This window comes from Mustela lutreola, chromosome 1 (genome assembly GCF_030435805.1).
Source record: "Mustela lutreola isolate mMusLut2 chromosome 1, mMusLut2.pri, whole genome shotgun sequence".
Taxonomy (NCBI): domain Eukaryota; kingdom Metazoa; phylum Chordata; class Mammalia; order Carnivora; family Mustelidae; genus Mustela; species Mustela lutreola.
The window spans coordinates 284,706,532-284,985,042 of NC_081290.1; the positions used below are offsets into that span (position 1 = coordinate 284,706,532).

The 278,511-nt window shown below is 50.6% G+C and overlaps 9 protein-coding genes across 37 annotated transcripts in view; 7 read left to right on the forward strand and 2 right to left on the reverse strand.

The window, feature by feature from the left end:
* The first annotated feature begins 13,084 nt into the window (after positions 1–13,084).
* SYT12 (synaptotagmin 12) lies at positions 13,085–34,863 on the forward strand. Its single transcript, XM_059148748.1, has 8 exons — positions 13,085–13,331; positions 19,714–19,773; positions 23,445–23,638; positions 26,174–26,566; positions 29,425–29,640; positions 30,285–30,405; positions 31,302–31,435; positions 32,836–34,863. Exons 2-8 carry the CDS (start codon positions 19,740–19,742, stop codon positions 33,007–33,009), a joined length of 1,266 nt encoding a protein of 421 aa, XP_059004731.1. The 5' UTR covers positions 13,085–13,331; positions 19,714–19,739; the 3' UTR covers positions 33,010–34,863.
* A 5,065-nt stretch (positions 34,864–39,928) lies between these two features.
* On the forward strand, positions 39,929–48,847 carry RHOD (ras homolog family member D). The gene is made up of 5 exons (XM_059148760.1): positions 39,929–40,106; positions 44,464–44,551; positions 45,350–45,459; positions 47,170–47,304; positions 47,875–48,847. The coding sequence occupies exons 1-5, from the start codon at positions 39,975–39,977 to the stop codon at positions 48,040–48,042; spliced, it is 633 nt and encodes a 210-aa protein (XP_059004743.1). The 5' UTR covers positions 39,929–39,974; the 3' UTR covers positions 48,043–48,847.
* Positions 48,848–75,232: 26,385 nt separating this feature from the next.
* On the forward strand, positions 75,233–190,292 carry KDM2A (lysine demethylase 2A). Of its 4 annotated transcripts, none has more exons than XM_059148781.1 (21): positions 75,233–75,335; positions 77,447–77,569; positions 138,525–138,663; positions 139,454–139,532; positions 139,941–139,987; positions 144,973–145,151; positions 152,844–152,950; positions 153,529–153,622; positions 154,790–154,943; positions 155,947–156,062; positions 162,366–162,492; positions 165,552–165,946; positions 175,653–175,736; positions 177,413–177,682; positions 178,193–178,324; positions 180,479–180,568; positions 182,499–183,211; positions 185,194–185,357; positions 185,970–186,128; positions 186,690–186,905; positions 187,316–190,292. In XM_059148781.1, the coding sequence occupies exons 2-21, from the start codon at positions 77,528–77,530 to the stop codon at positions 187,495–187,497; spliced, it is 3,489 nt and encodes a 1,162-aa protein (XP_059004764.1). In that variant the 5' UTR covers positions 75,233–75,335; positions 77,447–77,527; the 3' UTR covers positions 187,498–190,292. The 4 variants fall into 4 exon arrangements, with proteins under 4 accessions (XP_059004764.1, XP_059004758.1, XP_059004774.1 ...); XM_059148775.1 differs by lacking the exon at positions 75,233–75,335 and adding an exon at positions 75,826–76,242; XM_059148791.1 differs by lacking the exon at positions 75,233–75,335 and adding an exon at positions 76,554–76,932.
* Positions 190,293–199,954: 9,662 nt separating this feature from the next.
* Positions 199,955–219,049, forward strand: GRK2 (G protein-coupled receptor kinase 2). Of its 2 annotated transcripts, none has more exons than XM_059148820.1 (21): positions 199,955–200,299; positions 209,996–210,072; positions 211,846–211,919; positions 212,033–212,134; positions 212,257–212,331; positions 212,457–212,518; positions 213,262–213,313; positions 213,606–213,697; positions 214,066–214,165; positions 214,257–214,335; positions 214,440–214,570; positions 214,838–214,932; positions 215,007–215,114; positions 215,304–215,370; positions 215,636–215,736; positions 216,486–216,552; positions 216,632–216,727; positions 216,925–217,087; positions 217,281–217,417; positions 217,537–217,647; positions 217,768–219,049. In XM_059148820.1, the coding sequence occupies exons 1-21, from the start codon at positions 200,187–200,189 to the stop codon at positions 217,930–217,932; spliced, it is 2,067 nt and encodes a 688-aa protein (XP_059004803.1). In that variant the 5' UTR covers positions 199,955–200,186; the 3' UTR covers positions 217,933–219,049. The 2 variants fall into 2 exon arrangements, with proteins under 2 accessions (XP_059004803.1, XP_059004796.1); XM_059148813.1 differs by having other exon boundaries at positions 199,956–200,299; positions 217,534–217,647.
* A 2,616-nt stretch (positions 219,050–221,665) lies between these two features.
* On the forward strand, positions 221,666–232,122 carry ANKRD13D (ankyrin repeat domain 13D). Of its 5 annotated transcripts, none has more exons than XM_059148833.1 (15): positions 221,666–221,906; positions 222,446–222,581; positions 222,699–222,823; positions 223,572–223,617; positions 223,707–223,850; positions 224,118–224,307; positions 228,633–228,708; positions 229,101–229,182; positions 229,408–229,469; positions 229,573–229,703; positions 230,621–230,778; positions 230,863–230,979; positions 231,060–231,223; positions 231,304–231,389; positions 231,754–232,122. In XM_059148833.1, exons 1-15 carry the CDS (start codon positions 221,817–221,819, stop codon positions 231,965–231,967), a joined length of 1,821 nt encoding a protein of 606 aa, XP_059004816.1. In that variant the 5' UTR covers positions 221,666–221,816; the 3' UTR covers positions 231,968–232,122. The 5 variants fall into 5 exon arrangements, with proteins under 5 accessions (XP_059004816.1, XP_059004825.1, XP_059004831.1 ...); XM_059148842.1 differs by having other exon boundaries at positions 229,411–229,469; XM_059148848.1 differs by having other exon boundaries at positions 228,633–228,699.
* Positions 232,123–233,101: 979 nt separating this feature from the next.
* Positions 233,102–241,075, forward strand: SSH3 (slingshot protein phosphatase 3). Of its 4 annotated transcripts, none has more exons than XM_059148882.1 (14): positions 233,102–233,367; positions 233,886–233,923; positions 234,486–234,717; positions 235,608–235,726; positions 235,806–235,877; positions 236,226–236,291; positions 236,406–236,594; positions 236,677–236,770; positions 237,200–237,328; positions 237,440–237,486; positions 238,087–238,233; positions 238,370–238,570; positions 238,686–238,959; positions 240,074–241,075. In XM_059148882.1, exons 1-14 carry the CDS (start codon positions 233,302–233,304, stop codon positions 240,347–240,349), a joined length of 1,950 nt encoding a protein of 649 aa, XP_059004865.1. In that variant the 5' UTR covers positions 233,102–233,301; the 3' UTR covers positions 240,350–241,075. The 4 variants fall into 4 exon arrangements, with proteins under 4 accessions (XP_059004865.1, XP_059004856.1, XP_059004875.1 ...); XM_059148873.1 differs by having other exon boundaries at positions 233,106–233,367; positions 233,883–233,923; XM_059148892.1 differs by having other exon boundaries at positions 233,276–233,367; positions 233,883–233,923; positions 234,490–234,717.
* A 3,493-nt stretch (positions 241,076–244,568) lies between these two features.
* Positions 244,569–278,511, forward strand: part of LOC131816330 (uncharacterized) — a 50,042-nt gene continuing 16,099 nt past the window's right edge. For 2 of the 16 annotated variants that reach the window (XM_059149032.1, XM_059148991.1), the window contains exons 1-2: positions 244,569–244,675; positions 247,852–248,024. In XM_059149032.1, the coding sequence (XP_059005015.1) occupies positions 244,611–244,675; positions 247,852–248,024 (238 nt within the window). In that variant the 5' untranslated portion in view covers positions 244,569–244,610. The other 14 variants (XR_009348029.1, XR_009348025.1, XR_009348035.1 and 11 more) reach the window with 14 other exon arrangements.
* POLD4 (DNA polymerase delta 4, accessory subunit) lies at positions 262,767–265,905 on the reverse strand. Of its 2 annotated transcripts, none has more exons than XM_059149082.1 (4): positions 265,596–265,905; positions 265,280–265,369; positions 264,951–265,062; positions 262,767–263,083 (listed from the first exon to the last, which is right to left on the reverse strand). In XM_059149082.1, exons 1-4 carry the CDS (start codon positions 265,690–265,692, stop codon positions 263,005–263,007), a joined length of 378 nt encoding a protein of 125 aa, XP_059005065.1. In that variant the 5' UTR covers positions 265,693–265,905; the 3' UTR covers positions 262,767–263,004. The 2 variants fall into 2 exon arrangements, with proteins under 2 accessions (XP_059005065.1, XP_059005062.1); XM_059149079.1 differs by having other exon boundaries at positions 262,767–264,574; positions 265,596–265,832.
* CLCF1 (cardiotrophin like cytokine factor 1) overlaps positions 272,905–278,511 on the reverse strand; it is a 10,095-nt gene continuing 4,488 nt past the window's right edge. For both annotated transcript variants that reach the window (XM_059148967.1, XM_059148959.1), the window contains exons 2-3: positions 276,161–276,327; positions 272,905–274,350 (exon numbers count right to left, since the gene is read on the reverse strand). In XM_059148967.1, coding sequence (XP_059004950.1) covers positions 273,856–274,350; positions 276,161–276,327 — 662 coding nt within the window. In that variant the 3' untranslated portion in view covers positions 272,905–273,855. The remainder of the gene's footprint in view (positions 274,351–276,160; positions 276,328–278,511) is intronic.

Sequence of the window (278,511 nt, forward strand, 5' to 3'; positions counted from 1 at the left end):
AGGAGTGTTGGGAGTTAGGGTGAGGAATGTTGGGAGGCTTAAATGAGTCAAACTATATAAAACACTAAGAACAGGGGTACTTGGGTGGCTCCCTCGTTAAGCATCTGCCTTCAGCTTGGGTGATGAAGCAGGCTTCCCAATGAGCAGGGAGCCGCATGCAGGACTCTATCCCAGGACCCTGGGATCATGACCCGATCCAAAGGCAGACACTTAACCTACTGAGCCACCCAGGCATCCCATTGATTTTTTTTTTTTAAGATTATTTATTTATTTATTTATTTGACAGAGAGAGATCACAAGTAGGCAGAGAGGCAGGCAGAGAAAGGAGGAAGCAGGCTCCCCGCTGAGCAGAGAGCCCGATGCGGGACTAGATCCCAGGACCCTGAGATCATGACCTGAGCCGAAGGTAGCGGCCCAACCCACTGAGCCACTGACAAAGCGCTAAGGGACTGAGAGATGTCAGAGAAATGGAACCTGGTCCTCGGCCGACCAGCATCCCGTAGAAACAGGCACAGAAAGAAATACTTCCGGGGCACTTGCTTGGCTCAGACAGTTAAGCCTTGGACTCTTGATTTCAGCTCAGATCATGATCTCAGGGTCATGACATTGGGCTCCATGCTGGACATGGAGACTGCTTAAGATTCTCTCTCTCCCTCTGCTCCCCCCTCCCCCCCAAAAAAGGGAAGCAAGAAATACTTTCATGACAGACTTTATATGTTGTTACACTAAAAGGAAGGCCAAGTTTCTGTGGGAAAGGAGAATGACTGACCTGTTGAAACAGTTCTGGAACGCATTGCAGGAGAGGGTTTTGAAGAATGAGGAGGGGTTTTATACAGAGGGAAGCAGATAAAAAACATTCCAGGCCAAAGGAATTGCACTGAGCAAAAGCCTGGAGACTAGAAAGGCTTGGTGTGTTTGGGGAATAGTTAGTAAGGTATCTTGCTGAAGCTTAAAATGTATGGATGGCCCTAAGGGACAGGAAGGGCTAGATAAGAAGCTGAAGATACAGGTGAGAAAATACCACAAAAATATCTTCCCTGGTTTCTGGCTTCCCAAGACTTTAAGAGAAAATATTTTGCCACCTCCCAGGCTAGAAAAAGAAGCAGAGTCTTGAGAATTACCTGGACGAAGAATCTTCAGTCATTCATTTCTCCCCTGTGGGAGTGTCCAGGCCAACTATATCCCAGGGACCCTTGAGGGGGAGGGTGTGGCATGATTTCTGGAGCTAGCAGCCTTGCCCAGGTCCAGGTTCCATCCACCTCTGTTGTGCTGGGTCCCCAGGGGTGGGTAGGACAGATGAGAGCCAAGATGGGCGTCAGAGTCTAGACTGTAGGCATCATGCTTTAGCTGGACTTGTGCAGTGCTAACCCCCCTTCCAACCTGAGTTCCCCTAGATCCCTTCCTGGGTTCATGCCCTTCATCCTGCCAGGACTGTTCTGGCTCTGTGTTAGCTGCTTGCCTAGCACCGTGCCGCTGACACCACCTCCAAATGCTCTTCGTGGCTGCCCTGCCTCCTGCTGGTGCCTGTGAGGCCCTGACAGCTGTCCCTGGGCATTCTGGGGGAGGGCGGCCTCAGCTGTGACTCAGGCTCTGGGGAGATATCAGGAGGTGTTTTCCTGTGGTTCTTTTGCTTTATTTTAACAGGGGCTGTTGGCAGTGTTGCCACTTTTTTGGTCTTATCCCCGAATGTGCTGAGCCAAGGGAATTTCGGGTCTGGGGAAGTAGGGAAAGGGTTTGGGCCCCAGGTTCATTCAAGACTTTCCTAAGGCCCCAGGTTCTCCTTCTCCTGAAGGCCTTATCCCATAACACATCACACAAAATGTGTCCACATGTCACGATGAAGAGGACTGATTCTTAATCACACCATATTGAAGTGCAGTTTACTAGTTGGCAGAATATTCCTGCATGATCAAATATTAACTTTGATTTTCTTATCTTAGTTTGAAGGCAATAATTTCCCCAGTTTTTCGTGTTGTAGGCCCTTGCAAACTGGGTTGGAAGCACTGGGCTGTCTTTGAAGAGCCTCCCACAGAAGTCCCCCAACCCCTTGGCCCTCTGGTGGCCTCCCGCTCTAAACCCCACAGTGTCCCCTATCACAATTCCACCCTTTGTGACGAACCTCCCACAAAATCAACATTCTCGATGGGTATGCGGGACTTGTCTCCCAGTCCAGCCCAGGCACACAGCGGGTGCTTAATAAATGGGCCTTGACTCTCTTCCCAGGGCCTGGAGATGGAGAGAGCCTGCGCCTGCAGGACAGACCTGACCTCATGTCCTACCTTTCCCAGTGGCTAACCCCCATCTCCCTGCTCTTCACAGCAAGACTGTGAGATAGAAAGGATGAAGAGTGCCCACTGTACAGATGGGAAAACTGAGCTGCTTAGATGGGGTCCGTAGTGGTAAAAAACCAGCTGCAAAAGGCAGAGGGAGCCCCAGTGGCTGGTTGCGTTGGCAGCCAGACTAAGACTCAGTGTCGGGCTGTGGTCAGGACAAGGGTGCGGTGCCTGGGAGAGAGCACAGGCAGGGGTCAAGGGCAGGAGAAGTCAGGGGAAGGCCCAGGCCCAGGGAAGGAGGCCCCAGGGCTGGGTGGGTCAGGAGGCTGGAGCTTTGGAACTAAAGCCCAGGTAAGGGTGCTGGGTGGCAGAAACTCCAGATCTGCCCCTCCCCCATATAGCCCTCTCATCCCAGCAGAAAATACTGCTCTGGATGTGCATTTAAGGCCTGGAGATAAAGCCCAGATCACCGGGACCCACAAGGCCCTGCATGGCCCCTCTCCACCTGCACAGCCCCATCTTGCTCCATTCCCCTCTGCAAGTAAATTTCGTTCCCTCGGCAAATACTTACTGGGCACCTCCTAGTAAATATGGTACTGGACATGCAGGGTTGATCAGGTCAGCCTGCCTCCCTGCTTTCATGGAGCTTATGGCCAGTTTCCTCTGCTTGGAATGCCTTCTCCCACCACTTTTGTCTAGCCCAATGCCTGGTCATCTTTCAGGTCTAAGCTTAAAGGTCACCCTTTCCAGGAAGCCTTCTGGGAAACCCTTCCTGCTCAGATTGGGCTAGTCATACTCCTTTGTGCTCCCTGCATGCCTTATACTCCCTCACCACATTGCTTGGTTACTAGTTAGCCTCCTCCGTCAGGCTGTGAGCTTCGAGGGGGTAGGGCCTATCTCATTCATGGGCCCTAAGACCCGCCTTCATCTGAAAATGCACCTAAAATGCCCGCAGGCGAAGGGCCCAAAGGAGCCTTGAAGTCAGCACCAGATCAGGTTTCCCCATTGGCTGCAAAGTGGTAATAAGAGCCATCGCTCACAGAGCCCTGTTCCAGGTTCTCACCCGTCTAAGGAGGCGGTTCTGGTTGCTTTGCAGTTTGGGCAAACTGAGGCATCGAGAAAGTAGGGCACTTACCCAAGCTCACAAAGTGACTCTGGCGCCCTTAACCACGTGTGCTGCCTTTGAGGGTTGTGGAGAAGGTTCTCAGATGTCAGATACTTAGCGCAAAGTAGGCACGTGCTAGAAAGGGCCTGCAGAGGTTTTCCCCGAGGAGAGGGGACTCTTGGGGCAGGAGTTGGGGCTCTCAGGTCCAGGAGAGTCCGCCTTTCCTTTGGGAGGTAGAAGCAAGAATCTTACTTGTTGTTCCTGAGTTCTGAGCCTCGAGGGATCACACCCATGTCTTCACAGGTGATGGGCTGTAGAGTCTGGCCGGAAAGTGGGTGTGGGTGGCTTGAGGCAGAGTAATTCAAGGTAATCGAGTCACTGAGTGGGGATGGGAGAAGGGCCCAGCTAGGCAATGTGTGGGGTGTCGCGGTGGAAAGACACCCTTAGGGACCAGCTGGAACCAGCCATACCCAGTGCTGAGCTCTGTGCCCGGCACTCATGTGTCTGTTCTCCAAGGAGCTCGGTCCCTCTCTGGGATGCTTCCGACTTGGGGGACTCTGACCATGAGAAAGTTCTTGTTTATGCTGAGCCGACCTCTGCTTCCCAGCGTTCTTCTGACAGGTGGTGCTCACGGCCCACTTGGCTCTCACCTCCCTTTTCTCCCTGCCATGCTTCCGGGAGCCGAGCAAGCCATCCAGACCTTTCTGGTTTTCAGCCAAGACTCCTGCCTCTCTCCTCTTTGCCCCAACCCAGACATTCAAGGCCTCCAGGCCCTGCGTCCGTCCCCTTCACGCCCCGCCCCCTGCCAGCTCCTGGTCCACAGCTTCCCTCCCTGGGCCAAGGCCCCACCGGCCAGTTAGCAGGGCGCTGAGCGCACCAGATGCTCCCGCTTTGGACCCTCCCCTGTGAGGTCCTCCCTTCTCTTCCCTGCGAGGTTCCAGGCTCCTGCCAAGTGTGGCCTTCGCTGAGAAGCATCCTCTGACCTCCGGGTCAGGGCCTCTCTGCCTGCAGACTCCCGGGGCGCTCTGCTCCATGCTCTGGCCTGTCGGGGTTCATGCCATCTGTATGAGGTTCCTGGGGCCGCTGTGACAAATGACCACAAGCACGGCAGCTTAAAATAAACAGAAGTTTATTTTTTCACAGTTCTGGAGGCCAGAAGTCTGAAATCAAGGTGCTGGCAGGGCTGGTTCCCTCTGGAGGCTTGAGGGAGCATCTCTTCCAGGCCTCTCTCCCAGCTTCCGGTGGCGACCAACTACCCTTGGCATGCCTTGGCTTGGGCTCCCGTGTCTTCTTCCCAGGGCCGTCTTCTCTCTGTGTCTCTGTGTCTGTGATCTTCCTCTCTCTTCTCTTGGAAGGGCCCCAGCCACTGGATTTAGGGCTCCCTCTATATCCAAGGTGATCTCATCTTGAGATCATGAATTATCTCAGCCAAGACCTGATTTCTTTTTTTTTTTTTTTTAAGATTTATTTATTTATTTATTTGACAGGCAGAGATCACAAGTAGGCAGAGAGGCAGGCAGAGAGAGAGAGAGAGAGAGAGAGAGAGGAGGAAGCAGGCTCCCTGCTGAGCAGAGAGCCTGATGCGGGGCTGGATCCCAGGACCCTGGGATCATGACCTGAGCCGAAGGCAGAGGCACCCCCTACAACCGCCGTCAGGGGTCAGGAACAGCATCTCTTCTGCCTCTCCATCGCCACAGAAGATGCTTGTTGGGAGAAGACTATTGGCTGACGCAGTGACCGAGAATCCAAACAGTGTGCCCAGGGCAGATACCTGGGGAGGTGTGAGGGGGAGGCTAGGGGTTGAGCAGATGGAACAGGGGGCCACAGACACCATAGGCTAGCCTCCCTGCCTCCCCAGCACCAGCTTCTCTGGAGCGGGCTAGAGAAGGGGTCCCTGCCAGCCTGCCCTCTGCCTGGACACTGAGGCTGGACCATGAGGAAGGCATGTCCCCAGGGGCCTTGTGGGTAGAACCCAGGCTGGAGAATAAAGGCTGAGGGGTTGCCACAGGGGGAGGGGAGGGGTGGGTGCTGGGGTGATCGAACACCTGTTTTCACTTGAATGGAGGCAGTGACAAGGTTTGGCTTGAGGGTCTGAGGACACAGATGGGCCTAGGTGTCCATCCTGCCCTCTGCAGGCACCTGAGCCCTGTGTGGTCTCCCTCTTCCTACATAGGTGTTTTCTGGCAGCTGGGAATGCCAGAGACAGGGGCGGGGGTAATAAAAGGACATTCCCAGCCCGTGAACATGGGCCCTGGGAGCTGATGGGGGTGGGACGTGGGGAGGAGGGTCCCAGCCAACCTGGGCCTCTGGGCCACAGAGGCAGATGGACAGACACCCATCAGGAGGGAAGCGGCTGGCAGATAGGTCTCCCTGGGCACATCCTGGGCGGCTGGAAAGCACCCCCCCAACCTGGCCTTCCATCCAGAGCTGCAGCCTCCACTTGAATTTCCTCTGCCCTAATGCCAGTGGCAGCCCCTGCCCCCAGCCAAGGGCTCTGAGCTACCCATGAATGGGGCACACCGGGTGTCTTGTGGGTGCCTGTTTGGAGGGTTACAACAGGGGAGCTGGGAGAATGAGTCCTGCCCCCACAAAAGGCACTTACATCCCCAGGCCCTCTCCAGGCTGAATCCCAGCCCCTCATGCTGGAAATGGCAGCTGGAGGAGCCACTTCCCCCTGGGGTGTGGGGGAGGGAGGCACACAGGGCCAGGCATGGTGGGTGCCCTCGGCCAGGCATGGTGGGTGCCCTCGGGCTATGGTACATCGAGATCCCCAACTGGGAGCAAAGGGAAGTTAAGCGGCTCCTTGGAGAGAGGGCGTTCAGGACTGGGGGCTAGGCTCAGGGGCTCTATGTGGATGTGATTTCAGCTTCACTGGACTTGGGTTCTCTGTCAGCGATGAGTTAATTACAGCATCAACCTGCTGGGATTAATGAGATAATGAATATAAAGAGGGTTTGAAACATGTCTGAAGGATCCCAGCTGTTGTGGCCGTCACCACTGGAATCCCTGCGTGTTTGGAGCTTTAGAAAATTCCTCCCTGTATGTGACCAGAAAGAACTATGAACACAGGAGGGTCCAGTTGCTCCTTCCTTCCTTCCTGGCTCTGGATCTCAAGCGGGTGGGGACGGGAGGAGGGGGCTGGAGAAGCCGGTGGGGGGGTGGGGAGGCCGGGCTGGATTTCACTGGGAAGCTGGGGAGCTCAGGCTAGAGAGAGATGCTATCTCTCTCCATCACAGAAAGGAGGCATGAGGACGGGCTGTGGGGGAGCCCCAACAGAATGTTCAGGCAGCTGGAGCCAGGTAGAGAAATCTGGGAAGCAGCAGGCAAGGGTAGGAGACAGGAGGAAAGGGATTTTGCTGAGCATTTATGAATGCGCTGCTTTGGCATTTTCTGGAGAGGCTTTTGGAAAAATGTAAATAACTTTTCAGCCATTTCAGATGCCAGACTAGTGTTTCTTTAAATGTGTAAGACAGCGTCTCCAAGTAGCATATATTATCAAAAAAGAGCATCACGAAACCTCCCCAAGGCAAGCTTGTTCTGGAACTACGCTCTAGTTCACGAGCTTCATGGATGGCATCGCAGGAACGATAGCATCTCCTCTTCCTAATTGGTTGTTGTGCCCCCAAGAGAGACCCTAAATCTGTCTATTCCTCTTCCTGGTAAAACTCTGTTCCAAGCTCTCACCTGCTCTACCTGAATCCCGCGAGAGCTTTCAAACTCTCTTCCATCCCTTTCACAGAGTGGCCAGAAAAGAAGTCACGAAAATTGACCTCAGTGGTGGTCCCTGCTCCTGTCATCCCAGATCTGCCACGGCGCATCTTGCTGATCCGTCTCTCCTTACCACCGCCTAAAGCTACGGGGTCCTCCCCTGGACAGCTCCCCAAGCTCCCTGCTGCCTCACGGCCTTGACACCGGCTCTTCCCTCTGCTTGGACTGCCCCGAGTCCTCGCACGGGGGGTGTAGCTCAAATGTCACCTCCTCAGAAGCCTTCCTTGCCCACCTAGTCCCCCTCTATCATGTCACCCTGCTTTATTGTCTTCATTAGAGTTACCAAAGTTTGTAAGCATCTCATTTCCTTATTGGTTTACTCATTTATCTCCTGTCTTCACCACTAGAGCATAAGCCCAGGGCCCCATCTGCCTCTTTCATGGTTATGTCTGCCTTGCGGGACAAGAAGACCCTTGGCTGGCTCTGTCCTTCCTCGGTCCACGAAGGTGGCAAGTAGAGCCCCTAGCCAGGGCACAGGCCACACTCATCTGTCACTATGCTGAGTGATATATGATTATGACATATTATGACATATCAGTCATATGTCATATCATATTATCATATCATATCATATCATATCATATCATCATATGATGATGTCATAAGTCATGATGATATCATCATATCATATCATAATATGACATATCATATTATGACATATATGAGTGACAACATGATCCCAAGGTGGCCAGGTATGGGAGCCATTAGAAATGAGGTTTCCGGGGCACCTGGGTGGCTCAGTGGGTTAAAGCCTCTGCTTTCGGCTTGGGTCATGATCCCAGGGTCCTGGGATCGAACCCCGAGTCGGGCTCTCTGCTCAGCGGGGAGCCTGCTTCCCTCCTCTCTCTCTGCCTGCCTCTCTGTCCACTCGTGAGCTCCCTCTGTCAAATACATAAATAAAATCTTAAAAAAAAAAAAGAAAGAAATGAGGTTCCGTCTTCCTGCTCCAAGATCTCCAGCTACAAGCTGATGAGGAAGGAGATAGACAAGAAAGAGGCCAGGACTGGGCTCCCAGCCACCCTAGAAAAGTATGTGTTGCAGGGAGAGGCCCACAGCATCTTGGGGACTGATTCACACCCGAGCCAGCCCTCCTCCCAGACTCCTCCCCAGAGGGCATTGGGCCCCCATCCCCCCACCCTGTTTCTGGCCTTCCCGAAGCTGCTTACTCAAGACCCACCTGAGTGCTTTAGTTTCCTAATGCTGCTATGACAAATTCCCACAGAATCGGGCCTGAAATTTATTCTCTTCCGGTTCTCGAGGTCAGGAATCTGAAATGGGTCCTACAGGGCAAGAATCAAGACCTCAGCAGGGTCAGTTCCTTCTGGAAGCTTGAGGGGAGAATCCATTTCCTTGCTTTTCTCCTGTTGCTAGAGACTGTCCTCATTCCTTGGCTCATGGCCCCGCATACCATGGTCTTTTGTCACTCCACTCGTCTCCAGCTTTGGCCCTCCCGCCTCCCCCGTGAAGACCCTTGTGATTACCCTGGGCTCATGGTGATAATCACGGACGCTGTCATCACAAGCTCCTTGACTTAATCAACACAAGCAGCATGCGTTTCCCTTTTACGGTGTGAGGAACCACTCATGGCCTGGGGTTGAGGCTGTGGACATGTTTGGAGGGTCATTATTCAGCTGCGACCTGGGTACCCCAAAAAACGGACCTCAATGGGTGGAACCTCAAACTCTGTTTCCCAGAGTCCCAGGGCTGGGGGGAAGCTCTGGCTTCAAGGCATAAAGTTTGCAAATCACCAGAATGGCTGTGAGAGCCTTAGGACTAACCCTCCCACTTCAGGGGCACGGCCTCCCCCTGCTGTTCAGCACCGCTCCCCTCCACCAGCTCTGCAGTTGCTTACTCTGCACACCTCCCATCCCCCAACATCCTGGCCACTGTCTGTGTTGGCACCCGCCCCCAGACCCAGGGGCTACTGGCGCTGAGGGGTCAAGGGGTCCCAGTCCAAACACAGTGCTGACCGGGTCCCCCCACACCTCACCCAGCTCTGGGGGCTTGGGGGTCCCTGCTGGTCTCCCCAGGTTCCCTTCTTCCCTTAGACCAGCCCCGTAGTTGGTCACAGCAAAGGTGAGGTTGAGATTGAAGAGGCCAGAGAAGGAAGAGAGTGTGGCCAAGAGGGAACCAGGGGTGGGTAGCCTGGGAAACGGTATAAGGCATGCCAGGCACCCTATAGGGCCTGAGCTTTGCAAGGTGGGGTGGGGACAGAGGGTGCCACATACCCCACCCGCTGTTCACTCACAGCGTGACTCCCCTCTTGCTTTCTGAGGCTCAGTTTCCCCATCTGCCTTGGGGCATGACAGAGTGAATAAGAAAATAGGAGGCATGAATCTGCCCAACCAGTTTGGGGGCTCTGGCAGGGAACCCAGCACCTCTCTCCCAAGCCCTGGCTGGCTAATCTGTGCCCTTCGTTTGAGACCTGTTACCTCCGAGGGCCCAATGCCCCTGGGCATGAGCTCTGAGGATAGGCAGATGTGAACCTAAACTCCCATCATGGGTGAGCAGCTTTCCTTCTCCAAGCTCAGTGTCTTCATCTATAAATTGGGGACGAACCTCACAAGGCTGGGGGGCGCATTAAAGGAGCGTGTGCACAACATACAGCAAGGCTTCGCAAACGGGAGCAGCTGCCGCCACCTGCCCCTGCATTTTCTTTGAAATAATTACACAGAACTGGAATTCATATGCTACTTGACATTGTGCAAGGTGTTTTCTTGGCTGTTACACCATGAAATCCTCCCAACAGTTGGTGATATTGGGGCAAATGATCCCAGTTTATGGAAGGGAGTGGGATAACTGAGACCGAGCCCAGAGCACTTTCCAGAACTCACAGATAGAACTGGAAGGTTCTTCTGGGGTGGGAAGGAGTCTGAAGAGCTCTGATTTATTCGCATAAAGCCTCAACTTCTGCTTTTTGCTTCTCCCGTAGAAGCCCACATCAGCGTTGCCCATTTATGTGCTGATGGCACTTATTGAGTACCTACTATGTGCCAGGCACTGTCCCAGATAGGCTATAAGGATGAAGACAGGCAGAATTGTCAAAGTGGGGAATTGAGACTCTGGAGCCAGGCTGCCTGGGTTCAAACCCCAGCTTTGCTGCCTTCCAGCTGTGTGACCATGAGCAAGTTACATAAGCCCTCTGAGCTCCAGCTGCCTGAATTGTAAAATCAGCCTAAGAATTGTATCTCCCCGTGGGGTTAGGATGAGGACTCAATGCCTTAATATAATGTTAGAAGAGCACTTGGCAAATAGTGTGCCGTGTGTTTGCGATTATTAGTCTAGTGGGGGATGCAGAAAATGAACTGTAAACACATAAATAAAATAATTGCGGATTATGGCTGGTGTTTTCAGGGAAATAAAGGACATGCTGTGGGGTGGAGAACTCCCTGTGGGGTAGTCAGGAGGGACTCTCCGTGACTGCTTTAGGGCAATGTTTAGGGGATAGAGGAAGCAGCCTTGGCAAGAGCAGGAAAAGTGCTTTCCAGGCAGAGGGACCAGCAAGCGAGACTCCCTGAAGTGGAAAATGGTTTGGCAGGTGTCAGGAACACCAGAAGGCCTGAGAGGTGGGAGATCAGTGGGTGAGCAGGAGGACAGCACGACAGGTCAGAGAGGCCAGCAAGGCCGTATGGACCACAGAAAGAAGTTTGGCTTTTTTTTCCCAGAATGGTGGACAGTCAAACGAGGTACTTCGTTTCTGTGTGCAGAAGCGGATGGTGTGTGCAGAAATCACACAATCTAAGCGGCCAATGCTGGGAAGTTACAGAAAGTGAACACACCCAGGAGCCAACACTGAGCTCAAAGCCAGGACAGGAGCAGCACCCCAGACACCCCCTGGGTCTCTTCCAGCGACGACCCCTGTGGTAACCGTCATCCTGACTGCTCACAACAGAGTAGTTTTGCCGGGTTTGTTGTTTTTGTTGTTGTTTTACTTTCTATAAATGGAATCATTCAGCTCTGTTTTCTGTGTCTGGCTTCTTTCGCTCAACATTATAAGCACCATTCGGCATCACCTGCCGGTGAAATTCACCCACCTTGTTGCAGGGGGCCAAAGTTTTTCTTTCCCTTTGCTGTGCACCTGCCACGTGACTATGCCCCCCCCGGGGGGGCATTTACACGCCTGGCTGTTGACGGGCACTCGCAGCCCCTGACATCGGTGCACAGTGAGTGCTCCCGCGCTTCTGTGCAGGGAGGGGTTTTCCGCATGACATCTACAAGAGCTCCTTCCAAGCTCACTCCAGTTCCTGCATCAGCCCTCAGAACCCGACGAGCCTCAACTTCTGCTTTTTGCTTCTCTCATAGAAGCCCACATCAGCGTTGCCCTTTTATGCGCTGATGGCGTGTCTAACTCATCACTCCCTCCCAAACCAGGAACCCTGTCATTCCCTCAGGCTTTGATGTCCTAAGAAGATACTATTCTTAGGCTGATGATGTTCCATGGAAAATGGGTTCAATCATTCCAAAGCTGCAGGTGGCTGTGAAGACAGTTAAATGAGAAACAGCAGTGAAAGCCCACAGTCCGGGCCCCAGGTGCTACCCAGAAAGCGAGCGGAAAACAAGGGCGCCCCCTGTGGGTACGGTGAGGCTGCATCCCTGATTCCCCAGGGTCCTGCTTTCTAGGCGAAGTCCCCTCCCCACAAAGCCAGCACAGACCCAGCTTCTTCTTCTTTTTCTTCTTCTTCTTTTTTTTTTTTTTAAGCTTTATTTATTTATTTGACAGAGAGAGATCACAAGTAGGCAGAGAGGCAGGCAGGGCCGGGAAGCAGGCAACCGGTTGAGCAGAAAGCCTGATGCTGGAGTTGATCCCAGGACCCAAGATCACGACCTGAGCTGAAGGCAGAGGCTTAACCCACGGAGCCACCCCAGGACCCTAGCACAGACCTGCCTTCTACTGAGACGTCAGTGCCCACAGGTTACTCTCAGCCCCAAAGGCCCAGAGGAGAGATGATCTGGGAACCACTGCTGCCTTTACACACGTATTCCCCCACTGAGATGCTCTCCCCTCTTCTTCACCTCATACCAGGTCCTCTGGGTCTCCTGCAGGATTTCCCAGGTGCCCATCAGGCCTGCTCTCTTGATCACTGTGCCCATGGCAGGTGGCATCTTCCCACACACACCCAGGCCCCTCCTGATGGGTGCGCCTCCCTGCCAGACTGCGAGGGTAGGGTGGGGACCTGTCCCCCTGTTCTGGGAACAAGGAAGATCGCCCACACCTGGCACTCTGCCTAGAGTCCAGCGGGGGCGTCATAAATAGCTCCTGAATGATTCATTCATCCCTTTGGGAGGAACGCGCGACCTCTAAGAGGTTAAGATCATGGGCTTTGAAGTCACACAGATGTTAAGTTCAAGTCTTGGCTCTGACCTTTGGCTCTGTGACCTTGGGAAGATCGTTGCACCTCTTTGAAGCTTGTCGGCTCATCTAAAAAATGGTGGGACCACGACCCCATTAGGTCATTGTGAGCATGGAGATGATGTTGGCCTGCCCAAAAGTCCAGTTACGTTGGGAGGGGTGATTATCCATTCAGCGCCTTGGGAAACCTCCTGCTGTTCCACCTGTTTTCTCACCGGTGTCTAGGAGGCGCGCAGTATCAGGCCGGTTTTAGGGGAATAGAAACTGAGGCCCAGAAAGGGAATAGGATAACCTGGGGCTGGGGCTGGAACCGGGGCCTGCCCACTCTGCATCCAGTACTCCGCCTTCCTCAAAACCACTGGAGAGCACATCCCCCACCCGACCCTCGTCCCCCCACCTGGGAAGTGAGGGGCTGCGCTCGGCCTCGGGCAACCTCCCGGGACTGCAGGGTGCGTTTGGGGATCTTGGGCTCAGACCCCGGAAGCGGCGCGTGGCTCCCGGGAGCGGGGAGAGCGCTCGGGGTTGTCACTTTAAATTAAAGAGGGAGCGGGAGGGGGGCGGGCGAGCGCGAGGGAGCGCGCGGCGGGCTCCTGGGAGCGTGCCCGGACTGCGGCGCAGCTCCCGTCCGCCGCCCCGGCCGGGCTGAGCCCCCGGCCCGCGCCGCGCTCCTCCGAAGGGGCCGCCGGGCGACACTGCAGGGGTGGCGTTGCGGGCGACCGCCGGGCCTGGAGCCGGTGCGTGCGCGCTGCAGGAGGCCGGCCGGGAGCTGGGAGTCGGGAGCCGGGAGCCAGGAGCCCGAGCGGGAGCCGAGAGGCGGCCCCTCCGCGGAGCCGGGGTGAGTAGCACCCGGCCGCCCCGGTGCACCACCGGGATCCGGTCCCGCGCGGGGACGCACGCGGCGCCCCCTGCCAGCGCCGCGGACCCCGGCCTCCGCGCACTCTGCACACCCGCGCCACGCCGCGCTTGCACACGCGCGCCGGGCGCCCTTCCCCGGCCCGACCACTCCGCGCACTGCGCATCACATCGCGCCCGCACGCCCGTCCCGCGTGTGCACACACGCGACTCACCCGGGCATTTACACGCCTCCCCGGCGCCCGCGCTGCGCGAGCGCCCCTCACTTTCACACTCAGCGTCCTGACTGGCCCCACTGCCCCCTGCCCCACCTCACACCCTCTCCCGACTCTTCCGGCTCAGTCCCCGGCTCTCGAGGGGGGCCCCCATATACCCTTGGGGGGTTCCCGCGGCAGGGGTGCTGGGTCTTCAGGAAATGCTCCGATCCGGAGAGGCAGGTCGCACCGCGTCGCCGGGAGGCCCGGGGAGCTCGGGAGAGGATCCCCTTGTCAACGGCCTGGGTCTGGGGCTTTCCGGGGGCTCTTGGGAACCTCTGATACCGCTGCTCTCTGCAAGAGGAAGCTTGCCGCGTCTCAGGGCCTCGGACTGTAGAATTGGCTGCTGAGGGGTGGGAGTGGGGCCCAGCAAGGGGACCTGGAGCCAGGCCTGTGGGTGGAGGAGCCCTGAGCCAGCCCTCCTGGTGATTCCTCTTCCAGGGCTGCAGGACAGCGTGCCCCCCTCCCCCGTCAGTGGGGCCACCCCAGAGCGACTGGGAAATCTTCACCGAGGAATGTCAGCTCCTTCTCCAAGCTAAGGAGAGGGGGCAGGTTTGGAGGGCAGTTTCTGTTGTGCTTCTTACTAGAAATGGGGAAACTGAGGCTCAAAACAGACAGGAGTTCCAGCCAAGTTAACCCAGCCAGTCTGGAGAAGGGTCAAGACAAGTACCTAAGCCCTCTGTCTTCCCACTCTGAAATCCAGAGCCTTCCTCTAGCTTGAGAGAGAGCAGGTTCTCAGTCTAGGGTTCAAGCTTGGATTCTGTGTCTTGTCAGCTATGGTGACGCTGGGCAAGTCATTTCTGGCGGGTCAGCTTTCTTACCAGTACAATGGGCAGAGTAGCACCCCCTCAGAGGGCAGCAGGGAGGGACTTGCTGAAATAAAACACAGCGAGTCCTTGGTATGGTGCCCAGCACATAGTAGGTATCCAGTAGATGCCAGCAGGCGCTACCCTAGCCAGTCTGCCCTGTGGTTTCTGTAGGCTTTAGGGGGATGGTAGCAGGATGTGGTTATTTCGGGGGCGGGGGGAGGGAAGCACTTGAAAAAGATTTCAAACCTAAAGATCCTAAAGAGGTTTACAGCTTGGGAGGCGAGGACTGCCCTATGCCCACATCAGAATCCTTCCTAATATCTGATAACCGCAGGGGTGGGGGGGGGGCTGGCAGGCAACATCTTGTGAGCCACAAATGTGATGTGGGGACACAGTGAGCAAGGAAATGGGGTGGGGGGGAGCAGAGACACGGGGCTCCTTTCCCCTGGAGAGGCACAAAATTCCTGGAAAGCCATTCCTCCGACAAGCCCAGGAGGGGGCCTCAACTGTGGTCAGATTCCATTAAGGCCAGTGACAGTTCTTCCCACCCACCTCCACCCCCAGAAAGGCCTGGTCAGGAGGTGGCATCACGGCCAAGAGCCCAGGCCGGGATCCATCACACCTTGGCGCCGGTCCCAGTGTTGCTGCTCAAATGCTGAGTGACCTGGGACGCCCGCTTCCTCATCTTTAAAACAGGGACCCTTTCATCCAGCCAAGCATCATGGCTGTATCGCGAGCCTCGGCCAGGCCAGGCTCTATGCTGAGCATTTCTCGCAGGTATGAAGTCCGATGCTTGCAGCAGTCGGGAGCCACTGCTGTGTAGGTCTGATTAAGTCTGGATTTGAACCTAGAGCTGTTTCCAGTGAGCAAGCCGCATGCAGTTTTGGATTCTGCCGGGGGGCGGGGGAGGGTTGGGACCAGAGTGAGTAGAATGGATGGATGGGAAAGGGTGCCAGGAAGGGGACGTGGATCTGAGGAGGTCGGGTGTGAGTTTGGGGCAGCTCTGGCTCATCCCTGGTGTGCCCATTTCCTCTGTATCAGAAGCTCGGGGGAGTTCTATCATAGGCTGCCCTGGCGTCCTGACATGCCTTGTCAGCAGACGGCCAAAGCCGCAGCCCCTCTGCCCAGAGGACCTCCAGCCAGGTGGCGGTGGGAGCCTGCTTGCCAGAGGCTGTAGTCGGTGAGATGTGGGGGTGCGGGGCCAGCACTAGGGAGGAAGGCCATGCAGAAGGACACTCACTGCACCGTTAGCTCAGCCTCTGCTCCCTGCGTCCTGGTTGGGTGACTTTGGACAAATTTACTGCCCTTCTCTGAGCCTCTTGTTCGTCCTCTGCGGAATGAGGTTAATGATAGGATATCCCATAGGGGTCTTGTGGGAGGTGTTGGGGAAGACACCTGTGAAGTTCTTGGGGGCTGTGGCTGCTAGTGGAAGAGGCACCGGATGGGGCAGCAGGCGTGGCTGCCCAGGACCAGCTCTCCCACTGCTGGCTGTGTGGCTTTGGGCAAATCCCTGAACCTTTCTAACCCTCACACTGTTCATCCAAGAGCCTGCTTCCCAGGCCCAAGAATGCGCTCCAAGGGCCAGCAGGTTCTGGAACTGAATGGAGGGATGGGAGGGGCTGGGCTTGAAGAACAAACGCCCCGTCCCAAGGGGCAGAGCCTACTCTATTCCAGCTTTGGCATTTTTGCAGGGGTCAGGGGAGACCGGCCCACCGGCCCCCAGATATCCTCATTTTTTAAGGGAAGCTGTAAATCGAGCTTACTGCCCACACGATTCTACTGCTCAAACGAGGGCTTAGTTAGGGAGCCTTTGGGACGATTGTCAGGCTGGTAACCACAGCAGCTAATGTTTACCAAGCCAGACTACACTTCTTAGTCTGCCCTCCTAGCACCCCGATAAGGCAGTCATGAGCCCCATTTTAGAGATGGGGCGACTGAGGCTCAGAGCTAGTCAGGGGGCAGAGCTGAGATTCAGAACTGTGCTCAGGCTGCCCACCTCCTCCCCCAGCCCAGTTTTCTCCTCCTTCCCTCCCTCTGTCTAGGCAGATTCGGTCAGACTTCGGCCACCTCTCTGGGGCCCACTGCAGAAACTTGGCGCTTGGGTGTGCCTCGAATCATCCACATGTTCACGGAAACTACACCTCCCGGGCAAGGGGTGTGGGAAGAGTGGGCTGTGTGATAGTCGGGGTTTGGAGCTGGACCAGCCTCGGAGGGCTGGCGGCCCCTCCACAGCTCTAAGTCTGGCACAGCAGATACGGGGTTCTGTCCCATACCAGGTGGTACTTGCCACGGGAGTGTACCCTGTCCTCGCTAGCCTGCTGCTAGCACTGGCTATCCCCGTGAAGCCTCACTCTGGAAGTCAGCTTGTGCCAAGTAAGCAGGAAAGAAAGCTGATGGCATTATTGGATTCCTAGCAAGGCTGGGACAGGTGTGTACCCCTTAACATATGTGTGTTGGTGTGTCCAGACCCCATTCTGCCAGGAACTAGGGCCACCTTGGACTTGTCCACAGGGACCGGTTTGGCCTGCACTTTCTCAGGAAAGTTTTGAAACCATGTGCCCGTCTGCAGTAAGGCACAGAGGTTAGGCATATGGAGCCAGAGGGCCTGGGTGGACCAGTTTCTTAGCCGTGTGGTCTGGGGCAAATGATTTTCCCCTTGGGCCTCAGGACTCTTCTTCAGCAAACTGGAGATGATAATAGTATCTACCTCCTGGAGTGGTTAGAGGATTAAATGAGGTCATGTATAAGTAAAATGCTTAGAATCATGCTCTCGCGCCTACGGAGTGCTCAGCGAGGCTAACTGTCATCAGGTCTACAGCCCAGGGTCCCAGGAGTGAGCTCCCTTTTCGGGTCAGCATAGGTGAAGCCTTCCCGGAGAAGCCTCCCTTCTACCACCGTGAAAGACCCACATCTCACTGGATCACCATCAGCAGAGCTGGGAGCAAGGAGCTGTCCCGCACTTGACAGAGCTTTGCCCCAGGGCTCTCTTCTGCCCTGTTTCTCCAGGCCTCCTGCCCTGGGGCTTCTGGCACTCCCCCGTGTGCTGGATAACCCCGTCCGAACCAGACTTCTGGGCTGTAGAGCCACAGACTGGGGAGAACCCCAGGATTCAAGAAAATGCTTACCTTCTGATTGGACTCCAATCCCCAAGGGAACCCACAGAATCTATCCAGGGGTTGCAAAAAGGGTAGCCAAGCCACAGTCTGGGAGCTTTTTACCCTGTGGCTGAACAGTGTTCACATTTTTTTGTGAATTGGTTACAACATTTAAAAAATCAAGAAACTGCACATTAAAAAAATCCAGGTATTTGGCTTTTCTTCTTCTTCTTCTTCTTTTTTAAAGATTTCATTTATTTATTTAACAGACAGTAGGCAGAGAGGCAGGCAGAGAGAGGGGAAAGCAGGCTCCCTGCTGAGCAGAGAGCCCGATGTGGGGTTCGATGTGGGGCTCGATGTGGGGCTCGATCCCAGGATCCTGAGCCAAAGGCAGAGGCTTAACCCACTGAGCCACCCAGGCGCCCCTACCTGGCTTTTCTTGAAAAAGCCAGAAGATAGATAGATCGATAGATAGATAGAATAAAATCAAATGTGCAGAGATTGGGGCCCCTGGCTGTCTCAGCCAGTACAGTCTACAGCTCTAGATCTCAGGGTTGTAAGTTTGAGCCCCACATTGGGCGTAGAGATTACTTAAAAATAAAATATTTTATAAAATAAAATAAAGTCATGAAAAGCCAGAAGATCCAGCAGTGCTAGGTTGACATTCCTGCGGGAACAGAAACAACAGTGGCCTTTGGTGGGGTTGGGGGGGAGGCGAGCAACACCCTGACCTGTTTGCCCCCACCTCTGCGGGGGCAGGGCTGTCCTGTCTTCCCGTGACTCTTGGAGCTGAGGCCCATAGGGTTTTCCCAGCCTCCCTTGTCCATTCCCTTAGCTCATGTTTGTGAGACAGAAGTACTTCTCAGCAACGCAGTAATAAAATTATGAGCAGTCACTGGGGTTCAGGTAATGGCTTGTATGACTCCCAGACCTTTCTAGAACAACTGAGTCAGACCTTCAGCATTCATAAAACTTGGAATTGGAGGGTGGGGTGGGGAGGAAACCATCCTGAGCAGTGAAAGGACTGATAATAGAATATTGCAGAAATGCAGCCTTGCCTTTCCAGTGGAAACAAAAGCTTTTGAAGTAAGCCTTAGCAAACACCCTAAAAGCCCACGCTATAAGTAGCAAAGAATCAAAGAACAGTTGCGGGTAGGATGTTGGTTGGATGGGGTTAGTAGGATGGAAATGAGGTAGCGGTGCCAGATTTAGTGAATATAAATGCAGGATACCCAGGAAATTCTGAGTTTCAGATAAACAATGAATAATTTTTTTTTTTTAGTATAAGTATGTCCCATACAATATTTGGTACATACTTATACTAAAAATGAATCAAATTCAAATGTCACTGGGCATCTTGCATTTTTATCTTGCAATCCGGAAATTAAGGTGGTCTTAGAGTGGTTAGAAAGAGCTTTAAATGCCATTTTTTAAAAAAAGATTTTGTTTATTTATTTGACAGAAGGAGAAGTCACAAGTAGGCAGAGAGGCAGGCAGAGAGAGAGGGGGAAGCAGGCTCCCCGCTGAGCAGGGAGCCCAATGCGGGGTTTGATCTCAGAACCCTGAGATTGTGACCTGAGCGGAAGGCAGAGGCTTTAACCCACTAAGCCACCCAGGCACCCTAAACACCATTTTTTTTAAAAAAATGCCATTTAATAGGTGATTGGATTAAGCGTTTACCTTTGGCTCATTCCCAGGCCATTCTATCCCTGCTCCTGGCATTGAGCAGGGCGCTTGCTTCTCCCTCTGCTCCTTCTCCCCACTCCCCACCTCTAGCTCATGCATGCTCTCTCTTGCAAAAATAAATAAATAACATCTTTTTTTTTTTTAAGATTTTATTTATTTATTTGACAGAGATCACAAGCAGGCAGAGAGGCAGGCAGAGAGAGAGGAAGAAGCAGGCTCCCCGCTGATCAGAGAGCCTGATGTGGAGCTCAATCCCAGGACCCTGGGATCATGACCTGAGCTGAAGGCAGAGGCTTTAACCCACTGAGCCACCCAGGGGCCCCTAAATAACATCTTTTTTGAAAATAAAGTTTTAAAAATTAAAGTTAAAAAAAAAAGAAAATGCCATTTAAAAGCCTACCTTTGGCTGAGCTCTCCTCATAGGTGAATGTGAGGCCCACAGGCATCAGGGAGGTCAAGGCATAGGGTTGGGGTTGGTGGCCCTCCAAAGTCCCCTCTGCTGACTGTCTCTCCCCTTGCAGGCCCGGCTGCTGCAGCAGGCATCACCATGGCCATGGACGTGGCTGAATACCACCTGAGTGGTGAGTCCCAGCAGAAGCTGTCACCTCACCCGACCCTCCCACAAGGCCCGGGGTGGGGGTGTCAGTGGGATGCCAGTAATGGCCCTATTTTAGCAGTAAGGAGAGGGACTTGCCCAAGGTCACACAGCCTTGGGGACACTGAGCTAGGACCTGGCATGGCCTTGGACAAGTGACAAAAACCTCTCAGGGCCTCTACTTACTCATCTGCAAAATGGGGGCAATGAGGCCTCCCTCAAGGACCTCTGGGAAGATTCAGTGACCGAGCTTAGTGCCAACGCAGGCCTTTGCATGTGCCCTTCCCTTTGCCCAGAGTCCCTCCCTGCCTCCGCCTGGCTAAGCCCTCGAGACTAGTGTGGATGTCCCAGAGGCAGATATAGCTCCAGACTGGCAGGCCGCCAACACCTCCTCCGCCCCCCATCTCCTGGGGTCTCAGTGGCTAATCTACAAACAAGTGCTGGACAAGTGTCCAGGAAGCTTTTATTACCTGCCACTCCTGCTGCTGCCTCCTCCTCGTCTCTGGTCCCAGCAGAGCGCTCGCTTCCCTCGGGCATTCCCCCCATGCCCCCGAGGCTGGCGGGCAATAAAATGAATAAACAAATTCGCATTAATAGGCATCATTTTGCGTCACCGTCCTGGGGCTTCTCCTCTCCTGCCCCCCTTTTCTGCCAACCAGGACTCTGGCTTCAGGCCCTCAGCCCCCTGGGATCCTCCCTCTCAGGGGAGCCTGGCTGTGCTGTGCCACGTGGCCTTGCCCATCATCCACGGGGACCTCAGACTTCAGTGCCCACCTGCTTGCCCGCCCCCACGACCACTGACCCTGCTGGGAGCCATCCCTGGAGCATCCCGGGCCAGAGCTTCTTATGTGTGCTCTCCCTCTCCAGTTTACCAGGCCCATTCCTAGGCCATCCCTTATTCACCAGACTCCCAGAACTTTCCTGGCTCTGCAGGGCTCGCCTGGGGCCCTCTGTAGATCTCTGTTGTGGTTTTGGTCAGCCCACAAATGATATTCTGCCAACAGAGGTCAGAACTCCGGGTTTGCTCACAGCTCCTCCGTCCTGACCTCCTGCCTCTCTCCTCTGACCCTGGCCCCGGCCAGCCCTTGTCCATAGCCTGTGAGATGTTCACGTCAAAACTGTGTGGCTGGACCATGTCATGAATTCATCTTATTTTCTTCTGACAGTGCGTGACACATCCTTCTGCTTTGCCACAGTGACATCCTAATGACTTCCATTCTCAAAGGCCAGTGGTATTTCCCTTCCTAGTTAGCACCACCCGGCCCCAGTGACCCCGGCAGGCTGTTTCCAGATTTCTGCGGTTATAAATACAGCCTTGATGATTCACACCAGATATAAAACTTCCTGGGATTTTTTTTCCACAAGATAAATTCCCCAGGGCGGGACCGTCTGTCTGCTTGGGGGGAGGGGCGCTGGCGGGGTGGTCATCTCCATTCTCTGGGTGGGAAGGCTCCAGCTCATTCTGGTGAAGCTCTGTGTTCCCTACCCCAGGGCCTTGGGCTGGTGGCTCGGCAGGCGCTCAGCCTCTCCCAGCCTCAGCGCTCCTCCTCTAGCAGGTGGAGGTCGGAGCTCATAGGATGTGCGTGCTGGTTAAATGCCGGGGCTACAGGCCGGCCCTGCTCTTCTCCAGAGTGCGTTGGTGTTATGGCTTCTGGCTAGAGTTGGCGGGTGTCAGGAGAGCAGGGGTAGGCTGAGGCCTCCCACTGCCAGAGGGACTGCTGCTGCTGTGTGGCAGCACAGGACAGCCTGGCTTCAGGGAAGGGGTAGCAAGGAAATCCCCAGCCCCAAATGCCCCACTCTCTCTCCCCCACTGGGCACTCTGAATGCTCCGGGCTTTGGACACCCTCTCCTCTTCTCGTCCTAAATTCCCAGTCCCTGGCACCTTGGCCTGGCACGTTTCTTGCTCCTCCCTCTTTTTTTTTTTTTTTAAAGATTTATTTATTTATTTATTTGACAGAGATCACAAGTAGGCAGAGAGGCAGGCAGAGAGAGAGAGAGGAGGAAACAGGCTCCCCGCTGAGCAGAGAGCCCGATGTGGGGCTCGATCCCAGGACGCTGGGATCATGACCTGAGCCGAAGGCAGAGGCTTTAACCCACTGAGCCACCCAGGCGCCCCTTGCTCCTCCCTCTTATCTCAGCCTGGATGTCTCTCCTCCAGGAAGCCCTCCTGGATTGTGCTCATCACTCCGTTTTTGTCTATTTATTTGCCTACTTATCTCATCCCTAGACTGTGAGCTACTAAGGACAGGGACTGGGGCTGACTCCCTTCAGAGTGTTCGCACTCAGTAGGTGCTCAACAGATGTTGCAGTGATAAATCTCCACCCGTGAAATGCCCGCCCCAACTCTTTCCGCCCTGCTGCTGTGTGGAGGCTGGGTGGTGCAGTGATGACTCCTGCTTGCTCTCAAGTCTGGCTGGCAGAGTTGAAATCCCAGGACCACCCCCTCTTGGCTCTGTGACCTTGGGCAATTTCTTTATCCTTTGTGCACCTCAGTTTCCCCATTTGAACTGAGCATAGAAGCAGCCCTGACAATGGTGCAGAGAATGATGTTTGCCGGCAGAAGGTCACTTCTGATAGGTGAGAGCTCACCCAACACAGGTGAGGGGCGGTTTGTTACGATGTCTGGGGCCAGTGAGGCTCAGATAGGAAAAGTTCTTTACTTATCAGCGGAGAGAGAGCATTAAGCGTCTGGATTTGTCCCCAAGCCCTGCACAGCCGGAAATTTACATCTCACTCCTGGCTGAGCCTTTTTTTTTTTTTTTTTTAATAAGAGCTTTATTGAGATAAAATTCAAATACAATTTACCCGCTTAAGGCGTACAATACAGTGGATTTAACATATTTTATACCCATCAACACTTTCAACTTTGAGAATCTGCTTATCATTCTCCAAAGCAACCCTGTATTCTGCATTGCCCCCTTGTCCCCCTAGACAATCACTAACCAACTTTCTGTCTGTAGGCATTTACCTATTCTAGACATTTCATGTAAATAGAATCCTATAACATATGTTTTTTGGTGTCTGGTTTCTTTCGCTTAGCATGATGTTTTCATGGGTCATGTATGTTGCAAGATGTATGTTGCAACCAAGACCTTTGTGTTGCCACATTATATTCTGTTGTGTGGATGGAGATTTTATTTATCCGTCTATCAATTGATAGACATTGGGTTGTTCTACATGACGGTGAGGCAAAAACGGGGTCATTTCTTCTTTTCCCCGAACCCTCTCCCTCTTCCCTCAGACCTCAAAAGGTGGCTTTGATTACCTGGCAGCAAGAGGCCTTTTGAAGGCTCTAAGGTCAGAGAACTCAAAAGGGGGGGAAATAACCCTATTTGTTCAAAGCCTAGGGAATGTTTCACCATCGTTCACAGCTCTTCATCTGATCTAGCCAAGCTAGTCCCCACCGCCATCCTGTTCCGGTAGAAATGGGTGCTTTTGTAGAAAAGGAGATGGAAGTAGAAATCCCAGCGTCCATATGTCTTATTCAATCCTGGATCCCCTAGCACCCTGCATGGAGCCTGGCGCGTAGTAGCTGCTCAGTAAATATTTGTGCAGTGAATAAGGAGGTCAGTGCTGAACCCCCTGCTCCTTGGGTGGGAGTCTGTAAGCACCGGGGAGCCCAGAGCCTACTAATGAGAGGCTGCCCTTGTCTTGCAGTCATCAAGAGCCCCCCTGGCTGGGAGGTGGGTGTCTACACTGCTGGGGCCCTGGCACTGCTGGGAATTGCAGCTGTGAGCCTGTGGAAGCTCTGGACATCGGGGAGCTTCCCCAGCCCCTCCCCGTTCCCAAACTACGACTACAGGTACCTTCAGCAGAAGTACGGGGAGACCTACGCGGAGGCCAAGCAGAAGGTGAGGTTTCCGCTCTCTCAAGACGGCGCCCCCCGCCCCCAGTCCCTTGTTCTCTCCTGGCTAACTTCCTCCGGTGACCAGGGACCCTTGTCCCACTCCGTGTCTCCACCACAGCCCAGTGGTGCGAAACCAGAGGACATTTAGTGAGGGAATGAATGCTTTCAATTTAAAAAACCATCCTGTATGGGGCACCTGGGTGGCTCAGTTGGTTGGGCATCTGCGTTCTGCTCAGGTCATGATCCCTGGATCGAGCCCCATATCAGGTTCCCTGTGCAGTGGGGAGCCTGCTTCTCCCTCTCTCTCTGCCTGTTGACCCCCTGCTGTGCACACTCTCTCTCTCCGTCGAATAAATAAATAAATCTTTTTAAAATAATAAAATAAAATAAAAACCATCCTGTGAAAACTACAGGAAAATACAAATAAGAAAACCTCTCTCCACATGCCACCATCCAGGGGCAAATAACTATGAGTTGTATTTTAACCACTAACATTTTTACTTTTCCAGTACTTTTTAAAAATATTTTATTTATTTATTTGACAGACAGAAATCACAAGTAGGCAGAGAGGCAGGCAGAGAGAGAGGGGAGGAAGTAGGTTCCCTGCTTAGCAGAGAGCCCGATGTGGGGCTCAATCCCAGGACCCTGAGATCATGACCTGAGCCAAAGGCAGAGGCTTTAACCCACTGAGCCACCCAGATGCCCCTCATTCCAGTACTTGTAATATACCCTCTAGTCTTTTTTGCATGCACAGTTTTTATATAATGGGTGTCATCTCTACATAAAATTTTATACCCTGCTCTTTTTATCTCACAGCTAAAACATTTTCCTATATTGTTGAGCCCCCGTCATAAACCATCATTTTTTGTTTATTTATTTATTTATTTATTTGACAGAGAGAAATCACAAGTAGTTGGAGAGGCAAGGCAGAGAGAGAGAGGGAAGCAGGCTCCCTGCTGAGCAGAGAGCCCGATGCGGGACTCGATCCCAGGACCCTGAGATCACGACCCGAGCCGAAGGCAGCGGCTTAACCCACTGAACCACCCAGGCGCCCCTAAACCATCATTTTTTTAAAAGATTTATTAATTTATTTTAGAGAGAGAGAGAGCAGGGGTAAGGGGCAGGTGGAGAGAGAGAGTCTTAAGCAGACTCCGCACAACCCTGAGATCATGACCTGAGCTGAAACCAAGAGTCGGACGCTTAACCAACTAAGCCACCCAGAGGCCCCGTAAACATCCTTTTAATGGCCAGTTCAGGTTCCTTTTTATGTGTGTGCCATGATTTCCTAAGTGCCATTATAAATAATACAGTGAATATTGTATATATAAAACTTTGTCTTCATTGGGATTATGTACTTTGAGTGGATGCCCTGATGTGGAATTTCTGTGTCAGGGAGCACAAACATTTTTTAGGGCTCTCAGTGTATATTGCTGAATGTTTCATCATTAGACACTTGGCAGAGAATTTTTCTAACATCATGTCAAGTTCCAGTGAACACAGCCAGAATCTGTTACTGGATAGGGGCCCCACACACTCATTCATTTGGGGTGTGAGGGGACTATCTCCCATTCTGCTGGGGGGGACTGTACCTTGGCATAACTTTTCCAAAAAGCATTTTGGCAACATAGGTCAACCGCTTGCAAAAGGACCGTGTCCTCTGAGCTAGGATTTTAAGAAAGCTGTTTGATGCTGCATTCTCTCTCTTCGTGAAAAATAAGCAACAATGTAAATGTCCACAGTGGGGGACAGTAAAGTAAATCACAGCTCTCCACTCAATGACAGGTTGCGGGCCCTTTAAAAATTATGGTAATGAAGACTGTGCAGCCGCTTGGGAGATGCTGATGGCACAAAGGCTTTTGTGTTCTCAAATCCCAAGGTCAGTTTAGAGAAAAGACAATTTTGAATATTAGGGCGAACGTTACCCAACTTGGAAGACTTCCCCTTTTGTAGACATTTTGGTAAACGTCCTTTGAGGCTGCTCGATCATCTGTTGAACGGCTCTGCCCTAGTATTCTTACCCCTTGCCCTTGTGCTGGAAACTTAGATTGCGAACTACTTTCGTTTTTCATAAACATTACTGCAGTGAACATCTTTATGTACAGAACTCAGTCTGCATCATTAAAAATTTTGAGAAAAACCTTTCTTCCTCGTGGTTAGGGAAAGAAAACGGAGTGACACAAAAGAGCATTAAGCGAGGACCTTCCTTGGGCGCCTGGGGGGCTCCGTTGGTTGCGGGTCGGACTCTTGGTTTCGGTCCAGGTCCTGATCGCATGGGTTGTGAGATCGAGCCCCGCACGAGGCCCCATGTTCAGTGAGGGTCTGCGTGGATGTTCTCTCCCTCTGCTCCTCCCCCTGCTTGTGCTCTTCTCTCTCTCTCTTTCTCTTCACCCTCAAAGAAGTAAGTAAATCTTTAAAAACACCTGACTAAGGCATGCATCGTTCCTGCAAAAGGGGAACTAGAGGTGCCTCGAATAGACCAGGCTCACAGACCATGCCTTTGCATTCGTGAGGCTCCCGTGTCCCTTTTTCTCACCCCCAGAGAGTGCCTGCGTGGAATGCCCCACGGGCCAGCATGCGGGGACCGCCCAGCCGCAAAGGCAGCCTCAGCATTGAGGACACCTTTGAGACCATCAGCGAGCTGGGACCTCTGGAGCTGATGGGCCGGGAGCTGGACCTGGCCCCCTATGGGACCCTCCACAAGTCGCAGTCGGCTGACTCGCTGAACTCCATCTCCTCCGTGAGCAACACCTTCGGGCAGGACTTCACGCTGGGCCAGGTGGAGGTGAGGATGGACTACGATGCGGCCTCGCACACCCTCCACGTGGCCGTGCTGCAGGGCAAGGACCTCCTGGAGCGGGAAGAAGCCGGCTTCGAGTCCTGCTTTATGCGCGTCAGCCTGCTGCCCGACGAGCAGATCGTGGGCATCTCCCGGGTAAGTGGGGTGCGCTCTGGGTTCTCGGGGGTCCTCCCCGTGCAGGCGGGTCTGCAGGGCCAGGCTGGATGTGAGGAGGGTGCCACAGGGCAGCTTTAGATGCTAATCCCAGAGCTGAAGGACCTGAGGACCAGGCGCGGTTCTCGGCAGTCCTACCCCAGCAGCCCAGTGTGTGGTAATTGTCCGTTTCCGCTCCTGTCCCCTGGGTCAGCTTAGGGTCCTGGCAGAAGAAGGATGACATGTTCAAGTTGGCTTATTTGCAGGGAGCTCAATAATAGGACTGTTAACAATCATGTGGGGGAGGGGCGCCTGGGTGGCTGAGTCGGTTGAGCTTCCGACTTTTGATTTAGGCTCAGGTCATGATCTCAGGGTCGTGGAATCGAGCCCCGTGTCAGGCTCCATGCTCAGCGGGGAGTCTGCTTAGGATTCTGTCTCTCTCTCTTCCTCTGCTCCTCTGTGTTCCTCTCTGCTCCTGTTCCCTAAAATAAATAAATAAATCTTAAAAACACACACACACACACACACACACACACACACACAAAACAATGGTGTGGGTGGGGTATAGGGCGACCTCAAAGATGGAGTGGCTCCCTTTTCTGAAGGGATAAGGGGAAGGGGAGGCTACTGGCCCCAAAGGAAGAAAGGCATGTGGAGGGGGCCACATTGATAGGCTCTGTGGCCTTTGGTCAAGGGACACACGTGGTCAGACCACCGCAGTACTGCAGAGAAGGACCTAGGGAATAAGCACCCCACCTCTGACCTCTGATTTCCCTTGAGTGACTCCCCTGTCTGACTCCACCAGGAGCCAGAGGCTAAGGGAGCCTGTCGATCAGCCCATGGAGGTCAAGAACAGGGTGGGGAGAGTTGGGGGAGACACTCAGCACCCTCCCACACCAGGCTACCTTTCAAGGGTCCCTCTGTTTTGCCAGGAGGGAGCAAAGCCTTCATGAGACACACTCCCCTCCAGACTGGATTAGGGGTAAAAGGGCTCCAGACGCCATGGCTGGGAGTCCTCTGAGGTGGTCAAGGTAGACGCCCCGTGGCCTCTAACTGGAGTAGGAGGAACCTGCGGGCCTGCAGGACCAAGGCCCGTGTCCAGTCACTCTTACCACGCTGAAGTTGACTGTCCCTCTGTGGTAGACACTGTCATCCCGTTCCCATCCGCACGCCGCCCCCCCAACTCCTGGGCCCTGACCACAGCCCGTACGTGTGGGACCCAAGGGAGGCCGTCCAGAGGGTGGTGTCTGGTTCCAATAGTTTTCCACTTCCTAGCAGCATGACCTTGGATAAGTCATGTAAGCTCTCTGTGACACGGTTTTCCCATCTCTCAAATGGGGACCGTAATCCTTGAGGAGGGGATACAATAGATAGTATCTCAGGACCATGGAGTGTCCCTGCTGAGCCTGGATTCAGGCTGCCGATGGCCTGGACTGCCTAGAAGATCCTGGGTGGTTCCGGACACTTTCCTTGAGGGGGGACATTGGTGGATGGGAACCACCACAGCCTGGTGTGTGCTGAGAATCTGGTTCACCAAGTCCCTACATCTGTGACTCTCTCATTAGCCCCAGTGGGATGGACCGAGGGCATCTTACAGATGAAGAGGTTCAAGAGAGTGCTTTGCCCAACGCCAGCAAGTGAGCCGGAGATCCAGGACTTGGCCCTGGAGTTCCCATTTTCTTCCCCGCATGTGCTCATAAAGCACAACACACAGAGAATGCACATTGGTCAGGGAACCCGAGCCCCTGCAGGCAGGGGGCAGCAGAGTGGCTCATTTGGCAGGAGGAGGGAGATCATGAAGAGCCTGGAGGCCAAGGTCAAGATCAGGGGGTGGACTTTATCCCACAGGGGAAGGAGTCCGTGAAGATCCTCAAGCAGGGAACTGGCTGGGGAAGGTGGCTCCCAGGGAGCAGTGGCAGAGGAACCTTCCCACAACCCAGGGAGGGACCAAAGAGTATGCTTCAGTGCACCTGGAGCTGTTGGCGGATTTATTCCCGAGAAGGCAGGCTTCTCAGCATTACAGCCCAGCCAGTCCCAGCAAGTAGGTGGCTGCCCCCAGGCTGGGCAACCCCCCAGCTTCAGGCAAGTTTCCAGGGATGAGAGCTCCTCCCTGAATATTGCCAGGCAGTGACTAAGGCAGCCCCCAGAGGACAGGAGAGCTGTGCCCGCTAGGGCACCTTCCCAGGGGGCCTGCCCACAGCTTCCTGGGAGGAAGCCAAAGTCACCCACCAGGCAGGACTGGTCTTGGAAGCAGAGTCTGCCCAGCCTCGCCTCGTCACTCCATCCATGCACCCATCCCACAACGTTCAGGCCATCCGGGGCCAGGCTCTGAAGGGCTGGGACATCAGTGGTTCTAGGCTCCACGATGTTCTGTACTTACTGCACACCCCGGCCCAGAGCCGGACCTGAACTGGTATAAGAAAGAGGAGACCATTTCAGCAAATATCACAAGGGTTTTATGGAGCCATGGGCACTGAGTGTGTCCAATTATGGAAGCTTCGAATGCCAGGCTACCAGATTGGCCACCAGAGAGAGGAAGATGGGGGCCTTTAAATCCCCAAGGCTGGGGTGCCTGATTAGCTCAGTTGGTAGAGCACACAACTCTTAATCTCAGGGTCATGAGTTCAAGCCCCACGGTGGGCATGGAGCCCACCTTAAAAAAAAGTCCTCCGGGCTAAACCCCCAAAGGAAGAATTGGCATTGAGGCCGGGCAGGGGGGTGGTGCGCAGCAGAGCCAGGGCGCTTGCCCAGGCTTCTGGACTCTCTGTCCGGTGCTCTCTCCCCACCATGGCTTCACAGGCCCCTGACTGCCACCCCTTCCCCAGAGTCAGAGCTCCCTCCGTGTCCCTTTCTCTCTGCAGATTCAGAGGAATGCCTATTCCATCTTCTTTGATGAGAAGTTCTCCATTCCCCTGGACCCTGCCGCCCTGGAGGAGAAGAGCCTGCGGTTTTCTGTGTTTGGCATCGATGAGGACGAGCGGAAGGTCAGCACGGGCGTGGTCGAGCTGAAGCTCTCGGTGCTCGACCTCCCCCTGCAGCCCTTCAGCGGCTGGCTCTACCTCCAGGACCAGAACAAGGTCAGTCCGCCCGTGGAGAGAGGGTCACACATGCCTCTTGCCGCGGGGAGACCCCGCCGTCCACAACAGCCCCCACCCCGCCGTTCTTTAGGGGATGAGAAAAAGAGGCCCGTGCCGCATTCGGGAAAACTCTGTTTACTGCATGAAATGAAGATGCTCTCACCGCTGTTCCCTGCGCCAACCACCAAACCTTCAGACGCTCTCCTCCTAGAGGGTTTCTGCTGGGGAGGTGCTCCGGCACTAAAGGGGGTCATTGCAGACAGAGGCCGAGCTGCTGGTTTACCTTTATAAGCGTAGGACGGCTCGGGGACCATCACTGCTACTCAAGCAAATGGTCTACCCGTCCTGGTCCGCTGGGACCTCTGTGTGCTACTCCACAGAATGTTTTCCATGGGCTGGAAGGAGGGACCCTGCCTGCGTTGGGTGGCCACATTTGACAGGTGCCCTCTGGCCCTCCTTCCAAGGAAGGGCCCACCCCCTGTAGGAGGGGGGATCGTGCACCCTTCATGGGACGGGGGACTGGGGTCCCTTTCTCAATCCCACTGGCCCAGTGCCTGGTGGAAGGGCAGGAGCAGCAAGTTCTCAATGGAGAAGGAAGCTTCTGCCTTGCCCTGGGCCCCTCAAGTCACTCACGTGTCCTCCAGGCTGCTGACGCTGTGGGTGAGATCTTGCTGTCCCTGAGCTACCTCCCAACAGCTGAGCGCCTCACGGTCGTGGTGGTGAAAGCCAAAAATCTCATCTGGACCAATGACAAGACCACAGCAGGTAAGGCCTGGCCAGCGGCCCGGCTCCTTCGTGTGGGCTGGTGGGAGCGGTGGCCCAGCTGCTAAGCAGGGGGCCCCCGGGAGCATCAGCAGGTGTGGGGGTACAGCGCCTGGCCCCTCCACCCCCTGGTGTTGGCTGAGCTCAGGAGCCGTGCACAGCGGGGAAAGCAGTCTGACTGCGGAAGGCTGAGCGCAGCGAGGGTGGCTGGGAACCCCCGTGACGGGCAGACGGGAGTCTGAGCAGGAGGCTGGGGCAGGGGGAAGAAACCAAGGTGGATGCCTGCTTTCCAGAACTAGACTTCATGAGGAGCTGGGCTGCGTCCCAGATCCCAGACAGGACCCAGGGCCCCCAGGATGGTTTGGGTGCCGGGCAGGACCTGCTGCCCCCCACCGTCTGCAGGAACAGAACTGGAAACAGAGGGCCGGGGGTCCGGAGCCCGACCTGCTGGGAGCTGGCGGGGAGGGGGAATCCAGGGTCCAGGAGGGTACAGCAAGGACACCCAGTGGGTGGAGGGTGACAAGCAGTGAGTGACTTGTTATTTCAAAGTCAGGCTCCACAGAACGGGTGCAGGGTGACTCAGGGCTGACGTCTGTGCTCATTATAGAATGAGAAATGGTGGGTCTGCAGAGTGTGCCGAGCGCCATGGGCGGGGAGCGTGTGCGGGGGCCCGGAGGCAGGCTGCCTGAGCCCCAAGCCCGGCTCTTCTCCTGATTCATGCACGAGCCTCAGTTTTCTCATCTGTAAAATGGGAAAGAACTAAAGGCCCAATGGCAGGAATGGCAGGGGATGGTTGCAGCTGTGAAGGTTTGGCTGTGTGGAGCCAGTGGGCCACTAGGACTGGGCAGGCCTATGCCAAGGGAGTGTGGCCCCGACTCCCGCCTCTCGCTCGCCCATAGACCCCTTTGTCAAGGTGTACCTGCTTCAGGATGGGAGGAAGATGAGCAAAAAGAAGACGGCTGTGAAGAGGGATGACCCCAATCCGGTGTTCAACGAAGCCATGATCTTCTCAGTGCCAGCCATCGTGCTCCAGGTGAGGCGGGGACCGGCTCGGGCGTGGGAGCCCAGGCCTGGTCACCCCGGGACTCTGGGGCCATTCCGGCCACACCAACCTTGCATCTCAGGGCTCCTGCAGATGCCAGTGGTTTGCCTCAAGCCCTCACCTTTCTAGTGGCGAGGCATTTATGGAGCACCCGCCGGCTACCGGCCCTATGGTGTGTGCTGGGGACACAGGCGCTGCTTCCTTGGTGCTCACAAGGGACAGGCAGAAAGTCCCCAGACAGTCTTAATCCACCAAGAGCATGCCAGACTTCGGTGGTCAGGGGAGGCTTTTGCAGGAGGGGGGAGCTAAATTAAGACAGTTTCCAGTAGGAGCAACAAAGGCCTTGGAGATGAGCCAGGGCTAAGCCAAGGGCCCACAGTGCTGGCCCTAACTCTCTGGAGGCTACCCCCAGAGGCCCTGCGCAGCCCCGCCCACACTTTGGTGGCATTCAGAAGGTCATGTGATCCAGGGAGACCACGCCCCCCCCCCCCCCCCCCTACAGATACCACAGACCAAACCTGGGGGCTACAGAGGATATGGCTTGTGCCTCACCAGTGGCCCTGCTGGCAGAGGATGGGGAGCTTACCACCTCCCCTCACTATGTCCTTCTGTCCCTAGGCATCCCTGACAGTGAGAATGGCCTTTTGTGCCTTGAGCCGAAACCTGCCCCTTATCCATGGGGCTGTGGGAAGCCGCCTACTCTGACAGCCCTCCGGAATTTGAAAGCCCAGAAATCGGCCTCACTCCCAGAGTCCCCAAGGCAGGCAAACATCCCAGCATCGCTGGTTGACGCTGGTGTTGCCTTCCTGCCACCCTCATAGGACAGGCTGTCCACCTGCCCCCCCTTCCCCCACCCCCGGTGGCCGCAGTGTCCCTATTCCACAGCCTCCACGGGGTGGGGGAGACCTCTCGGGACCAGGAGGGAAGGTGGGAGAGGGGAGCGCGAGGAGGAGGAGGAGGAAGGAGGTCAGGCTGGGTGTTAGTTTCAAGCTCAACCACTTTGATCTCAAGCACATTCTTTTCCTTCCTCAGCTCTGAGTCCAACATGTGATTATATTAAGAATAATGAGACATCTAAAATGCTCCGTGTGCAGGCTGTTCTAAGCACTTGACACATTTTAACCTTTTTTCAGGTAGGAACTAATAGGATTACCATTTCACAGATGGGGAACTAAGGTAGGAAGAGCCCACGTCACCGCCCAAGGTCACAAAGCAAGGCCCGTGGGGAGGCCAGCATTTGAGCCTGGTAGTCCAGCACTGCCGCCGTGTAGGGAGACAGCAACAGAAGCCTGGGGGCTATGCAGATTGGGGCTAAGGATTCAGGGAGCCACACCTGACCCCCTGCTGGGGCCTGGCACCCTGTCCCCAGCCCCATGTCACTTCCTCCCCAGGACCTGTCTCTCCGTGTGACAGTGGCTGAGAGCAGCAGCGACGGCCGAGGGGACAACGTGGGCCATGTCATCATCGGGCCGTCCGCCAGCGGCATGGGCACCACACACTGGAACCAGATGCTGGCCACTCTGCGCAGGCCCGTGTCCATGTGGCACCCCGTTCGGCGAAACTAGCAGCAGGCACGACGGGCCGGGGTGGGCACCGAGCCTGGCCCATGCTCAGCTCTGATGCCCCTCTCTAGTCCAGCAGGAGCCATGGATGTTGGGGTCCCCTGCCGGAGCTCCCATGAGCCATCTTGGTCCTTCTGTCCAGACTGCAGTGGAGAAGCGGGCCTGGCCAGGTGTCTAGGGACCTAGGGTTTTCTCCCACAGAGGGCCTGCTGGGGCTGGGCCACGACCCACGGAAGGCAGCCTGGCACTGGCTCATCCTGCTTCCACTTTGAGATCCCCATCCAGCCTGTCCCTCGGCCTGGGGCATTGTGGCTTGGCCTCTCAGGGCTCTCCACATCCCACCCTGCTGGGAGACCAGTGCTAAGCGGGGTCCTGTACGGGGAAACACGTGAGTCTCGGGGGCCAGATGCCGTGCTAGACACCAACAGACATGACATGAAGAGGACTCGGTCCTTAGGATGTCCGGAAGACAAGACTCCCCAGTCCTGGGGATCTGCTCGGTGCTGAATGCCACCGTGGCAGAGCTCTGGGGGCTGCGAGGACAGGATGGGAGCCATGCCCTGAGGGACAGGAGAAGAACAGAGTGTGTCCCATGCAGGCAGCCAGCCCCAGCAAGGCAGGGACAGGAACTTCCCTGTCACTAACTGTCCTCAGCCTACTGGAGTGGACACAACAACCTTTCTCTGGGCAGGAGAAGTGACCAGGAGACCAGGCTGACTCCGGAATCACACTCCATGAAATCTGCTCCCTCCATCCATAACCCTGGCATGGCCCAGAGGTCCCAAGAGGCCCAGAGCCAGGTCCCTGCATTTGGTCCCCACTGGATTAGGCATTGGCTCTATACCTCCAGGCCAGACCCTATTGGGAAGAGAGATGCCTCAGCCTGTGGGTAGCCGGTGGGTAGTGGGGCCAGAAGACAGACTCCAGGGATGGCCGGAAAGGGGTGGCCTGGGCAGGGGCACGGAGGGGAAGTCAAGGGGCATCCAGATTGGGGGGGTGGCGAGAAGGAAGGGTTTGAATGCCAGACGGGGAAGGAGGGGGCACTGGGGGTCCTAGGTCAAGTTCCAGAAGCGAACCCTGAGATTCTTAGGCAAGGGGTTAGTTAGGAGAGCAGGGCGCCTTCCTCCATCTGGAGAAAACTGGAGGGGAGAGAGGAGAGCCCTGAGCAGGGGCAGACTCCAAGCACATCGTGGCTTCCGGAGTGTCCAGCCTGATGGCCTGAGGAGCCCTGTTGTGTGATTGGCCCCCTGGAAGGATCCTGACCAGAAAACAAGGGGCTGGACTGTTTGGCCCCCCACCAGGGCTTGGGCTACCACCCACCCCAGCTGGAGGAGGAGAGCGCACACTCTCCAGTTGTCACGGGCTGGGGCAGCCCCTTGAGTGAGAAGCAGGCAGCTGGGGTGGGGGGTGGCCTGCAGCAGCATCCGCTCCCCGGGGCCACCCACAGGTCAGCGCAGGGGCTCTGGGGCTGCCACAAGCCCTGATGAGCTACGGAGACCTAGGCCCAACCTGTTACCCCCAGTGCCTCTGGGAGAGCCCAGTCATGGGACTGGAGGCAGAACTGTGGCCCAGCCCTGTGGCCAGCACCGGAAGGTCTGCATGGCCCGCCACAGAGGCCAGGGGCACAGCGGAGACCCAGACCGTTTCTGCCCCAGGGGCTCGGCGGCACAGGCAAGCCTTTACACCCACCTTCTCTCCCCCCTCTTTCCCTCCCTCTAACTGCATGAAATGTGGACTGTGGACCCGGGACGGGCACGGTGGGGACCGAGTCTGCTGACTGGAATGATTCCAGAACCAAAATAAAGCTGGGGCAGGAAGGAGGGGGCTTCCGGGGAGCCTTGCTCGGCCCCAAATCACCTTTGTCTCGACTCCAGGAATGGGGACTTGGGTCTCTGTGTGGGTTACTCTGAGCGGACTGCCCTGCTGCTGAGTACCCAGAAGGGAAGGAGGTCTCTGTCTGGCTGGGACACTAGCACAAGGAGCAATGCCATCGGACTGCTTGGGAGGCTCTAATAAGGGGCCCTAAGCCAGGCCTGGCAGGGAGGATGGCAGTCGGGAATATCACGGAGGACTTCCTGGTGGTGTCACTGAGCCGTCTTCAGGGAAAGAAGAACCGTAGGGTCGAAAAAGGTAGGACAAGGCCCAAAAAGCATTTCTGGAACAGGGAACAAGACACAAAGGGGCAGGAGTGGGCAAAAATTGAGGCCAATTAGTCCACCTTGCTAGAGCAAATTTGGGGGAGGAGGAGGACAAGGGAGCCCAGAGAAAGGCTTAGAGGGAAGAAGGGTCGCACACGTTCAATGAATGCAGGTGCCAGCGGGCCACCCTGTAACCCTCGCGGCCCCGGGGGACGTTCAGTTATCATCCCATTTTGAAGAACCGGAAATGGAAGCTTAAAGAAGTTAGGTAACTAGTCCAAGATCACACAGCCCCAGAAAGTCTCAAAGCTGGGATTCAAGCTCTGGCTGTCTCCTTCCGAAGTTCATGCTCTTAACCCCCAGGCCACACTGCCCCCTTCCTCGACTCTCCCAGGCTGCTCTAGTCTCTCCCCTGCTCTAGAAGATCATACCAAGGATCAAAGGATGATCTAGGTGGGAATTACCAGTAGCTCTGAGGAGGCCTGCCTCCCACAGAGCCCGACTATGCAGGCTTCTGTGCACCTCCACCCACGTCTCCCACCAACACTGGACAGACAGAGGACACCGGTGAGATAGGAGTGGAAGGGTAGGGAAGGGCTTCCTGGAGGAGGTGGAAGCAGGAGCACTAGCCTGGCAGTGTAGGGAGGACCATGCGAATGGAGGAGGGAGAGGGGCCTCTGGGCATGGGAACTCCTTGGTGTCCTTTGTGACACCTGAGGCTGGAGAGGTCAGATGAGGCGGAGCTGGGGAGGTTTTATGGCTTCAGGGTAAAGTCAAAGGTCCTGGTCCGGCTGGCAGTGAGGAGCCACGGAGGGTCCTGGGCTGGGTCAGAGGCGCAGGTCAGGGTAGGGAGACAGGGGACCTTCTGAACAGCTTTGGAAGTGAGGAGGAGGGGACATGAGCCAGCACAGCTCCTGCTCAGTGAGAGTCAGCCTAAGCTGTCCTGAGGCGTCAGCCTCCTTGGGCATAGCCCGCACCGCACCACCCGCATCTCTTCCTGCCTCTTCCTCCTCCCAGCCCTAGGCCCATGGGCCGGCCTCCAGGGTCCCAGACCTCCTTTGTCGGGGCGACTTCAGGGATAGGCAGTGCTGTATCCAAGAGGACAGGTATGGAGGTCACTGACCTGACCACACTGGCTCCGCCTCTTTGCAGTGGGGACAGTGACAGCTGGGGGTGCCCCAGCTGCCTCTTTGGTCCACAGTGAGGCTCAACACGGGTTGAGGGGGCCGGTCCACCTGCCCATGTGTACAGGGGGCGGGGCTGCGTCCTTGTGCCGCCCACAACCCACCGCCGCTCAGACCTCCGCTTCCTCTCTCCTGCCCCGGCCGTCTATGCCTGCAGATGCCCAAAGTGACAACCGGAAAGGCTAAATAAACCCGAGACTGGGCCGCAGGGCCCCCTGGCTCTCTGCCCCTCCCACTCCATTACCAGCCTTCTCACTCCACCCACCAGGATCCATAATGACAGGTGGGAGAGAGGAGCCGAGGACAGGAGGCCTGCACTCCCAGCCCTGAGCTCCATCCAGTTAAACGGTGGCTGGAATGGAATGGATCTGACGGAGCCCAGACAGACAGAAATGGGAGAAGAGGCTCTTCCGGGCCCCCACTGCCGCAGACTGGGCCTGCAGCTTTCTCACTGTGCGACAGGTCCCTTCTTCTTGTGAGCTTCAGTTTCCCTGCCTGAAGAATAAATGTGTTGATCAGCAAGGCCTCTAAAGGCACCCCCCGCACCTCTGACTTTCAGGAATTCCGTGCAGAGCAGCCCCAAATGCCTGGGTTAGAATCCTAGCTCACCCACTCACCAGCTGTGGGATCTTGGGCAAATCATCTGTCCTCTCTGGGCCTCAGTTTCATTACTTGTCAAAAGAGGATAAAAATTATATGTAATAGGAGGGAATAAAGCAATACGTGCCAAGTGTCCAGGACTCAGGAGATGCTCCGTAAACAAGAGGTCCGGGCTTTGGGTGGAAGGGTTCTGGCCAAAGACAGACCTCCTGGGACCTGGGTTCTAGATAAAAGGGAGGGGTTGGGCACATAGGAAGCATGAGGAGCAAAGAGCCTGTGTACCCTGACAAGCCACTCCAAGGGACACGACTGGACCACTGAAGTTCCACTCCACACCCAGCACCCACTTCCCCCATCTGCCAGCCACTCGTGAGCACCCCACACCCCAAGCCAGGAGCTCCCAGCCACCAGGCAAGCCACCGTGGGAATGGTGCAGGGAGAAGAGCAGCCACACTGCGGCAGCAGAGACCCGGCTGGGGCAGCAGGGGACTCCTGGGCTCGGGGAGGGTGGGGTCAGGGGGTCTAAGAGGCGGCCAAGGGGCCAAGGCCAGGGGTCCTTGGAGCGGAAGGAAGCAGGAGGGCGGTCCCCTGCCTGCTGAGCCTGCCACTGGGTCGCGCTCTGTAATCTCACCTGGGCGGTCAATCCCTTTCTTGTTTCTTCGGTTTGTTTATTCTTTCGAGTCAACCAACCTTCCTTCCTCTTGTCCCTGCTCCATTTCCCTTCTTTTGCCCTCTGTGTCCAGCCAGGTGGTCAATCGGACCTACCATCCTGAGCCTCAGCTCCCAGTAGAACGAAGGAAGCAGATCACTTGCTGGGCTCACAACCGAGTCTCCCGGCCGAAGGAAGTATAGACGAGGTGTGATGTCAGGAGAGAGCCCTGCCGTGTGGCCAGACCTGGGTTCAAACTCAAGTTCTGCCTCTTCCTAGCTGCGGGTCTTAGGCAAGAATTTAACCTCTCTGCCCCCACCCCCAGCCCAGGGTTCCTCATCTGTAAAATGGGGCTAACAATTCCCACCTGCTAGGGGACAGAGCCGGCACACAGTGAGCTAGCCATTAATGGGCGCTGTTATTCTCGGAAATGTTCAGTGAAACTGCAAGGCATGACACACGTCAAGGATGTCATTATAATGATTATCCCTATAGCAACCAAGGCCAAACGCCTCTGCCTGATTCTCAGCTCCCTCCACCACCAGTCTGGCCCCACCTGCCTCCTAGCCTGTCACCCAAGGCCTGATGACAGCAGCAGTGGAGAGAATAGAGGATGACAAAGCTGACAGCTGATCGTTGGGGGACAGGGCCCCTCCCACCACTCCTTGGGGCGGGGAGCCCTGCTCAGTGCCAAGTCATTGCTCAGCCCTTTGGCAGTTTCGGGGAGGAAAGAGCATCTGAAGGGTGGGGATGTCACGAGATGCTCCCTCCATCCAGATGAGGCTCCATTCCTCCTGCGGACTGTGGCCCTGGCTGAGCTTGAGTCAGGGGTCTGGGCTCTGCCTCTTTGCAGTGGGGACAGCGACCCCTGCCCCAGCTGCCTCTTTGGTCCACAGTGAGGTTCAACGTGGGTTGAGGGTGCCTTTCCACCTGCCCAGCTTCGAACTCCACATGGGATGACATCATGACCTGTGTGGGGAACCCAAAGATTCTACTGTCTATTCCTTTGAGCTTCACTGAAAACACTCAGTCCAGGACCTGGGGAGAACCTTGTGCCCATTTTCAAAAGATTTCAATTCACTTCAGTTCTGTATTTATTCCCGGCACCGAAAATGCTCCGCTATCCAAGCCCTGTTGGAACGTCAGCCTCTCCTGGCACCAGCTCCTCAACCCGATCTCACCTTCCATCACAGAGAAGGACCACAGCGCCCCCTCAAAGTACCCCATCTCTCACCTCCATACTTTGCCTGGGCTTCTCTCAGTTTGGACCACCTTCCCCCACCCCCCGCCCATTTGACTGTCTCACTTTTTCTTCAAGACTCTGGCCCCTCTCCTCAGAAGGGTTTTCTGATGCCCCCCTCCCCCCAGGTAAAGAGCCAGCCTCTCTTCCCTACTTCTGCCCCGCTGCCTGTCCCCACTTCTGTTGTAGCTCCTACCACACCAATGCCCTACCTGTCTCCCATTCTAGACGTGAGCTTCTCAAAATAGGGACTTCATCTTGAAGGGTTCAAGGTCCTCCCAGGCCCTTAGGCATCAGTATTGGTTAAATAGTAAGGATCACTAACACATGGACTAACACATGGACCAACCATGCACCAGACCCTGCTCTCATCACTTTGTTGGTGGAAGGTTCCCTCACTTTCTTTAGATGATGCCCTCCCAGAGGTGAGCAGATGGTCGCTGACCTACCTGCATGGAAACTTCCTGGTGCTGGCTGGGGCAGGGCAGGCCAGGCTAGCAGTGCGGGGAACTGACCCATAAGGGTATGCCCGGCTCATCCTCTTCCCATCTGGCCTTACGTATCTGGAGGGAGGACCATGGTAGGCGCTGATTCCAGAGCCCTGGGGAAACGCACATTTGTCCCTTCAGGCATCCATTCATTCACCCAAAGTCACCGGCTCTTGTGGCTCTTGTTGCGGCCGACCGGCGCTGGGCACCAGGGACCCAGTTCTTGTCCCTACAAAGCTGGTAGGCTCCCCTGGCTGCCCCTCACCCCCACCCCGCCTCCTTCCTCCCAGAGGAAGTGGGCCAGGGGCCTCCTCCTTCCCTGTCCACCCTCCCCACACACACAATCACCGTCCGACTCCTTGTCTTCTCCCCATCGGACCCAGAGGACGCGGAGGACGCAGGCCGAGCGCGGGACCCTTTCCCGCACCCCCACACCCCGCGCCAGCCAGCAGTAGCGGCTCCCCAAGGGTTTCCCCAGGGGCGGGCCCCGCCGCTCGCCACGCCCCCGGGCTCTCACCTGGCCCCGCGCCCCCGCCCCGCGCCCCCGCCCCCGCCCCCGGCCGCCCCGCGCGCACTTCCTCCCGCCGCCCCGCCCCTTCCACATTCCTGCCCCGCCGGCCGCCCCGCGCCGCTGCCCGCCCGCCCCGCGCCGCCGCTCGCCCGCTCGCGATGAGGGCGGCCCAGGCCGCGGGCGCCGAGGCGCCGCCGGGGGCGCGGTCCGTCAAGGTGGTCCTGGTCGGCGACGGCGGCTGCGGGAAGACGTCGCTGCTCATGGTCTTCGCCGAGGGGGCCTTCCCCGAGGTGAGTCCCGGCCCCCTCCGGGCCCCGCGCCCCGGACCCTGCCTCGCGCGCTCGGCCGCCCGGTCGGGTTCCGCGCGCGCTCCCCGGGGCGCCCACCTGGTCCCGCAAGGGGTCTCCCGGCGGACTGTGTGCTCAGAGGCAGTTCTCGCTCCGCCATCGGGAGCGAGGGCCTCAGCGGTATCATCTGTAAAGTGGCCAGAAGGGCACTTCGCTGGGAGAGGTGCCACAGGGACTGACTTGGGCAACCTGAGTACCCCCTAGATCCTAAGAGAGCACTTGGCGACCCAGCATGGCTAGGAAGGACTGAGGACACTGGAGCCAGACTTGCCTGGCTGGGTTCGAATCATGGCTTTGCCACTTAAAGCTGTGTACCCCTGGGCAAGTCCCCTACCCTCTCTGTGCCTGTTTTCTTGACCACACAATAGGAATACGATTGGTGCTCACCTTCCAGGGTCTCTGTGAAGAGTGAATTAATACAGGTCAAGGGCTCAGCTCAGAATCTGCAGCAGGAAGGACCCACGGGATTTGGCTAACATCTCTTCTCCACCAGCTCTTGTTTGTGCGGGGGTGGGCTGTGTCCTGGAGGTCAGAGCACACCAGACTCACGTCAGATAGCTTGGTTGGCACCTCAGCTCTCCTCTAATAAACTGTAGGGCCCTCGGTACCTTGCTTAGCCTCTCTGAGCCTCCGTTTCCTCACACAACCTCAGAGGGCCGGAGACCCAGTGAGGTGGAATTAGGGCAAGGCTGAGAGACAGCCTGTGTGTACCAGGCACGTCTGGGACGCTCTGGGCGCCTTGGCTGTCGGTCCTTCGCTAGCGCGCTCAGACTGTCCAGGCGGGCTCCCAGGCACCAGGACAGAGGCTCGGCCCACTCACTTCTCAGCCCAGTTCTGGGAGTCTGTGGGTTTGCTTCCAGCATCTCGTCTCCCTCCTGCCTGTCCCATCATCCTCCAAACCCCTGGACTGTTGCAGGCCCTGGGGAGTCTGATGGGGGAGGCAGGAGAAGCCAGGGCTGGTAACAGGGTCAGACCTTGCTTTCCACTACGGCAGCATCGAGCCAGCTCTTGCTTTGTGGTTTGTGGAGCTGACGTCACCTCCTTTGGGCAGTCACTTTTTTTAAGTTGGGTGGGACAAGTTTCTGGGCCCCCAGATGCTGCCCAAGGGAACCCAACAATTATGGCATGGCAGGGAGAGGGACCAGGCCAGCCAGGGTCCAGGAGACTGGCTGGGAGGGGTGTCCTAGGCTCTGAGACGTCACTGATGGCAAGGCTCATCCTGATTCCAGAGAGGTTGCAGCTTGGAAGTGGGCTTCTGGAAGTTGATGGAATGTGTGTTTTGAAGGGCATGTTGGGGCTGGCCAGGGGAAGGGAGGACATGCTTGCCACCAGGGAGATAGAGCTGTCCTTGTCTAAACTCCTCATCTGTTTGAGGACCCCTCTACCTCCAGGCACAAGGAAGAGCTCTTCTTTTAAAAGAACGGCAAGCACTGGAAAGGCCTCGTTTTACAGGTGGGAAAACTGAAGCTAGAGAGAGAGTCTTGCCTTGGGGAGCAGGGTCCAGCAGTGACAGTGCACGTTGGGAGCCCAGATCTCCCCGCCCCTGACCAGGGCACTCTCCACAGTCCCCAGTGCTCTGCCTGCCAGACCAGCCTTCTGCTCTGGCCCTGAGACTCCTCCTCCTGGCAGGCCTCCAAACTCAGGGAACCAGCAGGTAGAAGACCTGGAGTCCCCCACAGGGCAGACAATAGGTTGGGATTCGAACCTCAGGGACCCTTGTCTGGCTGTGCCCAGCCTTAAGTTCAGAGCAAGGGAGCAGAGTAGAGAAAGCTCCTGAGGTAGAGGAAAGTCCAGGCACCAGCCTCTGCCCAGTCCTGGCTAACCTTTGGATCAGCAACCATTCCAAAGCCCAGGGGTCCCACAGAAGGATGGGAAGGGGAGCGGGGAGGGAGGACCAGCCCTGCCTTCCAGAACCAGCTCAGTCCCTCCTGGTCCACCGGGGGACTCTCCTTTCTTGAACTATGTTCCCCCATCCTGTAATGCTCCGTCTGTCTGTCTGTGGGCAGACCCAAGCCCGAGTCACCTCTACCCTGGTCTGGCTCAGACCTGGCCCTCCCTTTCTGACTAAGGACAGCTCAATAGATAAGATTAGGTATTTACTGGTCAGAGTGACCCTGCCTGGTGGTTCAAAGAACACAACAGAAGGTGTAGACAAAGTCTCTAGAGTTGGGGGGAGGGTTGTGCTGTTACAAGCCACAGGAGCAACCCAGCCAGGCAGCCTGGAATGGGGCTTGCCTGCCCACTCCGGATACCCGGGGCTCAAGAGTCAGTGACCTCAGGACAGGCCAGTGGCCTGGGACAGAGCCGGGAAGGATGGAGCCAGGTCTTTCTGCCTCAAGAGGCCAGGCTCAGGCTCTTGAGCCAGAAGGACCTGGCTCCATCCTTCCCAGCTCTGTCCTTATGAGAAAACGGGGATAGAGCTAACTTCCCGAGGCTGTGGGGGTCCCAGAAAGGACAGGGGAGGGCCATGCACAGTAGATCCCTAGAAAATGTGGATGACGGTGTCATCTCCACAGGTGTCCCCTGAGTAGTGACACAGATCTCCCCAGGGCTTTGTGGCCGGCTGCCCTCCACCTCAGATCAGGAGGGGCCCCGCCCCAGGTGAGTGGGTGCGTGGAAGCTCAGCAGGTGTCAGTCCCTTCCTCGGTGACAGGCTGGAGAAGGGCATACCACCTGGAGGGATGGACAGCAGCTGGCATGGACACTGCTGCTGGCGCCCCGCTTTCTAAGCGGGGGACGTCTATGCCGGGCCTCCCCTGCCAGCCAGTCTCCCCTATCCCACTGTAAAGGGACACTCTTCTCCTTTGACCAGTGAGGGGACGGGCCCAAGATCATGCAGCTGGTGAGGGCCAGAGCCAGTCCAAAGTCAGGAACATCTGAGACCACAGCCACTGCTCTAGCCACCATGTCACACTGTCTCCCGCCAGGCAAGGGACCTGAGGGGAGGGAGCCTGGGCCGGCTGGGTGCTAGGGGCTGGGGGTGGGGGGTAGGTAGAGCTCTTGTCTGTACCTACTGGTAGAGGGAGTGACAGGTGGCTAGAGTCCAGGGCAAATTAAACCCCATCCCAGGGCCGTCCTCACCTTCTCTGTTGGCTCACCCTCCCCCGGTGCCTTCCCAAGTGGCCTGGAGGACCGCACTGACCCACCGCTAAGGGGCTGCCCCTCCCAGCAGCCCAGGGCCTGACTCAGAGCCTGCGGGCAGGCGGGCAGGCTTGAAGTCGGCTGGAGTTGAGGCAGGTGCAGTGGCTGTCTGGCCTAGGAAGGGTGGAGGCCAGGAGGCCAGGGTCTCCCCATGCTGTGGCTCCACCCACCAGCCCTGAGCAAGTGAGCTCGCCTTGGGGACCCTAGCTGGTCCAGCACGCCACTCCAGCAAAGGGCATGCATTGTCGCGCTTTGGAAACCTCCTAACCTGTTGCTCAGACCGCATCTGTACACGTTCCCCCTTCTCATTCCTGTGCGTTGTCTGTGTACCAAACGCGTCCTGTTTCCACTCATCCAGCCTCCATGGAGAGGGAGTGCCCTCAGCCTCTAGGCCTGGGTGGAGGGGCCTGTGGCCCGAGTGACTTCCTCCTGATGCCAGACGGGGCTAATAAGAAAGGCAGACACAGACAGGATGTGGGAAGCAATCCAGAAGGGCCTCCTGGGGGAGGTGGCATGGGGCAGGGGGCTTGGTTGGATAATGAGAGGTTGAGAGGCAAAGCAGGGACCCCCCCCCCCAGAAAGCTACAGGCTCCCCAGAGCAGACAGTGAGTCTCGTTCATGACTTCTCTCCAGCATCCAGGACTAGAGAAGGTGCCAGTGTTTACTGAATGTATATATGAGGGAGTGAATGAATGGACAATCAATCAAACAAACAAATGTAGGCTAATGTCATTCCAGGAGGAGGGGACAACGCGAAGGAAGACTCAGAAATGGGACAGTCCCCCATCCAGGGGGACAAAGATAAAAATAACAGTAGCTGGCGTGTGGGGGACTGCTCGGAGCGTCAGGCTCTGCACAGAGCTAGCCTCTCACGGAATCCTTAGGGCAACACATGTGGGAGGCGCTTTCCATATTCCCGCTTTACAGGTGGGAAGGCCAGGGAGGTTCCGTGCCTCGCTGGGGCCCCCAGCCTGGAGGCGGCAGCGCTAGGCCTTACCCCCTTGGGCTGCCTACCTCGCAGAGACCCTCCCTCAGACTGTCAGCCTCCCAAAGAGGGGAGCAGTGCTGCAGGCAAATCCGGGCTCTGGCCAGGGCACCCGGGCACACCCTGCTACAGAAGCGGTCCTCACAGCCTCTGCCTTGCCCCCTTCTTCCTCAGAGCTACACCCCCACTGTGTTTGAGCGGCTCACCGTTAACCTGCAAATAAAGGGGAAACCCCTGAACCTCCAAATCTGGGACACGGCAGGTGGGTGTGCGGGCTGCAGGACGGACGAGGGAGGAGGGGCCCCCCACGCCCAGAAGCCCAGCCCTGCTCCCTTCGTTCCGAACCAGAGAAGCCCAGCCAGTCTCACCAATCTCCAAGGGAGGGTGTTAGCCACGATTAGGGTCCCCAGGAACTTGAAGCTTCTTTGCTCCTGCACCTACGTCCGCTGCCTCCCCCAACAGAGGGTTGCCAGCTATGTCCCAGAGACAAGGGGGAGCTCATAGCTCTTTTTTCTCAAGGGGTGAGCTATTACTGGCCTCCTAAGCATTCCATCCTGGCTCTAGCTTCTGTAAGATCTGCCTGACCTTGACCTCTGCCTCCCAGCTTCCTGACCTTACCCACATAGGGTTCAGTCAAATCCACACCAGAGCTGAAAGCTCACCCCAGGGTATCCCAGCAGCCCCCTGGCCATGCAGGGGTTAAAGGGCCTTTGTCCAGGGTCCTACCTGCTTCCTACTCCTCACCTCCCAAGCTCAGGGCAAAGCAGATTTCGGACCAATGGCCCCAATCCCTGCAGGCTGGTTCCCCACTCCTTCCAGAACAGGGCTTTCTTGGCAAGGGCTAACACCAGGGCTAACCAGGGCTAACACAGAGCCCAGGCAAGCTGGGGCAACACCACCGGGAGGGAAATGTCCACGTGCTGAGGCTAGCTGGGCACCACATGTGTATCAGACCACGAGGCATACAACCAGGCCCTGATCCCGGCTCCCCCGTCTGCTGGGATGACCTCCCTGATGTTGGGGGAGATCTGAAGGGAATGCTCACCCCCACTCTCCCCAGGACAAGTTGACTATGACCGCCTGCGGCCCCTCTTCTACCCCGACGCCAGTGTCCTGCTCCTCTGCTTCGATGTCACCAGCCCGCACAGCTTTGATAACATCTTTAACCGGGTAGGTACTGGGGGTTGGGGAGGTACAGCCCCCCATAGCCAGGCCACTCTGCTCTGGCCCCACCCTTGACTCCACAGCCTGTCAGAGCATGGCAGGCCCCAGATCACTCAAATCCAGCACCTTTGGTGTATACGTGGGGAAACTGAGGCCCAGAGCAGGGGCAGCGACTTGCCAGAGGTCCCATAGGGGTTTGGTAGCAGGGTCTGGACTGAGAAAGCTGAGTGGTCCAGAGGCCCCCGCAGCTCCCCAGCCTGGGCCTGTCTCCGGCAGCCTCAGCAGCTCTCGGCCCCCTCCTGTGTGACCGCTGGCTTTCAGCGGTGGGGGGCCTCCCACAGTGCTCCCCAGCTGCGTCAGGGCTTCCCACGGCTGCTCACTGCCCACAGGTATCAGGGATATGGTCCCTTGAGTTGTTCTGCTCTTGTACCCTCTGCTGCCAGGGCCTCCACGTGAACGGCGTGCAAACAGCGTGCTCTCGGGTTCCTCAGAGCACAGCTGGTGACCGCGTGAGTCACACTGACTGCAACAATGATGGTAATAGTTACTGAGAACTTACCCTGTGCCAAGCTCTGTTCTGGGTACTTCTGCCCATTCACTCATCTCCCCTTGACAGCCTGGTGGAACCAGTAGTGTTGTCCCCAGGTTGGGAGTGGGAGAGAGGTTTGGACCAGAGCAAATAGAAGGCGGCCTTGCCATTTCCCGAGATGAGAAGGAGCAAGTGGGGGGTAGGGAGGTGGGAGATCGGGGCCTGTTGGACATCGCCGTGGAGCGCCAGGCAGACGTGGGGTCTGAGTGCAGCTCCCAGGGCTGGGCAGATCCATTTCGGCACCGCCAGTGGGGAAGAGCCTTGCACATGGGAAGTGAGAGATCAGGGTCCCAGCGCGAAGTGCCAACCAAATGGTGGGGGAGGGAGAAATGGCAGCCTGGTGCCAGGGCTCAGGCAGGACGAAGGCCGAGGATTCAGTGTTGGATTTAGCAAGGCGAAGTCACAGGGGAGACCACGGTCAGACACAGGTCTGTGGAGGGGCTGGAGTATGGGAAGTCAGCCCAGGGGAGCCCCCTACCCCGGGCCTCGTCTGGCTCCAGCAGACAGACGGTTTGATGCCAGTTTTTTCTGAACAGACAAACTGAGCAGGCGCGCACTCCTGGAGTTCTAAATCCCCTGCCTCCAGATTCTAGACTCCCCAGCTGTCCAGGCTGAAATAACCAGGCCCTGAAGCCTCACATTCCAAAGAGCAGCTGACACAGAATAGGAGAGTTCCCTCCAGCAGGCAAACAGCTGCTGCGACCATTTTGTGAGCTGCTTTATTTTTAAAGGCTGACTAATTTCTTTATATATTTTACCCATTTGGGAGGCAGTCCTAGGGGCCCTTACCTTGCAGAGTGGCAGGATTCTAGACCAGGCAGGAGCAGGGCTCTGGGAAACAACCCTGGGCTCAGATCCTGCCGCTTCCAGTTGTGTGACCAAAGCCATGTTCCACAGTGTCCCCGAGCCTCAGTTACTGCATCTGTACAATGGGATTGATGACAGAACTTGCTTCACGGGGACTTAGGGGATTGAAAGGTTCACACATGTTAAGTCTCAGAGCCTAGAACAGGGTAATTCTCCCTAAACGTTGGCTGCACTGATTATCATTGCTGAGGTCCACCTGGGGAGCGCGAGGTTGGAAGACATGGCTAACATACGCACCCGTGCTGCCACCCTCCCCGCAGTGGTACCCAGAGGTGAGCCACTTCTGCAAGGAGGTGCCCATCATTGTCGTGGGCTGCAAGACTGACCTGCGCAAGGACAAGTCGCTGGTGAAGAAGCTGCGGAAAAATAGGTTGGAACCTGTGACCTACCACAGGGTAAGAAACCCAGCCCAAGGGTGGGGGGACGGATCCTGGGAAGGGGGCGGGCTTCTGGGTATGCTGACCCCGCCCAGGCTTTCAGCAACATGAGGCATCCAGCACAAACAGGGAGTAGGTCAAGGTAGAGGTCATCTTGGAATGGTCTTGGCTTAGAATCGGTACCTAGAATACTCTAGAAGCTTTTGCCTGTGGAAGGGGAGCAAGTGGTCTGCCCATTCAGATAATCCTGCGCACCCACTTCACAGATAGGGAAGCTGAGGCCTGGAGAGGAACCCCAGCCCTTCAGGCCAAAGGCCCCTTTCTGCTACACACCTAGGAAGTGGGTTAGTTCGTGCCGTGAGAGGCAGAGACCCATCCTGGAACTGAGGCAGGAAACCCAAAGAAGCCATGAGAGTGCTTGGTCAAGCCAGGGGGCAGGAGCTATGGCTCCTGGAAAAACTCACCTTCCTCTTTTGTCCTGGAGTCTCCCTAGGATGGCCAAGAGTGCTGTGAAGCCATGAGGAGGCCAAACGCAAGGCACTCCAGAGGCCTCCGCCTCAAGGCAGCCCTCTCCCCTCTCTCTGTTAGGGCCAGGAGATGGCGAGGTCCGTGGGTGCAGTGGCCTACCTGGAGTGCTCAGCCCTGCTCCAAGAAAACGTCCACGCAGTCTTCCAGGAGGCAGCCGAGGTGGCCCTCAGCAGCCGCAGTCACAACTTCTGGAGGAGGGTTACCCAGAGCTGTTGCGTGATGTCCTGACATCTTGAGCCCCTCCCTGCCCACCAACGGCCCCAGCAGCACCAGAAGGAGCTGGGCGCTGCGCTGCCCAGTCGGCTGGGCTGGACCCAGTCCCCAAGCTGTGATCACCGAACTGCACCTCACACAGCTGGACCCGCCAAGGCCAGGCCCCTGAGCTGGAGCTGCCAACCCTGGAATAGAGCGTCACCCGCTCACCTCGAGGCCTGAAGAAGGGGCTTCTGGAGCCCACCTGCCCTGCGGAGGGCTACTCCTGAGACCCCTAAAATGACTGCCGGTCTCCCAGCTCCCAGCCTGGACCACACATCCAGAAGCAGCCTGTTGAGCCTGGCACCGCCTCACGGCTGCCCCCAGGGCTGCCCCTTCGGACAGGGCACTCCCAGAACCCTGAGCCACACAACTCACACCCTCCCTCAGCCCCGGGGATGGTAACTAACAACTAAAACCAACTAAAACCGCATTCCTTGCCAGCTAGGTCACGTGTCTTGCTTTACACACACACACACTCCGTAGCAGAAAAGGACCCACCACTCGTAGGCACTGGAGTGGGACTAGCCACATCCAAACCCAGCTCTATCACTTCAGGACCTTGGGCAAATTACTCGAACCCTCTGCGCCTCAGTATCCCCATCAGTGAAATGGGACCAATCCCAGATGATGGCAAGGAGCCTTTAGATGAGGAAGAGCATCTGAGACGCACGCAAAGAGCTTGGCAGGTGGCTGGCACCAAGTAAGTGCTCACAAAAGGTTCACAAGAGGGTTTTTTGGTTGTTGTTTATGATAAATAAATAATATTGCTGAGATATAATATATGTAATATATTCAACAATATTATAGTGGGGTTGTCCAGGGAAACAGAACCATATAGAACCAATAGTGTGTGTGTATATGTGTGGAGAGACGGAGAGGAATTGTAAGGCGTTGACTCAAAGGATCACAGGGGCTGGCAAGTCTGAGAGCTATAGGGCAGGCTAGAGATTCAGGTAAGTTGATGTTGCAGTCCTGAGTCTGAATTCTGCAGGGCAGCCGGCTGGATGCTCAGGCAGGCTTTCTGTGCTGCAGAATTCCTTCCTCAAGAAACCTGTCATTTCTCTTAAGGTCTCACCTTATTGGGTGAGGCCCACCCACATAGAACCAGCCACAAACATGCACCAATTGGGTTTCATTAGAAACAGCTTGAGGGCAGGAGGGTGGGGAGGCGTCGACTGCATGACTCAGTGCATTAAGCGGCTGCCTTCCCCTCATGTCATGATGGCGGGGTCCTGGGATAGAGACCCGCATCGAGCTCCCTGCCCAGCGGGAAGTCTGCTTCTCTGTTTCCCTCTGCCCTCCCCCTCTCTCTCTCAAATAAATAAATGAAATCTTTAGTTTTAAATATTTTATTATTTATTTGTCGGAGGGAGAGAGAGAGGACACAAGCAGGGGGAGGGGGAGAGGGAGAAGCAGGCTTCCCGCTGATCAAGGAGCCCAACGTGGAACTCGATCTCAGGACCCTGAGATCATGACCTGAGCCAAAGGCAGAGGCTTAACCAACTGAGCGATCCGGGTGTCTTAAAATCTTTAAGGAAAAAAAAAAAAAAAGGTGCTTGGGTGGCTCAGTGGAGTCCAAATGTTGGTTTTGGCTCCGGTCATGGTCTCAGGGTCGTGGGATCACACCCAGCGCCAAGCTCCGTGTTCAGCGTGGAGTCTGCTAGAGATTCTCTCCCCCTCCCTCCCTCTGCTCCTCCCGACACTCGCTCCCAGTCTCTCTCTCACACTTTTTAAAAAAGAAACTCAAGAAAGGGACCACTTCATGGGCACATGGCAGCTGCAGCCGCTTGATCTCAGGGTTGTGAGTTCAAGCCACACGTTGAGCATAGAGATTACTTAAATCTTTAAGAAAAAAAAAACTTTAAAAAAAGAAAGGAGAAAAAGAACAATGACAAACAGCTCAAGGGAAGGACTGCTTGTGCAAGAGGAGGCCTCATGGCTTGGGATACAGAGCTGAACTGAGGCAGGGAAATGATGTTATTGGCCTGCTCCAGAAACCCCACGTGAATTCCAGGCTTCACTCCAGGAATGAATGGGAAATAACGTTTCCTGGCCTAGATTTCTAGCCTGATTGCTCCTTCCTGCCAAGCATACCCCATGCCCAGAATATTCCTTTTTCTCCCCTTCCTGCCCTCCCCAAGCCCAGCTCAGACAGCCCTCTTGTCTAATTTCCCCAAATATACATTCCTGGAGCCATGATAGGTTGCTACGAAGCTTTTTACGCTAACTTCTTGCACATCTGTTTGTTGTTTTTTATGTTATTTATTTATTTATTTGACAGAGAGACAGTGAGAGCAAGAACACAAGCAGGGGGAATGGGAGAGGGAAAGCAGGCTTCCCACCGAGCAGGGAGTCCGATGTATGGCTGGATCCCAGGACCCTGGGATCATGACCTGAGCCGAAGGCAGACACCTAATGACAGCCACCCAGGCAGCCTGCACACCTCTCTTCTTGCACTAGATCTCAGCTTCCATGAAATCAGGACCTTTATTTGCTTTGTTTCTTTGTCCCCAGCCCCTAGTTGAGGATGTGGCTTGGCCTGTTGGCACTGATGAGTGTCCCATCTCTGGAGGCAGTAGCAGATCCGGGTTCGAGTGTCAGTGCTGCCATTTTCCTTAGCTATGTGGTTTTATGAAAGTTACACTCTTTGAGCCTCAATGTCCCATCTGGCAAAGGGGAATGATCATATCCATCTTCAGGGTGGTTATGGGAAGGAAGCGACAAAATGCTTGCCAGGTGCCTAGCACAATGCTGGCCACAAAGGAAGAAGCAGGAAGCAGAGAACACGTTGCAAGAAGTAACTGGTCTGGATGGGATGCTCTATCCTCGAGGGCAAGGTGCTGAACAAGAGACACAGGTGCTGACATGGGCTCCTTCCCTAAGATAACCAGGGACTCCGTCATCTGTCCCTTCAACAACCTGGTGTCTCAGGAGCTCTCTGGTGTGCCCCACACTAGGATAAGGGCTAGGAATATGACCACAGGTAAGTATGGGGTATGACGTGTCCCATCGTGATGACCCAAGAGCCTGAGTGTGTGTGTGTGTGTGTGTGTGTGTGTGTGTCAAGTCTTGCAAGGCAGGTGGGACCAAAGGATGTGGGCCAGGGGGGCCATAGGATTAACAAGAAGGTAGAAGGAGTGATGCGCGTGGTCCCAGGAGGGTCTCCGTCTTCTCACCTTCTCACCAGACCATGGGAGGAGTAAGTTCCGCTTCCTCGCTTCTTGTCTCTTGGCAGTGTCCTATCTGGAATGAGATGATTAGATAAATAAGCAGCTTTGACGGTTAAATTTATGTGTCAACTTGATTAGGTGACTGCCCAGTTATTTGGTCAAACACCAGCCTAGATGCTGCCCCTGAAGGGATTTTTTAGAGGTCAGGAACGTTTGCATCCATAGGCTTGGAGTAAAGCGGTGGATCTTGCATCATGTAGGTGGGCCTTGTCCAATCAGTGGACGGCCTTGAAGGACAGGTTTCCTGAGGAAGAGGGTCATGTGGCCAGAGGCAGGCCTGACGTTTAGCTCAACCCTCACCGCTTTTCACCCCGGGACACACGCTGGGAGGTCAAGGTCAGAGAAGAACTGCTCTGGGCAGAGGTGAAGTCAGATGGGGTCAGGGAGACAAGAGGATACAGTGGTATGCAAGGAAGGGGCTTCTGGGGCCGCTGCACACACGGAGAGGGACGTGGGCGGAGCTCAGTCTCATGGGGTCCCCGCAGGGGAGCTGCTGAGTCAGACCCATCCACTTACTCTCCGCCTCGCCCCGCCCTTGGAAACTCTCCTTCACTTTCCTCCAGAGCTCATCACCGTGTGGGACGGTCTTGTGGGGCTCCCCGCGGATTACCAGCTCCTCAAGAGAACGGACTGGGTTTGCCGGATTCCCCTGTGCCTCCAACAGTGCCCAGCATACAGGAAGCTCTAAAGAAATACCCCCGGTGTTAATGCCTCTGCCTTCGGCTCAGGTCATGATCCCAGGGTCCTGGGATTGAGCCCCGCATAGGGCTCTCTGTTCAGCAGGGAGCCTGCTTCCCTTCCTCTCTCTGCCTGCCTCTCTGCCTACTTGTGATCTCTCTGTCAAATAAATAAATAAATAAAAATCTTAAAAAAAAAAAAAAAAAAAAAAAAAGAAATAGCCCCGGGATGGATGAAGGCTCACATTCGGTCCTGCCTCAGTTATCACGTAGATCTCCCCGCCTTCCTCCTCCTCCTCCTCCCCAGACTCCGCCCCTCCTCCCCTCCCCCCCCGCCCCCCGCCGCCTACCAGCACGGCCGCTCCCCCCAGCAGGGATCCAGTCACGTCAGCTTGATCCTTACGCAAACCTCTGCCCGGGAAGAAGGTCATCCGGCTGGGATAGCCGGGGACTTGAACTCTCCCGTAGCTGCCTGGCTTCCGCCAGCCTTCCCTACCTCGTGCCGGGACACCTGACACTCCAGCCACACCGGGGAGCACCAGGGACCTGTCCTAGCTTCCAAGTCTGCTCAGACTCTTGGCCCACCTGCTGACCACTGCCTGCTCAAGTCGCCCGCCCATCCCCAAATCCTCCAGAGGCAGATCAGACACCACCTTGCCCAGGAAACCCATTGACCTGTCAACCTATTCACTCCCCCTAATGGCATGCAGCCCCCAGGGTCCCTCGTCTTTGCACGGGCCCCTTGGGAACTGGGCTTTGCTTTCCGGCAGTGGGAACGGCCAGCCTGGGCTTCTTAAGATGACAGTCTGGTGGCCGACCGGGCAGGACGGCTGGGAGGGCGAGGCAGGAGGCGGGTTGGGCAGCCACAGACGTCCAGACTCGACCAGAGAAACAAGCCTGCACAGGTCAAGGCCGGGTGACTTCTAGGCTTGGAAGCCGAGGTGGTGGCCCCGGGTGGACTGCGGGAAGGGTGGGGACGCTGAGAATGAGGGAAGAATGCTGGCCTCTCCCCTGCCTGAGAAACTTGGAGAAGGTGAGCCCCTTCCCGGCGGGCCGCACCAGGAGAGGCGGATCTATCCAGGCGGTCCCCCAACAGCCACCCCAGGTGTCGCGGGAGGGCACAGTGAGTGGCAGCCCTCGGAGCCGCCTGGCCGAGGAGCCAGGGTTGTTATTATGGGCTGTTGTTCTCCTCCTCACCCGCCAAGCCCCCCTTCCAATCCCTTACAACCCTGTCTGGCAGGGCGGCGGCCAGACGAGTGGGAGCCAGGGGAAGGCACAGCCCAGAGGCCAGCTGGGGCCAGGAGCCACAGACCGCAGTGTCTTCAGTTCTCCACACCGCCTCCGCCAGCCTTGGGGTTGTCTGCCGGGAAGGCAAGAGGTGGGGGTGGGGACCCCAAGTCACCTCCTCCCCAACAGGCCACTCCCTGGCATCCTTGGGTAGGAGGGTGGGGCACACTCGGTGAGTCACGAAGCTTCCCTGTAACTCTGCCTGTATGCGTGCGGAGCCCCACATCTGGGAGCAGGGAGGGGAGGATGGCTTCCAGATCACCCCACTTTGGGCCACTCTCTTTGTTTTCTCTGGCCTCCTTTTGGAGGATGAGAATTCACAGGCTCCCAGGAAGTCATCCCGAAGCCACTGGCGAGGGAACCAACAAAGCCTGAGAGCCGGGTAAGGGGCAGAGAGATCTGCGAGCCGCGATCCAGGAGAGAGCGGGATAGCTGACGGGCCACCCTGCGTTCTAGGGCTTGATCTCCAGCTAAATGCTTCCGTTTAACAGGTCAGATTTGGCCCAACCCTCGGAGCGGAGGCAGGAGGATGGGCTGACATTGCCTGCGGGGCTCACGTCTGCAGAGACACCAAGCCTGGTCCACGACTCATCTCAGGGCAGACACTCCAAGTGTTTGTTTAGGAAAGACGTCTTGGTTGCCTTCCATGTGCGGTCCCTGTTCCAGACACTGGGGTGTCTGGGAGGTGTGGAAGGGAGCAGGATGTGGCTCCTGCCTTCTAAGCCTCCATCCTCCACCCTCCGTGGGAGTCCCATTGTGGACACAACCCGTGGGGGAGGGAGCGTCCAACGTGTCATCTGGAGGCTGCTTCTACCCTTGAGATGAACACGCGGGGAGACGGGGGAGTTCCCCCCTCACAGCCACAAATCCGAAACAGGGTTGTTCCGGGATCTGTGCTCCCGTCTGCCCTCCGGAAGAGCATTACTAGAATCGTCTAGCCAGACGCCGTAGGTGACATTCTGCACACCGTCCCTCATTCAGTCCTCGTAATATCCTCACTTCAGAAATGAGGAAAGCGCTTCAGAAAGCTAAAGAGTGGGACCAAACCTGGAGTCTTGCAAGCAAGGTGGGACTCCCAGCCCAGGCTCCTGACATCCCCTGGGCACAGCCAGGTGGCTGGACCTCCACCAGCAGAGGGCAGCAGGGTCCAAGGAGAGGAAACTCCCCAGGGGAGGCCGGCGGGCAGGCCAGGAGAGGACACCTGTCCCATCGCCCCCACCTGGGGCACTGTGGGCCACCACACCATGCCCACGAGCCGCCACCCACCAGCCGTGCCCATCCCAAGATTTTATTGAAGAAAAAGCAGGCTCAGAGTGGCCAAGGACTTGACCATTCGGCGAGTCTGGGCGGACTTAGAATGAAGGTTGTGCTGGGGTTGTATCGTCAGACTCTGGGACTAGAATCCCAGCGCAGCGTGTACGCCTGGCAGGATCACAGGGAAGTGTGGGGGCTGGACCGAGATCAAAGGAGGCGGCTGGCTGCAAGCACTTTTCACGGGGCCACGGGACCCAGACTCGCTTCATGTCCTCGGGCGACACCTGGGGAGGCAGACGGTGTCTCAGCCCCTGACTTCCTCTCCCTTGACTCCACCCCCGAATTCAGAACATGGTTGTAGATTACCCAAATACTTTAGGACATCAGGGAAACCCCAAGGGAGCACACCCGGAAAGTAAGACACTGTGGGCAGGCACCTGGAGCATGCCCCCACATGGCCAGAACTATTCTAAGGGGCTGGCGGGAGGAGGGAAGAGAAGACTGGGAGCATCTGGAGGACCTTGGGGTCCTTCCTGCTGGAGAACTAGGCCATACGGAGACCCAGACTCTGTGATGGGGGCAGGAGGGTGCAGAGAAAGATGAGCATCTCCAGCTGAAGGCTTAATCATGTGACCAAGGGCTGCCTCCACAGTAGGGGAGACATCCCACAGGGCTCCCCACTGCCCATTCCCTCCAGCTTCAGACACCTCGGGCTCTCCAACTCTTTTCACTTCCCCCGAAATGAAAAAGAGTGCTTTACGCTGTTGTCGCTGGTTGGGTGCCTAGATTCATGGCGTGCGACTTCCCACTCACTCCACCTTTATCCCTTCCCCCTTCCCCTACCCCAGGCCGGGGACCCCCCTGACCACAGGGTGGAGGGGCAGATCCAAATGCCTCATGGTCCCAGTGGCGACCTGCGACCTGCGGGACAGGGCATGAAGAGCTTCTTTTTCTGGTCTCACTGCCCCCACTCCCTCCTCCTGCCTCCTGGTCTCTCCTAACTAGCTTTTCTGTTCCTTCTAGTTGTTTCATTTATTTTGCTTGTCTATTCAATCATGCACTGGACCCTTCTTTGGGTCATGCACCTCCCAGACCAGTCCCTGGACCACTGGCTTCTTGATTCTCTGTGCAGCCTTACTGGGAGGCAGCACGCCTTCCTCTGTGGAAGCTGGGCCACCCACTGGACCCTCACTCTGTCCTTAACGTGCCGCTAGGACATCACCAATATCGATTCCTCTTGCTGTCTCTCCCACACTTAAGACTTTTTTTTTTTTTAAGATTTTATTTATTTATTTGACAGAGAGAAATCACAAGTAGATGGAGAGGCAGGCAGAGAGAGGGAAGCAGGCTCCCTGCTGAGCAGAGAGCCCGATGTGGGACTCTATCCCAGGACCCTGAGATCATGACCCGAGCCGAAGGCAGCGGCCCAACCCACTGAGCCACCCAGGCGCCCGCACACTTAAGACTTTTAATCTGGACGAGGAGACAAAGAGGAACGTTTAAATTCATCTTTGTGACATGGGCAATATATTTTTTTTTCTACCTTCCAGACTCATTCAGTCTTCATAACCACCATACAAGGTAGGTCCAGTTGTCAGCAGCTCCATCTTACAGATGGGAAAACTGAGGCGCAGAGAGCTTAGGAAATTTATCCAACTTGTACAAGCTAACGAGTGACAGGTCTAGGGTTTGAACTAGGGCTGTATCTGTGCATGGTCCAGGCACTGGGTGGGGTAGCCTGCCCAGGAAAAGTGCTCAGTGGCTGTCACCTGGCCCATGGGGAGCTGTTCCCCTGCTTTCACACTGATCGAGAGTGATCAGACAGCCTTTCCTTAGGCCTTTTCTGCAGAAATTAACCAGCCCCTTCCAAGGTCCAAAGCCTCTGAAGAGCTCTGAGTGGTTGAGATCGTGTATCAAGGGAAAATTGGAAAACAGGATTCAAATTACTATGTATCATGATCAACCAAAAACAGCTGTTGATAATTTGCATAGCTTCTTTTCCTCTTTTTTTCTATGAAAATGCTTTTGCATAGTTGTAATCACACCATTGACCAATTTTGAATTCTGCTTTTTTTTTCAAAATTTTAGCCTAAAACAAAAACAAAACCCAATTTTTAGTCTAAGCATTCTTATATTCCAAACCGCTTGTGAATATCATTAAAAATTATTTTTGGAATAATCTCAGATTTAAACAGGAATTACAAAAATAGTATATCAATTCCCCATAAACTCTTCACCTGGCTTCCCCTAATGTTAACTCTCATTTATCAAAACTAAGAAATTAACATTAACACAGTTCACTCTGGACCTTACTCGGGTCTCACTCGCTTTTTCACAAACTTCTCTTCTCTGTTCCAAGATCCAATCCAGTGTATCATGATGCGTTTAGGTAAATATAATTTTTAGTGGCTGGATGTTATTTCCTCTAGTGAATATTCTAATAATTTTTTTTTAAAGATTTTATTTATTTGACAGACAGAGATCACAAGTAGGCAGAGAGGCAGGCAGAGAGAGAGAGAAGGAAGCAGGCTCCCTGCTGAGTGGGGCTTGATCCCAGGACCCTGAGATCATGACCTGAGCCGAAAGCAGAGGCTTTAACCCACTGAACCACCCAGGTGCCCCTCTAGTAAGTTTTTAAAAGCCTAACTGCTGCTGCACATTTTTTTGCATTGTTCCTAGTTTTACTTTGGAAAACTTATTTCATAAGAAATGAAAATAAGAACACTTACTTAAAAACAAGTGCTGGTTCACACCTGGGGGTTGGGCACCAAATGAAACAAAACAAAAAACATGTTCTATTTAAGTAGGAGCCCTGCTATCAGTAGTGCAACTACTCAGTGGCCCCCCGCCTCCTCCATGCACCCCACACCCCCATGCTCAGGTAAGGAGAAAGGTTAGGGGACCCACCCAAGATCACACAGGGCTGGCCGGGAAGGACAGGGTTCAAGGTCTTCTTGCCCCTAAACCCTACTCTGTTGTCTACAGGAAACTCTATCAAAGTGCCAGTATGGCATCTGTCTGACCCTGGGATCATGACCTGAGCAGAAGGCAGGTGCTTAACTGACTGAGCCACCCAGGTGCCCCTAAAGATTTTATTCATTTGATAGAGAGTAAGAGAGCACGAGCAGAGGGGAGCAGGCTCCCCACTGAGCAGGGAGCCTGAAGTAGGGCTTGATCCCAAGACCTCAGGATCATGACCTGAGCAGAGGGCAGATCAAATGAGCCACCCAGGTGCCCCTTTTATTTTATTTATTTTTAAATATCTTAATTTTAAGTAATCTCTATGCCCAATGTGGGACTCAAACCCACCTCCCTGAGATTAAGAGTCACCCGCTCCACCGACTGAGCCCCTATTTAATTAGGAGAAAAACTGCAGACAAACCGCTGCTGAGGGACATTCTACAAACTACCCGGCAGGTCCTCCTCAAAACTGTGAAGGTGGGACGCCTGGGTGGCTCAGCTGGTTAAGCAGCTGCCTTCGGCTCAGGTCATGATCCCAGCGTCCTGGGATCGAGTCCCACATCGGGCTCCTTGCTCCGTAGGGAGCCTGCTTCTCCCTCTGCCTCTGCCTTCCACTCTGTCTGCCTGTGCTCGCTCTCACTCTCTCTCTCTCTGACAAATAAATAAATAAAATCTTTAAAAAAAAAAAAAAAACTGTGAAGGTCGGGGCGCCTGGGTGGCTCAGTGGTTTGGGCTGCTGCCTTCGGCTCGGGTCATGATCTCAGGGTCCTGGGATGGAGCCCCGCATCGGGCTCTCTGCTCCGCAGGAAGCCTGCTTCCCTCTTTCTCTATCTCTCTCTCTGCCTGCCTCTCTGCCTGCTTGTGATCTCTGTCTGTCAAATAAATAAATAAAATCTTAAAAAAAAAAAAAAAACTGTGAAGGTCATCAAAAACACTCGAAGGGGAAAAAAAAAAAAACACTCGAAGAAAGTAAGGAACTCTATAGAAGGCATAAACTTTAGTTAATAATGTATCAGTATTGGCCTATTACTAGGGGTGTTCTATAGAGTTCCTTACTTTCTTCCTAATGTTTTTTGGTCCCGGAATCCCTTCCAGGACACGAGATACTACATTTGATGGTCACGTCTCCTGAGACTCCTCTGGCTGTGACAGTTTCTTAGATTTTCGAGGAGAAATCTTGTGTTGATCGGACATCCTATTGTCTATGCTGGGGAAGGACCCCATGATCCTTCAGCTGAGAACCTCTAAGGACAACTGTCAAAGCTGAAACCGTGTACCTCCACCGGTGTCTGGATGGCAAAAGGGCTGAGGGCAGGTTCCCTAGGCTTAGCGAAGTGCCCCGGGGCCTCCCTTGGAGGCCTTTAATGTTCATTAAATGCACGTGGGCTCTCAAAGCCTGAAGGCCCCACCTCTGGGCAAGACGGATAACTGAGTGCGATTTGTGCAGACTTGTGAAATTCGAGTTCTGAGCCGAAGCCGAGACCCAAAAGAGCCAGGGAAGACCTCCTGGGGTTTAAACAAACAGACGCCAGCCTCTGACAATAGAAGTGTAAACAGCCCCTGATGGGCTCGCTCACACGTTGTTGCTCTTGGGGACTTGTCTGCCCAAGCCCAAATTCACTGACCCTCGGAGTCCCGGGAAGCCAGGACACAGCAGTCAGTTATCACATTTCAAACCAGAGCTAAGTACTCTGGCCCAGACGAACTCAGTTCAGAGCCCCCGAGTATGACCTTGCCCCTGGGCTGACCGCCTGCCCTAGGGACCCCGGGTTGGGATGGTCCAAGACGGGCCTCCTGAGGTCTTTGGGCAGAACAGCCACCCAGCCCTCTCCAAGCTCACCCGCCCAGCTTCCCGCCCCTCTGCTCCGCCGTGAGCAGAAGGGATTATGGCAGGGATTAAAACCTGCGGGGCAGGCGGAGATTACAAGGCCTGTGTCCCGAGGCCAAGGCAGCTGGGGCACGAGGCATAGCTGTGCACGGTCAGCGGGGGACCCCTAAACCCCTCACTCACCCGGCCCGAGCCTCTCGAAGCCTCTGGCCCAAGTTCTACCCGGCCCAGCCTCACAGGGTGGTGGTCTGTGGTCACCAGCGTGTGGGGCGGGGCCCCGGAATAGAGGGTCGTGGTGGAGGTAGGGGAAGAATCTGGAGCTAAACCAGGCAGGGGGACCCTGGAGAATTTTTGCCTCTGGGCTGAGGGTAGAGCAGGCAGAGAATCACAGGCGGGCTGGAGAATGCCGCGGTGCATGTCCGGGCTGAAAACTAGTCAGGGCCAGGACTGAGACCTTCCCCTAAGGAGCAAAGACCCACCTCCAGCTCGGAGGTCACCCTGGCCCCCTTCCCCTGACGCTGCTCCGTCAGCTCCCACCAAGTACCCGCTGGACACCTAGAACATCACCGTCACTCCGAGCTGTGGGCAGGACTCAGGACAAATCTCCCTTTGGGAAGGGGCCCAGGTCCCACAGCCATGTATCCACTCTCTAGAGGACGCTCTGCCCCAGTCCCACAAAGCTGCCCGGACTCCTGCGGGCTAGCCCGCCTTGCCTGCCGCGCTCCCTCCTCGCCCAGCCTGGAGAGAGCCGAGTCCGCCCCTGTCGTCGGAGCTCCAGGGGGAGCCTGCTGGCAGCCAAGGGAGACTGGGGGTCACTGCACCTGTGAACACGGAGTGGCCTTCCCGTGCTGGGGCCGCGCTCTGCTGTCTGCGCTCGACAGCAGCCCCTGCCAGCCCCTGGCCCACTGGGCACAGCCGCTGAGGGGGCTACAGAAAAGGCACCTTAGGGGTGCCTCCTGGCTCAGTTGGTGGAGCCTCGACTCTTGATCTCAGGGTCCTGAGTTCGAGCCCCACACTGGGTGTAGAGATTGTTTGAAAACAAAATCTTTAAAGGGGTGCCTGAGTGGCTCAGTCGGTTAAGCGGCTGCTTTTGGCTCCGGTCATAATCCCAGGGACCTGGGATCGAGCCCCGCATCAGGCTACCTACGCAGGAGAGAGCCTGCTTCTCCCTCTCCCTCTGCCTGCTGCTCTGCCTGCTTGTGATCTCTCTATCTGTCAAATAAATAAATAAAATCTTTTTAAAAAAGAGACTGTTAAAGATAAAATCTTTAAAAAGAAGAAAGGAAAGAAGGAAGGAAGAGGAAGGGAAGGGAAAACACTTGAGCTTCTGGCTGGGACTCTCAGAAGTGAGCAGAGCTTCAGTTTAACACGCTTGTCGCACACCTTGGGGACTCCTGAGACAAAATAAAGCATGAGTTGTGTGCTCCGAAGTCTCTCCAGAAGGGCCCCTGTAAGGAGCAGCTCTTTATCTAGAACATCACTCAGGACCCCAAGAGCCACGGCGTCAACCCCCGGCACAGCCACGCTGTGACAGCTCAGGGCTTTGTCCAAGAGGATCGCAGTCTGTCCCAGGACTACGAGCCCCGTCTGGGCCCCGAGACTACATGGAGGCCGCTGCTGCCTGAGACTCAGGATCCTGACACAAACATAGGTCAAAGAGGACAATGGACATGAGTTACTTTCTGGCTGATAATTCTAGTGCTGTAGCACAGCACAACTAGAAGCTGCTGAACCCTTCAAGGAGAGAGGAAGGGGTAGGAGTGGTGGGCAGGCAGGACTGCCGGCATGGGCATGGGGGAGGCAGGTGCCCTGGGGCTTGGGCGTGGGGCGGATCGGAGGGCTGGCGGGAGGCAGGAGTGTGTGGGAGTGCGGGTGTGGGAGCAGGGCTTGCCTTCCCATGGCAGGATCAGACCATAGGACTCTGCTTCCCGCATCCGCCTCCACTCCCAGGCTGCTGCCACGCCCTGCCCCAGCAGCGGTCACCTCCCTCCCTCATTTATTGTGGCCTTTCTCATCTCCTCCCCTGGCCTGCACTTCTGCTCCAGAGAAAGGGCCATGTCTTCCTCACCCTTTGCAAACCTAGTGCTCCCCCACACCTGACACAGTGGCTCCCATCTTGGGCCCCTCTGCTTGGCAGGTGCACCTGTCTCATCGCCTGGCCTGCCACAGCGCCTGCCCCTCTCCCTACTTGCCATGCCCCCAGCTAGTGACGCCCAGGGAAAGTTCTTTGTCGCCCTGTTCCTGCCCTTCACCCAGGCCTGCCCGTCCAGTTCACTTTGCTGGGAGAATCCCCTGCAGCCCTCCGAGAGTCTCATTCACACTTGCCACGGAACACACGCAGCCTTCTGGGTGTTTGTAGAGCAGGAACACAACCTCACCTGTATTTTTTTGTTCAGTGTATTTATTTAAGTAATCTCTGCACTCAATGTGGGGCTTGAACTCACGACCCCGAGATCAAAAGTCGTATGCTCTACCGGCAGAACCAGCCAGGCACCCCAATAAAAGTTTAAAGGGCACCTCTGGCCACCAATGAAGGCCAGAGAGGCAGGTGAGATGCTGCTGCCTGGCGAGGAGGATTGGGGGGTGGTCCTCCGCTCTCCGGCCTCCTTCCCCCCACCTCTAAGCCAAGCAGGCTACCGCTGATCAGGATGCCTCCTCCTGGGGTGGGACTTCGGCACGGCAGGTTCTCTTTCCAGCTGGCCTTCCTTTACCACATTGGCAAGTTCATGTTCAGAACCCATCAGGCCTAGAGAGCCTCAGTGAAGGAATCACTTGGGTCCAAGGACGTTTTCTCTCGAACCGACGGCTCTCCTCTAATGCCCACCATACCTCTGTGCCCCAGCTCTCTCAGAGAACCCAGAGAGCCCTCCCCGCACTGCATTGCACAGCCCTGGAAGGGGTGGCCTGGCCCGCCCATGGCTTCCCAGGAGCCCCATTCTATGTCTCTGCCCGAGGGCTGCTTCAGCTGCTAACTCGGTGAAAGGGCTGGGGAGCTCGTGGCCTCTGGAGGCCACTGTCCACCAATGACAGATGGCAGTTGGTGGCTAAATGAAACTGTGAGGCCTCTTCTGCACCATCTCCTAGAGGCCCCAGCCAGGCTGAGCTCCCGTGGCTCACTGGGGTAGCTGTTTGATGACACACCTTCTGTGGGCCTTCTTCTCTTCCTTGTCTAACTCCCCCACCTCCCCATCAGTGCTCCCTAGGACCCCTTCCCTCATCAACTACTTGCACTTGAACCCTTGTTCTGAGTTTCGCTGCTGGGTAAACTCAAGTGAAGACACACGCACCGGCTTACGTGAAGACCAGAGCCTGTCACGTTTCTCTTTCCTCCACCCCCACCCCCGCCCCCGTCCCTGGTACACAGTACCTGACACGTAGGAAACGAAAATCATGAACCAACCTGCGGTTCTTCTGAATTCCTCCTTGGACTCCACATCTGCGTCGGAATCCAGCAGCATCCTTAACCTTTAGTCGGCAGAGATTGAGCTCTCAGATTGAGTCAGAGTTCTTAGTGGCAAGCAACAGAAAGGGACTCTGGCTAACCAAAGCGGACCAGGAATTTGACCTAAGTGTGCATGTCTGCGGGGGGCGGGGGGAGCTGGCCCCAGAACTGACTGGGGGCTGAAGGACGACATTTGGGTTGGTGGGAAGCCAGGGAGCTTCACCTGGTTCAGGATTGACATCCTGAAAGAGAGGGTCTGCCGGGTCACACCTAAGTCACAAGCCCCCCACCCCCAAGAGGAGGTGAGCAGGGCCGGCGCCTTCAGCTTCCATAGAAGGGAGACGCCACTCCTCTCCCTTAAGACTACTGGAGAGGCCTCTCCAACCCTTTTGAATGGAGTTGGGTAAGGACCCCCAAGAAACGCAGCGTTCACCAGCCTCTCCTCAGGCTTTCCTCCCACGCACAGGGCGAAGCTCAGCCTGTGAGTCACCGCCACCCTCCTCATTCCGTGCCCTCTGCCAGACACTGGTCTTTCTCGCCCGCTCTCCGCGCTTCCCATTCCTCCGTCACCACCTCAGTCTAGTCTGCGGCCATCAACCCCCCCCATTCCCGGCTTCTAGCAACTGCTGACATGGCTCCCAGCTGGTGGCCACAAGTGCCCTATCTCTTGCCTTGAGTATAGGCTACAGCCCTTCCTAGAGCCTTGCACGGCTGCCGGCAACCAGCCTGTTCCCAGGCTAACTCACCAGCCGCTCTTCTCCTCAGGCCCCTTGCGCGGCCTCCGCTCTCATCGCCTCCACCGCTGGCTGGGCCTTCGACGTCACTCAATGTCCTCTTCCATCGCTTCGTCCTATCTGCGTTGTCACTCTGATGCCAATACCTGGTGCCTGTGATGTCGTCTTCTGAGAGTTACTTCACAAGTTCCACAACTTTCCTCACAGGCCCTCTAGCTGGTTCCTGTGCCTTTGGCCCTTACCCAGGGGCCTCCTGTCACGTTCATTACCTCCATGAGCATTAGTGAGGAAACGGCTGTTTTCGAGGGCTGATTCCAGACGCACTGGAGGAGACCAGGACACAGCCCCAGTCTTTAGGGGGCTTATCCAGGAGGGAAAACGAGACACACTCATTGGAGATTTTCTTTTTCTTTTTTTAAAAGATTTTATTTACTTATTTATTTGGCAGAGAGGGATCAAAGGTAGGCAGAGAGGCAGGTGGAGAGAGAGGGGGAAGCAGGCTTCCTGCTGAGCAGGGGGCTGGGTGCGGGGCTCCATCCCAGGACCCTGAGACCATGACCTGAGCCAAAAGCTGGGGCTTAACCCACTGAGCCAATGAGGCCCCCTCCCTGGAGATTTTCAAAATCCAAAAGATCATGCAGTCAATGCCAAACTGGGTGGGTGGTTTCCAGCGCTGTCGGAATCTACATGGGACAGCCGGGAAGGCCTGGGGCACGTGACTGAGGACCCTGGAGGGGGGCCCTGGAGGAGAGAGCATAGCCTGAGCAGGTCTGGAGGGAAGGAGCATGAGGAGACCTCGTTCCTCACAGGGGAGTCCAGGGAAACTCCAACCGCGAGGTTGCTGGCCAGATGGTGTGGGAAGGTCAGGGCTGCAGTAGCAGCGGGAGTCGCCCCCACTGAGATGATATTCAATGTTAGGAGAATAAATGAGAACTTGGAGAGAAGGACGAGCTGAAAGCTGAAGGCCAGGCCTTGCAGAACGTCCGGGGGGCAATGGTGGGAGAGAAGGAGGAGGGAGGCAGAAACACTTGTTTATTGGTCTGCTGGAGCCATCGTGGCCTGCTTTGGACTCTTCCAAGCTCTCCTTCCTCACTGACCTCTGGCATGACCAGTGGTCACAGGAGGCAGGGCGCCCGCAAGCACCCCTTGCTTCCCAAATCCACCCCGTTCTCCCTCCCAGGAAGTTCAGAGCAGTAAGATTTGGCTTCTGTCAGAAAGGGACTGGAGCTCCAAAATCTAGCGCCCTGTCTTCTCCATCCCCCAAACAAGCTCGTTTCCTTCCCATCCCAACCCCCACTCCCCATCCTGTCTTCCCTCTGCTCTTGTCTCCAGAGCAGAGTTCTATGAGGGAAGGAGAGACACTTGACCTCTTTTCTTCCCATTCGATCTCGGCTTGTCGGGTTCTCACCCCACCCCTCCCACCCCCATCTGCGCTGACACTGGTGTCAAAGGTGATGTCATAAGGGTTCCCCACCCTGGGGTGGGCTTCCAGCTGCGTAGGAGCCCCCCCCCCCACTTGCCCCCTCCCCATGCTGCTTTCCTTCTTTGGGTCCTACCTCTCTGGTCTTTCCTTCTCCGCTGTTTTCAAGGGCTCCTCTTCCGTTGCTTGCCACTTCCTACATTGATTCACTCTGGAAGCAGTAACCGAGCATCTTCAAAGGGCTGGGTACCGTTTGCAGTTCTGGTCTCCTGCACTTTCAGCGGGCTGTCTCGTGCCTCCCAGGGTCTGGGTGCAGACCCTTCTCCATTCCAGCCCCCCAGCGGAGCCCCAGTCTCATCCCATCCTCTTGGCCCCGCCCCTGCTTCTCCTGGATTCCCTCCTTGGGGAGGGGGTCGGCGGCCCCTCCCTCTGCCTCACTTCCCACACAGTCCCGTGTGTGACCAGACCCTGTGGAGGTTGTCCTCGACCTCCCCTCTCGCCTCTCCATACCAGACCTACTGCTGAGGCCATGCCCTCCAATTCTCTCAAAGCGATCCACGGAACACCTGAATTTTCTCTCCAGCACTCTGCTTTTGCATGAGAGTTCTTTCTGAAACATAAACTTGACCTTGTCATCTCCTTGCGTCCACAACCACTGTGGGCTGCCCCGGCCCTAAGAGTATACTCCCAGCCTGTGGCAAGCTCCATATGGCCCAGCCTGGCCACTCTGACGCCATCTCGCTCCAGTCTCCACCTCTGCCCCTCTGGTCCGTGGCTTTCTCAGTACACGGACTCCTGCACCCACTCAAGCAGTTCCCTTTCCCCAGAACATTCCTTTCTGTTATACGATCTCAACTCCAATGTCACTACCTCAGAGAAGCCTTCCTATTTCCTTCTTTTTCTTCCTATTTTCTTTATACAATTTTGCCAGGAATTAATTTGCTGTGGTTCTCCTGACTAACTGTGAGCTCGGTTTTGTTTCACAAACACGTAGAGCGCTTCCTATGTTCCAGGGGACTGTTAACCCGTTTAGATCCTATGACAGCCACCTTATGAGGACAGACTAGTCCCCATTTTGCAGGTGAGGAAACAGAACCCCCAAGAGCTCCGTGGCTTGAGTGATGTGACGTGTTCACTGCATGATGCAGCTGGACTGGGAATACAATCTGCGCATCTCCAGGGTCCCTGCCAGACCACACACCAGACCCTGCCTATCATGTCTGCAGTATTCCCAGGGACTGCCTGCTACCTAGTGGATCCTCAGTAAATATTTGCTGTTGGGAGGACCAAATACCTGCTGGGATCCAAGGGAGACTGGGGGTCACTTTGCCCCTATCTGCTGGCTGAATATGGTGGGAGAGGTCCTCAGGATAGGAATTCTTCCTTTTGCTGGCTGTCTTGCTGTGTCCAGGGCATGCCAGACATAGGAAATGCTTTTCCCCCATTGTTTTCTTGGTTAATATCACAGCCCCAGTAACTTGCAAGCATCACCTCCTCCAAGAAGCCTTTCGGGACTGAGCACCCCTCCCCCCACAGTAGAATCGACCCCTCCCACCTTTGTGCCCTCACGGTATCCTATACAGACTGCATATATCCTGCAAAGACCCGATGTCCATGATGGCACTTGTCCTAGTTTATACCTGATGTACATACCACTATTATTAGACCATTTTGCTGTTTCTTTTTTTTTTTTTTAAGGTTTTATTTATTTATCTGAGAGAGAGAGAGAGAGAGAGTGAGAGAGAGATCACAAGTGGGGGTGGGGGGAAGGGGTAGAGGGAGAAGCAGGCTCCCCACTGAACAAGGAGCCTGATGTGGGACTCTATCCCAAGACCTCGGGATCATGACCTGAGCCAAAGGCAAACACTTAACTGACTGAGCCACCCTGGTGTCCACTTTCACTGTTTCAAAGGGTCTCAGTTTGGAGGCTAATTTACATGGTCACTGGACCCCCCAGGCCCTGGCCCCCACACAATGTGGGTCTCATGCACACCATGTTGCAATTAACCCCAGTGCCAAGCACAGTGTCCTGCACAGGCTGGCGCGCTCTCTGGGGGAGGAACGAATGAATGAATGATGTTGGGTCCGATGATTAAAACTGCCATCTATTTGAGTAGCAGCAGAAAAAGCAACTATCAGAAGACATGGTTTATAGTTCCAATTTCATTACTAAACTAGCTGCATGACCTTGGCCAAGCTGTTAAACATCTTGGGGTCTCAGACTGCCAGTTTTTAAAATGAGTGGGTGGGATTAGATGACCTCGAAGCTCCATGCCAGCTCTAAGATTTTGTGATTCAATGCTAATGTCCCCTCAGAGATGAGGCTCTAACAGACTATAAGAGAGAAGTTAGTGCAGCATCAAGTAAATGCACCAGCAAGTCCTAGGAAAGAGACAAGAATACGGCTGCAGCTCCGGAAATGTCTAGAAATACTTACTCCCCACTTTTCTCTCGCCCAGCCCTGCCCTGCTGCTGGCAGTTTTGACGTAGTTCATTTCTTCCCCCTTTCTCTCTCCTTTTAAAAAAAAAAAAAAGATTTATTTATTTGAAAGACAGAGATCACAAGTAGGCAGAGAGGCAGGCAGAGAGAGAGGAAGGGAAGCAGGCTCCCTACTGAGCAGAGAGCCCGATGATGCGATGATGTAGGGCTCCATCCCAGGGTCCTGGGATCATGACCTTAGCTGAAGGCAGAGGCTTTAACTCACTGAGCCACCCAGGCGCCACCACCCCCTTTTCTCTTTAAACAGGAAGCTCCTTGAGGGCAAGAGCCAAGTTTTAGACTTTAAAATCTCGAGGACCCAGCAGGGAGTTAAAAACTGGCCCGTATTTTTTGGTTGCTGACCCTAATGGTCATACGGAGATCCAATCAAATGTGAGACAGTGGGCAGCGGGGTTCATCAGAAGTGCCCTTGAGAATGAGGAGACGGTATTGGAAATGAGGGGCATTGCTCTATCGATAGCAGCCAAATTACATGCCTGTGTATTCAAGAGCAACTTAAAAGGCATATAGAGAGGAAGAAATATGGTCCCTTCAAGAGGAATAATGTAGATTCAGAAAAAAGAAGACATTGCAGATTCTATATTTATCTCCCAGCAAGCTGGACTTGAGAATTCGATATGCCCACTTTTCTGAATTGGTTGACTACAAAAATGCATGAAATATAGGAAATAGTAAATGGGGGTGCCTGGGTGGCTCAGTCGGTTAAGCAACTGCCTTTGGCTCAGGTCATGATCAGGAACCTGATTGAGCTCAGCCTTGGGCTCCCAGCTCAGCAGGGAGTCTGCTTCTCTCTCTCCCACAACTCCTCCCCCCTACTCATTCTCTCTGGAGCGTGCTCTCTCTCTCTCAAATAAATAAATGAAAAATCCTTTTTAAAAAGATTTTATTTATTTATTTGACAGACAGAGATCATAATTAGGCAGGCAGGCAGGCAGAGAGAGAGAGGGAGAAGCAGGCTCTCCGCTGAGCAGAGAGCCTGATGCGGGGCTCGATCCCCAAGGCAGAGGCTTTAACCCACTGAGGCACCCAGGTGCCCCAATAAATGAAAATCTTTAAAAAGGAAAAAGGAATAGTAAATGAGTACTGGGGCTATGGAAAATACTAACCTTTATGCAAAACATAAGCCTTCACCATTATAAACATGTTTATTAAAAGCTTGGATATTGGTAAATCTTGTAATCAGTTTCAATAATAAAGACTAAGGCATAGACATATAGTGTCTCCCACTTTCCTCAAACCAATAAATTATACAGAGATAGAAAGTTTACTAAGGACACGCAACTCACCAACGAGACAATAACTAGATCAACTGTAGAAGCAGAACTAGTAATTGTGACAAAATCAAAACATGAACCCCAAGCTGGGTGGCAAATCAAGTATAATTGCAAAAAATACAACATGAAAATCTCACCTTAAATGCAGTCAATATTTTCTTGTGGTTCCCCCAGGGATTGTGAAAATAGATCTAGCCAGAAAGAAAAAGACAAGTGAATACATTTCAGAGTTTAAATATTTAGCAAGCATTTGGGGGGAAAAAAGAAGATCGTCATTTGAAAATTACACACGTCCAATATTACGAACAATGTAATTAGAGGCATTCGGGGGGAAAAAAGTTGACTGGCGATATTAAGCTCATAATATCACATTGAAAGCTGTGCTTCTGATGTGGACTCTGAAGACAGCACCCAGAAACCGGAGGCGGTAGAGATCAGTGAAACCGAAGGACTAGATCACAAGAGAACCTGGAGTAAAGAGAGCAAAGCACTTGCCCTAAGATCTGCATCCTTACCTCCCAGTAGGGGTTTTGGGTTCCATCAGCTCTATTCTGGCTGAAGGGACAACTGTAAGAACAGTTCACCTCCAACAAGTGCTGTTCCATCAACCCATTGCTTCCGGAACCTATGTGCCTCTCTGTCCAAACCAAGCCTACTTGTGCAGAGGTTCAAAGCCCTCCCGTATCTCAAAAGCACCAGTATGCTACATTATTCATGGAGTCAATAAACAGGGACAGATTAGTGCCAGCCAAGCCTGGCACTGTTTGAGGCACTGGGGATATACCAATGAACATGAACAAAAATGTGCAACTTTTCCTCTCCCCTGGGGTCCACATCCAAGTGGAATTCTCTCTCCAATTCCTGCTGTCTACACAATCGTCTGGTGATTGACTATAATGATGATTTTTCTCTAAGCAAGTCAAGTCTTCCCAGTATGTCCTCCATGATGTGGAGTGTCCAAGGGTAAAAGCCAAGCTTTCTAATTTTTCAGATCTCCTGTCTCCATCTTAGCGCTCCATTTAGTGTTGACCACAAGGGTACTCAGTAGCAAAACAAATTCTTCATGTAGGAAAAAAGAGAAATGAGAAGAAAGAGGAGAACCAGCAATCCCATCTAAACGTGTTGTCTTCTAGCGTCCATAGGGTGTTTGTGTGCATTTTTCCGTTTGATTCCACAATAATCCCAGCAGGAAACAGGGCAGGAGTTGTTATCTCTGTTTTATTAAAGAGAGAACGGGGTTCCTGATAGGTTAAGGGCCTGGATAATAACATACTGGTAAGAACTGGTAAGAACCTCTCATAAAGGGGCCGAAGAAGGACTAGACTTAGCCAAAGCTAATAAAAGGTAGGGGATGTTCTTATAGAAGATGGGCAAAGATCAGACCCACTAGGCAGATCCAGGAACAGGCCCAAGTGTTTAGGTAACTAGCCCCTTGGGGATGCTGCTGCAACACTATAAGCTCTCATCAGCTTAGCCAGTGAACAAGCATAAGGTTGCAAACAGACCTGGAAACCCCAGGGTGCCAAAAAGAGCCCCCAACGAAGCCCAAGCGTGGTGAGGCACAGGGCTTAGCATTTTTGAAGACCCACCCCTGGAAAACGCAGGGGAGTCCTCCCTTTTAGAAGTGGAAGTGATGGTGGCCTCGCCCCGAGGGGGAAAGCAAGGTGGCTAAAAGGAGCAGGCAGTTCCCAGATGCTGCTGGAGCTGCCCTCGCAGCGGAAGTCAGCCCCTCACGTCAGGAGAGGCAGGTCCGCACAAAGGCAGGCTATATGCCCAGAAAAAAAATGGCAGCAAGGAGGCATTGGGCCAGGGAGAGCTGTGGTCCCATAGTCCTGCAGAACGGATCAACAGCGCTCCACGAAACTTACAAGAATCTCATGTGCTAGTCACGTTCAATACTACGACAATCCTCAGGGCTTTTCTGGCTTCCGTTTTTTCCTCCTGATCACTTCAGATTTTACTTCCATCCTCAAAAGAAAGCTTTCTAATCCCTGAAAACCCACAATCACCCAGCACATTTTTTCTTCTTAACCTTTCCTAAGGTTGACACCGTTAAGTATGTGATATTGATTTTGGAAGGTTTTTGATGGATTCGAATGTGGCCTGACTCCTGTCTTGGAAGAACTTACAGTCTAGTGGAAGGAGGTAGAGGGAGATGTTCAGGAAATGATTAGCAGGAGTACAAAGTATGTGCTTGAGGGCTCCAAATGGATGCGTAAAAGAGACCTCAGGAGGGACGTGATGATGACGGAGACACAGAATCCAGGAAGAGAGGAAAATGGAGATCAGAGACATCGGGGGTGGGGAGGAAAGAAAGGCTAGGAGCTAGAAAGGGAAAGAGAAGCTCTAAGTGACTACTTGCACTCCATGTCAATTTACCTAAACATTGAAGCATCTTTACTCAAAACTTTCCTTAAAACTAGAAGTCAGAAACATAGTAAAACTGGAAGTCAGAAACATAGTAAATGCTCATAATTGGAGACTATTATGTGCTAGACATTGAGCTTTAAAACATTACTCATTTGAGCGTTAGGCATTTTCCCACTTCATAGATGAAAAATGGAGGCTTTGAGGAGTTCATTAGGATCAAAGAGCTGGTAATTTAGTCTCTGACGTCAAAGCTTTTTAACCACTGGTTATGCTACCCCAGGGGCATCTTCAAAACAAACTTCTCTATTTTGGTTTAGACTTCCACTGTTTGGGACATCCCTACTTCCTCCTTAACTTTTAAGGGGTGCAGAGAAATTAGAAATAGTTTGATTTGGTTGAAGAGACTATACAGTTCTCCTTCTACCCACTAAAGTCTCCCAAAAGAAGCAGGTGATCTGGACTTTGACTCTTACCATTTGTTGGGTGTCAGCTTTGCTCAAGAAGGCAGATATTTATTAATATCTTATTAGGTGCCAGCGTATTCCAGCCAGGGATCCTCTCCTCGGTGTTTCTAGAAGGCACCTTTCTTTCCTTCTTCCCATCCACTACTCTGCCTCTCCCTGCAGTCACAGTTGAAGCCATATAGTTTCATGGTACTCGTGTCCTTCTTGGGGAATCACCCAAGCTTTATTCTTTTTTTTTTTTTTTTTTTAAAGATTTTATTTATTTGGGACGCCTGGGTGGCTCAGTGGGTTAAGCTGCTGCCTTCGGCTCAGGTCATGATTCCAGGGTCCTGGGATCGAGTCCCACATCGGGTTCTCTGCTCAGCAGGGGGCCTGCTTCCCTTCCTCTCTCTCTGCCTGCCTCTCTGCCTACTTGTGATTTCTCTCTGTCAAATAAATAAATAAAATCTTAAAAAAAAAAAAAAAGATTTTATTTATTTGACAGAGAGACAGTGACAGAGAGCACAAGAGAGGAGAAGGTCGTGGGAGCAGCAGACTCCCCATGGAGCGGGGAACCCGATGTGGGACTCCTTCCCAGGACTTTAGGATCATGATGGGAGCCAAAGGCAGCTGCTTAACCAACTGAGCCACCCAGGCACCCCCAAGCTTTATTCTTGAAAATGTCTCTTTTAGGGCAAAGCAGTGAGCTTCAAAACACACACTTGCCAATTGTGATTTTGGGGGCATCATTGCTACCTGACTATCTCTTAACTTACCCCGCACATCTGCTTTCAAATACTAACAAAGATTGCCTGTGGAAAACCCATTGTGTATGTATATCATTTTTTAAAAGATTTTGTTAATTTACTTGAGAGAGATAGAGAGCATGAGAGGGGAGAAGGTCAGAGGAAGAAGCAGACTCCCCGTGGAGCTGGGAGATCTATGCGGACTCTGGGATCATGACCGGAGCCAAAGGCAGTTGCTTGACCAACTGAGCCACCCAGGCGCAAGCCCATCGTGTATATCTTTTTAAATACTATCATCCATCCACCCCCCCATCCAGACTAGTTAACAAACGGCTTTCGACTGGAAAAGAGCTGGTTGCATTCTGACAAACCTTTACTTGCAGTACTGTTCCAAGTTGTGTTCTCTTTCCCTTTCTAGCTCCTAGCCTTTCTGTCCTCCTCATCCCTAATGTCTCTGAGCTCCATTTTCCTCTCTTCCTTGTCAACTGCCCATAGAATCTTCTTAGATTTCCTCCCAGCATACCTACCTGGGTTAAATCTATAGGAGGCATTGGCTGAAGGTGAGGAACTCACACTCAGGGTTGAAGGTTAACAACTTGAGAGGCTCGGGACCTTAAGGAAAAGGGCAAGACCAAGTTGAGCTATTTCGAGAACCCCTTCTCCTTCTCTTTGCCCCCAAGCGTGGGTTATAAGGACAGGTGGGAAGTAAATAAAGCCATTTATTTTGCAAATAGCAATGAGGCCTAACACTTGCTTAATCTGACAATGGCGAAAGTCTTTCTCTTAAAACAAGCTGCTGCCTTTTTCTATACCTGCAGACATCCAGTTGCCTCTGCTGCTTTTAAAATATATTTTACTGTAGTCCGAAGACTTAAAAAGGCTTTAGACCTGAGAAGGTTTTGGTGAAGATCTTCACAACAGTGCCCCTGAAAATCCATGAAGTCTGAACAAAAATGGTATGAGAATAAAGACCATTTTCCAGTGACTGGAACGCAAGAAGTAAGAACATATCAACAAATCATTTTTTTTTCTCAAATTTTTAAATTTTAATTCGAGTTAACATACGGTGTAGATTAGTTTCAGGAGTAGAGCACAGGGATTGTGGGGTTCTACACATCGCACGGGGCTCATCACCACAAGAGCACTAACGAACCTGGTTTTGTTGTTGGGAGATGTTGCGGTCGGCTCTCGAAGACGGCTGGACTCCTCTCTGTTCCAGTAATTAGGCAAGCTGTTTAACCTTTCTGTACTTCGGTTGTCTATCTTTAAAATGAGTACAATACTACCAGGCGCATTAGCTTGACTCCCAAGGATGCTGTGAAACAGAGAACATTTTTAAAACTCCCAACATGTGCATGTGGAAAAACACCCTGTGGTAATAAATACTACTACCTCAGGTGTACGTAGTGCCTTTACCCTCGAGTTCAAATCCAGAGTTGTGATAGAAACAGAAGCGATCTTTATTTCAATTGTCTTTCTCCATCGGTCTTCCTGAAAGAGCGGAAGGTCGTTTAAAGAAGTTACATGATTCACTCCATATTCTTTCCCCTCTCCTGCATTCCTGGCTCCCAGGATCAGAGGTTAAAGAGTAGGAACCCAAGGCAGGGAGAAAAAGATCTGGGTGACACCTCTCAGCGAGACCTTAGCGAAGCCGAGAGTGGCGACCCGGATGCGTAACGCCCAAGCCACGGTCCTTTATGGGATTTATAATTTAAACGGGCCCCAAAGCACGAGATTGGCTGGGGAAATGCCCTGATCGCGGTTGGGCTGCTCGCATGGCGCTGCTCAGATACCTCTGGCCGAGCTCCGTCGACGTCCCCAGCCTGCTAGCCCGTCGGGCAGCTGTCGAGCCGCGGGAGCCCGTTCGTGGGCAGGGCAGGCGCGGCTCGGGCGGCCGCTGCCCCGTCGCTGACCCTCGCGCGAAGCTGCGCGCACCGAGAGGAGACATCTTCCCAGCCGGGCCTCCCGCGCCCGCCGCGGCCCGGGGCGGCGGGGTTGGCCCAGGGACTGGGGGCGATCCGCGCACCCCTCCGTGTGGGGCGCCCCGACTCGCCGGGGGCGGGGTCACGTCCCACCCGGGGCGCCGGGGGCACCGGCGCTGCGGAAACCTGAGCGTGGCCGAGGAGCGGGGGCTTGCGGGGCCACCTCCCCGGGCGCCTCGGGCCCGCAGTGGGCGCGCCGGCCGCCGCCGCCCCCGGGCCGTCGCGGAGACCACTCCCGCGCCTGGTACCTGTGGACGCCCTTGTCAAGCGCCCGGAGCTCCCCCGGGGGAGCCGAGCCCAGGACAGACATGCTACTCCCGTTTCCTGCCCCTTCGGAGCGGCGAGGAGTGGGTGAGGCGGGGCCGAGCCGCTGCACCGAGGAGCCCCCCGAGCCGTGGGCGAACGGGCCCCGCGGCGGGGGGCGCTGGGGCCTGCCCGGGGATGGCGGGCAGGCCGCCCTCGGCCCAGCGGCCGGAGGGCGAGGGGAGGGCAACCGGGGGAAGGGGCGTCCCCTCGCCCTGGGCAGGCCCGAACACGGGGCCGAGCTCGGACCGGCCCGGCCCAGCAGCCTGACCCCGGGAGACCCGGCTTTCAGGCGGGCAACGGCCGCTCTGGCCCAGGCCATCCGGCCTTCAGGTTGTGTGACTGTGAAGGGCCGACTGGGGCAAAGGGCGGTTGAAGGGGAACGGGGCGCTTCTCCCTTCTGCTTGGGGGGGTTGTTGTGCTTTGTGGGGGGTCGGGGGGTCACCACCCTCCCGGGAGAGGTGGGGGAGGGCCGCCGCCGCAGCTGGCCGGCGAGGGGCGGGGTCACAGAGGCGAAGTGTGTGTGTGTTCGAGCGAGGGCGTGTGGGAGGGGAGGGCGCGCGGAGGAGGATCCCGGTCTGCGCGCAGGCGCGAGCAGCGGGTCGGGCCCGAGCCCAGGAAGAAGGCCCTGGGGGGAGCGGGGGCGGTGGGCCGGCGGGAGGGCGGGCAGGCTGACGCGAAGGGGGGCGGGGAGCCGCGTCGGCGTCGCCGGGCGCGGGCGATTCGAGGCCGACGCATCCGCGCGTGCGCGCGCCGCGGAGTGTCCGCGTTAGAGGGGAGTGACGCGTGCGCGTTCACGTGCGCCCGGGAGAGCGGTAAGAAACGAAGGGAGGCTTGAAGGGGGGTGGGGGTGGAGGCGAGCCGGAGGAGGGGTGGGGGGGCGGCGCCTGCGCAGTGCGCCGCGGAGAGCTGTGTGTATGTGAGAGTCTGACGGGTTCAAAATGGCGGCGGCTGCTTCAGCGGCTCCTCCTGTGTGAGGGAAACAACACCCCTCCCCGGCGGCAGCGGCGGCGGCGGCGGCGGCTGCGGCTCGCAGAGCACCTTCCCAGCGGCTGGGCCTGTCGCCGCTCCGTCTATCCTGGGCAGGGGGCGCTCCGGGAGGAGGGGCAACGCCAGGGGGCCCATCCCCCGGAATCCCTCCTCTGCGACTGGGGAGTAGCCGGGGGCTCGTCCCGCAGCGCGGAGCCCGGGCTGAGGGGGAGACGCGAGGGGAGTCCGGGCCCCCAGCCCGGCGCGCCGCGCCGCTCCCGCCCTCTCCGCCCCCCGGGGCCGGGGCCCGCGTTCCGGGGGGCCGGGGCGGCGCGGGGAGCCTCGGGCCGGCCGGTCTCAGCTGATCGGCCGCCGCTCCTGGGATCCGGAGGCGGCCGGGCGGCTGCTCGCCGAGGGCACAGCGAAGAGGGCGCTCCCCGCGGCCGGGGCTGGCCCGGGGTTCGGGCACGGGCTGCTGACCGCTGGCCCGGGGGAGGCGGGGGCGCCCCGGGCTCGGCGCCGAGGGGTCGCGCTCCCCTCTCCTGACGCCTCCGACTCCCGGTCTCCGAAGCTTGAAGAGGAGGTTTGATTCAGCAACTGTTTCCTCTTTTTCCGGGTCGCTCTGACCCTCTCTGGATACTGGGTTGATCCACGGAAAAAAAACGAAGACGACGTTTGGGATTTAATTTTTCCTCTCAGTTTTTGGAATCTTTTACTTCTCACTTGGACAAGAACTCACGAGCAAAATCCCCGGTGAGATTCCCCCTCCTAGGCCTTCCCCCTGGAAGTTTGGTTCACCGTGTTATCTGAAGTCTTAATGTAAAGTTTCTATTTCTTTTTCCGATGGGTGAACGATTGAAGCGCCTTACCTTCGGGGGGCCCAGCGAGATTTGCCATTTTTCCTCTCCGGCCCTGGCTGCTTTCAGTCCCCGGCGGTCCTCGCCCAGGGGTGCAAACACGGTTTCTTTTCCTCCCGACTTGGGACAAGGGCTTCCTCTAGGAGGGCTCCGCCACGAACTGCTCTTGCAAACTGTGTCATTGGGTCCTTTGGTCTCGTAGCAGTTTTGAAAGGATGCTATTAACGTGGCTGTAATGTAGTTGCAAAAAGGAAAAAAAAAAAATATCTGCATTCCCTATGGAAGCCATTATCCTTGAGAATATTTAGAAAAAAAGAAAAAACCTTTCTTGGTATTACCGCTCGACCCTCGCGCAGTTCGGTCATAATTTTTGGAAAGCTGTATTTTACTTATTTCTGTAGATGGATTCGGTCATTTTATTACTTTATTCAAAAAGATCTAATGTGATTTTTGTCCCTGATTTGCAACTCTCTTGAATTTGTTTCAGAGTTACATCTTGTGTTGGGGTGGAGTGTTGGTTTGGGAATGAAAAGATCCAGGGACTCTAGGAAGGAAGGCGACGATTGTGTGAGGCTTTCCTAGAGGGGTATGGGAAATTGTTTTGGAATCTTTCTTTATCCTGATTTTTTTTTTTTTTTTAAATCATAGTCTGCCCTTTTTTCCTTTTAGTTTCTAATTACCCGTGAGAGAGAGCTAATTTGGTTGGGATCTGGATTTGTTCAGTGCCCGCTTCACCTGGTCAGTTCTCTACAGATAAAAGTCCCCCCCCCCCCCTTTCTTTTTTTTGCCACTGCTGCCATCAAGGGGAGGCTGGCTTATTGTAATCCTGTGGGGAAGAAACAGTGGTGTGTGGCCCATCCACAAGGAACTGAAACCAACATCATCTCCTTTTGCCTAGGCCTCAGACAGTTGTAATGTGATTAATGTTGGTCGTGGCAGGGGAACACTTGCCCCAGAGCAGAGGGGTCCCGAACTGACCAGGAGGAACCAGATTTGTCAGAGAGCCTTTAACTTACACACATCTTAAATCCCCCTCCTGTGAAAAGAAAGCTTGAGTTTGGGGATGAGTTCTCATCTTTGCTTCTATCCTTATTCTTTAGTGTTGTAAACCTGGTTCCCAAGGAAGAGGAAGGCAGCCCTGGAGTGGTTTCTTCACAGTAATTTCAACAGAAGAGTGAGAGATGGAACCCGAAGAAGAAAGGATTCGTTACAGCCAGAGACTGGTTAGTATTTTATTCTCTCTTTTTCTCTCTCTCTCTCTCTCTTTTTTTTTTTTTTCAATTTTGAAGTACAATAACTGTTTTGTCTCCATTTGTGAACCTACTGTGATTAAAACTTTCCAGGTGGCTTTTCTGTATACCAGAGGAGAGATGGTGTATTAATATCTCATTTGGTTTTTAGGCCAAGTAGTTAGAGCCTTAATATTCATCCTGTTTGGAAACGGACTTGTATGTAGCCTTAACTTCTATAGAAACTGTTGTAAATCAAAGGATTTTGTGGATTACATTGTGACAGGGATTACTAATTTTGCAATACTGACACTGTAATCTAAGTTAGATTAGAATGTAAATTTTAGGGACAAAACTGAGAAAGGATAGTTCTGTATCATTTTTATAGATTATGGTATGTCAGGATTGTGGCTTTGATCTGGGGGGTAGAACTATGGATTTTATTTTTATTTTTAACACAAGTAACACTGATAGGTTTAGAGGGTTGGTGGGGATTGATTGAGAAAGGGTAGAATACCAGAAGTTCTATATTTTGTATTTTGGGAAGGAAGTATGAAGATACATCATGTTGAAAGAAATTTTTACTTAGTAATGGTTTGGAGGGAATTTGCTTGTATGTGCATATGAATATTTCTTTCTTTAAGCCCTACTTTCCTCTCAGTGTTTCCCTATTGGAGTTTAAAAATTTGGTTTTTGTATCCCCTAGTCAAAGAGAACTTTATTAATATTTTCACCATATATTCATTTCAGAAATTTGCATTTGTATCTTTAGAGTAAGGTATGGGGAAAGCCAAAGAATTGTCTGTATTATGTGAAATTTGGTGAACTGAGAGACCTAAAAGATTACTAAAGGAATTTATGGTGGTTTTCTTTGGCTCTGCATTTTAGACTGAGTTTGGAGGAAAACAGACTGATTCTGTAATCATTTTCTGATGATCTCCACTCTTTTTGAGAAAAGGCTACTTTGTTTAAACGTGACTGTTAGAAAGGTGTGGAGTTCAAGTATATCCAGCAGGAATGTATGTTCTGGCAAGCCTTATTCCAGAGATTTGCCTAGTCTCTTAAAGCATGTATTGAGAATATAGTTCTTTAACTTTTATTTATTTATTTAAAGATTTTATTTATTTATTTGTTTGTCAGAAAGAAAGAGAAAGCACACAAGCAGGCAGAGAGGCAGGCAGAGGCGGAGAGAGAGGCAAGCTCCCTGCTGAGCAAGGAGCCTGATGTGGGACTCGATCCCAGGACCCTGGGATCATGACCTGAGCTGAAGGCAGCGCCTTCACCCACTGAGCCACCCAGGTGTCCCAGTTCTTTAACTTTTAGAAATAAACTCTTATTCTTTTACTTTCAGAAATAAACTACGTATGTCAGTAGTGAAATTTTGGGTGCTTGTTTTGACATTCCTTAAACTTTTCTTTGGGACCATAGGAGAAGAAAGAGGATGCTGTAGAGTTCTCTTCCCAGGTGGTTATTCCCAGCTATATGGGGAATCATTTTTATCATGTCAGACTTGCAGAATTGTTGAGCTGTTATGTAAATACTTGAAGGATCTTGGATCTTGGGATCCAGTCTTTCAAAGGATGAGCTTTTCATTCAGCCAGAAAAAGTTCACATTTTTTAACAAAATAGGAAGGTAGTGGTAGAAATCCAGGGAATCTGTGACTTTTGTCCTGGTAAGATTTTTTTTTTTTAATTGTAAAGTGATTGCTACCTGTTGCACACATTAACCCTTTCCATATCTAGCATATTTTGTTTTTGGTTCATGTGTTGTATGAGAGGGCATCAGATATTTGGGGGAATCTTGGAATTTTGGGTAATAATTCTGAAGTTTAGGGTGACTGATGTCTTTTTCTAAGATTACATGACAGAATTACATCTGAAGTGTAAATTACTTCTGTAACATAACTTTTTTTTTCTTTTTTTTTAGGATTTCATTCATTTATTTGACAGAGATCACAAGTAGGCAGAGAGGCAGGCAGAGGGAGAGGGGGAGGTAGGCTCCCCTCCCCACTGAGCAGAGAGCCCGATGCGGGGCTCCATCCCAGGACCCCGAGACCATGACCTGAGCTGAAGGCAGAGGCCTAATCCACTGAACCACCCAGGTGCCCCTGTAACGTAACTTTTTTGATTTGAGAGCATAGTGGCAGTTTATTCGAGTGAAAAGTTTGCCTATTAGACTTTTAATGTTTGTCTCTGTGGTGAGTCCTCATGTTACATTGGTTAAGTTAGATCTCATTTGAGGAATTTTAAGACTACTATAATGGCTAATTTTTATAGTAGTTAGTAGTTTTTAAACACTGTGTCTGTCTTTAAAGTAGGTCAAAGTATAGAACTTACTTTGTTTTGCAGGTATTGGCCATAAAACACAAAGTTTGAAAGAGAGACAAATGACAGGTTTACTTAGCTTACTGATTAAAATTTGTGTGGCCTCATGCAATATATATTTGTCGAATTGAAATGGGTTACTTGGTACATTGATTTTAGTTTTACTAAATGTTACTTCCATGTTGTTTTAAGGGACAAAACCTAAATGGTCATCCCTTATGATACGCCTCTAAAATAGCCTTTCGAGAGACAATATCAGTATTACAAGTCCTAGTCCAAGGGTGCCTTTGTCGGTCGGTGCGTTAAGCCTCTGCCTTTGGCTCATATCATGGTCTCGGGGTCCTGGGATCGAGCCCTGCAGCATCTAGCATTGGGCTTTCTGCTCAGCGGGGAGCCTGCTTCCCCTTCCCTCTCTGCCTGCCTCTCTGCCTACTTGTGATCTCTCTCTCTGTCAAATAAATAAAATCTAAAAAAAAAAAAAGTCTGAGTCCAGACTCATTTCAGAATGATTTTATTGAAAGAAAAGTTGTATTCTTACTAGTAAGACTACTGTTAAAAATTGAGTAAGTCATTTTAATGCTTTTTACTGAGATAGCTATTTCAAGTGCACAGGCTGAATTTGGTAAATTTTGATATGTTTATATCAATTTTGTGACAGGTAATTAAAGTCAGAAATAGCTAGTTTAAAAAAATGGCTTGCCTCTTGCTAAACTTTACTATTACATATGGAAGAGAATTGTACCTTTGAAGATGGTGTATATGTATAGATTTGGGGCATAAGCTCTACTTTCTGGAACTAGAATGCTTGTTTTGCAATGTGGGAAATGAATGATGTTTGACTATTCTTAAGCAAGACATAGTTTTGTTCTTTAATGAGAAGATGAGTCATTTTGTATATGGATTCCTAGAACAAAGCCAGACAGATCTCTAAGGCACGATGATGTACCTAGAAAGGGTATTCAAGTGAGAGGGGTAGAAGCTTCAGCTTTGGTGATGGGTGGATGTTTGATTGTCCTGAGGTGAAGATTATTTATTTCTGTATTTCTAGTAAATTTAGATGGAGGACTTTTTTGAGAAATATTGACGAGTACTAAAGATGGAACTTCTTTTTTTCTGCATTTTATTTCGGTAGCCAAAGTGTTGGAGTAGTTTTAGTTGTTTGTTTCTGACCATGTATATTAAGTATTGATTTGTAGGGAATATTCAGCATAATGTCTTACAGTTACTTTATCTAAGATGTTAGTTAGATCCTTAGCAATTATAATTGATGATCTTTTAGGTTTTTGAAATCATACCAATTCTGAGTAATCCTTAATTGCATAGAAAATCAAGGGCAGGTCGCCTGGGTGGCTCAGTGGGTTAAGCCGCTGCCTTCGGCTCCGGTCATGATCTCAGGGTCCTGGGATCGAGTCCCGCATCGGGCTCTGCTCAGCAGGGAGCCTGCTTCTCTCTCTCTCTCTCTCTTTGCCTGCCTCTCCATCTACTTGTGATTTCTCTCTGTCAAATAAATAAATAAATAAAATCTTTTAAAAAAAAAAAAAAATCAAGGGCAAAATAGCATGCATCTGAATACCATTTATATGCTACGTAGTATCGTTTTAATTAGAGACTTTTTTCATTTTTAATGGAAAAGATACCTTTGGTATTTATTTATTTATTTTTAAAGATTTTATTTATTTATTTGACAGAGTTCACAAGTAGGCAGAGAGGCAGGCAGAGAGAGGGGGGAAAGCAGGCTCCCTTCCGAGCAGAGAGCCCGATGTGGGGCTTGATTCCAGGATCCTGAGATTATGACCTGAGCGGAAGGCAGAGGCTTAACCCACTGAGCCACCCAGGCGCCTTGTTATTTATTTTAATACACTGGACTATGTGTCCTCAACTTGTATAATATATTATACATATCATTACATTTAGTATGGAAAAATTCACTGGCTCCTGCCAAAGGCAATTGTAGAAATAAACGGACACCTGAACCAATGTAAAAGAAAGTGAAGACAGTATACTTCAGGGTAAGAGAAGTTACGGAATCTTATATGAAGGAGATGTTGATTTTTCTTGAGAATTCCTGATTGTCAATGTTGATGATGAGATAAGAGATTTTCTAAAGGGTGTTATTATACTGTTAGATGTTCAATGCTGTTTATTTCTTACATATGTTTTTCTTTGAAATAGCTAAATCATTTATCTTTTTTAAGAAACTGGGGGCATTGAAGCCATAATGATATTTTCACCATTCTTTGGATTACCCTTACAGATTGTCCTCCAAGATTCAGTAGTATTTACCAGACTATCCCTTTTATAAACAGTCCCACTTTGAATGATCCCACTCTAAGTAAGGTCTTTCTGACCAGGAATGGACTTGGCAAAATGAAATCCTTCTTTTTTTAAGCCATATTTTCCGTATCTTGAAAGTGTCATCTTGTTAACAACTGGAAAAAAGTTATAGATGGTCTAAATTGTTGAATTTGTTTATTTATAATTATTTAATTAGATTTAACCTTCAGTCTGTGATGGTAGAGGAGTACATTGTTCTGAGTGTTGCAGCCTCCTTCCTGGAGATGTAGGAAAAACTTGTTGCCCGTTTTTGGGTGATTCAAAATGCAGATAATGAGGGAACTAATTCTTTATTCTTATGCATCAGTTTTCCATAGTAAGCTGCATTTTGGGGACCCATAATGAGGACTGTATTTAAGCCCTATCACTTTCTCTTGTTTTATTTTGCTGAGCACTAGTCATTATCATACTTGTTTGTTTTGTTTGTGCGTCTCCATTGGAGTGTAAGCTCCTTGAGAGTTGGGAGTTTGTTTTGTTTATGGTATATACTGGATGCTTCAAATAATGCCTGACACACAGAAAGTGCTCAATAAGTAGCTTCAAAAAAAGAGAAAGTATTCCATCTACAACACAGAAAGTGCTTGATAAGTATCTGTTGATTTTGTTGAAAGCCCTGATAAATACTTTTCTTTGCTACCAGTTTTCTTGAGGCCCAGTGATAAGTCACTAGAATGAAGGAGGGTTTGGTGTGTAGGCATGAGCAGAATATCTGGATATTAGGTCTTGCAGTGTGCATAGAACCAGAAGCTTTAAGCTGTGACAGAAAAAATTTACACTTAGCACACATGCCAGATGAACACATTTATAGTAATTGGGCCATTAGAACAAATGAAAAAAAAAAAGTCTAGTTAACTTTAAAAGCTCAGTCTGAATTTTAAGTTCTTCCCTTAATCCTGTAAAAATCTTCTGTTTCAAGGTTTTTGCTGGGTTTTAGACCATCTTAAAGTTGTGAAGTTGCAAGTGATGATATTTTGTATTATTCTGAAGTCCTAGTTTTGGCCATTAAAAAAGTCAAAGAATTGATATATTTACTGTATTCCATACAGAGAAACATACCATTATTTTATGTCCTTTAAAATTTTTCTTCTTGGGGTGCCTGGGTGGCTCATTTGGTTAAGCAGCTGACTCTTGGCTTCAGCTCAGGCTCAGGTCATGATTCCTGGGTCATGAGATTGAGCTCTGCAACAGGCTCCATGTTCAGCAAGGAGTTGGCTTGTCTCTCTTTCTCTCCCCATCTGCTTCACCCCACCTTTAAAATAAATAAATAAAATCTTCAAAAAAAATTTTTTTTTTCTTCTTGGTAAATGGACATCCTTGACTAGATTTGCTCTATGTGAACTCATTTTTGGAATAATACTCTATTGTCCCATTTTGGTTTTACATTAACAAATTCAGTATGTATGTACTGAGTACTGGGCTAAGTTCTCTCATACACAGTACCTTGTTTAATCCTCAAAACTGGCCTGTAAGGTAGATGGTATAGTTTTAAATTTTAATTTCTTTTTTATTATGGAAATAAGAGTTTTAGTCTGTGACTTGCCCAAGATCACAGAGTTGGTGGGGGCGGGGGGAATCAGACCTTGAACCTCATGTTTCTTGTGTTATTTCATACAGAAAACCAATGATACCAATTCCTGTTAAAGGAAGTTGTAGCCCGAGTCCTTTCTGTTTTTTTGAGGCTACTTTTAAAATTTCTTCCCTCACAGATATCTTAACATCCTAAATGAGATAGTTACAAATATTTGACAGTCAGTGTTTCATCATGTTTAGAAAAAGGTGGCACATTCTTTTTGTGAACTTTGAACTTACTGCATTTGATCTAGTAACGGAGCAGTATTTGTGCTGTTTGTATATATGTCAGACTTTTTATTTATGCCTGTCACTCATGTCATTGTTTTCTGTTTTAAATTTTAGGTTCTTGGGGGTTTTCTCTATCTGTGAGTACTTGGTAAAAACTTAAGCCATAAAGATAAAAGGCAGCAAGTGGTTTTGGCAAATAACAGTGGTGAAGGCCACCTTCAGGTAGGTAGAGAGGAGGAGGGAAGGGGGTGGCCTTGCCGGAGGCAAAGACAGCATAAGCTTTGCTATGGAATGGGGTGCTTATAAGGCCTAGTCTGAGGACATTCATTAGATTCATAGGACTAAAGTAGAAGATTTGTTTTGGAAGGCACTGTTGATAATATTGGGAGCACATTTTAAACAATTACGAAGGCCAGACATGGAAAATAGAGAGTTATTGGAAGTTGTGGTTTGTTTTTAATCAGATGGTAATTTGATCAAAGTGGAGTAATGTTTTTGCAGTTCCAGGTCAGGGACATGTCCAAGAATATTGAAATAAGTATCAGGTACCTGATCTCTAGGGCAGGGATTCTTGTAGTGTGGTTCCCTCATCAGCAGCATCCGCCTTATCTGGGTATCTGGGAACATGTTAGAAGTACATTTAGGGGGCCCTACCCTATATTTAATGAATTAGAAACTCTGGGATCGGGGCCCAGCAATCTGGGTTTTAACAAGCCAGGTGATTTCAATATAAGCAGAAGTTTGAGAATAACTGTTCTGGGGGTTAGTTAGTAGCAATGGAAAGGAAGAGAAAGTGGGTGCCTGGATGGCTCAGTGGGTTAAGCCTCTGCCTTCAGCTCAGGTCATGATCTCAGGGTCCTGGGATCGAGTCCTGCATCGGGCTCTGCTCAGCAGGAAGCCTGCTTCCTCCTCTCTCTCAGCCTGCCTCTCTGCCTACTTGTGATCTCTCTATCAAATAAATAAATAAAATCTTAAAAAAAAAAGAAAAAAGAAACAGTTTCAAGAGATGGTTGTGGCCCTCAGTGTGAATTCAATATGTAGCCTCAACCTTAATCCATTCTTTAGAGCCCTGGAATACACAACCCTCTCAGGGCAGTAATCTGGCCAACACACTCTTAAAGATTCTGACAATCACCTCAAGAGATTGTAGATTCATCATAAATACAGTGATCATTTATAGTACTTTTATAGTTTCCAAAGTACTTCTCTGTTTCTTGTGTCTTTTGATCATCTTAATACTCTGATCATCATCATTTTGGGGGGTTGCCAGAACTTGAGGATGGTGCCACCATATTTCACAATTCCAGCAGGTGCCATTCACGTATCTTAATCTGTCTGAAAGATGCCCTTGGAGTTGTGTGGTGAACAACAACAGCAAAAAATCGTGAGCCTTTTTGGGTGGATAAGATAAAGGAAAATTCACCCCGTATATTTGAGACAAGGGAAGAAAAAGCCCAATCTGATGGATAATAGTACACATTACTTGAGTGCACACTTTGTGCCTGATACTGGCACTTTTCACATATTAACTAACTTAATTTTAAGCAACCCTTTGAGATAGGTTCTGTGATTCCCATTTTCTAGTTTGGAAATTGAGGCATATTACAATTAAGTAACTTGTCTGAAGTTATCCAGTTAAGAGAAAGAATCAGGATTCAAAGTGGGCAGTCTGGCTCCCAAGCCTTCTAACCTATATTGCCTCTTTTTCGACTTTGTTGGAAGATAGTTTGTATATCTTTTGTTGATGAACTTTGGATGTTCCCAGGTAGTATTTTCTCATTCAGGAGATTCATTTACATAGATGTCTTTTTTAGGTGCTTACACTGTGACAACTACTTTACTTGGGCCTTACTTTTTTGTAACTTCCAAATGCTGTGGTTTCAAGTAGTGCTGAATGTTTTGAAGAAATTAAGAGGGTGATGGAATACACTTAACCCTTAAATAAGTGGGGATTAAGGGTCCTGACCCTCTGCACAGTTGAAAATCCACATGTAACTTTTGACTCCCCCCAAAACTTAAGTACTAATAGCCTATTTCGACCAGAAGCCTTTTGTAACATATATAGTCAACACATAATTTTTTGTACTTTGTGTTTTTATAATAAAGTAAGAGAAAGGAAAATGTTGAGCAAATCATAAGGAAGAAAAAAATACATTTAAAGTACTGTACTGCATTTATCAAAAAATATCTGCGTGTAAATGAACCCTTGTGGTTCAAACCAATGTTGTTCAAGGGTCATCTATACTTATTAGGGTGAGGATCGTTCCTTGAGATTGATGATCCCTAAAGGCTCCCTGAGAAGATGGCATCTTGCGACTGAGACCTGAGTGATGAGGAGCCATTCTTGTGAAGTTCAAAGACTTAGGGACCAGGTCTGGGTCAGCAGAGCTCTGGATAGAGGGACCAGCTAATGTGGTATGAATGGGAAAATATTACAAGCACTTAGCTTTGCGTCAGACACCATGCAAAACTCTTGGGATACAGTGATAACCAAGACAGGCATGGTCCCTCTGTTGTGAAGCTTCCAGTCTGTTGGGGAGTAACTGAGTACTTCTGTTAGTAACATCAGTTACAGTTACGCAAAGGACTACAAAGGTGAATAGAGGATGCAGTGAGACTGTATAATAAGTGACCTAATCTAAATATCGGGAGTGGGAGGAGGCATCAGGGAACACTTTCTCTGAGAAAGCTTTTAAAAGGGAGACCTAAAGGATGAGTAAGAGGTAACCTGTCAAAAAGGAAGTGATTAGCATATGGAGAAACCCTGAGGTTGGAAGGAATCTGACCTATGTGAAGAACATATCAACCACACAAAACCAAAAGAGCTAGTGTTAACTGCTGAGAAGTATGTGGAGGAGAGAGTTAAAATCTTGACAAAGTAATAAGGGGTCAGGTCAAGTAGGGCGTTATTCTGAAGACAGTGGGAAGGCACAAGTTTAGCAGAGGAGTAATGTGCTTGCACTAGTAACAGCTGCACTTTAGAGAAAGGATTAGGGAGGGAGTGAGAATGGATTTGGTGATGGCCAATTAGGAGGCTGCTACAGTGGTTTAGGTAAGAAACGATGGGAAGTATGGTTGAGAATACGCATAGTGGAGGTAGGGAGGTTTTGAGAAATACTTAGAAAACAAAATCATAGGACTTTGATTCCTTGGATGTGTGGGAGTGACTTTAAGGGAGTATGTGTAAGCATGACTCTCAAGGTTTTCTCATGTGAATAGTTTGTGGTAATAGTCCTTTTATTGAGATAGGGCACACTGAATGAAGAGCAGGTCTGGAGATTTGAGGGCATGAGCATAAACTCAGTTTGGAGCAGGTCTGAACAGATTGAATGTGAGTACCTGTGAAACATCTGGTAGAACTCTTGAGTAGGTAACAGACTGTGATTCTGGACCACAGGAAGGGTTTTTTGGCACATACCTGTGTCTCATTGGCATATGTCTGGTAAATAAAGTTGGGTAGGCATAGAGTAGCTTACAAAGGGAGTGAAGGGAGGCCAGAGAGGAAAATCAAGAGTAGTGGTGTCTTGGAAGCCAAGGCACTGTTGTACTTACAGTTTATCAAGCGCTGTGTTAAGTGTTAGTGTGTTTTTATTCATTTAATGCTTGTAACTGTGAAGTAAGTGCTTTTATTATCTCAATTTTATAGATTAGGAAAATGACATAAGAAGGGGCTATATAATTTGTCCAAGACTACCAGATAACTAGAGAGATTACTGGGTTGGTTTTTTTTAATAGTTTTTTATATTTTTATTAACATATAATGTATTATTAGCCCCAGGCGTACAGGTCTGTGAATCGCCAGCTTTACGCACTTCACAGCACTCACCATAGCACATACCTTCCCCAGTGTCCATAACCCTACCACCCTCTCCCTACCCCCCACCACCCCCAGCAACCCTCAGTTTGTTTTGTGAGATTAAGAGTCTCTTATGGTTTGTCTCCCTCCCGACCCCATCTTATTTCATTTATTCCTTTCCTACCCCCAAACCCCCCACGTTCCCTCAACTTCCTCAGATCAGGGAGATCATATGATAATTGTTTTTCTCTGATTGACTTATTTCATTAAGCATAATACCCTCTAGTTCCATCCACGTCATCGCAAATGGCAAGATTTCATTTCTTTTGATGGCTGCATAGTATTGAGATTACTGGTTTTTGAACCCAGGTTTGTCTGGCTCCAGTTTGTATTCTTTTTTTTGTTTTCGCTTTTTTTTTTTTTTTTTTAAATATTTTGCTTATTTATTTGACAGAGATCACAAGGAGGCAGAGAGGCAGGCAGAGAGAGGGGAATCAGGCTCCCTGCTGTGTGGGGCTCAATCCCAGGACCCTGGGATCATGACCTGAGCCGAAGGCAGAGACTTTAACCCACTGAGCCACCCAGATGCCCCTCCAGTTTGTATTCTTAAACGACGTTTCATACCAATGGTGAAAAAAGGAGGGTGGGTAATCAACTGAGGTGGATGCCACCCAGAGGCTGAGTATATTAAAGATGGAGATTTTCATTGCATTTGGCAACATAGAAGTTAATGGTGATTTTAAACAGGAGGTTCAGTGGCATTTGGAGCAGAAGACATTCTTCAAAGTAAGTGTGAGATTAAACAGATTAAACAGACAGGGAATGAAAAGAAGTTTAGAGAAGTTTGGCTGTGAAGAGAAAAGGGGAGCAGGTCATAGCTGTAAGTTAAAGTGCAGGATCCAAAGAAGTTTCTCTCAGGTTTTTGTTTGTTAGGTTTTGTTTTAAGATGGAAGAGACCACTGCATTTTTTTGTTAATAGCACTGTCATCTGTTATTCCTTCTTCTGTTATCCTTCAAATTTAATCAGTAGCTAAGACCTAATCAGTAGCTAAGATGAATTTGAGAAATTCATCTCTTTGTAGTTCTCACTACTACTACAAATGTTTGGACTCTTAGTCTAGACTATTGTAATAGCCTCTTCCTTGGATTTTTTGCGGGGGAGGGCATATGTTTACCATTATTTTTTAATATTGTGCTTCGAGGATTCAGATCATATAGTTCCTATCCTCCGTTAATATTCCTACTCTTTAAAGTCAGTGGTGGTGTGGGATGGACACTGGACTTTGGTTCACGATACCTGGCTTTGAATTTCAGGTTATTAAACTTAACCTTGATTAACTTAAATTTTTTAAACTTTATTTTTAAATTTTTATTAAGTAAACTCTACCCCTAACATGGGGCTCGAACTTAAAACCCTGAGATCAGAAATCATATGTTCTGCTGACTGAGCCATCCGGTCGCCCCTGTGAACTTTAACTTTTCATGTGTGGATTAGTGAAAATAAAAACGTACCTTTCGGAAAATTTTTTTTTTTTTTAAGATTTTTATTTATCGGTCAGAGAGAGAGAGAGAGAGAACACAAGCAGGGGGAATGGCAGGCAGAGGGAGAAGCAGGCTCCCCTATGAGCAAGGAGCCCAATGTGGGGCTCGATCCCAGGTTTGTGGGATCATGACTTGAGCAGAAGGCAGATGCTGAGCCACCCAAGCGTCCCTGGAAAGGGTTTATAAGTGCTTAGTTAACTTGAAGGGTTTTGCCATTGTAGGCACAAATTCCTTAGCCTGATATCAGGCCCCAGTTGACTACTAAGGTCTTATTAGCTACACTTACATTCATTTATCTTCCAGCCAAACTAAACTACCTTCTTGGTTTTTATTTCCACACACTTATGCTATCTTGTCTCCCTGTCCCTACCATAGTTTTCATGTTCTAAAGCCATTTTGTAATACTGTTTCCTTAACCCTGTGTATTGAAGGCAGCCTTTTCTAAATCCTCATGTTTTTTTCTCCCTATCTCTAATGGTTTCTAACTGGATACAAGATAGAAAGTTTAATTATGTCTTTTTTTTTTTTAAGATTTTATTTATTTATTTGACAGACACAGAGATTACAAGTAGGCAGAGAAGAAGGCAGAGAGAGAGAGGGGGGGAAGAAGCAGGCTTCTGGCTGAGCAGAGAGCCCGATGCGGGACTCGATCCCAGGACACTGGGATCATGACCTGAGCCGAAGGCAGGGGCTTAACCAACTGAGCCACCCAGGCGCCCCTAATTATGTCTTTTTTATATGCTTTGTGAGGACAAGGCATGACTTCCCTGGCACACATATGGCATAATACCATTAATATCATTGAGACTCAAGTTGCTGGTTGGTTAACATTTCCAGAAGACAAAGTATAATGTAATAAAATTAATCTCCCTTCTGTGTTTGAGTGCTGACAGTTATCAGAAAGATGGTGGTTAGAACAATCAAAGAGGAGAGCCAAGGAACAAAATTTGCCACATCTTGTTCTGGTCATTAGAGAATGGAGGAATGGACTGTTCATTTCTTGAGACCATCTAGTTACCCTTGTTCTTATATTGTGTTCACTGGCCAATTTCATAATTAGTTTTGTTCCCCTGTTTGTTGATATTAGGAAATGGGTTTCCTGGATAATAGGCTCATAATATTCATAGTCTAGGCTAGGCATCCTGAAGAAGTTAATTGGCAGTCCTTTTGTCTTGAAGAGTTGAGTGGTAGCTTACCAAGATCCCTCCTTTGAACTTCAAAAGGGCAAAAATGTCCACTTAACAGTAATAATGTCTACAAATACTCTTCATGTGCAACTGTTTGAACATGGTATATAGAATGCTAAGGTACTGTTCTCCAGACCCTTTTCTTAGGGAAGCATTTCTTTGAGTAGATCTTCTAGTTACAAATTCTCATAGGATAGTCTAAAACATCTTTTATGCATGACACCTATCGCAGCTCTATTTACTTGAATTATTGTTTGATTGTCTGTTTCCCTTTCAGATTGTAAGCATCATTAAAGGCTGCTATGATGCCTTTTCTCACCGTTTTATCCCCATGCTTGGTACAGTGTCTGGTCCACAGTAGGCATTAGAAGGGATTTTTTCGTGAATATGCATCTCTGAAATGCTCTCCCTCCAGCCCCATTCTGCCTTCTTGGTGAGCTCCTAATTATCCTCCAAAGCCCGCAGATACTCTCCTCTTGAGTTCTCCTCAGTTAAATTCCTGAGGCACTTTATATGCATTTTTTTTGTGGGACCAGTCACTTTATGTTGTAATTATTTGACCATGGGCCTCTTTTCTTTTTAAAGATTTTATTTATCATTTATTTGACAGAGAGAAAGAGAGGGAGCACAAGCAGGGGAGAGGCAGGCAGAGGGAGAGGGAGAAGCAGGCTCTTCAGAGCAGGGAGCCCAATGTGGGACTCAATCCCAGGACTCTGGGATCATGACCTGAGCCAAAGGCAGATGCTTAACCAACCACCTGAGCCACCCAGGTGCCCTTGACCATGAATCTCTTTTCATCCAGCTAGAGCAGACTTCTTTCTTTGTTTTTGTTTTTTTTTTTTTTTTTTGGTGCAAAAGGTGATTTATTAAAGCACGGGGACAGGGCCCATGGGCAGGCAGAGATGCGGCTGCCTGTTTGTTTTTTTTTTAAAGATTTTTATTTATTTATTTGACAGACAGAGATCACAGGCAGAGAAGAAGGCAGAGGGAGAGGTAGGGAAGCAGGCTCCCTGCTGAGCAGAGAGCCCAATGCAGGGCTCGATCCCAGGACCCTGGGATCATGACCTGAGCCGAAGGCAGAGGCTTTAGCCTACTGAGCCACCCAGGTGCCCCTAGAGTAGACTTCTTTAAGGCAAGGATCATGTCTTAATTTAAGTGTTCAGAAAAATATCTGTTGAATTGAACAAAATGTGTTGTGCACTTGCTAAAAATACATAAATTGTATAACATAATAACTGAACCCTAACAATGGAATGAACCTAACAATGGAAAGAAAGCTATTATCCAAGCTTTATTTTATTCATCTGCAAGGTCTTTCTCAGTTCTGATAGTTTAAACTAGTTGTTTTCAAAGTGTGCTCCTGACCCACGTCATCTGGGAGCTTGTTAGAAATGCAGATAATTAGGTCCTACCCCAAACTTACTGAATCAGAAACTCTGGCGATGGCTGAGTTCAACCAGCCCACCAGGTGATTCTGGTAGATGGTGAAGTTTGAGAACCCCTGGAATTACTTTGGCAGTTTATCTGTTTCCTGTGTGTTCCAGAAAATCATAGTTAACCATCTTAATTTAAACTTCAGAGCTTAAAGTTATTTTTAAAGCTTTCTTCATGTTGTTTCCAACCAGTTGAGTTTGTGGACGTTTTTAAACTGATCATAGCTGTGTAACCGGACTGTCTGAATCAGGCAGTCAGTTCAGAAGTGTTGGAAGACTGCGGCTTACAAGCTATGTGCATGTGTATTTATATCTGTATGAATGCACCACACACACACACACACGCGCGCTTTTCTATCAGTGGAAACTTTTCTTGAAGAGTGATTAAAGGAAGGGAAAGTTAAAGTACAGGCTTTACGAGGCAGACTTGAATGAGTGTTATGGCAGAACAAGACATCAAACAGTAGAGGTTGGTTTTTTGCAGTAGCAGTTAGATATACTTAATGCACTTCCTATACCAAGGAGCTTATTATTATTAGCACATAGTATTGAATGAGTTTCAGGTGTACAATATAGTGATTACCAAGGAGATTTCTTAGTGATAAATGTTTGCCTCAGTGTTACCTGTAACAGGTTGTTGTGAACTGAAAGTGCTGATTGTTGGTATTCGTTGACTTCTTGCACAGGGAGTTGTGAGTTGCACACTTTACTGGTAGAAACCGTGTAATAATAGCTTATCTCAGATGTATATTTTGTGCTCAGCGCCATGCTAAGTGTTTCATATGTGGCCCATTTCTACCATTGTTTTGGCTTAATACCTTGAGTTTAAATTTACTCTCTTTTTTTTTTTAAGATTTTATTTATTTATTTGACAGACAGAGATCATAAGTAGGCAGAGAGGCAGGCAGAGAGAGAGGAGGAAGCAGGCTCCCTGCTGAGCAGAGAATCCAATGTGGGGCTCCGATCCCAGGACCCTGAGACCATGACCTGAGCCGAAGGCAGAGGCTTTAACCCACTGAGCCACCCAGGCGCCCCAAATTTACTCTCTCTTTAAATAAAGGGAATCTTTTAGAAATGGAATTCCTAAAAAGAACTACTTTTAAGGTACAGTGTTGCTGCCTGATTGAATGGTTCCAGGATTTAGAAAACAGTATCATTTTTTTCCATTTACCTTTCGTACCTTTATTTATAGCAGCATCTCAGACTTTGTAAATGGAAGAAGCCTGTTTTTTTTTTTTTTTTTTTTTAAGATTTTATTTATTTATTTGACAGACAGAGATCACAAGTAGGTGGAGAGGCAGGCAGAGAGAGAGGAGGAAGCAGGCTCTCTGCTGAGCAGAGAGCTCGATGCGGGGCTCTATCCCAGGACCCCGGGATCATGACCTGAGCCGAAGGCAGAGGCTTTAACCCACTGAGCCACCCAGGTGCACCAAGAAGCCTGTTTTCTTTAGTCTTTCCTTACACGGAAGTTGCTTTTTCTTTCTTTCTTTCTTTTTTTTTTTTTTTTAAGATTTTATTTATTTATTTGACAGTTCAAAGTAGGCAGAGAGGCAGGTGGAGGGCGGGGGGCAGGGGGGGGCTCTGTCCCAGGACTCTGGGATTATGACGTGGGCCGAAGGCAGAGACTTTAACCCACTGAGCCACCCAGGTGCCACGCTTTTTTTTTCTTTCTTTCTTTTTTTCTTTAATTATAATTGCCTTTCTCCACGTCTTCTGCCTATTAACTATTTCTTAGTGGGGTTATCAAAACTATAAGAATTATAATAAGTTCAGAAGTTTTGTTCTTTAGTTTTGTGCTCATTTATTCAACAGACGTCAGGCTTACTGTTGGTGTTTAATAAGTACATTGGGTATACAGAAATGAATATCTTGTATCCTGTTCTTGTACTCTGATAAGAGCCACATAGACAAATAATTATGCTATACTGTGATAAATGAAATTTAGGAAGTACAAGGTACAGAAGCAAAAGAAAGGAAGGAATGACTGAGGAAGAAATTCAAAGAGGAGGTAACTACTAAGTTGGGTATTAGAACATTAAGTATTGTCTGAGCAGGTCAGAAGGCAAGGAAGGAAATTCCAAGCAGAGGAACCAGCATATCCAGAAGCAAATACATATGAGACTGTTAGAAGATCAAAACATCATTGCCAGTAGTTGAGGGTTACTGGAACATAAGAATGGGAGGGAATCTGAGATGGGAAGAGTCACTCATGTAAAGTAATACGTACTTCTGCAGTTGGTAATGGGGGGACATTAGAGGAAGTGTAAACATGGGGGAGGCTCGATCATATTTCTTATTTATTTATTTATTTATTTTAGAGAGAGAATGAGTGAGTGAGAGTTGGGGGGAGGGGCAGAGAGAAAGAGAGAAAGAGGCTTAAGGAGACTGCACTGGGTATAGAGCCCAATTCAGAGCTCAGTCTCATGACCCATCGTGACCCAAGCCAAAATCAAGAGTCGGAGGCTCAACGGACTGTGCCGTCTGGGCGCCTCTAATTTTTATTTTTATTTTTTTAAGATTTATTTATTTGAGCAAGCAAGAGAGAACACATGTGCACATGATGGGAGGGGCAGAGGGAGAGAGAATCCTCCAGCAGACTCCCCACTGAGTGTGGAGCCCAACCTGGAACTCAAATCCCAGGACCCTGAGATTATGACCTAGGCCCAGACTAAGAGTCACCCCTTAACTAACAGAGCCACCCAGATGCCCCTAATTTTTATTTTTTATGTTAATTTTTATGTCTATGGTAGTATATTTAATTTGCCAATTATTGAGTGTACTTTATGAAAAACCCTACCAGAGATTCTTGGCTAATGTCATGAGGTATCAGTATAGATTTGGATGAATTTTTATTGGGTAAAATTAGTTCAGAAACCATTTTATTTTAATTACTATATGAATCGCTTAATTTTTTTCTAGACTTTTTACCTTGTCCAAGTCAGAGCTAATCATATAACATTCATTCGCTTGGCTTGTGAGCTTTCTCAGTTTATCTCCCTCTGTTCACGGTGTTAACCACCATGTTGTCTTCTATGTTATTTATGAAAATATTAGGAACATCCCAAACATTATGTTATGGAGGACACAAACAGTTGGGGAGACCCATTTTCTTCTGTACTTCATTTCGTTTTTTACCAGTTCTTCATATGTGACACAAAATTATTCAGATTCTATATTTTAAAAATTCTGGGGGTGCCTGGTTAGTTTAGTTGGTAGAGCATGTGACTTGTGATCTCAGGATTATGAGTTTGAGCCCTACATTGGGTGTACAGTTTAATTTTTTTAAAAGCATTATAAAAATTCTGTACAAAGCCTTATTAAAGGTTTTTATCATTTTTTTTTTTTTTTTTTTGACAGAGATCACAAGTAGGCAGAGAGGCAGGCAGAGAGAGGAGGAAGCAGGCTCTCCGCTGAGCAGAGAGCCTGATGGGGGGCTCGATCCCAGGACCCTGGGATTATGACTTGAGCCGAAGGCAGAGGCTTTAACACACTGAGCCACCCAGGCTCCCCAATTGTATTTATCATTTAAATAAATTATATTTTTTGCATTTCTCCCTTTATGGAATCCATGTGGGCATTATAATAGCATATTCAAGAAAGGCTATGTTTTTTTTTTTTTAAAGATTTTATTTATTCATTTGACAGAGACACAGTGAGAGAGGGAACACAAGCAGAGGGAGTGGGTAAGGAAGAAGCAGGCTTCCTGCCGAGCAGAGAGCCCGATGCGGGGCTCGATCCCAGGACCCTGGGATCATGACATGAGCCGAAGGCAGACGCTTAGTGACTGAGCTACCCAGGCACCCCAAGAAAGCCTGCGTTGATATTTGTGCCATCTTAACTTAGGTTGTGACTTTATACCAGCGGTGAGCCAATGAACCCCACTGTGTAAAAGTAGAATAGGAATTTCTAATGCCATGGTCAAGTGTGTGTGGTGGTTTTAGATGAAGAAAGGCAGAACATCTCTGCCTCTCAACCTTCCCTGTGTAAGAACAGCCTTCTCATTCTACATAGGTTGATAATTTTCTGATCACCTGATGTAGCTCCTTAATTTGGTGAGAGACTTAGTTTTAATACCCATCTGAAAAGAGAAAACAATTGGCTAAAATTTCTCAACCTTGTTCTGTTGTAATAATCATTTGAATGATTGTGTATACCTGCCCATTATTAGTAAACTTCATTGGCTTCTGCTGAAGCTCTAATGGGAATTGAATGGCAAGCTGACACATGTCCATTTGAATCAAAATCTGTTCATTTCACAAGCCTCTGATAGGTTCATTGACAGCAACTTGAAACCAGAGCACTGGCTTAGCTGTGAAATAGTTTCTCTTCAGTTTCTGAAAAAGAAGTTCTTTTGGGTATAATGCTTTTTTATATGCTATTAAATTCTAAAAATAGTTTATTGGCTAATTGTACTAAGGGATTAATTGATACCAAAAAGACTCCTAGAATTGTAATTAAATACAGGGATAATACAAAGGACTTGAGAAAAATTCAAATAGGATTTTCCCATGGGTAAAATTTTGTTTACCTTTTTCCATACTGATCAGTCTTTTAGAATGTAATAGTGATAACTCTCCACAGTTTTTTAATGTTTTTGCTTTCTTCCCTCAACTTTGATAGAATCAGTAGTTTTAAGAGGACTCCCCGTCCCCCCTCCAGTGATAGAAGTTACATATGCTGGTTGTGAAAAATAGAAGAAAGTCGCTCATGATCCCAAACTTAACCAGCATCACCATTTTAGCATATCTTCCTTCTTTTTTTTAAACCATGCCTAAAAGTATTTTTATGGGGGTGCCTGGGTGGCTCAGTCGTTAAGCGTTTGCCTTTGGTTTGGGTTGTGATCCCAGGATCCTGGAATCAAGCCCTGAATCAGGCTCCCCACTCAGCGGGAAGCCTGCTTTTCCCTCTCCCATTCCCCCTGCTTGTGTTCCCTCTCTCTCTCTCTCTCTGCCAAATAAATAAATAAAATCTTTTAAAAAAAGGATTTTTATATACTTGAGATTATGCTTGATATAGAATTATATCTTCCTTCCCTAATTTATCACTATCATTTACATGTCACTAAAAACTCTTGTGCAAGTTTACACTGTGGCGTCCTCTAATTTATTTGTTCATTTTTCTGTTATCGGGCATTATGTTGTATTCACTTGGGGGGCCATTCAAAATAAAAACACAATGAACTTAATTATGTATTTGTTTTTCTACATTTCTGAGTATATGATTGTTCCCTAGAAGTGCAATAATTGAGGTTATAAGCAGTAAAAAACTTACGGAAAGATGTAAACATGTACAGAGTAAACAGTGGTGTAATGAACTGTATACTTAATCACCAACTGCAAAAATCATTGACAAGAGGAACTCTTCTTTCATCTGTGTCCTCCACTCCCTCTCAGTTACTTTGAATTAAATCCCAGATGGGATTTAGTTATTTAATCTATAAATACTTCAGTTTTATATATCTAAGTTTTTAGTAAAAGTTAAACTTAACAGTTTGTGAAGTATAATGCACATAACAGAAAAGAGCATACAACATAGACTTCTTACAGTTCAGTGAATGATCACAAAATAGAACACCCTTGTAACTACCATTCTGTCAAGATTTGGAATTGCCACCACCTCAGAAGCTTCCTCATGGGGTACCTGGGTGGCTTAGTGGGTTAGTAAGCCTCTGCTTTTGGTTCAGGTCATGATCCCGGGGTCCTGTGATTGAGCCCCGCATCAGGCTTTCTGCTCAGCAGGGAGCCTGCTTCTCCCTCTCTGCCTGCCTCTCTGCTGACTTGTGATCTCTCTCTCTCTGTCAAATAAATAAATAAAATCTTTAAAAACAAAACAAAGCAAAACAAAAAAATAAGCTTCCTTATGCCTCTCCCAATCACTAGTTTGTTGTTCTTCCCCAGTGGAGACTTCTAGCACTATAATTTAGTTTTACTTGATTTTGAGCTTTTAAGAAATGTAATAATATAGTGTGTATTCTTTTGTGTCTGGCTTGTTTTACCCCAAATTGTGAGATTCATTCATGATACTCTGTAATACAAAGACTTTAAAAGCATAGCCATATTACCAGTATCAGAGTAAAACTGAGTAAGTTCCCTTTTATGGACCCTGACCATTTTATGGACTCAGGACCAGGACCCTGAGGTCATGACCTGAGTTGAAGGCAGAGGCTTAACCCACTGAGCCACCCAGGCGTCCCAAGATTTTATTTTTAAATAGCCTGTACACCCAGTGTGGGGCTTGAGTTTACGATGCTGGGATCAAGAGTCACATGCTCTACTGACTGAGCCAGCCAGGTGTCCCTGAACAATTTCTTATATCTTTATTGTTCAGATTTCCCCAAATCATTTTTTTTTTAAAGTGGTTGGTTGTGTCGTTTTTCAGACAAGGTCCATCCGTATGTTTTGTATGTTGCTGTGTGTCTGAAGTCTCTCTTAACCTTTTGGTTGTTTTTCCCCTTTTTTTCTTTTTCTTTTCTGGTGGAAAAAAGTCTTACAGAATTTCCCACCTTCTGGATTTTGCTGTTGTATATCCGTAGTGTCATTTTTAAAAAAATTTATATATATATATATATATATCACATACATTAGAATGCACAGGTTTTGGGTTCAGTTGGGTGAGTTCTGACAATGTGGAGGCTATTCAAAATAGCATACAGAACACATTTCCATCCCAGTGGGAAGTTCCCTGGTGCCCGTTTGCAGTTAGTTTCCCTTTCCTTCCCTGTAGCTGACATGTATCGCTGTAGATAGGTTTTCTCACTGGGTGTTCCTATATATATGGAATTACAGCAGGTTATCTTTTGTGAGGGGCTCCTTTCATGTAACATTATGTGTTCGAGATTTGTCCATGTGTTTTCATAGTTCTTTTTATTGCTGAACATATTGTGTATGTATACCACAGTTTGTTTATTCTCTTTTTGATAGACATTTGGGTTGTTACCCATTTGGGGTATTATGGATAAGGCTGTGATACTCTTATGCAAGTTGGTATGGATGTGCTTTCGTATACGAAGCTGTACTTGCTGGGTCTTATGATAGATGTATGTGTAACTTAGAAGATAGCTAAACTCCTGAAGTGCTGTTCCATTTTATACTCAACCCCACCAATGATGTATGGGAACTGCCCCCGCCCTTTTTAAAAGATATTATTGGGGCGCCTGGGTGGCTCAGTGGGTTAAGCCACTGCCTTCGGCTCAGGTCATGATCTCAGGGTCCTGGGATCGAGTCCCGCATCAGACTCTCTGCTCAGCAGGGAGCCTGCTTCCTCCTCTCTCTCTCTCTCTGCCTGCCTCTCTGCCTACTTGTGATCTCTCTCTCTGTCAAATAAATAAATAAATAAAAATCTTTTAAAAAAAATAAATAAAAGATTTTATTTATTTGACAGAGTAGGCAGAGCAGCAGACAGAGAGAGGGGGGGAAGCAGGCTCCCTCCTGACCAGAGAGCCCAGGGTGGGGCTCGATCCCAGGACCCTGAGATAATGACTAGAGCTGAAGGCAGAGTCTTAACCCACTGAGCCACCCAGGTGCCCCAAGAATTGCCTTTGTTCCATATACCTGCAAGAATTTAAAAAAAAAAAAAAGATTTTATTTATTTATTTGAGAGAGAGAGGGAGAGAGAAAGAGTGGCCAAGCACAAGCAGTGGGAGGGACGGGGAGAAGCAGACTCCCTGCTGAGCAGGGAGCCTGATGTGGGACTCTGGGAACATGACCTTAGCTAAAGGCAGTTGCTTAACCAATTGAGCCACCCAGGCACCCTCATTTGGTTTTTTAAATCGGCCATTCTAGCCGGTAGAAGTAGTATCTCATTATTTTAATTTTGTTTTTCTCTGATGCTAATGATATTGAATGCCTTTCCATGAACTTATTGGCCATTTGTATATCTTCTTTGATGAAATGTCTGTTGAGATCTCCCCCCCACCTTTTATTGGCTTGTTCATCTTTTAATTTTTGATTTGTAGATTCTTTATTATATTTGGATACAAGTTCTTTCTTAGATGTATGAGCCACAAATACTTTTTCCAATCTGTGACTTGTCACTTTATATATTCTTAATGGTTTATTTTGGTGAGTGAAATTCTTTATTATCATTCTTTTGCTTTTATGGGTTGTTACATTCTTTTAAAAATTTGATCCTAGGGGCACCTGGTTGGCTCAGTGGGTTAAAGCCTCTGCCTTCGGCTCAGGTCATGATCCCAGGGTCCTGGGATTGAGCCCCACATCGGGCTCTTTGCTCTGTGGGGAGCCTGCTTCCCCCTCTCTCTCTGCCTGCCTCTCTGCCTACTTGTGATCTCTCTCTGTCAAATAAATAAAATCTTAAAAAAAATAAAAATTAAAAAAATAAAAATTTGATCCTAGAGACAACCTTTTGAGGGGGAATAATATGGTTCTCATTTTGCTCATTAGGAAATAAAGGCCTGAAGAGGGAAAGAGAATTGTCTTAAAGTTATGTAACTATTAAGTTGTATAGCAAAGCCTGGAAACCAGGTCTTTTCAGGTTGAATTTCTTTCCGTTACACCATATTCTCCCTTTCTCTTTTCCCATTAACTGAAAATGATACTGTGCTCAGCTATTTTTTCTTAGCGTTCTGTCCCCTCTTTTACTTTGGGCCTTTGCATATGCAGTTCTGTCTGAGTTGAACACTTTTCCTCCTCTCTTTTTAATTCTGTATATTATTCAAATTTCAGCTTAGATGTTATATCCTTTAGGAATTTTTTTTTTAAAGATTTTATTTATTTATTTGACAGAGAGACACAGTGAGAGAGGGAACACAAGCAGGGGAGCAGTAGAGGAAAAGGGAGAAGCAGGCTTCCCGCCAAGCAGGAAGCCTGATGTAGGGCTTGATCCAGGACTCTGGGATCATGACCTGAGCCGAAGGCAGACACTTAATGACTGAGCCTCCCAGGCGCCCCGCCTTTAGGAAATTTTTGACATCTCGCTCCTTTCCTGTTAGATAAGGTGCTCCTTCTCCTCTTTTCTGCAGATAGCAGAATATATCCTGATTGTCTTTCTACTTACTCTCTGTGGATTCTGAGGGCAGGGCCCATGCCACACTTAGTAACCAGAATATTAACAGTGTCTGGCATATGGCAGGTGCTAAAAAAAAAAAAAAAAAGTTGTGAATTCAATTAACTATAATTCTTTCCTGGGGCACCTGCTGGCTTAGTTGGTGGAGCATGGGACTCTTGATCTCAGGGTCCTGAGTTCAAGTCCCATGTTGGGGGTAGAGATTACTTAAAACAATAATAATAAACTGTCTTAAAATATATACATACATATATACATACATACATAAATACAAATAAATTTCTGTCCCTAACTACTAGTGACAGTTTTTTTTTTGTACTGTGTACTTAAATTCTGTCATGTATTTAATTTAGCATTTTTGTGTAGCATCATGAGGTTCCATTTGAGGTTGTTGAATTTCTGGAAGGATTACAACATATTTTAAAGTAAGGGTTACAATGGGGCACCTGGGTGGCTCAGTGGGTTAAGCCGCTGCCTTCGGCTCAGGTCATGATCTCGGGGTCCCGGGATCGAGTCCCGCATCGGGCTCTCTGCTCATCAGGGAGCCTGCTTCCTCCTCTCTCTCTCTCTCTCTGCCTGCCTCTCTGCCTACTTGTGATTTCTCTCTGTCAAATAAATAAATAAATAAAATCTTTAAAAAAAAAAAAAAAATAAAGTAAGGGTTACAAAAATTATTTTTATTCCCTAGATACCTAGGAAGTGTTTAAAATTATTGAATATTTGACTAGGTTTAAGAAGTTTTCTTTACCCATTTACTTTCCTTTTTTTTTTTTAGAGAGATCAAGAGTGAGCGGGGCAGGGAGAATGAGAGGTGCAGAGGGAGAGAGAGAGAGAGAATCTTAAGCAGGCATCACGTCCATCATGAAGCATGATGTGGGGCTCCATCTCACAACCCTGAGATACAACCTGAGCCAAAATCAAGAGTTAACGCTTAACGAACTGAGCCACCCAGGTTCCCCCCACCCCGTTTACTTTATTTTTATCCATTTACTTTTACTACTGATACTGTCAGAGTGAGCGAGCACGCACAAGCAGGGGGAGCAGCAAGCAGAGGGAGAAGCAGGGTGTCTACTGAACAAAGAGCCTAAAGTGGGACTTGATCCCAGGACCCTGGGATCATGACCTGAGTCCACTGCAGATGCTTAACTGACTAAGGCACCCAGGTGTCCCAGTTACTTATTTTTTTTTTATAAAAGATTTTATTTATTTATTTGACAGACAGAGATCACAAGTAGGCAGAGAGGCAGGCAGAGAGAGAGAGGGGGAAGCAGGCTCCCTGCTGAGCAGAGAGCCCGATGCGGGACTCGATCCCAGGACCCTGAGATCATGACCTGAGCCGAAGGCAGTGGCTTAACCCACTGAGCCACCCAGGTGCCCACTTATTTTTTTTTTAAGTGGGAGAGAGAACATGTTCAAGTAGAAGGTAGGGGTTAAACTGTATAATTGCCTGAATGATACTACATCTGAAAAACCAATTTATAAATTTAATAGCTACTGTTTTTGTCTTTGAACAGCAGCAGGTATTGATTCCATCTTGCATTTCTGAAGAATAGATAGATTCTTAAAAAGTAACTTGAAGCATTTATCAAAGTTGATTTAGGTTAAAAAAATATTCTTTTTTTTTTTTTTTAAAGATTTTATTTATTTATTTGACAGAGATCACAAGTAGACAGAGAGGCAGGCAGAAGGGGAGGGGAGAGCAGGCTCTCCGCCGAGCAGAGAGCCCGATGCGGGGCTCAGTCCGAGGACCCTGAGATCATGACCTGAGCCAAAGGCAGAGACTCAACCCACCGAGTCATGCAGGTGCCCCCCCAAAATATTCTTATTCTTAGGAAATACACACTTAAGTATTTAGTGGTGAAAGAGCCATGGTATATGTAACTTACGACTCTTAGATGGTTTGGGGCTAAGTGAGGAGGGGAAAAAATATATGTATATATATAACCCCCCCACCCCGTGTATATATATCCACATACATATGTACAGGCAGTTTTCAATTTGCATGGTAGTGTGGGACTATAAAAATGACCATGCAAGCTGAAACCACACAGGATGATCAACAGAAAAATTATGAAGTGACTTTTTAAATCTTTTGTTAAAATTCTCAAAAACTATTTCATTGTTGACTATATACATGAAGAAATGATAAAGTAAAACTAATATTTGGTATGCTTATTTATTTAGGTTTAATTTAAAGCATTAGAAACATTGAACTATTTTTGTTTTGTTTTGTTTTTAAAGATTTTATTTATTTGACAGAGAGAGATCACAAGTAGGCAGAGAGGCAGGCAGAGAGAGGAAGGGAAGCAGACTCCCTGCTGAGCAGAGAGCCCAGTGCGGGCTGGATCCCAGAACTCTGGAATCATGACCTGAGCCGAAGGCAGAGGCTTTAACCCACTGAGCCACCCAAGCGCCCCAGAAACATTGAATATTAAAGTGTTTTGGGGGTTGGTTAAGCATCTGCCTTTGACTCAGGTCATGATCCCAGGGTTCTGGGATCAAGCTCCACATTGGGCTCCCTGCTTGGTTACAAGCCTGCTTCTCTCTCTCCCACTCCCCCTGCTTGTATTCCCTCTCTCCTTGTCTCTTTCTGTCAAACAAATAAGTCTTTACAAAATAAAAAGTGTTTTAGGGGCACCTGGTTGGCTCACTCAGTAGAGCATGTGACTCTTAACCTCTGAGTCATGAATTCAGGCCCTGTGTTGGGCATGGAGCCTACTTAAAAATCAGCCAATCAATAAATAATAAAGTGTTTTATTTCTCGAGGTGCCTGACTGGTTTACTTGGTGGAGCATGCATCTCTTGATCTTGGGGTTGTGCGTTTGAGTCCTACATTGGGTGTACAGGTTACTTAAAATCTTTAAAAAAACAAAATAAAATGTTTTATTTCTTAGTTTAAAAACTTATTACTGAGTAGTTTAGGGGCATGTGGGTGGCTCAGTTGGTTAAGCGTCTCACTCTTGATTTCAGCTTAGGTCATGATCTCAGGGTCATGAGATTGAGCCCTGCTTCAGCCTCCGTGCTGAACATGGAGCCTGCTTAAGACTCTCTCTCCCTTGGGATGCCTGGGTGGCTCAGCTGGTGGGGACGGTGCCCCACATTGGGCTTCTTGCTCGGTGGGGAGCTTGCTTCTCCCTCTGCCTGCTGCTCCCCCTGCTTGTGCTCTCTGACAAATAAAAAAAAAATGAAATCTTAAAAAAAGTGTATGTCTCTCTCCCTGTCCTTCCACCCCCTACCCTCTACTTGAACATGTTCTCTTTCCCACTTAAAGATAAATAAATAATTGGGACGCCTGGGTGGCTCAGTCAGTTAAGCATCTGCCTTGAACTCAGGTCATGATCCCAGCGTCCTGGGATCAAGTCCCACATTAGGCTCTTTGTTCAGCAGAGAGCCTGCTTCTCCCGCTGTCTGCTGCATCCCCTGCTTGTGTGTGCTTGCTCACTCTCCCCCTCTGACAAATAAATAAGTAAAATCTTTAAAAGATAAATAATAATAAAAGACAAAAAAAATTCCCATGTTGTGTAGTTAAAGTAATGCTTGCCTGCTCTTGTCATAATTTATGATGTGGAGCAAATGTCTGCAAATGTCTTTTGGATGCCATGGCTTCCATCATTAATCCTTTGCACTTTCAGTGTCATGCAATATCTTTGAGAGTTCTTTAAGCTTTTTTTTTTTTTTTTTTTTTCCTTCTGGTGTCACTTCTCTGGGACATCTTCATCCTTGTCGCCACAATAAGTTTCCTTATTTATGTTGAAAGTTTACCTGTACTCAGTTCCTTTGGTGCATTTAACTCCATTTATTTCCTGTTCAGATTTTACTTCCAGTTTTGTCCTTTTTCATCCCTGCCCTGCCCTCCCTGCCCTTCCTTTTTTATGTAGGCTCCTTGCCCGGCACGGAGCCCACTGGGGGCCTTCACAGCAAGACCCGGAGATTAAGACCTGAGCTGAGATGAAGAGTCAGATTCTCAACTAACTGAGGCACCCAAGCACCCGTCATTTCTTTCCTTCATTTTCACCTTTGTAGGCCAGTTCCCTCTCTTGATTGTCCATTTTTGTAAATGGGCTTATCACTGGTAGAGTAGGAGGAACACAGCTATACACTTTGCTGTTTGTGTGTACAGAACTGAAAAATGTGCCCGGTGACTCATCCCTAACAGACTGAAAGAAGTGATGAGATTGGTTCCTGATCATGATGTAAACTGTTATTTACATAGTGATTTGTGGACTGAGAAACTTGCAGTAAAGTTTGTATTTTATGCAACTAGTCACAGTTCATATATACCATGGTAATTAAAATTTGATGTTACTTAATTAAAATGTGGTAACTGAAATTTGTGTTAATTGGGAGTATGCAAAACCAGTACTACCAGTATAAAGAACATGTACAAATGAATATAAATGCTTTGATTTTTATAATGTTCGAAAGATGAACTCCTTGTGGGAAGATTTATGTTACTGTATTCATTTTTACTGACTTGTAGCTATAGTTTATAGGGAGAATCAGATGATGAGACTATATGTATATAAAAATGCTTTGTTAACCGTGACACATGATAGAGAACAATTGTGTGTTACGGTAGGGCAACGGACATATACTGAATAGCTCTAGTAAAGCCAAGGAGTATTTTAGACATTTTACGTTTATTAGGCATGTTATTTGATTTTTAAAGCAACCTCTGAGGTTGGCAGTATTTTATACAATCTCATTTTATAGGTGAGGAAATTGAGGTCCACACCAAATCCATACCTGTTCTACAACTCCATTCTTTATGAGAGTTGTTGGAGATCCTCCTATAGAAAATTTGATAGGGCAAAATTGAGACTAAAACATGAGGAAAGGAGGATTTTAGTTTTAAGTTTATGAGACTTTAGGTGGTTAGATTCAGGTTAAATATTTTGGCAAAAATACTGTACCACTGGTGTATATTTATTGGATCCTTCCATGAGATACAGTATCAGGTTGCCTCACTCTTGGTGATGCTATGTTTGATAACTTTGTTACAGGTATGACTGTCAGGTCTTTCCTGTAAAAACATATTTTGTTCTTTGTAATTAGATATAACTTATGAAAAAATATTGTGGGATGGTCCTCTTCAGCAACTTTTCACTGATCATCTATTTATTGTCCTTGCTCTGATATGTTTTGATCTTTAAAAATTAAGAAATAGGGGTGCCTGGGTGGCTCAGTGGGTTAAAGCCTCTGCCTTCGGCTCGGGTCATGATCCCAGGGTCCTGATCCCAGGGTCCTGGGATCGAGCCCCACATTGAGCTCTCTGCCCCACATTGAACTCTCTGCTCAGCAGAGAGCCTGCTTCCCCTCCTTCTCTCTCTGCCTGCCTCTCTGCCTGCCTCTTTGCCTGCTTGTGATCTCTGTCAAATAAATAAATAAAAATCTTTTTTAAAAAATTAAGAAATAAGTTTTTTTAAAAGATTGTATTTTTAGGGACGCCTGGGTGGCTCAGTTGGTTAAGCAGCTGCCTTCGGCTCAGGTCATGATCCCAGCGTCCTGGGATCGAGTCCCACATCGGGCTCCTTGCTCCGCAGGGAGCCTGCTTCTCCCTCTGCCTCTGCCTTCCACTCTGTCTGCCTGTGCTCGCTCCCACTCTCTCTCTCTCTGACAAATAAATAAATAAAATCTTTTAAAAAAAAAAAGATTGTATTTTTAAACAGTCTGTACAGTCATCATTTGGCTCAAACACACAACCACAAGATTAAGAGTCACCTACTCTACCAATTGAACCAGCCGGGAGCCCACCAAAATACCAAAAATTTTAAAATTAAATAACATATCTTTTATCATAGGGAAAACTAGATGATCTCAGGAGAAGAGAAAAGGTCCAAAGGCACCATTGAACTTTTTTATTTTTATAACTTTGTAATTCCTAAATTATTTTATTTTCTTATTGTTTGTAAGCATAAGGATCTTTTCTGTTTCTTAAGAATCTTAAAATTTTCTTAGGAGGGGAGGGGCAGAAAGAGATTTTTTTTTTTTTGAAGATTTTATTTGAGAGAGAACATGTGCAAGAGAGGGGAGCAAGAGCGGGGTGGGGGGCGGTGGTGGAGGGACAGAGGGAGAAGCAGACTCCCTGCTGAGCAGGGAGCTGCAGCCTTGGGTTCCATCCCAGAACTCTGGGATCATGACCTGAGCCAAAGACAGATGCTTAACCCCAGGGTCCCCGAGGGAAAGAGAGAATCTTAAGCAGATTCTATACTCAGCACGGAGCCCAGTATGGGGCTCGATTTCATGACCCTGAGGTCATGACCCAAGCTGAAATTAAGAATCAAATACTCAACTGACTGAACCACCGGAGTGCCCCAGTAATTTCTTAAATTATTATTATTTTTAAAAAGATCTTATTTATTTGACAGATCACAAGTAGGCAGAGAGGCAGGCAGAGAGAGGAAGGGAGGCAGACACCCCACCCTGCAGAGAGCCTGATGCGGAGCTCGATCCCAGGACTCTGGGATCATGACCTGAGCCGAAGGCAGAGGCTTAACCCACTGAGCCACCCAGGCGCCCCAAATTTGTTTTTTTTTTTAATTGTCAATTAAAATGTTCTGAGTTTGTTTTTTCTTTTAATTGTCATCAGTAAGCAAAATATAACAGTCAGTTTTGGAAACTTTAGAGAGAAACAGAAGTTGAACTTGGTTGGTCTCAATGTAGTGGCAAAGAAAAGAGAAGAGTTATTTCATGGCTATAAGTAGATAGAACTGGGTGGACTGTGGTGATAGAACTTCAGGAATCAGGATTAAATAATGGCTTCTCTGGAAATGTTAAATCTTGAACGGGTGAGGGAAGAGAGCCAAAGAAATAATTTTTAAGATTAATTATTTATTTTAAATGATTTTATTTATTTATTTGACAGAAACACAGCAAGGGAAAGAGAGCACAAGCAGTGGGAGTGGGAGAGGGAGAAGCAGCCTTCCCACTGAGGAGGGAGCCCTGTGCAGAGCTTCAGGACCTTGGGATCATGAACTGAGCCGAAGGCAGACGCTTAAGGACTGAGCCATCTCGGCACCCCAAGAAATCATAATTTTAGATAGGAAGGTGGGAAAAGCACAACATAGAACTTAGTTGTGTTGGGGTGCTTGGGTCGCTCAGTTAAGTGTCTGCCTTTGGCTGAGGTTGTGATCCTGGGGTTCTGGGATCAAGCCCTTCGTTGGCCTCCTGCCCAGTGGAGAGTCTGCTTCTCCCTCTGCCCCTCCCCCTACTTGTGTGTGTGCACGCGCACACGCTCTCTTTCTCTCTCTCCCGCTCTCTCAAATAAATAAAATCTTTAAAAAAAAGCAAAAAAAGAACTTCGTTGTTTTAGTATCTGAGTGAGATTACTGAGACTCACTGGGAGGGTGAAGAGGTAACTTAATGATAGGGGCAAGATGAAAGAGAGCGGGATTGCCCCAGTATGGTGGGAAAGGAAAACTGTAATTGTTAGCTTTTAAGCTATTGATGTTCTTTAAAATGTCATGAGGTCATCATTTGTAAGGAAAGATGGTAGAAGGGGGCTAGAGTTTGGGAAAGGGACTTGAAACAGCATGTGTACTATGAACTGATGCCGCTGGATGTAAATGAGCACTACCAAATCTGTAGATGGAAAATAACTATTTAGTCTTCTTATTTATTTATTTGCTGTAGAAAACTCTTTAGTCTATTATTGGTTATAAACTATAATGCCATGTTTTTCCCATCATTTTAGTGGATTTTATCTCTTTATTCCTTAATTGGAGAATAAGTATTTTATAAAAATTTTCAAGGATATGTAGCTTTCTGATCTCATTTAGGATCATGTTAATGTTTGAAACTCTCTGAGAACCTGGCTGAGTACTAAAGTTAATTTGTAGCACTAGCAGTAAAGATTTCCTGAACTAATATAAATAACCGGAAAAACTATGCAAGATGGAAGTTGAAACAGGGCTAAGATTTATTAAAGTGTCTGCCATGTGAGTCCAGAGTATGTAACCAACTCAAAAACAATGCTGTTATGAAAGATTTGGTGTATAAGAGTAGAAATAAGCCTTGTGTATTTTATCCAGGCTTAACCACATCTCTTTTGCCATCCTGGGAAAGATCAGGTTAAAAAATAGGCTGTTCACTGGATTTCAGGAGTCATTGAACGTAGCTAAACCTTATTAAACTAAGAAGAAAAGAGAATTTCAGGGATCAAGGGCTTCCCCAGGGACTGAGTAGTTCCCTTACATGAGAGATTCTTGTAGCAGGACTCCTAGCTGATCTTCTAGTGGTGATGTAAATCAAATTGGTACATACATATTGATTGAACAAAATGTCTTTACTAGATCATTTATAGTTGGTGTAAAGAAAATTACGGGGTTTCTTTGGTAGATAAAACTCAAATCATAGATTTTTTTCCCCCTTTATTAGAAACAAATCCATACCATAAAGTGCAGTCCACCTGAAACTGTTGTACGTCACCTAGAATTAATGAAAATAGTTGAGATATGGGCCTACAGTACCTGGCTCAGTGCAATTCTACTTAAATCTCTTAAAACTTTCATTAGGTTCAGGATGCTACAACCATGTTTAGCATGGTTAATAAGCCAATCAAGTACTTGAGAATGTTCATACTACTTGCTTTATTGAGGCTGACAAATAAATAAGCAGATTTTTCTTTTGGAGCTCTTTAACAAGGGCAAAAGTTAGAAAGTGTTTTCTTGGGTCGCCTGGGTGGCTTGGTGGATTAAAGCCTCTGCCTTCGGCTTAGGTCATGGTATCTAGCCCCCCATCAGGCTCTCTGCTCAGCAGGAAGTCTGCTTCCTTCTCTCTCTCTCTCTCTCTGCCTACTTGAGATCTCTGTCAAATAAATAAATAAAATCTTTAAAAAAAAAAAGTTTTTTCTTTACTCCTGAATTAACTCAGTATTTTCTTAACAGGACTATAATCAATGTGTTAAATTTCCTGTGAGTTTGCTTTAGTGTGGTTTTGGAGTTCCTTCTGGGTCCCAGCATTTGTGTGACCTTGAACAGGGCACTTCCTAATTTCTCTGAGTCTCGGTTTACTCATTTCTAAATGGGAAGGGGCGATAATGATATCTTCTTAGGGTTGTTTGAGGGTTTAATGGGATAATGAATGTAGACTGCTTAGTAAACAATGAACTTACAATAAATGGTATCTATTATAATTTTCAAAACTGAATAAGTTATATGTATTTCAGATCTGACTAGTTTTTAATTATGGAAATAAAATATGAATGCACTATTGAACAAAATTAAACTTTTACAGATAAGGTTAAAGAGGCTCTTGAACTCTCCAATCCTAATCCTTTCCTAGAAGTAACCATTTATCAGTTCATGTATCTTCCATGTCTTTTTCTGTACACACACAGTTTCTACTTTATATTAAGAATGAAAAAGATAGTAATTTAGTATTTTTATAAATATTTATAATTACTAGTTACTAGAATCTGTGTTTTGTAGGGTCAGTAACCAAAAGATAGCAAAATTCAACAATGTGGTATGATCTTGAGCCAAACTATAGCTCTTTTTTAATACACCTAGAAAGATTTAATCAAAGGGAAGAAGCTAGAAGAAATAAACATAGCTTCAGCTATTTAGCTTAAAGATGTATATTTGCTTTTCTGACCAATAAATAGATCAAAACATAAGAAATTTACTGTCTCAGCTTATCCTGAATTCCGTAACTAGGGGTCAAGTTACTGTTTGTAGTCTGACAAGTAAGAAATACTTCCTTTTCTCAAAACTGTGAAAATTTTGCCGCTTTCTTTTGGGGGCAAGAAAAACATTTTGGGGAAGGATAGTAGGAAAGAGTAATTGAACTATTAGCTTATCATCGATCGTCAAATATATTTGAATTACCTTTGTAGTGACATGTGGCATTTTTGTTTGTAATCTCTACACATTAGGAAGTAGATTCTAGGCCACTTATTGAAGAAGATTGATCTTGAAGCGTCGTTAGTTGTTCTCCTAAAGCCATTTGTTCTGACAGAATTTCCTTTAGAAATAAGGGAATGTCAGGAGGAAGAGGCCGCAGTTAATTTGGGAGCAGCCGTCTGAGTTGGAGAGTATGGACTTGACATGATCTCTCTTGCGGGAGTTGAAAGTCAGTTGGACAAAATTATGTGAAGAGGGGTTAGTGGACAAAGGAAAATGCCAAGTTAAAATGGTGTTATTTCGTACCACTGTGGGAGAGTGGTGGTAGAGGGAGGAACAAGACTCCGCTCCTCTTCATCCCAGGGTTCAGCCTGAACCTGGTGATGAAAGCCGAAGGACAGAGCGCCCAGTTCAGTGTATTTGTGTGGGAATGTGGAGTGAAGTTCCTTTTACCAGAATAGAGATGTGAGAACTTCCTTTGTTTGGATGATATCATGGAGGGTTCCAGAGCAGGATTGAGGTTAGTTTGTTAGTTTATGCCTTGGTGAGTGTTGTTTATCTGGTTATCATGTGAAAATATAGAACGATTTCAGTATATATTGCCTTGGGAGATTCATATACATACATTAAATCCCTTTCTTGGTAGCTCATTTTCTAAGCTTTGCTTCTGTTGCTTCTTCTAAGAGCTAGACTGTCCTGTCCAGTATAGTAAGGCCAGTGTCACATGCTACTGAGCATGTGAAGTGTGGCTCATCTAAATCGAGATGAGGTTGTAAAATACACACTGCGTTTGAAGAGTTAGTATGGAATAAGAATCTAAATTATCCCCAAATGTTTTTATAATGACAATGCCCTTTGTCGGGGTCGGGGGGGGGGTGTAAAAAGGTGATTTTATTAAAGCACCCGGACAGGACCCATGGGCAGAAAGAGATGCCAACATATTGAAATGCTGTTATTGATTACATGTGAATCAATTGTTAGATTGATGTGAATAGATTTGTTAGATTAAAATATATTAAAAGTGAATTTCACCTTTAAAAAATACAGATGCTAAGAAAAATTACACATGTAGCTGACATTATCTTTCTTCTGGGCCTTGCTGGTTTAGGACAACCTGCAGTAGGGATAAATAACTTTTTTTCTTGCTGTAAAAGTTTATATGGGTCATTCCAGAGATGTTGAGTAGTTTAAGTTGAATAAAAATGTTTAAGCGGGGCGCCTGGGTGGCTCAGTGGGTTAGGCCGCTGCCTTCGGCTCGGGTCATGATCTCGGGGTCCTGGGATCGAGTCCCGCATCGGGCTCTCTGCTCAGCAGGGAGCCTGCTTCCTCCTCTCTCTCTCTCTGCCTGCCTCTCTGCCTACTTGTGATCTCTCTCTGTCAAATAAATAAATAAAATCTTTAAAAAAAAAAAAAATGTTTAAGCGGTCGTTTAATTTCTGCAGTCAGATTTTTTTCCCCCTTGGGAGGAAAAGTTTTTTTTTTCCAAGTTTGTATTTAAATTCCAGTTAATTAACATACAGTGTAATATCACTTCAGGTATAGAACTTAGTGATGCATCACTTACGTACAGCATCTGGTGCTCATCAAAACAAGTGCCCTCCTTAATACGCATCACCCATTTAACTCCCTTCCCCCTGCCTGGGGGAAGGTTTTTTAAAATTTAATTTTATAAGTCAGTGGGAATGCAGGATTATAGCACCAAATTAGTGTGTTTTGTGCTGTGTGCATGCATGCATGTGTTGTTTTTCAGGAATTTCCCATATTGTAGTGATCGTGATCCAATTTATATCCATGTTCACAAGGCACAGGTCCTCAGCATTCCTGCCTAATTGAGCCTGTCCATTGAAAAGCATTACTTTTCTAGAAGAGTCCTGGAACCAGGTGCATTCTTCAGCCCAGCTCTTATCAGCTGTTATTCCTGAGGAATGTGGAACATTAATCTTAACATGATGTCAGAGTTCATATTGGGGGATCCCAAGCCAGTTTTCTACATTCATGAAATACATTTTTCCCCAACTGTCTTATTTTTATTTATTTATTTTTAAAGATTTTATTCATTCATTTGACAGAGAGAGAGCACAAGCAGGCAGAGGGAGGGGTGAAGCAGGCTCCCTTCCTAACAGAGAAGCCAACCCGGTTTCAGTTCAGGAGTCAGTCCTGTTTAGTCATTGCATTTAATTATGACTCTTTAATCTTTATCTAGAACAGAGGTCAGCATACTACAGCCAATGTGCCAAGTCTCTCTAGCCACTTGTTTTTGTACAGCTCACCAGACAAGAATAGCTTTTATGTTTTTTCCCTATATCAATGAAAAAATTTAAAATTCACATAACGTAAAATTAACCATTAACCATTTTAAAATGTATAATTTATTGGCATTGAGCATATTCAGTACATTGTTTAACTGTCACCTCTGTCAAGTTCAAGACTTTTTAAGCACCCGAGAAAGAAACTCTATCAGTAAGCAGTTTCCCCATTTCCTCTCCTGCTGCTTCTGGTAAACACTAGTTGACTTTCTGTGTTTGTGGATTAACCTATTCTGGGTTTCATATAGATGAAATCATACTATATGTTACCTTTTATGTCTGGCTCTTTCCACTTAGTGTGTTTTTGAGATTCATTCACATTTGTAGCATTTATAAGTATTTCATTCCTTTTTACGACTGAATAATCATTGACATAGGTATACCACATTTTGTTTATCCATTCATCTGTTGACGGATATTGGCATTATTTCTGTCTTTTAGCTTTTTTTTTTTTTTTTTAAGATTTTACTTACTTGAGAGAGAATGAGTGAGAGAAAGAGCACGAGTGGGGTGGGGGAACGGTGGGAGAGAGGGAGAGGGCAAAGCAGACTCCCATCTTAGCTGGGAGCCTGATACAGGACTCGATCCCAGGACCCTGGGATCATGACCTTAGCTGAAGGCAGATGCTTAACTGACTGAGCCACTCAGGCACCCCCTTTTAGCTATTTTGAATAGTGCTGCTATGAACATCTGCGTATAAGTATTTGTTTAGGTACCTGTTTTCAGTTCTTTGGTTTTAACATTTTTAAATGGTTGGAAAAAAAATCAAAAGAGGTGTAGTATTTCATGACATACGAAAACTATATGAAATTCAAATCTCAGTGGCCATAAATCAAGGCATGTGTAGTCTGTGGCTGCTCTCATGCCGCAGTAGCATAGTGGAGTAGTTGTGATAGAGACCATATGTCCCACAAAGTTTAAAATATTTATTCTCTGGCCCCTTGTAGTAAAAATTTGCTGGCTCTGAACAGTCCCTCTGTTTTTTTGTTTTTGTGACATAAACTGGTGTTTTGTAGTTTTTTTTTTTTTTAACTAATAAGACTTTTTTTTTAAGATTTTATTTGTTTTAGTGAGAGAGCACATGAGCAGGGTGAGGGGCAGAGGGAAAGGAAGAGAGAGAGAATCCTAAGCAGACTCTTGTGTAGAACCTGGTGTGGGGCATGATGCCACGACCCTGAGATCATGACTTGGGCCCAAATCAAGAATTGGATGCTCAATCAACTTGGAAACCCCAAGACTTTATTTTTACTTCTTATTTCTTAAGATTTTATTTGCTTATTAGAGAGAGCAGGGGGAAGAAGGAGAGGGGGAAGCAAATTCCCCACTGAGCAGAGAGAGCTGATGCAGGACTCAATTCCAGGATTCCAAAATCATGACCTGAGCCGAAGGCAGAAGCGTAACTGACTGAGCCATGCAGGGACCCTCAGACTACTATCTATCTATTTATTTATTTATTTATTATTTTAAAATTTTATTATTATTTTTTAAAGATTTTATTTATTTATTTGACAGAGATCACAAGTAGGCAGAGAGGCAGGCAGAGAGAGGAAGGGAAGCAGGCTCCCCGCTGAGCAGAGAGCCCGATGTAGGGCTTGATCCCAGGACCCTGGGATCATGTCCTGAGCTGAAGGCAGAAGCTTAACCGACTGAGCCACCCAGGTGCTCCTCAAACTTAATTTTTAAAGGAGTTTTAGATGTGCAGAAAAATTGAGCAGGAAGTAGAGTTCCCACATACCCCGTCCCAGCCCCCCCAGTTCTCCTTCTGTAATGTCTTGCCTTGGTTGGCATATTTGTTAAAACTGATGAACCTACATTGACATGACATTATTACACAAAGTCCATAGATTCCAGTAGAGTTGCACCCATGTGTTTATAATTCCTTGGGTTTTGACAAATGTGTATTGTCACATATCTGCCATTAGAATAACATACAAAATAGTTTCACAGCCCTAAAAAAATCTGTGTTCCACCTGTGTATGCCTCCCCATCTCCTTTCCCCTCACAGCAGCAGCTATTGATTTTTTTTTTTTAAGATTGTATTTATTTATTTGACAGATTTTATTTATTTATTTGAGAGAGAGAGAGGGAAAGAGCATGAGACGGGAGAAGATCAGAGGGAGAAACAAGACTCCCTGTGGAGCTGGGAGCCCGATGCAGGACTTGATCCTGGGACTCCGGGATCACGACCTGAGCTGAAGGCAGTGGCTTAACCAGCCGAGCCAGGCAGGCGCCCCTATATGGACATAATTTAAAGAAAATAGACTAAAAATATATGTTTATAAAAAATAAAAAATTTTAAAAAAAAAGAAAATAGACTATTTTTCATTTTTAATTTTATTTATTTATTTAAGATTTTATTTATTTGAGAGAGAGAGAGACAGCACAAACGGGGAGCGGCAGTGGGAGAGGGAGAAGCAGACTCCCTGCTTAGCCAGAAGCCTGACACAGGGCTTGATCCCAGGACCTGGTGATCATGACATGAGCCAAAGGCAGATGCTTAGCCATCTGAACCACCCAGGCCCCAAATAGGCTATTTTTTAGAGCTGTGTTAGATTTCATAGCAAAACTGAGTGGAAGGTACAGAGATTTCTCATATATACCCTGTTCTGCTGTGGGCACATAGATTCCTATCAGAATCTCACACCAGAATGGTATATTTAATAACACTTAATGAACCTACATTGACATTACTCCCAAAGTCTGCAGTTTACATTAGGATTCACCTTTGGTGTACATGCAGCCGGTCTTGACAAATCGCAATCGCAATGATTTGTATCCACCATTCTTGTGTTTACACAAAATCGTTTTCACTGTCTTGAAATCTATGCCCCGCCTATGTACATCTACATCCCTTCTTCTCCATATCCTCTGGCAACCACTTAACCTTTTACTGTTCATAGTTTTGCGTTTTTCCAAAATGTCATGTACATGGAATCATGCAGTATGTATATAGTGTTTTCAGATTGGCTTCTTTCATTTAGTAATACACGTTTTAAGTTTCTTCCATGTCTTTTCATGGCTTAATAGCTCATTTCTCTTTAGAGCTGAATAATATATTCCATTATCTGGAGGTACCACAGCTTGTTTATCGATTTACTTAAGAATGTCCTTGGTTGCTTCCACATTTTCTCAGTTATAAATAAAACTGTTGTAAACATATGTGTGCAGGTTTTTGTGTAGACTTAAGTTTTAAACTCCTTTTGCAAATTTTTTTTCATTTGTGCCTTATCTTTTCATTCTCTTAACAGTGTCTTACACAGAGCAGTTTTTTATTTTTTTAAGTTATAAAAATTTTTAAGCAGCTTTTAATTTTAATGAACCCCAATTTACCTGTTTTTTCATTCATGGATTGTGCTTTTGGTTTTATAGCTAAAAACTACTGTCAAGCCTAAGTTTTCTCTTATCTTCTGGAAGTTTAATTTTTAATATTTGTTTGTCCTTGCTTTGGCAGCACATATACCAAAAAAATATTTGAGAGTGTGCATGCATAGTTGGGGCCTGTGGCAGAGGAAGAGAGAATCCAGGCTGACTGCTAATTGTGGAGCCCATTGTGGGGGCTTTGTCTCATGACCCTGAGATCATGACCTGAGCTGAAACCCAAGAGTCAGATGCTTAACCTAAGACTGTGCCACCCACCTGCTTCTCTTCTAGAAGTTTTTTAGTTGTGTTTCACATTTAAGTCTCTGATCCATGATCTGTTTTGCATTAGTTTTTGTGAAATGTAGTAGGTCAGTATTTGGATTTGGGGGGAGGATATGAATATCTAGTTGTTAGAGCACCAGTTGCCGAAAAAGACTTTTTTCCCACACTGAAATGTTGAATTGTCTTTGGTCCTTTGTCAAAAAGTATAGTTGTATGAGTGACATCATTTAAAATAAATGTGTTTCTAAACTGTACAGTTTGTTTTCCTAAAATGTATTGCTTGTAAACTGGAACCTGGGTCTAGAAGATTAGAGTCATATTAAATATTTTGGCAAGAATGGTTCCTGCGTGATTGAGCATTTAAATTGTATTAAGTCAGGAGGTTCCCAGTGCTAGAATGTCCCACTGGTAGTGATGATTAAGATTGGCTAAGGTCGTAACCAACAGATCTCAGTGTTGTAAATCTTTATTTTTCCTTCTATGATAAATTTTGTGGGATCATACTTGGGCCATGTAGCAAATAAATATTTGAATCTATACTTGTCAGGCCTGTGCTAGGTTCTGGGGAGATAGCAGTAAAAAGGAAGATTTCTACTTCCAGAATTTGCTTTTATCCCTCTAGGTTTCAAGACAATAGTGGGATTGTGTCTGTTCTTAGAAGGAGATACATTTGCATCTTAGGGTATATTGATAGCAGAAAAAAATGATATCATTGGAAAAGTATATGCCAGTAAGTATAGAGTTTAAGTATGGAATGATACAAAAGGTCTGGAGAACAGATAGTGTGTTGGTTGCATAACATTGTGAATGGACTTAATGCCGTTGAACACGCAAAAATGGTTACCAAGATAAATCTTAAGTTATATGCATGTTACCCCACTTTTTAAAAGTATGTGCCATTAGTGATACATCACTGAGTTTAGGCCTGCCTCTGTCTTTGATAATTTTCATCACACTTCCTATTGGTCTATTTGGACTAGTTGGGAGAAACGGTTTCTGAAATAAAATTCTGTAGTTCAGTTCTGGTAGAGAGGAACAGGCAGTGATTTTATATTTCACTTACTGCCTCCAGTAGAGTCGGTCTTTGTGGCTTCTCAGCGAAACCCTTGAGACTTCTGGGTGTCCTGGATTGCCAGGCTCTGGGTGGAGCTTCAGCTGTGGGTGCAGGCTGGCTCTGCCTTTCACTGCATGCTGTTTCCATTTGTTGCAGTTCATCAGATGCAAGCCTTCTTTTGCCGGGATACCAAGAGAGATCTATAACTTGAACCATTGTTGGGTCAGAATGCTGCAGTTTTGACCCCTGAAATCTTAAAGATTCAGGATGAGAGCAGTAACCGTAATGCTGATAACAGAGCACTTGTTGACCAGTTTGCTGTGAAGGCAGGCCCTTCATTTTGGAAGTGAATCCAGTGATTAAAAACAAGAGCTTGTTTAGAGGGAAGGAAAGAACACCTTTATTTGTGGCCAGTGGAACCTGGATAACCTCTCTTGTCTTCCTTTTCCCTGAATTGACAGTGGAAGAGAAGGTGGTAGGAAAAGCTTTATTGATGGCTGTGGCTAACAGTGGTAAGGTGAACTGTGAACTTCCTTAAGTCTGTAGAAATTTTATCCATCTGAAACCTTTAATTCCATTCTTGTTGGAGAGTATCTGGTTGTCAAAAATTCTCAGTTTTCAGTCTCCAGATTGTAGGTTTATGTGTATGGCCTTTGCTGTGGCAGAATAGAGAAATTAATTCTTGTTGTGCAGTGTTTTCTACGATTTTTGACCTGCAGTAAGAAATATATTATTCTATGTTACCACCTGTACTTTGCATACAGCTGGATGTACATAACTAACAAAAGTTTCAGGAAATGGAACTTACCCATACTACATTTTCTGACACTTTAAATTTCATTCTATTATTACTTCATTTTCCAAAAATGCATATATGACCTAAATTGATATATTTTTTAGTTTTGGGTTGTTTTTTTTTTTTAAGATTTTATTGATTTATTTGACAGACAAAAATCACAAGTAGGCAGAGAGGTGGGGGGTGGGGGCAGGAAGCAGGCTCCTCACTGAGCAAAGAGCCCGATGCTGGGTTGGATCCTAGGACCCTGGGATCAGGACCTGAGCCAAAGGGAGAGGCTTAACCCACTGAGCCACCCAGGTGCCCCATAGTTTTTCATTTTTATTTTAAGTAATCGCTGCACCCAAGGTGGAGCTCAAACTCATGACCCCAAGATCAACAGTTGGATGCTCTCCTGACTGAGCCAACCAGGTGCCCCAGTGATCTGAATTGATTTTTGTAACTTGTGGTTTAAAGATGATTGATGTAGAACAGTGGTTCTCAAAGTATTTGATTTATACTCAAGATTCTTCTATAGGGATCTGCATAGTCAAAACTATTTCCATAGTAATAATTAAGATGTTGTTTGTCTTTTTCTCTCATTCTCTGATTGGAGATTTTCTAGAAACAGTAATTTTCCAGAACTACATGATGTGTGATATCCTTGCTTGCAGAGCTAATGGCATGTATATTTGTGTACTCTTGTATTTCCTATTATTTCCTAAGGTAGTAGGAAATACAAGTGCTTATATACAGCACCTATACAAGTGCTTTTTCAGATATTAAAGTGCATTTTCAGTACTCCTGTTGTGCTCTTACTTTTGATTTATATGTACCTGCTATAATCTCTGTACTCTCATTGTGGTCCCGTGAATTATTACCCTGAAATCCTGAAATTTCCTTGAGCCTGTGTGGAAATATAGGCACAATGTGTTGCCTTGTTTTGACATTTTATAGAGAATTCCTCTGCTTTAATTTATAATCAGTAAATATATATAACCTATATAAATAACCTAAATAAAACATAAATACAGGGTATCTGGTTGGCTCAGTCGATTAAGCATCTGCCTTTTGCCCAGGTCATGATCCCGGAGTCCTGGGATCAAGCCCCACATTGGGCTCCCTGCTCAGTGGGGAGTCTGCTTCTCCCTCACCCACTCCCCCTGCTTGTGTTCTCTCTCTCAAATAAAATATTTAAAAACCTATATAAAACATATAAACAAAAGCTGTTTGGGGTCCTCAGTAATTTTTAAGAGTGTAAGGGATTCCTGAGACTAAGAAGTTTGAGAGTTAAGAATGTCGACTTGGGGAGGGGAGGGTGTCACACCGTGTGTGTGCGTGCACACGTGTATTTAAAAAAGAAAAAATACATGGCATGAATTCTCTACCCTTAACAAGTTTTTACGTATACAGTTTTGTTCACTGTAAGCACAGTGTTGTACAACAGATCTAGAAATTTTTCGTCTTATGTAATTGAAACCTTAAAAACTTTGAACAGCACCTCTGCACTTCCCCCACCCACTCCCAGCAGCCACAATTTTACTTTGTTTCTGTGAATTTGATGAGAATATAGACTTTTTTGTAACTTTTTTGTAACCAATCTTTTGGACCTAGGTTGAATTCCCAGCTTGGCTACTTGTTAAATTATCCTGGCTCAAGTTACCCAACCTTTTTGATTCTTACTTTCTTCATAACTAAAATTGATATTTTGCTATTTTATTTCATAGGGCTATTTTGAGGATTATATGAGCTAGAAAAATGGCCTTGAAAATACTTAGCATATAGGAAGCATTCATATGTTAGCTCTTACTATTTTTGAATATGTAGTAATACCTAGCCACATTGATATTCAGCTGTTGCATTTCTTTCTCTTTTTTTAAGATTAAAAAAAAAAAATTATTAGAGAGAGAGAGTGCGGGCCCATGAGCACAAGCAGGTGGAGGGGCAGAGAGAGAGGGAAAACCAAACTTACTGTTGAGCAGGGAGCCCAGTGTGGGGCTCGATCCCAGAACCCTGGGATCATGACCTGAGCCGAAGGCAGATGCTTAACTGACCGAACCGCCCAGGTGCCTCCAGCTGTTGCATTTCTTAGCCACATTCACCTGTGTGAAGCTGGATCATTTAAACTTTCTGTAGGATCTTGTTCTCATTCTGCTTTTTCCTGTGCCTTTAGCCTTCTTAACTGGGTTTTGTTTTCCATATAAACTGTGAGATTCTTGAAAATAGTAGCTGTCTTCCATCCATTTCTTTCTGTTGTGCCTTAGACACTACTCCACCTGTAGTAAGGACTTAAAACGTGTACTTCCTTGGGCAAAGGCCATGGGAGACACAGGTTTAGAATTCCCATGAGGATAGGGGCGCCTGAGTGGCTCAGTGGGTTAAATAAAGCCTCTGCCTTCCACTCAGGTCATGGTCTCAGGGTCCTGGGATCGAGCCCCATATCGGGCTCTCTGCTCAGCAGGGAGCCTGCTTCCTCTCTCTCTCTCTCTCTCTTTCTGCCTGTGTCTCTGCCTACTTGTGATCTCTTTTTGTCAAATAAATAAATAAAATCTTTAATTAAAAAAAAAAAAGAATTCCCATGAGGATAGTGGTGGGGAGAGAGCTTTTAGGGCCTTCTTCTGATTATTTACTGTCTATCTTAGGAACTTTCTTCCCACTACTGAACAGATTGCCTAAGAAGTATAATGAAGGATAAATTAAAATTTATTAAATAATATCAGTTTCTTTGGTTAATCCTGTTCCTCTTGGCAATAAGAAATTCTAACAAATTGGCATACTTTTCACCAGGGTTTCTCTCATTACATTCCAACAATTTAAGAGAATCATTATTATACCAAATAATTCAGATTAGGATGTTTTAATTCTTATGGTCTGTAAGTATGTATAATGATTATTTCTAAAGATTTAGAGCAACCCGGGCAAGCAGGTGTGGATTTTGTTTAAGCCTTTTATTTTTGTTGGACAGCCCTCTCTTTTCCTTGAATTTACTTTCAACGTTCTCTAGTCTTCTTTATTGGTAAATATATTTTTTAAATTTTTATTTATTTATTTGTCAGGGAGAGAGAGAACAAGCACAAGCAGGGGTAGTGGCAGGCAGAGGTAGGGGCAGGGAGCCCAATGCAGGACTTGATCCTAGGACCCTGGGATTGTGACCTGCTCTGAAGACAGACACTCAAATGACTGAGCCACCCAGGCGCCCGTCTGATTGTCTTAATGTCCAGGAGTTTGTTCTAGTATAAGCTCATTGCTGCTATGTCTTCTGACTCTACACTTCCCCTGTTCAGATTTGACCATTCTTTCAAGCTCCCTCTACCTAGAAGTTAAGAATGATATGAACTCTGTTACTTAGAAAAGGGCCTTCTCCTGAATAACACCTTCCAGAAATTAAACCTTCATATTAAATTATTGGCAGTGAGGGGGTGGAGAGAATGCAGTTGTTGGATCTCATAAAATTTCATCCCTAGGATTAGACATTTGGTGTGAAGAGATTTAGAGATGGTGTAATCAGAAAAGAGCTCCATTCCAAAGGGGTGGACTTGGAAAATTTATTAACTTATTGCTTGGGATGATAAAGAAAAAAATCTTGTCTGATGTTTAATGCTGTTTGAGAAGAGGCATTTGAAGTATGATTTATCTCTAGCCACACAGACCATTCTTTGGGGGCATGATGTTTGGTTTCCCAGTCCCAATTTTGATTCATGTTCAAAACCACAGTTGCTATTTTTTTTTTAAAACATGTGCTGGCTACCTTGTTTCTGTTTAATTTGATCCATATACAGTCCTGGGTGATGGCTTCTATTAAGTAGATCATATATAGTGAGAGGCTAAACCAGGATTTGAACCCTGGAAACCTGGTCCAAACCCTGCCACTACTCTACATAGCCTCTCTCTTAATCTGTAAGGCACTTCACAGTTTGCAGAGTATTTGTACATATGTTCTTATTTATTTATTTATTTATAGATTTTATTTCTTTGCGAGAGAGAGAGAGAGAGAGAGAGCTTGAGCAGGGGGAAGGGGCAGAGGGAGAGGGTGAAGAGAAAGAAGCAGACTCCCCACTGAGCAGGAAGCCCAACTCGGGGCTCAATCCCAGGATGTCAGTACCATGACCTAAGCTGAAGCAGATGTTCAACCAGCTGAGCTGCCCAGGCTCCCCATATGTTCTCATTTAAACCTCACAGCAATCCTGTATGTTTGGTGAAATTCTTGACATTTTCAACCAAGAAAAAAAATGTCTTAGGGAATTTGAAGCTCATCAAGGCAGTACTTAGACCCAGGCTCACACCCACTTCTTACTCCAGTTCCTTTGTTTTCATTATGTAGTATTGCTTAAGATAATAAATAATAAATAGAGTCATACCTGAAGGTGATTTTTTTTTTTTTTTTTTTTGAGGGAGAGGTGAGAGGAAGGGCAGAAGAAGAGGGAGAGAGAATCTTAAGTAGGCTCCATGCCTAGTGTAGAGCTGAGACGTGGGGCTCAGTCTCACAACACTGAGATCATGACCTGAGCCCAAATCAAGAGTCAGACACTTAACTGACTGAGCCACGAAGGGTCCCCTGAAAGTGAATTTTCTAAGAATTTGAACTTGGCTGAAGGTGATTGGTAATATTATAAGATGTGATGCTTAAGTCTAGAGAAATTTAGCAAAGATGTGGCCATTAAGTTGCACTATTAGTTTCCCTTAGTAGCTTGAGTATAACTACTTTTTTTTTAAGGTTTTATTTATTTATTTATTTGTCAGATTGGGGGGGTGCACACAAGCAGGCAGAGTGGCAGACAGAGGGGGAGAGAGAAGTAGCCTCCCTGTCGAGCAAGGAGCCCGATGGGGGACTCGATACCAGGACCACGGGATCATGACCCGAGCCGAAGGCAGCGGCTTAACTGACTGAGCCACCCAAGCATCCCGAGTATAACTACTTTTATTAAATATTTTCTTCAGGGATGCCTGGTGGCTCAGTTGGTTAGTGTCTGCCTTAGGCTTGGATCATGATCCTAGCGTCCTGGGATTGAGTCCCACATCAGACTCCTTGCTCAGTGGGGAGCCTGCTTCTCCTGCCTACCATTCTCCCTACTTATGTTCTCCTTCTCTCTCTGACAAATAAATTAAAAAATACTTAAAAAAAAAAAAAGAAAGAAAAAGTAAACCGACTTCAAGCATTAAACAGTCCAGCAACAAGAAGATATTTGCCAGTCTTTTTTTTTTTTTTTTTTTTTGACAGAGAGAGTGAGTGAGTGAGTGCAAGCATAAGCAGGGAGAGAGGGAGAAGCAGTCCCTTGCCATGGAGCAGGGAGATCAGTGTGGGGCTTAAAACCCAGGACCCTGGAATGGATCCAAGCTGAAGGCAGACACTTAATCAACCAAGCCACCCACGTGCCCCCAGTTTACCAGTCTTAAACTAATGTTCCTAGGTAGTTACAGGAGTGAAGACATAATTTTTTCTGCTTTAACTTGAGTTGGCACAGATGGGTAACTGAAAGCTCAGAAGGAAAGAGGTCTTGCCAGGATTGTAATGTAGTCATGACAGTAGGAGAGGGGAGGAGTGTATGTGTTTGTGGGGGACAGTTTATAATATCAGCTTCTTGATCTTTTGTCAGTTCCTTCTGGAGCTACTACTTCTACACATGAAATTTCATGACCCCTTTAAATCTCAAGTTTGACAGTTTGGAAAAAAAAGTCATATGTTGCTTAAGAAATTGACCTTTGTGAATCAAAAACCTATCAGTTCTAGAGAGAAGGGAGGTAGAGGAAAGCATCCTGATGACAGCAATGTAGCAAGACTGGAAGTAGGTGCATTTATATAATCTTGCTTCCAGGGACTACTTGCTGGCTCTCTAAACTTAACCGAAAGACTTCGGAGAAGATGCATGTGTGGCACATTTCATTGTGTTATTTACTGAGCAAATGTCTCAAGTCAGTGTTTTTCAGAACAAGCTGTCTTCTGAGGTCTGCAGTACCTTACTCAGTGACAGGCATAAAGATTATTTACTTCTTTAAATTTGAGATAAACTTCTAGGTTGTTGTTGTTTTCTCTTTTTCTGTAAATTGTTCTTGCCTAATAGATACACTAATCTTTACCTTCCAGGAGCTGCAGTGGCATGGCTTGTATCATGTATTATACTAATGACTTAGAGTTGCATCAGTTGCATCAGTTACAGAAGATGGTGAAAAAAACTAGGCATTATCTTTGTATTCTGTGTTCTGGGTGTCTGTTTCTGTAGAAACAAATCAAGCAGTAAACAGAAGTGTTCAGGGAGTATTTGGGTCTCAGTGGATGTTCATTGGCTATTGAAAATAAAGTTAAGAAATTGGTTAGGTTGAGCGAGAAACTGAGTATTTCTGAATTCATTATTGTTTACATTTTTGGATGATATTTTTTTGTTGTGTGTGGATAATTTAAAGATTGTTTCCTTTCTTTTTTTTTTTTTTTTAGAATAGAATAGAATTTTGTTTTTTTTGTTTTTTAGAATTAGGCTTTCTAAAATTCCTTTTTTTTTTTTTTTAAAGATTTATTTATTTGACTGATCACAGGTGGGCAGAGAGGCTGCCAGAGAGAGAGGAAGGGAAGCAGGCTCCCTGCTGAGCAGAGATTCCTGACATGTGGGGCTGGATCCCAGAATTCGGGGATCATGACCTGAGCTGAAGACAAAGGCTTTAACCCACTGAGCCACCCAGGCGCCCCCAAAATTCCCTTTTTTGTTCTAGGAGGTAAATAATTAGAAAAAGCAAACCTTTAACATTTTGGGGGGGATACAATTTCCTTTAGACTAATTTTTAAATGTCAGATAGTGAAAGTGATAAATTTAAAAAATGTTCTGGGGCTACAAAAAGGAAGTGAAAATTTGAAAGAATGGGACAGAAGGTAGAGTGAGGAATTAACACATCTTTACCAGGCTGCTTATGGATAAACTAATTGAATATTTTGCATGTTGATAGAAAATATAATATTACAAATACTTCTTTTGTCATTATCCAAAGAGAAAAGTAGGTATATTCGAATTTTTGTTCCTTTGAGGGAACAAAAATGTGCTTTTGGTATAACATCTGAACTCAGATTATTTTCCTTCAGGATGTTGATGAGGTATCTTATCTTCATCCTGAACTTCAGAGGGTGATTTTGCTACTTAACAGCCAAGGTTTTTTCCTTTGCAGAATTGTGATGATATCATGGTTAAATCTGCAGCAAGCGCACTGAACAGTTGATTATACTAAATGGTATGTAGAAAAGCAGGCAATGGTAGTGGAAGGGATCCAGCACTTTAACTCATTTCTCAGCTAGTTGGTTTTGTGGAGGGCATATTTGTGGTCAGGCTAAGTGTATGCTGACTCTTTCAGAGAATTTTAGGATCATTCTGTATATATAGTAGGTATTTGACACCAGTTCTGCAGGAACCTTGAGGAGAAAGTTCACATTGTGTTGTATATCCAACACAAAGTGAAGCTCACTATCTTTGAGCTTCTGCCTTTTCAGATGCCCCTTTTTTCCTTCTAAATCAAGAGAGACTTAGTTGTAGATAAGCTTCTTGCCAAATTCTGTAGATATCTTCTTTTTATGGATTACTTTGTCTTTTTCTTGAAATTAACTGGTCTCGTAAAGATTTCATATGTAGAAAGTGTTCTGTGTACTGTTGATCTCTGCAGAAGTTGATGTAAGTTGCCCAGAAAATACTTGAGACTGACATAGCTGAACTTTCAAAAAGAAAGGCAAGCTTTTCCAGCCATGCCAGTTCATCAGTATGCCTTCTTTGTAATGTATTGGAGTAGTTATACATAAAAAAAACTAAGGGTGGGTTCTTCCTTAATCCTTGGGCTCAGGTCTCCTACTATTTTGGGGACAGTGTTACATGGATCAAAAGGTAAAAACTGTAAGGAAGTGATTTCCACTATTTTTGTACGTCCTTAGGATGTTCAATCCCCCATTAAGTAAGGTAAAATGAAATTATACAGATTTTCTAAATAAACATTATAACCTTTTTATTTTTTTTTTTAAGATTTTATTTATTTGACAGAGAGAGATCACAAGTAGGTAGAGAGGCAGGCAGAGAGAGAGGAGGAAGCAGGCACCCCGCTGAGCAGAGAGCCCGATGTGGGACTCCATCCCAGGACCCTGAGATCATGACCTGAGCCGAAGGCAGCGGCTTAACCCACTGAGCCACCCAGGCGCCCAACATTATAACCTTTTTAAAAAAAGATTTTATTGATTTATTTGAGAGAGAGAGTGAGCAGGGTGGGGTAGGGGAGCAGAGGGACAAGCAGGCTCCCTGCTGAGCGTGGACCCTGTCCCTAGGACACTGAGACAAAGTCAGATGCTTAACCAACTAAGCCATGTAGGTGCCCCAAGATTATAATCTTTTATTTTTGAAAAATGCTTGTGCTCTGTCTACTTATATCTTATTAATGAGATACTGAGAAATCCAGTAGGGTGAGAGGGAAGCCCAAAAAAGTTTGAAGAGGTCACCTCTTCATAGAGGCGCAACATTAAGAGTCTGTATCCTTTGTCGGTGGAACTTAGTAGGTATTTAGTAAAGTTATACTTAATGAATAAACATTTCCTCTTGTATCAGTTCTTATGGTGGAGCCTTAGTCAACCCCTCTGTGCTAGTTGTTCTTCCTTCTGAGTTTTAATAACATTTGCATCTACTTGTCTTAATACATGTCACATTGAATTGCAATACTATAATTTATTTACATGTCTGTCTCCCCCTACTGGCCAGCAGTCTTCTTGAGGGCTAGAACTGTGCCTTTTTCTTTGTATGGGGAGTATTTGGTTGTTACTCCATAGTCAGTGTGTCCCTGTTTTATGAATGAGTTAAGTGTTCAGATAATAATTTTTATAGTACTCACATGCAGTGGGAGGAGGGTATAGACAGCAATCTGTCAGTGTGTGTTTGTGTGTGTGTGTGTGTGTGTGTGTGTGTGTATCTGCTTCTGTGTGACCTTGAGGTAGGTCATGTTGATTTCTTAAAACATGAAATAAGAGAAAATGAGAACAACACTTTAAAGTTCACTTGATTTGGGGGATATATATGTATTTGTATGTTTGTGAAGGGTGGGGGAGGATGAGAGCCTGAGCATTTTTCTTCTTTTAAAGTGTATGTAATCAAGTGGGGATTTGGTGTATTTTGCAAAAATCCAGATTTAATCCATCTAAATTTTTAAAAATGTGCCCTCAAACTTTTTTTTTTAATAGCAATATCATGATGTGGGACATGAAAATCTAATTGTTTCTTGACTTCTTAAACCATCACCAGTGGAGGCTCTGTAATTAATTTTTTTTTCCCTTAGGCAGTGGAGTAAAATCAAAATCTTGGAGAAAATAGGAGATGAAGAATTAATCTTGGTAAAAAATATTGGCAATTTCATCTTTACAGAAAGTGTGCAAATAAATGTTAGTTTACTACAAATTTAGTGAATGAGAACAAATTTTACTAACATATATAATGCACTAAGTTCAAAGCACTCTGATATAAAATGGTTTCTGGTTAGGAATAGTAATATTTTTCAGTCAGAATAGCTGAAAGACCAGTAACATAATTTGTCAGGTAAAAACTAGAATTAGAATTCAGGAATGGTAGGGGGCATCTGGCAGATTTAGTCTGTGGAGCATGTGACTTTTAATTTCAAGGCTGTAGGTTCAAGCCACACAGTAGGCGTGGAGATTACTTAAAAATTTTAAAGATCTTTTAAAACCAGGAATGGTCAAATAAACAGCAGCAGACCTAGAAATGTAGTGTTCCTTAGCAAATGCCAAAAATCTCCCACCCTGGGGAAGATTTTTGTTAACCTCCTATCTATGAAGCAGTTTTCTAATTTATAGAGTGTCATTTGTTTCCAAAAGATCCCACCACTTCCCCTCTCTTTGTCAGAGCCATTTAAGCTGTCTGGAGTCTCCTTCCTTTGCCAGTTTCTTCTAGCTGCCTCAAGCTGCTGGTGTGGTTAAAGTTTCATTCCAAACTAGTGTCAGCATAGACCTGTAGTTAAGACCATTGGTTCTAGAACCAAAGTGTCAGGATTCAAATTCCAGCGACACCAATTTTACTAGCTTTGTAACTTGGGCACATTACTTCTGTCCTTCATTTTTTTTTTTTTTTTATAAAGCAGGGAAGATGATAATTTTTTTTTTTTTTAAGATTTTTTGTTTGATGGGGCACCTGTGTGGCTCAGTTGGTTAGGCAACTGCCCTTGGCTCAGGTCATGGGGATCGAGTCCCAAATTGGGTTCCCAGCTTCACGAGGAGTCTGCTTCTCCATCTGACCTTCTTCCCTCTCATGCTCTCACTCTTTCTCTCTCACTGTCTTGCAAATAAATAAAAATCTTGAAAAAATTAAAAAGAAAAGATTTTATTTATTTGAGAAAGAGAGAGAAATAATGAGAGAGCACAGTCGGGGGTAGGGGATGGGTTGGGGAGAGGGAGAAGCAGACCCCGTGCCAAGCAGGGAGCCTGACATGGGCTGGATCCCAGATCATGACCTGAGCTGAAGGCAGATGCTTAACTGAGCCACCCAAGCGCCCTGAAAGGATGATAATCTTTTTTTTTTTTTTTTAAATATTTTATTTATTCATTTGACAGAGATTAAGCAGGCAGAGAGGCAAGCAGAGAGGAGGAATCAGGATCCCCGCCGAGCAGAGAGCCCCATGTGGGGCTGGATCCCAGTATCCCAGGATTATGACCTGAGCCGAAGGCAGAGGCTTTAACCCACTGAGCCACCCAGGCGCCCCAAGGATGATAATCTTAATAGGACTGTTTACCTTCAGAGCAGTAGCCTTTCTGGGTGTCATTATAGTAACAGCCTTTTCCTACTTTATGCAACTTATTCCTTCTCTGCTTTCATTGTACCTTTGGGGATGAGAATTGCCTAAGCTCTCCAGGAAGAACTACTACTACTTCTTTTTTGTTTTGTTTTGTTTTTAATTTGTCAGAGAGAGACACAGAGAGAAAGGGAGCACAAGCAGGGGGAGTGGGAGAGGGAGAAGCAGGCCTCCCACTGAGCAGGGAGCCCGATGCAGGCCTTGATTCCAGGACCCCCGGATCATGACCTGAGCCAAAGGCAGACGCTCAATGACTGAGCCACCCAGGCGCCCCAGAAAGAACTACTACTTTTTTTTTTTTTAAGATTTTATTTATTTATTTGGCAGAGATCACAAGTAGGCAGAGAGGCAGACAGAGAGAGAGAGGGGGAAGCAGGCTCCCTGCTGAGCAGAGAGCCTGATGCGGGCTTGATCCCAGGACCCTGGGATCATGACCCGAGCCGAAGGCAGAGGCTTTAACCCACTGAGCCACCCAGGCGCCCCCAAAGAACTACTTCTCACATTTGGTAGATGGAGATATGTGAAGTTTTGTTTAATAAGAGGGCAGGAGTTATGGAAGGACAGGAGGAAGATGTGGAAGTCCCTAGGAGGTTTACCCTGCCAACCTCTGCCAGGTCTCACCACAGGTCTCTACCTGTGCCAGGTTAGGACACAGGGAGCTGGATCTAAAATTAGATATTCTTTGAATAAAGAGAAACAGACCTCTGGGTCTGGTACGTAGCTGATTTTCCATACGCTATAGTTTATATAGGAGCAAGAGTGAGATCTCAGTTGGAACCAAATTATAGAGGACTTTATTTTAGAACACAGAGGGACCTTAAATTACTTACCTCCAAGGGAAAATTAGGATCTAGAGAAGTTAAATGATTTACTTAGCTGCCTAAAATCACACAGCATAGTAGTAATAGTAGAATTGACACTAGATACTTTTGCTTATAGACACTTCTTGTTTCTTGTTTTTCTGTTATCCAAAAAACTTAACTTAGGTCAATTTTATCTTTTTTCCCCTCTTCATTTGTAAAATAATGCCATCCTATTTCCTGACTTTCATAGGATGACTATTTTAGGTATAAAAAAAGAAACTATTTGATATAGAATTTAAAAGGATAAAATTGTACATTGGTTCTCTAGGAATGGTTTTGGTATGTTGTGTGATTTTTAAAAATTGTGGCAAAATACATATACATAAAATTTGCCATTTTCACTATTTTTAAGTGTACACTTCAATGGCAGTCAATTAATTAATTAATTAATTCACAGCTTTGTGCAACCATTACCACTATTTATTTTTGAAACTTTCTGATTATCCCAAGTAGAAACTCTAACCACAAAGCAGTAATTCCCCATTCTTCATTCCTTCTCCTCACAGCCCCTGGTAACTTTTTTTTTTTTTTTGGGAGAGAGAATGAGAGAGAGAGAGAGCATGAGAAGGGGGAGGGTCAGAGGGAGAAGCAGACTTCCTGCTAAGCAGGGAGCCCAATGCAGGATTCAATCCCAGGACTCTAAGATCCTGACCTGAGCCGAAGGCAGTCATTTAACCAACTGAGCCCCCCAGCCCCCCAATCCCGTAACCTTTAATCTGCTTTCTGTCTCTATGAATTTTCCTGTTCTAGGTTCCTCATATAAGTGAAATCGTATAATATTGATCCTTTTGAATCTGACCTCTTCCACTTAGCATGATGCCTTTAAGGTGCATCCAAGGTGCCCCATGTGTCATAACTCCATTCCTTTTTATTGCTGAGTAAGATTCCATTATATCATTATCCTACATTCTCTTTATGTGTTTATCTGTAAATGGATATTTGGGACTATTTCTACCTTTTGACTATTGTGAATAATGCTGTTATGAATATTGGTATGAAAGTATCTGTTTGAGTCTCTGCTTTCAATCTTTTGGGTATATACCTAAAAGTGGAATTATTGGATCATATGGTAATTCTGTGTTTAATTTTTTGAGGAATTGCCCTGCTGTTTACCATACAGGCTGTACTGTATTATATTTCCACCAGCAATGCATAAGGGTTCCAGTTTCTCCATTTCCTTGCTAACACTTGTCTTTTTTTTTTTTAATAATAGATATCCTAATGGATGTGAAGTATATCTCATTGTGGTTTTGATTTGCATTTCCCTGATGATTAGTGATACTGAGCATCTTTTCATATGTGTATTGGTCATTTGTGTTTTGTATTTTGGGTTTTTTAAAAATTTTATTTATTTGACAGATCACAAGTAGGCAGAGAGGCAGGCAGAAAGAGGGGGGAAGCAGGCCCCCGGCTGGGCAGAGAGCTTGACTCAGGGCTCGATCCCAGGACCTTGGGATCATGACTGAGCTAAAGGCAGAGGCTTTAACCCACTGAGCCACCCAGGGCCCCCCCCCTTTTATTAAAGTTTTTATTTATTTATTTGACAGAGATCACAAGTAGGCAGAGAGGCAGGCCGGGGGGGTGGCTGTTTTGTTTTTTAAGATTTTATTTCTCTGACAGAGAGTGAGCAAGCACAGCAGGCAGGAGAGAGAAAGGCAGGCTCCCTGCTGAGCCTGACGTAGGGCTCCATCCTAGACCCTGGGACCATGACCTGAGCCAAAGTCAGTCACTTAACCAGCTGAGCCACACAGGTGCCCCTGGTTTGTTTTTTAAGATTTATTTATTTTAGAGAGAGAAAGCAAGCAAGCGCCTGTGCAGCTAAGGGAGGGCAAGAGGAAAGAGAGAGAGAACCTCAAGCCGACTCCACGCTGAGAAGTTACCTTCTATTCCTAATCTGTTCACTGTCTTTTATCATGAAAGGATGTCACATTTTGCCAAATGCTCTTTCTGCATTTATTGAGAGGATCATTATCATTTTGTCCTTTTTTTTTTTTTAAGATTTCATTTATTTGAGAGAGTGAGTGAGCACGAATGGAAGGAGGGGCAGAGAGAGAGGGAGGAGCAGGCACCCCACAGAGCAGGGAGCCCAATGTGGGGCACAGTCCTGGGACTCCGGGATCATGACCTGAGTCAAAGGCAGACGCTTAACCCACTGAACCACCCAGGCACCTCTCATGTGCTGATTTTTAAATTTAATATTTCACAAGCACTTTTCAGTGTTATTTGTTGTAATAAATATGTTCATGGTCACATTATATTCACCAGAGTACATGTTAGCCTTGGGTGGCTTAGCCGTTTTCCTATAGGACAAGACTAGTTTTATGTGACCTTTAGAAAATGATTTCTCTTTCTCACCTCATTCCACTCCCCCAAATATCTAAGAAAGGCAGATGGTTGCTTGCATCAAGGAATATTCCCTGCTCAAAATTCCTGATTTCTTCACTCTGCTCTGTTCTTTTACTTTTTAGGTGTATAACGTAAAGGCATCTTAAGACCATGCCCTTTCCATCATTCTTTTTTACTACATGTTTAGAAAAGGGAATGCCAAAAGTTTCCATATAATGATTGATAACCTATTTGCATCCAACCTTGCCTCACTGTCTTTTCTTCATCATCTAAGAGAGATAATAGTATATTAGTATTTACTAGTGTATCGGTATATTATTAGTATATTAGATATTACTAATAGTAGTAACTGATAATAGTATAACTAATATCTAATATCTGTATTCCTTGAACTTGACCTACTTGTCAGTACTTGGGTTAATCTAAGTGTTCATTTACATGGCCATTTTTATCATTTAATATAGTTAGTCACCGCTTGACTAAGGGTGGTGAATTTTTAAGGCAGTTTTAAAATTCTTTTCCTTGTTTGGATGCTGGACAATATAAGTTTGCTTATATAGTTTGGTTATCTAAACAGAATAAACCATTATTGATTATAAACTCACTGTGGACCCTGCAAAGTATAAATTGGTTTTGAGGGAAAATGTGGTTGGAATAGATTTCAGCGTTCACTTTGTGCCTGCTCTTTTCTGTGACACTTGGTTCAGTGAGGGCTGGGATCTATGGGAGACCAGTAACTGCCTCTGGGCTGCCTAAAATGGCCTGTATGGAAGTCATCTGGGCGTACTGGCAAGCCATTGCGAATTACCTGACAGTGTTGGTGGGTGGGCTGAAGGAGATCGATGGTTGCTTTCCTTAGTATTAAAGTAGCCTTGCCTTTTGGGTTTTACCTGTAGCAGATTGTGTTATTGCCTACTGATTTCCAAGCTTATTGCACGGATTGAAAATGTTCTTGTGCTTTTTTAAAAGATTTATTTATTTTTAGAGGGAGGACAGAGGGGCAGAGGGAGAAGGAGCAAATCCTCAAGCAGACTCCCTGCTGAATGGTAGCCTGACTTGGGGCTCAGTCCCAGGACCGTGAGGTCATGACCTGAGCTGAAACCAAGGGTTGGATGTTTAAACAACTGAGCCACCCGGGATTGAATATATATTTAAAACGCTTAGAGGTTTGCTATAGATAACTTGTTTACTTTCACTAGGATTTATGTTAAGATGAGGATAGGCAAAAAAACAATATTCTTGACAGTATTAAAACTGATACAGATAGTTTTCACATTATTGCTGATTTATCAGTTGTAGCAAACAAAAAGAAAACAATCCAGATTCATTTTTCTGTTGTCTTTAAGTGGCTTGGCTAGAGCAAGTGCCTGCTCCATATCCTTATATTCTGTATTTTGGAAATGTAAATGGAAGAAGGAATTCTTGAATATAGGAAGAAGAAAAGCATATAAAAAGGAAGGAAGGATGGGGGAACTTCTCGCTACCATGTTAGAAATGTTGGGATAGTCAGGATGATTATGTCCTCCTTACTGAGGAAGAGTCAGTAATGGTAGACCTAGGAAAGGTTAAAGTTTGAAAATGTGACTGGGATTTTGACAAGTGTTTTAGAAGTTACGGTGCACGTGAGGGGAGGGGGCATTTGCATTTATTTTGATCGTGTTGCCCTTGCTCTGTGGAATTCATCTTTTGGAATTCTCTTCAAAACATATAAATGAAGTATAGTAAGGAGGGGAACTAAGGATATCTTTTTTCTTTTCATTTTTAAGATTTTATTAGGGGCGCCTGGGTGGCTCAGGGGGTTAAAGCCTCTGTCTTCAGCTAAGGTTATGGTCTCAGGGTCCTGGGATTGAGCCCCTCCCCCGCATTGGGCTCTCCGTTCAGCAGGGAGCCTGCTTCCACCTCTCTGTCTGCCTGCCTCTCTGTCTACTTGTGCTGTCTCTCTCTCTGTCAAATAAATAAATAAAATATTTTAAATAAATAAATAAATAAAAGATTTTATTAATTTCAGAGAGAGCATGAATGGTGGGGAAGGGCAGAGGGAAAGGGAGAAGCAGACTCCCTGCTGAGCAAGGAGCCGGATGTGGGGCTCAGTCCCAGGACCCTGAGATCATGACCTGAGCCAAAGGCACACACACTTAACTGACTGAGCCACCTGATAATGTCTGTTATAAAAACAAATTTGCCCAGCTGCAGTAACCCTGAGGCTACTGATGGTGGCCGGCATTGAAGACTGCCATACCTTAGCCCAGGGGCTGTTCTGTTGCATCCCCCCATCCCCCGTGGGCAGCTTCACCAAGGCCACTTTTTGATGCCATTTCCAAGACTTTCAGCTACTTCACCCCCGACCTCTGGAAAGAGACTGTGTTCCCAAGTCTCCCTATCAGGAATGCACTAACCATCTTGTAAAAACCCACGCCAGAGTCTCTATACAGAGGATCCAGGCTCCTGCTATGGCCACCACATAGTTTTATACAAGAAAAATAAAGTGAATTAAAACTTGTTTAAAAAAAAAAACTCATTAGAAATTGTCAGTGAAAATACCCTCACCCTAAATCTATCTAAAAATATTTTAACCAGTGATGGCATTATTGAAATAAGTGAAAAGTCTACCTAAATTAGGTCTTCTTTTGGCCTTTGAGCTGGGACTTCAGGCAGCAAAGGTGCTAGGTAAGGGTGTTAGGAGTTTTGGGGACATATGGAAAAGATATCAGGTATCCCTCAGTGTTTTCAACCCAAATGTAACCTGGCGTGTTAAATCTAGCTCTCTACTGATAACAGTCATTTTTATTTCCTTTAATTTTTATTTTTTATGACTCATTCCTGCCCCTTTCTTGACCCCCATTCCCAAAAGACCTTTCCCCAATATCTAATTTTAAATTCCAGGTTTGGTTGTTCATAGCACATCCTAGGGTAGGGTTACTGTGTTTACCCTTGCCTCTACCATGCCCACACTGATTGTCCTTTGTGTATGTATTCAAGAAATTTCAGCAAAATTTGACACTGGCTAAAGTAAATACGCTAGAAGGTAAATTTGCAACAGGAGCAACATGTTATCTTTAAAAAAAAAAAAAATGGCTTGTGGGCACCTGGGTGGCTCAGTGGGTTAAGCCTCTGCCTTTGGCTCAGGTCATGATCTCAGGATCCTGGGATCAAGGGCCACATCGGGCTCTCTGCTCAGCTGGGAGCCTGCGTCCCCGCCTCTCTCTGCCTGCTGGTGATCTCTGCCTGTCAAATAGATAAATAAAATCTTTAAAAAATTAGCTTGTGAAATATTCATATACTATAAAACTCACCCATTTAAATGTATATAATTAATTGGCTTTTTAGTATATTCCCAGTTGTACAAATATCACCATTCTTTAATTCCAGAATATTTTCATTGCTCCTAAAAGAAACTCAGACCATTAACTGTCACTTCCTATTCCTATTCCGTTCCCCAGCTCCTGGCAACTACTAATCTACTTTCTATCTCTATGGATTTGTCTTTCTGGACATTTCTTTTTTGTTGTTTTGTTTTTATTTTTATTTTATTTATTTATTTATTTTTAAAGATTTTATTTGTTTATTTGACAGAGAGAAATCACAAGTAGGCAGAGAGGCAGGCAGAGAGAGAGAGAGGAGGAAGCAGGCTCCCTGCAGAGCAGAGAGCCCGATGCGGGGCTTGATGCCAGGACCCCGAGATCATGACCCGAGCCGAAGGCAGCGGCTTAACCCACTGAGCCACCCAGGCGCCCCTGTTGTTTTGTTTTTTTAAAGATTTATTCATTTATTTGACAGAGAGAGAGAGAGAAATCGATCGATCACTAGTAGGGAGAGAGGCAGGTAGAGGGAGAGGGGGAAGCAGGCTCTCTGCCAAGCAGAGAGCCTGGTGTGGGCCTTGATCCCAGGACCCTGAGACCATGACCCAAGCTGAGGGCAGAGGCTTATTAACTCACTGAGCCACCCAGGCGCCCTATTCTCGAGATTTCATGTAAATAAGATTCTGTCATCTGTGGTACCTGATCTGTTGCATTTGGCTGCATTTGGCGTCATGTTTTCTAGATCCTCCCATGTTGCAGTTACATGTCGGTATTTCATTCCTTTTTATGGCGAAATAATATTCCACTGTGTAAATATACAATGTCAGTCAGTTGACATTTGGGTTAATGCTGCTATGAACATCTGTGTACCAAGTTTTTGTGTGGACATAAGTTTTAAATTCTTTCAGATACGTACCTAGGGAGTAGAATTGCTGGTCATAAGATAACTCTATGTTTAATATTTTGAGGAACTTCTGAGCCGTTTCCCAGAGGGGTTGTACCATTTTACATTCCTGCCAACAGTGTACAGGGGTTCTAGTTTCTCTACATTCTCACTCTCACTTGTTATTGTCCACCTTTAAAATTTTTTAATTTTTGTTAAGGTTTCATTTTTTAAAAATTTTATTTATTTATTTGACAGAGATCATAGGTAGTCAGAGAAGCAGGCAGAGAGAGAGGAGGAAGCAGGCTCCATGGTGAGCAGAGAGCCGGATCATTTATTTATGTGAGAGAGAAAGAGTGAGCAAGATAGAGCGTGAGCAGGGGGAGGGGCAGAGGGAGAGGGAGAAGCAAACTCCCTGCTGAGCAGGGAGCCCTAGGGTGGGCTCCATCCCAGGACTCTGGGATCATGACTGACTGAGCAAGCCAGACACTGCCCCTATGGTCCACCTTTTGATATTGGCCATCCTAGTGCTTGTGAAGTGATGTCTCATTGTAGTTTTAATTTCCATTTCCCCTAATGACTGATAGTGAATATCTTTTCATGTGTTCATTGGCCATTTGTATATTTTCTTTTCTTTTCAAGTTTTATCTGAGAAATCTTTATACCCAACCTGGGGCTCAAACTTAAATGATCAAGAGTCCCATTCCCCCACCTTTTCTTTAAGATTTTATTTATTTATTTGTCAGAGAGAGCACAGGTGGGAGGAGCGGCAGGCAGGGGGAGAAGCAGATACAGGACTCCATCCCAGGACCCTGGGATCATGACCCAGGCCGTAGGCAGACACTTAACCAATATGCCACCAGGGCATCCTGAGCCATATCCTCTTCTGACTGAGCCAGCCCAGCACCCCTGTATATTTTCTTTAGGGAGATGTTCTAAAGCCAAATATTGATAGTCTGCTATTTGGAATGTTATTATTTAGGTTAACGTTCTTCTTTTATCTTATGTAAAGGAGTTTTTGCTTCATTAATTCAAATTAATTCATTAATTCAAATGTTCTTAAAGATGGTTTTAGAGAGCTGTTGTAGAGAGGCACCTGAGTGGCTCAGTTGGTTAAGCGTCTGCCTTTGGCTCAGGGTCCTAGGGTTGAACCCTGCATCTGGCTCCCTGCTCAGTGGGGAGCCTACTTCTCCCTCTGCCTCTACTCCCCACCCTCCGATTTGTGCTATCTCTCTAGCTCTCTTTCTCTCTCAAATAAAGAAACCTTAAAAAAAAAAAAAAAGAAAGAAAGAAAGAAAGAAAGAAAACTAATGTAGATACTGCTCTTTCCCCTTTGAAAATACTGTATTTTTTTATCCTGAAATGTCCATAAAGAAGTTGGTCCCCAATCTTTAGTGGACCCTATTTGGTTATATTTCTATTGTAAATTTATATATCCAGGGTCAAAGAGTTATCAGAGGTAAAATTCACAAGTAGGGAACCAGTGACTCATCAAAATTTTGTTATGTTCTGTACATTCTGAGGACATTAGCTGACCTTTAGTTGAGAGAAAGATCTATAAGACAAGGAGAATTGATGTTTGACATAATAACTGAAGTTGAAAGTACATGACATTGAAGTGTGCACGTGTTTATGGGCTCTTTTAGATAGGCATGAAAAGTACATGATTTGATCCTTATGTCCCTCTCTCCACAGCGTGGTACCATGCGACGACGCTATGAAGATGATGGCATCTCAGATGACGAAATTGAAGGGAAAAGAACTTTTGACTTGGAAGAGAAACTCCACACTAATAAATATAATGCAAATTTTGTTACTTTTATGGAGGGAAAAGGTCAGTATCATTTTGGTTCAGGGGACCTATAGTCCCTTGATGTGTAGGAGGTTGTAGATTCTGGGATCTGTGGGCTCGGAATCTATGCAGCTAAATATTGCCCATTGATGTTGTGATGCTGTTTATTTTCTCTTATTCTACAATGCCATTCAACACACAAACACACACTGCCCCATCCCCTAATCCTCCCACCCTGTGAGTCATTCCCTGCTGTATGAGAAGAAACACACCTTTATTAGGGCCAGAAGCATTGTTGGAGTTGTTCCCTGAAGTCCTTTCCCTTCTTCCATCCCTTGCTTCGGGTTTAATTAAAAATAGTACAGTAAAAATTCATTTATCCATGCATCCCCTCTCCCCAAACAAAACAGAGGTGGGATTCCGTGTGTACCATGAGGCTTTTTTGCTCCTTGGCAAAGTGACAGGATGTTATGGTATGTATTGTAGTGGACAGAATTAAATTTTTTGGCTTTTAAGAGACAGAGTGATGATAATTTCTGCTTAGGATTTAGAAGGTAACTCAATTATAGTACTACCCCCTGCTGGTTAAATTCTGTTTACTATGTAAATACAGACTTAGCAGACCCCTTGAACCCTGCCTGTCAGGATACTTTTCCTGTATCCTGAGAGATGCTTTTTATAACAAGCATGTATCTAACAGAGCAAAACTATATACACAGAAACAGCAAACACTATCTCTGCCTTATTACTTAGGATCTTTTTTTTATGGTCCTTTCATCTTTTTCCAACTATACCTCTTACTTTTCTAATAATTGTTTTCTTATGGTGACAGATTTTAATGTAGAGTATATCCAGCGGGGTGGCTTAAGAGACCCTCTGATTTTCAAGAATTCTGATGGACTTGGAATAAAGTAAGTATTGTTGGCCTAATTTGTTAGGTTGCAAAGAGATCATGTTACACCAGGGCTACAGACAATGCCATATTGATAACCCAAAGCAGTAGGTAATTAAAAATAATCCCCCATTTAGATTTTAAAAGTGTGTATTTTTCTTCTTTTGTTACAAAAACAGTTCATGGTTGTTCTAGTTAAGTGAGAAAATACAGGTGAGCTAAAAATAAATAGTTTTAAATCTCTTAAAATCTGTTACCTTGAGATACTTTTTCTTATATTTAAAATATATTGTTTTTTATATATTTAAAGTATATTGTTTTTAAACCTAAATACAAGATTTAGGAGTTTTTAGTACTCTAAGAAAAAACTCACACTAACTAGAGAAGGTATGCTTCCTGTTTATACTTACTGGTGTTTGTTTCATAGGATGCCAGATCCAGACTTCACTGTGAATGATGTCAAAATGTGTGTGGGTAAGCATTGAGCTTTGTGGGCTTTGTGTCTTTTAGGCAAAGATTTAAGATTTGGGACTGAGTTCTAAATTTCTGACTGAGGTTTAAGGCTTAGGAACATGGAAGTACATATTTGATTGAAGTACCCCATTTGAAGTAGTTTTTTTATAGAACACTGCTCTTAGCAACTTTGAGAATTTTCTCAAAGGGAGTTACAAAGTTGCTTCATTTAGTACTCATTAGGCATAGAACTCTATTTCTCTTCTACCTACTGTTTTATCGCTCTCTGTCCCTCCCTCTCTCCATGAAGAGCCTGTTCCAGGATATTTTATATCTTTGAAGCAAGAATGAAACTCATTCATATCTGTGATTCTCTTCCGTTCCCTCAAAACAGTAGAGAAATTTCCTGGAAATTTTCACCAATGCTACATTTGGTAACTTGGTCAACATTTAAAACTTTTTAAGCTGAAGCATGGAACTCTTAATCTGGGGGTTGTAGGTTTGAGCCCTGTGTTGGGTGGAGAGATTTCTTAAAATTGATCAGTCAATCAGTGTAAGCTAAGAAATAGAAATTTATTAAAATTTCTCTTTATGAGTGACTGGTTAACTTGTCTTTTGTCTGATTTATATTTTACTCAAAATTGAGGAAAAGAAAGGAAATTGGATCAATCTAATTAAAGAAAAAAACTTCTGTGTCAGTAAAAATTCAGTTCAATTTTGTGCAGACCATTTGGTGTTCAGGGCAGCCCTGAGACCCACCAGGAAGGATCCTTAAGAATTCAGGCATGGTCACTCTCCTGTACACATTAAAGCAGTAAAATGGTTTGAAACCTTTTGGAAATGTTTCAGACAGGTCATGGAACAGAAGGTTTTTCTAATGCTTTCCTCCCCACATTACTTTTGTTAAGTTTTGTCCTCTATGTTGAAGTTCCAAGTGCACACTCTTGCTTTGGAAATTAAAATTGCAGTACTGTCTCTTAGCCACTTGAGGGCCCTTTTTAGATGGTTGGATAACTTCTGTTTTTCTAAGAGACGATAGTCACATAACCCAGGTAGAGGAAGGTTCTCTAATTCCCTCTATTTTTTACTCCCTTACTATTTCTTTGTTAGATTCCAGCTGTCTGCCTGTCACTGTGTATTTCTTAGTTCCTAGCACCATCACTGGAGTATAGTAGGTACTCAGTAAATCTGTTGAGTAATTAAAATGCTTTCCCATTCTTCATAAAGCAGGGGCTCTCTCGGGACTTCCTGAAAATCATCTTGAGTATGTAAGATCTGTCAGTAGACTTCTTTTCCTAACAGACCTCCAGGACAGTAATAACTTAATGGACCACAGTACTTTTTCTTTGTTGGTCAGGCATTCTTACGATTTGTGATCCACAGTGCATTGCATCAGAATCCTCTGTGGTACTTGTAAAAAAATAAAGACTTCTGGATCCCATCATAGACTTATGGTATCCAAATTTTCCAAGCTATATAAATATAAGGACTTACTCAGTCCTTATTCAATTGAATACTCCTTATTCAATCACTGGTCTCTTTTTGGATTTTTTTCCCACTTCCTTCCCACTTTCCTATTTCTTCAGTAATATGTTCACTGCTAATAATGATCTTTGGAACCCCATCATAACCTTATATTTTTACAGACAGACATTTGGGTGGTCATAAATATCTTTGCCATGATTTAAAATACACCAGTGGGGCACCTGGGTAGGTGGCTTAGTTGGTTAAGTGTCTGACTCTTGGATTCAGCTCAGGTCATGATCTCATGGATTGTGAGATCGAACCCCGTGTCAGGCTCCGTGCTCAGTAGGGTATCTGCTTGAAGAAGGATTCTCTCCCTTTGCCCTCCTCTTCCCCTCTCCACTCCGCTCACCTGCAGTCGTGCTGTCTCTCTCTCTCAAATAAATAAGTCTTTAAAATAGAGCAGTGAGGGTGTCTGGGTAGCTCAGTGGATTAAAGCCTCTGCCTTCAGCCCAGGTCATGGTCTCAGGGTCTTGGGATCGAGCCCCTCATCAGGCTCTCTGCTCGGTAGGGAGCCTGCTTCCTCCCTCTCTCTGCCTTCTTGTGATCTCTATCTGTCAAATAAATAAAATCTTTTAAAAAATAAAATAGAGCAGTGATTATATCTAACCTAATAGAGCATAAATTTCAGCTGATGCCTAACTTTATATTCATCCAAGTTGTTTGAAGTCCAGATTTTTTTTTTTCTCGGATAACTAATGATTGTCAAAAGGTAGTCAACAAAATACTGGTGATTGTAATAATCCATTTTCACTAAATGTACTTTGGCTAGCCAGTCTTCTTTTCTACCTAAAGTAAAATGCTACATTTCCAGTGTTAGTTCATGTCCCATAAAGAAGAAAACCAGACTATCGTGTAAACTTCAGATCATGGGATATATTGGTTGAGAGTATAGACTCAAAACTGCCTGGTTTCATACTTCAACTCTACTAATTACTAGCTGTGTAACCTTGGACAATTTACTTAAATATAAGTTCAGAATAGTGTCTAACACACAGTACATGCTCAATAAATGTTAGCTATTACTATGATTCATTATTTTATCTAAGTATTCTGGTACATAGAGAGTCTTGGGTGCTTTGGTACCATTGGCAGAATGGAATTGCTTTTGCTTTGATCTGCCTTATTGAAGGAAAACATTCACTTTTTAAAAATTGTGGTAAAATACAAACAACATAAAACTTACTGTTATCATAGTTTTAAAGTATGCAGTTCAGGGGCGCCTGGGTGGCTCAGTTGTTAAGCGTCTGCCTTCAGCTCAGGTCATGATCACAGGGTCTTGGAATCGAGCCCCACATCCGGCTCCTTGCTCAGTGGGAAGCCTGCTTCTCCCTTTCGTACTCCCCTTGCTTGTATTCCCTCTCTCACTGTGTCTCTCTCTGTCAAATAAACAAATAAAATCTTTTAAAAAAAATAATAAAGTATACAGTTCAGTGACATTAATTATATTCACAACTCGCAGCCATCACCGGTATCTAGTTCCAGAACTTTTTCATCACCTGAAATGCAAACTCCATATGTAGGAATTAGTCACTCCCTGTTCCCTCCTATGCAGTCCTGGCAACCACTTTGTACTTTGTATATGGATTTGCCTGTTGTGGATATTTCATATAAATAGAAGAGTAAAATATGTAGCTTTTTGTGTCTGTCATATATGTATTATATTATGTTCCAGCATGTAATAACACTTTATTCCTTTTTAGTGTTGGATAATAGTCACCCGTGGATAAACCACATTTTGTTAATGCATTCATTTATTAATGGACTTTTGAGTTGTTTCCATCCTTTAACTATTGTGACTAGAGCTGCTATGAACATTCATGTACAAGTTCTTGTTTGACCATCTGATTTTGATCCTGTAGATTTATACCTAGGAGTGGAAATCGTGGGGTCATATGGTCATTCTCTTTTTAACTTCTTGAGGAACCACCACTCTGTTGTCTGTCACAGCTGCACCACTTTACATTGTTAGCAGCAAAGTCTCGACGGTTCCAGTTTTGCCAGCTTATGGCTGTCATTGTGAGTGTGAAATGGTATTTCAAGGCTGTTTTGATTTAGGCATTCACATTTTCTTCCAAAATATGAAGGGTACGTGTGATTCATTGCCTTATATTATCAGTTGTATTTTATCGTATTCCGCCATATCTACTTTATTGTGGCCATATTCTTGTGGTAGTCTTGTCCTCCTCTTATCTCTGATGTGTGACGAGACTCCATACTTCTGGGAGGCAGGGGACCAGGTCTTGTACTACTTGTTAAACCCATGAAGTCCAGGTATATAGTAGGTGTTTGTTAGTTTCTTACAAATCGAGCAGTATTCTTAATATTACACAGCAGCCTTTTATTCTCTCTCTCTCTTTCCCTTTCTTGATCACTGTAATCTTAACTTTTTAAAGCTGTCCTGCCTTTCCATATCTTCTCTTAAGCTGCTGTCTCTGCTCGCAATTCTCTGTTGACTCTTTCTTGTTTAGATTCTGTTTATTCTAAGGCCCAGCCTAAATGTCTCTTCTTTTCCTAAAAGGCTTCTCTAGTCAGTACAGTGTTATTTAAGAAAAAAAAATCCTTTTATTTTTACTACTGTTTAATTGACACCTACTTGTATTAAACAATTTATTTCATTGACTAAATCCACACAGCAGCTTACAAGGTGGTATTATTCCCAAGTTACAGAAGATATTGAGGTGCACAGAAATTAAATAACTTTCCCAACTATTATTAGAGATGAGATTTAAATTTAGGTATCGTTGGCTTTGAAGTTGGTGTTTTTTCCCCCATACTGTTTTGTGCATTCTGCCTTTTGTTGTAGTTGTTACAGTTAGTTGAGAATCTGATACCAGTCTTTAAGTCCATCATGGTGTCTTTATCATTCAGTGAATATTTGTTAAATGAATGAAAAGGGGGGTTTATATTAGAAATGCTTAACAGGTCTGGGAAGTAACTCTTTTAAACAAAATAATATATCACTATTTCGTATCCTTTATTCAAATTGTAAGATGGATCTAGGTCCTCAGACTCTTTAAAACAATGTAGCTCGGTGGATAAGAACATTGACTGTAGAGTTGGTCCAGGATTTTTGTCCTGGAGGTTACCTACTACCTATTTTCTCACCTATGAAATCAAAATTTAGTACTTAACATTTAGAATTGATGGAATTGAGTGAGATACTGAATATAAGATTTGTTTCTTGACCATATAGAAACATGCCATAGGGAGTTGCTTTTAATATTACCTGTTGTCTTTTAATATTACCTGTTTATCCAAATGTGGATAAACCACATTTTGTTAATGCATTCATTTATTAATGGACTTTTCGACTCTCCGTGGCTTTATTTTCTATTGATTATCCTTTTGAGTGACAATTCTTTATTCCTGAGTATCCTAAATAAAGGATAGCTTGTTTCCTTCCACTTTTGTTTTATATTCTTAATATATTAAGGATAATAGTGGCTCAGTGGAGATGATTGATACATCTTTCATGGCAGGGAGTCGTCGCATGGTGGATGTCATGGATGTGAACACACAGAAAGGCATTGAAATGACCATGGCTCAGTGGACACGCTACTATGAGACTCCAGAGGAGGAGCGAGAAAAACTCTATAATGTCATCAGTCTAGAGTTCAGCCACACCAGGCTGGAGAACATGGTGCAGAGGCCCTCCACGGTTAGTCTAATAATTTTTTCCACGTTTTCATTGTCACCAAGAGGGTTGTTTATACAATGGGAGAATGGGAGAATCTGTAACTTTTTATACATACCAAGATGAAATTGATAAACAAGGCAATTTGATAATAACCTTCATTTTTAGGAAGTTCATTATTTTTAAAAATCACTTAATTTTATATGGGGAGGGGCCATTTAGTTCTGATCACCAGTAACCTAATTTAAGAATAACATTGGTCTTTGCATGGAGTGGAGAACTGTCTTAAAATTCACTCTTTTTTTTTTTTTTTTTAAGATTTTATTTATTTATTTGACGGAGATCACAAGTAGGCAGAGAGGCAGACAGAAAGAGAGAGAGGGGAAGCAGTCTCCCTGCTGAGCAGAGAGCCTGATGCGGGGCTCTATCCCAGAACCCTGGGATCAGGACCTGAGCCGAAGGCAGAGGCTTTAACCCACTGAGCCACCCAGACACCCTTAAAATCACTCTAAAAAGCTTGAGGGAAAACTATTTTAGAGACAAGTGATCATTTTTATGAGATGGTTTCTGGAGCAGATTCCACTGGATGGCTAGTAAACTGACAAACCATCCTAAGGGAAAGTTGTTTGTTTTTGATCCTTCACTCTCCTGAAGGTAGATGCTGATTTAGCTCATCTCTTTGCAAAGTAGTAGCTGTCTACAGAATGTTGAAACACTTAACTTCACTTTTGAAATATGCCTAGTCATTTTTGGACCATTTTTATTCATTTAATTCCTATGTCAGAACTCACTTGAGTTATATATTAGGTATGGAATAGCAGAACTAGCAACTATTCTAATCATTTCTTTTGTTTTGTTTTGTTTAAGATTTTATTTATTTGACAGAGCGAGAGAGTGAGAGAGAGAGAGAGAACAAGCAGGGGGAGTGGCAGGGAGAGGGAGAAGCAGGTTCCTGCACAGCAGGAAGCCTGACGTGGGGCTCCGTCCCAGTACCTTGGGATCATGACCTGAGTTGAAGGCAGACGCTTAATGACTGAGCCACCCAGGCGCCCCTAATCATTTGTTTTGAAGTCAAGATCTTGGGTGCCTAAGTGGCTCAGTCAGTTGGGCATGTGCCTTCAGGTCAGGTCATGGTCTCAGGGTCTTAGGATCAAGCCCTACACTGGACTTCCTGCTCAGTGGGGAATCTGCTTCTCCCTCTTCCTCTGCCCCTCCCCACTGCTTGTCCCCCCTCCCCCAACTAAATAAATAAATCTTTTAAAAATAACAATAAAAAAGTCAAGATCTTAGTGGTTTTGTGTTTTTTTAAAGATTTTATTTCTTTATTTGACAGAGATCACAAGTAGGCAGGCAGGCAGAGAGAGAGGGAGAAGCAGGCTCCCTGCTGAGCAGAGAGCCCAACTCGGGGCTCCATCCCAGGACCCTAGGATTATGACTTGAGCCGAAGCTTAACCTACTTAGCCACCCGGGTGCCCCAAGATGTCAGTGTTTTATTCTATTCATTTAAATTATCCCTATCACACCTTTTGACTTTTAAAGTTAAAATATGATAATTGCTTTTAATAGTTATTTTATATATACACCTATATTCAGCTTACTAGTAATGTTATTATCATAAGACATGGATAATGTACAGACCAACAGGAAAATGTTCTCAGTATTTCACTATTATCTGAAGAGACAGTATATAATTTTTTGTCATTGCTTCTTGTTACTGGAGATCCTACAACTAAATAGAGATTTTCTTGGGGTGCCTGGGGGCTCAGTCACTTAAATGTCCTACTCTTTTTTTCTTTTTTTTCTCAAGGTTTTATGTATTTGTTTGTGAGAGGAAGAGTGAGAGTGAGAAGCAGACTCCCTGTCCTGCAGAGTCCCCATGAGGGGCTCAGTCCCAGGAACCTAAGATCATGACCTGAGCTGAAGGCAGATACTTAACCGATTAAGCCACCCAGGCACCCCTTGTGTCCTGCTCTTCCTCTCTTGACCCCAGGGTTGTGAGTTCAAGCCTGACGTTGGGCTCCACATTAGGGTCCATTCCAGCCCCATATTTTATTTTATTTTATTTATTTTATTTTTTAAAGATTTTATTTATTTATTTGACAGAGAGAAATCACAAGTAGGCAGAGAGGCAGGCAGAGAGAGAGAGAGGAGGAAGCAGGCTCCCCGCTGAGCAGAGAGCCCGATGCGGGACTCGATCCCAGGACCCTGAGATCATGACCCGAGCCAAAGGCAGCGGCTTAACCACTGAGCCACCCAGGCACCCCAGCCCCATATTTTAAAAAATAAAAAATAAGGGGTGCTAGGTGGCTCCATTGATGAACCATCTGAGTCTTGATTTTTTTTTTTTAAGATTTTATTTATTCGACAGAGATCACAAGTAGCCAGAGAGGCAGGCAGAGAGAGAGAGAGGAGGAAGCAGGCTCCCTGCTGAGCAGAGAGCCCGATGCAGGGCTCGATCCCAGAACCCTGGGATCATGACTGGAACTGAAGGCAGAGGCTTTAACCCACTGAGCCACCGAGGTGCCTCTGAGTCTTGATTTTATTTGGGTCATGATTTCAGGGTTGTGAGATCAGGTCCTGCATCAGGCTCCTTGTCGAGCTTGGAGCCTGCTTAAGATTCTCTCCCCAGGCACCTGGGTGGCTCATTCGGTGAAGCAACTGCCTTCAGCTCCGGTCATGATCCCTGGATCCTGGGATGGAGCCCCTGGTTGGGCTTCCTGCTCAATGGAGAGCCTTCTTCTTCCTCTGCCTCTCTTCCTGCTCATCTTCCCTCTTTTCCCTCTCTCTCCAATAAATAAATAAAATCTTAAGGAAAAAAAAAAAGGTTTTCTCTCTCTCCCCCTCTGCCTTTCCCCACTGGTTCTCTCAAAAAAAGAAAGAAAGAAAATAGAATAAATGAAAAATAAATACAGAATTTCTCATTAGGAAAACTTTATCTCCCTAGGATGATAAAAATTCTTTTTACATTAATTATCACCTGGTCATGTGGAAATACAAGAAGACAGGTGGTTAGAATCTAGCCTTGTTAGGGGCACATAGGTGGCACAGTTGGTTAAGCATCTGGCTCTTGTGGGTTTTGGCTCAAGTAGGGATGTCAGGGTCTTGAGATCAAGCCCCTTCTTAGGCTCTGAGTGTGGAGTCTGCTTAAAGGATTCTCTCCCTCTTCCCCCCAATGCACTGTCCGTCTCTCAAATAAATAAATCTTCAAAGAAAAAAGAAAGGATTTAATCTTATTATTAGTCAGACGTGGTCCACATAACAAAGAATAAAGGGCGCCTGGCTGGCTCAGTAGGTAGAACATGCAGCTTTTGGGGCACCTGGATGGCTCAGTGGGTTAAAGCCTCTGCCTTCAGCTCAGGTCATGATCCCGGGGTCCTGGGATCAAGCCCCACATCAGGGTCTCTGTCTGCCTCCCTCTCTGCCTACTTGAGATCTCTGTCTGTCAAATAAATAAATAAAATCTGTTTAAAAAAAAAAAGGACCCTGCAGCTCTTGATCTCGGGGTCATATGTTCAAGCCCCATGTTGAGCATAGAGCTTGCTTTAAAAAAAATTATTTTTTAAGGCACAATTCATTGGTTTAAAATAGAGAGGAATGTAAGAATCACTGTAACATTGTTTATAAATTGTTTATAATATTTACAAATGAACATTGTTAATATTTTTTAAATTTCAATTTAAAAGTGATTGTAGCGGGTGCCTGGGTGGCTCAGTGGGTTAAAGCCTCTGCCTTCAGCTCAAGTCATGATCCCAGGGTCCTAGGATCGAGCCCCACATCAGGCTCTCTGCTCAGCAGGGAGCCTGCTTCCTCCTCTCTCTCTCAGCCTGCCTCTCTGCCTATTTGTAATCTCTGTCTGTCAAATAAATAAATAAATAAGTCTTTAAAAAAAAAGTGATTGTAGCTATGAAAGTAAAACTTATGGGGCGCCTGGGTGACTCATTTGGTTAAGGTTTTGGCTTGATGGTACTCTCAGGTTGTAGTATGAGGCCCCACATTGGGGCTCTGTGCTTGGCAGGGAATCTGCCTGTCCCTCTCCCTCTGCTTCTCCCTCTACTTGCATGGGTGGGCGCTCCCTCTCTCTCTCTCTCTCTCGGATTTATAAATAAAATCTTTCTAAAAAAAAAGTAGAATTGATGCATACTTTTCCATTCTTAAAATTTAGAAATGTGTCATTACATAGGAAGCCCTTTTTGTAACATTCTTGATTTGTTCATTTTGTCCTTTTAATGATAAAAATGCTACATCATTTAACAGAAAAATAATGAACCATTAAATGAAGGAGTAGAACTATGGAAGGACTCAAAAATAGAAAATTCTTTAGAGGGCAGAGAACAATGCTTCGGTATTTTTTAGAGACCCAAATCATGTTCAGGAAGATTGAGTGAGCTATTACCAAGGTCACCTCCTGAAAGCAGAAAAGCTTTTGATGACCTTAAACTATGTAGGCAGTAATATGCTTATTCTGCTGGGGTATTTATTTATTTACTAGAGTATCCCCCCCCCCCACAGTGTGTCTCCATATATCTAGGTCTTTTCTAATATATCTCAATAATGCTTTTTCAGAAATCAACTTTATTGAGGTACAGTTGACATACAATAAAGTATACTCATTTTAAGTGTACATTTCAGTGAGTTTGAGTAAATCTCATTCATGTAATAATCTTTCACATAAAGTACATAATCTATTGTTCTCTGTGTCATTCACACCTTCAGAGTTAGCTTATTATTAGTTCAAGTACCTGCCACATGCTGAGCGCTATGCTAGGTGTTAGAGGACCTGTGGAAAATAAGGTCATTCTCATTCTCAAAGAGCTTAAAGTCTCACCAGGAAGAAAAACCAGAGGATGGACATTTCTGCAAACCATGATAAAGATGAGTGCCTCAGAAGTGAATAAATACAGTGTTGTGGGGACAATAGGAAGCACCCCCCCCCCGCAACAAACTGGAGGAGAATTAGGGAGGGGAAGCTCTTTGGAAGAAGTGATAGCTAAGCTTGATAGGAAGGAAATAAGGAGACAGAACGAAAACCAAAATTCCAAACAGAAGGAGTCCTCCATGTAAAAGTAGGCATAGGGAGAGAAAGGTGGGCAGCCTTTTGGTGCCTTTTCTGGGATGTTAGCATAAAGTGGGATTCTCTTGTGAGAAGAGAGAGATTGTTTTCTGCTGTCGTTCCAGTAGTACCTGAGAGGTAGATTAAAAGCAACATATAAAATATGCAAATTGGTAGTAGGGAAATTAGTTCATGGAAGGCCATGAGTTGTGCGTGTATGTGTGCACGCAGCAGATGAATAGATGAATTCCTAGGTATTGGACTTCTTATCAGTTTGGCCCTAATATTGATGCAGAACAGGTAGAACTGGTGATTACCCTTATGGGAGACTTGCTCTCACATGGAACTGGCCATTTAGCAAAAGGCCTATCCAGAGCCTAAAAGATTAATTTAAGGAGAAAAGTATGAGTACCTTAACACAATATTCTCGGTAGTCAGATGATACCTAATAATACCAGTTAAAGAGAGGCCTGGAAGTGTAACTTATTGCTGCAGGTGGGCAGCCAATTTCTGGCCAAAGAAATTCAGGTTTCTCTGAATGAACAATTGATTAAAGAAAATACCCATGTGTTCTTAACCCTTTCTTTCCCCATCCAGACATAAGAATTTGTGATGTCTTGGGGCGCCTGGGTGGCTCGGTTGGTTGGACGACTGCCTTCGGCTCAGGTCACGATCCTGGAGTCCCGGGATCGAGTCCCACATCGGGCTCCCAGCTCCATGGGGAGTCTGCTTCTCCCTCTAACCTTCTCCTCGCTCATGTTCTCTCTCACTGTCTCTCTCTCAAAATAAATAAAATCTTTAAAAAAAAAAAAAAAAGAATTTGTGATGTCTTGAGCAAGTAAGATCTTCATTCTTCTTTAAAGACTTTCCAAAGGAGGCACCTGGGTGGCTCAGTGGGTTAAAGCCTTTGCCTTCAGCTCAGGTCATGATCCCAGGGTCCTGGAATCGAGTCCCTCATCGGGCTCTCTGCTCATCGGGGACCCTGCTTCCCTCTCTCTCTCTGCCTACTTGTGATCTGTCAAATAAATAAATGAAATCTTTAAAAAAAAAAAAAAAAAAAAAAGACTTTCCAAAGGAGAATACCAGGAGTTGGGAGATGCTGACCACTACATGAAGAGAACAGAAAGTAGATACTGTTTGAGGGAAAGAAAGGAAGCTAGAGTTCATTCAGTGTTCTAGGCCCAGTGGGTGTTAGGTTAAAACTCTTGGCTCCCTGAACAGAAATCCTTTAAGGTAAAGTAGCAAGTTAACTTAATTTGTTGCTCTTCAATTTGCATGTCATTGGTGATCCCTTCTGGCCACTCCCACAGTTTACATCTGAGTGTTCCCCTAGACACCTCCCTCACGTCACTATGCACAGATTTTATGCATTTGTCCAGGTTTTTGTTATAAGGGAAGTAAATGATCAAATGAAAGATTTTGTTGGAAAGCTTAGCAGATACATGTGTTTTATAGCATTAAGCTAGATATTCACTGTGTCAATATTGTACTGAATTCATGGTTTGGCTCACAATAAATTAGCTACCTGAGACTGTTTCTTGGAGGTCAGTGGTGGGGAGGTACACATGTTTGGAGGTACATGACATGCTACAATTCATTATAAAGTGCAAATAAGTTCATACTGTTTTCACTTCTTCTTTCAACACATATTTAAAATAGATTCCAGGGCGCCTGGATGTCATAGTTGGCTAAAGTCTCACTCAGGTCATGATTCCGGGGTCTTGGGATTGGGATCCTGGGATCCAGCCCCACACTGGGCTCCCTGCTCAGCAGGGAGTCTGCTTTTACCTCTCTCTCTGCCCCTCTCCCCACCTTGTGTGTTCTCTCTCATGCTTTTTCTCTTTCAGATAAATCTTATTAATGGATGAATGAATGCATGCATGCATGAATGAGTGAATTAGATTTCTAAATTCTTACAACATTATTTTTGAAAATTTTAACATGTATTTACATGTAATCCTCATAATATCACTTTGAGTTAATTATCCTCATTTTACAAATGAGTTCCAGGGACTTGCATGTGATCCTGAGAAAACATGACAGCCCTGGAAGTTCTGATTCCTAACCTAATAGATTCTATAGCAGACTATAGGATTTCTTTCCTTTTCCAAAAAAATTATTTATTTCTATTTTTGACATTTGAGCTGCTCTAACAGTGTTACATCTTCTGATAAATTTATCAGTACATTCCAGACAGTGCCTTTTATTGAATCAGAAAAAGACAGCTGATTCTGCCATTACTGACACAGAAGAGATACTGTGACTTCATTTTGCTTAGATCTATCTTTATGATCATGTTGATGGAACCATTAATCTTTGTTCTCACTGAATAATGATTTCTAGAATGTTTGCTGCTGACCCCATGATTCACCAACAGATTGCTTATTCATAATTAAATTATAGTCTTTCAGGGGTCCCTGGGTGGCTCAGCTGGTAAAGTGTCAGACTTGATCTGAGCTCAGGTCTTAGTCTGAGGGTCATGAGTTCAGGCCCTGCGTTGGGCTCCACGTTGGGTGTGGAGCCTACTTAAAGGAAAAAAAGTCAGTAAAATAAATGAAGTGTAGTCTTTCAGACAGAATTGAGAAATTCTGTTTTCCTGACTTTAAAATTCTCTTTAATCCCAGTCCTCCCATTGAATCCTAAATGTTTCCTCCTCCTTTTTAAAGGTGGATTTCATTGACTGGGTAGACAACATGTGGCCAAGGCATCTGAAGGAGAGTCAGACTGAATCAACAAATGCCATCTTGGAGATGCAGTACCCCAAAGTACAGAAGTAAGTGGCTTTTCCTGAATTTCCTCAGGTGTGTTGGGAAGTCAAAGTGATAGCAAGGACTGGTTCCTCCCTTCACAGCCTTGCTCTATGTCCTAAATGATCAAAGAGATGAATTCTTGGGTGCCTGGGTGGCTCAGTTCTTTAAGAGACTGCTTGCAGCTCAAGTCATGATCCTGGAGTCCCAGGATCGAGTCCTGCTTCAGACTCTGCCCAGTGGGAAGTGTGCTTCTCCCTCTGACCCTCTCCCATCTCATGCTCGCTCGCTCTCTCTCTCTCTCTCTTACTTTGTCTCCCAAATAAATAAATAAATAAAATCTTCCCCCCAAAAGATGAATTTTTTAAGCAGTAGGCTTTACAGTTCGAAGGAGGGAGTGTATGTAAAAGTGTCATAACCGTGACTACATAAGTCAGAGAAAATGTATGGTCTGATATTACAATGATTTGAAACTGCATTCCTCTCACTGGGAATTGATTAGGCACAAAGTGGGATAGTGTGTGAAAGGGGAGAGTGTGGCATTGGGGTAGAGCAGGCTCTCTTTTTAATCAGTGCACTAATGCTGCTGCTTTTTTTGGGTCAGGTACTGTCTAATGAGTGTTCGAGGCTGCTATACTGACTTCCATGTGGACTTTGGTGGTACCTCTGTTTGGTATCACATCCATCAAGGGGGAAAGGTACGGTCATAGTCATGATGGGAGTTGGACTCTGAAGCTGATTTTATGATTCTGCTTCAGTTCATGCATGCTTAATATACCCTGGAAATGAATCTGTTAGAGAATTGTCCCCTGTTCTAGAGAGAATCAAAGATTAAGTTGACCTTCTTGGCTAGACTTCAGTAGGAATTAGTATTCATCTGGTCTGCTGTCATTACACCAATATTGGCACAGTACTTAGTAAAACTCAACAGTCCTGTTTTTAGATTCCCAGGGCGAATTCTCCACATGAAGGCAAGGGAGTGGTTTTAGGAAGACAGGATAATTTTTCTACCTCGACGTGTAATAACGAAGTAGAAGGCAACAGAAATTTTGTATAGATTCACAACGATATCAGAAATTAGAATTCAGACCACCTTTTCCTATATGAAGGCATTGATCTGAACTTTGGTCAAAGGAAGCCTTTAAGTCCTCTCCAAGGGTATGAATAGATTTTGAAATATTATTCTCATTCAGAAAGAACTATATTCCATCTTACCAGATTGTTTCTAAATGCTGTGTGAGAACAGAAATCTGGGATTAATGTCAGGTTTATAGTATTGTACTCCTATGGTTACCCTTTTTTCCCCTTGCTGGAAGTGGATGCTTTGTCAGAGAAAAAAGTAGAACTAGAATGAAAACCGATGCTTTTAAAATATGAAGTCTTAATTTAGAACAACTGTACCTCCAAATCCAAAGTCATTTTGTTTACTTTGGATTCATTTAACTGGTATCCTAAGTTTTGTCATTTTGATCGTGGTTACTACCCTAGAACAAAGCAACCTAGGCCTGTCTCTTCAAGACATTGTACCTAACTGTCCTTCTTAGGACTGTAGAGGCCAGGTAACTCGGGGCAAGTAAGGGACTATTTAGGTAACAAACTGAATACACCGCTTCTCTCTCAGCCCTGGATCTGTTCTGGACTCTACAGTCAAACCCCCAAGAAGCTCTAATACCATTTCAACAAGTCAAAAAAAGATCTACTTCTTTAGGGCCTCTAGAATTTCCCAAATGGTCAGGTTCTGTAAGCTAAGGGAATTGCTTGTTGCTCTTCTACCTCTTGACCTTACCTTGTACCCATTTATTAGTTGAGGGAGACGACTGGTCATGTCAATAGCTGTTAACAGACTGAAGTTTTTTAACTCACAGGTCTTCTGGCTCATCCCCCCTACAGCCCACAACCTGGAGCTGTACGAGAATTGGCTGCTGTCAGGGAAACAGGGAGACATCTTTCTGGGTGACCGGGTGTCAGATTGCCAGCGCATTGAGCTCAAGCAGGGCTATACCTTCGTCATTCCCTCAGGTAAGCAGGATGGGGAAAAAGGGGTTGTTTAGCCACTTTCTTTTCTTTGAGAAAAAGAACTGATGGATTACCACCAAGAATGGTGATAATTGGGTGGGCAGAAAACAATAGTGTCCTTTTCAGTCATTATGGAGTATCAGATGCAAACAATTTGGATTTTTTTAAAAAGCACTGATTTTCCACTAAAATCAGAATTGCCAGTGGTGGGGCGCTTGGGTGGCTAAGTCGGTGAATGTCTGCCTTCAGCTCAGGTCAGGATCCCAGGGTCCTGGGATTGAGACCCACGTTGGTCTCACTGCCCAGAGGGGAGCCTGCTTCTCCCTCTCCCCATTCGTGCTCTTGCTCTTGCTCTGTGCATTCTCTCTCAAGTCAGCAAAATCTTTAAAAAAAAAAAAAAAAAATCGCCAGTGGTGGCTTTTCAGATTTACATGTTTGGGCCCCACATGAGCTCTAGGTAATCAGAGTCTTTTAAGGATAGGACCTGGTCAGCATGCAGTATCTAACGTCCAGATAAGAGCTCCCTGTTCTAAGGGATGGCTGCAAGGGGTGTAGAAATTAGTGATATTTTTATTGGGTCACTAGTCCTAAAATAAATAGAACACAGATTTTGGAATCACAGACGTGTATTTAATTCTGTGTATTTACCTGCTAATACCACATTGGTCAAATATTGAAATCGTTGTGAGGGGTAAACGGAAACACTGGGTAATCTCTGGTACCGTGCCTTCACAGTAGGTGCTCCCGTAAGTAGAAACAGCATGTGTTAAACTTGTTGTATGCTAAACACTTTACGTGCATTTTCTGATTTAATGCTTACTAATAACCATATAAAGTTTAATTTTTATAGAGGATATTGAGGCTGCAAGAGATTAAATAATTTGACCAACCACTAAGTGGCAGAATCAGAGTAAAATGTGTGATCTAGGAGTCTTTTACCAGGTCTCTGAGAATGCCGTGTTATAACATGTGCTAAAGCCATTGCCCCTCCACTCCTTTCTTCTAGGCTGGATTCATGCTGTGTATACTCCTACAGACACATTAGTCTTTGGAGGCAATTTTTTGCATAGCTTCAATATCCCCATGCAGTTAAAAATATACAACATTGAAGATCGAACACGGGTGAGTAACTCTGCATAGAACTGGATGTGGAAGAGATGACTGCCATTTAAGAGATGTTATAAGAGATTCATGGGTAGTTACTTCAAAACTTCAATTTTTCCTGAATTAAAATACATTGTTTACATTTCAGGGACACCGAGAGGAAAGCTTTAACAAGATTTACATGCTTAATTTGGAGGACTCTAATTCTTTGAGGTTCTTGGTATCTTGGATTTTTATAGGGCTAGAAATGGACATTTGGTAATTGATGTTTTTAAATTTTATCGTCTTAGAATAATTCGATGTAATAAGATATATCAAGTCAGGAGTCACAGTGTGAGTTCATGTATCTTTACTCCGATTAGAATGCCCCACCCAAACCGTTGTATTTGAATAATTCAGGGTACATACTGCTTTTCCCATCTGGGGTTCCTTGAGAGAATGAAGTCCTTCAGAAAATGATTGGCACATCTTATTTTCTAGGTTTTCCCTGGGAGGGTACGTAGCTGATACCATTCTAGATATAAAGGAAAAAAGTTAGGTACTTACAACGTGTAGTGGATGCCCTTGAGAGAGTTGGTAAAACTTTTTCTGTAAAGAATCAGATAGTGAATGTTTTAGGCTCTGTGGGCCATACAGGATCTGCTGCAAGTACTTAACTGCCTTGTAGAATGAAATACTTAAACGAATGAGAATGGCTCAAATAAAATAATTTTATTTAAGGACACTGAGATTTGAATTTCATATAGTTTTCCCATAAAACAAAATGCTCTAATTTTAGTTGTTGGTTTTTTTTTTCAGTCCTTTAAAAATGTAAAAAACCCTCTTAGCTCGCAGGGCTTGCAAAAATAGGCAGCAGACCAAATCCACTCGCTGCTGTTTGCTGGCCAACCCATGTCTTCGGAATATAGGGCTTAATTCTTTAGTAGAACCCAAGTCAGTAAGGGCTGAATTACATATGATTAATGTATAGATGGTATTGACCTTAAAGACCAATTAGAGCATAGAGTCTTTAGAGGGTGTGATGTTCCCATCTTGCTCTCAAGTAGTTCAGCAGAATAACAGGGTAGATGATTAGCAAATGTGGGGAAATGTTGATGGGGGTGAATCTCGAATAATGCTATAGGCAGTGTTCTGCACTGCTCTTAAAACTTTTTTGTGGATTTGAGGGGCACCTGGGTGGCTCAGTGGGTTAAGCCTCTGCTTCAGCTCAGGTCATGATCTCAAGATCCTGGGATGGAGCCCCACATGGGGCTCTCTGCTTGGTGGGGAGCTTGCTTCCCCTTCTTCCCTTTCTTCTGCCTGCCTCTCTGCCTACTTGTGATCTCTCTCTCTTTGTCAAATGACGCCTGGGTGGCTCAGTTGGTTGGACGACCGCCTTCGGCTCAGGTCATGATCCCGGAGTCCCGGGATTGAGTCCCGCATCAGGCTCCCAGCTCCATGGGGAGTCTGCTTCTCCCTCTGACCTTCTCCTCGCTCATGCTCTCTCTCACTGTCTCTCTCTCTCAAATAAATAAATAAAATCTTTAAAAAAATAAAATTAAATCTTTAAAAGATTTTATTTATTTATTTATTTATTTGACAGAGTTCACAAGTAGGCAGAGAGGCAGGCAGAGAGAGAGTGGGGAGCAGGCTTCCCTGCTGAGCAGAGAGCCGGATGCGGGACTTGATCCCAGGACCCTGGGATCATGACCTGAGCCGAAGGCAGCGGCTTAACCACTGAGCCACCCAGGCGCCCATAAAATAAAATCTTTAAAAAAAAAAACACTTTTTGGTGGATTTGAAAGTTTTCAAAGTTAAATTTAAAGATTTGCAGTTAGGGGGTGCCTGAGTCCCTCAGTCAGTTGAGCGTCTGCCTTCAACTCTGGTCATGATTTCGGGGTCCTGTGATCGAGCCCCATGTCATGCTCCCTGCTCATCAGGGAGTCGTCTTCTCCCTTTGTTGCTTCGCTGTGATCATGTGCTCACATGTGTTCCCTCTTTCTTTCTCTCTCTCTTTGCTCTCTCTGAAATAAGTAAATAAAATCATTTTAAAAAATCACAGTTGGCACCTGTGTGGCTTAGTTGGTTAAGCAGCTGCCTCCAGCTGACGTCAAAATCCCAGAGTGCTGGGATCAAGCCCTGTGTGGGGCTCCCTGATCACTGGAGAGCCTGTGTCTCCTTCTCCCTCTGCCCCTCTCCCACACTCATGCTCACTTGCTGTCTCTCTCTCTCTCTCAAATAAAGAAAATCTAAAAAGTAACTTAAAAATAATAAAATACCACAATTAGTGAAGAATTTACAATTTTTAGAAGGAACGGTCATTGACCTATTTATTGTGAACATGCTCAAATATTTTGGTTCCTATTTTGAAACCTGTGTTTTGGGACATCTGAGTGGCTCAGTCATTAAGCGTCTGTCTTCAGTGCATGTCATGATCCCAGGGTCCTGGGATCGAGCCCTGCGTGTCAGGGTCCCTGCTCATCAGGAAACCTGCTTCTCCCTCCGCCTGCTGCTCCCCCTGCTTGTCTCTCTTTCTTTCAAATAAATAAAAAAAATCTTTAAAAGAAGAGACCTGTATTTTGGTTAACAGCTACCTATTACCTTACTTACACACAAGAGTAGTAGTGTTGGAGTTATAGGGATTCCCTGTTAGAATTAAAAAGAGGCAGTTCTGGCGCCTAGGTGGCTCAGTTGAGCATCTGCCTTCGTCTCAGGTCATGATCCTAGGGTCTTGGGATCAATCCCCACCTTGGGCTCCCTGCTCAGCTGAGAGCCAGCGTCTTCCTCTCCCGCTTCTGCTCCCCCTGCTTGTGTTCTCTCTGTCAAATAAATAAATAAAATGAAAAAAAAAATGATGATGATGATGCAGTGCCCTTATTTATTAGGGTGCCTGGGTGGCTCAGTTGATTAAGCGGCTCAGGTTGTCATCCCAGGGTCCTGGGATTGAGCTCCGTGTCACAGAGGGAGAGACTCTTAAGCAGGATCCCTGTTGAGTGTGGAGCCCCACACTGGGCTTGACCTCATGATCCTGAGATCATGACCTGAGCCAGAACCAAGAGTTGAACATGTAACCAGCTGTCCCACCCAGATGCCCCTGCAGTGCTTTTAAAATAAATTTTAGGGGTGCCTGGTTGGCTCAGTGGGTTAAAACCTCTGTCTTCAGCTCAGGTCATGATCCCAGGGTCCTGGGATCAAGCCCCACATGGGGCTCTCTGCTCAGTGGGGAGCCTTCTCTCTCTCTCTCTCTCCCTGCCTCTCTGCCTACTTGTGATCTCTGTCTGTCAAATAAAATAAAAATCTTGAAAAAAATAAATTTTTATAAGGGTACCTGGGTGGCTCAGTTGAGTGTGTGCCTTCAGCTCAGGTCATGATCTTGGGGTCCTGGGATCGATTCCCCCACACGGAGTCTCCTGCTCCCTCTCTCATACACCCTTGCTCTCTCTCTCCAATTAATAAGTTCTTTTTTTTAACAAAAGTTTATATGTGTTTGTTTTTTAAGAGTGATGAAACTACAAGAAAATAGTTAAGTTTGAAATTTCAATAATAAAAAAATAGTTGATTTTTCAAAAAAGGAAATTTATGTAATTTCATAATAAAGTACTCTTATTTAACTCAGAATCATTCTGAGGTAATACCACCTATCTACTCTAAGATTCAATCTGAAAATTAGGTTTTAGAAACTATTCCCCCTTTTTTGGATAAAATTACTATTATTATGCCTTTGAGTTACTGACTTAATTGATAAGTTGCTCTGTTTGAGGGAAGAAAAGGAGAATGTGTATTTACTGGCATAGGTGAAACGAGTTACCTTATCTCTGCTAGCAGTTTGTTGCAGACTGTTAAACTTAAAATAACTGATCTTGATTTAACTAATATTCCTAGGCTTTGTTTATCAGAAAATGTCAAATTTCAGTCTGACCACATTATTCCATTTTCCCTAAATATAGTTTAATTCTTTCATTCTAAATAAGGAACTCCTTGGTGTTTCTGTAAAATTTCATTGACTCCCCTTCATATGTACACACAGTGATATTATTATTATTATTATTATTATTATTATGATTGCTTTCCACACCAACCTTTTATGTGCCAAAACCAGTCTGGCATTCATTTAATATGTTACTTTATAAAAATAAAGTGTGTTATAAATTAAGACAGTGGTTTGGTTTCTTTTGCCATGCCAGTGTGGAAATACCGTACTATTTAAACTTGAGTGTTGGTGATTATTCTACTGATAGCACTTAAAAGCTCCATAATTCGTAAAGAGGATTTAAAAAAAGTCCCCAGGGGCGCCTGGGTGGCTCAGTGGGTTAAGCTGCTGCCTTCGGCTCAGGTCATGATCTCAGAGTCCTGGGATCGAGTCCCGCATCGGGCTCTCTGCTCAGCAGAGAGCCTGCTTCCCTCTCTCTCTCTCTGCCTGCCTCTCCATCTACTTGTGATTTCTCTCTGTCAAATAAATAAATAAAATCTTAAAAAAAAAAAAAAAAGTCCCCAAACAAAAAAATTATAATCCAGTCTTAGAAATTTATATGTTCTGTGGTGTCTGGTAACAAAGGTAAAATATAATGAGGCAAGTTGGGTGGGTGTGTGGTATCTTGCGTGTTTCTAATGCAGTCTTATGAGTTCCAAGTAAAAAATCAAAAGTTTAATGTCTTTTTTTTTTTTTTTTTTAAACTGTCAATACTCACCTCTCAGCAGAGTACCAAAGGGCTTTAGAATTTTGGGTTGTCCTGAACTTTTCATAAAGACCCTTCCACAGGGCACCAGGTGGCTTAGTTGGTAAAACGTCTGCTTTCTGTGTGGGTCATGATCCTGGGTCCTAGGATCCAGCCCTGCGTTGGGCTCTCTGCTCAGCAGGGACCCTACTTTTCCCTGTCCCTCTGCCTGCTGCTCCCCCTGCTTGTCTCTCTTTCTCTCAGTAAATAAATAAAATCTTTAAAAAGAAAAAAAAAGACCCTTCCAGAAAAGTGTTAATATGTGTAAAAGGTGAGCAGAGAGGCCTGTGTTTTATATTTAATTTGGGTGGACCTGGTATCTGTTAATTATTGTGGTTCCCCCACACACCTTATCAAAAGTAAATTAATTTGATCTTTGTAAAAACAAATTTAATTTATGTATTTTTAAGTAGACTCTAGGCCCAGTGTGGGGCTTGAACTCATGACCCTGAGATCAAGAATTGCATGCTTTACCTGCCGAGCCAGCCAGGTGCCCCTAATTTGACTTGAAAATAAAAGAGGAAATACTGCTTTTAGTTGTTAAAACTGTAATCATTTAAGATGCCCAGACTCAGAGCCCAGCTTGTCTGAATTGGAAACCTAATGAAAAGTACCTGCCTCTCCTGCTTTGCAATGAGGAAAGTAGTCTCATTCCACAGTCATGCTCTGTGACCTGGTGAAGGACTTTGAAAAGGGCCTTCCATCCAGATCTCCTTAATTCAGGAATACTACCTGACATGAAGCTTTGAAAAGGAGATGAAAACCTTCTCAGTTGCATATTCAAAACAATCTTAAAAGTATTGTTGGGCCTCTCCTTTTGAAAGCTATCCTCTAGGCTTTCAAGACAGCAAAATATATATAGGGTAGTCCCCATTGTTGGTCTTCCTCACTGATTAATCCATGCTGATTTGCCTTTGTTTCAACTATGCTAGAGCTGAAGGGCAGTTCTTTTTGTTATTATTCAGTTGGAATGATTTCATGCTGCTTCTGGAGGGAATGAAAGGAGCTAAGGCAGTGGCTGATTAGGCCATGTGGTGCAGCAGTCTCATTTGTGGACCTGCCATTAGGGCAAACTGCGAAGTACTGTACAGACCAGCTAAGAGCTAATGGTGGGAAAATACAGTCTTGTGTCCTAGACTAGGCATAGCTTGAGAACAGGTCTCTCTAATCATACTGTCCTATAGGTAAGGACGTAATAAAAGCATATAGCTTCATCTCATGTCCTCTTGTCCATTAGATTCTTTATCCCGTGGTCTTCTAATTCAGGTTAGAACTGTCGTAAAGGTAGGACTGTTTGGCAGACCTTTGTATCCCAAGAACACTGAAGCAGTTTTCTCAAGTGTATTGTGTTGTACTCTAACACTTTACTCTCGGTCCCAAAACTTACTTTTGATGCTTTCCCAAGATACCTTCTTAGTGGAGCTGAAACTTTATTTTGGTGATCATTTCCCAAGACCGACAATTTTTAGGTTGAGAGATCCACTTAGGTTCTTGTTCCAAATGCCACCCTAGGTGTTGATGAGAGTGTTTTTCCTGGGTTAATTTTTGCAGTGATATGGTGTGTCTTACTCTCTTTCCTTGAAAATTGTTACCAGCTTGTTTTTCCCATTATTTTATTCCCACGTAGGTTCCAAATAAGTTCCGTTATCCATTCTACTACGAGATGTGTTGGTACGTGTTGGAGCGCTATGTGTACTGCATAACAAACCGCTCCCACCTAACTAAGGAATTTCAAAAAGAGTCCCTCAGTATGGGTAAGTGTCCTGCGTGAACATGCATCTACCTGCTTGGAACTACCGAGTTCATTCATTGGAGTTGAACATTGGTTACAGCTGAGCTCCTACCCAGACATGAATTACTAGGCAACATGAAGTATCTGGATCTCCTCTTTGTCTGAATTGTTAATACTTAGCTCCTTAAGAAAGATAGTCACTTCTCTACTATATTTATTATCTAAAGAATGGTCTTTGGTACAATAAAAACTAAATGTCGTCATGCTAACTCTTAACTGTATTCCAGGCACATTACTAAGGAGTAAATTCTGTTATTACCTGTAGGTATAGGTATTATCCTCATTTTACAGATGGTGACATTAAGTTTCAAAGAAATTAAAAAACCTGTCCATGATCCTATAGTTTATAAATGTGAAAGCTACAGTTTTAGTCAAGTTGGTAAGTCTCTAAAATCTATACCCTTAACCTCTATGCTTTAATGTTTCCTCAACTTATATTTTGCCATCCATTTTATTGGATGGCAAGATACTTTGTTAGTTATACATTTTTAGGTTGTTTCATGCCTTGAGGTATAGAGGAGTCAACAGTGTAACATCCTATGGTCATGTCTTTCACAGAATCTTCGATCTAAGCCAGATAATTTTTTTTTGCTTCAGCATTTTCCTTTGAGGATAGTTTATATTCTTGTTTGAAAATAAAAAATGATCACCTAGTACATGAAAGCAGGATACAGAATTTAATTTTATATGCCACATATCCCAACGCAATCATAGTCATACACATACGCAGTGAAAAAGATTCAGGGGTGCCTGGGTGGTTCAGTAAGGTAAGCATCTGCCTTCGGATCAGGTTGTGATCTCAGGGTCCTGGGATCTAATCTCTCAGGGTCCTGGTGTCCAGCCCTGCAATGGGCTCCCTGCTCAACAGGGAATCTGCTTCTCTCTCTCTCTCTGCCCCTCGTCTTACTCATGCCCTCTTTCTCTCAAATAAATACATAGACGCTATAAAAAAAGAAAGGAAAAAGGATGGAAAGAAAATACCAGCTGTTGAGTTGTTACCCAAGGTTAGAGGAATAAGGGATGACTAATACCTACTTCTTTGTACCATCTTACATTTTCTAAATTATTACTGATAAACATATTACTTGTTTTCCCATTTGGATTGGCTAATTAATTTTTATACTTTTTTTTTAAAGTTTTTACTTAAATCCCAGTTAGTTAGCAGGCAGTGTAATACTAGTTTCAGGTGGACAGTATAGTGATTCAGCTCTTCCATAGAGCGCCTGGTGCTTCTCACAGCAAGAACGCTCCTTAATTCCCATCACCTGTTTCACCCACTCCCCCACCCACCACCCCTCTGGTGATCCTCGGTTGGTTCTGTATAGTGAAGAGTCTGTTTCTACTACTACTTTCCTCATAAAGGACCAGTGAACAGTTAACAGCTTTTCCTTCATTAGATCTTTATTTTGACTATCAAAATCTTTTTTTAAAAAAGATTTTATTTATTTATTTGACAGAGATTACAAGTAGGCAGAGAAGCAGGCAGAGAGAGAGGAGGAAACAGGCTCCCTGCTGAGCAGAGAGTCATACATGGAGCTTGATTCCAGGACCCTGGGATCATGACCTGAGCCAAAGGCAGAGGCTTTAACCTACTGAGCCACCCAGGTGTCCCTATCAAAATCTTTTTAAAAACACTTGCTTTGTTTTGTTAGCCATATTTGAGATTTCTTTCTTTTTTTTTTTTTTTTTTTCAAGATTTTATTTATTTGTCAGAGAGAGAGGGAGAGCGAGCGAGCACAGGCAGACAGAATGGCAGGCAGAGGCAGAGGGAGAAGCAGGCTCCCTGCTGAGCAAGGAGCCTGATGTGGGACTCGATCCCAGGACGCTGGGATCATGACCTGAGCCGAAGGCAGTCGCTCAACCAACTGAGCCACCCAGGCGTCCCCATATTTGAGATTTCAATTCCGTAGTTTAGTTTTATGACCAAAACTTTAAAGCTTTTTTTTTTTTAAGATTTTATTTATTTGACACAGAGAGAGAGATTACAAGTAGGCAGAGAGGCAGGCAGAGAGAGCGGTAACCCAGGCGCCCCATAACCAAAACTTTTAACAAAACTGTATGTGCAGGCACCTGGGTGGCTCATTGGGTTGGCCCTCTGCCTTCAGCTCGGGTCATGATCTCAGGGTCCTGGGATCGAGTCCCGTATCGGGGTCTCTGCTCAGCAGGGAGCCTGCTTCCCTCTCTCTCTCTGCCTGTCTCTCTGCCTGCTTGTGGTCTCTCTCTGTCAAATAAATAAATTTAAAAACAAAACAAAACAAAAAAACTGTATGTGCTTCGTACTGACTGCTTTTTAAAAAGTTAATGAAGGGGCACCTGGGTGGCTCGGTTAAGTGTCTACATTTGGCTCAGATCATGATCCCAGGGTCCTGGGACTAAGCCCCACATTGGGCTCTCTACTCAGTGAAGAGCTTGCTTCTCCCTCTGCCTGCCACTCCCCCTGCTTGTGCTCTGTTTATGTCAAATAAATAAATAAAATGAAATAAAAAGTTAATGAAATTATAACCCCAAATTTTAGTCTGAACTTGGAATTAATTTATAGCCATTGTCAGCTGACTTGTTTCTAGCACACAGTTCATGGACTCTTCAATCTTTTGAAAAATCAGTTGATCATTGCCTTAGCTGTCCCACTAACTCCGGATCCTGTTCTTACCTGTAACTACGATTTTCAACAAGTGGCCATAGCTGGGATAAGGAGAGACCATTTTAAAATGTCCCAGCTTTGGGTGCCTGGGTGGCTCAGTGATTAAGCCCTTGCCTTCGGCTCGGGTCATGAACTCCGGGTCCTGGGATAGAGCCCTGCACCGGGCTCTCTGCTCAGCAGGGAGCCTGCTTCGCCCCCCTCTCTGCCCGACTCTCTGCCCGACTCTCTGCCACTTGTGGTCTCTCTGTCAAATAAATAAAATCTTAAAAAAAATGTCCCAGCTTTGTCATTTATAACCCCAGGGTCCCTCCCATGCCGCCTGTTTCTCTCGTTGATCACATGGTCAAGTGGCTTGTTCTTTTTTTTTTTTTTACTGGCAGATTTGGAGTTAAATGGGTTGGAATCTGGAAATGGGGATGAAGAAGCAGTGGATCGAGAACCAAGGCGCCTGAGCAATAGGCGTTCTGTCCTCACGAGCCCCGTAGCCAATGGGGTCAACCTGGATTATGACGGACTGGGCAAAAGCTGCCGGAGTCTTCCAAGTCTGAAGAAAACCTTGTCAGGGGACTCCTCCTCTGACTCTAGCCGGGCCTCCCATAACGGCCAAGTGTGGGATCCCCAGTGTAGTCCTCGAAAGGACAGGCAGGTGCATCTGACCCATTTTGAGCTTGAAGGCCTCCGCTGTCTTGTAGATAAGTTGGAGTCTCTGCCACTGCACAAGAAGTGTGTCCCCACAGGGATAGAAGATGAAGATGCTCTTATTGCCGACGTGAAGGTAAGGGTGGGTTATGTGGCATGGGAGCCACTCATCTGGCTCGGGAAAGCAGCTTCGCATTTCTTAGAAAGTATAGGAATTCCGGGTAATCTGTTTCATTCAGAAAGAAATTAATATATATTTTTTTTTTTTTAAAGATTTATTTATTTATTTGACAGAGATCACAAGTAGGCAGAGAGGCAGGCAGAGAGAGAGAGAGGAGGAAGCAGGCTCCCTGCTGAGCAGAGAGCCCGATGCGGGACTCGATCCCAGGACCCTGAGATCATGACCTGAGCCGAAGGCAGCGGCTTAACCCACTGAGCCACCCAGGCGCCCCGAGAAAGAAATTAATATTTACTGGTGTGTGTGTGTGCTGTACAGTGTTAGAATTCCTAAAGTGAGGTTAGGTCCCTGCTGTTGAAATACTAACATTTATATGTTCAATTAGGACTTAAATTTAGTCCTAAAAAACACAGATTTCAGATTCATTCTAAAAATAAAGGAGACTCTTCGTTTTTAATACTAAGTAATAGTATTAGGAAATACTATTTAAACAAGTTACCTGCAGATGAAGAGGCCTGTTTCAGAATAAAAGTGGCCAATAACAATCTCTAGCAGTCTCACCCCAAGCAGATAAGGAAGAAGCTCTTTTCCACTGGTTGATGTTGAGTAGCTTTCGCATACTTAGTTTCATTTTTATCTACTTTTAAGATTTAAATTTTTAAAACCCATTGGAAAGCTTCTGAGGAAGTGTCATTGTAAATAAACATAATCTGTCCCGTGGCGCCTGGCTGGCTCTCTCAGTGGAGCATGCGCCTGTTGATCTCTGGGTAGTGAGGTCAGTCGCATATTGAGCATAGAGGTTTAAAAAAAAAAAAAAAAAAAAAAAAAAGACAGACATAACCTATCTGATTGCTAGATCAGGTTTCTTCATGTTATAGATTTTTCTTTTTCAAGAGCTCTCCCAGTATTAGTGATTTTTCAGAGCTGTCCCACCCTTCATGTATTAGTCTCAAAGAAATGAGCTTCTCAGGGGTCCAGGTATCAACTTTCTAAACTGGAGGAAGTTCCTTTAAGTCTTTCCTCACAAGTAACCATTACCATAAACCCCAAAAACTCTACAGGCTGGGAATATCAATTTTCTTTGTAAGTCATCATTTGGAGCTACAGTTTGGATGCAGGGCATGGATATGTGAATTAGAAAGCTGGTTCGCTATTGGTAAATAAGTGTTTATTTTCAAAATTTGTCATACAGATTATTTTAAGCCACAGAAGTATTTATATTGAATAATTTTATGTGGCCTAAGGAAGATGGGCTTAATATCTTAGTATGTCTGTTCCATTTCTGATTTCCTGATTCACATTTTTCCTTGGCCACTTCTGCCAACCACCTCAGGAAAGAATTCTGTAATCTGGGATAGGACCTGAACTTTTCTTTCTCCTGCTTTTTCTTTTTATGTTAAACTTTTTAATTGTATCTTACTGTTTAGGCATCAGTGAAAGGGTAAAAGACTAGAGGCAGAAAAGAGTGGTAACCTGGTGAGGTTGGTCCTCTCCAGTAGTGACAGAAGTGGGACAGTTGGTTTTGTAGTTTGGTTTTACAAGGTTTGTTCTAGAAGAGACAGGTGGTATCATTGTTGCTTATATTTAGGGGAGGAAATGGCAGAGGTCTAGGTAGGTGTGGTCTTGTTTCTATAATGATTAATATGCTGCAAAACAAACTTAACCATACTTTCCCAGACTCACAAACTAGATTCTTTTTTTTTTTTTTTAAGATTTTATTTATTTATTTGACAGAGAGAGATCACAAGTAGGCAGAGAGGCAGGCAGAGAGAGAGAGGAAGGGAAGCAGGCTCCCTGCTGAGCAGAGAGCCCAATGTGGGGCTCTATCCCAGGACCCTGGGATCATGACCTGAGCCGAAGGCAGAGGCTTTAACCCACTGAGCCACCCAGGCGCCCCACAAACTAGATTCTAAATTCACTTTCCACCCTAAAGTGAGCATTTAAATTTTTTCTTTTCCATTGTGATAGGACATACATTTATATACTTTCCTGAGAGTTTGATTATAGCATCTTTACCTTTTTCCCCTCAGACGTTTCTTTTGTATGTAGCTATTCCATCATAGATACCTGTAGGAAACATTAAATTAATTAACTTGCCTATAGGATCCCTAAAAAGAAAGATTTCTAAGTTTATATCTCACTGACATTCTTTTGGTCTGGGTATCTATATTTCTGAATCATGAAAAAGAATAGGGGAGTTGACTTCATTGAATCCAGTTGTCGGAAGCCATATTATAATCCACTGGTCAGTTGTAAAGGGTCAGGTGTCATGATAGAAATACAGATGCTCCCTTAACTAAAGTAGTTAAAGATATTTGAGGAGGCAGAGTGGTAGAGGAAAATATAGAAAAATTTGTGTCAAATATCTAAGCAGAGTGAAAGGAGGCAGGAAGAAAGGGAATGAGTCAAAAAGATCTTTAAAGAGGGCTCTGAGCATTATGGAAAGAGTCTAGGGAGAGCTTCCTTCTGTTTGTCAGGAATCATGAAAAACATGGTTGCCATCACTGGCTAAGGTAGAGTGGCGTAGAGACCAGAGCATGAGGAGGGAGTGGCCACCAGGACGACCTACCTGCGGGGTGACAGCGTTTGATTATTCCTGCAGGGGCTTGTCCACACCTTGTCTTGTTTGCCCTGATAACCGTAGTTAAAGTAAAGCTGATTGCAGAAGACGGCAGGCTGAGACCCCAGCTCTGCAGGTAGTTTTCACTTAAGGTCATGTGGATAATCATGCCTGCATTTGACCATTTATGTTTAGTCTGAGCTTCAGACAATAGTGAATTTAGAGCCTGAATACTTTGAGAATCTGAACATCACCAAAAAGAAAAGAAGCACTGGATTGGGTAGGTGCCACTCCCGCACAGCTGGAGACTGCCGTGCTCGAGAACTTGGAGCTGGTAGCATAGAGGCCTGTGCTGCAGTGGAGGACGACAGCAAGCCTGGAGTTTACTCTTCCTGCAAAGAGGGGGATTGCTTCTTGGTGCAGCCTGTGTGGCTCTCACGAAGACCCAGTAGCGGGGATGAGAGTAAAAGTGATAAGATGAAAGATCCGTAATTCTGTATCCCTGAGAGAAAAGTCCTTTCTCGTGATGGTGGGAAAGGGCTTTGAAGATTCCAAACATTAAATTCCACGTTGTTGAAGAAAGATTGTAGAATATAAAATTGGAAGGGGGTTTGATTTAAAAGGGGGCATTAAAAAGTGTTGACTTATTGGTAACAGATCCGGGGAAAGTAGTCAGTAGTGTGTCTGGGAGGTACGTTGACTTGGACTCCTAAAAGTAGAATGGAGTTCTCTCGCACTGTGAGATACTTCGCATCTCTGAAACCGGGAAGTCTTGTGCTTGATAGATGTTGACTAGAGACAGAACTTGGTGCAGTGTGTATAGTACACTGCCATTAATGTGAGAAAAAGTTTCTTTTGTATGTGCATCGCAGGGGTGCTGGAGAGAGGGACATGCCATCTGCTGCCAGTGGGTCACAGCAATGTGGTGGGCGTCAGCTGGAAGACTAAGTTTTTAATCGGACTTTACTGTGTTGTTTGTATTTATTTTGGTTATAAAGGAGCTCTTAATATACGTACATAAGTAAAAGATTTTTAGTGTATCAGTGTATTTGGCTACCCAACTCAGTGAAACAAATTCAGTGTTTACTGAATATTTACTTTATATTATATTACTAAATATATGTATTTAGTAAATACATATATTTAGTAAATATATATATAGTATATATTATATTACTAAATATTTACTTTCTTGGTTTCTCTAAGCTATTTTGATGAGCTTAGCAAACATGTGACTTTCGGTCAAGATACTAGATATATGAAAGCCTATTTTCTCTAAAATAACATCCACCTCAGTGGAGCTATTCTGAAAATTAATGATAATATTAGTAGAGTACTTAATAATCCATATCACTGTTAGAGAAAACAAAATTAGATGTTACAAATCTATGAAATTCATTTATTCCACTTCTCCGAATAATGCCTGCCTACTCTGTGCCAGGAAGCAGGCTGAGTGTTGGAGTAAATACGGAGACGTGCTATGGATCAAGCCCTCAGGGGGAGTACAGGTCAGTGTTGGAGCAGCCATTTAAATGGGCTGAGAAAGTCAGCGCGTTCTAGGTTTTACAGGCGCTGTGCGTGGTGTAGGGTGCCAAGTGAGCACTGGGTGTAGTGGGTGGATCCTGTCCTGAGGGAAGGAGGTACCAGTCTTCCTGATTCAAGAGTTAAGGGGCACCTGGCTGGCTCAATAGAAGGAACATGTGACTCTTGATCTTGGGGCCGTGAGTTTGTGCCCCACGTTAGGTAGGGAGATTACTTAAAAATAAATAAATAAGGGGCCCGGGTGGTTTAGTCAGTGAAGCATCCTGACTCTTGATCTCAGGGTCATGAGTTCAGGCCCCACATTGAACTCCATGCTGGGCATGGAGCCCACTTCAAGAAATAAATAAATAAAAATAAAAAGTTAGCCTCGCCTGGGTGGCTCACTCAGTTAAACATGTGCCTTCTGCTCAGTTCATGATCTCAGGTTCCTGGGATTGAGCCCCTATCAGGCTCCATGTGCAGCAGAGAGCCTGCCTCTCCCTCTCCCGCCCCCCTTGCTTTATATGTGTGAAATGAATAAATTAAATCTTTAAATAAAATAAACATTTCAGGTGAGCTCTTAAATAAAAAATAGAAAGTTAATAAACTTTCCTGTTAGATGATATAGATTCATTGCCAACATTATATAAATGGCTCTCAACTTATAAATTCCAGAGTTGTTCTTTGTGGTGCATAGACTACTACGGCTGCTCTGATCTGAGATGCTAACATTTTGCAACCATGATCTAAAAATTTACAGTCGGCTCCATCTCAGGAGTGTGCTGGAACTGAAAGCAGAGAGTCATGGTTTCAGATAAGTATAGACACTAATCACAAGTTTGCTTCATCTGACACTTTGGGGGTGACTCGGATGCTAGTTAAAGAGAACTGGTAGAGGACCCTGTATTGGATCTTAATCTTTAATAAAACTAGATGAGGGGGGAGAAGGCAGCCTCTATAAATAAAACTCCATTTGCAGTTTTTACTGTTATTTGTAATAATTCACACATTGTTAATAAGTGGAAAGTTTTATTTTGTTTACTTATACTTACTATTTTTTTTTTAAGTAAACTCTCCACCCACTATGGGGCTTGAACTCACTACCCCAAGATTGAGTCTCATGCTCTACTGACTGAGCAGCCAGGTACCCTTAAATAGAAAGTTTTAAATAATTTAACAGCTATAAGGCATATAAGGTTAGATTAAAATGCATGTAATTCTTCAAAGTGTTTTTATTACATTCTTGTATTACATGTCAGGTTCTTACTAATTCTGATCTTTATTGCCTATCTTATTCTAAATTAATAGAAAAAATCAGCCTTGTTTAATTAATGATTTGGAAACTTACTTGAAGTGAGTTCCCTAGTATCTTATCTGGTTTTTGTCCTTTCCTGGTGACCTTTAGGGTTTTCACTTGCTACAACATGACAATATGTTTTCCTAAGTATTCGTTTTTTTATCATCCCTCTAGGTTAGATAGGACCAAGACCAAAACAAGGATTTTCTAAGAAGACCTCCCACACCATCAAGGAAAGTTTGTCAAACATAATAGGCTGATGGCACTTGGTCTTTGAGTCTTAAGATAAAGTGCAGACTAGAGGTTCAGGATTAAGATGATCATAGAACCTTTTCAAGGAAGAGCTCTACCAAAAAGCACAGAACTCCCACCTTTCCTTGGTAAACTACTGTGAATATGTAATAGCCCCTGGCCTAGACCCCATAAAGCCCATATTGTAGCCCCTGGCCTAGACCCCATAAAGCCCATTAGCCGCTGACTCTGCACCAGAAACTCACTGAGACAACTGTCCTGAAAATAAATAAGAATGTTTCCTAGCTAGGTTCCCAATGGCCTGAGGGCTTTCAAAGCAGCATCTGTAATTCCTGAAAAAGCCAAGTTACATTTATGAGAGTCTAAAAATTACATAAATCTGGATCCAAAAGATACACTGTAGCCTGAGAGAGAGTGTGTTCAGTCTGAGCTTCTCCCTAACCGTGATCAGTGCATGGAGAGTGTGTGACACACATCATTCAAGGGGCTGTCAGAAGTGGCGTGGTTGAGGTGTCTGATAAGATGCAGGGTCGCCTGCTTCATCCAGGGGACATCAGGAATGGGGCAGGCAAAACAAACGACTAGATAGGAAATGTGCAGGAGTGCTGGTGTCCTGGAGAGTCTGAGGAGACTGGTGGGTAATGGAGTTAGCAGACACAGATTCAGTGGCTCCTTGTGCTGGTTCCGTGGCAGGAGAATAAAGCACCTGGACCTGAGATTGAGCCTCAGCTCGCTGGACTTGGTCGTGATGGAACTGCTAGAAGCACTAGCTGCCTAGGCATTGCTGTTCGGTGGTGGAGTGCCCAGTCGCAACCAGAGGCAGGCATCTGTTGTAGAAATAGTTGATATTAAACAGACATATGTATTGAATATCTCAATATTGGTTGAAATGTGTTGTTCCTGAAGGTTTTTCTGGAAACACGTATGTTCGTTGTGAATTCTGGACTTGGGAGAGCAGCACTGAGGGCAGGTGAAGCAGGCGGGTGTGCCGGCAGAAAGGGGGCTCAGAGGAGCTCAACCCGGGTGCCTGGCTCTTGCACAGGCTGAACTTCGGGCGACTTCCTGTTTGCCTGAAGAGCAGGGGGGACGGTCATGTGTGTTTGCTCCCCGGGAAAGAGTGCTGCTGTAACAGTAAGAGGTGACCCTGCGTTGAAGGGTGTGGACGGAGGCAAGGACACTCACGGGCGCAGATGCAGAACGGGTTAAAGCCTTTCCTTTCGCTGGCGCCTTCCGAAGTCGGCCGGAGGGAGCCCTCTGGGGCCGGCCTTGGGTTCTCCTATTGCAGTGGTGGTGGGAGGGAGGGGGCGGGGGCGGGGGCGCGGCCTAGCTCGCCTCCTGGGCAGCCTTTCCTCCAATCACGGGGCCGACAGCCCTCGCCGAGCACACCCCCTCCCGACTCTGCAGCAGGACGGCTGGGCCCTCTGCCTGGCTCGCTCACTCGAGCTCAGCTCCCCCTCCTGCCATCTTCCGTTGCAAAGCATTTCTGGGAGCTGCATGTGGGTGACGCAGCAGCATTGTTCGCAGGCACAGGAAGCCGCGGCTGAGCTGAAGGGCTCGAGAAGGAGCTCAGAACACGACAGGCTGCTCCCTCCGGGTAGCCTGAAGGGTTATAACCGGACTGCCCTGCCTGATGTACTTTGGGAGATTCCAGAATTTTCAAGTAAATTGGTATTTTCCTAGAGGGAGAAAACCTAACTCCTTCAGCACAACTTCCAATACAGAAAACAAAACAAAGACGCTGGGAAAACTTCAACCAAGAGCCTCGGCAGCTCCAGAGCGACGAGAAACGCAAGGTCAGGCGGGCGGGCGGCAAACCCTTTCTGACTCGGGGTGTGTGTAACTGTAGGGACTTTGTCTCGGCGGAGAGGCAGAAGAGCAGCCTGCCGGGCGGGTCCCGGACAATGCTCAGGTTACTCAGTGCTGCGGGAGCCCGGGAGCCCTCACCGCACTTGTTCCCTGTCCTGGTGGGCTCTGCTTTTGAATTGGGTCGCTGGGCTTTGGGGAATCCTTTTCCCTTCTCTGCCCAGACGCCCGCTGTTCTCTTCCCCTTCCTGTGATGTGTCGGGTGTGGGCTTGTGTTTGAATGTTCTCCCGAATGCCAGGAGCCTAGATAGGCGTCAGCCTTTCCGCACTCCACCCCCGCTCTCCGCTCCCCGTCCCAAACCCCCTCTGGTGAAGGGTGGTGGCTTCTTTATATGGTTTCTTAGAGGGCCTCATCTGGAGTCTGCCTTTTTGGATGAAGCGGGGTGAGCTTGGTTGTATGGCCCCAACAAAATAAGGGTTGGAAGGAAATCTGCATTTCCCTCCACACCCACACGGACCCCAGCAAGTGAGCAAGTGAGCGGTATATGCGTGAACAGCTGCCCCCCCTCCACCCCCACGCAGAGGCAGTTTCTCCACCTACCTTTCCCTGTCCCCCACACAAAAAATCGTGCAGGTAGAAGGAGACTGCTTTTGGTGAGCAGTTAGGTTCCTTTCCTCCTCAGACAATCGCAGATCTTTCTGTGCGGTCTGTTTTGCTGAAAGTGGAAAGTCCCTGTTTGTGGACAGCTCAGTGCTCTCCGGCAGAGGAAATGGGCAGAGTCCTACTCCTCGGCAGTATGACGTGGGGGAGGGGAACTATGTACTCCCTAACACACACGTTGAATGGACCTGAATTTTTCACCCTAGGGAGATTAGGAGCCCGTACCAGAGCCTAGTCCCACGTGGCACCGCACCGCCTCTTCACCCCCACGCTGGGCTGGGCGGTGTTGAACAGGAGGCTTCAGAATAGGATGCCATAGCAACTTGAAGTAAATAAAACGTCTGCAAATGAAATCAGTTTGGGGGAGGGTGAGAGGCATCTGGAGACTTGGCAAAGGGGATCTTCGTGGGGGAGCTTCCTGGGTGTGAGTTTTAAAGGGTCTTTCTGAGTCCCAACTCTGGGATTTGGATCATGATCCTTAGGTTAGGATGAAAATGCTTGGTAGAGAAGTGCTTCATGCCTCAAAAAGTCCTGGTCTTCTAGGCAGAGCCTGCAGGAATATGGAAATGATTATTAAAGATGGCCCAGGTGTGCTCACGGTCCAGGATCAAAGTTTAGTTGTTGAAATAGTTAATATACTAGGGAGGGCAACCTGAAAGGAATCTTGTAACTTGCCTTCTGGATTTAGGGGTTTTTTGCTGTTACCTTTGCATTAGGGCTCATGAGGTCAGGGAAAGAGGGATCTCATTCTGCTAGGTCTGGGATTCAGAAGTTTTCTGTGTAAAACATAAAGACTTGTTTCCAAGTAACAGTAGACCAGCATGAATCACTTCAGCGGCAGTTTCTTACTGTTGCATTGTCTTCAAGTCGTTCAGACTAGATTGGCTAAAGCCATCAAAACTGTTGTCCCCAAGATTGTTCCTGCTCTGTTTATAAGAATAAAGCCAAATACTTGACTTTATGTGTGTGTGTGTGTGTGAGAGAGAGAGAGAGAGATTGATCAATTGATTGGTTGATTTGAAGTTGAGATTTCTGTAATCAACTTTAAAAGAACAGAGCTCTGGGTTGAATCAAAACATTAAGACTCTGCGTTTCATATTAATTAATCCAGCATTAGCCAGTCTTTTTTGCCACTTTGCTGAGATCTACAAAATGAAGGCAGTACTTACTTCTTGATAATATTCATTGACTGGTATTGAGAAGTTAAAGGGGCAGTATAAAGTTGTACCGCCATATATAGAACTGTATGACAAGTAACACTTGTTGCCACGTAGCTAGCTAGCTACTTCAGTGTACATACCAACTGCACAGTGAGTATGCGAGTATGGGGTTGGGAGCAAAGGTAAATTCAAAGTCTTCATAGTACTAGTACTAGTCGGAGTTTTCTCTTTCATCTTCAATTTGTTTTACAGTGAGTCCTGTAAACGAAGGGAAAACACAGTTGCCAGCCTGCCCTTCCCATGTCGGTTTTAGGGACTGGGGCTAAGTCTTGATGCTGCTGGGAGTCGTTGGCTCTTTGTTCACTGTGCCTTGCTTTTCCTCCCCCTCTTCTGTCCTATCCTACCCTCAGATTTTGCTGGAGGAGCTTGCCAACAGCGATCCCAAGTTAGCCCTCACTGGAGTCCCGATAGTGCAGTGGCCAAAAAGGGATAAGGTAAGGAGCTGTTCTTGATCTTCAGGCTGCTGAAGCATTTTGCTGGCTGGTCATCACCGTTCCAGGAAGAAAAAGCACAACTAGAGGCAGACAGCTTTTGGCACATTAAAATAAACTGACAGAAAATCATTACTCTGTTCTAACTCTTAGGTCAGGATAAGTGGCTATCTTTGGAGGTGACTCTCTTAACAGAACTAAGAACCTGCCTCCAGGTTTAGATCCAAAAGTGTACATTTATTCACCAGAATGGATTTGTTCCTATCCTTCTGGCCTGGTGATTCAGTTATTTTCACGGGTATTTTTTAACTAGTCAAAATAATTACATATATTTATTTTTTTTTTTTTTTTTTTAAAGATTTTATTTATTTATCAGAGAGAGAGAGGGGGAGAGAGCGAACACAGGCAGACAGAATGGCAGGCAGAGGCAGAGGGAGAAGCAGGCTCCCTGCTGAGCAAGGAGCCTGATGTGGGACTCGATCCCAGGACGCTGGGATCATGACCTGAGCCGAAGGCAGCTGCCCAACCAACTGAGCCACCCAGGCGTCCCAATTACATATATTTAAATGGCTGGACTATTTCAATGATGGAGTGAGTGCACACACTCAGGAAACCCCTTAATTTGGATTTTTCGGTATCAAATTGAAAAAAGAAGGAAAGGAATGACCTGTCAGCTAATAAATTGTCATTTACGAGTTTTCGTTAGGTTCTGTATGATTTTTTTCCTGTATTGTCCTTTGTCACGGTTATTTATTAAATAAAAGTAAGAGCTCGCATTCTGATCTTTGCCATGAGTTTGGCAAATACATAGGCCCTTCTTTGGTGTCCCCAGTTGAAATTTGCAGAGCTGTCACGTTTTAGGAATGTTTAGATGTATAGCTGTGAAAGATGTCTTAAAAGAACCACTTCCTAGGTGGAGAAGTCCCACCTAGCCGATGCTTGACCACATGAAACTGCCTCAGAACAGCTCAGTCATTTCTTGCTGTTGTATGTTTTGTGTCAGAAACATGTTTAAGGTACCCTGGAAATTTGAAGAACTAAAAGACCCAGTCCTTGTTCTTGAAAAGATCACCAGGACAAAGACAAGCAATAAGATTATAAACGTATACCTAAGAGAGAGATTCTATACCTAAGGGCTACTGGAGTGTATGTTATGTACCAGATTGAGAATAATAAAGAAATGAGCAAGATCCGTCTCCCCCTCGAGTAGTTAACGGTCTTCTTTATGAGTATCTTCTGAGTAGGACTATTCAGGACAAGGAAATATCAGAGGGCCCCTGGATGGCTTTGGTACATAGAAAGCTCCAGGGAGTGGGGGTGTCACAGCTCAGCAGAGTGAGACGGATGTGGGTGAGGTGAAAAGACTGACAAGATTGGCAAACCTTTTCTGTAGAGGTAATACACAGATGACAAATATAATAAAGGCAATAAATATTTTTGGTTTTGCAGGCCATACAGTCTCTGTGGCAACTTCTCAACTCTGCAGTTGCACGTGAAAGCAGCCATAGACAATACGTAAACAGATGAGCGTCACTGTGTTCTGGTCACATTTCATTTACAAAAATGGGCAGCGGGCCGATGTGCTCGTGGGCCATAGTTCGCCAAGCTGCGTTATCTTCTACCTTCTCCGGTCCTCAGAGTTACTTGATATATTTGACCTTGCTGCTTTCTCTTTCCAGCTTAAATTCCCCACCCGGCCAAAGGTGCGGGTTCCTACCATCCCCATCACAAAGCCTCACACCATGAAACCGGCTCCTCGGTTAACACCCGTGAGGCCTGCTGCCGCCTCCCCCATAGTGTCAGGAGCCCGGCGGAGACGGGTGCGCTGCCGGAAGTGCAAAGCGTGTGTGCAAGGAGAGTGTGGTGTTTGCCACTACTGCAGGGACATGAAGAAGTTTGGGGGGCCTGGTCGCATGAAGCAGTCCTGTGTTCTTCGGCAGTGCTTGGCAGTAAGTGGCCTGCTGGGTAAAGAACTTGGGGGAGGGAGAAGACAGGTGGTGCCAAAGGGACTGAAGTACAGGGAGTGAGAGTTCTAGAGACTTCAGAGATGGAAAGAAGTTTCTGTCTCTTTTTGGCTTGCTTTGTTTGTCCGTTTTTTCTCTGGGCTCAGAAATGATCCTGTTTAATTTTTCGTCCTTGCTTGCCCTGTTTTCAACTAAGAAAGCAGTATTGCAGGGACAAAAGTCACTGCCGTCGGTCCCTCTTTACATGGATTAGGAGGAAGGGCCTGTGAGGCCTCAGACTGACTGGTGAGAGTGAACTGGTCTCTGTTTCCAGTTGCCAGCTGGTTGGTTCTCCCGGTCTTCCTCCGCTGGTTACCCTACCAGAAGCTGCTCTTTGCCCAGTTTCCACGCTCCCTGAGAATTACAGGAAGCAAATCACCCGTCTTGAGTTAAAGGGAAGCTGAACTGATAAGCATCTGAGTCTGCTCTTTTCTTGGTTTCTTTGTCCTCTTGTAGCCCAGACTGCCTCACTCTGTCACGTGTTCCCTCTGTGGAGAGGTGGATCAAAATGAGGAGACACAGGACTTCGAGAAGAAACTCATGGAATGCTGTATCTGCAATGAGATTGTTCATCCTGGCTGCCTCCAGGTGAGGAGAGGCCTCAGGGCCCCCTGAGGGCTCAGCTGGTAGAATGTCTGAAGGCACCGGGTGGAGCATGCAGTGGGAATGTGTCACAAGAGGCCACCAGCGTCCCTAATATGGACCGTCATCTGTGGGTCACGTCATAGTCTAACATCTGTCGTTGATTCAGATGCCTGGTTTGTGTGTCAGCCACTGTGTTAGACCCTGAGGGATAGCCCAGGACAAAATAATAGTTCAGTTCTCCTGGAGCTTGCAGTCTGGCCTCCAAAGAGTATATTTGGAGTCGCCAGGCCAGGCCTGGTCTGTTTTGGAATGCTTTGTGCCTTTAAGCATCTGTGCTATGTACTTCAGTGTGTCTCTGGATATGAGTTCCTGAAAGATGGTGAGAGTGATGGTATCAGCTAATGTTTAATGAGTGCTTATGCTCTGTCACGCTTTGTACGCACGTGAGGGCCTCTAAGAAAGTAATAGGGAAATTGGTTCAGTCTTTTAAGAGGTCATGTCCTTGGGGCGCCTGGATGGCTTAGTGGGTTAAAGCTTCTGCCTCTGGCTGGGGTCATGATCCCAGGGTCCTGGGATTGAGGCCCACATTGGGCTCCCTGCTCAGCAGGGAGCTTGCTTCCTCCTCTTTCTCTGCCTGCCTATCTGCCTAATTGTGATCTCTAGCTATCAAATGAATAAATAAATAAAATCTTACAAAAACAAAAAGAGGTCATGTCCACTCTTCAAGCAGGGACCCTGGGCCTAAGTGTGTGCAGAAGCTCCTTAAATGATACTAATGTGTAGCTGGGGCAGAGAACCACTGATTGATTGATTGACTGACTGATTCTGAGAGGGAGGAGGGGAAGGGCAGAGGGAACGCAGGCTCCACTACCAGCTCCAAGTCTAATGCAGGGCTCCGTCTCACAGCCCTGTGATCCTGACCCAAGCCAGAATCAAGAGTTGACCCTTAACCAGCTGAGCCACCCAGGCACCTGGAGAACCACTGTTTTACATGCATTCTCTTGTTTACATCTTCTTCTAAATTTTTTTTTAAAGATTTATTTATTTGAGAGCGAGAACACATGAGTAGAGGAAGGGACGGGGAGAGAGAATCTAGAGCAGACTCCCGCTGAGCACGGAGCCCAATGTGAGGCTCGATCCCACCACCCTGAGATCATGACCTGAGCTGAAACCAAGAGTCACACACTTAACTGACTAAGCCACTCAGGCACCCCTCTTGTTTACGTCTTGAAGACAGCCCTGTGAAGTCAGATCTACCCTATTCATATTTCTTTCAATCTAAAGGGCACTGGTACTGGTATTTTGTTGATTTCTCCAAGGGTGACAACTGTATCATGACTGCCACCTGGCTGACAATGATTGTAAGATACTGTTAATTGTGAGATGCAGCCCAATTCCAGAAATAGATGTGAAAAAAATATGCATCTTAGGATCAGTAAGATGCGATATCCTCTCCATGTCGATAAAGAAAGTATTTACTATACGCTAAGCATTTTCCTAAACACTTAACAGGTAATTCATCTCCTCACTACAACCCCGTAAGATAGGAGTTGTTATTTATCCTCACTTTATAGTTGAGAGCACAGTGTCACAGAGACGAGGCCACTGGTGTCAGAACCCAAGCAGTCATAATTATTGTGCCCCACTATCAAAATAAGGTCTGGCACCTTCTGAATTGTGTGGTCAGTTCCTTCTGCAGAGTGGCAGGAAACTTTCAAGAAAATGAATGTGTCAGGAGAGATAAATATATACATGTGTATGTCAGGAGAGAGACCCCACATTGACCCAGACTCTTGGGAATCTCCACAAACAACGACGTGTTTACGAGTAGGTAACTTCCACGTTCTTCCCAACTATGTGGCTATTACTGTATGATACAGGAGCCTTAAGAAACAGGCCGGGGTGGGGGTGCCTGGGTGGCTCAGTCAGTTAAGCCTCTGCCTTCAGCTCAGGTCATGATCCCAGGGTCCTGGGATCGAGCCCCGCATTGGGCTCTCTGCTCAGCAGGAAACCTGCTGCTCCCCCTGTTTGTGCTCTCTTCCTCTTTCTCAATAAATAAAATCTTCAAAAAAAATAGAGAGGCTGGGGTTTCTTATATTTTGGGTTTTTTGTTTGCTTCTAATGTGCTAGATTGTTAACATCCCTGTCTTACTCTAGATGGATGGAGAAGGGCTGCTTAATGAGGAATTGCCAAATTGCTGGGAGTGTCCAAAGTGCTACCAGGAGGACAGCTCGGAGAAAGCCCAGGTAGGGGAGCTTTTTCCAGATTGCTCTGGAGAAGAAAGGAAATGCCAGGCTTGGAGGATGGCTAGAATACATTTGCCTTTGCAACTTTATTCACATGGTTTTTCTGACCCACAGAGATTATTTTGTATTGTGTCTCTTTTTTTTTTACCTTTGCTTAATTATTTTTTCTTTTGTTTGGAATTTTTAATGTTTGGGTTTTTTGTATTACTGAATACTGTTCCACTTGGGGTCTGCAAATCGCTGAGCTCTTTTTACACTCTGGGACCCTAGGCAGCCCAGACAGCTGAGTTATTTGAGGAGGGCGGTGAGGCGAGCATGGTTGCTCCTGAGGAATGAAACTAAAGGGAAGGCAGTGACCTGAGGCAGTGGGTAAGTACAGTGGTGTGCTGGAGTTTCCAGTTAAGCAGGCTCACATTTTTGTCCTCTTCACCTTTGTGGCCTTGCAGAAAGCCCTGCCCTTGTGCCCAAACATGTCCCACAGAAGTAGCCCCTCCCTGCAGGGGGACCAGTGCCATGACCTTGGCCCTGAGTAGTGGAGGTTGCTGGCCCGGTGGGTAATGCTAAAGGGCCAGAAGGACTCTGGTTACTCAGACCAGCAAGAACAAGACCTGTTGAGGGCACACCCAGAGGAGGCAGCTGGCCTGGTGGCAGCCAACCAGCCCCCAGTGGTCCCCTCATGGCCCCATTGCACAGGAGCAGAGACAGATTTCCTTGTCGTCTGTTTCTTTCCACTTGGGCACTGAGGTAGTTGAATTTCAGTCTAACTGTCTTGGGAGTTGCGGGGATGTAGAGTTGACTAGTGCTGAAGTTCTCAGCTTCAGCAGGTACCTCAGGTTCTTATACTGGAAGCTTCTACATTTTTTGTCCTTGGCGGCAGTAGCATAGTGGTGGGCGTTTGCCTCCCTTCTCGAGCAGGTGGGCCGACAGATTCTGTGTTCTAGTGTTACCTTCCAGCACCCAGGAGGCGGTCATTCTCTTCCAAACATAGTGCTCTAAGAAAGTACAGAGCAAAGGGAGCGGGGCTTGTTGCTGAGGGACAGAAACGGTCTCCTTGAGGAGAATATGAACACTGCTCTCTGATCCCTAGTGGAACACTGGTTCAGCATCATCAGGCAGAGTCACGGTGGGTGCCAGGAAGAGACAGGTGCCCTGGGATGAGGTGTTGGCCCTGGTGGAGCACTGGCTTCACTGAACCCCAGTTCCTCCTCTTCATCTGGCGCACATGCCTCTGGAGCATTGCAGTTGCTCACAGAGGTTCTCGCGCTCTGCTTTGTCTTCCGTGGGGTTGGACTCTAGGGATAGGGTGGGGTGTGGAGGAGAGGAAGCAGCCTGGTAGAGTCTGGCTCAGACACTGGAGCTAAACGTGGTGCTTACTGCTGTGAGATCTGTGTCCTAGTTCAAATGGTTTCTGTAGGCTGCTTTTCTTCTACCACAAGCATCTACCATCAGACACCTCTCCAGGGTGAAGGAGCTAAATTAGAGACAGAATTAAAATGGTCAGATTGCATAGGGGTAAAGTTGTGGTCTCTTTAAAGGATATCTTTATCCAGGGAATTATAATCCCAAAATTTGGGGCAAGAGATGCATAAGGTGGGCTGTGGAATCATGCAGCTCAAATTTGGGTCTCACTCCTCTATACTTGGACACAAACCTTTGTGTCACACACAGGTAGATTTCCCAAGTGACCTATTTTAAGGGTTTGGTCTGTAATCAGCTTTCTCCAGCACAGGCTCGGGCCGGGTTGCTGATGTGGCAGATCGTGGACTCTGAGGAGGTGACCACCCTGTAGCCTGCAGCCACCCCTTTGCCCGTAGAAGAGCAGTGATCTGTCTTCTTTCTCGTCTCCGGAGAGCAACAGTGAGGCTCACTGCAAATTTAAAGGGTTTTGGAGGAAGGTACTGACGGGCCTTTTTGGGGGCGTGTTTTGCAGAAGCGGAAAATGGAAGAGAGTGACGACGAAGCCGTGCAAGCCAAAGTCCTGCGGCCCCTGCGGAGCTGCGACGAGCCCCTCACGCCCCCACCTCACTCACCCACCTCCATGCTGCAGCTCATCCATGACCCGGTCTCCCCCCGGGGTATGGTGACTCGGTCATCCCCTGGGGCTGGCCCCAGCGACCACCACAGTGCCAGCCGCGATGAGCGCTTCAAACGGCGGCAGTTGCTGCGGCTACAGGCCACAGAGCGCACCATGGTACGGGAAAAGGAGAACAATCCCAGCGGCAAAAAGGAGCTGTCTGAAGTTGAGAAAGCCAAGATCCGGGGATCGTACCTCACTGTCACGCTGCAGAGGCCCACCAAAGAGCTCCACGGGACATCCATTGTGCCCAAGCTGCAGGCCATCACGGCCTCCTCTGCCAACCTTCGCCATTCCCCCCGTGTGCTAGTGCAGCACTGCTCAGCCCGAACCCCCCAGCGTGGGGATGAGGAGGGGCTGGGGGGAGAGGAGGAGGAAGAGGAGGAGGAGGAGGAGGAAGATGACAGTGCAGAGGAGGGGGGTGCAGCCAGGCTGAATGGCCGGGGCAGTTGGGCTCAGGATGGAGACGAAAGCTGGATGCAGCGGGAGGTCTGGATGTCTGTCTTCCGCTACCTCAGCCGCAGAGAACTTTGTGAATGTATGCGAGTGTGCAAGACGTGGTATAAATGGTGAGCAGGGATACAGGGATCAGGAATAGGGGTATGGGAGTAGGTGGCAGACTTTCCATACGAGAACTGCATGCGTCTTGGCATCTGGAGGCTTGCTGGGTCCCCAAGGACTGAATCAACTCAGTCCGTTCCCTAGACAGATGCGGCTCTTTGTACCTGCAGGGGTCCTCGGGCAAGGTTGGCCCTTGGCTTCCTCTCCCTGCTCTGCACTTTCCCGCTTCTTTCTGCTGGGTGTGCGAAACTGATTTGGGGGTTGGATTTGTACAGTTTGTGTCAAACCTTTAGTCATCAGTTTTACCCCCCTCTCGTAAGTAACCTGTACTCAGCACACATGTGCTGAGAGCCTGTCTCAGTCTCAGCTGTATCAGTCACACCCGTTGCTGCTGACCCAGGTGACTGCTCTCGAGCCCCTGCCTCAGTTTCTTCTCCATCTATAGAAAGAGGTGGACATGCTTTTCAAAAAATGTAAATGTTTTCACCGTTTTCCAGTTTTTGTTCTTATCCCCCAAGTCTGGACCCTAATTCCTTTCTTTAGGAAGCAGAGTCGAATTTTGAGCTTCCTGAGACTTACTCATCCTTCCTAATGAGACCTGCCATTTCTTCTCAAGCTCAGCAGTGAGATACTTAGCGGAGAGAAGAAGTCCCTTGAGATGATGAACAGACGTTTCCGTAGGGCATTATTTTTCCTTTTGCGCCTAGGCCCTAGGACGTAACATATTCTTTGTATCTGGGCCAAACACAGTTAAAGTAGTTTTCAAAATGTGATGCCCAGACTACTGGTGGGCCACTGGCATTGCCCGGCATCATGTTAGAAATGCAGATTCTCATTGCCTGTTTCAGTACTTCTGAGTCAGAACCTTTGGGGGTGGGGCCAGGCCATCTTTTTTTTACACGTTTTCCAGGGGCTTCTGATACACGTTAAAGTTTGAGACTCACTGCTCTATCATACGCAGCTTGTTTTTACCATACAAGTCTCATGTGCCATTGGTGAAATATTTTCAGTCTTTAAATAAAGACCTCATTCTTGGCAAATGCGAGTTTATTTCCCAAATCTGAATTAATATGTGATCTACCCAAATTGTCCTAATATTTTCTCTTTGTAGTGCTAGCGGGCCTGCCTGGTTCTGTCCCTCAGTTTCCAGACCAAGTCACATAAGACTCATCTTATGTGCTGTCTCCCCTTCCCCTGCTGACCAGACTCTGAGCCAGGCTTGGGGGCAGGGGCCGTAAAATATTAAACAGAAGCCTGCATGTTGCAGTGCTATTTATGGCCTGTGGACTGTAGATTGCAGGGGGAAGGCGGCCTCTCCCTTCCAGTTCTGGTCTGGACTGGAGCAGAAAATAAAAAGACAGCACTGAAGCAGAAATGCAAGACAGGGAGAAGACTGTCCTGACCTGATGATAAAGACCGTCTTTCGGCCTCATACAGGGATGGGCTCTTTATAGGGCTTAAGGCAGGATGGATTGTAGCTGTGCTGAGGAACACCCTGCAGCCCGGGCAGCTGGGTACGACTGACGGGAGAGAATTGGAGGCAAGTCTAAGGCTTCAGGCAGTAAGAAGTCAAATTTTTTAATACGTCCTTCTATAAGCTTTGGTGGGAGCCATATTGTTTTAATGCAATTGAAGGGTTATAGTATTGTCTGCTGTGTGTTCCTAACAATTGTGTTCTCAGCCCTTCCAGAGTAAATTGGTAAACCGGGTCAAGTTCACTACTTAACCTGTATGGTTGCCGTAAAGGACAAGTCCTTTTCTCTGAAGCAAAAAAAAAAAAAAAAAAAAAGACCAAAACCAAAAACAATTTAAAAAAAAAAAAACAAAACCCAGGGTGTGGTACCTGTCTGCTTATAGAAGAGCCTAACCAGGCAGGGTGGCTCTCCACGTGCTCTGCTTCTCCCAGAAGCCCGCAGCACGCTTTGATGGGAGCTCCTCCGACAAGGGGTATTGGGTTATTGACAGCCAGTTCTCTCTCTCTCTCTCACAGGTGCTGCGACAAGAGACTTTGGACAAAAATTGACTTGAGTAGGTGTAAGGCTATTGTACCCCAGGCTCTCAGTGGCATCATCAAGAGGCAGCCAGTCAGCCTTGACCTCAGTTGGACCAACATCTCCAAGAAACAGCTGACGTGGCTCGTCAACAGGCTGCCGGGTGAGCAGGCAGGGAAGGCTATAGGCAGTGCTGCTTCCCATTGCTTTAGGGCTGGGCACCTGGTGGCTCAGTCAGTTGAGCATCTGCCTTCAGCTCAGGTCATGATCCTGGGGTCCTGGGATCAATCCTGAGTCGGGCTCCCTGCTCAGGGGAGGGCCTGCTTCTCCCCCTCTCTCTGCGTGCTACTCTGTGTGTGTGTGTCTGTGTCTGTCTGTCTTTCTTTGTCAATAAATAAGTAGAATCTTAAAAGTAAATAAAATAAAATTGCTTTGGAGCATATTGGGCAGCAGCTCCATGCCATTGTCATCTTCCTGCTTGTTAGCAGGGGTTCCACCCAGGGCCCCTAACGACCAGTCCCCAAGGCACCACTCCAGACTAGCTGGAGTAGTCCATCATCACCCCGGATAGAGCCACTGACAAGATTTGAGTGTGATACTGCCATGATTGGCCCCTTAGCATGCCTTCTCTCGTCAGCATTTTGGGGTCTTAGAAGACAGGAAGTCACTAACGCTCACTACATTACTGTGGTAGGAACTAAGCAATTGGTTTTACCACCAAAGCGAGGAAATGCAATAGAGTATACGGTTGCATGTCTGTCTGTTCCCGTTGTAGGACTGAAGGACCTCCTCCTAGCAGGCTGCTCCTGGTCTGCAGTATCTGCCCTCAGCACCTCCAGCTGCCCCCTTCTCAGGACCCTTGATCTTCGGTGGGCAGTAGGAATCAAGGACCCTCAAATTCGGGACTTGCTGACTCCACCGGCTGATAAACCAGGTATGCTCTGGCCCTGACTTCTCTGTGTTCATCTTAGGGTAGCTTTGTCTTTCGACAGACTTTGTCTCAGAAACTAAGGAAGTGTCCAGAACGATGCTGTGGATGAGTACAGATGGAGGGCAAAGTGCCGGGTGGTGTGGATGCGCAGGTTAGCTGTTCACAGCCGGCCACCTGCCTGCAGGCAAAGGAGGGACTCCGTCTGGGACGCAGATGGTGTAATCCTGAGGAAGTCTGGGAAGGCTTCATGGTTGAGGTGGGACGTTAGAAGCTGTTTGCATTATGGTCTAGAAAAGTGTGGGAGTGTGGGGAGGAGTGGAGCGTTCCACACATCCTCTTTTGCTGTGTGAGGCAAAATCTAGCAGCTGGGAAGAAAGAAAATGTGTCTGGTTTCCTAGAAACTGCCCCCACAGCCTACTCACTCCCCGCAGGCAGGGCTGGGTGTGGGCAGTTCTGCTTAACCCCTGCGAGGAGGCCTGGCTTGGAAGGAGCTGAGGCTGCCCGCAGCTTTGGAGCCAGCTAGAGGTAAGAGTTTTGACCTAGGCGCCGGCCTTGCCTGTGCAGGTCAGGACAATCGCAGCAAGCTCCGGAACATGACTGACTTCCGGCTGGCAGGCCTTGACATCACGGATGCCACGCTTCGCCTCATCATTCGCCACATGCCCCTCCTCTCTCGACTAGACCTCAGTCACTGCAGCCACCTGACAGACCAGTCCTCCAACCTGCTCACCGCTGTCGGGTCTTCCACTCGCTACTCCCTCACGGAGCTCAACATGGCAGGTACACCGCCGCGGCGTCTCAGGGCCGCCCGCCTCCGGAAGGGCTCAGCCCTCCCTGGAGCTTGACCAGTGAAACAGAGAACCTGGGTTTGTTGGAAGGGAATTAACTTGTTTCCTCATATCTGGACAAGGACACGGATTTCCCTCTCTTCTAACTGATTGGCGGATGGAAGCCTCCAGTAGTTGTTGGCTGCTTAAGGGCGTGGCCATTGCCGGCTGCAGTTTGGTTGGCCTTGGCCTTGGGGTGTGCGAGGCAGAAGGGGCGCGCTTCTCGTCTCTCAGCCGGGTAGCTTATGAGACAGAGGGCTTTTGCTTAGCATTCTAAGGAAAAGAGCTGGGGAGCTGAGCGGCGGAGCAGGCTCTTGTGGCTGTGCGCACATGGCATTGCCCTCATGGTCCCTTTCCTCACAGGTTGCAATAAATTGACAGACCAGACCCTGATCTACCTACGGCGAATTGCCAACGTCACCTTGATCGACCTTCGAGGATGCAAGCAGATCACTCGAAAAGCCTGCGAGCACTTCATCTCAGACTTGTCCATCAACAGTCTCTACTGCCTGTCTGACGAGAAGCTGATACAGAAGATCAGCTAAAACACACGCAGCCCAGACTGAGCAGGAAACCGATCTTCCCCTGACTCCCCAGCCAGGAGAGCCTCTCTCCCCAACCCTGCACGGGCTCTGAGGCCAGCGTCACACTCCCTCTCTGCTCTCCTGTCCCTTGAGCCCTTCCCCTACAGGCGGGGCAGAGAAGGGGGGTAGACACCAGGCTTGCCTGCCGGCTCCTCTCCTCCCAAGGAGAAAGGAGTAGCAGACTGATCCGAATCCGAGGGGAGAGCACAGGCTGTGTGCTGTCAAGGTGCCTGCTCGCTTGCTCGCCTGCCCGCCTGCCTGCTTGCTCACCGGCCGGGAGGCCGGGCTCTCAGTTTGGGGTGTCTGTGCAGCCGTCATCCGTGCTGGGCCCTGGTGCCCTTCTCCCCATTCATGGTCCCCAGCCGTGCCTGGTTCTGAGCAAATTTCCAGGGAAGAAAGCGGCCCCGTCTCCGTGGCCCAGTTCTCCTCGTGGTGTCCAGTGCGTGTCTCTCCTCCCCCACACTCTGCCGGCTCACGCAGGAGGGGCCAGCGGCCCCCAGGAAGGCCAGACCCGCGCCGATCGTACTGGTGCTGTTGAGGTGTCTAAAACCTCTCATCCGTGTCCACGCTCTGCCCCTGCCTTTAGCTTGATCCTGTCCCATGCTCGTGGTAGTTCGCGTAATGAGGTCACCCCCCTCCCCAGACTTGCCCACTAGTCTCTCTGAAGTCCTTGTTGCACTTACTGGGGTTGAAGCTCTTCAGAGGAGCTGGAACTGTGTACCCCAGGGACACCCCCATTTTATTGCTTCCTAGGCAGATTCTGAGACAGGCGCCATCTCCTTGTTCCCCTCCGTCTTTAGCCTCCCACTGCCCTTTCCACACGTTCCTCCTTCCTGCCTGGACAGGGCTTTCCCAGGATGTGTGTGCTCAGAGGGAGCAGCCTATCTCCCCAAGCCGGGGAGAGCAGAGAGCTTGGCTAGGTCCCCACCTGCCTCCCAGCAGGCTCTGGGCCTCTGCTGTGGTGTAGCCTCCAGAGCCCAGGCCTGTGTTTAGCCCCAGCGGCTCACTGATCCGGCACCTTGTGGCAGGGTGGGGGCAGTGGGGTCCTGCTTTGAAGCCAGTCACCTGCCCTCCGCCTGTAGCCGTGGAAGGGGGTGTGCATGTGCCTCTGTGTGTGTGGCTGAGTGTATTACACGTGTGTGTGGAGGGAGCGAGGGAGGGGAGCGTGGTGTCTCCCCCTCCACCGCCCTGTGTTGAGCCCCATCAGCTGCCCCCTTTTACTTTGCATAGAACGGCCTGTCCAAAGATCCTCTCTCTAGGGCAGCAGAGAGCTTTTTGCACTTTAAAAAAAAAAAAAAAAGAAGAAAAAAGAAAGAAAGGTCGGAATTTCTTTTGGGTCAATATTTAAGTGTGTGAGGAGATGCTCAGTGGCAGCAGCCCGCGGCAGGAGCTCACACGTGACAGACGCGGATTTGCACTCTGCTCCCCATCTGTGAGGATAGCGATAGCACAACCCTGCCCCGCCTTCTCGTCCTCCAGCCCCCTCCTTCCTGGCCCCTTCCCTGCAGCCCAGTCTCCGGCTCTCCTCCTCCTGGAGCCCCGTGGGGGAGGGGAAGGAGCCCAGGCACCAGGGGTCTGAAGCGTGAGCCACCCCGAGGAGAGACGCCAACTGCACACTTGCCACTTCCAAAGCAATAGAGGCAGAGGGGCCCCCTCTTTGCCACCTAGCGCAGCTTTGACCCTGGCATAGACTGGCCTCCTAAGAGAAAACTGGGTCCTGGTACGGGGTGGCATTGTGTCGGTTTCTTCCAATCTGCTGATTCTCTTGGCTGCACCTTAAAAGCAGCAGTCTGCTCCCGTGACCCTCTGCCCCTTCCGTTGGTCTCCAGGCCCCAGTGACCTGGGGCTGAAACTTCGAGGAAATGCCAGTGATTTATTCCAGAGTGCCTCAGTTAGGGGGACTTCTCTGTAAAGAACCCTGGGTATTGAGCAAAAACCTTATTAATATTATTGTTAATGACCTATAATTGGAAGCTTCCTGCCTTTTTCTGGTTGCTCCTGTGGAAAGTACTGAAAAGATTGTTTCGTTTTGTTGTCTTTTTATAAAAGGGGAGGTGGAGAGACCCCTTCAGAGCAGGGATTGTGCCGGGAGAGTGCCTCTGACTTTGGGACATTTCATCCACAGAAATTTCCAAGCTGATGGTTTGGTTGGGGGTGGGGGGGCTTGGTTTTTATTTTTGTTTGTTTTTGGTTTGGAAAAACAAGCATTTTTACCGCGCACGTAAATTGGTCAGCAGGAAAGGGAGCCCAGGAGTGGCGGCAGATGGACCCTACGCCCTTGCTGGGTTGCCTTTTTCTCTAGGACTGTGAGGGGGGAATGGTTTTTAGAGGTGAGGGTTGGTCTGCGTGGAGGAAAGAAATGTCTCTGGGGACAGAGGATCCCGGGAGTCCCATCGCATTTCCTGCAATCTGCTCTGAGATGTGGCCTTGCCAGGAGAGCCTGCCCTCCTCAGACCGCAGGGCCAGACACCCCGCCTCCATCTTTCCAAGCACCGGGGCGAAAAACCACAAAGGAAAGGAAGAAAATTTATATATATATAATATAAAATCACTTGGTGATTAAAAAAAATAACTGCTCCATAAATAAAACTCCTAAAGTCACTATGTTTAAAGGGTTTGGTTGTGTTTTTTGTTTGTTTGTTTGTTTGTTCGTTTTTTTGGAGAAATTCTGTAAATATATATTTTTTGTTGCTGATTTAGAGTCAAATCTCCAATGTTGTGCTAAAAATTTTAAATTAAATGTAAGCATTAAGGGGGCAAGTCCTGCTATCTCAGTTGACACATGGGGGTTGCTTTGGGCCAGGGAAGGAGGAAAGTTAGTTGGACTTCGGTTTTCTAAACGTTCTCCACTATTGGTTTTAGAAAGAGCAAGGACATCTTTCCTCTGACACATGAATGGGAGATATTTGTGTAATAAAATTTTTAAAAGACAAAAAAAGAAACAGCCTCCGATGGGAAATATTTTTATTGGGGATTTTGGGGGTTTGGGTGGGTTTTTTTTCTTCTTTCTCTCTTTTCTTTTCTTTTTTTTTTTTTTAAATAAAAAGGATTTAAAAACTAAAGAACAAAACCTTTTCTGCGTTGGTGTGTATGTGTGTGCGAGTGTCAGAAGGTCATGGAGGCTCTGGTGCTAGAGACTAAGGTCAAGGGTTGCCTGTTTCATTCTTCGAGGAGAAGCAGCAGAACCATCATGGGCCTGTACTACTTGCCTTTCCTTTTTTTTTTTTTTTTAATGTCAAAAAACATTACTTGCTTTTAGAAACACCATGCTATTTTACTTCATCATGGTGAACATTGTAATAAATGTGCAAATATGATTACCTGATTCCCCGTAGTCCCCAGGCCCCGCCCGTGGTGCTGTGCTGAGAAGGCCTGGGAATTTCTAATCTTGCCATCCCTTGCCATCCCCATCCAAGGCCAACCAACCTCCACCCACTAAAGCTGCAGAGCAGGCCGGTTGATAGTGCCTGCTCAAGGTCACTGAGCAAGGTCTGGACCAGACAGGCTCCAGTCAGTGTTGGTCCCACCACATCTTGCTGCTTCTCATCACTTGGCTTGTTGAGTGTGCCAGGTGCTGCCAGCCAACTACCACCCCAGCCCTGATGGCAGCATATCCAGAGAGCCGCACTCACATCTGGGAGGTCTTGAGTAGGCTTCCACCACTACCTTCAAAGGAGTGGGAAATCCCTGCCCATCCTACTCCCCAAGCTCCAGCTCTGCATGTTCTAGAAAAGGACAGGGTCTTGGACAAGGAGTTCGTTGATTTCATGTTGGTTTCTTGAGGATGGATATGGATGTGGTGGTGGTCAGATGTTGCCAGGGAAGGAAGGAAGGGTGTCAGGTTTGCAGCTTAACTATCTCAGAAACCCATCTGCCTCTAGGTGACTTCATCTTTGCCACCCTACTCAATGCCACCATTGTCTGGAACTTTGACCACAGCAAGAGCCGTGAGTGCCTCCCAGCCTCCAGTCCAACCCCTGCGCTCCATGTTGGCAGCCAGAACATCTTTCTTAGATTTGACTCCTTTGCTTAAAACCTATTGCTATTTTTCTCAGGGCAAAGGCCTCAAGCTTCCTCACTCACCGTTTGCCCCTCAGACTCCTCTCCACCCATACCTACCTTTTTTCAGTCCAACTCTCTCTGGGCCTTTGCTATTCCCTCTGCTGGTGCACCTGCCTCAATTTATGTTACCTTCCTCTGGGAAGCCACCTCCCGCCCTGCTCTGGACTAGTCCTGTGCTCCCGCAGTACCCTACTAGTTTTTAGGACACTGAGATCATCTCCCCAGCTAGCCGGGAAGCTCCACGAGGACAGGGATCAGTCTGTGTTGCTCCCAACATCATCTCCAGCAGCTGGTGCAGAGCCTGGCACCTAATAGGTGATGTGCCCAGCAGTAGCTCAGATCCCCAGAGGCCCATCTGTTCCCAGTGCAGTCTGTCTGTTGCCCCCTCTCAAAACTCACATAGCCTTCAGTTATGAATTACTCTTCCTAAGGCGCACTCAAAAATCTTACGTAATCTGGGGCGCCTGGGTGGCTCAGTAGGTTAAAGCCTCTGCCTTCAGCTCAGGTCATGATCCCAGGGTCCTGGGATCGAGCCACACATCCCTGCACAGCGGGGAGCCTGCTCCCCCCCCCCTCTCTCTCTGCCAGCCTCTCTGCCTACTTGTGATCTCTGTCAAATAAAATGTTTTTTTAAAAAAATCTTAAGTGATCCTCCAGGGTCATATCTAAACTCAGCAAACTCCTCCTGTAAAATGGCACAAGGTAGGTGCTTCTATGAGCACTTGAATGACACATTTGTGGTCCCCAGGCTTGCTGTGGTTTTCTTTGGGTTTGTTTTTAAGTACTTGAGAGAGAGCACGAGTGGGGTAAGGGACAGAGGAAGAAGCAGACTCCCTGCTGAGAAGAGAGCCGGATGTGGGACTCAATCCCAGGGCCCTGGGATCGTGACCTGAGCTGAAGGCCGATGCTTAACCCGCTGAGCCACCCGCATGCCCCAGGCTTGCTCGGGTTAGGATATGCTACCCTCACTAAAACTATGAACATTTTCCTTCAAACCTCTTCCTCCATTTCCCCTCCACCCAAAATGAATTAATTTGGACATTCTGTGCCTTTTGTTGGCATCAACAATGTAGTAAAAACAGCTGGTACCTGAGGTGCTGGGTGGGCAGGGAGTCTGCTTGTCCCTCTGCCCCTCTCCCCAACTCATGCTCTCTCTCAAATAAGATCTTTTTTAAAAAGGGGGTGCCTGGGTGGCTCAGTGGGTTAAGCCTCTGCCTTCGGCTCAGGTCATGATCCCGGGGTCCTGGGATTGAGCAGGTGCCTTCATTCTAGAGATGACAAAACCAAGGTTCCGAGAGGAAGCAAGGCTCTAGAGTCCGTGGCCGAGCAGGGATGCATGCGAACACTAGGCCAGGGCCTACAGACTTGACCCCAGCTCTCCCAAGCCCTTTTTGAGGGTGGGGCTCGCCTGAGCTAGCTCAACCCCCCACTTCATCAGTTCCAGGAGTGGTGGGATAAGGACATTTACTGAGCAGAATGAAAGGTGGGTGTTATGGGAGGGGGAGGCAGTACCTAACTCATAGGAAAGTGACCCATGCCCTTACAGGGCCCTGCATGCAGAAGGATCCCACACTCAGCGGAACGCTCTGCTATCGCCATCTTCAAATGCTCTTCTCTTTTTTTAAACAAGGAGCCCGTGAGTTCATTTGCAGTCTACGTACATGCAGCTCTCGCCCTCCCTCCCAGGCCAGCTCTGTGCTAAGTGTCACGTGGGAGGCCAGCAGCAGAGCAGGCCTGGCACCTCCTGGCTGGGGAGACCCATCCTACCTCCACCTTTCCAGGTGCCCCAGCCCAGAAGGAAAGCTCAGCATTGACACCCGAGTGGGCAGGAAACAGTGACAGCAGGCACCCGAGGTCGGGAGCACCTGGGTTTGCTCTCAGCCCGGCGCTGTCACCCAGCTTCTGCCTCTGCCACCTGCCCATTCCAGGGAGTTACAGGGGGCTGGATGGTCCAGCTGCCCTGGCCCCCAGGGTGTGTCATCGGAGTGCTAGGATGGCAAGACAGAAGGACAGAAGCAGAAAGAGACATAGGCACACAGAGGAAAACACCCCAAAAGATCCAGAGAAGGAAAGGGAGAGAAAGGGAGAGGGGAGAAAAGAGGCCACAGAGGACACACAGAGGGAGATACAAGTGAGGCCCACATACTCCACGTGTGACAGTGGCCGCTCAGCAAGACGCCTGTCCCTGCCCACCTCTGCACACACAGCATCTCCCTTAATTCTCAGAGCGATCCGTGAGGTCAGGCCGGAGGGCAAGGAAGAGAAACGCAAGTCTCTGAAAGGTTAAGTAACTTGGCTGGGCATCCAGCCCGGACAGTAGCAAGCGGCACTCGCATCGGACCCCCAGGTCTTCTCCGCACACGTCCTCCCTCTCCGCGACACAAGTACCACAGGCCACAGCATGAGGCCCGTGGGGGCTACGAGACCACGCCTCGGGCACTCACAGGGGGGCCTGGGGCGCCAGGAAACAAGCGCTCCCTGCGAGAACACCAACGATTCCAGAGGTGGGCGGAGCCGGGGGCGCCGGGGCGCACGCGCGCTAGAGACCGCTGGGTGCGCGGCGCCACGGAGGCCGGGGCGGGGCCGGAGCGGGGCCGGGGCGGGGCGGGGCCGGGGCCGGGGCGGGGAAGGGGCGGGGCCGGGTGGGGGCAGACCGGGGGCGGGGCCAGGGCCCTAGTCGCTTGGGGCCATCGCAGGGCCCCAGGCCTAGTTAAGGCTATCTCTGAGGCGGAAAGGGAGACAAGGGGCCCCGGGACTGAGCGGGGACTGCGTGACCTTCCGGAGGGTTCCACGGAGAGGCGCTGCTCTGGAAAGCGGGTCGGGCGGAGCAAGCTGTCTGGAAGCCCGGCCCGGAATTGTGGGCGGGTGTCTGGGAGCCAAGGGGCCAGGACGAGCCTGGGACTGTGCGGATGGGAGCATAGGACCAGCGTCCTGGAGAGTCGAGCCTCCTGGATACTAGAGCCCTTTCCTCCCTCAGGGCCTTTGCACTTAACTTCCTGTTCCACATGCCCGAAAAACTCTTTTCCCTGCCCTAAAACAAAGCTGTTTCCCTCCCATCCTTCTGGCTCTGGCAAAAACGCCCTTCCTTGGGGGTATCCCTGATTTACAGGAGAAGGCTCCTGGCTCCCTCGCTCGCTCTTTCTTTCTTTTTTTTTCCCCAAGATTTTATTTATTTATTTTAGAGAGAGTGTGTGTGCATAAGCAGCGGAAGGGGCAGAGGACGAGGAAGAGGGACAAGCAGATCACGAGGAGCACGGAGCCCATCCTGGGGCTGGATCCCACCACCCGAGCGGAAACCAGAAGTGTCCCCTCCGCCCCACCCTGCTCCCTGCTTAACTGACTGAGCCACCCAGGCGCCCCTCCTGGCTCTTATAATAACTTGTCACCTGCCTCATAAGGATGTTTTGAGCATTAAATGAGATCATCTGGGCTCTAGCAACAGTGCTCCGCAGAGACTGAGAACACGATAAATGTCAGCGGTTATTATTATGTGTATTTTGCCTGTAAGTTCACTGTTTGTCTCTCCCTGTGTTGGATCCTCAAGGCCAAGCACCAGTGCTTAGCATGTAGTAGGAGTTCAACAAATATTCTCGGATGAGTGAGGGAGTGAACTTATGCCATCCCAGGAAGAGCCTGGCACCTGTCTAAGCCCTAGACATCAGAGAGGTAGCTGTCCATGTTAGACAGGAGTTTCTCCCTGTCAATCCAGACAACGCTGGTGAGGTCAGGGAAGCCTCTGAGCTTATCCTCCTGGATCTTCAAAGCCTAGGAGGCCCCAGCAGGAGGCAACTGGCACTCCTGGGTCTGGGCATGTGTCAGTCCTCACCCCAACCTGATGCATGCTTATTATGCATACAGAGTGTCAAGTTCAAGAATTTCCCTGCCTTGGGGGCCCTGCGTGGTTCAGTGGGTTAAAGCCTCTGCCTTTGGCTCAGTTCATGATTCCAGGGTCCTGGGATCAAGCCCCACATCGGGCTCTCTGCTCGGCAGGGAGCCTGCTTCCCTTCCCCTCTCTGCCTGCCTTTCTGCCCACTTGCGATCTCTGTCTGTCAAATAAATAAAATAAATAAAAATCTTTGAAAGACATTCCCCACCTCTCCCCTGCCCTCTCTGCCCACCCACCTCCTTACCGTGTAGCTCTTGCCAGCTTAATCGGAGGTGTACTTTGAGAAGTCTTCCTTACAGGACTGGGCCACCACTAAATCCGGTTTCTCTTTGTGAGCCTAACTTTGTGCCAGGCCCCATGCTGGGTGTGAGGAATGATGCAGTGACCACAGCAATCAGGGGCACCAAGGGAGAGCCCCCTGAGCAGGAACCTCTCAGCCAAAGAGACACGGAGTGAACAGGAGCCTTCCTGGACAGCAAGGAGGGGAGCAACATTCCAGGCAAGGGGAATTATAAGGTCAAAACCCTAGAAGTGGAAATGAACTTGGCTTATTGTAGTGAGGGAAGACCAGAATGACCAGAGACTAAGAGGCTGAGGGAAGGGAAGATGGAGTTGAGTTTGAGAGGCAGGCAGGGGCCAGACCCTGTCAGTCCTGGTCATGGGGTATCTTTCCTTAGTGCAGAGGCAGACACTGGAGGTGGGGTTTGCTTTAGGCCTGTAGAAACCGGCTAGAGGAGAGGCCAGGAGCCCAGTGAAAAGGCTGGTGCAGCAGGTATCAGTCCCAGTCTGGAGATGGTGGGACTTGGTGGGGCTCAGCAGGACGCAGTGGAAGGACACAGGGCATACTTGGGAGGCAGACACACCAGATGACAGCAGGAGTATGAGTGGGGACAGCGGCAGGTGAGGGAGGACAGGATTCAAGGGTGACTCCTGGGTATTTGGAAGAAGGAGGAACCACGACTGGGATAGGGAGGTGGGCGAGAGGAGCAGGTTGGCCGGCCTGGGTGGTGGGAGCCAGAGCTGTGCGTGGGATGCGTGAGGTCAGCAACACCTACAGTCCTCTGAGAGATGCCGGGTAGTGGTGTGTCTGCGCGCCCGCCAGCTGGGCAAAGACGGGCTTCCACTCCTTCCCGCCCAGCATCCCAGCTGGGTCCACACTAAGGTTTTTAAGAATAGGAATGTCTGAAGCGACTCGCAAAGACGAGTTTACAATCGGCCTTTCCTCGACCACCAGGGGGCAGCACCATCCCCCAAAACAGCCTGCCCCAGGCCAGGGACTCCCCTCAACCTCTTCCCAGCCAGGGCCCCCCCAGCCCTGCTTCCGGGTCAACAGAATCGGGAGGGGGCTGGTGGGGGGATCCCAGGTGCTGCCCTGGAGGACTGGCTCCCCGTCTAAGGACCCGGGCTTCAGGCCTGCCGAGGCCCTGGGCAGGGCTGGGATGGGGTTTTCATGTGGTGAGGGGACGGAAGAACGACCTCCTGGGCCAGGATGGCTGGTCTTTCAGAGCCCAAACGGACAAGCTGATGAAGAAGAATTTAATTTTTTTCAAATATTTATTTATTTATTTATGTATATTTTAAAGATTTTATTTATTTGACAGAGATCACAGTAGGCAGAGAGATAGGCAGAGAGAAGAGGAATCAGGTTCCCCACTGAGCAGAGAGCCCGATGTGGGACTCGATCCTAGGACGCTGGGATCATGACCCGAGCCGAAGGCAGAGGCTTTAAGCCACTGAGCCACCCAAGCGCCCCTTTATTTATATTTTTAAAGATTTATTTATTTGTTTGAGGGAAAGAGAGCATGTGCGCACACAAATTCATGCTGGGGGGAGGGGCAAAGGAGGAAGGAGAGGTAGCCTTCAGCAGACTCCCTGCTGAGCATGGAGCCTGGGGGGCTGCGGGGCTCGATGTCATTACCCCCAGATCACAGCCTGAGCTGAAACCAAGAGTTAGACACTTAACTGACTGGGCCACCCAGGCGCCCCTTATTATTTATTTTTTAAGTAATCTCTACACTCGGTGTGAGGCTTGAATTTACAACCCTGAGATCAAAAGTCGCAAGCTCTACCAGCTGAGCCAGCCAGGTCCCCTCAGGAAGAATTTTTAAAATAAGGGGCTGCTCCAGAAAACCGGGGCCAGCGTGTGGCTGGAGTCAGTCCCTAAGAGTTGGAGAGTTGGGGTGCGGCAGGAGGAGGGGAGGTTAGAGGCCTCCTGCTGCGGCGAGCCCCAGACTCTACTTGGGCTGAGGAGATCATTCACTCCGTCATTCATTCATTCATCAAACACAGACTATTCCTTTCTATGTGGGGTCCTGTGGTGGGCACTGGGGCAAGGGGAGAACTGGGGGCATCAGTTACAGTTGGAGATTGTATGTACCTTTTTGTTTTCTTTTTAAATCACCATTCCCCAACATCAGGACGCATTTTCCAGTTGATACATTTAACGAAACTTCAACCACCCAGTCCCCACCATCCCAATTAAAAACTTGGAATGATACATTTTGTAACTGATGTTGTTTTCAAATCAAGGAAGCAGGGGCTAAGTGCAGAACTGGAGCGCTTGTCCTAAGAGGAAAGTATAAAAGGGCAGAGGTGAGAAGGATGCGTGGGCTGGTGGGGGATCCCAGGTGCAGAGAATCGTGGCAGCACAAGCACGAGAGGTGAGCAGGGTCCAGTCATCCCAGCTCCTTCACTTAACGAACTCTGCTTTGAGCAGAGGGGGTGGGAACCCAGAACCCCCCTGAGCGCCCCCCCCCCTTTTAGCAGCTCCCAAAATCCTTAGTAACTGCATCAGGTCTGGATTTGGGAAAGGTGTCTCTGGCCAGGACTTGCATCAGGGCAGCAGCTATGGGGATCCTGAGAAGTGGACAGGTTTAAGAAGATTCTCAGGCCAGATGAGACGGTGTGGTGAGAGATTAGGCCAGGAGACTAGGGCATTGTCGGTTGTCAAGGATGATGCCTGGAGTTCTGACCTGTGTATCTGGGGGGATGGTAGTGTTACCCACTGAGAAGGGACCTGATTATTTCTGATGTGCTCTGGTGCTGATCTCAGAAGGTTACCTGAGAAATGCACAGAGAGGGGGGCTCTGTTTGCAAAAGGGTCCTGGTTACTGGCCCACAAACTGACATGGGCCTCCAGCTCAGACTCAAGGACTGGGAAGGAATCTTGCTATCCTGGAGAGCAGAGGAGGGAAGGCTCTAGAGAGGGGCATGTTGAGATGAGATGGGGGTGCTGCTTTGAGACACATGGATCGCCCCCCACCCCTTCCTCGAGTCCTTTCAGTACGGCGAGTTTCCCTTACCAGGCAGCACTGACACTCCTTTGTCCTCCCGGGCTGAGAGAGTTTCGATTTCCATGTTGTGGAATCGATGATTCCATTAAGATTTCATAGGTGGTTGGAGCTGCAGGCCAGGGACCTGGGTCCACAAGCTGGTCCAGAGAGGGTGAGGGTTGGCAAGGGGTCCTTTTTCCTGCATGGGAATCCTGGGGCAAAAGCTGGGTCTAAAGCAGGAGGAGTGAGGATGGGGCTGGGGTAGGCCTGGAACCTGCCTGCAGTGGTCAAGTCCCAAGTTCATGATGACCTGTTAAGTGTTCTAGGTTCAGACTGGGCCTCTAGTTGGATGTCCTGGTCCTGGGTCTGTGTACAGAGTTCTTGATGTTGGGTCTGGAGCGCTTGTCTGGGGTTGATGGTCCAAGTTCAGGTCTGGTCCTTGTCTCCAAGTCCAGGGTTTAGGGTCATGACCATGGTCTGGGTCCAGGGTGGGAATCAAAGTTGGCGTTAGTAACCAGGATGGAATCAGTGTTTGAGGATATGGTCCAAAAACTAGATCTGGGGTCCTATTGGGGGTCTGAGGTCAGTGTCAAGGTCAGTGTGGAGTGAGGGCAGGACAAAGGGTTGTGATCCCAGGTCACAGAATCTAAGACAGTGGTCTGAGGTCTGGGCTTGGGGTCCTGTCTGGAGGCTGGGGTCAGGAATGGTATCCAGGTCTAATGTCAGGTTATGGACTTCGACCAAGGACCGGAAGTCAGGGGTTATGTCCAAGGGCTGAGGTCCAAGTCCTGGAGATCACGTTCTGAAGTGTTAAGTCTGGAGTGAGGGCCGGGGGTCCATTGTGGAGTCTCAGATCCGAGTTGGGATCCGAGTTGTGGCCAGGGTCTGGGTCCAGGGTCTTCTTCTGTCCCGGGTTCCCCGGGGAGCTCCAGATCTGGAGTCGGGGTCACAGCACAGGTCGGGGTCGGGGTCGGGGTCAGGTCTGAGAAAGGGTCCGCTCCGGCCGCGGGGGGTCAGGCTCGGGCCAGCCCGCGCGGCCTCCAGGGGGCGCCGCCGCCCGCCCGCGCGCCCGGCCCCTCGCGGGCTCGCTGGCGCTGTGCGCGGCAGGCGGGGCCGGAGGCGGCGGCGGCTCCGGGCGCGGGCGGCGGCGGCGGCGGCGGCGGCGGCGGCGGCGGCGGCGGCGGCGGCGGCGGCGGCGGCGGCGGCGGCCCGACTGCAGTCCCGGCGGGAGCGGAGCGAGCCGGGGCCGGGCCCGAGCCGGCGCCATGGGGCGGCGCCGCCTGTGAGCCGCGGCGAGCGGAGCCGCGGGCGCCGAGCGGGGCCAGGCGGGCGGCGGCGCCCGAGGCCGACGGAGCGGCCGGGCCGGGCCGAGCGCGCCGAGCGGAGCGGAGCGGAGCCGAGCGGCGGGAGAGGCCGCCGCCGCCGCCAAGATGGCGGACCTGGAGGCGGTGCTGGCCGACGTGAGCTACCTGATGGCCATGGAGAAGAGCAAGGCCACGCCGGCCGCGCGCGCCAGCAAGAAGATCCTGCTGCCCGAGCCCAGGTGAGGCGGCCGCGGCCGGGCCCCCGCCCCGAACCCCGCGCCCGCGGCCCCTGACCGCCCCCCCACCGTGCCCCAGCCTCCACTCGGGGCCGGGCCGCCCCGACCGGACCCCTGCGGCCCCGGGCCCAGCGCACCTGAACCCCGAGCGCCCCGGCCCCCGGGCACCCCGAGCCGCGCAGTGCCCCCTGCCCCGCTTCCTCCTTCCCTCTGCACGCTGCCTGCCCTCGCGTCCGCCAGCCCCGCGCCCCTGCTCTCTCCCACGGGGCCCATGCTGCCCTCCCGGCCCCTGTCGGTGGCCCTCGGTCCTCGTGCGGTCCCCTCCTCTGCCTGCCACCGTCTGCCTGGCCTGACTCCATCACCCATCCCTTTGCTTTCCCGACTCCCGGCACCCCGCCTTGGGTTCCACTACCCCCATTGCTGGGCCCCCTTGGGTCGGCACTTGTGCGGGGTTTGGGGGGAGGCAGCAAGTCTTCCCGGTCTTCCCCAGCCTTCTGCTGGCTCACGGGCTTGGGGTCCGGCTCGAGTGTGCCTTGGGGGCCAGGGTGGTGGTGAGGAGCAGGGTGTGGTGTGTTCCCAAGCCTGGTGGGGGGGCAGGCCCCCACTGCCCCTCTCCTCCAATTCCTCCTCTGGCGGCCGCCTCTGGTGCCTTGTGGGTGCTGTTTGCCAGAGGACATCCCCGCACCTCTGCAGCAGCTGGACCACGGCTGCCACCCCTCCGTGAGACAACGATGTCCCTACACCTGGTATGAAAGTTTGGCTGTTCAAGATGTAGACACGTTCTGGTCAGGATACGGACCAGGGCTGAGGCTTGGCCAGCATTTTATGGCTTCTCCCATATTTTCCTGTTGTTTGAGCCTTCAGGTAGGCAGGGATCAGGTAGGACAGGTGTGTGTTTGTCTCCATGGAACAGGTGGGGAAGCTGAAGCCCCAGACGTGCGTGGCTTGCCCGGTGTCACAGGCGATCCGGGGTGGCGCCCGGTCACCAGAGGGCTTCTGGCTTCTACTTCCATGCAGGCCTGTGCGGGGGGCCTGGCCATTCTGCCTCTGTGGGAGCTGTGCACCCCCCCCACCCCCCCGCCGGCCCGATTGCTCTTGCCTGGAAGTTGGCCTGGTGGAAGCCTGGCTGGCCTGGGAGCCTGGTCCTTTCCTGGCTTTCATGGTCTTATCATGGGACTTTGGGCAAGTCTCTTCCTGTTTCTGGGCCTCAGTTTCCTCATTTGTGAAATGTGGATGGGGTAAAAGGGAGGGTTGGGACCCTGTGGCACCCTGAGTGTTTGAGGCTGAGCCCAGAGCTGCAGGGAGTGCTGTGCCTACCTCTCTGGCACCCTGCTCTGTGCCCTGTTCACTGGGTTTCGGATTGACTGAACACCAGCCCTGGGAGAGGAAAATTGGTCTGCATTTTGAAAAGGCCGTTAGGGCCCTTTTTTTTTTTTTTTTTTTTTAAGACATTTGCAATCAGATTTCTCAAAACAGGAACCAGGCTGACTGTCAGCTGGGGGCTGTCCAGGGAGCAGCGACAGTTAGAACAAAAATGCGTTCAGAAGTGACAAAGCCACGAGGGAGGAAGCTGGGGGGGGATGCTAGGACTCAACTTCTGGGGCTCACAATGGCTCTCCTTGGTGGCTGTGGCCTTGAGACCCTTGGAGTTCTGCAAAGTGTCAGGCAGAACCTTTTCTCTGTTTGGGTAATCTCTCCCCAGAATGCATTGCTCCTGATGGGGCCCCGCCTTGGCTTGGCTCTGCAGGTGTTAGAACCCTGAGAAACGAGCTGTTCCTCTTTTCCTGTCCCCTTTGCCATCTGTGGTAGTGATGGTGCTGGTAGGAAGGATGGTGGAAATTATAATAATTTATTATTTATTTTGACATCTGTCATCTCAGTTGATCCAAAAGCCAACCTGTGAAGTTGGCAAGGCCATGCCTTGCGTGCAGTAGTTGCCCAAGAAACGTCAGGACTAGGTGACTGCTGGAAGCAGGCTGGCAGTTTTTGGGGAACAGAAGGAGAGCGACAGCCAGGTGCCATGGGTTCTCACGTGGGGTCACCATCGAACAGGGCACCGTGGGACAGATTACCACGTCTGTGAGGTGGAAAGAGGCTCTGGTAGTCCCTGTCGGTGAGCTAAGGCCAGACCTCTCCTACAACTGCGGACATGCCACCTTTTCCTCTGTGCTTTGCACGTCCAGTGGGTCAAATGCCCACTGGACCCATTGTGAAGGTCACGGTGACTGTGTCTCACGTTTGCCTGGCACTTCCCCGTTGCCAAAGCTGTTGCTACTCCATTTTATTTTTCTCACAACTGTGGGAAGCGGGCCTGGGAGATGGTGTGCTCCCGTTTAATGTTTGAAGCAACCAAGGCTAGGGGAGGGCACGAGACTTAGACCCGGAGGTGAGCTGGAACTTGAACTCAGGTCTCTGGTCCCCTTGTGATGCTTCATTTCCTGCACACACCCCTGGACACATCTGCTCTCCCCTCTGGCACCCCTTGCCCAGGGAGCCATGATCTGGGCTCTGTGGTCTCAGCCCCCTGGGCTGTCAGCTTCCCTGGTTCACAGGGCTCAGCCCCCACCCAGTCCTTTGGGGCAGAGCAGAGCAGCTCTGGCTAAGCTAGAGCGGAGAGGAGGCCTGGCTTCCCCTTACCCACAAGGTCAGGGTCAGGGAGAAAGGCCGTGGTTTGTCCGTGACAAGGTGCCATTTGGAGCGGGTCCCACCTTGGGGTGGTCCATCTTGGCAGCCTCCCTGCCGCTGGTGCCCAGGTTGTGGCTTGGCCCAGAGCTGGGTCTGGCATCCGCTCTGACTTCCCAGGGCTAGGAGCAGGAGCTGCTGGGCAGGCATGGTGCCACTTTGAGCTGGCACCGGGTCCTCCCCTTCTGTCACCCTAGAGGATCCGAGGAAACAGACCCATTGCTCGGCCTTCTCATGGGAGGAGGCGGTGTTGTGTCGCTGGGAGACAGGAGACCCGGCTTCTGAGCCCACTGCGGTACCAGCCTGTCCCTTTTCCTGCGTGCGCCTGCCTCCGTTCCCAGCTCGGGAAGGCCGGGGGCCGGACCTGCCCTGACACCCTGTCCGTGCTCCCTCCGCTCGGAGGCCTGTGGTCGGTGCTTCTCCCCGAAGGAGCTGCTGTCTCCCTCTACCAGCAGCAGCCCTGTAATTACTGTCATTTGCTTAATATGACCACGGAGACCGTGTGTAATTAATCTCTGGGCTCCTGGCTGAGGAGCCTAGCTAGGGCCGTCCCAGGAGATGCCTCTGCTCTCCCTGGTGACAGCGGCAGCCCCAGCAGTGGCTTGTTGGAGCCGGGGGCCTCTTGCAGCCTCCCATTTTCTCGGCTCTTTCCCGGTCCCTCCCCCACCGTGGATTTCCTCCTTCCTGCCCCTTCTGGCTTCCCTGTCTCCCAGACCAGGCCACTCTTCCTCTGCTGCTTCTTCGTTCCTGTTAACTCTTTGCCTCCAGCACTTTCTGCCCTTGATTTGTGGGCGGAGGGGGGCGGGAGGAGAAGGCGAGCAGGGGAAGGTTTCCTCCCTTCGTCCTCCACTTCTCCATCACCAGCAGAACCCTGTCGTTTCCAGCCTTATCCCTCGCCCAGAACTTTCCACCCCAGTAGTAGCTCTCCGCCTCAACTCCCCATCCCCAGGACAAGGTGATCTTTTTCGCGGTCGGTCGGCAGTCGGCTGGCTGTCGTTCCCTCTGGGCCTTTGAAGCCCCTGCCTTCCTCAGGAATGGGTCCCTGGGACGTCTGTTTCCATCTGTTCTTTCCAGAGCGGAGGGCTTCGCAGTTCTGCCATTCCGTTGCCCGCCCGCCTGCCCGCCCTTCCCTCAGGAAGTCGATTTGAAGGGAGCGGGAGCATCACAGGTTGGAATCTGTGCAGGGGAATCTGGGCTCCGTCAAACCAGGAATAACGTGTCCTATTAATGCACGATCAATCCCTAGTAGTAAATTCCCGGTGACGTCAGGTGTAGGCACTCTGCAGCCGGCGGTTCCTCCCCGCCCCAGGCACCCAGGGGCTGCTCGCGAGCGCGCGGCTGGTGCTTCCAGGATATTCTGCTCCTGCCTCGGAACAAACAGCAGCAGCCAGGAGCTCGTGAGAGGCTCTGGGGAGTGCACAGCCTCCATCACACCTGTCCCCTTCTTCCCGTGACCCCCAGGGGCCACTGTCCTTTCTGCTAGTCCCGTAAGACAGACTTGCATTCGAGTTACCGCTGATCTGTTTCCAGCAAGAGACCCTAAAAATGACCTGTCTGGCTGCAGCTTTTCCCACAGCAGTAACCTGCCTTCTCGGCATCGCTGATGCCCCAGCGGGTAGCCTTTGTGTGGGCAGAGGGCAGGATTTCACAAGTGAGCCTTCTGCTGTTCAAGTCTCAGCACCGCCATGGCTGAGTGGGGCGTTCTCGGACCCCAGAGGCCACCCGGGTTGGGGTCGGGGTCCCGGGCTCCCAGGAAGAGGGGACAGCCTCTTCCTGGGAACCTGGGGCCGAGGAGGCCTGGAACTTTGCTCTGGGTGAGTTTTCACATAATAGCAGCAAATCGCAGGGTGTGGCGCTCAGGGCACATTAGCACAGAAGCCGCGACGTGTGACCGGGCTGCCAGCACACGTGTCCTCTTCCACACACCCCGCCAGGAGCCGCTCTGGCAGGCCCTGGCACCCGTGGGAGCCGGGGATGTTCCGTCGGGCATCTGCAGGGGGCCTGTGTGGGCGCCGCTGGGGCTGTCGTGGTCTCTGCCTGGGCCCGGGGCTTGGTCTTCCCGACTTGATACGTGGTCCTGTTCTCAGCTCTAAGCTCCGAGGACACTGTGTGAGCCCCAGGGAGAGTCATTGAGAAATATTAATAAGAAGCCCCAGGGGACTTCCTCCTACTGCTGCCACCTCGGTGCCTGGTTTCCTGGAAATGCCACAGAGAAGCCGCACCACGGTCTCTGCTCGGCCGGCTCATTCACCAGCCTGTCCCAGAGGGTGGCTGCTCAGACCCGCCAGGCCTGGAGCCCACCTGCCATCCTGGGCTTTCACGACCCTGGCGTCCCTGTCACACAGGAGCATGGCCACCATGGCCCCAGCCTGCCAGGTGCCGACCAAAGCTGCCCGGAGCCTGCTGGGGGCGATGCTGCCCGCTGCCCGTGGCACTAGCAGTGGACAGAGGGAGAGGCAGGCTGGGCATGAATCTGGGGTCCTCGGGGACCCTGCCCCCAGCCGTCCTGCAGAGGTTGACGGGAGGCCCCTGCCCAGGGCGACGCCTTTTGTCAGGGAGAGTTGGATGCGGGCTCGTTTTCTGGCCGCACTCAGGGTGGGATGCGGGGGCGGGCCGCCCAGTCCTAGCTGAGATGGCTTCACCAGCAAGATGAGTGTGTTTGCTTCTGACCCCTGCTGTCCCTCCCAGTCCACACTCGAGCTACCGTCTGTGACCCCGGGTGGAAGTCACCTGTGAGGACCCAGATCATCTTGCCAGGCCTGTGTGCCACAGAGCAAGGGGCCTTGCTTTTCTTCTGAACCACGTGGTTCCAGAAGCTACCGGAAGTTCTCCCCCACAGCCCTCACCACCTTCCTGCCTGCTATCCTGTCACCCCTGCCTGCACTCCGGGCTAGGAGGGAGGACGACATGCTTTCTCCCTCAGCGTCAAGCTTGACCTGCTTCTTAGAGCAGCTGGGGCCGGAGCGAACAGCCCTGGCTGTGGGCAGCGGGATCTGGCGGCTCCCTGTCGTGGCAGGACGGGCCCTCCTGCCGAGGGGCTCTTGCTGCTTTGTTGGGGCACGTGCCGGGCTCTGCGCACCGCCCCCCAAGCCCCCAAGGCATATCGGCATGAGGCATGAGCGTGTGAGGCTGGTCTGTGCGCAGAGGGGCCTGGCACCGTGCACCTGCCCCGGGGAGTGCTACCAGCCCCAGCCCTGGTTAGAACGCGCCAGGGCACTCGGGAGGCCCCCGGCCATAGCACATGGAGCTGTGGAGCAGAGACCTGACCAAGAAAGACCAAGTAGCTCAGGATCATGTTCTAGAAGCGGCACAGGCCGTGGGCTCCCAGGAGGAGGGCCGCCTCCAGGAGGGGACGTGAGCTGACAGCTCTCACAGCAAGGCTGGCATCCTGGGACAGTTCCGCTGCTGTGTCCTCGCAGGCTCTTGCAGTGGCCAGCGTGGTGGTAGCAAGTTCAGCTTTTGTTGACATTCTCATTTCACAAATGGGGAAACTGCGCTCTTAAAGCCTGTGACTAGGCCTGGCCGCCCCCTGGGGCGGGAGGCCGGGGACAGCCATTCGGAGCTCAGGCCTCAGGCCTTTCCCCCAGAGAGCCCGGGAGCCTCAGAGTCCTTCTGGTGGGGATGGAGGCGGGCATTGGGCTCGGCTGACCCCCCAGAGCTGACCCGGCAGCCACGTGCTCCTCGCTATCAGAGTCGCTGGCCTGGATGGGGACAGGAATGCTGCTCTGGGCTCATCGCCACTCTAGACTCCCCCAGTATTGGGGCGGGTGATGGAGACGGAGGTGACCCAGCCCAGGAGGCCACCCTGGGCTGTGCCAGCCTGTACTTGCCACCCTGGCACGAGTATGTCCCATAACACGTTCTTCTGACCTGCCAGCTCCCTCGGCTGCCAGCCCCAGGAGAGCAGACAGGAAGCCCTGACGTCGTCACTCTGGGGCCTTCCATGCAAGGGCTCTGTTCGGTCTGATCTTGTGTTTGGGTGGCGGGGAGGGGGGTTGTTTATTTTATTTAGAAAACAGTTTTTTTCTTTTTAAGGAAGAAAGTGAAGTGCTGTGAGCTGGGGAGAGAGCCATGGCCGTCCCGTGCAGCTTCGGGAGGGAGGCGGGGCCTGCTCCCCCACCACCACCCCGGGCCTCACTTTCTGCTCTTCCCTGGGCTGAGCCCCCAGCAGAGTCACTGGGAAGGGAGAAGGCTGTGCCAGAGGCCGGCTCCCTGAGAGGCGACTGTCCCAGCTCCTTCATCTGCAGGCCCTTGTAAAGAGTGCATTTCCCTGGCAAGTCTAGTCCCCGGTTCTTCTTGGGGCCACCGGGTCCGGGGGGGCGGGGCAGTGGTGGGCTTTCCTGCTCTGTTGTCTTCGCTGAGTGGCTGCCAGTCTCGCTGGCTCCCGGGAAGCCAGTGCGGGGCTCAGGCGGGCTTCCCAGTGCTCACGGCAGGGGCTGAGCCCAGCGGGCTGGTGGGGTCACCCTTCAGGGGCTGGAGTCACTTGGCCTGTCGTGTGTACCCCTATGTCTGGGCGTCCCCCCTAGCGCACCTGACCACCATCTGATGGTTTTGTGATATTTTGGTCCCTCTTTATTGCTTTGTCCATCCCCTCCCATAGGCCAGAATGTCCCCAAACCCAGAATTGGGTGCAGATGTGCAGCGCCAAGAGCTGAGCCAAGGGGCAGGGAGGACCCCGCCTTCCGGTCCACTTCACAGGCGGAATTCAAGCACTGGTCCCTTGTGGGGTCCCAGGGCTCCGAGCTTAGACTCTGACTCGGGGCTGCCTGGTCTCTAGACCCTGCCGGGCCTTCTCCGCCTGCTCTGGACCCCTGCTGCTCTGCTGCACCCCACACCCCCCAGGCCGGTCCCACTGTCCTCCCAAAAGGAGGTCCTGTGTGCTCCCTCACGGGGCAAAGACCCGGAGGGCTCTAGTCTCTGATCTGCAGGCCCCGGGGCAGGGTTTTCAAGCTCCTGCCATGTGTGAAGCACAGAGTGGGCCTCCTGAATGTCGCAGAGCCAAAGAGATGTGTTCTGGTCAGTGGCTGGTGGGTGTGAGCTGGTGTGTGGCACTCCGGAGGGGAGGGTGTGCTGGTTTGGGCCACCTCCCGGCCTCTGAGCTGCGGCACGTGGCAGAGGCCATCCTTGCTTTCCCCAGGGAACCAGCTCAGGCGGCGTGGGGCCACCAAGCCACTGGCCCTTGGCTGGGAGGAGGAAGGTGATGGAGAGTGCCAAGGGGAAAAGGGCAGGGGTCCCCCGCCTTCGAGCCCCATCCCAGGGGCTGGGCAGTGTCCCTGCACCACACCGGCCCTGCCCGGAGCGCTCTTGCCTCAGACACCCCTTCATGCCTGGCAGGCGGCCTGCTGTCCGTCTGGCCTGGTCCGTTCTCCTGCCCGCCGGACGGCGGAGCCCGCTCCGGCCCGCCCTGTTTCTCCCCCTCCCTGCGGGTCGTCCCTGTCGCGTCTTCGGAACCTGGACTTCCTCCTCCGGGTGCCTCCAGTGAACTCCGTCTGCCCCGACCGAGCCCCGCCCCCTGCCTCATAGCCTCTTGCTCACCCTTGGCGAGGTCTTCCCCTGCTTGTCCCCACATCCCCCGTCTGTCCCAGGCTTTGCCACCTGTTCACATCCTGTTTGCATGGAGGAACCCAGTGCGGTTCCTCCTCCACGCAGCGTCTCCCGACGGCCCAGAACACTCTTCTCTGCCCGCGTGGCTTCCATCAGGCTTTGTCATGCACCATCTAATGTCTCAGAGCCACAGAAGCAGAACTTGCTCCTTGGGAGGGCCTGCCTGGATGGCAGGGGTGCGTGGAACCTTCTAGCAGAGGATGGGCAGCAGGCTCTGGTGACCTGAGCTGGGTTCCAGGAGAGATGCAGTGAGGCGGGGGCGCAGAGCCCGGACTCTTTCATCCTGGTCCTCGCCAGCTGCTGTGTCTTTTGTCAGTGGCCTGTCGGTGGCCCCACATGGCCTCAGGGCTGTGAGCATGGCGTGGCCTCAGGTGCACTGGCCCAGCTTGGTCCCTAGTACGGGGCTGGAGTGTTCCTCAGGAGCCCAGAGTGGTTACAGCTGGCCAGCATGACAGGCAGGCTGATCAGGCCGGACTGCAGGTGGCCCGGGAGAGTGGGGGGAGGGACAGCAGGTAGGAGGAAGGGGACAGGAGGGGACAGCAGTGCACCACTGAGACATGAGGCATAGCCCCAGGCCGCCTGCCCAGATGGTCCTCTGTGTTGAGGGTGAGCTCTCGGGTAGGGAGTGCTGGGTTGGGGTCTCTCCCAGGCAGCCCAGGGAGAGGGGGCACAGGTTTAATTCAGATGTTCAGGACCCAGGAGCTGAGGCTTGGCTTTTGTTGCTTTTTTACTGTGTAAAAACTTTGAGATACGATTCACACAGCATAAAATTCATCATTTTAAAGTGCAGAATCCAATGGACTTTAGTACATCTTGGTATTGTGCCGCCCTTGGGCTGCCTCATTCGGGAGCATTTCATCGCCCCAGAGGGAAACCCCGTGCCTGTTATCGGTCACTCCTACCCTCTCCCCCAGGCCCTGGGCACCCACTAGTCTGCTTTCTGCCTCCATAGATTTGCCTGTGCTGGACACACGAGCTAGTGGAATCCTAGAATCTGGGGACTTTGGTGACTCTGTTTCCCCTTAGCTCTCTGAGCTTCGTCTGTGCTGCAGCGTTTCTGTGTCTCAGCCCTTCGGCCCTCTTGGCGGTCGAGCAGGACAGGACGGTCAGGTTGGGCCCCATCTGGGGTATCCATCACCTGCTGAGGGTGAGGCCGGTCTCTGGGGCTTGGCCGGGTCCCCGAAGCCGGCACGAGGCAGTGCTGGGACCCGATTTCTGAGCAGCCACGCTGGCCAGCCTGGCTTTGAGGGACAGAGCGTGGTGACCAGACCCAGGCTGGTGGTTGCCTTCCTGGAGGCAGCGGTGACAGTATGCATTCCGGGAGAGGAAGCCATGGGCTTCCCGGCCAGCAGGCCTGGTGGGCCTGGCAGGAGCCCCGGGGGCTCTAGCTCACCGAGGCCCCCCGTCTCTCAGTATCCGCAGTGTCATGCAGAAGTACCTTGAGGACCGGGGTGAGGTGACCTTCGAGAAGATCTTCTCCCAGAAGCTGGGTGAGTACGTGAGGAGCTCTGGCGACCCCGAGGACTTCCCACCCCTGTCCAGCTGCCCTGGCACTGGGGAGTGGGGGCAGGAGGACCCCCTGAGGCTGCTTTCCTACTCCCCCCGAACCCCTCCACCCCACCCCCGTTGGCAAGCCTCTGTTTTCAGGGGCCGGCCAGGGTTGGCCTCCTTCTCTGATGGGGCAGGGCAGCTGCGAGCGCCCCATCTCCCAGGCTGGCTGCAGGACTGCTCTGGGCCCAGGACCCATCGTGCCTCCTAGCCCCTGGCTGTCGGCCCCGGGAGCCCCGTGAAGGGGGTGGGGGCCCAGCGACCTTCCAGGCTGCCGGGGAAGTTCCTCCTTGGGGTTTTTGTTTTTGAGAATTGCAGCTTCCCCTTGGCGCAGGCACAGCTGCTTGGGCCGTTGGTAGAACTGACAGGAAGGGGCGGGGCCCTTCCTGTGGCGCCTGGCGAGCTGTGGTCGCCGCTCCCGCCCCCATGGGCCCTCTTTGTGATCAACCTGCTCCGGCTGGCCCCTGAGATCCTCCTTCTCCTCCCCCTCCAGGGGGCTGGTGAACTGGCTGCAGACCTGGCCCACGGGGCAGGAGTGGGGTGGGGTGGGTCTCAGGGAAGCTCGGCCCTGATGTGGCCTGGCAGAGAGCAGGATCTCAGCTCTGATATGGGAGTGGCCTGGCCTGACCTGGCCAGATCAGGCACTGGAGGTCAGTTTTGGGGGGTCAGTCTATCAGGAAGCACAGTTTGGGTCCCTGGCCTATGCTGTGTGACCTCGAGCACATCGCTTCACATCTGTGAGCCTTTTGGTGTCCTCACCTGGAAATTAGGACTCAGAAGCCCTGCTACCGAGGACTGGTGGAGGGCCGGATGAGGCAGTCTCAGTGAAAGCCCCTTGCCCACTGGGAAACCCACGTCACAAATTACCTGAAGGCCAGGCCACCCTTACTGGAGGTGATGGCTGTGTGCTCTGGTAGACATCCACAGGCAGTGCCCCTGGAAGACAGAAGTGCAAGCCTGGTCCCCTATGTCAGCCTGGAGGGAGTGGGCCCTTACTTCTGCTTTGAACCTTTAGGTCTGCTCTGGGGCCAGGCCTCAGGCCCCCGTTCCCTGGGAGGGTGAGGCCTAACCTGCCCAGGGAAGGGGGAGGCCTCCTAAGCCCTTCTCGTAGCTTGCCCCACCTCTTAACCTTCCCAGTCTCCCCCAGCCTGTCTTTCCCAGGACCTCCCAGTGGGTAGAAGAGCCCCAGGTTCTACTCATGCTCACCTGACAGGCTTCCCGGAAGTCTGTTTCTATAACCGTTTCTCAGGGCTGCTGTGAAAGTCAACCAGATTCGGCGGGGGGGGGGGGGGGGGGGGGGTGTCCAGGGAGAGGCCCCCCCACCCCGGGAGACTGCTTCCCCCTGCTGTGGCTGGCCCGACCCAGGGATCAGCACCCACGCAGCCTGCCCCGTGGGCGTGTTGCCCCCGAGCAGGAGGTGCAGGTCCGGGGCTGCAGCAAGAGGGTGGGTGGCCAGAGCCAGCCCCGAGCCAGCCCCAAGCCAGCCCTGAGCCTCTGCCTCCCCAGAGGGCGCGTCACTTTCTAGCCACGCCCCGAGGAAGCAGATTCTGGGGGTGGGGGTTGGAGACGCAGGCACCCCTCACCCTGGAACTGAGAATCTTGCCCAGTCCCTGCCTCGGGCCATCATCCTTGCCCGGTTCTGCCCTTGTTACCCACCGTGATGGGAAGGCCTCCGAGGGGCACGGTTCCGCGTGACCTGACACCCTTGCTTTCAGGGTACCTGCTCTTCCGAGACTTCTGCCTGAAACACCTAGAGGAGGCCAAGCCCTTAGTGGAGTTCTATGAGGAGGTGAGGCCCCTGTGGCCTGGGGAGAGGGGAGGGGGTTGAGCTGCTTTTGTTTGAATCTGCAAGATGCCTGGCGCTGGCGCCTCTGTGTCACCTGTGTGGGTCTTGTCGTCTAGATCAAGAAATACGAGAAGCTAGAGACAGAGGAAGAGCGCTTGGCCCGCAGCCGGGAGGTCTTCGACACCTACATCATGAAGGAGCTGCTGGCCTGCTCGCATGTGAGTGCCCCGGCCTGCTTGTCCTCAGGCCCAGACCCACATGCCGGTCCTCAGCGGCCTGCGTGTTGGGGCGGGATGAAAGGATCCTGCGGAGAATTCACAGCCGCCTCTGTCTTCCCCAGCCCTTCTCGAAAAGTGCCACTGAGCACGTCCAGGGCCACCTAGTGAAGAAACAGGTGCCTCCGGATCTCTTCCAGGTGTGTACTGGGTCTCTGCCCTGCTGCCTACCGGCTGAGCCAGGGTCGCCCTTGGGCAGCCGAGGTCACGGAGCCTGGTCAGCTCCTGGTCTGGCTCCGTCACCAACTCCAGCTTCCTCCCTTAGCCGTACATCGAAGAGATCTGTCAGAACCTCCGAGGGGACGTGTTCCAGAAATTCATCGAGAGGTGAGAGGGCACGTGTAGGAGGGAAGGGGAGGCAGAGGCTGTTTTGAGAAGATGTGGAAGGTGTGCGGGAGAGCAGGCAGCCTGCTTCTGTCTCGGGGCCCCGGGCAGACACCCTCAGAGGTCACACAGGCTCCTAGCCATCACGTCCTGTGCGCTCCCGGCCTGGCCTTCTTGGCAACAGATATCTCCGAGCCTGTCCCGGGTGACTCCCCAGGGAGCAAGGGACCACCTAAGTGTCTTTTCCTCTCGAGGACTGTTTAGCACCTTGCTGGGCCCATCTAGGCTGAGAAATACCAGCGTGACAGTAGGGGTGGGCGCAAAAAGACACAGTGTCCTCCACTGTGACCCTCATGGCCGGAGCCAGCCTGCGGGGCGAGAGCTGTAAGCCGACTTCAGCCTGATGGAAAGAACAGTTTTCTGAGGTCCCAGCTGCCCAGCTGTGGAGTGGGAGCCTTGGGGGAGTGAGTGCTGCATCTCCGGAGGCATGCTAGCTGGGATGAGCTGAGCACTGTCAGAGCTGTGGTAGCAGGAGATCTGGATCAGACCAGAGGCCCTCTTCTCCAGGCTTACCTGAAACCTGACGGCAGGTGGCCAGGCCTCACCTGGGCCACCGGTAGGCCTAGGCAGTCTGGGAGGGGACACGGAGGCTCGGGCCAGCCGGCCATGATATGGGGCAGGCTTGCTCCTGGCAGCATTTTGCCCACTTTCTGAATCTCATTGGAACCCTGGGTCTTTTCTTACAGTGATAAATTCACACGGTTTTGTCAGTGGAAGAACGTGGAGCTCAACATCCATGTGAGTGGAGTGGTGGCTGTGGAGGACTGTGCTCCCTCCCTCCCCGCTGTCCTCCCCAGGCCTGCGGGGTGCAAGGCAGTCTGTCCCTCAGCCTGCAGGGTGGTGGTTGGGGGGGGTCTGTGCTGGGGTCCCAGTGGGGGTGGCTCGGGTAGGTAAGTGCATTGTGAACGGGGGGCCCCTGCATATGCCTCCCTCCTACAGCATGGGACTGGCCCCCTGCTGCCTGGGTGTCTTCGCCCCAAGGTGGGGCCTGGGCAGCCCACAGTGACCCCTGCTGTCACCACCCCCACAGCTGACCATGAACGACTTCAGTGTGCACCGCATCATTGGGCGGGGCGGCTTCGGCGAGGTGTACGGGTGCCGGAAGGCCGACACGGGCAAGATGTGAGCGCCGGCTCGGAGCCAGGGTCAAGTGGGACACCCGCGGGAAGGGAGGGCCCCTGGGGATGTCCGTGGGGCTCTCTGCGAAGGCTCCTGTTCCTCTCCATCCCGGGTGTGCTGTTCCTCGCTGCACAGGCCCCCAGAGCCCCGACTCTCCAGCACTTTCTCCTGCCATCGCTCTGTCTTGATTCCGATGGGTCTTAGGCTTGTCGCAGTGTCTAATTTTCACTGTGAGAGCCCCAAGGACTGCCTCCTGCCCCTGCTGACTCCCAGAGGCAGCCCTGGGCTCTGCACCAAAGGAGCGAAGGAGCATGTGGACTGACTGACCTGCACCCCCACCTCCCCCCGCTCCCCCCTCCCCCCCCCACCAGGTACGCCATGAAGTGTCTGGATAAGAAGCGTATCAAGATGAAGCAGGGGGAGACCCTGGCCCTGAATGAGCGCATCATGCTGTCCCTTGTCAGCACTGGGGTGAGCTGGGAGGGCCTGGGCCTGTCACCGCGGCAGCCTTCGGTCCCGAGCCAGGCGTGGCTCTACTCACTCCCCTCGCCTGTCCTCCTAGGACTGCCCGTTCATTGTCTGCATGTCGTATGCCTTCCACACGCCGGACAAGCTCAGCTTCATCCTTGATCTCATGAACGGTGAGTGCAGGGCCTGGGCCCAGGTTCACCCCACTCGCCCGGTGCTGGGGGCCTGCCAGGGAGCTGAGTGCCGCCCCTGCGCCTCTCGGGGCTGCCTTCCGCAGGCGGGGACCTGCACTACCACCTGTCCCAGCACGGAGTCTTCTCCGAGGCCGACATGCGCTTCTACGCAGCCGAGATCATACTGGGCCTAGAGCACATGCACAACCGCTTCGTCGTCTACCGGGACCTGAAGGTGAGGCTTCGGCCCCCACCCCGGCCCTGCAGCGCAGCTGGCACAGGGCCTGCGGGGACAGGCCAGCCGGCCGCTCCCTTCCATCTCCGTTGCCGAGCCATTTTCCGGATTCAGGTGGTCACGGGGGGGGGAGGAGAAGGCCTCGCCCGGGGCCTCATCCCTGGACACCCGGATCCCTCTAGAGTGACCTGACCCTCACAGGCGTCTTGCCTGGCCACACTCGGTCCTGGGCCGCCCCGGAGGCTGCTCACTAGGCTTCCTCCACAGCCAGCGAACATCCTTTTGGACGAGCACGGCCATGTGCGCATCTCAGACCTGGGCCTGGCCTGCGACTTCTCCAAGAAGAAGCCCCACGCCAGCGTGTGAGTGCCCGGCCCCCCACTCTCCATTCCTGCGCCCTCGGCCCGACCCACTTACGGTCCCCTTGCTTCCACAGGGGCACCCACGGGTACATGGCCCCCGAGGTCCTGCAGAAGGGCGTGGCCTACGACAGCAGTGCCGACTGGTTCTCCCTGGGCTGCATGCTTTTCAAGTTGCTGCGGGGGTGAGTGGGCTCTCCCAGGCGGGCGGTGGGAGAGGACCTCTTCCGCAGTCCAGGGGGCGGTCTAGGGGAGGGGTGCCTCCACTGCTTGGGGGTTAGGGTGGCACCATCCCTGATGTTAGATGAGAATCATTCTTGCTGCCTGCCTCAGTTTCCCCTTTCCTGTCCTCTGACCTTGTGTCTCTTGTCCAGGCACAGTCCCTTCCGGCAGCACAAGACCAAAGATAAGCATGAGATTGACCGCATGACATTGACGATGGTGAGTATAGGGAGGCTGGGCGGAGTCCACGGGGGGCCACGGTGGGGCTGGGGTCTCCTGTGCGTGTCTGGGCCGTGGACTCTCGGTTCTCACCAAACTCGGGCCACTCATCCTTACTCTGGCCTCCTGCCCCAGAGGCTCCCCATCCCTGTGTTGTCAGAACAGACACGCCTTCTGGGGTGAGTGAGGAAGCTGGGCGCTGTCTCTCTGTGCCGGGGGCCAGGACTCTTCTTCGGCCCCTGCCAACGTCCGCTCCTCCCTGCAGGCCGTGGAGCTGCCCGACTCCTTCTCCCCCGAGCTCCGTTCCCTGCTGGAGGGGCTGCTGCAGAGGGATGTCAACCGGAGACTGGGCTGTCTGGGCCGAGGGTGCGTGTCTGGGGCCGGGGCCCCTGTCCCAGGCCTGTCTTCCCTGCCAAGGCTGTATGGGCACGTCACTAGGCTGGCCTGAGGATGAGGCCTGTGTCCCACCACTGGGGCCCCCTCCTGGGGCCAGTATCCTCTGAGTTGCTTGCAGGGTGGGGGTGTGACCAGCCCCTTCGTGTGTTCTCGGGGGGCAGGACTGCTGGAGCTGGCTGGGGCCAGCTTCCAGAAGGGGCCCCTGAAACAAAGATGGTTACGGTAATGATGATGACGAGAGCTTTTGGTGTTTATTAAACATTTACGGGATGCGTAAATGGGTGGTTCAGTCGTTGAAGCCGTTGCCTTTGGCTTGGGTCATGATCCCAGGGTCCTGGGATCGAGTCCCACATCAGGCTCCCTGCTCAACGGGGAGCCTGCTTCTCTCTCTGCCTCTGCCTGCCACTCTGCCTGCTTGTGCACACTCGCTCGCTCTCTCTGACAAATAAATAAATAAAATCTTAAAAAAACAACAACAAAAACCATTTACCAATTGCTCGGCGTGATGTTTCAAGGTTTAGAAACGTGAACGCTGCCAGCAGCGCTGTGGTGTGGGGACTATTGCTCTCCCTGTTTTAGAGTTGAGGCAACAGGCTAAAGTTTAAGGAAGTTCCCCAAGGGGACAGAGCCAAAGAACGGCTGACCTGGGAGTTCACCGGGGCTAACTGCTCCAGTGCCCAGACGCGACCCCTAGCCTAATGCCCCGCATCTCTCTGCAGGGCCCAGGAGGTGAAGGAGAGCCCCTTCTTCCGCTCCCTGGACTGGCAGATGGTCTTCTTGCAGAAGGTACCAGCCTGGGTTGGGGCCGGGCGGGTCCCTGGGAGCCCCTACTTCGTGCTGACGCCCAGTCCGTGTTCTGCCACAGTACCCTCCCCCGCTGATCCCTCCTCGAGGGGAGGTGAACGCTGCTGACGCCTTTGACATTGGCTCCTTTGATGAGGAGGACACAAAAGGAATCAAGGTACCTGGCTCGCCCCTGCCTGGCCTGGCCTCAGGCTCCTCTTCCCCAAACATGCCTGGCATGGGCATGGAGAGGCTGCTGGACCAGTCGGGCCCCTCCCCGCCCCCCTCCACCCCCACCTCCGCCCTAACCTGGGACCCCTGGGGCCGGGCAGGCCTGAGGCTGACAGCTGTCCCTATCCTGTCTGCTCACCGAAGTTGCTGGACAGCGACCAGGAGCTCTACCGCAACTTTCCCCTCACCATCTCCGAGCGGTGGCAGCAGGAGGTGGCAGAAACGGTCTTCGACACCATCAACGCCGAGACAGACCGAATGGAGGCCCGCAAGAAAACCAAAAACAAGCAGCTGGGCCATGAGGAAGGTGAGGGTTCAGGGCCGCCCGGGGAGGAAGGTGAGGGTTCAGGGCCGCCGCGGGTGGGGTGGGCACCCCCTGCTCATGGTAGAGACCAGGCGAGGCCCAGGTCGAGGTCATGGGAAGCCACCTGCGGTGGCGGTGCCCCGCGGGGATCCCGCCCTGGGCCAGCCTGGCTGAGTCCGCCTCTTGCTGTCATCAGACTACGCCCTGGGCAAGGACTGCATCATGCACGGCTACATGTCCAAGATGGGCAACCCCTTCCTGACTCAGTGGCAGCGGCGGTACTTCTACCTGTTCCCCAACCGGCTGGAGTGGCGGGGCGAGGGCGAGGCCCCGGTAAGCGGTGGGCTGGGGGGCTCCCCTGAGAGCGCGGTGGCTGGCCCAGCCAGCTGGGGGGCTGGCCGCCCGTCCTCACCGCCCCGCCCGCCCCGCCCGCCCCGCCTGGCCTGCAGCAGAGCCTGCTGACCATGGAGGAGATCCAGTCGGTGGAGGAGACGCAGATCAAGGAGCGGAAGTGCCTCCTTCTCAAGATCCGCGGCGGCAAACAGTTCGTGCTACAGTGCGACGTGAGTGCAGCCTGGCCCGGGGTGGGGGGTGGTGGTTGGGGGGGGGGGGACGGGCTGGGTGGGGGGGACCTATACCCCCCACCCCTCCCCCACGCCTGACACCCCCTCGGGCGCCCGCAGAGTGACCCGGAGCTGGTGCAGTGGAAGAAGGAGCTGCGCGACGCGTACCGCGAGGCGCAGCAGCTGGTGCAGCGCGTGCCCAAGATGAAGAACAAGCCGCGCTCGCCGGTCGTGGAGCTGAGCAAGGTGCCGCTGGTCCAGCGCGGCAGCGCCAACGGCCTCTGACCCGCCCGCCTTTTATAAACCTCTAATTTATTTTGTCGGATTTTTATTATTTGTTTTCCCGCCAAGCGGAAAAGGTTTTATTTTGTAATTATTGTGATTTCCTGTGGCCCCAGCCTGGCCCAGCCCCGGGGGGGGGGCCCCGCTTGCCTTGGCTCCTGCTGCCACCAACCCAGCCACTGTCCAGCCACCCTCAGCCCTGACCCTCCGGGGGCCTCCCCTCCCAGTGTCTTCCTGTGGGGGGCGGGGGGTGCGGAGAGCGGCAGTCCTGGCGGCCTGCCCAGCCCTTCCCCGGGGACGATGCCACACCAGGTTGTGCCCCCTCAGGCTCTGGGCTGTGCTCTGAGGGTGGCCCCGCATCCCCCCTCCCCGGGGGAGGCCGCAGCACAGGGGCACTACTTGAATTTTCCCACCGCAGCCCCTCCTGCGCCAGGGGCACAGTCCTGCACTGTCCCGTCCTCCAGCCGGTTGGTGGAGGAGGGGCCCGTGATCTCCCTGACCCCAGGGCCTCACCACAGCGACTTGAGTCTGTGTGCCCTTGCCTGGGAAGAACCCGTGTCACTGGCTGCCTCCATCCCCACAGTCTGCGGCCGCCGAGGGGCTCGGTCGGGAGGGTGGGCCTTGGCAGCAGGTCCCGCCGCCCTCCCACCCCAAGCGCCCGGGCTCAGGGACCACAGAAGGGCAGCTGTGGGCTGTGGTACACTGGCCTCGCTTGGCCCCGAGGTCCCCTGCCCGCCCCCTCTTGGGTTGGGCCAGGCTTCGTCTGCCCAGGACCAGAGGGGAGCAGCATGGACAGGCCCGGCAGCACAGCGAGAGGGGCCGGGTGGGGCCAGCCCTCGCCACCCCTGGCCGGTCAGTGTGCTCCCCCCGGGCTGTCGAGCCCCATAGCCCCATGTCCCGTCAGTGCCACTGCCCACGGGGCGCCACCCCGCCCGCCGCATGCCCCCTGTGCCAGTCACGCTGCCGTGTGTGGTGTCGCGCCCTCTCCCCCCCGGGGCTGGGTTGGCGCGCCCTCCCCTCCCATCTACTCGCTCCCCGGGGCGTTCCTTTGCCGATTTTTGAATGTGATTTTAAAGAGTGGAAAATGAGACTATTCGTTTTTATAAAAAATGGTGCCTGACTTGGCTGTGTCTGATTCTTTGTGCCTGATGACCGTTTCCAGCTACCACTGGGCCGGGGTCTGAGGGGAGAGGGTGTTGGTGGCAGCGGGTCCCCCCGCGGCGGCGGCAGGCATCCAGGGCCAGCCTGCCTGGGCCCAGCCCTTTCTCCACTGCTCTGCTCTCCCACCCCCGCCCCCAGTTCATCCTCCCCTCCGAGGGGAGCAGGAGGGGTCTTCTGCCTGCTGTCCAGGGAAGCAGGAGGGTGTGCCTGCAGTTCGGTCCTCAGTGTCCCTGTGTGGGCTGGCTGACTGGGTGCCCCGGCTCGCCAGGCACTGTGCTGAGGACACCTTCCGAGCAGTCAGACAAGTGCCTCTGCTCTTGGGGTCACACGGCAGCCTCTGGGCCCTTGGACCTGCCTGGCTTCCGCCTCCTCTCTTGCCTTGCTGCGCTGCCCTCTCTCGGGGTCCCTGGGGCCCAAGAGATGCCTCAGCATTGGGCCTTTACATGGAGGTTCTGCTCAAGTTCGGTTCCCCCATATCCTGGCCCTCCAGGACCCTCGGGATGTCTGTTGCTGTCCACTCCATGCAGTGCTCTGCTGGGCAGGGGTGAGCAGCCTACATGCAGAGCACAGCGTGGCAGGTGGAGAAGGAAGGCTGCTGGGGTTGGGATGCTCTGGAGGTAGAGGCTGAGGCTTGGGAGGGAAAGGCCCTTGAGCTGGGCATGCAGGTGGCAGGGTGGGGAATCGGGAAGGAGCTTCCTGATGCAGGGAATGGCCAGGCAGTCAGGAGTGGCTTAGGTTAGGAGCACTGTGGGAAGGAGCTGCCTGGGAGGCCCCGAAAAGCAGGCTAAACCTGGCCCAGAGCCTGGGGCGCACATAGTGATGAAGATACAAATGGACGTGGGATCTGAACTTGGATAGGCTCTGGGAGGTCCCTGGAGGCTCTGGACAGGCCTGGTGATGAGGACGGGCTATAGAACAAGTGCCGAGGGACACCCATGATGCAGGGAGGGAGGCACAGGATAGGAGTCAGAGACAGGCTAGGGGCCACTGCTTGTCCAGGGAAGAAATACAAAGAGAGGAAGAACACGGCCCACCAGGAATGGGCCCCACTTGGGGACAAGAGAGAGGTAGGAGTCCACAGGGAACGTCCACAGGGAGGTCTATGGCATGTTCAGAGGACAGCCAGGGAGTGTAGCCTGGGAAAAAGAGGGCGGAGAGGTGTGTTCAAGACTGCACAAGTTAGGAGGGGCCTGGCAAGAGAACGTGCCCTTCGATTTGGGTTGAAGAAACTGGGGGAGGGGAGAGCCCTTTACAAGGAAGGTAGAGGCTAGAGTGGGCTGCCGCAGGGTAGGGTGGCCTAGTGTCCAGTTCTGGACATTCAGAGGCCTTCGAGCTGCTCTAGAGCCAAGGACTTAACAGTGACCTGATGACACCACAGGGCGGAGTGGCGAAGGGATCCCAGATAGCACGGGAGCCGCCTGCCACAGTGAGAGGCAGCCCTCCCTGCACAGACGCAGCTCAAACTTCTAGATCAAAATAAGTCGTTAGTTATTTTGCCAATAGGGAGCCTGAGACCAGAGGGCCAGCCCTGGCCCAGCCTGGCAGCTGCCCTGCCACACACCAACACCAGACTTTGGGCTGAGGCTGTGGGTAAGGACAGGGTGCAGGCAGCTGAGGCCTGCACCCTAGTTCCGGTGTGGGTGGAAGACCGGCCTGATGTCGAAACTCTCCTTCCTTTCCTGCCACTGGCAGCCCAGTGCAGCCTCTGCAGAAGGGATCTGTGCGGTGGGGGAAGGCAACCATTCACGGCGGGGCAGTCCCCTGGGAGAGGTCTGACTCCAGCCAGGCCCACTTGCCCCCATTCCCCAGTGCTCCCATCCCTGACTCCAGTGACCAGGTGGGGCTGTCTCTCCGCACGTCTCTCCGCACGGCTGGGTCCAGCCCGTCATGCCACCCACCACTAGACACCGGCCCAGGGCCCTTGGAAAGGTGCTTTCTGCGAAGCTAGCCAGCATTTAGGGACATCTCGGAGGTGATGGGAAGGGGAGCCAGGGTCTCCTGTCTCAGCCGCCCTCGCAGGCACAGTCGGTACCCGCGGTGCCCAGGGTCTGAAGGCCGGGGCAGGAAGGCCGGGGAATGGTTGGGTGGCCGCTGGGGAAACGCGGATAACCCGGGGACAGCAGGATCGCAGGCCGCGGCGCACGCACGCGCACTCGCGCGCGCACGCATCCCAGGGGCCCGGGTCCCGCCCCTGGCCGGACCGCCCCGCCCCCGGACTCCCTCCCTCCTTCCTTTTTCCGGGCCCGCAAACAGGGGTCTGCGCTGGGCCTGGGGCGCCCCCTGCAGGCTGCAGGGGGAGCCGTAGCCAGGCCCCGCCCGCCAAGAACTGCCCCACCCCCACCCCCGCAGACCCCGGCCCGGCTGAGACCGGGGTCCGCCAGAAGCTGCCCCTGGCTGCTTCCCCGGCGCGCGCGGTTGCCAAGGCGACTGAGCAGCGCCCCCCGCCTGCCCCCGGCGGGCGCGGGCCGGGCTGCGGTTGCCATGGCTGCGGGAGGCAAGGGGGCGCGCGGCCCGACGCCCCGCCCCGCCCCGGCGAGCCCCGCCCTCCCGGCCCGCCCTCCACGCCGCCTGCGCCGCCGCCGCGACTGCCGCCCGGCGCGGGGGCTGCGGGGCGCACCTCGGCGCGGACAGAGGCGGGGGGCCGCACCAGGCCTGGAGCCGAGGCGGGGCCGGGTCGCCCCCGCCGCGCCCGCCCTCCCTCCCGCGATGCAGCGCTGAAGCCCAGCATGGCCGGCCCGGGCCCCACCTTCCCGCTGCACCGGCTCGTCTGGGCGAACCGGCACCGCGAACTGGAGGCCGCGCTGCACAGCCGCCAGGTGAGACCCACCGGGCACCCTGGCTCTCCTCTGCGTAACCCGCTCGAAGCCGCGGTCTCCACCCTGGAGGCCGAAGCCCGGGTCACTGCCCCTCTCGCTTGAGCCTCTGGCCTGGGCGTCCAGCGCTGGGCCTGGCCCCGCCCGTCTGCCCGCTTCACACTGCATCCAACCCCCGAATTCGCGCCACACCACCCCGGAGCCAGGGTGAGGACGGCCAGCCTGGTTCTGGTCCCCAGGCCCCTCCGAACTCTTGACATCTGCGGCTGCACCTCTCCCTGACCAGGCTGCTTGACCAGGGCCCACCGCCTGACCCCCAGCTCTCTTCCTGGGAAGGCAGGAGAGGTGGGCAGGCCTCCCCACCTGCTCCCTCCCCGCCCCGCCCCCCCCTCCCCGCCAAGGAGGACACAGAGGCTCCCCTCAGCCATTTCCATGGCCTGTTCGCTGTCTTTATTTCCCGCAATGACCCCCAGCCATGTTCAGCCTAGTGGCCTCCTTGCTTCTCTCGACTTGCCCTGCGCTGAGTGTCCCATCTTCCCCAGCACGACATTGAACAGGAGGACCCCCGGGGGCGCACTCCCCTGGAGCTGGCTGTGTCCCTGGGGAACCTGGAGTCCGTGAGAGTCCTCCTTCGACACAATGCCAATGTGGGCAAAGAGAGCTGCCAGGGCTGGGCAGGTACTGCAGAGGGCAGAGGGGCCCCCCCTGAGGCTGGCAGTGGGGTTGGTGCGTGGCAGTGAGTGGCCAGGCCTGGGGCCTTGGATGGAGCTGCCCTCAGCGGCCTGGTGCCCCCAGTCCTGCAGGAGGCAGTCAGCACTGGGGACCCCGAGATGGTACAGCTGGTGCTCCAGTATCGGGACTACCAGAGGGCCACACAGAGGCTGGCTGGCATTCCAGAACTACTCAACAAACTCCGCCAGGTATGGTTGGGCACGGGGGTGTGGCCGGACAGGAGGGGCGGGGAGCCCCGTCAAGGGGCTGTGACAGACTGCATGGCAGTCTGGTCCCTCTGGTCACCCGCCAGTCGCTACTCGCTTGGTCTGCGCAGCAGGCTTTCCCATCACTGCCGACGACGTCCCTCTGTCTCTCAACCCCAGTCCAGGGTCATGTAGGAAAGAGGAGTCCCCGCCCACAGGGGTGAGATGGGCGAGATGGGGGCCCTTTAGGAGGAAAGCCGTTGCCAACGTCAGGGGTCCTGGTGCCAGAAATCTCCACGGAGCTTTAGATGTGGGCCTCCTGGTGAATGCCTGTTTCCTGGGGGGACAGTTTCATCTGACGCAGTGGCTGCAGCCGGATGCCCCGGAGTGCCTGTCTGTCCTTACGCATGGGGGGCAGGTCCAGGGGGTCCTTGTGCCCTCTTTACAGATGCAGACTCTGGGACCCAGAGGGAACAAGAACCCCCCACAGGGTCCCTCTGCAGGCCAGTGGCCAGGTGGACACTGACCTCCAGGCTCCAGATACTTATAGTCTGTTTCTTCCGAGACCTTTTTAGGGCCCCACTTCACCCGTTTCCTGGGTGGGGTGTGGTTGTAGTGGGGGCGTAGCTGGGACACAGCACTTTGAGACTTGCCCACGGGCTGGACTCCCAGAGCGGGGCTGCAGATCAGGAGCTGCCTAGGCCCGCGGGTCCTCCGCGCCTGACCCCTCAGCCGCTCTGGTCTATCTCAGGCTCCCGATTTCTACGTGGAGATGAAGTGGGAGTTCACCAGCTGGGGTGAGTGAGGACCTCTTGGCTTCCAGGGGCCTGAGGGGCAGGTGGAAATCTATGGGCGAGAACCATGGTGATGCCTATCCTCCCTACAGTGCCTCTCGTGTCCAAGATGTGCCCAAGTGACGTGTACCGAGTGTGGAAGCGGGGGGAGAGCCTGCGGGTGGACACCAGTCTGCTGGGCTTCGAGCACATGACCTGGCAGCGCGGCAGGAGGAGCTTTATCTTCAAGGGCCGGGGTAAGCTCTGGAGATCTCCGGGGGATTCGCTGAGGGCGTGAGGCAGGCCATTGCACTCCTGCTCCCGGACCCTCCCGTGGCCTGTGAGGACTGTGCTGTTCCTTTCCTCTACTCTGTGGAAACGGAGGTTGAGGGTGGAGGGGACCCAGGGGGCTGGGGCCTGGCCCACTTAGCAGCCGGTGGCTACGGGCACCACGGTGGCCCTTTCCCCGCCATCTGGGGCCTGGCACTGACTTGCGCCCCTCACGCACCCGTGCCGGTGGGCAGAGGCAGGAGCCTTGGTGATGGAAGTGGACCACGACCGGCAGGTGGTGCACACCGAGATGCTGGGGCTCGCCCTGCACGAGCCGGAAGCGCTGCTGGCCGCCATGCGACCCAGCGAGGAGCACGTGGCCAGCCGGCTCACCTCTCCTATCGTCTCCACCCACCTGGACACGCGCAATGTGGCCTTCGAGAGGTCAGTTGGGGCCCGGCCGCACCGTGGGCCCTGGTTCAGGCCTCTGGGAGGGTGAGCCGCTCACAGAGGCTGCTCAGGTTGGGGCAGGGATCCCTGCAGGCCCGGGGTCCCACCCAGACCGCCTGCATGTCCCTTCGGGCCCCGGCACGCCTGCCCAAGGGCAGCTGTCTTCCTGGGGCGGAGGCTAGGTCAGGGAGGCCCAGCGTCTTGACTTCTGTCCTCGTGTGTCTTCCCATCACAACAAGGACTTTAGGCTGTGGTTCAGGGCAGCTCTTTGCCCCAGTGTGGGTTTCTCAGTAGTCTGGCAGTTTCTGGGCCAGAGTCCTTTGTGGGTAGCCTAGGAATCTGACCCTACCGGCCAGGCTGTTCTCTCTCTGACAACATATGTCTCAGTTCCTGAAGCAGACTTCAGAAATACCTTTTTGAAAAACAAACAGCTTTATCAGAATATAATTTCATATCGTGAACAGTTCACCTACTGAAAGTGCGATTCAGTGGTTTTTAGTGTTTGCAGAAATGCCCCATCGCCACAGTCAATTTCAAAACATTGTCATCACCCCAAAAAGAAATCCTGTAGCTACCAGCTCCCTTGCCCTCACCCCCTTCCCCAACCCTAGGCAACCACTGACTCACTTTCCCTGGAGATTTCCTGATTCTGGACTCTTCCCCGAGCGGAACCGTGCACTAGTGGTCTCGTGTGACCTCTTTCCCTGAGAACGTTTTCAGACTTCACCCAGGCGGTACTGTGCACCTGCTTCACTCCTGGGATTGCTGTCCATTGTGTGCCTCGCTCACATTTTAATTATTCACTCACCTACTGACGGACATCAGGATTGTTTCCATGTTTCGCCTTTATGAATGTTTCTGTAAACGTTCATATACGAGGCTTTGTATGGACATGGTTTCCATTTCTCTCAGGTGTATACCGGGGAGTAGAATTGCTAGGTCATCTGGAAACCAGATGTTTAATTGCTTGAAGAACTGTCAGACCATTTACCAAGGGGGCTGCAACATTTTCCGTCCCCTACACCCCAGGGGACAAGGGTTCCATTTCCTTCGAGTCCTCACCGGCACTGGTGTCCATTTACTTATTTTTGGATTATAACCACCCTAGTGGGTGTGAGAAGGGGTATTTCGTCACACTGTGATTTGCATTTCCTTCATGATGAATAATGTGGAGAACCTTTTCATGTGCTCATTGGCCAATTATAGCTGTTTTTTGAGGGATGTGTCTATTCAGATCCTTTGCGCATTTAAAAAATTGTATTCTCTTTTTACCATTGAGTTGCAGGAGTTCTTTGCAGATTCTAGATCTAAGTCCCCTCTCAGGTATATGATTCGCAAGTATTTTCTCCCGTTCTGTGGGCTGACTTTTCACTCTCTTGACTGTGTCCTTTGAACACTTTTAATTTTCGTGAAATACAGTTTATGCATTTTTTTTCTTCTCATCGCCTATTCCTCCGGCATCCTATCTAACAATGTTCTGTCAAATCTAGAGTCACAAAGATTTCTCCTGTGTTTTCTTCTGAGAGCTTTTTAGGTTTAGCTCTTACATTTTGGTCTTTGATCCATTTTGAATTAACGTGTGTGTATAGTGTGACGAAAGGGTCCGACTTCATTGTTTTGCGGGTGGACCCGCTTGTCCCAGCACCATGCATGCAAGACTCCTCCCTCTCATTGAATGGGCTTGGCACACTTGTGGCAGATCAGGCGACCACAGATGTGTGGGTTTATTTCTGGACTCTCAGTTCTAGTCCGCTGGCCTAGATGTCGGTCCTTGTGCTAGTACCACTCTGTCTTAGTAAGTGTTCCTTATGGTAACTTTTGAAATCGGAAAGTGTGAGCATTTTGACTTGGTTCTTCTCGCTTAGGATTATTTTGGGTATTCTGGGTCCCTTGCAATTTCTTTTGTTTTATTTTTATTTTATTTTACTTTATTTTTTTCCCTTGCAATTTCATAGGAATTCCAGATCCATTTTGTCAGTTTCTACCAAGAAGTTGCCAGGTGGGATTTTTTTTTTTAAGATTTTATTTATTTATTTGATCACAAGTAGGTGATCAAATAAATCACAAGTAGGTGGGGAGATCACAAGTAGGTGGGGGAGTGTGGGAAGTAGGCCCACCGATGCAGGGCTTGATCCCAGGACCCTGAGATCATGATCTGAGCCAAAGGCAGAGGCTTAACCCACTGAGCCACCCAGCCGCCCCGCCAGGTGGGATCCTGACAGGGTTTGCGTTGAATCTCTGACTCAGTTTGGGGCGTGCTGTCCTCTTGGCAGCGTTGAGTGTCTTCTCCCAAGACCGGTTGATCATTTCCCACTTACTTAGGTCTTTCATTTTTTTTCTCAATGTTGTCATTTAGAGTTCTAAATTTCCCTCTAACCACTGCTTTCGTTGCATCCCACAAGTTTTGAGTATTGTATCTTTACTTTCACTTCTCTCAAAGCATTTTCTGATTTCTCTTTTGGTTTATTCATTGACCCTTGGGGGTTTTTTTTAGGAGTGTGTTTACTTTCTACACATTTGTGAGTTTCCCAGATCTTTATTCTTTTATTGGTTTCTTATTTCATTCTCTCATGTTTGGAGAACATACTTTGTATGACTTTTCTCCTTTTGGTTTTGTCGAGGCTCCTTTTATGGCCTAGCATGTGGTCCATCCTGAAGGACGTTCCATGTGCACCTGAGAAGAATGTGTGTTCTGTTCTTCTTGGGTGGAGTGTTTTAAGAAAGACTATTAAGTCTGGTTTACAGGGTTGTTCAAGTCTTCTGTTTCCTTGTTGATCTTTTGTCTCCTTGTCATAACCATAATCAATAGTGGGGTATTGATGTCTCACAACCATTATTGTTGATTCGGACACATTTTTATTTTTCACTTTTTATTCTGGGAAACTTCAAACACGTGTGAAAGAAGAGAGAATAGCATGTCCTCATCGCCCAACTTTAACACTTCACGGGTGTTCTGTCAATCTTGTTGAATCTGTCCTTCCTTGCTTTTTCCTTTTATTCTCTGGACTACTTGATTTTATTTTTAGAGAGGGAGCGAGAGGTGGGGGAAGGGCAGAGAGTGAGAGAATCTTAAGCAGGCTTTGTGCCCACCGTGGAGCCCAATACGGGACTCAGTCTCTTGACCCCGAGATTATGACTGCAGCCAAAATCAAGAGTTGGACGCTCAGCTGACGGAACCCCCCCAGGCACCCCTTCCCTGGACTTTTTTTTTTTTTTTTGAAAATTGTATTTATTTATTTATTTGAGAGAGATCACAAGTAGGCAGAGAGGTAGGCAGAGAGAGAGAGAGAGAGGAGGAAGAAGGCTCCCTGCTGAGCAGAGAGCCTGATGTGGGGCTCCATTCCAGGACCCAGAAATCGTGACCCGAGCCAAAGTCAGAGGCTTTACCCCACTGAGCCACCTAGGCGCCCCAACTTTTTTTTTTTTTTTAAAGATTTTATTTGTTTGACAGAGAGATCACAAGGAGGCAGAGAGGCAGGCAGAGAGAGAGAAGCAGGGGAAGCAGGCTCCCCGCCGAGCAGAGAGCCCAATGCGGAGCTCGATCCCAGGACCCTGAGATCATGACCTGAGCTGAAGGCAGAGGCTTAACCCACTGAACCACCCAGGCGTCCCTGGACTATTTATTTATTTATTTATTTATTTGACAGAGATCACAAGTAGGCAGAAAGGCAGGCAGAGAGAGAGGAGGAAGCAGGCTCCCCACTGAGCAGAGAGCCCGATGCGGGGCTTGATCCCAGGACCCTGAGATCATGACCTGAGCTGAAGGCAGAGGCTTTAACCCACTGAGCCACCCAGGTGCCCCTGGACTTTTTTTTTTTTTTAAGATTTTATTTCCTTGAGAGAGAGAATGAGAGAGAGCACATGTGGGGGGAGGGGCAGAGGGAGAGGGACAGGTAGACCCCCAGTGAGCAGGGCTCGATCCCAGGACCCCAGGACCATGACCTGAGCCAAAATCAGATGCTTAACCCACTAGGCACCCCGGCGCCCCTTCCCTGGACTATTTTTAAAGCACCTCCCAGATGTCACGTCACTTTAACAGTAAATGCTTCTGCATACTACTCTAACCGATCAGGAGGTTTATAAAGCCAGCCCCAACGCCATTATCACGCCTACCGAAGTTACTGATAATTCCTCAGTACCCGTTTAGTGCCCAGTCCCTGTTCGAGTGTCCCCGGCTGTCCAGGCATCCTCCGCAAGGCCCTTGCGTTTCACAGTGGGAAGGCAAATTGGAAGGGGTCTCTGGAAGGGAGAGAGAAGGGAGGCGCTGGCTAGGGTCGAGGGGCACCGGCCCTCACGAGCTCCTGTTTGGTCTGTTGCAGGAACAAATGTGGTATCTGGGGCTGGCGGTCTGAGAAGATGGAAACCGTTAGCGGCTACGAGGCCAAGGCAGGAGAGGCTAGTGGTGGGGGCTGGGGTAGGAGATGAGGCCCAGGAGCTCCTCCGCTTCTCCACATCCACCCACGTGGAGGAGAGACAGCGCAGCCCATGGGCTCTGGGAGCCCGGTGCGGCCGTGGGAACTCAGGGGGGCCCGAGTGCCCAGGCCCCGCCGAGCACGTTAGGGATCACCCCAGCACGGGCCCTGACCCCGGTTACCGAGATGACACGAGGAGTGCTTTCCCCTCACGACTGAATCCCCACGGTTCAGAGCCACCACCTCCTCCGTGGTGGGGGGCGAGAGCCCGTCTGTCCCTGTAGAGAGGAGGACCTGGGTCCTGCACTGGTGAGGCTGAGTGTGGGGAACAGGCTCTGAGCCCTCAGCTCCTGCCGTGTCCCCCCTGCTCCCCAGGTATACAGTGCCACCAATGTGGAGCTGGTGACACGCACCCGCACGGAGCACCTCTCGGACCAGGACAAGTCGAGGAGCAAAGGTAAACCCAGGTGCGCCTGCCTGCTGCCTCCCGCCGCCTGCTGGGGTCCCTGGTCCGGGGTCGGGGCCGCAACCTCTGGGACAAGCTGGGAGGCCTCCCCGTTCCCATGTGTTCTGTCTCCCACCCACAGGAGGCTCCCGGAGTGGATGGGGGTGGGGTGGGGGAGGGGACGGTCTGGGGGCAGTGGCCCAAAGTCTCCTCAAGGGCTCCACCCTTTCTCCTTAGCAGGGAAGACTCCGTTCCAGTCCTTTCTCGGGATGGCCCAGCAGCACTCCTCCCACAGCGGGGTGAGCCAGGCCCAGGGGGGTGGGCACCACGGGCAGGGGCCCACTGGGTGGGGCCGGGCAGGCACCCTCCTGAACACTGAGTGTGGTCATGGGACCCTCCCAGGCTTCTGTGCAACAGGCTGCCAGCCCCACCAACCCCACAGCCATTTCCCCCAGTGAATACTTCGATCCCAACTTCAGCCTGGAGTCGAGAAACATCGGCCGCCCCATTGAGATGTCCAGCAAAGTGCAGAGGTGAGGTCTTGCAGCTGGCTTGGGGACTTCCCTCAGGGATGGGGACCCTGGCTGGCGTGGTCCCCCTGAGCCCTTACAGACTCCTTTCACACATGGGGCCCACCAGAGTGGGGAGATCTACTCACTCAGCCGGCTTCCTGCTAGGTTCTCCTTGGGGACTGGGGTCAAGTCTGCTTATCTGCGGTTGTTGGCGCCCAGCTCAGGGCTGGGCCCCGAGGACTGGTTACACTTCTTTGGCGAATGAGTGAATGAATGGGCGGGCGGCACCACCCCCCATTTATGGTTCTCTGTTCAGTGCCAGCTTGGGGCAGAGGGAAGGGCCTCATAGCTGTACCGTCTCTGGACTCTGTGGCCCCAGGAAATGTCTTCACCTCCAAGAGTCTGTTCTCCTCAGTAGAATAACAGTCACACTAGCCGCCACCTGCTCACCAGGGCACTGGGAGCATCTGAGGAGCCAGGACGTAGAGCTTACGACGGGCCCAGCACTGTCGCAGGGGCCGCAGGTGGACTCAGCCACTGAGTGGCAGAGCAGAGCTTCAGACCCTGTAGTCCTGTCCTCTGGGCTTTGCTGGACCCCAAAATACGGCAGATGTGAGGTGCTGGGCGGCTGTGGGCCGAGCAGGAGGATGGGGCTGTGGAGGAGGCCCTGACTGAAGCCCGTAGCCCGGCCCTGCCCGCCTCTTCCAGACGAGCTGAGGCTCCCCTAGGCCCCAGCTCAGGGCTCAGGGTCCCACCCTGGGGGGACGGCTGGGGCAGTAGGGCCAGAAGGACATAAGCTCCCTGGGGGAGGCAGGTGGGGACAGCTGAGCGGACAGGAGGCCAGCTCAGGCTTGGCAGAGAGCGTGAGTAAAGCAGGTGTCCAGGGCAGGTGAGTCTTAGCAGACCGGCCACCAGAGCTTCCTTGACGTCCTGTACAGGTTCAAGGCCACACTGTGGCTGAGTGAGGAGCACCCGCTCTCCCTGGGTGACCAGGTGACACCCATCATTGACCTGATGGCCATCAGCAACGCCCACTTTGCCAAGCTGCGTGACTTCATCACCCTGCGCCTCCCCCCTGGCTTCCCGGTCAAGATTGGTGAGGACCGGCCTGTGGCCCCAGGGGCGGGGGGTGGCCGCTGGCCCCAGGGCTCAGTGGCTCAGGCTCACTGCCTCCTCACAGAGATTCCCCTCTTCCACGTGCTCAACGCCCGCATCACCTTCAGCAACCTGTGTGGCTGCGACGAGCCCCTGAGCTCCGTGTGGGTGCCGGCCTCCGGCTCCGGCGGCCCGGGATCAGGTACCTGCGTGGCAGGGAGGCCACCCCGCTCCCCTGAGCTCCGAGCCCCCGGGACTGAGTGCAGCCCTCCTCCTGCACAGGGAGCCCTTTCCCGTGCGAGGTGGACCCTGCTGTGTTCGAGGTGCCCGAGGGGTACAGTGTGCTGGGCGCGGAGCGCAGCGAGCCCCTCCGTGACGAGGACGACGACCTGCTGCAGTTTGCCATCCGGCAGAGCCTGCTGGAGGCGGGCGCGGAGGCCGAGCAGGTGGGACGCGGGCAGGCCCAGCCCGCCTGGGTGCTGGCAGGGGCGGCCGGCGTGACAGCTCCGGGCTTCGTCTGCCGCAGGTGACCGTCTGGGAAGCACTGACCAACACCCGGCCCGGGGCTCCTGCCCAGGCCGCCGCTTATGAGGAGCAGCTTCAGCTGGAGCGGTGAGGCCCTCCAGGACCTACCAGCATGTCCCGGCCTGTCCTTCCCCAAGGAGGCTGCCAGCTGGGGCCGGGGGGTGGGGGGGGTGGGGGGGGTGGGGGGGGGTGGTCCTTGGCTGGTGGCGGTGGGGAGTGGGGAGGCGCGGGTCCCGGGATCCCATGCCCTCTTCAGGGCCACCCTTCGTGAGCAGTGCTGCCTACCACCGGAGGGAGCATGAGGATGGGGGAGACGGGGCCCCTCACCCCGCGTCCCAGCTACCCTGTCCTTGCCCTTGTACAACCTCCATAGCCGTGACCCTGCCCTTAGCCTTTTTCCCCAGCCCCAGTGCTCACTGGTCTGCCCTCCCTCTCACGCCTTGTCTGGAAGGGCCCTCCAAGAAAGCCTGCGGATGTCCACAGAGCCCAGTGGCCCAGAATCCCCTCACAGGACACCCCCGGCCCCGGCACCCCCAAGCTTTGAGGAACAGCTTCGCCTGGCCCTGGAGTTGTCCTCGAGGGAGCAGGCGGAGCTGGAACGCCGGGGCCAGCAGGAGGAGGAGGACTTAGAGAGGATCCTGCAGCTCTCGCTCACCGAGCACTGAGCCCCGAGCCCCTGGGAGGGCTGTCTGGGCTGCTCCCCACCTGCTTTTGTAACTTATTTATTTATAAACTCTCTGCTGCTGAGCTTGGGGCCTGGAGCCCTGGAGGTGGGTCTGCGGTGGAGACCTAGGTGGAAATAAAGAGACTTTCAGCAGCAGACTTACTCTGCTCCATGGGGAGACCGGGCGGGGGGCGGGGGAGGTGACACTGAGGGGAGACGCTGTGGGCAATGGCGGCGGACCTGGGTTTGAATCCTGGCTGAGGCCCCTTTAGTGTCTCTGAGCCTCAGTTTCCTCAGCTGTAAAATTAGGCCCTACCCACTCCCCAGGCCTGTTGCCAGGGTGAAATGAACCCACATAGGTTAAGTCCCTTACAGAGTCGGTGCTCTGTAACCTCGATTCCCTGGAGCCTGTTTCCCCGCCACCCCCCCACCCCAACCCCGTCGGAGACCCAGGTTCCTCCTCAGACTCCCTGGGTCTTTCCCAGAATCCACCTGTGCTCCTGTCCAAGAGGGGGAGGGGCGGGGCCTCCAGACTAGCCCCAGCCAGCTGGGAGGAGCCCCTGCGCCCCAGGTCTGGGTTCCTGCACTGACCCCAGCATCTTCTATCCGATTAGTTTCGGACAAGTCACTTCCCTCTGCTGCAGCTCAGCCCTGCTTACCTCCGAGGTGGCCCTGAGGGTCCCCCGTGAGCTGCAAGGGTTAGTTCTACACACCGCCTGATTCCCCCTGAAGCTCTGCATGTCTTCCAATGATTCGTGCACAGAGTGGAAGCAGGAGGGCCAATCAGCAAGGAGAAATAATTTGGGGGTGCCCCCCAACTTAAGACTCACTGTGTTTGATCCTCTCCAAGACCTGTGTCCCCAGCCCCGCCTCCCTGGGACCCATCCATCTCCTCTAGGTAATAGCGCCGTTGAGGTCCAAAGCAGAACTCAGGTGACCTAAGTGGGCGGAGCCGGGAGGGCAGGGGCAGGGACGCCTCCCGGGAGGAGGGACCAACCCCAGAACCAAGCCGGCAAGTTGCAGGACCTCTGGACACTTCCCTCCGGCAGCCCTCCGCACCTGCGCCCCGCCCCGGGTCCGCCCCCAATCTCTCCGGGGGCGGGGGCGAGGCGACCCAACCGGAGGAGTCGCGAAGGGAGGGGCTGCGGCCGCTCAGTGCTGGCTCCGCAGGCTGGGCTGGACGAGTGTCTGGCCCTTTAAGGGCCGCCCCCGAGGAGGTGCCAGGCCCTGGTGGCTCCGGTCTTTCCTTCCTGGTCCTGCGGGGCAGGGACTGTCGGTAGAGCTGTGGGAGGGCAAAGTGCCCGGACCGGCCCAGGTGTCCCCCCGCCAGGCCCTATGGCCCTGGTCACCGTGAGCCGCTCACCCCCCGCCAGCGGCCACTCCACGCCTGTGGGGCCCACGGTAAGTCTGGCTTTGCCGTGGTCCGGCCCACGCAGTTGACTGCCAGCTGGGCCTGGGGGAGCACGTCCTGCCCACTGCCAGTCTTCCCTTGAGCCTGGGGGTGCGGGGAGGGGGACCCCAAAGATCATGCTGGAGGGGATTGGGAGGGGGTCTTGAGGCTCTCAGGAACTCAGACCAAAGACCTGGAGCCCCAAAGCGCCAGCCCAGACAGCAGAGGCCCTGCCCACTTCCAGGCGCAGATCTGGGCCAACCCCTTGGACACCTCCAACACCCCCACCCACTCTCACCCCACGCTGCCCTACCTGGACCTGGGCCCAGGCTCCCCCAGTGCCTCCGGGTGGGGAGGGGACTGGAGTGGACTGGAACCGGAAGGGATCTGACACCTTCCCTGGTTCTAGTCCTTAGTTGTGGGGGGAGGTGATCCCACCCCTCCCCCTAGCAGCCCTGAGAGCAGAGAGGAGGGTCCTGGCCACTGCCCTGCCCGCCTCACTCTGCCCTGGGGGCCGCTTTCTCAGCAGGACCAGGCATCCAGGCGGAGAAGCCGGCTCCAGAGAAGGTGAGCTCTTCTCCCCAACACAGACACCCACGTCCAGCTGCCAGGCTTGGCCACTGCCACCTTGGAGGACTCACAGCCAAAGCCAACTACTGACTGTGTGGGGCAGTGTTGGCAGCGGGCACTGCTGGTGGGCGCAGTCGGCTTGCAGCCCTGACCCGGCTGCTTTTGCTTCCATCTTCCCCCTGGTCACCACCGTCCTGGACCCTGGTTTAGGCCTAGTCACAAACCAAAGTGCAGGTTGAGACCACAGGGCTCGAGGACTCCTGGATCACCACCAAGCATCTCCCGAGTTAGGCAGGTGTGAAGAGAAAGGGAGCAACCCTTGCCCTGCCCCCCAATTAGACAAGTGGCTTGAGAGCCTCCAAGACAGTAGTTCCCCAAATGGGGTGGCCTTGGCACTTGGGCATTGGTTAGAAATGCACATTCTCAGACCTCCGCTCCAGACCTACTGACTCTCCAGGGATGGGGCCCAACCCCTGTTTTAAGAACCCTGGTGGGTGATTCGGATGCACCTGTCCTGGGGGGTACGAGGGACCCTAATGGCTTACCTGGACCCTGCCAGGCAGAGCTTTGCCGTGCTCCGCGGGGCTGTCTTGAGACTGCAGGATGGAGAGGATGAGGGAGAAGCAGCTGAGGGTGGTCCCGAGGCGGTGGAGAGACCCCCGGGCGAAGAACACCCCCATGGGGACCAGACGGATGACGGGCACGGGCCCCAGAGCCCCAGGAAGCAGGAGCAGAGCCAGCACCTACATCTCATGGTGGAACTGCTGAGGCCGCAGGACGACATCCGCCTGGTGAGGGGCGGCCCAGAGCCCCTTGAGAAGGGAGGAGAGCCTGCCCTGGAGGGGGGGGGCGAGGAGGGTGGAAGGGAGCTCGCCCTTGTGTCTGAGTGGGGAGCAGTAACAGGAGCCCCCAAACGCTGACGAGCCTGCCGTCTCAGCTGGTTGGTTTGACTGGGCACAGTCAAGTCTTGGGGTCTCTGGCAGGGTGGGAATCCGTGGGGGGAGATCTGTCCTGCTTGAACCCGGTTGGGCCGGCTTAGGGCCAAGAGCTGGGAATCACACAGAGACGGGGTTCCGTGCAACCCACGCCCGCCCTTCCTGACCCCAGGAGTTGCGAAGGCCTGGCCTGGCGCTCAGGAGGGCCTGCTGAGCCAGAGGGGGGCCAGGCACTGGGGGCCCCAGGTGCGAGCCCAAGGACCAGCTCCCAGGCACCTGTGGGGCACCTCACTACCTACTGCAAGGTGGGAAGAACGAAACTGAGAAAAACAAAAGCAGACAGGCTTTCTGCAGCTGAATTTATTCCCTTGACGCACCATCCTTTGTTGGGGATTGTGTCCTCAGTATTTCCGGGGTGAGAAACCTTTCTGGAATCAAATGACGGCGATGGCAAATGAAGAGGTTTTTTTCCTAAGCCCCGTCCTGGGCAGAAATTGAAAATGGACGATGTCAGGCCCGTTTTCCCCTCTCGCCATACATATGCCCTTTAAGAAAAAAATCTTCTTAAACGTTTTGTGGGACCATGAAATCCTAAAGTGGGGAATCGTCAGGTGATAGCTCCTAATCTGGTATCTGAGAAGAGGAGGGTTTGTTCTAGGCCCAGGGGTGTGTCAGGCAGGGGTGGGGGGTGCGGGGTCTCCTTGGGCCCCTGTCACCCTGGGCTTCTGGCTTCCCGTCTTCCGCAGGCAGCCCAGCTGGAGGCAGCCCGGCCCCCCCGGCTCCGCTATCTGCTGGTCGTTTCCACAAGAGAACACCTGCGCCGGGATGAGACCGTCCTCCTGGGGGTGGACTTCCCGGATAGCAGGTGGGAGCAGGGAGAGGACGGGAGGGGGCGAGGAAGTGAGATGCTGGAGGGCAACGGCTCTTCTTCTGTCCCCTGCCAGTTCCCCCAGCTGCACCCTGGGCCTGGTCTTGCCTCTCTGGAGTGACACCCAGGTGTACCTAGATGGAGATGGGTAAGAGGTGGCGACTGGGGGAGGAGAAGGGGGAGGGGTGGGGCCCGCAGGGGGACGTGTGTGACGGGGCAGCTGGGCACTGGGGAGCAGAGGACGAACTCCGGGCTGGACGTCTGGGGTCTGGGTCTACTCATCCTTACCTTGGATTTGCTGTGTGATCCTAGGCAAGTTGCCTAGCTTCTCTGGGCCTCGGCTACCCCATATCTGGCAAACGAGGCTTATCTTGAAGCCTGGTGACGCGCGTACAGACCCTGAGGACCAGCCTCACGGGGTGGCTCGTGGGCTAGCCTCTCAGGGCTCTGTCCCAGAGCCTGGGGTTGGGTCTCACCCGCACCCCATCTCCCTCAGGGGCTTCAGTGTGACGTCCGGTGGGCAAAGTCGAATCTTCAAGCCGATCTCCATCCAGACTATGTGGTGAGGGTTAGGATGGCCCCACTCTCACGCCGGCCTCCTCTTCTCAGAGATGGCCGAGGGTCTGGGGAGGGGTGGCGGGGAGGACGGTGTGAGCCCGCCTCTCCCCCGTCCCAGGGCCACGCTCCAGGTGCTGCACCAGGCATGTGAGGCGGCCCTCGGCAGCGGCCTGGTGCCGGGGGGCAGCGCCCTGACCTGGGCTGGACACTACCAGGAGAGACTGAGCTCTGACCAGAGCTGCCTCAACGAGTGGATGGCTATGGCTGACCTGGAGTCCCTGCGGCTCCCCAGCGCCGAGCCCGGCCGGTCAGTGCAGGGAGGGGAGGACAGGGAGGGTCCCGTGGCGGCTTGGGGCAGGGGGCCCGGGACTGACGGGCTCGGCTCCCAGGCCCTCAGAGCAGGAGCAGATGGAGCAGGCGATCCGGGCTGAGCTGTGGGAGGTGCTGGACACCAGTGACCTGGAGAGCGTCACGTCCAAAGAGGTGGGCTCAGTCGGGAGAGCATGGGACTTGAGCTCGGGGTCATGAGTTCAAGTCCCATTTTGGGTGTAGAGCTTACTTTAAAGACAAACAAACAAAACCACCAAAAAGCACAGAAAACCCAAAGAAGTGGGCTGGTGCCAGGGAAGGGGGAGGAACAGGGGTGAGGAGGGAGCGCCCCCCCCTACAGAGCAGGGGGAGGGGGCGTCTGATGCCGGCCGGTGTCCTCCAACTGGGGCAATTTCCTCTCTTTCTTCCCACTTCCCACCTCCCTTTCCTCCTGTCCTGAGCCGGCCCCCCGTATCTGGCCTCAGTTCCTCTGCCTAGACGGGAGGTCAGGCCCTCTGAGGCCCCAGAGGGCAGGGTGGGGCATCCGGGCACTTGCAAGGGACCCCCTGAGCCTCGGTGGTGGCGCTGTGGCTCTGCCCGCAGATCCGCCAGGCCCTGGAGCTGCGCCTGGGCCAGCCGCTGCAGCAGTACCGCGACTTCATCGACAACCAGATGCTGCTGCTCATGGCCCAGCAAGACCGCGCCTCCCGCATCTTCCCGCACCTCTACCTGGTGAGCAGCAGCGGGAGGGGGGAGGGGGGAGGCGTGAGGGTGGTGGGCGCGAGAGGCTGCCGCAAGCCGGGGGCGCGGAGGACGACGCTGCCCTCCCTCCTCCCCCCGCAGGGCTCTGAGTGGAATGCGGCGAACCTGGAGGAGCTGCAGAGAAACAGGTACAGGGCTCTGAGCCCCTCGGATGGTCCGCCTCCCTCGGGGGCTGCTGCTCCCGCAAGGCCTGCAGCCTGAAGGAAGGGCCTGAAGTTCCCTGGGCCCGCTCGCCCTCCGCCCCTCCGCGCACTGTGAGGCCAGCCCCAGCCCCAGGGCCGCAGTCCCACAGGGAAGAGGCGCAGCCGGGCGTCCTGACAGCCTTTCCCAGGCAGGAAAGCGCCTCTCCATAGACGTCTCAAGGGAGGAGCGTCTGCCCCTCTCCTGGGGACCTGGCCGCCTGCTCTCCTGGGTTCCTGCCATCTGCCCTCTGATTTCCCGGGAAGGCCACGCGGTCTCAGCTTCACTCAAAGCTATTCTCTGACCCTCTGACACCAGAGGGCTTAGCACTGCGGTCAGCCCGACTGCTGGCAGGACCAGAGGGGGCAACTCCACCCCAGCAGGGCGACAAGGATTCGCTCGGGGTCACGGCCACCTCCTCTCCACCTGACCCTCCCAACCAGCCAGGCTATGCTGGGTCTGCAGGCCGATGGGCCTCGTATGCCCCCACCCCCAGCCCGGCCCCGTCGGCCAGACCTCACGCCCTCCACCGGCCATCGCCATCGCAGGGTCAGCCACATCTTGAACATGGCCCGCGAGATCGACAACTTCTACCCTGAGCGCTTCATCTACCACAACGTGCGCCTCTGGGACGAGGAGTCAGCCCAGCTGCTGCCCCACTGGAAGGAGACCCACCGCTTCGTGGAGGCTGCCAGGTGGGGGTCCCCAGGCCTCCCGCGGCTCCCCCCAGCCCAGCTCCAAGTGGTCCCCAGTGCCCTCAACTCCCCCGGCCGGTAGGGCCTCACTGCCCGCCCTGCCCTTCCCCTATACCCACCGTGCCCGCCCCCACAGGACGCAGGGCACCCGGGTGCTCGTCCACTGCAAGATGGGAGTCAGCCGCTCGGCCGCCACTGTGGTCGCTTACGCCATGAAGCAGTACGGCTGGAGCCTGGAGCAGGCCCTGCGCCACGTGCAGGAGCTCCGGCCTATCGCTCGCCCGAACCCCGGCTTTCTGCGCCAGCTGCAGACCTACCAGGGCATCCTCACTGCCAGGTTCGAGGGGGAGACGGGGGGAGGGGGAGCATGAGTAGGTGGGTGTCGAGGTTGGCCTTGAGGCTCGGGTGGCCACTGGGTCACTTACGGCTGACCCAGGGCCCCTTCCTTGCAGCCGGCAGAGCCACCTCTGGGAGCAGAAAGCAGGTGGGGCCTCCCCAGAGGAGCCCCTCGCCCCCGATGTCTCTACACCATTCCCACCTCTTCCGCCAGAGCCGGGGGGCGGTGGGGAGGTGAAGACTACGGGTCCGGAGGAGAGCCAGACAGCCCCGAAAGAAGAGCCTGGGCCACGGCCCCGAATCAACCTCCGAGGGGTCATGAGGTCCATCAGCCTCCTGGAACCTTCCTCAGAGCTGGAAAGCGCCTCAGGGGCCACTGACCTGCCTGAGGTGAGGCTGGGGCCAGGGAGGGAGCCCAGGCTGAGGCCCAGTGAGGGGACAAAAGTAGGGGCAGGTGGGGGTAGGAAGGAGAGAGACTAGGACTGGGGCTCGGCTTCCCATGGGGTCGCGCCCCCCCCCCCCCCCGGTGGCTCTGTTTCGTCCCCTCCAAGCGGCCAAGGAGACCCAGAGGGGGCCAGTGAGCACACTGCCCTCCACGGGAGCTGGAGAGCAGTCCTGGGGCCGGGGGTGGGGGGGGTGTGCGGGGGATCCGCGGCAGCTTCTGGGCTAAGCCAGCCCTGGGCTGGAGGCTGTGGGCGCTCTTAGCCTGATGAAAGGCTTCGTAAGGGCAGCGCTGCCCGGCCACCCTCCGCAGGCCGGGAGCGGGACAACAACTGCTGACCCCAGAGGAGGGGGACGAGGCGATCTTGGCAGCCCCTCTCTAATCTGAGGGGCAGTCGACCCATCAGAGGGTGGGGTGCAGGGGGTCATGGTACCCACATAGCCAAGTGCTGGCCTCAGCAGTGGACCTTCACGAGTGGAACGAGTAGAAGAGCAGAGGCTGGCTTTGACCGTAGGAAGCCAGACCACCCTGCTATCTCTCTCTCACACACACACACACACACACACACACACACACACACAGAGGCCAAGATGACCAACCTGGAGGAAGGGGAGCTCATCATAGAAGGCGGGAACATTTAGCAGAAGCTTCCTGGAGGAGGTGGCACTGGGTATGGATGGTTGATGGGTGAGGGTGTGTGTTCCTAAAGGCAGAGTGTCTTCACCCGGTGCCCGGCTCAGAGCCCAGCACCTGGAGGCCCTTAGGACTGGCTGGACAGAGGCAGAGGGAGCAGGGGGAGGAGGAGGAGGGCGCCTCAAGGATATGGCAGGAGTGGGGACGCTCAGGAAGGCTTGGGGGGCCAGGAGATTGAAGGTGAAGGCCAAGAAGCAGGGACCGTGAGGCTGGGGTGCTGTTTTCTCGCTTGTGGAAATGTGACCTGCGAGTAGCCCAGTCTCTGCATTCACTTACCGTTCCACACCTGCCCCTTTCCGGGCTCCGGGCTCAATGCCCCTGCCCTGGAAAGACTTCTCAGTGGTCCTTCTTCTACTCTGACCCTCGCAGGTGTTTTCTTCAAATGAGTCTTCAGAGGAAGACCCTCCAGAGCCCTGCCCTCAGCTCTCAAAGGCCAAGGGAGGCAGGCGGGGTCCTAAGGGGCCTTGGCCGGCCCTGAAGTCCCGCCAGTCTGTGGTCGCCCTCGACAGCGCCGCCCTGGTGGCCACCCGGACCCAGGCCTTCCAGGAGCAGGGGGAGGCTGCTGGTGCCTCGGCACCCAGGCTCCGCGGGAAGGTGGTGAGGCAGGCCAGCGTGGATGGCAGTGGGGAGGAGGGCGAGGCCTGAGCCCTCACACACACCTGTGGCCCCCAGACACAAATCAAGGGGCCCACACACAGCTCCTGGGATGAGCATCCTTCACTCCGGCCAACCTGCCCACATTCCTTAAGCCCCCCGCCCAGGTGGCGCCAAGACCCCATCGTCACTACAGCCTCGGCGGCTACGGCCTTAAGTCTCAGACATATCCTCCTCTCCAAGGGCTCACGACCTTCTTTGTCTATAATGGGGATGTGACAGAGACCGAAGATCTCTCTGGGGGCAAGAACACCTTGCTTCATTCTCAGTCGCTGCCTGAAACATGCACTTGCAGCCACATATGGACACTGAGCTCCCCAGCGCAGAAAAGCCCTGCTTCCTCCCTCACTCGCTCCATCTGCCTCACTCCTGCCTCTTTCATTCCTGGGGGCCGCGAGGCCAAAGAACCAGTGGCCCTTAAAGGCAGAGAGTCACCTCAGTCCCCAGGCCCGGAGGCTCTGAGGAGCGGGGAGCTGGCCCGCAGGTGGGGCTGGCGGGCCGGCCTCCCTCCAACAGGCCACAACCGGCCGCGTCTTTTGCTGCTGCCCCCACCCAACTCCCCCACGGACACTGCGCTGGGTCACAGGACACCAGGCCAAAGAGAGTCTTCTTTTTGTCCTTTATGGCCTCCGGCCAGTTTTTCACAGTCTTAATGGTATCTGGCTTTGTACTTAGAAATAATAAACATTTTCATATTATTTTCACTTTTATGATAAAGCTGTCTGCCCGCGAGTCTGATCCTTCTCTGGTTACACGAGGAGTCTGGTCTCTCCCAGCTCCCAGGTGTCTTGTGACCGGCCTGTGTGCGGGAGCGGTGGGTTTGGGGTGGAGTGGGAGGAAGAATGGGGAAGAGAAGGGGGGAGACCCGTGCTGTCGCCCTCCTCTCCTAGGGCAGGGCCTGGGTGGATGGTAGCTGCCCACGTGCTCCCCAGGCAGGTTGGTAGGGGTGGGGTGGAGGGGACAAGCCTACACTGGGCAGCAGGTGCTTGGCTCTGTTGGGACAGCTGAAGGGAGTTACCCATGAGAAAGTAGGAGCTGCCGACGCCTATCTGGACAGGACCAAGCCTGTTCCAGAAGCTACGGCTCCTTTTGGACACTTGATTATAGTTCTTTTTTTTTTCTTTTTTTAAGATTTTATTTATTTAGGAGCTCCTGGGTGGCTCAGTGGGTTAAAACCCTGCCTTCGGCTTGGGTCATGAACTCAGGGTCCCGGGATCGAGCCCTGCATGGGGCTCTCTGCTCAGCAAGGAGCCTGCTTCCCCCTCTCTCTCTGCCTGCCTCTTTGCCTGCTTGTGATCTCTGTCTGTCAAATAAATAAATAAAATCTTTTTAAAAAATTTTAAATATAAATAAATAAATAAATGAAGATTTTATTTATTTATTTGATAGAGAGCACAAGTAGGCAGAGTGGCAGACAGAGGGGCAGGCAGAGGGAGAGAAACAAGCTCCCCACCGAGCAGGGAGACCAATGCAGGGCTTGATCCCAGGACCCCAGGACCATGACCTGAGCCGAAGGCAGAGCCTGACTGACTAAGCCACTGAGGAGCCCTTGGTGACAGTTCTTGAGCAGATTTAGGGTCCCAAGAATCTTCCTCCTGCCACAGTGCAACAGAGCCTGTCACCGCCAAGAGAGAAGTCCCCTCAACGGGCCCTCCCCTTCTAGGTACAGATTCCTTTTGGTCAGGTTTAGTATTCAAGGAGAATAAGTGGTCCTGTCTTTGTCGCTTCTGTCCCCTCTTCCCAAGATCATATTCTCTGTCCTGTAACACACTACTTTGTTTGGGGTTGGGGTGGGCATGCAACTCCTTCCTTCAGAGCCGACTCGGAGGGAGGAGGTGGCACCAAATGTTCTCATTGATGGAGAACTCATGGCCCATTTTAAGGGCATTTCTCATCCAGATCCTGGGGGGACCCCAGCACTGTTCTAGCCCTGGAGCACCAAGGGGCGGGGAACCTGGGTTCTAGCCCTGGCTTTGCCACTGAGGTCACTCCACCTCCAGTCCCTGTTTCTTTTTGTAAAACAATGGGATTAGACCAGGAAATCCCTAAGTGCCCTGTCCCCCTTCCCACTTTGATATTTTAACAATATATGCCCCCCCATATATATATATATATATATATATATATTGATAGAATTCACCTTCAACCTGTTCTCTAGAAGAGGAAGCATTTGCATCTATCTGTGGGTGACATGCCTAGTGACACAGGTGGGTTCCAGGGAAGCCAGTCTGATTCTTGGTCCGCTTGGCTGGTCAACCCTTCTGAGCGAGCTGCCTGCCATCCCATGGCCAGCCGCAAGTCCCACGCAGACTGCCATTTCAGTGGTCCTAAACCATACGGTCAGGTAGGGTGACAGCGTCAGGAGGGAAGTCAAGGCCAGGCCCTGCCCTTCTGTAGCCTCTGCAGCTGGGAAGGAGGGTCCTACCATGAACTCTGAGTTCCAGAGTTGACCAGAATCTATGGAGGACTCCAAGAAGTAAGAATTCAGCACCCGGGAAAGCAAAACCTGCAGGGGAAACTGTGTCAGAAATGGAGCCAGGGGCACCCGGCTGGCTCAGTCAGTAGAGTACCTGACTCTTGATCTCAGAGTGGTGAGTTCAAGCCCCACACTGGGTATAGAAATTAGTTGGAAAAAAATGCAGACAAATGATTAAGAAATACATTCACGCGCACGTGCGCGCGCACACACACACATACAGCTCATATACATTGCTAAAGGGGCAAAAAAAAAAAAAAAAAAGTGTGTCCCTTTGATCTTATTTTCCAATCCATCATAGGCAACCCGTTACAGCTTCTTCCGAGTCCCTCCAAAGACATTCCATGCTTATGTCATCAAATATATTTATCTATTCTTTTAGAAACAAATTATAGCCTATCAACATTCTGCACTTTGAAAATTTTTTGCATATCAGTTCAGGAAGCTCTGCCTAATTTCTAAAATAATCATACGAACTCTTTTTCTTTTTTTAAGATTTTATTTATTTATTTGGTCGGCGGGGCGTGGAGAGCCCAGAGAGAGAGAGTGGGAAAGAGATGCAGACTCCCCATTGAGCAGAGAGCTTGACCTGGAGCCCTCACTCAGGACCCTGAGATCATGACCTAAGCCAAAGGCAGACACTTAATGGACTGAGACCCAGGCGCCCCAGAACATATTTTATTCAATGGACTCCACTGTTTACTTAAGCGGTCATCTACTGAAGAGTATTTAGGTTGTTCATGAATTTTCATTCCAAGTAATGCTTAGGTTACTCCTGTATGTACTTTCTGGTGCACACACGGACGAAACCTGTAGGGCATATTTCTAGAGCTGCTGAAGCAAAGCCTATTTGTATTTAATTTTGAAAGGAGTTGTCTCATTTCCTTCCAAGAAGTTGCACCAGTGTACAGCAAATGGGAATGTCTGTCTGTGTCCTTAAAGGACTGTCCAGCCTACAACACTCCAGTGCTATTTCCATCGAACGTAGCTGCGCTCCCAGGAGACAGAGCAGGCATGATTATTACCACCTTTTTGGAAACAGGAAAGTGAGGCCCAGAAAAGTCACTAAGACTCTGATAAGGCCTGCAACAGAGCCCAAGTATCTAGATCTCGGACTGGAGGCCTAACTCAGACGCACAGGGCAGCTCCCGGGCAGGCTCATCCAGATTCACCGATTCACCCAGAGTCACCGGTTCTGACGGAGGCCAGCAGGAGGGAGGGTGGGGAGGACCCCCGCCCAGGGAATCCCAAGTCGGTCCCTGGCCGGGGCAGCAGCCCGGCAGGCGCCGGACGGGTCGCCCAGCCCAGGCGTGAACCCTCGGGCGAAGCGGAGCTCACGTCCCTGGGACAGCAGGTGCCTCCTAGGCCAGCTCCCACCTCCATGGAGTCCTCCCTCCGTCCGGCCCCCGCATCGGCCCGCCTAGGACCGACCGAGCCAGGGCGGCCCCTCCTCAGCACCAGATTTCAAAAGGGCAAAATGGTACGCGCCGAAGAGAGCGTGCCCTCGCCGCTTCCCCCTGCGCCCCAGACGCCTCAGAGCCGCGGATGCCAAGAGAAACTACCTTTCAGGCCTCCGCGGCCTCTCCTACGCCAGCAGCGCCCGCGCCGGGGTTTGGGGACCGGGTGGGGGAGAAGGACCCAGAAGCTCAGAACCCACCGCGACGCTCCGGCGCCATCTGGCGTCCGCTCTTTTGGCCTCCGGGTAGCAGCCCGGAAACTACATTTCCCACCGCGCCTAGCGCGTCCGCGCAGGCGTGAAGAGCCTCTCTCGTTTCCATGGGAACCTTCGAGGGTCCCAGCGGCTCGACTCTGAGGACCGCGTGGCCGTTGCTCCCCCTCAGGTGCCCTCGAGCTAGGGGTCTGCAGAGGGGCAGAGTGGGGGGGCTTGCGGGGAGGGAGCCAGGCGGCTCTGGCTCCCGGGACCAGCGCTGCCAAATGCTCGGCGTCCGGCCGGCCGCGCGCTCCCGGGGCCTCGACGTCCTGAGGCGAGGTGGCCCGGGGAGGCCTGGCTCGGCGAGGCCAGTGTCCGCCTCCGGCCCGCGCGGTCCCGCTCGCTTCGCGCCAGCGCCCGGTCCCCGGCCGAGAGCCCGCGCGCCGGCAGGTACTCCCGGGGCGCGGGCCGGGCGCGGCTGCCCGCGGGACGGTGGGCGCCGCCGCCGGGCGAGGAGGAGCAACAGCCGGGCAGGACAGCGAGCGCGCCCGGGGCTGGATCCGGCTCTGCCCCTCACGGACCCGGACCCGGGGCCACCGCTCGGGGCTTCGGTGTCCCCCCGCCCCCGTCAGTGCGGCCAGGGCTGGAATTCTGGGGGCACCTTGCGGTCGCGTCGCCGGGCGGCTCGGGCTCTGCGCGACCCGGGGAACGAGCCCCTTCCTCTCTCCGCGCGCGTTTCCTCCGCTGTCACGGAGGGAGGTTGGAGCGGGTGATCCTTGCGGCCTCTTCCAGAGGGTGTGGGGTCTTACCCGCGCGTGCAAGAAGAGGGAAAGGGACCTGGATGGCTTGAGCGACCATCTCAGCTCGCCGTCTGGAGTCAGAGAAGCTTGGGTTTGTGACTGCGGGCAAAGTTACTGCATCTCTCGAGCCTCCGTTTTATCAGATGCAAAACAGGGGGTGATGAGCGTGCCCCAAATGAGATAATGTGTGTATGTTTTTGACCCCAGGCCCGCCCCTAGTGAAATCCCAGCCGTCATTTCCGAGACTCTATAAACATTCCTTCGCTATCATGAGACCTTTCCTGAATTTTGGAGTCGCTCCTCTGCTGATGGGCAAACCCATTCTCTAGGAGGATGGTTAAAGGCTGATTCCGATGGGAACCAGCTGTGGCTGTCCTCCCTCCAGCTGTGGTCTGGGTTCTGTCCCTACCCCACAGCCTCTAGGGAGGCGGCCAAGCCCACACCGGGCAGCGCGGAAGATGCTTTCCCTTCCGGAAGATTCCTAAAGGATGTGAGCACTCGAGTGCTAATGGAATTATTTTCATATAACATTTACGTAGGACTGGATATACACACAGTCAGAAGGAATTCGTCAGAGTTCTATGCCACTGGCTTTGAGTTCAAACTTCGTATTAATTGGGAAAACCCTAACAAGGAATTTAAAAAAAATTTTTTTTTAAGATTTTATTTATTTATTTGAGAGAGAATGAGTGAGAGAGAGCATGAGAGAGGAGAAGATCAGAGGGAGAAACAGACTCCCCAAGGAGCTGGGAGCCCGATGCGGGACTTGATCCTGGGAGTCCGGGATCATGACCTGAGCCCAAGGCAGTCGCTCAACCAACTGAGCCACCCAGGCGCCCCCTAACAAGGAATTTTAAATTAGTGATAAAATGTATCATTTATTAAGTCTGGGAATTCCTAGTGGCTTCACAAACAAGCCTTCACTTATCCAACAGGCATCTTGATGTGGAAGCTAGGTGTTCTGCAGGTTGCTTTTGCCTGCTTGTTATGTACCTGGTAGGGCTTGGGGTCGTCCGAAGGATGCAAAGATGTAGAAAATGATCTTTGCCCTCAAGAGAAGTCTGTGTGTGTAGGGGGGTGCCTGGGTGGCTCAGTGGGTTAAAGCCTCTGCCTTCAGCTCAGGTCATGATCCCAGAGTCCTGGGATCGAGCCCCACATCGGGCTCTCTGCTCAGCAGGGAGCCTGCTTCCTCCTCTCTCTCTCTGCCTGCCTCTCTGCCTACTTGTGATCTCTGTCAAATAAACAAATAAAATCTTTAAAAAGAAAAGAAAAGTCTGTAGGGGTGCCTGGGTGGCTTAGTGGTTAAGGGTCTGAGTCTTGATCTCAGGGTGGTAAGTTCAAGTCCCTTGTTGGGCTGCACACTGGGCATGGAGCCTACTTTTTAAAAAAAAGTCTATAGAGAAGATCATTTGTGCCTACCAAACACGGACTGCAGGAGGAAAGTGATGCGTCCTGAGAGAGTACAGGTGTCTGCTGTGCACGTTCAGAGGCAGGAGACCCCACTGCTAAGTGGCTGTGTCATGAGAGCAGCAGGGAGCAGACAGCGTTTCAGCCGGGCCTTGGAGGATGTGGACGAGGTGCATGTGTGCAGAAGTAGGGCAAAGTTACTGCAGGTTCCCTTCTGGCAGCCCGTGGGGGAGAAATGTCTGGGGCCCTAACTGGATGTGAGGTCTTGGAAGGCAGGGACTGGGTTTGGTCAGGGTCTGACTCCCAGCATGGCATGTAGGCTCTGTTAGTGAAGGAACAAGGGTTGTGAGTTTCCTGCAGAGATGAGCCCAGGTGTGGTCTTTGTACTGTCTTGAGACCCTTTTATTAAGCTTCCATGCTGTCTTATAGATGTCCTTCTTGGGGAGGAGTGTGAATAAGCAGGTGATTATGGGGCATAGGCTGTATTGGTGGCAGGTTTAGTACAGTAACTGGGAGTCCGGTGAATAGGGTTTCGTGAATGGGTAGGAGGGCGTGTGAGCCTTCGTCCCTGGAAGTGAGCGGAATAGCCACAAGGGAAGGACACCTTGGCATGGCGGTGTGAAGCGGTCTTGGGGCCCAGTGATGGCCACTCCTTTGGGTCTGTTCTTGGCTCTTCTTTGTCTGTGGCCCTCTCTTCCCCAGAGAAATTTCTTGCCCATTTATGACCCACCTGGGGGTGGAAACCATGTCCACCGTGCCGAGACCTGTGGCGGCTGCGGAGGAATGAAGCTGGCTTCAGCAGTGCCTTCTTCAGGCTGACTTCTGGGCCCGTCCTTCTAGTCCTGCCTGGGGCTGACCCTGTGCCAGGAGCAAGCCCTGGAGCTGACCTCTTGGAGCAGCTGCCAGTGACCCCGGGAGCAGAGAACTGCCTTAGGACCTGGGATAGAGGAGTCACTTGAGGATGGCAAAGCAGAGACTCCTGACAGAGAACGGCTCGAGGACAGGGCAGACCCCCCCCACGGCCTACTTAGACTCCCCTCTGGGACCTCCTGTGGCTCATGAAGGGTGAAGTCATCCTCAGAATGAGGAAGCTGGGGAGGGTTTAAGTGGATGCACAAAGAAGGGATGGGGCGCCACTGACTGCTGATTTTGTCCCCAGATGTGGGATGATGGCGCAGGACTTCTGGAAGCTACAGAAGCTCCTCTTCCTGAACGGGGGACCCAAAGTGAGCTGTGACCTTGTCTCCCGGGCAGCTTGTGCTCCCAACCCTGGAGTCCTGTTCTTCCTCTTTGTCCTGCCCCTCCGGCTCGCCCCACCTCCACCGGCCACAGGTAAGTGCCTGCTGGGTGTGCCAGCATTCCTGCATTGCTAAGTGCCACGTAAAGCTTTAGTAAGTCTAGAACCTGGTGCTGGAGAGGAGGTGGTGGTCAGCGCCAGCTACTTCAGGGGCACACTGGTCCTTCACAGCGGCCCGCGAGTCTCCCATTATGACTTCCCCTTTCCCACCTACGGGATCTGGGTTTTTAGGTTATAGACCAAAGAGCCAAATGGTGGTTTTGAGACCAGCGAGCTTTCCACTGCCTCGGCTGTCCCCGAAGGGCTGCCATCTGCCTTCTGGTAAGGTCATGGTCATAGGCTAATCTGAAAGTAGACCTGTACGCTGCTTCCTTCCTATTTCAGCCAGAGTTCCCTACCCACGTTCCTGTTCCAGCCTGGCCCAGCTGCTGTCTGTTACCAGACGTATGTGGCCCGAATCTCTCGTCATGCCCTCTACAGACACTGCCTTGTTCCTATGGCAGCATGTTGCAGCGGAGAGCTGGTGCTCTGCCCCCGCCTCTGCCAGATGTCCCTGCTCCTGGGCGGCCGCCCCGGGTCACTGAGATGCTCTAGGGGATCCTGTGTCTGGGCGGGACACGAGATGGCACGCCTGGCTGTCGTTCCATGAGCCTCAGAGGTGAAGATGGAGAGGGAGCTGTGGCAGGAAGGGGCGCGAGGCACAAGCCAGGATGCGAGCAAGGCCCCGTGTGCTGGCCTAGCTCACGTCAGACATAATTGTGGGGGCGGGCAGCCCGTTGGGGAAAGGAGTATGCTTCTCGAGGACAGAGCTGATGGTATGGACCCCACAGAGTGTATGTGGCCTGGGAAGGCGTGGAACTGGGCGAGGGTGCTCGGGGCACAGCTCATGGTCCACCCCAGCAGAACTCACGGCCACGCAGCTCATTTCTGGGTTTGGTGGACTGACCCCCATCTGCCGAAGGCCTCGGGAGGCCTTCACAGCTGTGGCATGAACTATATTGATAAGCTTGTGTCCCATCACCACTATCCATTTCCAGAACCTTTTCATCAAACATCCCGTCTGCCCTGGTAATCTCTAGTTTGTTTTTCTTCCTTCCTTCCTTCTTTTCTTTCTTTCTTCCTTTCTTCCTTTCTTAGATTTACTTATTATTTTAGAGAGAGCAAGTGAAAGGGAGAGAACATGCCTGAGTGGGGGGAGGGGCAGAGGAGGGAGAGAGAGAGAGAGAAACAGATTCCCTGCTGAGCACGGAGCCGACGTGGGGCGTGGAACCAAAGTCAAGAGTCTGACACTCTGCCAACTGAGCCACCCAGGCGCGCCTTGATTCTACTTTCTATCTCCATAGATTTGCTTATGCTACTACGTACCTCGTGTGAGTGGAATCATCCAGCATCTGTCATTTTGTGTCTGGCTTATATCACTTAGCATAATATCTTCAAGATTCATCTGTGCTTCTAGGATGTGCCAGAATTTCATTCCTTTTGAAGGCCGAAGAATATTCTACTACATGGGGGTACCTGGGTGGCTCAGTGGGTTAAAGCCTCTGCCTTCGGCTCAGGTCATGATCCCAGGGTCCTGGGATCCAGCCCCACATCAGGCTCTCTGCTCAGTGGGGACCCTGCTTCCTCCTCTCTCTCTGCCTACTTGTGATCTCTGTCTGTCAAATAAATAAATAAAATCTTTTAAAAAAATATTGCACTACATGGATAGACTATATTCTGTTTAGCCATTTATCTGTTGATGGACATATGCGTTGTTTCCGTCTTTTGGCGACTGCGAATGATGCCGTAAATGTGAGTGTACAAGTGTCTGTTTGGGTCCCTGCTTCAGTTCTTTAGGGCCTGTGCCTAAAAGCAAGCCTGGGAATCATATCATAAGTCTATGTTTAACTTTCTGAGAAATTGCCAAACTGTTTTCATAGTGACCAGGAAACTTCACAGTGATGCAATATCATTATCTAGATTGCCTATCATAATTACATTTCTTCAAATATCCCTAAAATTTCCATTATAGCATTTTGCTCTGTTTTTTTTTTTTTTTTTTTAAAGATTCAAGACCCAGTCAGGGGTCACAGACTGGTTTTAGTTGTCCTGTCTCTTGATTCTTCTTTTTTTTCTTAAGATTTTATTTATGGGGGCGCCTGGGTGGCTCAGTGGATTGAGCCGCTGCCTTCGGCTCAGGTCATGATCTCAGAGTCCTGAGATCGAGCCTTGAATTGGGCTCTTTGCTCAGCAGGGTGCCTGCTTCCTCCTCTCTCTCTGCCTGACTCTCTGCCTACTTGTGATCTCTCTTTCTCTGTCAAATAAATAAATAAAATCTTTTTTAAAAAATGCTTAAAAAAAGATTTTATTTATGTATTTATTTATTTGAGAGAGAGAGAAAGCACAAGCGGGGGGGGGGTGGCGGCAGAGGGAGAAGCAGACTCCCTGATGAGCAGGGAGATGGATGCAGGGCTCGATCTTGGGACCCCAGGATCATGACCTGAGCTGAAGGCAGATGCTTAGCTGACTGAGCCACCCAGGCCCCCGTGGAATATATGGTGGTCTTAATGGGGAGTCTTACCAGAATAATTAAAACTGTAAAAAAGAACCAAATGGACTGAAAAATCCATTGGAGAGGCTTAAAAGAAGATTGAAGAAGGCTTGGAAGAAGAAAAGCCCATGAGTTTAAGGACGGTCCGGAGAAATGATGTCCTCTGAAAATCAGAGACAAAAGTATCGAATAGAAATTAACAGTGCCCAGTGATCTGTGGGATGATATCAAACAGTCTGACATACGTGTCCGGAGGTCCAGAAGGAGAGGAGACAGAGAATGGGATAGAAAAAAATATTTGGAAGAGAGAATGATAAAAAAAAAAAAAAAATCTGAAATTTGATGAGAAACATTCACTTGCAGATTCAAAAAGCTTGGCAAGACACACATAGGATGAGCACAAAGAAAATCACACCTGGAGTGGGCACATGATAGTCAGACTGCTGAAAACCAGAAGTAAAGAAGACATTTCGAAAGCAGGTGGGTTACAGATCAGGGAACAGTGACGTCCAAGAGACCAGGACGGAAGACAGTTGGGGTCACACCTCTAAAGTGCTGACAAGACTTTCTTTTCATTTTTCTAAAGATTTTATTTATTTGTTTGTCAGAGAGAAAGAGAACCCACAAGCAGGCAAAGGCAGTGAGAGAAGCAGGCTCCCTGCCAAGCCAGGAGCCTGATGTGGGACTCGAGCCCAGGACCCTGGGATCATGACCTGAATCAAAGGCAGCAGCTTAACCGACTGAGCCACCCAAGCATCCTGCTGACAAGACTTTGAATCTAGAATTCTTTAGCCGATGAAAATACCTTGCAGTAGGAGGGAGAAGGAACGACATTTTAAGAAAAATGACAGAGGAGAGAATTTGCTGCTGGCAGGCCTGCACTATGAGAAACGCTAAAGGGTGTTCTTCAGGCTGAAAGGAAATTTGGCAACTTGGATCCATAGGAAGGAATGAAGCACCACAAAAATGATAATATCTGGGTAAATTTAAAAGCACTGCTTTTTTCTTTTCTTAATTTCCGTAACAGAAAAATGTATTTACAGCGAAAATAATATTATCATAAAATACAGTTTATGGGGTGCCTGGGTGGCTCAGTGGGTTAAAGCCTCTGCCTTCAGCTCAGGTCATGATCTCAGGGTCCTGGGTTTGAGCCCTGAGTCCTGCTCTCTGCTCAGCAGGGAGCCTGCTTCCTCCTCTCTCTGCCTGCTTCTCTGCCTGTCAAATTAATTAATTAATTAATTAATTAAATCTTTAAAAATTTTTTAAAATGTAGCAACATGATAGACTTTTCTACTATTGATATATTGATATATTGAAATCCTCACCAGCGCCCCCCAGCACCTCAGAATAAGACTGTACTTGGAGATAGAGTCCTTACATAGATGCTAAGTTAAAATTAGGTCATTAGCCTGGACCCTTATCCAGTATATTTGGTGCCTTTACAAGAAGAGATTTGGGGGCACCTGGGTGGCTCAGTCGGTTAAGCTGACTGCCTTTGGCTCAGGTCATGATCCCAGGGTCCTGGGATAGAGCCCTGCATCGGGCTCCCTGCTGAGTGGGGAGTCTGCTTCTCCCTCCCCCTCTGCCGCTCCCCTGCTTCTGTGTGCTTGCGCTCTCTCCATCTTTCTCTCTCAAATAAATAAATAAATAAATAAAATCTTGAAAAATAAATAAATCAAATAAATAAATAAATAAAATTCAAAAGATCAAAATCTCAGAGATCATGTTCTCTGATCGCAATGGAGTGAAGCTAGAAATAAATAATAATATATCTGGGAAAATCCCCAAATGTTTACAAATTAATGTATTCGTAGGGGCGCCTGGCTGGCTCAGTCGGTAGAGCATGCAGCTCTTGATCTTGGAGTTGTGAGTTTGAGCCCCACGCTGCATGGAGAAATTATTTAAAAATAAAATCTTAAAAAAAGAGAAAACATATATCTTTGTTAAGAAAAAAAAGATTTAATGTATTTATTTGACAGGTAGAGATCACAAGTAGGCTGAGAGGCAGGCAGAGAGAGAGGAAGAGGAGGAAGCAGGCTCCCTGCTCAGCAGAGAGCCCGATGCGGGGCTCCATCCCAGCACCCTGGGATCATGACCCAAGCAGAAAGCAGAAGCCTTAACCTACTGGGCCACCCAGGCGCCCCAGAAAATATATTTCTCTATAACTAATGAGCCAAGGAAGAAAACAGTGAAGTTAGAAAATACTTCAAACTGGGGGTACTTGGGTAGCTCAGTCAGTTAAGTATCCTATTCGTGATTTTGGCTTAGGTCCTGATCTCAGGGTTGTGAGATCGAGCCCCGTCTCAGGCTCTGCACGCAGCAGGGAGTCTGTCTGAGATTCTCTCTTCCTCTCCTCTCTTGGCCCCTCTCCCTGCTTGCACTCTCTCTCTCTCTCAAATATATAAATTAAAAAAAAATACTTCAAACTGAACAAAAATGAAAGCCAGCATATCAAAATTTGTGTATTGCAGCTAAAGATGTGCTTAGAGGAAAATCAATAACTTTATTTATTTTTATTTTTATTTTTTAAAGATTCTATTTATGTGGGGGCGACTGGTGGCTCAGTGGGTTAGGTCTCTGCCTTCGGCTCGGGTCATGATCCCAGGGTCTTGGGATCGAGCCCCGCATCGGGCTCTCTGCTCAGCAGGAGCCTGCTTCCCCCCACCGCCCCGCCTGCCTCTCTGCCTACTTATGATCTCTCTCTGTCAAATAAATAAATAAAATCTTAAAAAAAATAAAAAAGAATGTAGTTACATGTTACAACATGGATGAACCTTGAAAACCTTATATGGTAGGGGCACCTGGGTGGCTCAGTGGGTTAAGCCACTGCCTTCAGCTCAGGTCATGATCTCAGGGTCCTGGGATCGAGTCCCACAACGGGCTCTCTACTCAGCAGAGAGCCTGCTTCCCTCTCTCTCTCTGCCTGCCTCTCTGTCTACTTGTGATCTCTCTCTGTCAAATAAATAAATAAAAATCTTTTTAAAAAATCATTAAAAAAAAAAAGAAAACCTTATGGTAAGTCAGAGAAAGAGAAGGCTCTGCAAAAGGCTACATGTTGGGCGCCTGGGTGGCTCAGTGGGTTAAGCCGCTGCCTTCGGCTCAGGTCATGATCTCAGAGTCCTGGGATCGAGTCCCGCATCAGGCTCTCTGCTCAGCGGAGAGCCTGCTTCCCTCTCTCTCTCTCTGCCTGCCTCTCCATCTACTTGTGATTTCTCTCTGTCAAATAAATAAATAAAATCTTTAAAAAAAAAAAAAAAAAAGGCTACATGTTGTTTGATTCCACTTGTATGAAATGTTAAGAAAAGGCAAATCCGTAGAGAAGGAAAGTAGACAAGTGATTGGCAGGGGGTTTGAGACTGACTGCTAATGAGCTTCCTTTTGGAGTAACAGAAGTGTTCTGGAGTTAGTGGCAATGATTGTACAATGTAGTGAGTATACCAAAAACCATTGATTCGTACCCTTTTCCTTTATTTTATTTTTTTAAGTAATCTCTACACCCAGCATGGGGCTTGAACTTAGGACCCCGAGACAAAGAGTTGCATTCTCTACCGAGTGAGCCAGCCAGGTGCCTCCCCACCCAGATTTGTACACTTTTACATGATGGATTTTATGTATTATGTTAGGCTCAAGGAGTAAAATAAGACAAGCTAAACAAACAAACAGTTAAACCCCAAGAAATGAAATAATGAGAGCAGAAATTAGTGACATGGAAACACACCAAGAACAAAGAAAGCAAAACCAAAAGTTGGGTTCTTTGAATAAAATTAATAAAATTGATAGACCCCTAGCAAGACTGATTAAGAAAACAAGGCGGGAAATAGGAACGACCAGTCACTGGGAACAAGAGAGTGAGAAGGGGTAAATGACGAGAGTAAGGAAGCTTTTGGGCAGAGCGAACGTTCTAGACCTTCACTGGGTCGATGGTTACATCAATGCATACATTCACCAAAACTATATGCTTAAATCTGTAATTTTGTTGTAGATGAATTTTATTTCAACAAAATGAAAACATTAAAAAATTCTAGGGGCAAAAAAACCCCCAAAATTCTAGGGACACCTGGCTGGCTCAGGTGGTAGCACACGCAACTCGTGATCCTCTGTGAGTTCAAGCCCTGTGTTGAGACTAGAGCTTACTTAACCCCCCACCAAAAAAAAAAAAAAAAAAAAAAGAAGGAAAGAAAGAAAAGAAAAAAATCTACCATATTGTTATCTCCAATTCAAATCTGATAACTTGAGGATTTTTCCTCATCTTCCTTCCGCATTTTATCTCCCTTTTTCCATAGTGCAACCTCTGACTTCCAACATCTATATATTTATTCATTTTTTGGTATCCTTCATCCAAAAACAGCAAAAGAGTTTTAGAATTCCTACACCATTCCATTATCAACAACAAACCTATTAAATAAAGTTCAAGATTTTTTTTTTTTTTGGTAGTCCTTAGGAAGCCCATAAACTATATTGAGAATTTATTTGTATTCTTGTATTATTTTTTCTGTGTGGTTATATCATCAATTTGATACACAGTTAGGTTCAGGTGTTAGTATTTGTAGTCAATTTTAGGATTTTAAAAAAATCTCCTGAGATATTTTTGAATTTGTAAAATATTCATACGATTCAGGAGCTGAGACTGTATCAAAAATACTTAGACAGATTTCCCTCCCGTCCTCTTTCAGCCCGTTCTTACCGACCCCCAACAGGCCCCGTCTTACTCACCTCTAGTTTACTCTTCCTATGTTTCTTCTTTCAGATTTATACCCTATTTTCCCTTTTTCCCTTACTCAAGGATAGCACACTACATATTTAACAAGATATCCTAGAAATCACTTTGTATCAGCTAATGGGAATCTTTCTCTCTCTCTCTCGTTTTTTTGTTGTTGTTGTTGTTGTTTGTTTGTTTTTGTTTTTTAATAGCTACACAGGATTGCATTGCTGGGTTTATTTAATTAGCTTCCATGGATGGGAACTTAACGCGGTTCCAATGCTCTATTACAAATAATGCGTACAGTGAATAAGCTTAGGCCTGTGTTGCTATATGTCTGTGGAAGTGAATCTTTGGATCAGTTCCTAGAACTAGCATTGCTGGACCAGAGGGCAAATGTTCCGTCGTCCCACTAGCACTACCAAATTCCTTTCCCCAGGAGGCTGTGCCAGTGGTATTGCTCCTACACGTTTCCCCCCAGCCTGGCCAACAGACTATACTGTCCAAGTTTTTTAGCTTTTGCCAGTCTTTTTTTTTTTTTTTTAAGATTTTATTTATTTATTTGACACAGAGAGAGATCACAAGTAGGCAGAGAGGCAGACAGAGAGAGAGGGGGAAGCAGGCTCCCTGCTGAGCAGAGAGCCTGATGCCGGGCTCGATCCCAGGACCCTAGGAACATGACCTGAGCTGAAGGCAGAGGCTTTAACCCACTGAGCCACCCAGGCGCCCAAGCTTTTGGCTGTCGTATTTGATGGTAGGTATCTCATCATATGTTTAAGGGTGGACTGGAAACTCTTTGAGGCTTGGGACCGAAGCTGCTTCTTCCATGTGCTGCTCGTGCTAACAGGTGCCCCATACTTGTTCAACAAGGAAAGAGACAAACTGCCTGGATTTCTCTTGGACTCATCATGCTTGGATTCTTGTGAAACCGGTCACCGTGACAGCTGACTCTTGTCCCAATGTGTGCAGTGCCGGCTGCCCTGCAGAGGTCTAGTGAAAGAGGAGATGGCCCTTGCCCTTGCCAGTGCCCTCACCCCCAAGGACAGGTAGAGGACCCCTCCGTCCCAGCAGAATGTAGTCAAAAGAGGGTGGCATTGAGTCCACAAGGCCGTTGCACTAGATGGCACAAAGCCTCTTTTACTTTAGAATTGTCTCTAGTACTGTTAATATTTGTTAAATACGTCTCGCTTCTCGGCCTTTTGGCTAAGATCAAGTGAAGACTGCCTTTCTTATTGGTTGATTAAATAGGTAATATAGTCATGTAGTTCAAAATTCATGTTAATAAAAAATGTCCCTTCATTCCCTATTTCCAACCCACTTGAGTTACCTTCCTCTCAAAAGCAACTGATGGTTTGGATTTCTGGAGTGTCCTCTCAGAGATATTTATGCTGATTGTAGGTGAATGCACACTTTTTTTTAACCCAAATAGTAGCGTATTGTATACACTCGCCTACAAATCTTTGTTTCCCCACCTCACTTTTCCCCCATCCATCTGAGAGCCCGTTCTATTCTAGACCAGGCCTTGCAGAGCTTGCTTGGACTTTTCCAGTGTGGTGTCCGTCGTGTACGGTAACTTCCTTTACCAGTGCCTTCCTGGTAGGCTGTTGATAGTCTTTGCTATTACAAATGGAAAGATCACAAATAACCTTCCATATGTTGTTACACACGTACAGTTGTATCCGTCGGACGCATGTCTAGCTACGGACTGAATGGGATGCGTGCATTTGTCATTGTGACTAAGGATGCCCAACTGGCATCCTCGAGCTGTACCGGCTTACACCCCTGCATTGCAGGAGTGGCTGTGGGAGGGTCCAGGGCAGCCACCCCCCGCCCCCCGGAGAGCCCGTGGAGGAGCGGCCAGGGCGGTCCTGTGCGCTTCGGCTGTGATGATCCTCCCTTCTCCACACCCCCCGAGGGGGCCTCTGGGGAGCACACCGAGGGCTGGCCCAGGGGACCCATGGGCTTCAAGCAGGAAGTGTAAAGGAGCCACTTCTGCAGCTGACAGCTTCGACGCATCCCTTGCTGAGAAAGCTCTAGGAGAAGACGGCTCCTGCCCTCAAGGCCATGCAGCTCCCATAAGTGACTTATGTAGGGACCAGATTTCACTCAGCTGATGCCTACCTGAGTGTCGCAGGCTGGACGGGACCAACGGACCCAGCAGGAAGTATGAAGGACACGCCAAGATTCGGTCAGCCTGGAGGGCCTGCTGTGGAGCCCCCCGCCCCTGTGCTAGCACCCCCCACCCCGGAATGAAACACTCAGCAGAGGGGACCATGAAGCTCTCACAAAACAGAAACAGACTGCCATGGAGAGCAGAGGAGAAATCCTTCAGTCTTCTTAGGGAAGGCTGCACAGAGAGAAACGGCGTGTCGTCTAGGGTCGGACGAGCTGGACCAGGAGCCACAGCAAACTCGGGGTGAGGTGAAGGAGGCATCTGCCCCAAGGGAGGTTCTGGGAAATGTCTTTTCCTTCAAGAGCCCAAAGACCAAAGTAGGGCTCGAGAAGGACCCTGCTCGTTCTAAAATCCTTAGCCACAGGGTCGTCTTCAGGGAGTCTGAGTCCCCACAGTGTCAGGTCCACACCCGTCCTGGGGTGGTGTTTGAAATGTGCTTGCAGGGCCTTCTTGCTCCCAGGAGGCTCTCGAAGCTTCCGCTTGGGGTTCTGACCATCTGCACCTGCCACCACTGGCCCAAAGTTGTTTTCTAGTTTAGGACTCAGGTGAATGGACTGGAGGGCCAGCAGCCGTATTGAGGATCGCCAAAGTCCTAAAGGTCTTGTGAACCCAAATCCACCTTAAGCCACCACTTCCGTGGCCTCGGTCTACTTCTAGAACAGTCTGGAAACCTGTGCCTTTCTTGTTTACTTGAGTTTCTTGGCGAATTAGCTCCTGCTGCCCTTGTGTTCCTAGTGCATTTGTCTGAATTTGAGGCAGATAAATACGGCCACACCTAAGTCAACAGAGACGGGATCGCGTGACCTTCACTGGCGGGTGTGGCCCGGGTAGTCACTGTGGCGGCCGCGGGTGGCGGAGAGAATGACATCGCAGAGACACAGGGATGCAGGAAGTGTGAGGACTCCGAGCAGGCCCGTCCTCCCTTCCACCTCCTCCTCTGATATCTTCTGGCAGGTGCCACCGGCCACTTGCAGAGCTCTCAGAACGGCCTAGAAGCTGGCTCTGCTGGGGCTGTCCTGCCCCTTGGCCATTCTCCCTTCTCCTTGGCTGCTCTTCCACCTTCTGGAGAGGATTTCCCGCGTGCCATCTTTGGTCTTGTCTTCACACCCCCTCCCTGTCTCTCTCCCCCCCCACCGAGAACTCGCCCATCCTCATGGGCTCGAGTGTGGGTTCCATGCGGGCGATCCCCTGAGCCCTGGATGCCACCTCTCCCTGACCGTGCTGCTGGACGTGCCCTCTAGGCTGCCGCCGCCTCCTGGATGTTTCCATATGATGTCGTCATTCTAAACTGCACATGCGTGAGGGACAGCTTGCCCGCCCTCCCAGTTTCCATTTTTCTGTTCCTGGCATCAGCCTTCTCTCACCCACCCCAGCTCACATCCTGAGTCATCTTTGTCGCCTCCCCCCCACTCCTCCCTTCCCAAACACAAGCCTTACCGCCTGCCTTTGCAACAGCTCTGGTCATTCTCGGTCCTTTTTGCATTCTGTCTGCGAATCCAGGGTCTCAGCACCCATATCCTGAATATTTTTTTTAAAGATTTTATTCATTTGCAAGAGAGAGAGAGAGTGAGCGCACATGAGCAGGGGGAGGGGCAGAGGGACAAGCAGCAGAGGGACAAGCAGACTCCCACCAACACAGGGCTCAATCCCAGGACCTGGAGATCATGACCTGAACCAAAGTGAGACGCTTAGCCGACTAAGCCACCCAGGTGCCCCCATCCTAAATACTTAATAGCTTCCCCTGTGGTCTCCCTGCCTGCAGTTCCTTCACCATCTGGGCAGACAGATTCTCCAAAATGATTATTTTTATCCTATCTCCCTTCTGCTCAGCAGCCTTCTGGTACTGTCATCACCACGGATAAGGGCAGACTCCAGGCCCTCTGGCTGGTCCCAGTCCCTCTGGCTGACCTCATACCACAGGACGTGCCTGCAGCCATCAGATTCTTACTCACTTAGAGCTGAATGACCCTGGGCAAGTACTTGACCTCGGCTGTGCCTGAATCTCCTCTTTAAAATCTCTTTATGGGTGGCTCAGTGGGTTAAAGCCTCTGCCTTCGGCTCAGGTCATGATCTCAGGGTCCTGGGATCGAGTCCCGCATCAGGCTCTCTGCTCAGCAGGGAGCCTGCTTCCCCCGCTCCTTTCTCTCTGCCTCTCTGCCTACTTGTGATCTCTGTCAAATAAACAAAGTCTTTGAAAAAAAAAAAAATAAAATCTCTTTATAAAATGTGTATCATTGGGACACCTGGGTGGCTCAGTTGGTTAAGTCACTGCCTTTGGCTCAGATCACGATCTCAGGGTCCCAGGATTGAGCCCCACACTGGGCTCCTTGCTCAGCGGGGAGCCTGCTTCTCTCTGTGCCTCTGCCTGCCTCTCTGCCTGCTTGTGCACGCTCTCTCTCTCTCTCCTCTCTCTGACAAATAAATAAATAAATAAAATCTTTAAAATGTGTATCATCATTTCTAGGGGAAGGAAGGTACTCCAAACAGTGCTGCATATGTGGGAAGCCCTGAAATGCTAGCTTTTTGCCCCAAGTTTCATAAAGCAAGTGCTGCAGTCTGTCTGCACATCTCCCCGCTGGGCACCCCCATCTGCCTCTCCTCCTTACCTTGCCTCAGCTCAGTGCCTCATTCTGGAATGCTCTTCTCTGCCCACCTACTCTTCCTCAGCCTTCATGGGCCACTGGCCTCCCGTTCTGCCTTCAGTGAGCGCTTGCTTGCGGCTTCCTGCCTCGGGACTCCACCGCTGGGCCGGATGGGGGTGGGTGGGGCAGAGTGACGGGGCAGGGGCACGTTGGGGTAGGTCAAGCCTGCCACAGGCCACACATAGCACGGCTTCCCAAAGGGTTCATTATACCTTGTAAGTTCGTCCATTCTTAATGGTACGGCCACTACTCAGACCTATCATGGAGAAGAAAACAAACCTGGCCAGGGATTTTGAAGATAAAACATCCAAGTAGGAAGAATATTCAGAGAGGAGGTATCTTGGGCCCGGCTCCCGCTGCCCTGGGGGATCTGCATTCCTTCTGCAGTGGAAGGGTCTGAGAAGCAGGGGTGAGCAGAAGGGGTGAGGCTCTGAAGGCAGGTGGAGGGAACTACTGCAGTGGGAGGTAACTGTCCTGGGCTCAGGGTCCCCGCAGTGAGGGTCACTAACACGCGTGCTCTCTCCCTCCTGAAGACTCAGTGTTGATACCACTCCTTGTGGCCCCGACGACGTAGCCTCTGTATCTGGTTTTTTGTTTTTTTTTTTTTAACTTTCCACACGGGTGGATCGTGTCCGTTCAGCTGGGGCACAGGTACAGGTGGGGAGCAGGTGTGGGGGCGATGCCGTGTGACAGGTAGCCCTCGGTGTGAGTCCGGCCCTGTGCTTCCTGATTGAGCAAGTCTCAGCCTCAGTTGCCTGTATCTGTGAGCCACGGTAATACTCACCTAATGACGGTGTTCTGAGTCATCTAGTCAGTCGGTGTTCTGAGTCATCTAGTCAGTCACGGAAGGAAGGTGCGGCATTCGGCCCAGCAGGTGGCATGGAGGGCATTTAGGAAACATCAGACCCCACCCAGCTGTACGAGGCTCTCAGCAAACATCAGATTCTCGAATGTTCCCACCGATACCATACCTTCCCACCTGCACCGATTTCCACATCCTTGCCCTCCCTCCCTTTCACGCTGGATGCTCCTGCCTGAGGCCACCCTCTCCCTGGGTCCTGGTCCTGGCCCTTGTCACTTTCTCACAAAGGCCTCACTCATGACCTCCACCTCTGTCTCCTGTGGCACCAGCACCCCCCCTCTTGGCTCACTCACTGTGTGATCATGCTGTAGCGTCACTCTGTCTAAAACAAAAGACAAGGGGCGCCTGGGTGGTTGCATCGGCTAAGTGTTTTCTTTGGCTCAGGTCTTGATCCTGAAGTCCCAGGTTCGAGCCCCAGCCCCCCAGCTGTCCAGCTCTCTGCTCAGCAGGGAGTCTGCTTCTGTTCTGCTACTCACCCCACTTGTGTTCTCTTTCTCTCTCTCTCTCTCTCTTTTAAGGTTTTATTTATTTATTTGACAGACAGAAATCACAAGTAGGCAGAGAGGCAGGCAGAGAGAAAGGAGGAAGCAGGTTCGCTGCTGAGCAGAGAGCCCGACGCGGGGCTCCATCCCAGGACCCCGGGACCACGACCCTCGCCGAAGGCAGAGGCTTTAAAACCCACTGAGCCACCCAGGCGCCCCTGTTTTCTCTCTCTCCTAAGTAAATAAATAAAATCTTGAAAAAAAATACATTTAAAACAAAAGAGAAAACGACACAGAAGAATCTGTCCCTTGAAGGGCACCTTGGTGGCTCAGCCAATTAAGGGACCAACTCTTGGGGTGCCAGGAGCCTGCTTCCTCCTTTCTCTCTGCCTGCCTTTCTGCCTACTTGTGATCTCTCTCTGTGTTGAATAAATAAAATCTTTTTTAAAAAACCAAAGGGGACCAACTCATGTTTTCAGCTAAGGTCGTGGTCTCATGAGTCTTGAGATCAAGCCCCGCATGGGGGGGGGGGTGGTCTGTGCTCAGCAGGGAGTCTGCTTGAAGATTCTCGCCCTGTCTCCTCCCCCACTTGCGCTCATGCATGTGCAAGCGTGCTTTCTCTCTAATAAACAAATCCTAAAAAACCCCCAAAACCCTCCTTTAATTCCACATCCCTCTGATCATTTTATTGCTCTGCTCCCTTTACAGTGCAAGTCCCCGAAAGAGCTGGCATGCTCCCGCTCTCCACTCCCACTGCCACTCCCTCTGCGCCCACTCCAGGCACTCATGGAAACCCCTTGTCCCCAGTGACCTCCGCATTGCCAAGTCCAGCACGCTGCCCTCGGGCTTCATTTTACGAGCCTCTCCAGAGCATCGGAGACCCCGAAATGCTTTCCGTGCCGGCCTCCCAGGCCCGCCCCTCTGGACTTTCCTCCAGCCTGCCGCCCCCAGTCTCCTCCTCCCCCGCCTCTAAGCACAGAAGGTGCAGGCCTGTCCTTGGACACTTCTCATCTCCATCTGTACCCACTCAGGTAACCTCATCCACATTCAGTGCTTTAAATGCCATCTAAAACACGCCCGCAGAGCTCCCCAGAACTCCAGACTTGCATATCCACCACCTACTCCCCAGCTCTGCTTGGGTGTCAGGCACAAACTCCCGACTCCCCATGGGGACTCTGGCTTTCCAGCTGCTCGGGCCAAAGGCGTTGGAGTTCTCCCTGGCTTGTCTCTCTCGGACCCACAGCCGACCGGTCTCCCCACCCTGGCCCCAGTCACCAACAGCGCGCTCAGGGCCGACCCCAAAAGCCTCCCAAGCGGTGTTGCTGCCTCTTCTTCCCCCAGCCCCACAATCTGTTCTCCACCGACAGCCAGAGTGATGTTTTCAACACATAAGCTTGATTATGTCATTTATTGGCTTAAAACCCACCAGTGCCTTCCTGTCTCACTCGGATTAAAATCTAGATTCCTTCTCTCAGCCTGCCTGCAAGGCCCCGTGGGAACAGCCTGCTACCTCTCCGGCCTCATTTCCCGCCGTCCTCCTCTTGCCTCCGTCTGCGCCCTGGCTGCGTGGCCTCCGTGCTGCTCCTGGACCAGGACGCACACGCTCCTGTCTTGGGACATGTGCTTGCTATTCTTCTGTCCAGAGCGCCCCCGTAGGTGCAGGGCCCGTTCCTGTGCTTCGTTCAGGTCTCCGCTGAAATGCCACCCTGTTGGAGAGCTTCCCTGATCAACCTCTTGAAGCACCCCGGGCATTCTTTGACCTCTAACCCTCATTTTGCCTACCACTTGATATTTACCTGTATGTCTTCTTTATCTCCTCACCGCTAACACCACCCGAGAGGACCTCTAGAGCCCGGGATACAGCAGGTGCTCAGCCGATGAGCTGGGGCCCGGGTGTAGACGGGCAGAGCCTGGCCTCTCATCCCCATGTCCCTGCAGTGCCGCCGAGCAACCCCACGCAGCTCCTCCGGGCTTCAGGCCCCCTCCCTATAAAATCTACCTTGAGTGCCCTTTAGGGCAATAAAGATGATTCATTTACAGTGCTTGAGGCACAGGCAGTGCCCAGGACAGTGGGGGCTGAAGAGGCCACTTGGCTGCTCTGTGGGCCTGTCCCCAAGGAGTTAACAGTGGTGCTGTTTCTGTCTGCTCGGGATGGAGGGCTAGCACAGAAACACAGGGTGAGGAGCACTGACTCCATTCGCCATGTCAGACCATCCCAGGGTCCCCTAATCATTGTTTTGGCCGCACCCAGTCCCCACCAGAGCCCATCGGATGACGGCCATCTCGGAGCAGGACCTCCTCAATGCTGCTTTGGATCCAGGTGGTCTCGATGTGGGAAGCAGAGGTGCTTTCCGGGAATGTGTAGGTCTGGACTTTATAAGGCTTGTGTGGATCCTCCTCTGACAAAGGACCCATTTTTGTGAGGTGGGCCACACTGGGCAGGCTGGGTGGCTCTGTCAGGTAGGTTTTCTCTGGCTGGTCCCTCCAGTTGGCTAAAGAGCAGTTTCCCTGTAGACCACCAGGAGGCGCCAGAGGCTGACCGGCTCTAATGAGGCCTCGTCCCAGGGCCTAGGAAGGCGTCTTTCTGCCGTCCCAGGTGTAGGGTTGGGCCGCGGAGGGAAGGCAGAGCGCTGGTTCTCTCTCACCTATCAACTTGCTGGTTGCTGGCAGCCCACGCAGGGCCACATTAAGGGACTGAAGGTCAGGCTTCCAGACTCCGTGTTCTTTATTGATAAGCGTTAGTGAACCCCTTGCCAGTTCTGCCCTCAAGATTCCCAGCCTTAGGTGGGGAGTGCATCTTTGCCTTAGATCCTGTCTGACTGTGTCCAGGGCTGTGCCTATTTGCCACACTATTCCCAGGACCACAGGATTTGTGGTCAGGGAGGAGTGTAGCAGGCATCTGAAAGGTCATGGCCAGGTCCTTGTCCTCAAGACCACCCTCCCTGTTGGAAGTGCAAGCTTCAGCTGAGTTGGCTCTCAGAGGGGGCTCCAGGAGCCTGCTGGTTAGAGGGAGGCCTGAGCCTCCGAGACCTCCAGATTCAGCCTCTTTTCTCTATGAGGCTCTTTCCTGCTAAAGGTTCGTCACAGCAGAACTGAGTCAAGGGGGCACCAACTGGCTGTCACTCGTGTCTTGAGGCTCTGGGAGAGCGGGCAGGAGGTCTTAGGTGGTGCCTCAAAGGGGATAGAGATGCCAGAGGCTGTACAAGGGGAGGAGGTGGGGAGGAAGGGAGGAGCCAGAGAGTCAGTTAAGTCCTTGGTCAGATTTCACCAGCCCCAATTCTTGGCCATGGCCTATAGTCATTGACCAACCCCTCTGTCCTAAATAGATAGTCCCTAGGGCCCTGGGTGTACCCTTCCCCCACAATTAGCTCAGCGGTAGGGATTATTAAAGCAATCTTCCGCCTTCCTGAGCCAGGCACCTTAGAGAACCTTCTTGCCTGTTTAGCAAGGCCCCAAAGCCTGCATCCATTTATTCCTCGAGCCAGAGAAGCCCCCACCCCAGGGGCCAGTAGGCCGGTGGTGCCTGATGGAAACCTTGGCTCCCCTGTGAGCCCTCCCTGGTCTGTCTCTGACCTGAACTGGAAGCGGGGATCTCCAGGGTGGGTCTGTAGCACCTGACGCACTTCTGGGGGCGGCTCCAAGCCCATCTGCTCTGCCCGATGCCAGCGCTGCAGCCGTGTGATCCCTGCCAGGGTGGGAAGAAGACGACTCTGGCACCTCAGGGCGGTGGGAAGAGTTCAGGCTAGACAGTGTGTGTGGAGGGGTGTGTCGGAACCTCCACGCCCCCTAGTTTCAGGAGACAGTGGCCGAGAGGGTCAGGCAAGGGCTTGGGTTGCCTTGGGGACGTGCGGGTGACAGGACTGTCCCCAGGATGTGTTCCTGGGGCCTGAGAGGGTTCTCACCTGTGCAGGGCCCGTACTGCCAGGCGAGATCGAACTGCCTCAGCAGCTCCAGCTCTGCTTCATCCACGCTCGGGGGCTGGGGCTCTTCCCCTGCAATGACATGCCGCTCCTCAGGCCAGTCCCCTGCCCCTCGCCTCACAGCAGCCCCACTGCTCCCCGGCCCTCGCCACCCCTTTGCCTCTGCCGGCCACTGCCAGGCCTGGAGTAGGAAGTAGACGACATACTTCACTTCCTCTTCCATTGCCCACGTCCGCCCGCGTCCTCTCATGCCCCTCGGCGCCTCCACTGCTCCCGCCCCCCCACACACATAAGAGACCTAGCTCTGGTGCCAGCTCCCCCTTGCTGTGCCCAACGGGGCCCTCCCTCCTCTTCACTACTTGGTAGGAGTCAGTGATGAGCCGCTTCCGGCCCATGGCGGCCACCCAGGCAGGCAGAGAAGGAGGCGACTGCGGGGAAGGAGAGAGACAGGCCAGCGGGCACGAGAGAGACAGCTGCTGAGAGAGAGAGAGAAGAGGGCTGGGGCCAGAGAGCGAGCCTGGGGCCAGCGGCAGGCAGACAGGGTGACCCAGACAAGCGGAGAGGAAGTCCGCGGGTTCCAGGGAATGACGCCCGTCCCCCACCCCCACAAGCGCACAAACATCAAAGACCTAGACCAATGGTTGGCCGCCTCCGTGGGGCGGGGCCCGACTCCAGCCAATGGCAGGCGGCGAAGGCAGAGGGGGCGGGGCAGCGGCTGCAGCTGTGTTCTGGGGAGAAGGGGTGAGGCTGGGGTGGGGGACCTGTCAAGATGCCCCAGACTGCACCACCTCCCCCTACGCCCCTCCTCCCCATTGGTCTGCAGTGGGTCCCGGGGGACTTCTAGAGCGTTATCCTCAGCCTCTCACTTCCCGTTTTCCCTTCCTAGGCAAATGTTCTTTTCAGCCTCAGTAATCCCCGTGGCCGGTTGGTAACTCCCCAGAGTCCAGCTGGAGCCTCCACTCCCACCCCTTGTCCCGCAGAGCCTTGTGGGGGCAGGTCTGGAGGTCCGAAGAGCGTTTGGGCTAATCCAGCCCCTTCCCTGCTCTCACCCCACCCCCGCCGGCCCCAGGAGACCTGGAGGGAGAAGCCCATGGGTTCCAAAGCTCCTTTCTCACAGTCTGTACCCAAAGACCCTGCCTGCCCTTAGTCTAGGCAAGCGTTGGCCTTGTCGACTCTCTGGGGGTCCTGTAGCCTGCCCATGCCTACCCTACTCATCAGGAAGATCGCACAATGAGCGGAGGGCCAAAGTGTTTGTATCCCCAGGTCTTGATCAGTACAATCTGCCCAGTGTCACTAATGCAACAGTATGAGCAGAAAATACCAGCGATAAACTAAACACTTCTATGGCACTTACGGTGTGCCAAGTACTGTTCTCAGCACTTTCCCACATTTCACTCAACTAAAATAGATGTAAAATGCTTCTGGGTTTTTTTTTTTTTTTTTTTAAGTAATCCCTACCCCCAACGTGGGTCTTGAGCTCACCACCCCAAGATCAAGAGTCGCGCGCTCCACCGACTGAGTCAGCCAGGCGCCTCATAAAATGGTTTTTCAAAGTAGGAAGTGCTGATGGTCCCAGCCGTTGTGGGGCCCCAGTTAAACCACAGTCCCACTGTGCCCTCCCCACCCAGAGCTCAGAGGCTAATGGGGTAGGCACACGGGACACCCAAGTTGTCAGTGCAAGGACAAAATTCCTAACAACAGGAAAGGGGAGAAAAGGGGGGGCGGGAGAGGAGGTGTCCGCACTGGAAGACTCAGCACTGGAAGACCTCCTGGAGGAGGCGGGCTGCTGTAAACAGTGTCTCTCAATTCTCCACCCATGACCTTTGTCCCTTGGGCTCCTGTCATCGCTGAGTCACCCCTTCACCCGCCTCCCCCTCACCAACTTCCTGGCAGCAAGCAAAAGTGCTGGTCAGTGGGAGTCTGGGAATCAGCGCAGGGACCAACCCAGCTCTAACTGCCCTTCAGAGCTCCCATCCAGTTCTTCCAGGAGGACAAGGTCCTGCCCAGACACTTCTGCCTCCCTCCCACTCTGCTGCTCTGCACCCCGGGTGCTCTGAGTTTGGAGTAAGGTGGGCACAAGAGAGGAAAACGCTCTGGAGTGTAGACCGCCGGAGGGGAGGCACCAGAGCAGCTGTGTCCGCAGGGGCCTGCTGCCCGGCTCTCCCCAGCCCCTTCCCTGAGGAGGCCTGAGTGGGAGTCAGAGCTCGTGACTGCACTGAACAGCGCTGGAGGGCCCTTCCCTGCTTTATTTTCTGGGCTGGGCCTGGCCTAATCCCCTATCTGCCTCGTGGACTAAGTGGGGCCCATACTGAGGGAGACGGGGCCCTGCTGCACTGGGGAGGAAAGCAGGGAGGCCCCGTCCCCCTGGGCCTGGGAAGGGCTGAGGTGCGGGGGTCCTGTCAGGCCCTGGGCCCTCTACAAAGGGATGGTGCCCAGGCTCCGCGGGCCTGACCACTCTCTCCCCGGAGGGCGGTCCCAGAGGTGCGTGGCACCTCACTCCTGAGCCCACAGAGCCCTGAGGGAGTAGGAAGCCATGGGTGGGGCAGACCCCTCCTCATTCCTGGTCCTTCCCACCCCTGAAAGCTGATAGCCGTGGGGCCCTGCCACCGCCCAGGGAGCGTGAAATGGGGTGTGCTGCTGGGCGGCCACAGTGGCTCCTACTGCCGCCCGATCTCCTTCCTGCTCGCCTCTGGCACCCTGACCTGCTCTGTGGGCACTATCTGGGCCATCCCTGCCAGCTGCCCCCAGCTCTGCCTGGGCCCAGGCCCTGCGGGCCTCTCCCACGTAACCTGCCTTCAGCTTCTCCCAGCCCCGAGAAAGAATCAGGGCAGTTAGCTCAAGCGCAGGCAGGCGGCTAGGACTGGCATTCGGGAGAGAACTCTCAACAGGCAGTGTTGCCCTCCTGTCCTAGTCAGCCGGTAGTGGGACTGAGCTCCCTGGCTCAAAGGCATTAGCACCCAGGAGTTCTGGAACCATCCCTGGCTAATTGGCATCCTTCCCCAATTTGTTATCTGGATCGCTCAGGTTTGCCAGCCAGACTAGAACCTCGGCCTGCCCATCCTTGGGTCTTTTCCTTTTTCACTCCTCTAACCCCGTTTGCCCCCGATCACCTTTCTTCCTGGAACCCCTGTCCTGACTCAGGCAGCCTCCTGGCCTATCCCCAAAACTGCTGTGGTGGGGTCTGTCACAAGTCAGTCAGGCTTCACGCTGGAGGGCCAGACCAGACATCAGAGTTGGGAGCTAAGTTCTCCCTCCTTCAGGGAGACCCAGGAGCCTGTTTCTGTGTCAGCTCTGACCCCCAGAGGTTGGTGATGGGACTAGCAGGACTGACCTTTGCACCTCAGCCTGGGAACACTCAAGGGGCTTGTTTAGGTCAATACTAAAGTCTTGGGAGAAGCCAAGAGAAAAAGAAGAGCAAAGAACTGGAACAGGAGCCCAGCACCTTCCTGAGGGCTGAGGCCCACTGCCTACTGCTCCAAGGGGAAGGGGGATCAGGCCTGGCTTAGCTCAGACAATGTGGCAGGGTTGGGGGGCCTCAGTACTGCGCAGGCGCCCTGGGAGCCCCTTCCCCCTCCTCCGCTCACACTGGGGCTTGTGGAGAGAGCCAGCTAGAGCTAGGAAGGTGGGGGCAGGTAGAGGAAAGGAAGCAGTTGCCTGGGGCACAGCAGGCTGTGGGGCGTAGCCTGCTCTCCTTCCGTCTCCGGCTCCCCCTTCCTCAGGCCCTCAGGCCCTGCCGCCCACCCTGAGCTGGAGATTCTGGGCAACCAGACTCATGTCCCCAGCCCCCACGTAGTCACACACCCTGGGCCCCATTCCCCACCTTCTGGGCCAAAATTCTTTCCGCCGGCTCCTCCTAGTCCATCGTGACCCTCCCAGACAGCCCACCGCTTCCTGAGCCAGGGTGTCTGGCCTAGTGGGCTTAAGGGGCAGGAACCTGATCAAAGGCAAAAGTTGCCCCACATCTGGGTTTTTCTACCACTGGCTGTCTCTTCTGCTTTGTCCCAAGGACCCCTTCCAAAGTTCCCATCACCTCCCCTTTCACCTTGGCCCTCTCGGCCCTGGAGAGACTCTGGGGAGATTTGAAAGGGATCCTTCTGGCCATTTCTCACCTTGGCCACCAGGTGTCAGACTTTGTCTAGCTGGAAGGAAGGTCCTAGTCAGTTTCTACTCCATCAGCCAGGCCTTAGAGATCTGGGCGAGTTGGGGAGGGGCCTAGAGGTGACCTCTGAACTCGGGAGGCTGAAAGACCCTGAAGGTTGGGAGAAAGAAAGGGCTGGAACTCTGGTCCTACAGTTCGCAGCTACTCCCTCGTCATCCCCACCCCCACCTCACTGACAAGGGCTTTGTCTACTGCTGGGAATCGGGGAACCAGGCTGAGTCAGGGAGCTCAGGAATGACAGGGACAAAGGCAGGGACAGTTGTGGCTCCAGAGAAGAAGGGGGAGCTTCGAGGCAGCCATGCATCAGAGCACTCACCCAGGGGCCTGGATGGCTGGCCCTTGCCCTGTAGGTTAAGGGGAACAAGAGCCTCCTTTGGCCCTTCCCCATGTGGGGTGGCCCTGGCAAGATGAGCGCCTGAATGTGTCTCTTCACATGCTGAGAGGGCCCCAAGTCCTCGGGTGCAGGGCCAGTCGGTGCAAAAGCAGGAAGCTGGCAAGACGCCACCACCCTCTGCCACCCTCCATCCACGTCTTCTGTAGGCTCCCGCTCTTACCCTGCCCCGGACTTTGCCTCTTCCAGAGACAGCTCTCCGGCCCCGCACACCCTCTCCCGCAAGTGCGCTTCCAGATGCCCAAGGCAACGCTGAGATTTCTAATAGAAAGAAAGCCGGCTGACTTGTCATTTACCAAGGGCTACCTGCCTCATGGTCCACAGCTCCAAAACCCAAAGGAGGGGGACTCACACCCCGACACTATCCGTAGGGAGCTATTTGGGGGGAAAGTTCAAGAACCCAAACTCTGAAATGCCCTTTCTGGCTCGGCCCTCCTCTGTGCCCAGCTCCCCGCCCTCGCTGCTGGGGGTGCCCCCTCTGCACCTTCCATGCGAGTCGCTTCCAGCACTCGCCCGCCAGTCATGCTCCTCCCTTCTTTCCCTCTGCTACCAGCCCTGTGTGCGCGGTGGCTCCCAGCCACTCCAGAGCCCCGTTCCTATCCTTCTGGGGTCTAGACCAACCCTCAGTTCTCTGCCGTTCATGCTTTGTCAGCCCTCCCCGCTGCCTTGGGAAGCACCCCACCCTCTCTCTGTGCTCGCCTCTGGCCATCTCTGGCTTGCGAGGGGATGTCACAGCCCGTGACAGAGATGTGGGTGCTCGTGCCGCCTGGCACTACGGGGCTGCCCAGCGACGTTTTGATTCCCTTCCTCTGCTTGTCCCTGACTCCATTCCCTAAGGCTCTCTGCGTTCTTCTCCAGCTGCACCCCTCCCGCAGCAATTTCATGTTCAGATCTCATCTGTTTGAAAACAACAGCAAACCAGCCAACCCTACAGAAAACGTTCTGTGCTTCCGCTACCCACCTAGGTATTCCTTTTGCCACAAAACGCCAGGGAAAATATATTTACCCCTTTTTCTTTCTCACCACCTCCTTTAATCTCACAATTTGGCATCTGCCTCCCAACTGTGCTTGCAAAGATCACGGGTGACTTCCTGATTTCTCAGTGGGTTTCCCCCCGAATTCTTCCCTCAGTGCTTTGGGGGCCTCTGACACTGCCGATCGGCCGCCTCCCTAAAACTCTCAACTCTCATACACTGTTGCCTTGATACTCTTCAAGTCAGCTTATGTTAAATCATCAAGTACTCTAGTTTGGGGCAGGCATCATGCTAAAATGCTGTAGGGATGCAAAGACAAGTAAATCGTGGAACCTGCCCTCGAGATGCTATGTGCTTAAAAGGGAGACGGACACGCCGAACCGACCCTTGTTCTGCCCTTGTCCAAACCCTACCTGGAGAAGCCATGCAGCAGCACCTGCTGTGTGTGGGAACCGGGAGTGACAGCGGTGATGGCAGACACCCTTGCTTCCCCGAGAGGCTTACAGACCACCAGAGGGATGCCATGGCGCTTGCCTTGGACCCCCTGGGATTTCGTCTGGGTCTTTCTGCAGCTAAGCACAGTCTGCCTTGGATTTTAGCATTTGGGGCAAAGGACCCCTTTTCTGGGTGGTTTGGGTCAGCACACTTAATTGAACACCTTCTTTGGACTTGCGCCTGCACTGGGGTAAAGAAATAGAGAAAGCGGAGTCTGTCCCCCAAGATGCTCACAGTGCATGGCTGTGGGATATGCCTCCCTTCTTCCGGTCTTCTGGAGAGCCGCTTGCTTGGTGCCTTGCCTTACGGGCTGCCACTCCATTTGCCCCAGCGTGGAGACAGCCCAGATGCCCTCTCCTTCCTATCTTGTTAGGCAGGAAGTAGGCCTGTGGGGTATCTAGAGAGAGCCAGGGAAGATAGCCCCGCCCGGAGAGCCTGGACCCTTCTGTGGGGCATGTCCCCTCGCATGTGGGCCAGGTGATCGTGGGACCGTCAGCAGAAGCCACCTCGCCCACAGACAAGTCCAGTGGCTCCCGCGTCTACACTCACACCCCTGGTGGTGGTTTCAGGTAAGCTGCCCTTCCCTCCCCGGATGGATCACAGGCTCCGTAAGGGCGTAAGGGCAGGAGCCAAGTTAGCTCTCTGATTGCCCTTGGAGTTCCTACTCCGGTTAGCATAATGATGGGCAGGCTTGAAAGTATTTGTTGATGGCTTGATGTCACCATCATGTTACTTCCTTTGCTTAGGACACCATCTCCTGTTAAAATACTTCTGTGTCATCTGGGAGCAGTCAGCCCCTATACCTCCCCCGAGTCTCTTTGCAGAGTGTCCCAGCAGGCCGGACTGTCCCAAGTCACCTGGGTTTACTAATCCCTGCCGCTGCAGCCGGGCATCTCACCTTTATCTTTCTCTCAGCCTTCAAACAGTCTTAGGAGGCTGTTTCGTCATCCCCATTTTACAGACGAGGAAAGTGGAGAATAGAGAGCTTTAGGTAATTTGTCCAAAGTCACTCTAGGAGGTTAAGAGGCTGGGCTTGGAGCTGAGGTCATCCCTTGAGCAGTACCTACCTCATTTGCTTGCAGACCAAACTGAGTTTTCCTCTTTCCCCCAACCTGCTGTCTTAAACACTGGGAAGAAAGGAGTAGAGTGTAAGCCGAGACTTGTGACTTGGCCGCAGTCGCTCACACTCCCCAGGAGAGGAAGGGCATTGAGGTGAGGGTCACTGCTGGGGGTCCCAGTGGGTTGTCACAGGTGGGGGTACTGGCGAAGCTGAGGGCTGACTGCGCAAGGCTGACCGGAGGGACAGGTGGACAGCATTGCAGGCAGACAGACCTCTGAGACCCTTAAAGTAATCTTGAGAGGTGAGGCGGGCTGAGCAAAGGCTGGAAGGGGGACACCGGATGTTGGAAGGACCGAAGGACACGCCGTGGGTAGAGGGGCAGAGTGTGCTGTGCACGCACTCTCCCTATGGACCGGGCAGAGCCTCTTCCCCAAGCTCTTCGCCTCTCCGAACCAAGCCTTGGACTGGCAGACTCCGAGCCTGTGGGTGCGCGGGAGCCTGGGAGTAGAAGGACCAGGAGGGACGAAGTCCTGGGGCAAGCATTTTATTCGTTAATACAAGAATAGAAATTTTGCAATAAATATCATCTAATAAATAACATCTCCAAATAAATAAATATTAATACAACAAACTTAGAGTCATGAGTGGGTGAGGCTGGGGGCAGGGCCCGGGGGGGAGCTGCCCCCCGCACCCTGCAATGCTACTGCAATGTAAACTTTCAGGGAACCCTGCGACGGTGGCTCTGGTTGCCTTCCCCAGCCTGGGCAACCCACAGCCAGCCCGGAAAGGGGGTGGGGAGGAGGCACCGTGATGCCCACGACCAGATGCAAAGCAAGGTCCTTTTGGCTGCCATCCTGTGCCACCGACTGTCTTGGTGACCCCTGGGTCCGGTCTGTCCCTGGCCCTACGCTTTCAGTCTGACCTCCAATGCAGACCCTGCCTCTTCCACCTTTAAATCCCGTTTCTCCCTGTTTGGACTTGCCACTGTGTGCGTTTCCTGAATCGGGTGTAGCGAGTTATTTGGGGATAGGGGAGCAACACCTATCAAAGAAGAGCGGGGCAGCCGGAGGGCTTCACCCCAGAAACACAGGGGCCCTGGTGGCCCCCCTCCCTGCCCTACAGGCACGCTTCCTGGACGTACCACTGGAGAGGGGCCGTGTGGCACCGGCACCTGCTGGGCAGGACGCAGGAAGCTGTGAGAGCCCTTGCACCAGCTGGCACCCCTCTGCTCGGGTGAGCACTCCTTCCTGTGGCAACGGGACAGGAGCTCTTGGACCTCTTCCCCAGACCCGCAGGACTTTGGGAAGCGGGAGGGGACAGGCCTTACTGCATCGCACCCCCTTCCAAGTCCGGAGAGGGCCAGAGCCTCCTGGCTTCTGTCTCCTGGCTCAGCAAGGGTTGGTGCACAGGTTTCTCCCTCCCTGAGCGGGAGCAGGGCTTAAAAGAGGAGGCGAGAGGGGAGGTGGGCAAGGTGAGAGGTCAGAAGCCGTGGGCCTCCAGGTGCAGGGTGACCGCCGCCGCAGGAGGCTGCATCTTCTTCTTGAGCCGGTTGAAGTCCTTGGCTGAACGCCACAGCCAGGTCTGCAGCTCCTTTAGCAGCCAGAAGTCGTCCATCTTCTGGAGGAAGTCGCTGTGGGCAGGGCCAGGGGCCCAGGTGGGCTCAGTGCCCGGCAGAGGCTGGGGCAGTGGGTAGCCCAGGGCCGCCATGACGCCCGCGATGCTGCCCAGCAGGCCCTGGAGGCTGGTGCAGAAGTGGGCCAGGCTGCGGCGTAGCTCGGCCGTGGCGGCCTGGCGGTTGAGGCCTCGCAGGTAGCACAGCAGGTGGCTGTAGGCCTCATAGTTCTGGGTCAGCCGCAGTTTGTCGTTGAGGCTCCGCCACACGTCCAGGTTGACAGTGGCCCTGGGCAGGGTCTCTGCCCCCAGGCGAGGCGGGTTGAAGTCAGGCTCGTTGAAAGGGGGGCCCAGGTAGTTCAGCTGTGAAAAGGAGAGGGCGATGGGAAAGGAGGAGGGCCGAGCAGCCAGCGGCCATCAGGAGATACCTGCCCCCAGAGCCGCTGTGTCCTGGGTCCCCAGACACCCGTCTGCACACCAGGCCCCTCTCTGCTCCAGGGCCTCCCCAAGCTTCTCCGGGGGTATCATTTGCGTGGAGGTGACAGCTGAGGCAGTGGGGGTGATGAACTCTCCCACGAAGAGGTGTAGAAAGAGAAAACCTTGCAGGCGCTACTCAGGGAGGGTGTGCTGATGGGCTGTGTGTGCAAAGCCTTGGGAGCGGCCCCCCGCGGGGCAGGGCAGAGAGCAAGAGGAGCCAGGAGGACACAGGAGGCCAGGCCGCAGAGGTGGAAGGTGGACCAGAAGAGTGTAGAGCCAAGAAGAGTTCAGAAGGCAGCAGAGCTCGACAGCGTGGCTGCAAAACAGAGATCAAGGAGAATGAGCCCTAGAAAATTCTGTTGGGTTCGGCCAGAAGGAGGTGCCTGACGACCTTGGAGAGAGCCGCTTCAGTGGCCTGGAGGCCAGATTGCAGGGGGTTAAGGAGTGAGTGGGTGGAGAGGAAGCGGAGGCAGAGGGTGTAGACCACTCCTTCGAGAAATTTGGCAGGGAAAGCCAGGAGAGAAAAAGGGTCGGGAGCTAGAGGGGGTAGCAGAGTCAAGCAAAGGTTTTTGGCCAGGGGGAGGGAGGAGCGGGTGGGAATCAGAGCTCCATTTGCCTCCCCACATGCCTGGTCCCACCAGCAGAAGGGCCAGGGATAGACGGTACTCATGAAGCCCTGAGTCCCCCAAGACAGGGCTCCCAGGAGCAGGGCTGCAGAAGGAAGAAACTGAGGCAGTCTCAAGAGTTCGGCCGCAGGAGGGGTATAGGAGGCAGGCTGGGGAGGAGGAGAGCTTTGCCAACCCTCAAGGGAGAGGCCTGGGGCCCAGGGAAAGGGCTGAGGGGGACGCTGCAGCCAGGGAGAAAGGGAGCAGAGAGGGGCGAGGCCTGGGAGAGGCAAGGGCCCAGGGGGAGGTTCACACGCTGACAAGCACAGAGACAAACTGATTGCCTCGGTGTATCCTGGGGCCGGAGCCAGCTCCCCCCCCACCCTCCTCCCCTTTCCTTCCCTGGCTCCAGAGTAGGGGCTGGGATGTGGAAGAGGAACACGGGAAGAGGGGCTGGTTCCCCCCGGTCCTCCGCGGCGCTGACCCTCTTCCCTTCTCTCCCGGGCTCTCGGAACACCTCTGGACGGCCCCCAAATCCTTATGGCACAACTTCCAGCCACACCCCGAACCTCCTGCCACTACTGGCCTGGCTTCCCCTCGGCCCCCTTCCCCCAAGTCCCCCCTAGGAGGCCCAGCTAGGATGGGAGAGGCAGACAGAAGGGAGGCCCGTGGGTCCAGAGCCGCAGGGCCCCAGGTCTGGGGCAGAGGCGAGCTGGAACACAGGCATGGGAGGTGGGGCCCCTCCCTCCCCACCCAGCCCCGCCCGTGCCAGAGACACCACAACACGGTGTAAACAGAAGAGACTTCCCCGGCCCCCAGGGGGAGGCGGGCGGCTGGGCGGGCAGCCAGTGGGGCAATGGGCCAAGGCGGGTGCGAGGCCTGCCCACATGCCTAGTCCTGGGGCCAGGGATGGGGAAGAGAGGGGCACCTAAGAGGGAAGGGCAGGAGATGGGCCAGACATGGGGACCGTTGGGAACCAGAGGGCCCCCTGGTCGTTGCTGCTCACTGGGACCCCTCCACCACTCTGTGTCTCTTCCACCGACTCCCACACCCTGCCGACTCCCACACCCTGCCGTCACCCCGGTACTCACGTAGGTCCCAGCCAAGCTGCGGAGTTGGTGCTCCAGGTAGCGGGTGAGGTCATAGGTTTTCTGGATGGAGGGACCAGGCCCCGGGTCCCCTGTGCGGTTGAGGGCTGGCACTGCGGGGAGGTGCCAGAGCACAGTGCACAGGCAGGCTAGCAGCCCCCACGAGTCCCCTGTGGATGGGAGGGGCATGAGGCCGTGAGCGCAGGCCCGGGCCCAGCGGAAGATACGGCTGGCAGGCCCTCAGGTGTGTGTCCCCACCTTGGGCTTGGAGGGGGGTGGGAAGGGTGGGCCGCCGGATGGGAGGCAGGGGGCATGGAGTAGGGGAGCCTTCCTGGCCAGGGTGTGTGTGCACAGGGGCATGTGTGTGAACGAGGAACAGGACTTGGCCGCGGTGTGTGTATCTCCCAGCATACTGGCGTGTCAGCTAAGGGTCGCCGTATCTACGCCGACACATGTGTATGTGTACACGGAGGGACGGGGCCAGGCCTAGGGTCTGTGAACCAGTGTTCCTGGGTTCAGCCGCCTCCCCCAGCCTACCCGTCCCGCTGGAGCTGAGGGGGTGGGGAACAGCACATGTGCCCACTGCCAGCCCGGAGCAGACAGTCCTGGGAAGGGCCCGAGAGAGGCTGAGACAAGTCCAAGCCGAGCCATAGGAGGCAAGGGGTGAGGTTAGATCACCAACGGCAGGCCGAAGGACACAGGGCTGCCTCCTGTAGCTGGGGGTACATTCTAGTGGATTCCTGGGTGTGGACTGACCCAGAGCCCAGGTCTGCCCCGTTCTTATCTAGGAGGTGGGAGGGGGAAGAGTTTGACCTGAATGAGTCTGTTGTTTGTTTTTGAAGATTTATTTATTTATTTCAGAGAGAGAGAGAGAGAGAGAGAGAGAGAGAGATGTGAGCGCATGCGGGGTAGGGGCAGAGGGAGAGGGGAAGCAGACACCCCCACTAAGCATGGAGCCTGACTGGGGGCTCCATCCCAGGACCCCAACATCATGACCTGAGCCAAAATCAAGAGTTGGGGGACGCCTGGGTGGCTCAGTTGGTTAAGCAGCTGCCTTCGGCTCAGGTCATGATCCCAGCGTCCTGGGATCGAGTCCCACATCGGGCTCCTTGCTCAGCAGGGAGCCTGCTTCTCCCTCTGCCTCTGCCTGCCATTCTGTCTGCCTGTGCTTGCTCTCTCCCCCTCTCTCTCTCTGATAAATAAATAAAATTAAAAAAAAAAAATCAAGAGTTGGATGCTTAATGGGCTGAGCCACCCAGGCGCCCCCTGGATGGGGGTCCTTTGATCAGCCTGCGGAGACGAGGGGGAGGGGTGGGGGTTTGGAAAGGGAGGAGGAGAGGGAATAGGCTGTATTTGTTGGGTTTGGTTTGTCAGCCAACCGTGCTGAAGAGTCTGGACATCTTGAGATACCAGGGGTCTTGAGCCCAGGGGGTCAAGGTCTGTGAGGACAGAGGATACCCCTTGAGCCCAGGGGTCGGGTCTGTGAGGACAGACATAGGCAGCAGGAGGCACGATTTTCCCAGCTTTTAGCTGAGGTCCACGGTGAAGAGAACGAGGGGACTGGGTAAGGGCGATTAGGGTTAGACTATAATTGGCATTGGGCTGGGTTAGGTTTAAGGACTGGGTTACTTTTAAAGTTTCAGGTTAGTTTACTGGGATTTGGCTGATTGAGTGTGGTTGAGGTTTGAGTCCGGCTGGGGGATGTGGTTAGGTTTGGACAGGCTCAGGATTCGCTGGGGCCAAGGTCTGTGAATGTGTTCATTCAGACGTCGGCTGGGGTTACACATGGCCTGTCACGAAGAGAGGGCCGGTGAGGGTTTGAAGCTTGGGTAGGTGTGAGATCATGAGTAGTTTCTTCTGCTTTCTATTTTCTGCAGAATTTCACGATGACATATGTTGTTGCTGTGACAGTCAGAAATGAGTTGGATATGCGTTTGACAGTTTGACTGAACTTAGAGTTAGGGGGAGTCTGGAGTGAGCCGTAATGCTGGGTCAGAGTTTTAGAGAGGGTTTAAGACTCAGACTGTATAGAATGTCTCTGACAAGGGTGTAAGGGTCGGGTGGGGACTTCTGCAGTGGCCCTGCCCGTCAGTCTTCACTTTTCCAGGCGCTTGGCTGGCGACTTCATTGGCTGGCATGGGAGTGGGCAGGGTGGGGGAGAGCACTGCTCTGAGACCCTGCCCCTGGGAACGAGGGCCTCTTGGTTTGAGAGCATGCGTGCGTGTGTGTAGACAGAGAGCAGGATCAGGCACGTGACTAGCCGCCTGTCCTTGTCCCCATCTGCAGCCCGTGGCGTCCCTCCTGGTGCTCCTTCCCTCATTCTGCCTTTCCAAGCTTAGCTCCGTTCATCATGC

Coding starts and splice junctions, on each gene's coding strand:
- SYT12 (XM_059148748.1), top strand. CDS start 19,740: ATGGCCATGGACGTGGCTGAATACCACCTGAGTG. Junction 19,774..23,444: donor GGCTGAATACCACCTGAGTG/GTGAGTCCCAGC, acceptor CTTGTCTTGCAG/TCATCAAGAGCCCCCCTGGC. Junction 26,567..29,424: donor AGATCGTGGGCATCTCCCGG/GTAAGTGGGGTG, acceptor TTCTCTCTGCAG/ATTCAGAGGAATGCCTATTC.
- RHOD (XM_059148760.1), top strand. CDS start 39,975: ATGAGGGCGGCCCAGGCCGCGGGCGCCGAGGCGCCGCCGGGGGCGCGG. Junction 44,552..45,349: donor CCAAATCTGGGACACGGCAG/GTGGGTGTGCGG, acceptor CACTCTCCCCAG/GACAAGTTGACTATGACCGC. Junction 47,305..47,874: donor AACCTGTGACCTACCACAGG/GTAAGAAACCCA, acceptor TCTCTCTGTTAG/GGCCAGGAGATGGCGAGGTC.
- KDM2A (XM_059148781.1), top strand. CDS start 77,528: ATGGAACCCGAAGAAGAAAGGATTCGTTACAGCCAGAGACTG. Junction 77,570..138,524: donor TTCGTTACAGCCAGAGACTG/GTTAGTATTTTA, acceptor CTCTCTCCACAG/CGTGGTACCATGCGACGACG. Junction 175,737..177,412: donor AGTGGCCAAAAAGGGATAAG/GTAAGGAGCTGT, acceptor TTCTCTTTCCAG/CTTAAATTCCCCACCCGGCC.
- GRK2 (XM_059148813.1), top strand. CDS start 200,187: ATGGCGGACCTGGAGGCGGTGCTGGCCGACGTGAGCTACCTGATGGCC. Junction 217,088..217,280: donor GCAGCTGGGCCATGAGGAAG/GTGAGGGTTCAG, acceptor TGCTGTCATCAG/ACTACGCCCTGGGCAAGGAC. Junction 217,418..217,533: donor GGGGCGAGGGCGAGGCCCCG/GTAAGCGGTGGG, acceptor CCTGGCCTGCAG/CAGAGCCTGCTGACCATGGA.
- ANKRD13D (XM_059148833.1), top strand. CDS start 221,817: ATGGCCGGCCCGGGCCCCACCTTCCCGCTGCACCGGCTCGTCTGGGCG. Junction 228,709..229,100: donor ACGAGGCCAAGGCAGGAGAG/GCTAGTGGTGGG, acceptor CCTGCTCCCCAG/GTATACAGTGCCACCAATGT. Junction 229,470..229,572: donor AGCACTCCTCCCACAGCGGG/GTGAGCCAGGCC, acceptor GGACCCTCCCAG/GCTTCTGTGCAACAGGCTGC.
- SSH3 (XM_059148873.1), top strand. CDS start 233,302: ATGGCCCTGGTCACCGTGAGCCGCTCACCCCCCGCCAGCGGCCACTCC. Junction 235,727..235,805: donor GTGGACTTCCCGGATAGCAG/GTGGGAGCAGGG, acceptor GTCCCCTGCCAG/TTCCCCCAGCTGCACCCTGG. Junction 237,329..237,439: donor TCTTCCCGCACCTCTACCTG/GTGAGCAGCAGC, acceptor CTCCCCCCGCAG/GGCTCTGAGTGGAATGCGGC.
- POLD4 (XM_059149082.1), bottom strand. CDS start 265,692: ATGGGCCGGAAGCGGCTCATCACTGACTCCTACCAAGTAGTGAAGAGG. Junction 265,063..265,279: donor GCAGTACGGGCCCTGCACAG/GTGAGAACCCTC, acceptor CCACCCTGGCAG/GGATCACACGGCTGCAGCGC. Junction 263,084..264,950: donor GATCCCCGCTTCCAGTTCAG/GTCAGAGACAGA, acceptor GCTCTCCAACAG/GGTGGCATTTCAGCGGAGAC.